The sequence below is a fragment of the Betta splendens genome, chromosome 12 (genome assembly GCF_900634795.4).
Source record: "Betta splendens chromosome 12, fBetSpl5.4, whole genome shotgun sequence".
Taxonomy (NCBI): Eukaryota; Metazoa; Chordata; class Actinopteri; order Anabantiformes; family Osphronemidae; genus Betta; species Betta splendens.
In genome coordinates, this window is record NC_040892.2 from 7,397,501 (window position 1) to 7,603,647 (window position 206,147).

Below are 206,147 nucleotides of genomic sequence, written 5' to 3' on the forward strand. Positions count from 1 at the left end.
CAAGTAAGATTTAAGTTACGGAAACATCCTCCATGTTTAAATAATCTATCACTGTATTTGAACTCCACCAAAAATGTACTGTCGAGTGAAGCTGATGTCTGTCTGTTCACCACCACACTGAATATCAAACACTCCCCATGTCAAGTGAAGCCCTCAGGAAACACTCGATCGATAAAAGATAAAGGGATTTACTATTTGACAAGACTGAAGGCAAGAAAAACACAAACTGGTATCTTGAGCATTTTGATCATGCTAATGGGTTTTATTAAAGGGAATTATTCGGTCCTGAATGCGCAATGACACATATTTGTCCGACTCCTTGAATTTAAGCCAAATGTCTTTATTTCTCACACCTTGAGAAAGTCAACGTGATGCAGTACAAAAAAAACAAGAAAAATACACGTCCCTTCTAATGCCTCTGAACCTGGTAGTCCACATTATGTGTTTGTGTAAAGAGGACAATGGAGACAGGAATGGAACTCATTTTCAGCGCTTGTGTTTCCCGCAGGCCCGATAATCACTTCCTGGAGGCCATTTGCTGCTTCCCTATGGTCTACTACATGGCCGGGACCATAGACAAGTAAGAGTCTCCCTCATCCTTGCTGCATTTCACCAGAGTTTTACTATGTGTCACATGAACTCTCTCCCTGAAATACAGTGTTTAATAACGCATTTTTAGCTGTGCCTGAGTTGCATGGGTGAATTTCTTGGTTTCAGGCAGATTGATTGACGGTTGTTAAGCTGTTGGCTGTGTGTGTGTGTGTGTGTGTGTGTGTGTGTGTGTGTGTGTGTGTGTGTGTGTGTGTGTGTGTGTGTGTGTGTGTGTGTGTGTGTGTGTGTGTGTGTGTTTCAGCCTGGACAACCTGCTGCAGTGCGGCATCATCTACGCTGATAATTTGGTTGTGGTGGATAAAGAGAGCACCATGAGCGCCGAGGAGGACTACATGGCTGACGCCAAAACCATCGTCAATGTACAAACTATGTTCAGGTGATTCATGGCATTCATCCATTCATTCGATGTTACGAATGTGCGCTGAGATTGGTTTGAATATCATGAAGTAATGATCAACCACCTAAATGTTTCAGGTTGTTTCCCAGTCTCAGCATCATCACAGAGCTTACTCATCCGTCCAACATGAGATTCATGCAGTTCAGGGCAAAGGACTGCTATTCCCTGGCTCTCTCCAAGCTGGAGAAGGTAAGACATGACAGGAGGGCTTCTGCTAAGAGCAGATATGATGTGAAACACATGTTGAATATTTCCATCTGACTTTCTAGACTGTGGCAGACCTTTTATTTTAATGTTGCTAATCATCACTGTACTCAGTGTGTGTCCTGCCTCCCCACCGACAGAAAGAACGTGACAAAGGCTCCAACTTGGCTTTCATGTTTCGCCTGCCCTTCGCTGCAGGCAGAGTGTTCAGTATCAGCATGCTGGACACCCTGCTCTATCAGGTTGGTGCGCACCCACAGCTTAGCACTTAGCCCTCGGTGAGGTGAGAAGGAATGAATGCGTCTCAGAGTCACCTGAAGGAGCTGCCGTGCAGCAAGGGCGCCCCCTAGTGTCCACTCACTGATAGGAACCTCGCTTTGATCTGTAAATGTAACGTGTTCTGTGGTTGTGTCAGTCTTTTGTGAAGGATTACATGATCCTGATTGCGAGGCTGCTCCTGGGACTGGACACCACGCCCGGGTCAGGATACCTCTGTGCCGTGAGTTGAATGCATCCTAATAGAAGGAAGGCTCTCACACAGTGGAGTGGTGCCATTTAACAAGCTAACAGCAGACCTGTTGATCTCTTGTTCCAGATGAAAGTGACTGAGGAGGACCTGTGGATTGGCACTTATGGCAGACTCTTCCAGAAGCTCTGCTCCTCCAGCGCTGAAATCCCCATTGGGATTTATCGGACCGAGTCGCACATTTTCACGACGTCTGAGGTGACTGATAATTAATTTTGTGTCTTATTATAGCAATCTTCTTCATTGTAAAGCCCATTTCCCGTCTCGCTGCGTCAGTCGCAGGTGTCTATGAGCGTCGACGACTGCGAGGACACCAAGGAGAGGGGGGGCGAGTCTCGCAGCGTGGACCAACCGGAGCACCCCCTGCTGAGGAAGAAGAGCATGCAGTGGGCGCGGCGCCTGAGCAAGAAGAGCGTCCGGTGGCAGGGCGTGAGCTCCAGCAAGGAGCACGCCCAGCGCATCGCCCAGCAGCGCCTCAACCTCTACCGCCGCTCCGAGAGGGAGGAGCTGTCCGAGCTGGTCCGCAACCGCATGAGGCACCTGGGCCTCCCCACGTCAGGATATGGTGAGGGTGGATGGGGGGGGGGTTGGTGTGAGCGTGGCGGCTCGTCTAATGTCCCTCTGCTGTTTGTAGAAGACCTAACAAATCTGACGGCCAGTGACGTCATGAACAGAGTGAACCTGGGCTACCTGCAAGGTGAGCAGAAGCCCTTCAAAATAAGACCCTACACATGTGATTGGTCCAATTGGCTGATGGCTGTGATGGTTGCATTGCAGATGAACAGAATGATCAACAAAACACACTGTCGTACGTCCTGATTAACCCTTCGCCCGACACCAGGCTGGAGCTCAATGACATCGTGTAAGCCTTACTTTTTTCTATTTAGTGGGTATAAAATAAACAGATGATGACGATGAATAAAGTGCTACAGGAGCGGATGCATGAGCAGGGGACCTGCTGGTGTCACTGGTGACAGCTGTTCTAACAAATGCATCCCTCCGTCAGCTGCTGTAATGCTCAGTGACCTTTAGGAGCGTAGGCCTTCATCTGTCCCCCGCCTCTCGCAGGTACCTGATTCGCTCCGACCCTCTGGCTCACGTCCCCGACGAGCCTCCCGTCCACAGCAGCAGCCTGAAGGAAAGACACGAGTCCAGCATAGACACCAGAGAGGACACGCAGCTCTGAGGCCGTGCTGACCTGCACCGCTTCCCGCGGTGTCACACGCTTGATCATGGCGTCTGGTCGCGTCCACACAGGGCACCTTGTGCTCCAGTGCCCCAGCACTACAGTCTACCACTGTATTATATGAGTGCCTACTGATCGGCAGATGACGCTTGACGTCATCTGTGACATTTTCATTCCCTCGCTACTGTATGTAAGAATAGCAACCTCATCTCTGCGAAGCCTCTCCAGGTAAACGCTCATGGAGCAGCCTGTTTACAGGTGAATCCATCTAACTGAAGGTCCGTCACACATACAGCGTTGGGTCTGTGTTTCAGAGTTTATGTTTGAGTTTGAATTACAGAATTACCCTTTAAATTTAGGCAAAAGTTTGATATCATGTCATAGATTTTGGGGGCTACAGAGACTTGAGACCCGTCATTTATTAACCTCACCCACACATATCGTTCACACTTGCCTTTTTCCATAAATTCCTTTTCTTTTGAAAACTAACAGCCATCAACACTATAACCTAAATGAAATACTTTTATTCAAAGCTTTTGGAGCTAATTTTTGATGCTGAATCATATCCGTGGTTATTTAGTGGCGTAGAGGTCCTAATTAGTAGGTTATGTACAAACAATGGTGATTACTTTCTTTATATGTTTGCTGCAGTATTTCTTGGGTTGGATGAAGTTTTTGCACTACAACAGCGTAGTTCGGCCGTTTAAACTGGCCCCGTCTTATAGTAAGTATTGTGCCATTAAAATTGGACCTATATTAGTAAGAAAACCCGATTTTCCTTGAAGCACTGCTCAGTGACTGAACTTATTATTCAGATTTGTGGCTGACGAGGGTATGTACTTGTAAAATTCTATATCCTGTAAACAACCATTTTTGACTGTGACTCTTTGACTTCATAAATATTTAAGTGGTCATTTTTTACTTCATTTTCTATCTAATTGGCAATTATAAAAATACATATTGTAAATATATTTAGCTTAGAAAGCTGTATGTTCATTATGAAGTGATTTGTCATACATGCAGTGTCAGGATATGATAGTGGTTAAAAACGCATTAATGATGTAGACAAAGAAAAAAAGGCCCACACTAAACAAATTTAGCAAGAAAATGAACCTTTATTATATCTTTTAAATAAATAAACACACAATATAGCACAGTGGAATAAAACTGGTAACATCTCTGGACATCCTGCAACAGAATAAACATTAAAATAGTGCCTGTTTTTAGTAAACATAACTTGTACATAATGTACAAAAAATACTACTCAAAAATGTACAAAATGCAGCAAACAAAATGTATCAAGTATTGTGCAGCCCCCCCCTAATGTCATAAGAGCCGCTGACAGTCCATCGTTACATGAAAATTACTAGTGTCGAGCGTCAGAAGCTACATGAAAGTCTTGCGCTCACTCGAACGCGTTGAGCAGCTGAGCAGCAAACGGCTCAGTGGCGAAGCTCACGTTTTGGTTCAGACGAGCCAGCGATGGATCTCAGCTGGTTCACTCAAACAGAAGTAGGAGGGCAATGCCATATAACCACTGATAAGGTACGATACACCGAGTCTCCGAAGCGCGTCACATTTGGAATAAATACTGGAACGATTCCCCCTTCTGTAAAAACAATCTCCGACAGCTGCTCCCAAAACAAACCAATAAACTGCAGTGTGGCTTCGTTTCGCTGTTCGATTTAAAGCATATTGAAAAGAGTAAACACATTCAGAGCGGGATGCAGCCGTCTGTCCATCACCCCAGCACCAATATGCACACCCCAAACACACTAAACAGAAAAGGGGCCTGACAGCACCACTCACTGCTAATGCCCTCATAGGAAACCACTAACCTGTAGCAGGTACTGGGGGATAAAACGTGTGGATCCTGGTTCATCACAGCAGCGGGGTGTTTTGTTTTTGACGAGCTGTTATAACTAAGTGACAGCATGTAGCTGCACTGTGAATACCTGTACTGTCCGACTTCCTCGTTTCATCAGACACCACAATTAATCATCAGCGTCCAATCAATAGGATGTGCCCACAAATTATTAAAGCATAAAATGTGACATGCAGAAATGAAAAATAGCCCCAAAAGGAAAATCAGAGTACATTCACTCAGCAGCTGCTTCATATTCCTACCTCCCTTTACTGATGTATCAGTCACATGATCACACCACTCATCCGCAGCCTTATTATTGGGTCCAGCCCAACAGTAATAGAACAAAAAGAGCGTCCAATGCTCCTCCCTCTTCCTCCTCCTCCTCCTCCTCACTTCCTCCGGGCGCTCCCCGGCCTCTTGACCTGCCACAGGTGATTGTGGATGGTGAGGGCGTCCACGCTGACCGACACCGACTTGGCGGGGATGACGGTGAACTGCTTGCGGTCCGAGCTGTATTTGTACAGCTTGTCGATCATCTTGCGGCCGATGGCGCGCGGCCCCGTTCCCGTGAACTTGACGATCTCCTCGGTGTCCGGCGAGTACGAGTAAATGGCTCGGAACTGGCACCCGCCGTCGCGGAAGAGGATGATCAGGTGGTTGGACTCGCACTTTTCCAGCTCCTGTGAACCCGGACGCGACAAATTATTCATGCGCGCGGCAAAAGACAAGCTCACGCCTCAATAATGCCTCGACGTGGACGTATTCATAAGGAATCACACCGACCTCAATAACGGCGTTCTTCTGGGCCTCGTTAACCTTTCCAGCCAGGCAGCAATGAGCAATGGCGTTGATGATGATTGGCTTGTTGGACTTGGAGCTCGGCTCCTTGAACAATTTAGGACCTTTCACAAACAAAACGTCACAAGAAATATTTAATAAAAGAAAACATCTGTACTGTAAGTAAAAAGGTGAGGGCGTTGTTACTACTCACCGTTGTACTCTGCTGAAGTTACTGAGGAGGCTATGGAGCCGTTCTCCCAGTCTCTCTCCATGTTCCTGCTGGACGCCCTGCTCAGCACAGGGAACTCCATAGAGCACACTGATCCGGCCCTGAACACACACACACACACACACACACGCACGTCAGACAAAGGCCTGCTCAACCGTCCTGGAAGCAACGTGGGCATCCTCACCTCTGAGACTCCGCCCCTCCAGAGATGACGCTGTCTGCCTCCGTCGCCAGGGACAGCGTGGACCCTCGGTGACTGCAGCTCAGGTCCGCTGTGGGTTTCAAAACCAGCGGTTACGCTACCAAACATTACAGCCTCTTTCCCCTAGCAAGCGTGATACTACATTTATGTATTTAAGTACTTTATTTAGAGCAAGCAGTAATTAGCACAAGGGACGATAAACAGCTGCTGTAAAGTATAATTAAGCATCCTCTGTGAACCACTGATTGACAGCTCCATAGAGTAGCTTTGTAATGATATCCCATCATGCAGAGCAGGTTAAAGCTTCACCTTCCCTGCAGACTGCTGAGCCCTGGGCTTTGATCAACATGGACACCTTTAGAGAATTACCTGCACAACACACACGTACACACTCAGACCATGACACACACATAACTCAACTAAACCGACAAACAATGATGCAACTATTCTAAACACACAAGACTACAATTGTATCTGCTGCGTGACCACCGGAGGGGTTCTTACGTGTCATGGAGCCTTTGGGGAAGCTGCTGGACTCTTCTCGATGCACAGACTTGGGTCTGTTCCTGCGGGACCTGTTTCGTGGGCGAGGTTTGACCAGACCCTGCTCCTCCATCAGCGCCTGTTGCTTCCTCCGCAGGTATTCCTGCTTAATCAGCTCCCTCCGCGCCTTCTCCTCCTCCTTGCGAACGCGCTCCTCCTCAGCTTTACGCCTGGAACGGCCGGGGCGCAGGGTGAGGACAGGCATCAGGGTGAGGATGAGGACAGACAGTGGGGTGAGGACAGGCAGCAGGGTGAGGACAGACAGCAGGATGAGGACAAGCAGCGGGGTGAGGACAGGCATCAGGGTGAGGATGAGGACAGACAGTGGGGTGAGGACAGACAGCGGGTTGAGGACAGACAGCAGGATGAGGACATGCAGCGGGGTGAGGACAGGCATCAGGGTGAGGATGAGGACAGACAGTGGGGTGAGGACAGACAGCGGGTTGAGGACAGGCAGCAGGATGAGGACAAGCAACGGGGTGAGGACAGACAGTTTGGTGAGGAAAAACAACAGTGTAAGGATGAGGACAGACAGAAGGGTGAGGACAGAGAGTGGGGTGAGGAAAAGCAGAAGGGTGAGGATGAGGACAGACAGCAGGGTGAGGATGAGGACAGACAGAAGGGTGAGGACAGACAGTGGGGTGAGGAAAAGCAGAAGGGTGAGGATGAGGACAGACAGCAGGGTGAGGATGAGGACAGACAGAAGGGTGAGGACAGACAGTGGGGTGAGGAAAAGCAGAAGGGTGAGGATGAGGACAGACAGCAGGGTGAGGACAGACAGTGGGGTGAGGACAGACAGCAGGACGAGGACAGGCAGCAGGGTGAGGACAGACAGTGGGGTGAGGACAGACAGTGGGGTGAGGAAAAGCAGCAGGGTGAGGATGAGGACAGACAGCGGGGTGAGGACAGACAGTGGGGTGAGAAAAAGCAGCAGGGTGAGGATGAGGACAGGCAGCAGGGTGAGGAAAAGCAGCAGTGTAAGGACAGGCAGCAGGGTGAGGACAGACAGTGGGGTGAGGACAGACAGTGGGGTGAGGAAAAGCAGCAGGGTGAGGATGAGGACAGACAGCGGGGTGAGGACAGACAGTGGGGTGAGAAAAAGCAGCAGGGTGAGGATGAGGACAGGCAGCAGGGTGAGGAAAAGCAGCAGTGTAAGGACAGGCAGCAGGGTGAGGACAGACAGTGGGGTGAGGACAGACAGTGGGGTGAGGAAAAGCAGCAGGGTGAGGATGAGGACAGACAGCGGGGTGAGGACAGACAGTGGGGTGAGAAAAAGCAGCAGGGTGAGGATGAGGACAGGCAGCAGGGTGAGGAAAAGCAGCAGTGTAAGGACAGGCAGCAGGGTGAGGACAGACAGTGGGGTGAGGACAGACAGTGGGGTGAGGAAAAGCAGCAGGGTGAGGATGAGGACAGACAGCGGGGTGAGGACAGACAGTGGGGTGAGAAAAAGCAGCAGGGTGAGGATGAGGACAGGCAGCAGGGTGAGGAAAAGCAGCAGTGTAAGGACAGGCAGCAGGGTGAGGACAGACAGTGGGGTGAGGACAGACAGTGGGGTGAGGAAAAGCAGCAGGGTGAGGATGAGGACAGACAGCGGGGTGAGGACAGACAGTGGGGTGAGAAAAAGCAGCAGGGTGAGGATGAGGACAGGCAGCAGGGTGAGGATGAGGACAGGCAGCAGGGTGAGGAAAAGCAGCAGTGTAAGGACAGGCAGCAGGGTGAGGACAGACAGTGGGGTGAGGACAGACAGTGGGGTGAGGAAAAGCAGCAGGGTGAGGATGAGGACAGACAGCGGGGTGAGGACAGACAGTGGGGTGAGAAAAAGCAGCAGGGTGAGGATGAGGACAGGCAGCAGGGTGAGGAAAAGCAGCAGTGTAAGGACAGGCAGCAGGGTGAGGACAGACAGTGGGGTGAGGACAGACAGTGGGGTGAGGAAAAGCAGCAGGGTGAGGATGAGGACAGACAGCGGGGTGAGGACAGACAGTGGGGTGAGAAAAAGCAGCAGGGTGAGGATGAGGACAGGCAGCAGGGTGAGGATGAGGACAGGCAGCAGGGTGAGGAAAAGCAGCAGTGTAAGGACAGGCAGCAGGGTGAGGACAGACAGTGGGGTGAGGACAGACAGTGGGGTGAGGAAAAGCAGCAGGGTGAGGATGAGGACAGACAGCGGGGTGAGGACAGACAGTGGGGTGAGAAAAAGCAGCAGGGTGAGGATGAGGACAGGCAGCAGGGTGAGGATGAGGACAGGCAGCAGGGTGAGGACAGACAGTGGGGTGAGGACAGACAGTGGGGTGAGGACTGGGACCGCATTGGACACGTACCTGGCCTCGTCCCGTTTCAGCTCGCTCTCCACCTCCTGCTGCTGCTTGCGCAGTCTCGCCTCCTCGGCCTTGCGCTGCTGTTTGAGGAGGAAGGCGGCGCGACGCTTCGCCATTTCATCCTCCGCCTTCTCATCATCCTGACAAAAAAGAAGATCCTCGCTCACTTGCGTCTGATGCATCAAACTGCAGTCATTAATGTGAAGGGTTGTACCTTGAAGAAGAAGCCTAGCACGTTCTTCTGCTCAGCCTCTGCCGCGCAGACGGAAGCGTCTGCACTGCCGTCCTCCACCGAATCTTTGAGTTCTGACAGATCCACCTCAATAAGTTGACCTTTGACCTTTGTAGCCTCCTCTCCGTCTGTCGCTTCGTGTCCTGGGCTGTCCGTGGTGCTCTCCTGCACTGGGATCACGGGTGGCTCCTGTGCTTGCAGCTTCTCTGACAGACGCCCCGCTCCTTCACCCGCGCTCTCACGGACTCTGAAGGTGGTGCTTCTCTGAACGCTTCTTTCGAACCTGCTCTCGAACGCGGCCCCAGCGGCCTGATCATCGGACTTGAGAGCGGCCGTCTCCCCGCTCTGTTTCCTCTCGGGGGCTCTGCTGCGCTGGCTGGAGCTGAGCTTGGGGGGGCGGCGAGCGGGAGCGCGGCTGCTGCCGCCGATGTCCACGAAGTGAACCGCGAAGGCTTTGGAGTCGGAGGTGGTGGACGCCGGCGGCGTCGCGCCGGCGGCTGCGTCGGGGGCCGGGGGCGCGGCCTCTGGAGGTGAGACCGCGCTCTGCTTCATCAGCAGGCCTTGCTGTAGGGACAGCTGCATCATCTGCTGCTGAATGGAAGTGATGGCTTCGTTGAGTAGATCTATGGAGCGGGAACACTCGTTCAAGTCGGGCTCAGATGCGTTCTCCTGGACTGGGATGCTCAGTCTGTTGTCCTTCACCCGTTCGCCCTCTCGTTGGCCTGCCCTCGCCTGCACCTTCAGAGCATCGAGAAACGAGTCATCTCTGGATGACTGGGCCTTCGCTCTGCTCCTGTCTGCAGCTGTTACTTCTATGGATGAGGAGTGTTTCAGGGGTAAAGGGAGCGTGTCGCTCCTTCCTCCTCCTTTCTTGACTATGTTTAGGAATGCGGCTTTACCTAGTTTCAGCCGTTGCCTCGCCGACAGCGCCTCCATCTTCTTCTTCTGATACTCAATCGCGCGCCTTTGCTCCTCCAGCTGCATGTGAAGCTGCAGCAGCTCTGAAGGCACTACCGAGGGATTCGCCGTCACATTCTTCGCCAACGCAGGGCCGGGCTCCTTCCCGGGCCACCCGGGGCCGCGATCCCGTCCCAGCTGCCAGGGCGGGCAGGGGGCGCCGTCCGAGCCGTCGGGTGTGGTCTTCTGGGAGCTACTGGTGCTGGAGAATCCGTCCCGGAGTCCGAGTTTGAGGAGCTTCCTCTCCGCGAAGCTGGTCATCCTCACGCTAGCGCTGCCTGAGGCGCTGCAGCTGCTCGCCCACGACGCCGTGCTGTGGCAGGGGCTCGAGCACCCGCTGTAATCTTCCTTATCGTCTCTCTCGCTCAACTTCAAGTCTTCTCTCAGCTTGGCCGACTCGCCGTCCCCGCATTCGTACGCCAGGCCCTCCTCGGGGCATTTCCCCTTTCCGCTCCTCGCCGCTTCCCTGAGCAGCTCCAGCTGATCGTCCTCTTCGTCGTCCTCCTCCAGGTCGGCGATGTCCGAGTCGGAGTTGTGGCCGGCCTCGCCCGCAGTGGCGAAGGGGCTGTCGCGCTCTCCTGTCAAATGAAGGTAAAAGCCCTGGGAAGTTTGATTCCCAGAAGGAGACGTGCTCACGGACCCCTCCACGGGGGGCCTGAGCGAGCCGGGCCGTGATTCTGCAGGTGAAGGTGTAAAGGTGCTTCGCTCTGACTCGGTGACGGGGGCTCTCCTCTCTTTCCTGGCTGCTCCTGCTGCTCTACGGCTGCCCTCACCACTCTCCTCCTCCTTGTTCACACTGATGGTCTTCTCTTTGGCTATTTTAGGAACAGCAGGCATCAAAGGCTCCAAATAGTAGCCGTCTGCCTGATGCTCAGGAGCAATAGGACCCGCATCAAGGCGGGGAGATTGACGAATATGAGCGCTCTGGATTTCCAGCTCATCCTGCTCCATGTCACTCCCGAGTCGATGTCTGGAAACTGCAGGAGGATGGATGATAGACACGAGTTCCTCCTCTTCTATTTCCTCCTCTTCATCCTCTATGCGCATGTGACTGAGCAGGCTTTGGCCGCTAAGTCTGTGCTGCGGCTTGTGGGGGCCGGACCTCATGTGCTTTGGAGTACTGCTCATGATGCTGGAGGCCAAGCTGTCTTTGCTGATGGAGCGAGCAAGACTGATACTGTCTGCGTCGTCCTCGAGGGCATAGTGCAGGGCGTAGGGGACCGGCTGGGATAGAGGCCTGGACGAAACAGACGAGACAGACCAAGATATTGCTTAGACCTGCTTATACACAACTGACAAATTGAATGAAATAAATAGATCTGAGTCCATTTAGAAAGTGTAGCCATGCTGCTCACCTCTGCCTCCTCTCTGGCCAGGCCAGTGCTGAACCCTTGTGCTGATCATCCGCACGCATCACAGTGTTTGACCTTTTTCTTATTACTGCATGGAGAAATCATGTTATAGACAATGACAAACACACACACAGATTTTAATGAATAGTTTTAATAAAATAGTGTAATCAACTTTATCTTAAACTTAACCTTTATCGCTTCCTGAATAACTGTGTGAACTTTATACCAGAGTAAATGCATTCTAGTACCTGAAGCACTGTCCTCATGTTGTTTCTGCCTCAGGGGCAGGATGGAGTGAGATGGACTTGATGATCTTGGCTTGGTGCTGAAAGGAAAAGACAAGTTTTGTGACAGTCAAGGGCAGTTTTGTATTTTTCCTCTGTGGCATCTCTGGGATCGTGCCTGTTACTTTATATACCTGAGGTCAGGGTTGGGGGGTGCACTCAGGGCGTCGGCAGAGTTTGATGATGTCATGAAACTACGTTTGGTAGCGCTGGAGACGGATACGTGGGTTCGTGAACTCTTCGGCTGCAGCAGTAATCTCACTAATAAAGTAACAGCGGATGTTAGAATTAATCCTTCCCCCCACAGCACTGTTTTAAAAGCCACTAGCGAGTACGTGAAGGACAAAATGTGTGTGGTACCATCTCTGATCTCCTGAAGGTCTCTGGGCTGTACAAAGTCTGGCTTCACGCTCTCAAACCACCAGAAAAGCTCAGCAATGAACGCCATCACGTTATTCTGCGAAGCACAGAGGTCAAGGTCAACAGGAAGACATGGCAGCGGCTGTTTTTAGAGTTACACACCTCACCTTTAATACTGGCGGTGAATACAACAGGTCCTCCGGCTTCAGGTAGAAGCACTTGTTCAGGTACTCGGTGGAAAATTCCTTCAGCAACTGGATATTGTAAACGCTGTCTGCTACGGAGGGAAACTCTTTCAGACAAATATCTGCAAAGAGCAAAACAACCGCGCTCAGAAACGTCTAAATGTCGGTGGTCAAACAGCTGGTGTCCTTCTCAACTGGATGCTGCAGGCCCTGTACCTTCCAGTTTAATGAGCTCGGGACAGTAGAAGTGCACAACAGCGAGCAGAGCGACGCCATCGGAGACATCTTTCACCAGGTCGTCCAACGGGGGGAAGCACTGCAGCGTCCGACCAGCCAGGTGATCTCTGCGATAGCGCACCTTCAGGCAACGAGAGGACAGACGCCCACGTCCAGTCACCTGCTCACGTCCGTTTCATGCATAATCTACCATTCACACATTAGCAGCTATCGCTTGAGGTGTAGTAAATACTGATGGTGATTATTCACCTGACACCACACACAGCTTTACAGTTTTGTGTAAATCGTGAAGATGAAAATGAAAAATGAGAAAAGGTCAGATGAAATAAAGAAAAGGGTGAAAGATGTGTACGTTAGCACGCGAGAGAACTCCACCGGCTCCAGTAAGCGGTGTGCCAGAGCATGCAATATATCAGGCTGGCGAGGCAAGAAAGAAACGAATGGAGGGAGGTAAATGAATGAGGCCAGTCATGACTGGGTGAGCGAAGCAACGGGAGGAACAGGTGACAACAAGGCAACAAAAGGAAGTAAATGTTAAAGGGTTATGTGTGGTTCCCAAGAGCAGGAGGGTGTTATGAGAAGAGGTGACACCAAGGTGCTGGGAGTCAAACATCACGTCATTCATACGTCTGGATTCTTTGCAAAATCTGTTTAAAGTCCTTTTTTGGATTATTGGAGCCTTAGTTGCTATTTTTAGTTTAGTTCCCACTTTGTGTTTTATCTGATCTGACACGCTCACACCTCAAACACATTTACCGCTCACACACACACACACGGGAGGCTAGCACTTACAGGTACAAGCTTCCAGTACCATTTGGAGGGAGACTAGTGTCCAAGAGGCAGAAGAGGGGGGGGGGGGGGGGGGGTTGGAGGCACCACGGACAGAAAGAGTCAAGGATCAGACACAGTGACAATGAGTCGGATCATCCATCATTATCATGAACTGATGTTAAAGACAACTGGAAAGGGTTAGGAGGAGTCCAGGTACAGTACTAGCTTTAGCAAACAATTCAGGGTAAACACACACAGACTGCAAACACTTCTAAGGCTTCTACGACTATTTCAAAAGACTATGGACATTTTAAATTAAAATAAATCATAAAAGGTGCATGAATCTGAAATCAGATCTCAATGCAGGCAAGATCTGCCGACAACATCCAACCACAAGTGGACGGATGCGTGTCAAATCACTGACTCAGGCAACAACATGACTAACAGAACATTTACCTTCTGGTGACTGGGTGATTCCAGCAGCTGGTGGTTCATCTTCAGCTCTTTCTCCGTGATCTCTCTCATCTTCGCATTCACCTGGCGTGAACGAGGGAAAGCCGGTCAGCGGAGAAGAAGGAGCGGACGGACCCAAGCTTTAATGCCTGCCTTCTAACCTTGTTAATCCAAAAGACCATGGCGTCCTCCAGATCGAAAGGCAGCTCCTTGGAGGCACTGAAGGTTGAGAAGCGCTTGACGCTGGCGACGACCTTGTCTGTGCTGATCATTTCTGCTGTATAGGCCATCATCAGCGCATCGATGAGGTGGATGTGGGAGCTCTGGGGGAACACAGGTTGTAGGAACAGGCGGATTTTCCATTGTAATGATGCTTATTGCTCCTTTATTCTGCATATTATTGTCATGCGTGGTACATTTTTCAAGTCATTTCATCTCAGTACCGATTACAAACTATTTTTTTAAGTCCCAATATCGGGGAAGCTCTATCGCCGAGTTGCCATGGAAACAAGTGGGACCTTTTCTGACTGAGACATGCAGAGGTATAAAGGCAGAATCCTACAAAAGGGCCAGCGGTGAGTTAAAGCTGTGCAAAATGAAAGTGCGTGTTTGTTGCTGGAAGCCGGGCGCATGGGTTTATTTTCACTTCAAAGAAATGTTCTGCTTTTATAAAGTGTCTGAGAAAAACTCGTGAACAACGCTTGAATCTCAAACGCTTCTCAGGATGGAACGAGGTGCGTGTTGTGTAATGAATGAAACCTCAACATAAGTATTTCTTCTACCTGTGGGACGTGACTAATAGCTGCTGAGTCTTTGCTTCATGAATATTTTAGCTACACAAATCTGCACAATACCTTTTGTATCACATTTGTTTCTGGAACGTAAAGCCACATTAGCTTGTAACCAGATGGTAAGTGTGGGCTGGCAGTGCACCAGGTTATACTACTGCACAGAACCTACTCCAATTCACATAAAAGACATTCTCACAAGCAGTATCTTTCTATGCATGGGCTTCTGCTTAGCTACCCACCATCTTTATGGGAGCTGAGCTGAGATCCAGCTCGGTGACATGCGTGTTGTCGCTCTCCAGGACGTGGACGCCCTTCCTGGACAGGGCCTGGATCACGGACTGGTGACTCTGCAGTGAGGCAGCCTGCTCGGTGTGCAGGATGAGCCCGCACACCCGGGAGTAGAGCTCCCCTGAGAGCAGCAGGCGGATGATGGGGGGCTTGATGTGCTCCTGCTCATACTGGTCGGTGTAGAAGGGGTCTCGCAGGTCCGCAGGGATGTGATCTAAAAGGGAGAAGGAGGGTCCCACAATCAGCTGATTGGGCCCAAATGACACCAAACGCTTGACACCCCCATTCACGTGTCCACTACTGCCTCACCATGTTACGTAACACAGAAGATCCCAGGACTCAGAGTTTAAAGGTATTAGACTGTCTAAGAAGACATCGGCGCAGTAAGGACACGCTGGGACAAAGTCAGTGGTTAAACAGCGAGCCAGCAGCAACGCTGAAGCTGATAGGGTGAGCGGAGGCTTTAAGCCAATGAGCTAACAGGACTTAGCCGTGACACTTAAGCTGGTGTTGTTGAAGTCAGCCTAGTGTGTTTTCTCACTCGTGGACACAAACATAGGGCAGCTATTTATATGACTTGGACATGTTAATCCACAGTTGACTCCTGCAGTGCTCATAAACTTAATTTCCAGGGCTTTTTGCAGGTGGTACAGTGTAATGAACCTATGTGCAAGGTAGATTGTATTTATTAGACAGACTAAATATGAGCAGTGCAACATTTTGGGGAATATGCTAAATCTCTTTGCTGCTGTTGTTAATATTATTGGCTGAATTAGGAGGAAGCCTAAATCACTATGGAGCCATGATGACATTCACTGTCGGCCTTATTCTGTCTCACGCGTGCTAAACCCCCACCGCCCGCTTGATTCTCAACGCAACTCCCTTTACCCTGTCGTCTCCTCTGCCTCGCCTGTCCCAGAATGGCCCCTCATCCCCCCCGGTTGCCATGGAGATGATGGAAGATGCCAGCATGGCTGAAGGTGGGGGGTGGGCTGCTGCCCCATCACCTCAGCAAGGCCTGCTCATTGGATCGTTTAATGGTCCCTGATCATTGTGGGGAGGAGAGGTGGATGGTGGATGGTGGGGGCAGGAGCTTCTCTTTAATCCTAGTTGCTAATATGCTTCATGTATTTAGCTTTCACCTGATCGAACGGTTAAAGCCCACCTCAATGTGCATGTGGAAAATAGAAACGACGGAGTGCAGGGAAAGCATATTGTTTCCAGGAAATAATGTGTTGGGAAACTAAGCCAGTAATATGATAGTAGCAAGGCAGCATTAAAAAAAGCATTACAATCTCTAAAGGGCGTTAGCAAAACTGCCATGAGTCTAAACAAAGAGGCTGTGTTGAGCAAAGACACAAGCCTTCGGGTCCAATCCCATTAAACACTTAAACATGTGACTGGCTGAGCAGGACACCGACTCTGTGCTGCTGGGCTTGTTCTCTGCTTTAACAGCAGCGTTTTGGTTTTTCTGACCTCCACAAGCTATCTGCGGCTTCAAAACGGGAACAGTATAAAATGTTTGGAGTCTCTAGGAATAAATGATAAATGATTAACTAGCTCCTTCAATAATGAAGAACTAGTGAAGATTATCATTAATTGCGGCCTAGGTTGCATCTGTAATGATTATGTGACCTGCAGATCAGCTCAGACAACTGATTGACTAGTTGTACTGTTTTCAAAATCAATTCATTGGCTTTTTGTTTCAATTGTTTCTTCTTGTTTCAGCTTTTAAATTCTGAGGATTTTCTACTTTTCTTGACCTTATGTGACTGCAAACCAAACCCAAGGGTTCCACTTTAAAGATGTCGTGGTGGACGGTTTTCTTTATTTTCCAGCGCTTTGTAGACTAATCGAAAGCTAATTGCTCAGGTAATCGATGGCGAACCTGCTACTGGCAGCTCTTCACATCATCAAGTCCAGCAGTCAAACAGTCGGACTCTCATCAGCGGCACCAGCAAAATGCTGAATGCAGGACTGTGAATAGGTGGATGTATGACACGGTAAAGGGATGTGCAAGGCCCTGCTCTAACATCACTGCTCTGGAGGAAAAGGAACGTAAGGAAAGTTAGTGCTAGAAATCAATCTCTCCTTGGCATCCCAGTACCACTGACGTCAGGAGGAGCCAATCAGATTAGGAGTCGGTTTGCTGTTTATAAAGGGCTCGTGATCTTTGCCCTGGAACAACACAGTGTGGAGTAACAGAGGAGTAAAGCTGGAACCAACTAAACACAACATATATCCAGCACCGGCGCTGAAAATAAAACGTTCCAGCTGTTGGGAGAACAGTGACGTTTAGCACGTTTAGCATCCTCACGTTGGTCATGGCCCCGGATCAGCGGTGCAGGAGGGAAATACTTAGTGTGAACGGCCTCACTGTACGTCTGGCGCATAGCGCGGATATGATGACAAAGGCTTTTCCACTGAATGTCGGCCTGTGGGTCTCCTTCCAAGCGTCTCCCTGTCATACTGATGATGAAGCGAGTGAGACTGTGTGAACGGTGCAGCCGACCTCCTGCTCACGCTCCCCAGTGTGTGACACACATTCAAGGAGTAATTCGCAGACACTTACTTACTTACAGGGGGGGGGGGGGGGGTAGTCATTTTTAATGCTTTAGTAGAACTCATCATAGCTGACAAGGCAAGTGACCTGAGTTTAAAAGACTGTCGGGTCGTCCACCAGCCAGCTCTAACCAGGCTACTGCCTATTCTCTCATATCCTTTCTCCTGTTATATAAGTGAGTGCACTATCAATTACTTTGAGCTGTCTTGAGTTTTGTTGCTCATGTAGAAACAATTCTTGGACTCTGCACTATATTTCATACGCACTGGAATAAGTGCAGTGCTCGTCTGATGCACTAAACACACAGCGCTACGGTCTTACCTGTACCATAGGCTTTGGCGAACAACCAGCGCAGGTTTGCGTCTATTTTGGCTCTCGCCGAGTCGTAGAGCTCCAGCGGAACCACCGGAGCGTCCGTGCCTCCTCCTCCTCCTCCTCCTCCGCCTGCATCGTTCACGGCTCTCCTCCAGGTGCTGCTCCTGCCAGCACTCACCTCCACATCCATCCTGCATCGAGACGCACAATACCGAGCTATTAGCGCTCCATCCGGGCCCAGTGCATGACATCATTGACGTGAAGAACAACAACCAGGGCCTGCTTCACTGACAGCACCTGCTCTGGTATTGTGTAAAGCACAACTATACGCGTCTCATTCACCACATGAATGCACTCCGCTGAAGCCAAACGCCAATTATTATCGGTGCATTGTTCCAGCTGATGATCAGCTGATGGTGTGTTCGGTTGGGGTGAAAATACGCTGCATTTTACGCATTAAACCTAATGTCCTGGGTTTATTCGCGTGCATAAATGTTGAACACATATTTTTCAGCAGGTGGTATTTTCTGGCTGTGGCCACTGAATGACCCGGCATTAACGCCAACCTACAGCGCCGATAAGTTCACACATAGCTAAGCTACGGACACGCACCTCGACATAAAGGGAAGCCTCACCTCTAAGAGCGCATCGGGTCCGCTCCACAGCTTCTACGGCAGAGATGGGCGCTGCTATAACGTCGACATGCTGCTCTGGCTTCAGCCGACGGTGGAATAACAGAGGACTCCTCCCTGCCCAGCGACACAAATCTCCGGCCTCTCAGAATAAAGCTGCGCCCGGCGGCTGATGGACGTTAATCCAATAATAATAAATCGCACTGGCGGGCATCCGAATGTCTGAAATCGAGGAATTTAGTGGGTGGTTCGTTCATATTAGTGCTGTCATCGTATTTGAGGGAGGATTAGCGGGTCCGACGGTGTCCGGGGAGTCCTGTTGTAGGAGCCTGTCTCTATGGGGACGAGTGTTCGCCTCATCAACGGCAGTACGCACGTCCACCGCATGGGGGCGCTGTAGGTTTATCATTCGCGCATGAAAGGATCTAAAACTGGATTTAATACTGTAGTTATCGGCAAATCAAAAACTACAAATACCCAGGAGCATGTTTAGAAATGTGTAAGGAATAATCAGTATCAATTTATAATGATGGACAGTCGTAATTGTTTGTATGGCATGATCCGAATAAATGGCTCATTGACAATAGTTTTGGAGCATCCACAAAATATATCTAAGACTCTGCCTGTAAACTAAGCTGCATGCTATTTATTCATTCATTTACATATTTTTTTAAAGACACAACACACTTCTTCTGAACCAGTTAACTCATTGTCTGAGCAACAGCAAAAGATAAACATTTTGTTTTAGTAAATTGATTGTTGGCAGTGACGGATGTGTCACAGGTCACCGTTTAACTGTGCTACCTGGTTATCGCCACTAGATGGCGACAGAAACTCGCACCTGCTAAGGATTTTATTGTTGTACCAAATGTCACAAACTTTTCTGTGGCTGTACCGCCAGCTACACGTATTTTTTTGTAAATTAAAAATAAATTAAAAAGTAAAACACAGAGCTGTATTTTAAAGGACAACAATAGCTTTTATTGAATCAAGACACTTTGTACAAAACATTTTTAATCAAGAAATACTTTTCATGAACATTGAATTTGAAGTACATCTTCTCTTAAAACCCCATCTGTGGATTAGTTTATAAAACATGACATTAGGACACCTTAAACTACACTTGCACAAAAGTGCAGCAGGCGTCATTAAACACAAAAAGGTCCCCAGTTCATCTAACACCACCTTGAAGACAATTTTACAAGAAATTTCACAAATACATTGCTTTCCTTAAGAAAAACAGAAATCACACTGGCACTATTTTTGAAATGTCACAAATGTAACATTTCAACATTCTACGTCAGGTTTGCAACACAGGGTAAACATGGTAACCATAATTAACGTTTTGGGATCCATTATGACAGAAGAACTTGCCTCTGCATCATAAATGATCACAACTCTATTACTCTGCACCATCCCTGGTGGGTATCCAACAAAAATAGGCTCAGGATAATTTGGAAAAGCATATCTTAAGAGATAAAACACATTTGTTGTGTGTGTTCAGGTCCAATATCTCTATAAGCGTCTTTGTTACTCTTGTCCATTTAATATATGTATCTGATCATCATCTAACACAGACTCAGTGATAAGACTTAGTGAAAAGTAGTTCAATTAATAAAAGCTGTGTCAAAAAGACATGGAGGTTAAAATATAATCAATTAATACTGAAAATTTGAAATAATCTCTAAAAGTTGAAGAAAATCTGTACAAACACGCACATTCAAAAATAATATTTGCAAGGACCAATGTGCCGAAAGCTTAAAATAAATCCAGTGAATTTAGCAACATAAGACACAAATAAATAGCCAGTGTACACATCAAGGAGTCTTTTTGTGGATATACACTCCTTTTAAACAAATTCTACTTTCCCCATACATAACAAAAAACATAAATATAAAAGCATCTTTTTTTATATTCAAAGGTCAAAAAAAGCACATAAATAAATACAAAATTACTAAAACTGTTCTTATCGTTAGTAAAAAACTGATATAAAAAAGGATCCTCCTTCTGTGCTGAGTCAAGTTTGTCGCATTCTGTGTGAGAACTTTATAAATCTACTTTTCCACTAAAGAATCCTGTCCATTTAACAAGTGTCTATTTAAACTGCTCTGGGATCAGATTCATCTGTGAATGGATGCTTGTAGGTGGGCTGGAGATGCCCTCTGACCAGTCGGACATGTTGGAATGTGGGGACGAGCTGGACCACTGGTCGGGGGAGCCGGGGGATGGAGTTAGAAATGGGTGGTCGGGCACCTGTACCTGATGATTGGGTGTGTTGTCCATTGGGCCAGAATAGCTGTGCTGGGAAGGAGGCGTGAGGAACTGCGTGCCCAGGATCTGCGTCTCCTGGGGCATCACCGTGTGGATGGCCACAGGGCGGCCTGAGCCACTATTTTGCTGCATATCGGAACCATTCAGCTCAATATTTGGGAAGCTCTGGTTGAGGGTTTGGCCGGTAGTGGAGTTGGAGTTTTGATGCTGGAGCTGCCGCGAGTGAGCCTGGTGCATCATGTGTGCAGAGGAGCCGAGGTGACTGGTCGTCATGTTCTGGTAGCCCATGATCTGAGACAAAGTAGCGGTGCTGATGCCATGCAGAGGGCCCATCATGTTGTGGGTTATAGGTGGCGCTTGGGTGAAACCTCCCTGCTGGCCTACACCTGGATGCATCCTGGAGACCCAGTCACACTGGCCTCCTCTGCTGCTACCTATGGAAGTTGTACCCTGACTGCTAGGGCTGGACACGGGGAGATGAGAGAGACGGGGTGGGTTTGGGTCAAAAGACATACAGCTCATATCCTTACTCATGCTCATCTGACTCATAAGAGAGTCTCCGTTGCCTTGTAGATGATTTAGAGACATCGGTGGTGACTGCTGGAAGGGTGATGTCATGGGTGGAGAGGCTACATCAGACAGGTAACCATGGGGGGACTCAAGAGACTCAACTGGAGAGAGAACGGCTGTGTCCAGCAAACTCTTCCCGTCTGGTGATTTTTTCTTCTTTAATCTGTTATCTTTGCCTCCATCTTTTCCCCCTTTTACAGCGGAGCTAGGTTTGCGAACCTTCTTGGCAGAAAGACTGGGCTTGAGGTTGCTGAGATAGTCATTGGGGGAGCAAAGAGGTGGGGAGAGGCTGGGCGTACTCAGTGGGGCACTGTGAAGCCCAGGACTCGTGACCACATTGTACTCATCCAGGAGTCGGACGATGTCGTGGTGCATGCGTTCTTGGGCAATGTCTCTGGGCAGCTGGTCGAGGTGATCGGTGATCTCACGATTGGCAAAGTGGTCCAGGAGAATTCTAGCAGTCTCGAAGCTGCCTTCACGGGCTGCAAGGAAGAGCGGCGTCTCCTCCTGAAACACAGCCGAGCCAAGATGGAATGTTAAAAAAAGATGCTGCTGTGAATGTAAAAATACATCACAATCATATAATTTCACACACCTTGTTGTCTTGCATGTCTTTGTTGGCGCCATTTTTCAGCAGGACCATAGCAGCCTCCACGTTGTTCACGGCTGCAGCCCAGTGAAGAGCAGATTTACCTGAAGAGTGAAAAGGGAGACGGTTATTTATCGTAACAACCATGCACACAGAGAAATCCTTGGATTGTGAAGATGTTTCCTACCAGAGTCATCCGTGGCGTTGGCATCAGCGTGGCAGTTAATGAGCTCTTCCACCATTCCCTCAACTGCCAGTCGAGCAGAAAGGATCAAGGGCGTTGTTCCATCATGCATGCGGGCATCAAGATCCGTGGCGCGGTTTCGGATTAAAATCTGCACGGAAATAATTTCAGTTAAGATTTCAAGTTTCTCAATACATTTGAATGTGGAATATGTGAATTTATGGCAGAAGAAGGCATTACCTGGAACACTCCTTGCGCATCTGCGGCCACAGCAGCGTGAAGCGGGGTGCGGCCCATGTTGTCCTGAACGTTGGCATCTGCACTGGACTCCAGGAGGCGCTTGGCAGCATCAGAGCGGGCGTAGCGGGCAGCCAGGTGGAGGGCGGTCTCTCCTGTGCGGTCGGTCTGGTTGTGAAGGTTGGCACCCTGATAAATGAAATCCGAGATGATTTCTGCAGAAGGATCCTCTTCTTCCTCACTGTTACCGGTCTCTAGCCCTCCACCGCTGCAGGAGGCAATCATCAGGGGGGTAAAACCATCTGAAAAAGGAATTGAGGTTACATTTTTATTGACCCAACAACAAAGTATTTAGTAACAGAAACTACAGGTAGGTTGAGCATGCAAATACCTGGGCCTCTGACATTGACATCCATGCAGTCGTTCTCTATCTCTCCCTGAGGAGGAGTAGGCGCAATAGATGCAATACGCAGGTCGGCTGCATCCAGGTGCTGCTGTGTCCATTTCCTGTGGTCGGTGTGGTCACACAAATCCAACATGGCCTGCTCCTCAAACTGAAAGTAACACCAGTTATCACATCAGCATCGAGTGCGAGTGAAAAGCATTAGGAATGTACATGTACAATAAAATATAGTTTTCTCATCTTACCCTAAAGGGCCTGCAGTCAGGATCATCATCACCCCATTCATTTTGGTTGTCATCCATGAGATTGATGTCAGAGTTTTTCATAGGCCTGTAAAAAGCAGCAGGTTAGACCATTTACGTCATGTCAAGACTTAGCAGTATTGTTCCATATTCTGTGCCTACTTACTTCAGTCCAACAGAATCCTCTCCCAGTGGGTCCCTGCGTTTCTTTTTGCTGGGCTCAGACACTTTGAATCCCTCGGGGAGCCAGAGCTGGCCGTGCTCCCGTCTGCGTTTGCGAGACACTAGAACACCCAGGCAGAGGAAACCTAAAGCAGCCAAACCCAGGAAAACCACGTACATGGGGTAGAGCTCCGTGTTGGGGGGATGGGGTCTGACACCTGAAAAGAAGTTTCAACCAACATTTACTACTTAGCATTTGAACTTTGTCAATATGCAATACACACCAAAGGCCAGATGTGAGTTACATACTTGTAACAGCTTCAATGTAAGGGACATTGAGGTTCCCTCTGGAGGCAAGGGCTCCAAGGAACGCAGCAACATCTGTGGCACTCTGGAAACATTCTGTAGACTGCTGGTAGCACTGACGGTTGTCAATCTCCAAGTACACGATTGAGCTACAAGAACAAAATTGTGGAAGACGTTACACTCAGCAATCTTCTGCTCAAAGTTCAGTAAGACAGAGGTTTTATGTGGGACATACCCTTTGACTTGCAAAGGATCCAGCTCCCTGCGCTTCCGCGGGCTAACCATGGTGGAGACGCTCTCCTTCACTTGGCCTAAAACACTGGATGGCATCGAAGCCCAGTCCGGCCAACCATCAGTGGAGCGCTTCAGCACGTTGTGTTTCACCAGGTCCTGTTCATTGCCATAGTAAGAGAAGATCATGGGTTCTCCCTTGGCATCGCGGCGGAACACCACATTAGTGTGCAGGACGCTGCTGAGGTCTCTGAGGAAGGCTGACGAGTGGTTTTTTAGTTGTTCAGGGAGGATGTGAACCACCAGGACTAAGTGGCCATCTGCTAGCTTCTCCGGCATGTTGTTAGCACAGTCGAGACCATCCCATTCACACTCTGCATTGTTGCAGCCCTGGTCACAGTGACCATCCGCGTAGTGATCTTTACAGTACTGGTCGTACAGTGGGCTGCAAATAAAGAATAAGACCGTGTTAGATTCTCCTGGAACATAAATCTTGCCTCCAACAACAATACAAACTCTGGTGTTTGTACTTACTTGCATTGTCCTTCCTGTCCCTGGCAGTCAAAGCCATCGTAAAGGCATCCGGGGCTGTTGCACTGGCCGTCACATTTGCCATCGTTGAAGTATCGCCAGCACTGCAGCGCAGCAGAGCAGTTTTGCCAAGGATCATCAAAATTCAGCGAGCAGTCTCCTCCGTCCCAACCGCAGGCGTGGTTGTTGCACAGCGAGTCGCAGATGTGGTTGCCCGCCCACTCGTCGCACTGAGGAATCTCACAGCTCACCTCCACTTCGGGAGGCGGGGTGATGTCACGACCGAAACCTCCGACAAAGGAGTAGTCCAGAATGTGGCAAAGCAAGCCGTTGAAATTGCTGGGGCAACTGCACTGAAAGAAGGGTGCTTCCGGCGTGATCTGGCACGTTCCGCCGTTGTAACAGGGATTGGAGATGCAGAGGCTGTCAGTAGGCGTCTGGCACTCAGGCCCAGTGAAGGTTGGCGAACACAGGCACCGTGGACCGAGGTGGCCGGACACACATGTGCCACCGTTTCTGCAATTCAGACTTCCGCAGGACCGAGAATCGTACTCACAAGAAGAGCCGGTAAACCCCTGAAGCGAGAGTCATGGACAGAGATTAGGACAATGACACTCTCAATAAAGAAATAGGAAGTATTTTTTAGGAAACATGAGGCTTTACTCACACTTGGGCACTTGCAGATGAAACCATGAGGTGTGTTACTGGCAACAGCACATGTCCCTCCGTTTCTGCAAGGTCGTCCTTTGCAGCCGTCAAACACTTTGTCACAACGCTGGCCTGGAAACCAGAAAAAGAATGTGAGTATATAATGTTCACACCCTGCATGCTTGATATGTGATGCTTAATGCATATTGGTACCTGTGTATCCCGTGCGGCATTCGCAGCGGTAGCTGTTGGTAAGCTGTATGCAGTTGTAGGACCCCCTGGGGTCGCACGGGTCCGACAGACACTCGTTGACATCACCTTCACAGCGCTCACCGACGTAGCCCGGTGGGCAAACACACTGGTAGCCTCCAATGCGGTCCACACACTTGCCATTGTTGAAGCACTTGGGCTCATTGGTCAGTGGGTCAGTGAAGGGGTTGCAGTCATCTAGATTTATTTCACAGTGGACACCTGTGGGAGACAGGAACATTGTGTGAGGGAATATTTGAAATGCAATTGTTATGATTTTGCATTTGGTTGTGTGACTGTCCCACATGGGCTCCTACCTTGCGTTCCTCTGGGGCATGAGCACTTGTATGTGTTGATAAGGTCGATGCACGTGCCTCCATTCTGGCAGGGCTGAGACTGACATTCGTTGATCTCCTTTGAGCAGTTTACACCGTGGTAGCCCGGGACACACTGCCAGGAAAAACACAGATGTCATCAATAAAGAGGGATTTTGTAAGAGCTTATGACACAAAAACACAGTAAAGAAAACACAATAGTCATTAAATTTACCTCACAACTGTAACCTCCCAGATAATCAGTACACGTGGCTCCATTCTGGCAAGGATTGGGTGAGCACTCGTCCACCTGCTCCTGACAGTAGCTCCCAGTGTAGCCAGCCTGGCAGCGGCAGTAATGTGTGTTCCCAGCGTCCAGACACTGGCCTGAGTTTCTGCACAAGTGAGCAACTTCCACTCCTGAAACCAATGGAAATGAGTTACACGTTGCACAGTTGGCCCAAAGGGCTAGTGAAATTTCATTGGCTGATTAGCGTACCTTGCTGTTTGGCTGCTACCTCACAGGAGACACTTGGGATGTCGCAGTAGAGGCCAGTCCACCCAGACTGGCACTGGCAGGTGTAAGAGGCCCCCTGCTGCCAGCAAGTGCCTCCGTTTTTACAGGGGGAAGAATCACACCAGCGCACCAGATTCTAGAAGAGATAAACCACACATAAAGAGGCCGTCCAACACACCATACACGGAGCCCAGTCACAATATCTACACATTAACAAATGGCAACTTCTCCTTACCTGGCAGTTGACTCCTGTGTAGCCATGAGGACAGGTGCATTTGTAAGTCCCATAACTGTCCAGACAGGTTCCTCCATTGAGACATGGTTTAGAGTCACACTCATTGATATCATACTGGCAGTAACTGCCAGTGAATCCAGGTAGACACAGGCAGGTGAACGCATTAATTCCATCCACACAGGTGCCACCATTGAAGCAAGAGCTGGACAAAAAACAGAAAACTAAACTGTAAAAGCAGCTTTATCCATTTTGGTATAGTTATTTGGAAGGATTAGGAGTTAGAGGAGGTATTTCACCAAAGTCAGCTACCTGTCAGTGCAGTCGTTGGTGTTGATCTCACAGTTAATGCCGCTAAAGCCAAGGGGGCAGGTGCAGGTGTAGCTGTTGACACAATCTGTGCAGTTGGCCCCGTTTTTACAGGGGTTGCTTTCGCACTCGTTTATGTCCTGCTCACATCTGTTGCCACGGAACCCAGGAGGGCAGGTGCAGGTGAAGCTGTTGATGCCATCATGGCACAGGCCACCGTTACTGCAGGGATCTGAAACGGACAAAAGGATTTAGGATTACCATTGATCAGAGATGTTATAATGAAAATGTTAAATGAAGGGGCAAGTCTGTGTCTTACTTGGTTTGCAGTCATCAATGTCTGTCTCGCATTTCTGGCCAGTGTAACCTGGCTGGCATTTACACTGGTAGCCACCCATAGTGTTATGGCAAAACGCACCATTGCGACACGGGTTCTTCACGCACTCATTAATGTCGATCTCACACGTTTGACCTATAATAAAGCAATGAAGGTAAAAATTTATTTTGCGCAACATTGGTGGACCAACTAATGGACATGTTGCATTGATGGTTACCTTGCCATCCTTCAGGGCAGCTGCAAGAGAAGCTCTGGTAGTCTTCAGATTCCCTGCATACTCCACCATTTTTACATGGTCTGGGGTTGCAGGGAGCCAGCAGGGTCTCGCAGTTTTCACCTGGTGGAAATGAGAAAATAAATGAATTAAAACATCAGTGTTGATGTTTTAGTGGCAAAAATATTTAATATTTAATTTAATTTAATTTTAAAACACAGAAAGCATAGGCAATGTTTGCGCTTGAAGATTTGATTTTCAAGAGTTCCATCAATTTCTAAAATCCCAGTTTTATCCCATTTCCTTTTTGATTTCCACAGTGACTTAGCCAAACAGGACGATCCTTCCTGTTTCCTGCTATTGTGTGATCACAGACAGGAAACAGGACGTGGTGGAAGTGGGAAGAGGGCTTGGAGCAGGCTCGGGGGCTCCAGTTAGTATGAGCTGCCCTGACATGTTATTCCACACACTCTGTTATCCTTGCAAAGCAGATGGGCAAATCTTTCCATGTGGAGATGCCAAAAACAGGTATCTTTGGTAATCACCACTCAGTGGTGTTTTCTAAAACAACACAGGATAAGATAATCCTGCTTCATGGAAAGTTTGAGCTAGCCTTTACTGTCTGAGACCTTTGTAAACAGTTAAGTCAACAGCCATCGTACCAGTGTAGGGAAGCAAACAGTTGCACTTGTATCCAGCCACATCGTCGATGCAGGTGCCCTGGTTGAGGCAGGGGTTGGAGGCACACTCGTTGATGTTAGTTTGGCAGTTAGGCCCTACAGTGGTAGGATTAGAAGACACACTTGGGTTAGAGCCAGGACAAAAGGAAACTCGCTCACATGTGCAAAGTCACACAGGTCGCAACTAACCAGTGAAGCCGGCTCTGCACGTGCAGTGATATCCGCTTGTCATGTCCTTGCACATTCCCCCATTCATGCACGGGTTGGACTCGCACTCGTTGTTATTGATGTCACAGTTGGGACCGCTCCATCCGGAGTCACACGTACATTTGTAGCTTTGATGAAAATAAGAACAGACACGTCAGTAACGCCACTTTTGTTCCTTGTTTATGTTTTCATTCAGGATCTGAATCTGCGCTCACCCATTGATGAGGTCCTGGCACCGGCCGTGGATGCACGGATTACTGCCACATTCGTCCACCTGCGACAGACATGTGGCATCGTTGTAGCCCTCTGGACACAGGCAGGCAAAGCTGTTTATGCCGTCGATACAAGTGCCCCCGTTGTGACAGGGGTTGATGGCGCAGTCATCAATGTTGATGTTACACATTGCTCCTGGAAGACAATGGGTGTGATTTGAGAACAGCGCATGCATGTTGCAATTTAATAAATATCCACGCCGGGCACTACGAAAGCCACGCCGCTGTAATCTGTGATGTGCTGTTCTTTGAGGTTTTCTATTGTGATAGACATAAGGACACTATTTGTCCTTTGGACAACAAAGAGCCAACACTAAAGACTCTGCCAACAATCAACAGGCAGAAGCTGTAGCAGCTCCAGTGTGTGCCTAGCCTGCTAGCCCCTAGAGGCCCTTTTGCTGCTCCTCCATTGATTGAATGGGGCCCTGTTGAACAGGCAGAAGGCAGGTTTCAGCTGGATCTGAGGGGCTGTAGTTACTCTTGCTATTCACATCCAATATCACCCCCCTTCCCCCAACCCATCCAGGGACAACCAACCTCACCCAGAGCTGTTTACAGGGACAGAAGGCCAGACCCATTTCACACACGGCCGCATAACAATTACCCCCCCCCCCCTTGCCTCCCCCCTCCCATTCGTCTACCTCCTCTTCATCAATCAGCAGAGGAGGGTCCAACTGCCTGATCTTCACTTACAATAGTCCTCTGTCCCCTCTGTGTCTCAGTCCTGCCATGCCCTACCACACTGCCCCATCAGCACAAAAAATGAGTGTGGGGAAAACAGGAGTGGGGGTGCAAAGCAGCCTGTGTGCACACACACACACACTTGTTTCTCCCTGCCCCCTTTTAGTATAATCACAGAGCTACCACAGAACAGCACAAGGGTTGTACACCTTGGTAACACGTTACAGGTTGAAGTGTCCACATAGCAAGTGATGTCAAAACACTTCAGTCAGCGTTATTAGCAGAATTTGTCACGTAAGCATGATATGTGTGATTAAAGGCCAAAGCTCTTTCCTTTTAAAGTATCATCTTTCAGACTCTTTCCAGGCTTAACATCAGTCTTTTCAAATCGCAAACAAAGTTAGAGCTTTGTGTGTGCGTGCATGTGTGGGTGTGTGCGTGGATCAGGTTTGGGACTGTGTTCCTATCTCCCCCATCCCACACAGGCAATCTGACACCACTGTTAAGCAGAAGTGGGCCCGCCAGCCACCTGGCCAACCTGCCCCTCCCAAAGCTCAGGGGACCATCCCCATGCACCTGTGAACTCCACCCAGTGCTCACCTGAGTAACCCGGTTCACATGCACACTCGTAGCCATTGATTTTGTCTATGCATCTTCCATAGTCACAGGGTTTGCTCTTGCAGTCGTCCAGGTTCACCTCACAGTTGAAACCTGCAGATTGGAGAGTGAGCATAAAGTATGAGGAGAATCTAAAATGGGACAATTTGTCGTAGCTAAATCTGAAGATCAAAAGCCTCACCGGCAGTGCCTTTGGGGCAGGAGCAGAGATAGGAGTTCTCCCTGTCCTGGCAAGTGCCACCATTTTTGCAGGGCTGGCTCAGACACTCATTGATGTTGGTCTCACACAGGCGACCAGTGTAGCCAGGGCGACACAAGCAGGTGAAGGAGGCCAGGCCATCCTTGCAGGTGCCATAATGGCAGGGGTCAGAGTAGCACTCGTTGATGTCAGTCTCACAGTGCTGTCCTGAGTAACCTAGACCCATAGAGAACATGTTAATCACCAGTAACACTAGCAAGAGAGCGACATAACTATTACATATATACGTGATACAGCTTTGTTTACCTTCAGCACATTCGCATGTGTACTTGTTTGGCCCATCTGTACACTTAGCTCCATTTTTGCAAGGGGTGCTGGCACACTCATCAATATCCACCTGACAGAGATTCCCTGAAAAGCCTGAAGGTGCAAGCAGGAATAAAAAACAATTAAACTTCTTGTAATTTCTGATGATGATGATCTGTCATTTCTACAGATGGCATAAAGCATGAACAGTGAACAGAAAAGCTCATTTGCATCTGAAGAAGGCCCCAACGAACCATTCCTCCACTCTCCCTTAACCCCCCCCCCCCTTTTCTTCTAGTCTTACTGTGCAGTGAAATCTTTCTTTCAAACCACAACACAATGGCCTCCAGCTTACCAGCCATAAACCAGTCCCTGCCCCCAATTTAGGTGCTAAGCTCTAACACAAACTTTCGTGCCCGCCAAATATGCTAATGCGTCTACAGCTCCATTTGCTCTGTCCAGTTCCCCCTAAAACCCTCCAGTGAGCAACACCAATAGAGAAAGTAAATCATTTACATCAGCCTGTGAATCATATGTGGTGAGTTTTACTCATTAACAGAGAAGTTAATGATCTACTATTTTATAGCTTCTTCCTTGCTCCTATTGTCTAATCCAAAAAATGTCAAAAAGAACCCAAAAACTCAAGAACCAATTTCTATCATTCCATTGACTCCATTCACTTTACTCCAGTCTCACCTTTGAGACACTCGCAGTGGAAGGAGTTGATCTTGTCGACGCACTTGCCATTATTGAGACAAGGTTGGCTGGCGCATTCATCTATGTTGATGTGGCAAAACACGCCCTCGTAACCTGACATGGACAAAACGTTACAAGTGAAATGTTTCTTCATTTCTCACATATCCCACTTTCCCAGGATATTTTACTTTGTGTGGTACAAATCCCTATTCCTACCTGGCATACAGATGCAGTGGAACCCTCCAATCTGGTCTAGACAGGTGGCGTCGTTGTGGCAGGGGTTGGACATGCATTCATTGACGTCCATCTCGCAGCGAGGGCCTGCGTATCCCTGAAGACACTTGCACTGGAAGGAGCCTTTGGTGTTGAGGCAGCGACCACCATGTTCACATGGGTTGGCTCCTAGAACATTTAAGATACAAATTCATATATGCAGGTAACTATCAACTATTATGTAGTTTCTACAGTTGTCGCATAACCTACCAAGGGAGCACTCATCAATATCCAGATTACAGGCTGATCCAGTGTACCCAGGGGGGCAGGTGCAAATCGCCTTGCCATTGACTGGATTAGTGTCACAGTTGGAGCCCTTTTGACAGGGGTTGCTGATGCAGGCGTCGTCGAGGTGACATAGCAGACCTATAAGTAGTAACATCATGACATTTTATTCCGCCACCTCAACAAGATGACTGAATGCCTTTTCAGAGCGTGTCCTACCTGTACGCCCATGAGGGCACTCGCAGAAGAAGGAAGCCACGCGGTCGTGGCAGGTGGCACCGTGATAACAAGCCGCGCTGGCACAGTCGTCGATGTTCTCACTGCAGTCGTCACCAGTCCACCCGTTGACGCAGACGCAGTGGAAGCTGCCGTGAGTGTCGTGGCACGTGCCTCCGTTCTGACAGGCGTTGGGCATCAGCTCACACTCGTTCACATTTTCAGTGCAGTATTGACCTGGAAGAGTTAAGAAAAGGAAAGACGGCGTGAGCTCAGTTTGAGGGAGGCCTCTGGTTTAGCTCTTTGATTCGATTCTTGTAATCACCTGTGTAGTGAGGCGGGCACTGGCAGTTGTAGGTGTTCACACCATCTACACACACACCACCATTCTGGCAGTTGTGGCCTGGACAGTCATCAATGTTATGCTCGCAGCTTTGACCTGTAAAGCCTGACCAACGTGACAAGAAGACAAATTGATTAGAAACAGCAATTGCCAAAATATCTTGCAACATTTGTTTACAGTTAATATTCACTTCCTCTCCTTATCATATCGCACTTAAGAAATATATCCTTTTGGCAGACTTTATTATAATGCACTATAGATGAGAGTGCAGCTTGTGTCCTGATTGCACATCAAAGGCCTGGGTGGGTGTTTTATAGCCAGTATAATCTGATTAACTATCAACCTGAATCCCTGCAGTGTCACTATCTTAACGCATTCCAGCACAGACACCCACCAGAGACACGCAGTATGGGTTAAACTTTAACACACAGCCCGTGATCTTCCTCATTCATCTGCATATCCAAACTGTTTGCTCTGTGCCGGCCCAGGGTTATGCAGACATAATACACACATCTGAGACTTTTCACATAATGACCAAATATTGAACCTATCAGAGAAATAGAACAATATGGTTTGGAGGGGGTGGGGGTATTTCTCCACAGCTGCTCGCCCGAGTCTAACAGTAGTAACCACAATTACCCAAGAGAAACCAAAGTTTTACACAACAACCCAACGACATTGGGTGCCAACACAATGAAGATGTCAAACAGACCAGCTGTATTTAGCTGAGAGCAAAATATTTTTGTCTGTGACCTCATACATAGGGCGTGTGCCTCTATAGGTTTCTGTGCATGTGTGTGTCTATGGTGTTGTGGGGGCTCGCTAGTGGTTATCAGAAGGAAACGTCTGTGTGACTGCATCCTGCCAGTGAAGGCTGGCAGGAGTGGAATGGGGGGTCCAGTAATTTAACCCAATTATCAGCACAACAACAAAAAGTTTTTTAGCTCAACTGATCACCACCAACCATGTACCTTGTACATATGTTTATGTGTTACCTGGCAGACAGCTGCAGTCAAAGGTGGTGTCTCCTTTCTGGATGCAGGTGCCTCCATTCTGGCATGGTGAGGGGCTGCACGGCATGTAGGGGGTCTCGCAGTGGTTACCCACGTAGTCTGAAGGACAGCGGCAATGGTATGAGCCCACCTCATTCACGCACGTGCCGCCGTTACGGCAAGGCAAGGGGGTCTGGGCACATTCGTTGACGTCCTGCTTGCAGGTCTGACCACTGAAGGTGGGCGGGCAGGTGCAGATGTAGGTGGAGTCGAAGGCTGAGCACTGGCCACCATTTGCACATGGGTTGGAAGCACATGGGTTGGCGAGCTGGCATGTTTTTCCTTGAAGGCACCAGACCAAGAGACACATTAGCTTTTAATGCCGAACCATTAAGCGAGTAAAACGAGCTGATGAGCGTTTGGCGACATACCTGACCATCCGGGCGGGCAGCGGCAGCGGTAGGCCATCAGGGTAATCAGATCGCATGTTCCGCCATTGCGACAGGGGGAGCTCATGCAGGCGTGGTTGGAAGGAGTCAGGCATAGCCGATCGGTGAAACCCAGGCGGCACACGCAGTGGAAGTCGAACGTGTTACCGTGAGAAATAGCCCGACATTCGCCACCATTGTGGCAGGGTGAGGGGCTGCAGGGGTTTAGATGCTGGCACCGATTGCCTATGTAGTCACTGGGACACCTGTGGGTAGACAATGAAGAAGCGGGGACGATTACAAAACCATGTCAAGTCATAGGAACAATTATCTGAGCAAAAGGGGGGAATGGGGGGGTGAGGGTTTCCCGCCCTGCAGTGGGACAGGGACAATGTGTTGTTCTAGTGTGTCTCTCTGGATTAGACTCCCTCAGAACCTTGAAAACACATTCTGCTGGGACAACAGACGCCACAGAATCATGTAGCCTGTTCCCATCTACCTTTCCCCCCCATGCTGTCCACACTCATCCTGAACGATTGCAGAGATCAAGGGGCCCTTGCCGGCGCTGGGTATCCTATATGAAGCTCTGTTTTCAGGACCATAAGCCCCTGGGTATGTCCGTCTCCAGCTCTGTGAGCAGTCAGCAGAGATGAGCTCTCATGCTTCCTTTTAATATCCAATGGTATTGAGGGTTTCTCTGCAAAAGGCAATGTCCCGACTCCCACACACATGTGCATTTAAAGTCAGCAGAAGTGTTTTTGTTTGAATTGGAACTTTTTTTGTGTGTGTGTAGTTGTGCACGGTGTCGTGTGTGTTTATTGAGACGACATCTGTTGGCCTCATAGTATCTCCACAGGGAGCAGGTGCACATGTTAATGAAGGCAGCTGTTGGACTGGACCCCCCCCCCCCCCCCCCCCCCACCTCCTCCTTTCTCCTCCTCCCCACCCCTTATCCCTCCCCGCTTCCTCCCTTCCTCCCTCCCCTCTGTCCCCTAGTCCGATGGGGGTGCTGACAAGCCAACCTCTCCTCCAGGGACATAAAGAACCCATGCGAAGTCAGCTGTTGCAACTTCTGTCTCTTCAATTCACCCTTCGTCCACCACGCACATTCTCAATCCATCTCTTTTCTACCTGCTCCTCCTTGGGTTTTCTTTTTGTTGTGCCCAGCGCTGACTCTTCCTCCCCTCCAGCTGTATCTGTATCGCTGCCTAAACACAAGTTGTGTTTTCTCTCCAGCACTTTGCTTTTTACAGCGTTCCTGTCACACAGGGCTGAAAACTCTCTTGTTGACTCTGTTAGGTGAGATCAGATCATTTTAAACAGCCCCATGTGACCTACAGAGTGGCTTTGAAGTTCCCCCTGCTTCTTGTTACGCAGTTCTGACTACCTGGGGAATTCTCTGTTTTGGTATAGTCTTCGTTCTGGTTTATGAGACTGGGATGTTAGTGGTCTGCGCGTATGACAGCCCACTTTAACTAACTGTAACAGATCCTCTTTGTCTTGAAGTCAGACAAGTCTGAGATAAAGATCCACCCACACTTCGAAAAGCTCAACAGCACACACCACAGCAACAGGTCTCTCCCAGTGATGCAATGTCCCCTCAGGCCACAGCAGATGCTTCCCCGACCTCCGACCCTGAACACTTTTGTGACTATGGGACAGCCTCTTTGCCTTCTCCCCCTCTGTCCCCTCTCCCCACTGGGCTGATCTGCCATCTGCCACTCTGAGGGTGACTTTATCCGCTGACACAAAACCAGGCCCACTGCCGATGGAAATGCCACCACGGTGGAAATTGTTGTGTAAATAACAAAGGGTGATGTACAGTCATCACTTCTGTGAGTGTGAGCTGTACACTTTCGGTGTTTCCTTTCATAATGAATATTAAAGTACGCATTTTCCCATCTCACGCTTCTCAGTTCACATCGAATGTTTAACAGGTTTTGTCATTTTGAGATGATACATGATCAATTTAACAAAAGCATTAGTCAAGAACAGTGTCTGGGGACGGTTATCAGCAGCTAAACTACATTCTGCCTGGAGTCTATTACTCTGTAGATTGCACACTGTAAGACATTTTAAAGTTAATTGAAAACATTATTACATGTTGCCTCTCTGTGTGTAATACAGTAACATTAGGCTTAATAAGGGGCAACTAACTACCCCTAGATATTGTTTCCTCTCAAGCATGTAATGAAAAAAACGATATGGAAACTTGCACAGACACTTTTGCATCTCAGCCAATGGTTGTAGTAGTTATTTAGGGTTGTACTAACGTTCAATTTAAGCTCTGTAATTGCAAGATTGAATTTTTTTCCTCCATCCTTTCACTGCTGCACCAGAGGGGCCCTGGCATCTGGGGAATGGGCCTAACCAGAGGAGTGGCAGCCTTAGAGCTTAAACCTCTATAAAAGACCAACACCAGCAGGCACACTTGACCCAGCCGGGCTCTTGTATGCTCCTGACTGATTTAAGCCCACATGGAGCTGAGCTTTAACAGAGACTTGCCGGGTAATCCTATAGCAGGACAAATGAAGAGCAGCATTCCTTAAGGGAGCATAGGAGCTCTTTTTAGTGGTGCCTGATTAGAGCAGTCTTTCTAGATGAGGCTTTTGAGCCTCAATATGCAATAGCAGATATCACTTTTAAAGCTCAGAGGGGTCTAACCACACCAGCCACTGCACACGTGCAGGTAATGCTCTGCCTTGTGTTTATTTTTGTCAGATGTCTTGCAGTATTTCAGACACGTAGTGAGACATGTTTCTGGGTTTATTATTAACAGCCACCATAGACCAAAACAGTGTCTATTTCAGTCAAGCAGCTCTAAAAGCCACTCAGTTTAGGGCATGAACTTTTCAACTTCTCTTTATTAATCTGTTGCAAACTGACTCTAATTTAGACCCACCCAACACTGTGCCCCTACCTTTTTATTTTATATATATATTTTATATTGCTACAAGCAGATGACTACAGCTCCATGAGAAACAGGAAGCCCCGAAACTTCAAGTAACCTCCTTTTCAAAGAATTGTGACCAAGTTCTTCCCCGTTACAGCCGCTTGTTTTTATTTCCGCGTGTCGAGTGCCACCACAAAGTGAAGCATGCTCATGCAAAACTGATGGCTTTTGTAAATTAAAATGGTCTGTTTTTCTATATTTGTCCCTTGTGTGCCATAAGAGCCCAGTCCAATCAACAACTGAAAGAAAACTTCACAGCAACAAACAGGACACAGGCCTCTTACTATTTTAGGGATGATCTGTGTTCAGAACGTTTAAAGGGAGGCTATTTTTACAAACAGGAAGAACAGAAAACATCCCTTTCTGAAGGAAGCGGAGAAGGAATATTGTCTCAGCATCAGCCATCTACGTGATTATCGCAGTGTCCAACCTTGCTCTATATTATTTCGCCCTCTGCCGTGGGAACTGTATTGAAAGGGCATTTAAATCAATCATACCGTTCAAAACTGTTTAATGCACAAAAACCACAACAAACAGCGTGACTCACTGGCAACGTCACGAACTGTGGCTTGCCGCTATTTTAGCATTTGAACTTTTGGCCTTCCACTTGGCATCATGTGATGGGAATGCCCACCTTCACCTCACAACGCAATCTGAATTTGAGGCATTGCTTTCATCAGCACATACAGTCCGAGCGAATGTGGCGGTTAAAAAATTTCAAATGAAAACACAGGGCGAATCAGTCCCGGTGGCTGTGACCCCTGAGCACCCATGCCGACCCTCCCAGTGCACCCAGTGACTGCTGGCGGTGGGGCTTGGCAGGGATGAATGATTAATGAGGGGAAAGCAAGCAGGAAGAGAGCGTGTGGGTGGGTGAAGTGATGCCCTTATCCTGTCCGTTTTAATTGGACAGAGCCGAGATGGAGGCCACAATCCCAGCTTTGTGGAGGAGGAGGTGGAGGGAGAGTCTCTGTGTGCACACGTGTGGAGGCCTGTGTGGAGGCCTGTGTGTGTGTGGGGGGGTTGAGGGGGTATGCAGATTAGTTATTGTGAATCGCTGGCCCTGGGCTATAGTAGCACAGGCTCGTCAATCGCTCCTCCTTGTCCCAGCAGACCAAAGAAGCGCCTGCCATGACCACAGGGCCTGAGGGTAAACCAGGCCACCCCTGAATGTCTCCACAGAGGCATAAGAGTTATGCCACAACTGGATATCACGGCAGAACAACTGGTGCATCTGTCATGCTCAAGGGAGAAGCAAAAGACTGCGTCATCATCTCACCTTGTTTGTCTGTATTCACATTCAACGTGAGCCTGTCAACTCTGCACAGATGCACACAGGTCAGCTAAAGGGAATATGTTAGCATATTAAGTGTCTCAATTACAAATTATTAACATCCATCTGCAGCCTAAACAAACAGCCCACAATCTGCCTCTGTGGCGGTTCCCACTTGTTTGCCTTCAAATTTCTGGACTTTATTCCAATTAATCTCACTCTCTCGACATCCAATCCAATTACATCTCACAGCCATCTGGCTTTCCAAAGGAGATCACAAGCCGGTGAGGGGGGTGGAGATGGGGACAGAGGGGCTGCATCCATTCAGAGACAAGGGGACAAGCCTTTTGGGTTGGTGGTGGGGTGGGATGGGGGGGGGGACCAGGGGTTTGGTGTGTGCTGTGGTCTTTGGGGTGGCTGTGGCATGATGGGAAGCCCCACTCAGATTAGTCACACAGCATTATTCTGACTGCAGGACAATGGGTGACGGGCGGCGGGCGAGCCCCAGCTGTCGCTCATGAAAGAGCAGAAAAACAAGATTTAGGACTGGACGCGTCCTCTCACTTTACTGGCGAAGGGGTCTTGCATTCATTAACGGGCCCGCTGATGGGGCGGTGGGCTTTTGTCCAACTTTGTCTCTCTTGCTTCTTAAACACTGTGGATCTACACCCTCTTTCCACTTCTTCATGTCTTATCCGTGCCTCTGTTAAGGGAATGTGTGCGGCCTCGTGCAGTAACGTGGCTCCTGGAGGAGAGCAGATTGAAGCACAGCGGCACAGAAAAAAACTCAAGGGCCTCTGGTTGCTGGGCACAGGGCCCGCTCAAAGAGTGGAATGAAAGGGGGAATATGTGGCCCCTTTTCTTTCCAACCAAAAAGCACTTTCAAGTTCCGAAATTACACTACAGACTGCACAAATTCCAACACCACAGCGAATAGCACACACAACACAAAAGGACTGTAAGAAATGCAAATGCATTGTCTAAGCAATCCACATCTGGTGCTTTTCGGTGTTTTACTTACTTGCATTCTCCGTTTCCATTTGCGGTGGCTTCGCATCTTCCGTTATTTAGGCATGATTCAGTGGGTGAGGAGCATTTCAGACCTGTAAAGAACAAAAACAATAAAAGTATATATATATATAACATGGCTTAAACTCACAATGCAAACAGTTCTTGGAACCTGCTCTGTTGAATTGGCTGTTGGGATTAACAAGGATCATGCAGATTTGAATTCATCAGTGGAAATTATTCATCAGTTAGGTATTAATAAATCTTTATTCACAGGTATTTCATGTTTAATTCACACACGCGCTTCAATATTCGGGACCTATAATTGATTTGTTACACAGTTGTCCGTGGGGGATATTGGGAAGCCTGTCGTGGACACCGGTGAGGCCAGAGCGCGTGGTGCGTGGCTTATGGGAGCATACGCGCTTTGCGGGGAAAGCGCAGCAGCTGCGGGGCTCAGTGGCGGAACAAAAGAAATCAGAGTCCAGCACGAGCCATAAAACACTCTCCTCGGGCATTGTTTACCGGCAGACGGGAATAACAGCAAGTCCTCCACCCCCCACCTTCCACCCGGCACTCACGACACTCTCCCACACACGCAAACAAAAGGTGCCCTCCCTCCCCCTTCTCACCCCTACCGCGTCCCCCCGGCCCCAACACACGCACCAACTTCTATTATCTCCGGCGTTACTTAAAACCGGCTCTTAGAACAATATGAAACAGAGCGTTTATCAAGATCTTAAATCCAAAGTTTCCCTAAAAAAATTTGACCAAAAATTACCACTAAAATTAAAAACAGACAATTAGAAAGAGTTACTGAGCTTTGATTAGAAGTTGGCTATAAAGTGGCTCAAGTCTATTTGTGGAGACAAAATAAAGTGTTAACTTTCACAAGCTACCAAGAAGCCAGATGCGTGCGTAACTCAGCTGTTTGAGTTGAAGTGAATTCATTCCTACGAATAAAAGAGCCTTTTAAAACCTGATGTTGAAAATGTCTGGATGCAATTTATTATATTGTAGTAGTTTCTAATCTGCAGCTCATATTTAACTTGTATGCCTGTTAGAATGACAGGATTATACTGAAATATGCAACTGCTTATTTTACATCCATTATGTAATTTCTCCTGTTTGATTTTGAACGAGTTTATTTTGCTCATGTCCTGCAGCCTGCAGTGATTTTAGTCAGTTTAGAAGTTAAACCGAAAGATATTTACCTTGTGAACCGACGATTGCAGGAATCAGAAATATTAGTTTCACAAAGAAACGATACATTCCTCCTCTTCAACTTCACAAATGTCGTGAACTCCCGCGTAGGGTTGGCATAGATCCAGCTAGTTTGGTTTCTCTCCAGATGTTGTCTCGTGAAGAAAAATCCCGTGGAAGGAAAGATAAATCCAACAGACAGAGAAAGGAGAGTGAAAAGCCTCCAAGAGGAATCAGTTCATAGATGTTAACCTGCTGCACCTCGAGTTCTCAATGAAATCTAGCGACATCTCTACAAGTTCCTCCCACTCCTCGTCCTCCAGGCTTTTACTCCTCCTCCCCCTCAGCTCCTCCTCGGGCCACATAAATGCTGCGTCTCCTTTCACTGCAGAGTTCAGTAATGATTGCGCCGTTGCGAAGATGAGAAGATATTTAAAATTTAATTAGTAATTTATAATTACTTATAATTACTTTGAATTATTATTATTATTATTATTATTATTATTATTATTATTATTATTATTATTATTATTATTATTATTATTATTATTATTATATTACAGTTTTATTTCAATAACATTGCCTTTGCAGGACATTTTGTTATATTGCTGCCTTTTAACCCAGGTACTGTATGTAATTTGTAGCTTGTGATATAACATTACCGAGAATATATTGAACAGACAGCAAAATCTTTTAAGCACATGCTTTTGTTTCTTATTTGTAGAATTTTTCTTAACGCAAACCACAAAGTCGTCATTCCATGGAAGAAGAATAGGTTGTAGTTTCTGCTCACAGTCTTATTCTCACGTCATAACTCATTGCACGATCCCTGTCTTGCAGAATTATGAAAACACTTGACTGCCTGTAGTCTCTCTTGTCTTGTCTTGCCAAATTTCTATTATTCATTTTTTTCCTCCCTTTCTCGCGGCAAGTGAAACTGTCAGGGAGTAACTGCAGAGTTTCAGCACCTGAGGGCAAAGATTATTTTATTAGGAATCCCACGCACATGCGGGCCCTTGTGTTTGTGTGACTACCAAATGGACCGATGCCAAAAGAGGCCAGAAGTGTGGGAAAACTGGGAAAAGAGGGAGAAAAAAGAGGGAGTGTGGCAATCAGCTACTAAATTATTACATAATTAAACAAACAAACGTGGAGCGTTGAGGGAAGGTGTTAAATGCCTTCAATACAAAGATATGTACGGGCATGCAGGATGAGAGTAGGGAAAGAGCTGACCCACCGTGAGAAATGTCAAATCTATCAGGCACACGCTCAGCTTAAGTTGGCACGTTGTTAACACATGCCCATGTATCCTGCCTGCACACAGCAAGGTGTGGCGCTCTTATTAAACTGGCTGTCTCTTATCTGTCATGAAATCGAATCTCCTGTGTTTACTTATGAAGGTCTCTCTATTTGGGATACTTGTTTGTTTGAGGGTAAACGTTGAGACCATGAGAAAATGCTCCACGATCAAGTCGTGAGGTTGAAGAGGGGAAGACCCAAAGCTCGGAAAACAAACCAAGAGTACCAAAGCTTAATTAAAAAACAAAACCTAAGCAGGTCACGCAAAGTGCAAGAAAACAGAGTGATTTCTTTGAGATTGAGCATAAATATGACTGCACTTTAGGGTGATAATGATTGCGACTCCCTTCCTTCCTTCTCTGGGAGCAGGAATTGAGTGAGGCCTGAGGTTATGATAAAAAGTCGCTTCTCTCATGATGTCATCCCACTATCAGACCTCTAAACCTGAATGGAGCCAAAGATGTTATTCTGGTTTCACACCCAGATGGTCTCAAAAAGCACCAGAGGTGTTTAAAGGTCACAAAGTATGTGCACATAAAACTAAAAGTAGCAAGCTGTAAATGTCATTTAAAATAATGAAAAAAAAATCCTTAAATTCGATACAAGTACCTCAAAACTGCACATGAAGCCTTTGTGTTGTGAGTTTGAATGCTGTCCCTGAGCCTACGTTGCATTTTGTATTGCAACGTCCTCACTTCTTCCCACAGTCCAAAAATATGCACATAGACATAACTCTAAATTGCCCATGGGTGTGAATTCTTGCATATGGCTGTACGTCAGCTCTAAGTCTGGGGAGCTGTCCAGAGCGCACACCAGCTCTAACCCAGAGACAGCTGGGATTGGCTCTGGCCCCTCCGCAACCCTTAACATGAACAGAGTTTGAGTATTGGCGGGTATGGATCATACATCAAAATTAACAATACTACTAATTTGCCTATTGACAGTGACTGTTAATATAATAGAGAAATGAAGTTAATGAAAAGAACCCCTGACCCCTGAGTGCCCCAGCTATCACCTTTCTCCACATTTAGTTGTCGTTCCCATGATAAACATGTCCAGGCCATGAGTAATAAGAATGGAGTGTTTAATATTTGTGTCTAATCCCTAGTGGGCAGATCAGCTTTTGAAGACAGACCTCAGCATCCAGGTGACTAAATGAGATGACAGAGAGGACCATAATAATCACTGATGTATGTCTCATTGCTGGATAGTTAAGTATATTATATTGTAAAAACAACACGTTTAAAGATTAATATAAGTACAGGCAAAGTAAAAATGAAAAAGATCCATCCTCAGATTCATCTGATGCTGATTCAGGTGAATGAATCACACTTCACGCAGTCACCATTTGCATAACTGTTGGCTACTGATGAAGGCCCGGTGTGGTTGAAACCAACCCGTGTTTTACCAATAGGCCTGATCACATGCAAGTCGTTCTGATTCATCATCTGGAGACTATGAATAGACCACCAAAAAAGGCTGTGTCAGTTCATGCAGTATTTGCTGAGCTATTTCTGTCTGGACCAACTGACGGAATGTCAGACCCTGGGGCTCAAAGCGACTTTCTGGGAGAAAGAATATTGTCAAAACAAAAAAAAAACACAAAACAATCATCAGCAAGTTATACAGTTGTTATATTAAACAAAAGCTCATGTCCAGCAGACATGTGGCATGAACAACAATTTTGTTTCAGCATGTGGAGGTTTTAACTGTTGCCTACTTAAAGAGGAGTGAGGTGAGAGCAACAGAGAGTAGGAGCTTTTCTGGTTACTGTGTACATGGGTCGCGCTGAGCTCTGTCGTCGCATGCAGTAAATTATATATATACCTTAAACATGGTGTTTGTTTATGTATGTGTTTGTAGGTTATACGTGTCTGTCAGTATGTTTTGGGGAGGACAATGAAATGCAGGAAGGAGCCTGGCTCCATGCCGTCTGTGCAGACAAAAGCAAACGAGCTAAATACCTACACGCTGCAGCAACTCAACACATCTCCAGACCCACACAATAAGGCTTTTTTTGGTTTTTGAGGTGTTTTGCAGGACAGCACCCTTCCCCCATGTAGCTCAAAGTGAGAACGAGCCAGGAAACGATCTCTAATTCACAACCTTGTGACAGAAAGAACAACTGGGGAAACACACACACACACACTCACACATTTGCATTCCTCTAGTAGTGAGGGTACGTCATCTAATAGGTGTTGAGGTTGTCTTGAAGGACAGAACATTGTATCAGAAAGTCACAAGAAATGCTCTAAATTAAGAATTTTGCCGCACGGAGCAGACGTTTAAGGCCTTTAGAAAAGATCAAGGTCTTGGCTGAAGACTGGAAGGGTACAGCAGGCCAGGCCGCTGGCCTTTACAGGCCCACTGATCCAGACCACAATTACTGCATGACTGGGTCAGGGTTGCGCGGTTGGATGCCTGTGCACTGCTCTGTGGCTCACAAGGAAGACATAGCTACCTCTGTCTGTCTGCCTTCCATACCCACCTCCCCGGCCCACCCCGGGGTCTCTACCTGGACAGTGTTTCTCTCCTTCCAGCCAAATGCTGCAACGCCGCAACAAACATATTCTTTATCTTCCCTAAACTTGCAGCCTGCAAGCCATCCCACAAGGTCTCAGCCGGATCTGAGTCTATGCATGACTTCTGTTATTAAATATTGAACATTTTTACCGAAATTTCAATTTCACTGAAGGAGGGCATGCGAAATAGAAGCGTTTGCTGACGAGCTGCATGTTCACAGCATAAAGAGAGGAGATAAAAGTTCCCAAAAGGACCAGCAGGAGACTCTAACTGGAACAGGAATGTGTTGCAAGCCCAGTGTTTGTATGTCTACCCATGCAAAATGTGTGTGTATGAATACAAAGGGTGAGAATATTCACTATGCGGGGAGATATTTGTTCAGCCGGGGAATTTACTGATGAGATTAGGCACCGAAGCTCTAGTTAGGGGGTTTGGGGTGTGGAATGTAAACAGGACACAAGCAGAGAGAAAAGACTTGAGAGGATTCATCTCACACCCCCCTTCCCTCCCTCCCTCCACGCCACCATTATTCTTCCTCCCCTGTCTGCCTCCAAAGCGAGTAGAATCATGGCCCGGCCCCTCTCGCTTGTTTCAACTTTGGGGTACACAAACAGGTGTGTACCTGGGTGAACATACATGTTGAGCAGGAAACTGGAAAGTCTGTGAGGAGTGATGCTACGAGGAAACAGCATCTGCACTGAACCATCATCACCTATTAGCGCTCAGCTGTTGAGTCCATCCTTTTTATTAATGCTTATGTTCACTAGCACTTAAGGTGCGTGTGGAATTTGTTTGGCCACATTAAGACAAGGAATATCTGGTGTCCGGTGAGACACATCCCGCTTCCCTTCTTTATTTTAGGTCCCACCTGATATGTATCCTGACTGTAGGGAAGAAGGGGTCTCATCATGATCCAGACGCCAGGAGAGCATGTGGAGCCTGGATGCATGCAGGAAACCAAGTTAACGTGATTGAAAGCGTAAACGAAGACGGTGGTTCCAACTCAGCGTGCGTGAGAGGCCGAGAAGGGGGAGCGGTAGGAAAACACTGAGGCTGAGATTTCCATTTAGCTCCCAGTTCCACGCTCATTACAAATCCACCCAGAGCAAAGTGAACGTTAAGACACTCCAAATTAACCCAGAGAGTGACAGAGGCAGCCTCAGCTGTCTGTGGTATCACTTTCAATCCAAATGGTATGGACGGGGGTCCGACAACTGTCACCCTGACCTTGCTTCTCCACACCGCTCTCCCAAGACTCACTAAACTCTCCGGGGTGTGGTGGGACATTACCGGCATTCATAGTGACACTCGTCAATCCCAAAACACACATGCAGGATCTCAGAGCCTGTCTTTAAGTGGGTTTATATTTATAAGAAGTGAGTTTGTGCCTCTCTGGCATGTCGCCCCATTGGCGATTAGCAATCCACATCGTATTGGCACAGAGAAAAGTCACATAGGAGCCAGATACCTTAATTAGGATCACGAATGCCTCTGGGACACTTCTCCTGGGCACATTAACTACCTGGTACCAAATGTCAAGGCAGCTCAACAAAGCGTCGACCAAACCTAGGACACATACATGTCTGGACAAAACCCGGACAATCTAATCCATCCAACAGTTTTGGGATTTCAGACTGGATCAAATCCACAGGTCAGAGCTGAAACGTTGAGACCAACACGTACAGTTGTCTGATCACTCAAAGAAAGAGGTGACGTGGAAAATGCTGTGACAGCGGCCCCTAATCCCGATAATGACAGACGTGACATTAGCTGGTGCAGTAGAAAGACTGAAGTATCTACATACAAAGTCAGATGTGAACACACAAAAAATAGATACTTATTTAAACTCAAATGTCCGCAGACAGTGAGGACCAGCTGAACGCCATCAATTAAAGCCTGAGATGTGTCCGTACATTAAACTGGTGCGTGATTTCTGTTTCAGTCAGGAGGAGAAGGTCCTCAGGGGTGGGGGTGAGGGGAGGGGGTGCCGGAGGGTGTGTGAAGCAGTGGCCTGCGTGCCGTCCGCCAGCCGCCCGAGGGCCAGGCACATGGTGCCAACAGCTGCCACGGTGAAATGCTAACCCCTCTAAATGCTCCGTCCAGTAAACAGCGCTGGGATGAACACATGCCAACGGGGGAGCCTGGGTGAGGAAAGGGTGAAGAGGGTGAATGGGGCAACCCAGCTGACGCTGTGGAGAAAGGAGATTTGACCTCTGCGAAGTGGCTTATTAAAGTGTGCTGGTCACCATGCTGGGGGGCCGGCGCGAGACAAGTCAGGGAGCGAAACCCAAAACCCTCTTTGGCGAACGGAGCGCTGCGCAAGCCACAAGCCGCAGACAGGAAGCCTCAGATTCAGGACATACTTTTATTGGATGTATTTACACACACAAAATACACCACATGCCAGAGTGCTGACACATTCTTTAATTTTCTTTGCCAAAGACAAATCGCATTAATGTTTTTAGATCCCACAACTGGATGGCAAGTGGAGAAGGATTTTACAAACAAAGTCCATCGAGAACCCAATATAAAACACATTAAAACACATTGGATGGCACGTATTGGTTGATTCATCTTTTAAATTTATAAATGAAGTGCACCTTGTGAAGCCTGTTGCAGCCTTTGGAGCTCTTGAAGGTTCCCATGCTCTCAGGCCCCCTGGGGAGTGGCAGGAACAGATGTGACGTCTACACTCCCTCCTTCTGCCTGTCCCTCCCACCCCCCGGTCTCACTCTCCTCCGCTTGTAAAATAACCCTGCTTCCACTTGTAAAAACATTACTTTCTACTTTCATCGTCTGGCCCCACGATTCTCACTTTAATCCACAGGAAAACAAAATTATCCCTAATTTTATAATGTCGTTATTGAATCAGCTCCTAACTGATGGTTAAATGTGATACAGGAACGTTAGTGTAATCTAATAACTCCCCGCAATCTGTCATTTCATTTCACTTCCAGGGCTTCTAGTCAGTTATAACACCATCAAACAGCCAAAATGGGAGTCTTTACTTATGTTTACTGTAAATTAGATTTTGAATTTGAAGCTATTAAATTTAGCTTTTACCTTAAACAATCTCTGACATTTTAATGTAGCACTCCCTCTAATTTGGATTAACAGTCTCTCAATAAACAACAGGAGATATTACTCACTATGACTGACATAGTTCATGGAAGTGGTCACATCTCACATTTAAGCTGTGCTTCATTATTAAAGGATGTGAGATATAAGGGATTGTTAGGAAGCCTCCTACTGTCGCCCTAATCTTTGCATCCTGTTGTGTTAACCAGGCCCATGCATGCCCCGTGCTATCTTATCGTTCCAGTAACGTCCATTAAAGTGTGTGTGTGAGTGAATGTGCACGAGAGACATAAAGAAAATAAAAACTCACTAGGGGAAAAGATGAGATCGTTGTCCCTCAATTCAAAAATGATCTCTCCCTATCGCTCATCTTCTATCTAAGTCATCACACACCTGCCAAATCTGACAGCTGACTTCAAGCATACGTGCCCCGGCAGGGGTGAACTCACTCCAGCGCTATTATCCAGAGACCCTGTGCCATTATGAAAAACCACAGGGCTCATTCAGGGGTTTATCTCGAGTTTAGAAAGTGGTTAACCAAACAATAACCGCCGTCCCAGCTTCCCTGTAAACATGGCTTTAATGATAGGGTGGGCAGAATCTCTGAGGACAAACACGTAAGCTACAGATGTTAATGACAGGCCAAGTGATGAAAATGACTTATTTTTAGATACTGTAAATATTTTCAATATATAAGTTTAACAGGGTAATTATTTTGTAATATTCTGTAGCTTGAGTCTTTTATACTAGTATCGGCATTTATACACATCTAGAGTATGTAAAGAGGAAAATGAAGCATGCACCACACGATGTGAAGTGTGCAGTGGTGATGTGAGAGCAGAGTGAGTGAGTGCTGTCAGTGCCTTTTATGATTTGCAAAACAACATAACAGCCACCTGCAGACACAGCGGTACATCCTGACTAATGTGGTCACACTTACATAGCTTTTTATTTTTTTTCAAACGCCGTATAAAGGTGCAATCTGCCGCATGATTTATAGCTTTCTAGAAGTTGTTCTACAACGTTGCTCTATCAGCAGCCACACACTGAGTTCAGGATTACTCAATAACCCCTTTCCCTTCCAAGAGGACGAACTACGAGGTCTGAGGCTTGAACGTGATGGTCTGTTCTAACCTGCCCTGTATCCCGTAGTCTCCAGCCACAGTCTGGTGGGAGGGTAGGTTTCGGTTGACAAGTCTGAGCGAAAGAGAGAAAAGCTGTGTGAACAAGACGTAGCTGTGCGTGTGTTGTGGGAGTTTGAATTCTGCATTGACAGTGTGTGCGTTCTGCCATCTGTGTTGTTTTACTACATTTGTGCAAGGTTCTCATGACCTTTCAAACAAAGATGAACTAAATAATACGATAGTGGAATTAGTTAAATTATTAGTGGAAAGTTTGTAATGTATCATAAAATAAAAACACATTATTAATAGACTTTATAAGATTTATTGAAGCAGTATTTTATACTCTTATGTATAGGAACACATCTCTCTAATGTCCGTTGTACAACATATCTGAAGAAGAAAGATGTTTTTATATATACTGAAAAGTCACCACATTTAAAGAAATCAAAGTATTAAATAGCATTCATATTCATTTTGCAACACTCATAACTAAAGGACATTACACTGTAAAACAGCTTCTCAGTTTGTACCTCATTACCACTATTTGCAGATAGTATCTTGTTGCATACAGTACATTTGCATTTCAGTGTCCTTGTATTATTTTCATCCCTCCTCCACATTTGCTTGTTTTTATTCATATTCCTGATATTTGCTGATATGCACAGTCAGTTAACCACTGATTTATATTTCTGTCACACTATTTATTAAGTTGCTGTCTTAACCTGTTTACAGGCCTCCGCCAAAGAGATGGGAAATTGATTTAAGCAATCAATTTGCAAGCAATAATAGGACAATGCTGAGCTATATACTATATAAAACGTGATAACTGCAACAGTGCAACACGTTGACAACTGCATGGTAATAATTAGCGATGAATAAAAAAACATTCCAAAAAGACACATTAGGATTTACTTACACTGGGTACTGTGGATACTGCAGTTATATAGCCCTATAGTGCCCCCGAGTGGACAGGATCCACAAACATTTTACAAGCTCATTACAGTTTATATATATATATATATATATACACACATATACATACATAATATATACATACATAATATCTACATATTAATTATATATCAAATATATAAATAAGTATTTCTCTTAATGTCGTAAAACAATGACGTCAGTGTTAACTGTTTTGCAAAAGGGAAGAGAAAATCAAATCAATGAGAACGGGTTTACACATTTGCTACATGTGTCTGATGCTCTGCTGGAATAGTGATTATGAAGACTAAGTGGAAACTAGTTTCGTAAAACAGGTCAAAGCGACAGATAAAAACTGTAATGAACATGTAAAATGTTTGTGGATCCTGTCCACTCGGGGGCACTATAGGGCTATATAACTGCAGTATCCACGGTACACAGTGTAAGCAAATCTTAATGTGTCTTTTTGGAATGTTTTTTTATTCATCGCATATTATTACCATGCAGTTGTCAACATGTTGCACTGTTGCACTTATCACGTTTTATAAAGTATATAGTTCAGCATTGTCTGATTATTGCTTGCAAATTGATTGCCTGAATCAATTTCCCATTTCTTTGGCTGAGGCCTGTTAACAGCAACAGCAACAGAATAAATAGTGTGACAGAAATATAAACCAGGGGTTAACTGACTGTGCATATCGGCAAATATCAGGAATATGAATAAAAACAAGCAAATGTGGAGGAGAGATGGCAATAATACAAGGACACTGAAATGCAAATGTACTGAATGCAATATATACATATATATTTATAATGTATGCAACTTTCATATGCCTTGACTGTGCGGTTTTTGCTTAATTATTATTGTTTACCTAATACTCTGCACTGCGTTGCTTCTAAGAGGATATTTTATATGGTTATTTCTACCACTTAGTCTTTTTTACTAGTTTTAGTTTGAACATGTATGTTATTACCTATTAGCTATGTGTCTGATCTCCTGTGCGTCCTGTAGTTCAAGCTACTGTAACAGTTGTGAATTTACTATTCATGCATGAACAATAACGAGCCAACTGTAATAATAATAGCCTCATTTTAATTATCATACATTTTAATTCAGTTAAAGGTGAATTCCACCACTACTACCGCTGGACAACTTACAAGCCCCGCCCTGCGGTGACGCAATCGTTGTTTGGCTTGTGACGCCGCTTGTACACGTAGCCTAGTAGGATGTGTTCATTGAATATGGTGGCGGTGTGTCAGACTCACTGTCCTGTACACTTGTAAGAATTTATTTATATCTGTACATATTTCCGACATCGGGTAAGAGTAAATATGGGCCATATTTGACCATGCTTAAGTCTGAGTGTTTTAGTATAGGATGTTAAACTTGTGTGAAACTGTTGCCACTGTAGTTAGCACGGGCTAGTTAGCAAGCAGTGCTAATCATGCACCAGTGCTAACGTTAGCTGACCAGGCAGTGAACCTGTTAAGTAATGCTCGTCGAGAGGACGGCGACCTTTAATAGCTTGATATGCGTTCCCGACAGAGTTCTGTGCGCACGCAAATGACGTTATTCGCTTTCGGGGATTCTTTATGAGTTCTGGAGACTTTGGGATATCAATGTTTTGCTAGTTACTGGTTTCAGGGCATGTAGAGCATGTAGCGTTACCGTTAGCTGTTGAGCCGAGCCCTCCGGACTGTCCAACCGTAACTTACAATAATGTCGTGCTACAGCGGGAGACCCTAGCTGCTGGTGAGATTTCAGCAAGTACCGATTATTTTGCAGGAAGGGCATGGCGTTTAAAATGTGTACTTCGTTCTACAGCGCCAAGTTGGCATGTCGTCGTAGCTAACCTTAGCTCACAGACGCGGTGAATGTATAAACCTGCTTTAAACATCCGGGATCACTTTGGAAAAGCTCAGCAAAACAAGACTACTTACTAACTGGCTCACCCTGTTATTGAGCTCCCTTTCTAACATTTCACTGTTCTGTGTGTAGTCGTGTTAGCTCTATCGAGTCTCCCACTGACAGGTCCACCGTGGCTGTAGCGGATAGTTTTTTTTTAATTTTCAAAGGGCACATTCAGCGTCTTCTGATCATATGCTTTGTAATTGCGCAATCTTCATTAACGGGTCGCTAGTAACCATCAACAAAGCAATCTAGTTTCCAAACGGCAGGTTTAAGCTATGCTAATTTTAGGTATAAATGTTCATGGTCATATGGAGCTATATTTTCTTGTGATACTTGCATTTGGGTTTGAGGTTAAATAAGTGACAATTCAATGACAGAAATTAATGTTAGTCCTGGTGTGATCATTTTGTGCTCCTGTTTACAACAAGCCATTTGACTCTGGCAAAATGGTTTAACAAGTTGACAATAATAGTTGTACTAGCTATAGGCTTATATATAATATAATATAATATAATATAATGCATATATGTTAATTACTTATTTATGGTGGTTGCTCATATTGAAATGAGTACCATTTATTGACATAGTATTGTAGACTGTTACACAAAGGTGTGGTAACGTCCATCTGTGAGCCACGTGTATCTTTTTGTTAACCTCTTCCTGTTTTTTCTACCCAGCTTTGCCTGACTTAAGCCTCTTCGGTGACATTAAGTCAAGTGACCTGGTCCTTGGAATTGTTACCCCTGCAGCCATGCAGCCCCCTCCGCGGACTGGACCCCCAGGAGCCTCTGGTCCTCCTCCTCCTTCTGGACCAAATATGTTCCGTCGGACCAGGCCTCACAAGCAGACAGCAGCAGCCCCTGCTGCAATTCAGCCTGCTACCCAACCAACGACAGACCCTTTCGCTTTTGCTAGAACAACTCCTTCTGTGGCTGCAGGTGCTATCCTAACAATACCAAACAGCAACCCCCAAGCTCCACCTAACACCATATACTCTCCGCCAGGTGGAGGGTTGCCACCTCAACCGCAGCCACTGCATTTTGCAGCTGCTCCTTTGGGTGCCCCTCCGTCATCACTTCCAGGAGTGACCATGTTCAACCCTAACAGTACATCCCCATCCCCTGGTGTTTTTCAAGCAGCAACTCCTGGAGGCTATGCATCTTCTAATGCTGAACAGGCCTATTTTAATTCAAGAGAACAATCATCTATGGCCACAGAGACACCACCGCTGTCCTCAGCACCTATTCATTCACCTTTTAACCTGGAATCACAGTTTTCTCAGTCTGGGCCCTTACAGCCAGTTCCTCCTCCCCCCTCCTCATCCCAGTGGGTCCCTGATCACGGAAGTCGTCCTCCATCAGTTCAGAACTATTTTCAGCCTACTAGTGACCCTCTACCACAACCTTTTAATATACCTCCACAAACTCAAATGTATCCCTCTCACGCCACACCATCCCACCACAATTTCCCCACCCCTCCAACACAACCAGGACATTCTCATATGCAGGCTTGTCTTACCCCACAGATCCCGGTAAAACCTCCTAGTTCTTCGTTCGCTGACCCAAATGTGCCACAACAGCATAATTCTCACTTCCAAACTCAAAGCCACTTTAGTCAGGGCTCTACGGCCCAGGATTCACTGCTTAACCAATTTCCACAGGACTCGGGGTACCACCAAATGGGCACTGGCCTGAGCCACCATCATCCTCATCCTCAGCCTCAGGCTGACTTTGCTGGATCTCAGCATGGGTCCAACACTGGACCTGTGCCTAGTACTGCCCATGACCCAGTCCCATACTCTCAGGAGTCTAGCACTCTCTCAATGTTCTTCAAAGACAGTGATGTGGAAAATGAAGAAACTCTGGCTGGAGAGAAAAATAAAACAGTGAACGGTGTTCCTGGCCCTTATCAACACCACAGTGTTCCACATGGCAACAGCAGCCAAGCAGATGTACCCTTGGGTTATCAAGGAACCGTTCAAGATGGCATTCAAGTAACACAGGGGGCCCATGATTCCCAATATGACCTTGTGGAGAACTTGGAGTGTGTCCCAAATCAGGAGGTATTACCGAGTGAGACTCCTGGCAGTCCTGCTGCTAGTGCTGCCCATTTAGTTGACCACTTTGAAACTGGTCCTAACCTGGAAACTCCAGATTCTGTTCCCAGACCAATAAGACCTGCCAGTGTGTCATCCAATTATAGCAATATGAGCCATGGAAGCGGAACTGGCTCTCGCCGCCACCAGGGAGTAGTAGGTACATTTATTCAACAGGAAAGCCCTCGCCTGACTGATGAGGCAAACCCACCTGCTGGCACCGGAGAGTACTTTGAGCAGATTGATTCTCCTGCTGGAGCTGAAGCTATTCGACAGAGCTCCCTTGAGCAAATGTGGCCCCCCACACCTAGCCCTCCCAAACCAACAGGTATCTTTCAAGCCAGTGCTAACAGCTCCTTTGAACCTGTCCGCTCACATGGAGTTGGAGTGCGTCCTGCTGAAGTTGACATGGCTAATATTGTGGCAGAAAGTGGTACAGATTCTACACCTGGCAACCTGGAGCTGCCACCTGATAATATGGAAAACATTTACAGTCCAGGGCATTCATTGCCTCCTGGAGCAGGTGGTGGTGTACCTCATCTGACACATCCAGTGGTCCATTCTCACTCTCGGCCTTCATCCCGGGCTTTTGGAGCTAACCGGCCTTGTGATAGCCCAGCCACTACTCTGTGGGCTCAGAATGACCCAACTAGCTTGAGTACTAACATCCTACTAGCCCCTGCTGCTCCAGCAGTTCTTGCCCCTGTACGAGAGCCTAGTGCTGATGTCATTCAACCTCCAGAAGATAGTCCACTTGACCTTCAGCCCTCTCAGAGAGTACAACAGACTCCACAGCAGAATTTGGAAAATTTAGAGAATCCACCAAAGGTGAGTGAGGCAGAGCAAACTGACTCTCAAGGCAACCTGGGATACGCATCTCTTCTGCTATCTGAATCACTCCACCAACCTGTTTTGATTGCCCCGCCTGTGTCAAATTGCAGTGTGATTTCCCCCAATGTCATCTCTGAGCCACTCAGTCAAATTAGCTTCAGAGAAGCTGCCCCACCTGTAAGGTCACTCTCACAGGGGCTGCCTGCTGGCACCTCCCAACCAACTTCATTGACCTCTAATCTTAATCCATTATTTACCCCTGGGTCAATAAGCTTCCCTGCGTCTACACAAGGTCCACTAAATCTTACCAGAGAGAACACAGAAGCAGCAAAATCATCTGAAATTACAGCACCAATGCAGGCTCAACTAGTCCATGCTCCTCTTTCACGAGACCAATCGTTGACTGGAGACAACCACTCTTCTCCCCAAGTTAATTCACACGCTTCTCTTGCTACAGCTGCTGTTTCTAATCATAGTCAGCCTTCAAATTATGAACTTCTTGATTTTTCTATGCACCAATCACAACCCCAAAACCAAGCACCTGGCCATCTGCATGAGTCTCTACAGGCTAGTAATGGATTTTACCTACAGGTAACCAAAGATGCTCAGCAGGGGTTAAGAATGGAAGGGAGTGTCACTGTCCAGAACCCAGCCTCTTCAACTACTCCACAGGTACCTTCCCAAGCAGCTGCAAATACCCAGGCACCACCAACTAAACGAAGTGAAACATCAGATTCTCAGCCCTCAATGCAGGGAAAAAGTGAAGCTCCTCCTGTACCTGTCAGCACTGCACAGCCCTCCCATGGACAGTATGCAGTTCCAGCACAAGGGCCTGCCACAGGAGGTGCCCCCCCTCCTCCTGCTGCTGCATACCCTCCAGGACAATTACCCCAAGGAGCTTCCCAGCCAGCTACTGCAGAGCCACCTCAACCTCCCTCATCTGCAGGCATCCAGCAAGGCTATGGGCCCCCGCCTCTGGTGTCAGGACAGATGTATAGTGGCTATTATGGTAACTATGGAGAATACCCCGATAGCAGAGCACCATATCCCCCCGGGCAGTATCCGCCTCCCTTTGTGGATCCCAGAGCACAACAATATTATCAAGTATGTTAATATATTTCTCCTATGCTAGCTTATTCTTGTATTCATCTACTTCATTTCATAACATATAATTAGAAAAGGCATCAGAAACCCATGAATGTGGTGACACCTAAAACTTTATTGATGTTCTAATTTCTCAGGACGCCTCATACAGGAGTTGGTATGGCAGATATGATAGCCAGGCTGCAGCTTATCGTGATCCAAACTACCAATATAGAGATCCTCAGCCAGAGCGACCCAACTCCAGGTCAAGTCAGTACTCCGACAGGCCGTCATCCAGGTCAGTGAAACCGTTGTCCTTGGAGTTTACATTGCTAATGTCAGAAGTGTGCAATAGTGATAAAAAATATATACTTTGCATATTTTTGTGTGAAACCACCTGCAGTTTGTGCATTAGAGTTTAGCAATATGAACTATATAATTTGGGAAGTTGAGTGGAGTGATATTTTCAGTGTGGCAGCTTGTGCCTTGGATATATAGTATTCAAATGTTTTTGTGTTTTTTTTTTTAATTGACACCATGTCTAGTACTAATCACATATTCTGCATGTCCTGTTTCTTGATTAAGAGAATATTAAGAACTAGGTAGCAAATGCCAAACAAATGTGTTTTACTGACCATTGTCTTTCCTCTTACTCCCCTAGACAAGGCTATGCTGACGATTACCACAGAGCAAACCGAAGTGCCTACAACGACTATTATACAGACTACTCTAAGAACTATGACCAGAGAGGTATGATACACAGAATTGAAACCTGTGCAGTTTGGAGATCCTAAAGGCATTTTCTGCTTTTTTTTGTACACAACTGGATGTTTGTGTGTTTTTCTCTTTCCTCTTCCTTGGAAAGCATACAACTATGGACAGTATGATCCCCGGTACAGAGGATACTATGATCAGGCCTACTGGTCTAATTACGATGACAGCTACAGAGGCAGGGAAAACTATTATAATCAACACATGTACCCCACAAGGTATGTAAAAGACTGTGTGAAAGGATATGGATATTTTTAAAGATATTTGTTTGTTGTTAATTTTTATGATTCATAATTTTTGTGCTTTTGCAAAATGGGTTTTCTTTTATTCGAGGACTGCTCCGGTAAAATACAGTGTTTGTTTGTTTTTTTCGTGTATTCTACACTCGCAGGAGAGAGGGCTATGATGACCAGTGGCGTTACTATCCTGGTTACGATCCCAGCTTTGACGATGAATACCAGCGAAATGAAGCTGATGAGTTTGACCGACGAAGTGTCCACAGCGAACGCTCAGCACACAGTGTGCACAGCCACCACAGCAGACAGAGCAGCTTCAGCTCACGTTCACAACAGGTAATGGGGTTTGCTTGTATTCTGATATTCATGACCTCTGGGCTGCGAAACTCTCTTGTGGATTGGATACTACTTCCCCACTAACCTTGATCTATTTTAGTGTCTCTTATTGAGGAAGCCAATATAGATAATTGTTTGTTGAGTATGGCTATAATTAATTTAATATTTTGTCTTGAAATTCATTTATTTTGATTGCATTTATTTATTTTTTTGTATTGTCCCTTCCTGCAGAGTCAAGTATACAGAAGCCAGCCTGACTTGGTGTCGGCATACGACAACACAGCATCTACTTTGGCTGTGGACTATTCTTACGGACAGTACCCAAACACAACTGATGCCATGCAGAACTACAGCCAGTACCTGTACCCTTCTGAGTATCCCACAGAGAGCACTCGGGTTGTCCCTGACCAGTGTAAGTCCCTTTGCATGCTCTGTTCTGTACGCGTGACATCTGTTGCATGTTTGTTCGTTCTGTTGCACTTCCTGAGGTTTTATTTTAATGAACTCAGCGCAAAGGATGTTGTTTATTGTTCAAACTTTAAAACACTTTTAGAGTAATAAATGGCCCTGCACTATATAAATAAACAATAGTTTGATACATTACTGCTTACTTAAATTCCCACAGGATCTCAGTCAACAACTCATAGTCGGACTGTTATTTTTCATCTAGCCCCACCTCGTCCTACAACCCCAGAGAAGTTTACCATACCACACCGCTGTGCCCGCTTTGGACCTGGTGGTCATCTGGTCCAAGTGCTGCCAAATCTTCCTTCAGCTGGACAGCCTGCTCTTGTTGATATTCACAGCATGGAGGTAAATTTATGTTCATTTTTTTCCCCCGTACTTTTGACACTGTTACATTGTGTACACTGTTTTATGTCTACATAATAAAACGTGTTAAAATGGGTGTAAAGTTTTTTTATTGCGTAATATAGTCTGCATATATATATATATATTTTTTTTTTTTTGTAATTTCAGACCATGCTGCAGGATACTCGGGATCAGTCAGAACTACGAGCCTTCCCTGGACCTCTGGTTAAGTAAGTTTATTTAGCCTTGTTTTTTTAAAAAAAATGTAACCTTTCAGTGATTAAGTCTGTAGCTTTTTGTCAGCCCAAATCATGAAAAGGCTAAAATTAAAATTAATTTGTTTCTTAAAGTGAGACTGAAATCAGAGAGCTCACTTATAAATCCTACCTCTTTTTACTGACCTAAAGATTGATTAATGAAAAAAGGTTTGGGTTTGGTTTCACTCATTCCTTAACTTTTGTTCTGCTTTTTAGGGAGGAGACTCATAAGGTGGACGTGATAAAGTTCTCCCAGAACAAAGCTGTGGAATGTTCTCGTGACAACAACCTTCTGGACAGGGACTCTGCTCGCTTGCTGTGGGACTTCATCGTGCTGCTCTGTAGACAGAATGGGGTAAGACTGTACAGTTATAGAAATCAATGCAGGAATGTGACTTTAAACCAACCTTCTCACCATCATCATGCTCTTTTTCTTCAGACTGTGGTTGGTACAGACATCGCCGACCTCTTGCTTAAAGAGCATCGCTCTGTTTGGCTTCCGGGTAAGAGTCCTAATGAAGCCAACTTGATTGATTTCAATAATGAACCGCTGTCACGAGCTGAGGAAGAGCCAGGAGCCGGACCGCTCTCCCTTCTATCTGACACCTTCATGACTGTCCCTGAGAATGTTGGCAAGGAAACGGAGCGTTTCAGAGAGCTTCTGCTGTTTGGTCGCAAAAAAGTAAGAGAACCCCTTTTTAGCTGCAGTGCTGTCATTTCACATGGTCTTGTCTCATAAATTCTGAAACGATTGCTTTTTTGCGTGTTCTAGGATGCACTAGAGGCAGCTATGAAGGGAGGTCTCTGGGGCCATGCCCTGCTGTTGGCCAGTAAGATGGACAACAGGACACATGCACGTGTCATGACAAGGTACAATACCAGTAGCTTGTTCATTTATTGTGTGAATTTTATTGTTTAACACACTTTTACCTTCTTTGTCGTTTAGGTTTGCCAACAGTTTACCCATCAATGACCCTCTGCAGACAGTCTACCAGCTGATGTCTGGAAGGATGCCTGCATCAGCAACTGTAATTATTGCTTTGGCTTTCTGTCTTTAATCCCTTTGTTATTCTGAGGTTACGTAGTAAATGTTTCCATGTGATGTGTGAGATAATTTTCGTATTCCGGCAGTGCTGTGGTGAAGAGAAGTGGGGTGACTGGCGTCCTCACTTGGCCATGGTTCTATCTAACCTGACTCACACTTTGGATCTGGATACCCGCACAATCACCACCATGGGCGACACTCTTGGTAGGAATTATATTAACTAAGTTGTAATCCCTGGATTTAGCCTGGGTCACTGTGTCACCACAACAGCAAGCTCACATTCCCACTCTGTTGTGGCAGCTTCAAAAGGCCTGATCGATGCTGCTCACTTCTGCTACTTGATGGCTCAAGTTGGCCTGGGAGTTTTCACAAAGAAGAGCACTAAGATGGTTCTGATTGGATCCAACCACAGGTTTGAAACAGATTAAGCCTCTGCATTACATAATTAGACTTGGCACACTAGAACACTTTCTTACTAATATCTCTTGTTTTAGTTTCCCCTTTTTCCAATTTGCAACCAATGAAGCTATTCAGCGGACGGAAGCCTACGAGTATGCTCAATCTCTGGGTTCTCAGCCTTGCTCCCTGCCCAATTTCCAGGTAGTTTTTTTGTATTTACTTGTTGATTAATAAGTCAATCAAGTGGGTTAATCAGAATAGGCTCATTAAGTCCTTTATGTTTCTTTACACCTGTGTCTTTTCTGAATTAGAGTCACCACGGTGACCCATCTGATGAGGTTTAATCTTGTTTTTTTTTTTTGATTGATGTGTGTCATTAGGTGTTCAAGTTGATCTATGCATGCCGCTTGGCTGAAGCAGGCCTGTGTGCTCAGGCCTTTCACTACTGTGAAGTCATCTCCAGGAATGTCCTCATGCAGCCATCTTACTACTCCCCTGTTTTCATCAGCCAAATTATACAGGTATGCACTGGTGTCTTCTCTCTCTGTCCGTGCTCCATTCGTCGAAGGTTGATGCTTCATGTAGTATATTTTCAGATTTTGACCAAATTTCTAAAATTTTCCATTCATATTTTTTATAGATGTCTGAAAAGCTGCGATTTTTTGATCCACAACTGAAGGAGAAACCTGAACAAGAGTTGTTTAATGAGCCTGAATGGCTAATTGAACTCAGACAGCTTGATGGCCATATTAGGGTGAGGAGGTTTTTGATTTCAAAAGATATCAGAAATGTATATTTGGTCTATCCATGTAACAGTTATTTAATTCTTAACTTTTTTTTAGACTGGAGTAATTACGTATAATGCAGACAGAACAACCCCTACACAGTTTGACTGCAGCACCCCCAGCTCTGAACTGGAACAGCCCAGTCCGCTTGAACATCACAACTTGCCTGGGGAGGGGGATGGCACCATGCCAGACAACCAACTAATGCATTCATTACTGCCTGGGCCTCCACCACATGGAGTCCAGCTGATGCCTCCAGGTGTGTTCCACCCTGTTTTTCGGTCCTTTTTAAGAGGCAATATTATTCATAATCTTGTAGTTATACTGTATTTTACTGTGCAGTTTTACTGAAATAGTTGTGAACATTAAAAATAGAATAATGGTGTTCCTCCTGACCCTCTGTTTGAAACTGTTTTAAATCCTGTTTAGATGTGAAATATGACACTGACAGACGAAGAACCTTGCCAACTAAGATTACAGAAGATAATGTTACCTGACTGTTATATAACTGACCTTTCTCCTCTCTTTCACTCATGCATATGCAATAAATCACAATATAGCATGACTAGTGTTATCTCAGCAGTGATATGCCTTCTCAAAACTTTTGGTAAGTCAGTTCAAAATTTACTAAGTAATTCTATTTACTTGCAGCTCCAACGTCCATTCTTCGAGATGGAATGGCCCCACCTCAGCCTTTATCCCCCTCTAATGAGCCCCAGTTCTACCCAGTACCTCCCGTTGGACCACCCAGTGGGATCCCTGTCTCCGGCTATCCTTCACAGGATCCTGGCTTTGCCCCTCCACCCTTCCAGCCTCAACCTGAGAACCCAGACATGTATGCTGGGGCAAATCAACAGCAGTTTGCCCCATCTTCTCCAAGGGGCCAAATGTCACCACATATGCCTCCACAGGTGCCACATTCACCTGTGCTCCCACCATCTCACATCATGCCTCCTTCTCCTGGCCACATGCCCCATGTGGACCAGCCGTTCCAAGCTCCACCAGTAATGCAAACTGCTCAACCAATTCCATCCTCCCCAGTCACCACAGGCTCCCTTACACCCAAAATGGACTTTTATGATCACATGAGTCACATGGTCAGTGTCTGTCCAAAACCTGTCATTATGTATTATTGTTTAAAAAAGTTGTATAATTTTTACATGTATCTGTTTTTTTTTCACACTGTAGGGTGCTGGAAGGAGATCAAGGACAACTTCACAATCTTCAGTGCATATGGTGCGTTGAGGTGTTTTCCTATGAAATAAACTTGTCTGTCAATTGTTAAACACAAATATAAAGGTGGTACAGTGATTAGTTATCAGCATTTGTAGACAGGTTTAAAATGGACATGAGTATAAATGTTTTGTCATCTCTAGGCTCCAGGACGGCGCTCTCGCACCACATCAGAATCTTCCACTCACTCTGCCGGAAGGGAACGCAGTAACTCTGTAATCAATCCCGTCTCTCCACCTCCACCTTCAATTCCTGAACAGCCCCGTCAAGAAGATCTCAAGAAAGCAAAGAAAGACTCTCCCAAAAAGGTTCATATTTTCATAAAAGCAATCACATCTTTAGGTCCTTCTTTTATGATGTTCAATGTTGAGTTTGGATTTTCCTTTCTTTCTCATATAGGGGGGTGGTGGTGGTGGTGGGGGGGGTTGGCTGAATTGGCTCTATAGGAAGGGGAAAAACGAGGCTCACTTGCCAGATGACAAGAACAAATCTGTAAGTTACATCGGTTCACTTACTTACCTTTGTCTTACTGTGTCTAGCGTCATACCATTACATACATTTTGTTCAATCTATATCTACATGTCACCAGAGCTGGTAACATTGCAATGTCCATTATTTTCAGATTGTGTGGGATGAAAAGAAGCAGAGATGGGTGGATTTGAACGAGCCTGAAGAGGAGGTCTGTAATAGTTTTTCAAAAATATTATGCAGAACACAATAAAGGCTCAGTTGTCACCACTGTGATACTGACACAGGCAAATTTACAGATGAGCCAACTCTAAAGAGTAGCCTTGTCTATATTTTGTCAGAGTAAGCCACCTCCACCTCCTCCATCTGGTTTCCCTAAGATGGCTCCGATGCCTGGCCCTGGGGGGCCTGCCCCGCCTATGAGCGGTGGTCCCCCTGTAAATATGTTCTCCAGGAAGGCTGGTAAGATGAGTTCTTGGCTTCACACATAACATAGTTATAATTAGAGTACTTGCTACACCATACTGTTAACACACTGTCTGTGGTCACAATTGTGTTTTTAGGCACAAAGAGCAGATATGTGGATGTCCTGAATCCTAGTAGAGCTGCTAAACCAGGCGGATTAGCTCCTGCTCCAGTGAACATGTTTGCTCCTCTGGCACCGATGCCTATGCCTGCTAACCTATTTGTGCCTACTTCAGGTTTGTGTCAGTTACAGCCATACATATGTTATGTGTTTACCAGTACAACCCCAAGAAAGATGAAGATAATAGTTTTTTCATTAACCTTGGTGTAGCTCCTGACAATCAACAACCTTTGGAGGCCAGTGAAGGAGGAAATCAGGAGCAGAATACCCCAGAAAACACCAGCACTGCTCCACAGGTCGCTTTAGTATTTATTGAGCATTTAAATATATATCAGCTTTTAAAAATGTAGATTGACACTAAATTACACTTTGATCATTTCAGATGTTCAACCCAACATTGTTACCACCTGCCCCAGAGGGTTCTGCTGTGCCTGATGGATCACAGTCTGGAGAGGTAAGAGACACTGTTCCCGTTAGCTACACTGTAGCTTTTGTACAGTAATATGCAATAATTGTAATGGCACCCCTGTAACATGACGCTTGACTCCTAACAGCTACTGCGTGTTAATTTAAATTATAAGATTATGGAAATGAAACAAATGGAACATGAAAATGAATGCATGTTGATCTGAGGAAATTTCATCATAAATAGGTTAAATGCAAAGCCTTAAAAAATATTTTTTGCTGGTATAATCTAATTCTCTCCAATCTGTCAGTTTTCATTTCAAATATTTATTTTCATTCTGAAGTGTTTGACAAATCTAACTCTGCATGGGAGATCTTTAATATGGGTTGTGCTTTTGTGTTTTTTTCCTACCATTTATTTCTTTCCTGCTGTCTTTAGCTCTCACGTTCTAGCTCAATGAGTTCTTTATCACGTGAAGTGAGTCAGCATTTAAACCAGGTACCTCTAGCTGGACCTCAAGTGGTCCAATTTCACCCGCCTGTTCACCCACCTAACCCAGCACATCATTAGTAGTAGACTTGACCATTTGCACCAAAAGCTTGCCTGTCAGCCATGTCCAGCAATGCAGACTTAAAATGCCTTAAAATCTACCTGGAGTCCAACTTGTTAGTCAAAGTCTTTCAAATAGATCAACACTGATACAAATTTATACCAGATTACTGCTAGTAAACCGTCTACTCTAGCCAAGAGTCGACAGTTAGAATACATTGCTGGAGACGGTTGTTGGGCATCTCCCTTGCTTGTTGTCATGGGAGCACGTTGCTTCATTAACCTACCACAAAGCTTGCATGGTTAGTAAAATGAGTGATACAGTGGTTTGCAATGCTGCTTCACAGTGGATCCAATTTCTCTCTGTCATTACTTGTCCATTTTCACTGGCTATTCTCATGTAATGTCATGTTGAAAGCACATACTCCTCTGCCTCGGTAGAAGTATTGGGCAAACAATACACACTGAACTGTTTGTTCTCTGTAGAGTCATCCTCCCCAGGGAGCTCCACCCACAGGAGGCATCCCTTTTTATAACCCTGCACAGTTTGCACAGGTAAGGATGTGAAGAAAAAATATGAAATAAAAGACCTAGGACCTTTTTCTTTTATTCATTGTTTTCTCCATCTTTTTTTTTTTTTTTTTTTGTTCTCCAGACAAGTGCACCATCAGGAGGTGGACTCCGCTCTGGTCGTTTGGGTGGACAGCGCCAGTACCCAGTGTTGAAATAGACGCCATCTTACAGACAGATTGTGTAAACAGACTTGTTGGATCGAGTGATATCCTGGAAGTAAATGAAGCACATGGACATACGGCTCTCTGTCTTAAGGACTTTTCTTTCTGAAGAGCATAATCAGTCTCCATTGTGTCAGTCATTGTCAAACAGCTTAACAACCCTGCCATCGTTTTCTTCAGTTCAGTGACTATTGTTGGTATATTTTCAGCAGGCGTGGTGTCTCGTCCAAGGGCTTATTCCTGCATCCAAAAAGAAAACTCATAACAACCTTACCAATAGATGCAATTATACACCTGTATGTTCATGTAGCCATCATTTTCGTGTACGATGAGTATGTTGCTCGTGTCAAGCTTCCCCTCAGAATTATCACCTAGGTCCTGTTTAAGGTTTCCCTTACTGTCTGATGTCCAAAATGTCCATGTTTTATTGATTGTATGTGTGATGGATAGAAAGTGGCACCTTTTTAAAATGATATTCTAATGCTCTCTGATATGTGCATTTGCAGCTCTTCAGTAGTCTTCTGTCAACTGGAGATTGTTTTCATGTAGGAAGGATTTGTGTCAATAGTCTGATGTGTTCTTTGCTTTTGTTTATTTCCCCCCTCCAGTTAAAGACTAGTATCGAGAGTAGTGAGGACTTGATGGCAGGAGCCTGCAGTTTTAGGATGCTGCTCATTTCAGATATTTATTTAGAATTCCTTCTGCCCCTCAAACTCCTCACTCAAATGAAGAGTGATTTCGTCCAGGTTGGGCTGACAGCACGAGGGGTTGTCCTCAGAGCAGCAGGGATCTGGATTGCAAATACATTTTAAATGTTACTAAAAACAAATCTATCCAAATATGTATATCAGATTGATGGTATTTATAAGCTGTAGGCATAAAAGTGTGTGTGTGAAGATCAAATGATTTTTGTTTGATTAGCTTTGACAAAATGCATTTATGATTCACTTGGATTCATGTTATGATGATTTGTTTTGGCCACTCCTGCAGACAAATTTTTGTCTTAATTGTGAAATGAGAGTTAAATGTACTTTCAAAACTTAATTTTGTTTGGTTTATTTTTAGTTATTTGTCATCCCAAGTAACACAGATTCAAGAATTTTTGTAGATATCATCTTATGATTTTAAAATCTTTAGAATTGCTCATGTAAAATCCTTGACTTAAAACCTTAAATACAAACAAAAAAAACTAAAAGGTAATAAAATATTTTTGCGCTCTGTAGCACTTTGAAAGGCATGTCTACTGGTTTCATTCATAACAGACTGTTTTGTTTTAAAATAAAATTACTGTAATTAACAGATCAATACATTTGTTTAATTCTAATTCTTACAATCTCAAAAGTTGACATGACTCTAAAAAGCTCCTTTTATTGTCACATCAAGAACATTTTGAAAGCCAACAGAAATTCAGGCAAATGTGTGCTAAACAGTGCATTTGTAGGGAACTGTTTTGGCCAATGACAAACTTTTAAGTGGCTGGTGAAGAGATTCTGATTTCTGACATTTAATTAGAAAAGTACTTTTAAAACAACCTTTTACAAGCCATCTTCAATATGAACCAATAAGCATGTCAGTAACTACAGATCTATATTTAGGCACAGTGCTACCAGAATTTTGAACAAACAAAAGTTGATGATGAGGCTGATTCTTGGTATGTACTGTATAATAGTTTGTATGTTCATGGAATTTCCTTACATGATCTACAGAATATTCTTTGTGAGTCAAATCAATTCAGCGCATTAAAATTACAACATTATCAATAGAATATGACAAAATTAACACAAACACTGATCAGGAGTGGGACCGATACCAACACTGAGAAAAACACTTATTAACACAGTCTTGCAAGTGAGTCACCAGTAGAGCCAACATGCACTAATTTTATCAAGGAACAACTGTCTTCTAGAGGTTCAGTTCACAGTTGGAGCAATTTAGATAAACACTATTTCTGTAACCCTACATTAGCAAAATGATACATGTTAAAAAAGGCTGTGTCCATTTGTCTTCCAGCAAATCCCCAAAATATTTACACAAGATGATTTTTTCTTTCATTTACTCAATGATAATTAAAATACAATGACAGCTGGTTATGTAATAACTCATTTTCAGTTCCTCACAGCTTACACTATGTTCTGTTCAAGCATAGTGTGTCAGGTGGGGAGTGCTGCTTGTGCTTTCTGAACAGCAATCTTCAACATTGTGTTGTCACTGAGTAGCTGTTGGAGTGCAGGTGCCTCCATCTCCAGCAGCATACCTACACAGACAAACACAGGCAGTAGTATATTTAAACAGGAAACTATAAACCTTGAAGAAAGTACATCAAGAAGAATCTACAAGATTTACAGGGGATGTAGACCAAATATCAGTTCACCTGTAATATCATTTGCATTAAGTGGATCCATGGCCTCCACCAGTGAATAGAGCTTCTCTCCCAACCTCTCAGTGTCATCAGCATCTGATGAATTACTGATGTCTGTTTCTTCCATACTCTGACTAAAGAAAGAACAGGACAAGGTTATTTATGAAGATTTGATTTAACATTTAATTAGATATAATAATGTTAGTTTGTATGTATATATTTATCTAAATATTATCTAACGGACAGCTTGTAACAAAAAAGGAAATTGCTGAAAAGTATTAATTAATTAATAATTTTTTTAAATGAGGCAATCACTAACTCTTTTAATGTCTTCACAGCAAGGTTTACTTGCTCTTCCAGCAGTTTTGGATCTGAGAGAAGATTTAAAACTGCGTCTTTGTGCTGCTCAAGAAGCATTCCTGCAGAATAAAACAAAGAATATTTGCAACACACACTAGTAGTTACGGTTTAGTTTGCATATAATTTACAATAAATCGAAAAGTCGAAAACCAAACTAACACCAACACAAGGTGGTGCTAAATAATCAGGTTTAATGTGTAGCATGTTTTCATGACAAAACAAAGTAAAGTTTGTTGCTGATGCAAGTGTGCATTTTTGCCAGCATACACTTTCTTGATTTAAAGGACTGGTTGATTACCTGTGATTTTCTGTGACTGTCCAGTGCTGTAAACATCCACCAGTTCAAACAGCTGCTCTCCAAGAGAATCAGATGACGCAGAAACTTCATCCTCATCCACGTCTTTACATGTTATCTTACTACAAATGGGACAATGTCAAAAGTCAAAACATTACCACTGTGAAATTTTTCATACGCCACTGCATCTCTACATGCTGTTCTTCAACCTGTTAACTCGGTGCTGTACCTGGGCTCCTGAGACTGCAGGGCTCTGAGGGCTTTTTCCACTGCTGAACTGAACATCACCTCATCCTGCAGCATCTGTCTCAGAACAGGACCTGGTAGCTCTAGTAGCATACCTTCACAGAGGCACACATTCAGAAACCTTGATTTATATATATATATAATTATTTATTTATTTACTTTAAACAGGTTAATAATGTTACCTCACCTGTGAGTTTTCCAGCAGACTCTTTGTGTTTTGGATAAATCCGACTGTAAAGCTGCTCACCAAGTGTCTCAAGGTCTTCTTCATCATTCATCATGTTCTAATTCTCACATCAATCCACTGCTTTCATCTATCACGTTACACATTTTACACATTTGCGTTTTAGAGGGATCTTCCCTCTGACAACTTTTCACTTCACATCTTCCAAATCTTAGGCCACAAAATAGATACAATCGGCGTCTGAACGCACTACTTTGCTCAAGGATGCAAACGTCATAGTGCTGTTTGTTATGTTCCCGTCTGCCACACACGCTTGCTAAGTAATACTATCGCGTATAAAGTTAAAAGACTTATTTTACGGGTGATCTTTTCAATCTGTAAACACGAGTCGCATAGTAATGACGTCAGGTCATTGTTGAGACCTGATGATGTGTTCCTCCGCCGCATTTACGGTTAAGGAGTATCCTATGAAATGACACTTAGGAGTCGGAATGACATCAAAATAGTTTACAATTTATAGCCAAAATAAAACACTTTTTATGAAAAACACGTCTTGTGTATGTAGAAAATATGATTTATGCCATAGCGATTTCTCAACATGTAGCTGTACTTGCGCATTGATCTCAAGCAGAGGGTCCGTAAAGCGGTTTCCGCTCTCTCCGGTCCTTTTCCTCCGCTAAAAGGTAACGTGGTCGCTTCGCTGCCTTTAGCCGCTCATTAAACTACATTTCTTCTATATCTATGCTTTTATTTTATATCAATAGCCAATTTCATCGCCGTTTGTTTGTTGTTGAACATATTATTTGGCAGTAAAACATCCACTACGGCGAAGAAATGTGCCTAATTTATTAGTGAGCATGTCGTCACGATTAGGCCTCGTTTTGCTCAAGCGCTGTTGAGCTAACGTTAGCAAGCTGAGCTGAAATATATCAATAGTTTGATGCATCATGTGTATATATTCATTCAAGCTTATTAAAGCTTTGTAGTTTGGACCACTCTGGTCAATTGCTGTCATTAAATTCAAAGTTCCCAAATAGCTAATCAGAAGTTAGGCCAGCACGCCTCATTCAAGCTAAAGAAACGTCATTTATTCAAGCTAAAGAAACGTCATTGACATAAATTAAAAATGAATCTGGGAGCGTTTGCTCTATTACAGTAACACATGGTCTTGTTTACCTAGGTTCACCATGTCGGCCCATTTGCAGTGGATGGTCATCAGGAACTGCTCCAGCTTCCTCATCAAGAGGAACGGACAGACGTACAGCACAGTAAGTATAAGTGACAACGTAAAAAAGCAAAATTTCAGTCTGATTCTGCTCTGCAAGGACGGCAGCTAGTAGTAATTTATCTTTATAGTCAATTACTGACTACTCATGAACGCCATGATGATTCCTTGTCTATAAAATGCTTTTCATAGACAAGACAGTTTCCAAAGCTATAGGAGGAACAAAAGTTGCGTGGTTGATAAATATAGGTATAAATTCATGCTGTGTCTGGGATTCATGTTGCGCAAATGGTTTTACATGCATATAAATAACTCTTGGAAATTGTCAGCTGCCAACTGCTGTTTTCTAAATTGTATTCCTTTTATTAAATAGGAGCCCAATAATCTGAAGGCCAGGAACTCATTCCGCTTCAATGGTTTGGTGCACAAGAAAACTGTAGGTGTGCAGCCAGCTGCCGATGGCAAGGGTATTGTTGTCGTGCTGAAGAAGCGTGCCGGTAATTACTTCATTCTTTCTATCTTTTTTCATAAATGATTGTTCAAGACTATTTTATCTGTACATTCTGTACAATTACAATGCATTCTATCATAGACTTTGTTGTGTTGTCGCACAGGCCAGCGCAAACCTGCCACTTGTTATGACAAAATCACCATCAACAAGAACGCCCGCGCCACCCTCAGCAGCCTGAGACACATCATTCGCAAGAACAACTACAGGAAGGACCTGCGCATGGTGAGCCCTTTTCCTCTAGTGGAGATGGAGATGACTCTACATAGAAAGTTTGTAATTCAGAATGTCAAAGAATAATTAAATTATTCATTTAATTCCCCTCAGGCTGCCCTGCGTCGTGCCTGTGCCATTCTGAAGAGCCAGAAGCCTGTTGTGGTTAAAAAGAAGCGCACCAGGGCTGCCAAGACAGCATAAACTGAAATAAATGATTAAAGATTTCTGTTTGGAAAAAACACAAAATTGTTCTGTCTTTATTTTGACATTATCCAAGTTACATTGGCTGTTTTAATGTCAGTTAGGATTTACATTTTGCTAAGTCACTTTTAACTGCCTACACAAAGGATGCAAAGATGTAACTGTTTAATTGAACTCTACATCTGAGCTCATCAGTACAATAGTACTGATTAGTCTAAAATGAGATTATATTTTGGAAGGAAACCTGCTGACAGATATGGAGCTTTAACTGGCAAATTATGCGCCCCAGGCTGATCAAAAGAAGGACATGGTATGTGGTGAAATTAGGGGCCTTTTACAGGCGCTGGTCATACAATTAGAATTTGATAAAAAGTTGATTTATTTCACTATTCAGTCATTGCACACAGTGATATATTTAAAATGTTTCTTTTAATTGTGATTGTAATGGACAACTAATGAAACCCCCAAATTCAGTATCTGAAAGTTTGAATATTAATACCAATACAAAAAGGGTTTTTAGAAACCTTGGCCAAGTGAAAATGTATGAACATGAAAACTATGATTATGTACAGCACCCCTTCAGGTGAAAAAACAGCTGAGTAACCTCCCTGAAATTATAACTGCTGCCCTGCAGAGTGTGGTACCAGGTGTCTTCAATATTAAACCTTTGTACAAAATTCAAATTTTCTGAAATACTGAATTGGAGGTTTTTATTAGTTGTCAGCTTTAATCATTACCATTAAAAGAAATAAACATTTGAAATATATCACTCTGTGTGCAATGAATTAATGAGTTCGACTTCTTGAATGGAATTAAATAAATCTTTTGATGATATATAATTGTATGACCAGCACCTGAAAACAGTGTCAGTATATTAGGTGGTGAATGTCATGTAATGTAATAGTATTGTATGTTATGATTAAATGGTTATAGTATATTACAGTATATAACTGCAGCACTTTAGTAATGATTATTGTATGTGTTTAAGTAAAGATCTGCTAGAAACACATTTTAGCGTCCTCAGCTCACTGTTCTGATATGGACATGTGCACGTGACTAATTAAATATTGGGACATCTATTGATTCTCTTCGCTGACAGTGTGAAAATGTCATACTTTAGTATTTATAGCCTTTAGGTGTTTTTCACGTACGTTCTTGACGAGCTGAAAACGTGCATGTTCAGATTGCACAGCTAGCGTTTAAATCAGATCATTTTCATTTGGAGTTGATCATACTGGAGCATCGTCAGGGCCTGTTGCTGTTGTCGCTCTAACTGCTGATGTGGAAACATTGGATAGATTTTAAAGCAGCCTACTGGCAGCTTTCCGCCCGTTGCTCTGGAAAACCAACAACCCCATTGTAACCTCCCCTTAGGTTTAAGCAATAAAGTGTCCCGGCCATTCATTTGGCGGAGCCCGTCTTGTTCACCATGACGTTCAGATAACTTCAGAGTGATGGTGTGTTTGTGAAGATGTGATCGTGGCTAGAATCTGTGGTCGCTATGGGAGGACTGAGGCTGGTGCTGTTCTTCCTGCCTCTGTCTGTGCTGGTCCTGCAGATTGGGAGTTTTGAGCTACAAGACACAATTCATGAACTGATAGAGGAGAACATCCACCTTCATGACCAGCTGGAGAACCTCACTCAAGCCCTCAGGGATCTCAAACGCATGCTCTGGCATCACTCAAATGGTACCGTTTCCCATTTCTATTAATTGCTGTTTACACATTTAACATGTAATTTTTGTATATACTACACTTTGAAGGACCAAATATTAAAAATACTTCAGGTTGATTAAATTAACGTAATGAGTAATTATTGCATTGTATTTATTTATACTATTATTATTATATATTTATATTATATTAATTATTATTTATATTGTTTCCTTATTTAGTGATTGTGTGCTACCCTGAAATATAACTACACATAAATACTGCTTATATATATATGAAACATTGCATTTGAATGAATTTAAGGGACGCATTCAGAATTTAATCTTAAAGCACAGGATATTCAAGTTTAAAAGCTTATATGAGTTTTATTTTTAAATATTCTCCTATTTATTTTTTTTTTTTTGTAATTCATTCATTTCCTGTCTGTATCCTTTTCCCTCAATTCTTTAACCACTGTCATCCTTCAGTCAGTTATTTTTCTCTCAGTGTTAGATGCAAATAATGACACATAAATTGTCATTTACTTTTCATGCACAGTAGCATTTAATACCATAGCTTATCTGTGTTCTCTGCAGAGCCAGACCATCATGAACACCACAAGCATCATGCTGAAGATGTGCAGCACCTGTGGGACGAATGGTCAGAGCACGGTGTGTACCACTGCATCGTCACAAAACATTTATGTGATCTCAGGTCGGAAAGCGGTTGTGAAAGGTTTCTAGCAGATTGCATCGAACGGACAAGTTGTGGCAGAGGCCATACCATTAGTTGGCATTGATTTAATGGCTATGTAGTCTGCAGTTAGGCTTTATGGGTCATGTAAGCACCAGAGGGATAATGAAATGGTTTGTTAATCCACTCTGACACAGCGCTTTCTAGCAGCACCATGTTTAGCTCACAAAGGTTTAAAAAGAGCCTGCAAGAGATGATGTGGACTTATTACTTTCCTGGCAGGCATCAGTGCAGAAACTCATCTCCTGTTGGAACATGCCTTTTGTGGACATGACCTGCACAGTGCTGCTGCTGCTGCTGCTGCCCTCCGTGAAGAAACAGCCCTCCTGCTGCTGACATTAACCAGCATCCTCCTGCTGGTGATGAACTGTTCGTAGGCCCCATCAGCCTGGCAGCCGCACAACCTGAGCCAGTTTCCAACAATAAACCCACTTTGAGACAAAGTTTCTGTCTCCGCCAAATCAAATCAATTCTAAAAATGTTAGAGGCAGGACTTGATACCTTAACCTATGCATTTGTAGAGGTTTTCTCGGATCCTTGTTTAAATTGTATAAGGTTAACCATTTATAGTTCAATCTGTCATCTTTTTTTGATGAATAAAAATACAACAAGCTGAAACTCCAAACAATTTACAGTTTATTTTTCCCACTATTTCAAACAGCACAGCACATATAAAAGTTATAAAATTAACTTAGTTGGGTGGACCGAAGGCTTCATATTCTGAGTAGAACACAAATAATACAATGCAGATGCACACGAAAGGAGACAGAGAAATGTGTTAATAAATATTTGACCGTCACAGTTCAAATAAAACATTTAACCTAACACCTACAACATGTCAAATGTGCATAATCCTTAATAATGATAGTTCCTCTTTTTGAATACCTTAACCTTGGAATGATAATCACCCACTGGGCAGTGATGTTTGTGTTTTACCTTTATTTACTTTTGGTTCAGATTCTATGCTTGTATGTTATTGTGTAACTGAGAAATGTAAATCTTGGCTCAGTCTTTCATCACTACAGGGGGTTCACAAACATGGAAATGATCTATAGTCCATGCAGACTATGTATGTATATTACCCATGGACATAATGCATCTAAGACATTATGACTCTAGTCTATATCAAGGTCAGAGTCCTCATCACTCACAGTGTTCTGTATGATAGCTCCATTCCGAACCGTCTTTGGCACCATGGGAGGTTTGTCAGGCAGCAGCCCATACTCCTGGAGCAGGGCTTCCACGTCTACAGCAAAGAAATCTTCACCAAGCTGGTCCGTGAGTCGCACAAAGTTGCCGATCAGGTCTCCTCCTTTGTAAACGAGCAGGGCGGGCAGAGCGCTGTCTCTGAACAGTGCGCTGGTGCTGATGGCTGAGCTGCGCACGCTGCAGAACTTCACCAGCGGGTATTCCTGAGCCAGACACAGCAGGCTGCCACTCATGGCTTCACAGCCTGGGACATCTGGCTCATAGATGTGAATCATTACTAGTGTGCTTTTGTCTTCCTTATCTAAAGCCTCCAGAAAGTCCTCTCCACTGTTGAGCTCATACACCTTCTCGAAGCGTTTACCACGGCAGAGCTGCCGTCGCATCTCTTCAATGCGCTGCATACGGTAATGCTGCAGGAAGTCTTCATCATCTTCCTCTTGCTGGAGCATGTTGTACTCCTGCATGGTCATCTGTGAAGTAATGAGAACAAAGCACAGAGATTCCACTGTTAATCATGTCACTGATTACCATGCTGCCTGTATTCAGACTTCCCCTGCATTAGAAGGTGTGACAGACTCAGTATTTTTTCAATTGTTTTTTCATTCTTCTTACTTTGCTCTTGATTTTATCTTTCATCTCATTCTGTTTCTCCTCGTCTTTTTTCTGGTCCAGGTCAGAACGGCAGGTCATTGACAGCTTCTTGATCAACCTTTCCATCTCTCTCTTCTGCTCTTGTTTCTGCTCCACCTCCAACTGTTTGTATTTCCTCCAGTCATTGATCACACCTTTTGGTCCTGAGATTGAATAGCAAGTGTCAGTAACACCAAAGAACCAATTGCTATTAAAATAAGAAGAACGCCTTTCTTTCTTTAAAACCAATTCACCATCCGTGTCAGCTACCTGTGTTGATAGCACTTCCATCTGCACTGTAGTCTATCTCAGGTTCATTGACGTCGGAATTGGCATCCCGGATGGTCTTGTTCTCTCTGTCATCATCCTCGTTATCGCTGCCCTCGTCCTCACTGCTGCTGTAGTAGTACTGCAGCTTCTCTCCCAGTAACTTGTCATCCAGAGTCGTCATGACAGCTGCTCACTGGGGGGAAGCAGTTATCCAGATTCAGTCAGGTCACTGATACAACTCATACACCTAAATGTTTTGAGTGTTTCCTATGCATTTCTGCTTATGTTCATGAGCAAAGATATATGTTTAATTGCATTTCATATAAAAGATAACTGACGGTTGCAGCTCTGGAGCTAAATCTGAGACTGACAGGTGACTACAATTTTGTTGCCTGCCACCTGGTAGATTAACCCTTTTTATATAAAAAGCCTATTATCACTCAATATTAAAGGCAAATGCTAAACAACTCTGAACCACAATAATCCTGACTGAGACCAATCCAAGCAGCCAAAGTTCAGAAAGAAAGGGAGCATTACAAAAATAGGACATCGACGTTACACATAGCTTAAAGTAAGCGTGTCAATGAATAAATCCTGGAGCTTTTAATGATGCATTGACCTGGATGGAGCTTACTTTAAGCCTGTCCTTGTGCACAGATTTAAAAACAAGGAGGCAGACACCCTACAGACCGCATTTGACAGTTGGTCAGCTCTCAAAACGTCCAACGGATGTCCATTTTGTGACAATAAAATGTATTTTCACTGCAAACTAATGTGTTCAAAACATGTAAACAGAAGGAGCCAGGCCCTAAAGCCAACACCCTGACGTTAGTTGTTCAAGACTCTCCAGGCGGTATGACAGTAATAACGACAGCTAAAAGAGCTATGTCGTTAGTAGAGCCGCCAATAGGTACTACTAGTATTTCCTTAAACGCTACTGGAACGTGGCTAGACACAAACCAGTTTGCAGGTTTATTAAAATAGGCCAGGCCGAGTATACGGGGTTGCTAGCCAAGTTAGCCACAGTAGCTAGCTTCCTACACATACTCCCTGCGCCAAACACTAACAAACCATTACCCGAGTGAATGTGGCGTTTAACTCGGTATATGCAGTTATATGCGCATAAGAGTCATCAATAAATGTTGAATAACTGATTTTCTTACCTTAAGTTTATAAACGACCGTTTGAAGTAAAAACGAAACCGACTCCCAATGATTACTTTGGCTACTCTGCTAGCTTTTAGCATTAGCTACTGTAAGCCAGTGTGTTGGCTTCAAGGCTCACAGGGAATGTCGAATTTATGATTTATTAGTGCCAAACACCCAATGAACGCATACACACTATATTACTATAATAAATATATCTCTTCGGTACTGCATTTTAGTCTTTTTGTCATCAAAATGACGTCGAAGTATGCTGCGATATCTAGTGTTGTATTAAACTAATATTATCTCAACTCAGAGGCCTTAAATGCAACACCACTACATAGTTCATCCCAGTGACGTGTAGCGTGTTACATAATAAATACATACCACTAGTCATATGAACCATGCTGCGAGCTTTTTTAACACACTTACAACAAATTTACTTGTATAATTCTGGAAGTGTCGTATTTAAGGTAAATAAAATATAGAAAATAATTATTCCAGTTCCAATAATTATAAGAATTATTCCATCCTGGGAGCAGTCTATAGTTAAATGGCAGTAGGTTTAAGGATTTCTGGACTGTAAATGCACACTAGATATAAATGTCTAAATGTGAATGAAAGCAAAAATAAAATTTTATATAAAAATAAAATAAATACAGTTTTTATATAGCCCCTGCAGCTGGCTCAGCTCTGCATTAACGGGACCATGAGATGAAGTTGAAACCACTGCCGCTAGAGGGAACTGTGACTCCGGAAAATCAAATGTCACCTGTTTGCACCTAATGACAAAATATATTCACTCTCAAAACTACCTACAGAATTCTTCTAAAGGTACAAGAAATGCTGCAGAAAGGTTTTTTGTCTGGTCCCTGCCAAATCCATATATATTTACTTAAACATAGTTGTATATGTTTTTAGGTAACCATGCACTCGCCTTGTTTATTTAAAAAAAACATGCCTGCTGCTTTGTTTCTGCTGCCACCAGTACCTCAAGCCAAAGGAAACAATGAGATGATGAAAAGCAGAAGGAAATGGAAAACACAAGAGGGCCACAGAACAATGTACAGTCAAGGAAAAGACTTTAATGCCTGAATGTACATGTATCCAGAGTGTTTTTACAACCAGCATGAACAAATGTGAACACACATTTTATAGCATTTCAGTTTTCAGAAACACAGCAGGTAACAAAAAAGAACTTTGTCCAGATCTGGCATTAAGAGTGATCAAATTAAGGAAATGGTGAGCCCTGAGTCTTGAGTAACTCCCCAGTTGCTGTTACTCTATGGTCTCCAGGCAAACGTCTTCAAAACTTTAGATTTTCAGCAGCTGCCTCCTTTAAATTCATGCAATGTCTGTTGAGTGTGTCATAGCTCATCAGTCTGTACTTTACTGTCATCCTTCCCGCTCTGCGCCTGCTCCCCTGTTGGTAGTCTGAACGCCACGTAGGGACAGGTTCTGCTGTTTAAACAGACCAGCTTCTTTAGTGTGGCAGTGTTTACTATGTCAAAGCCGACTTTGCCACCAAACGTGCTGGGCTTCCAGTAATCTGGAGAACATATGGGGTTCCCCATTAGACCTTTAAGGGAGAAGGGGGCGCCCATTTCCACCATGCTCTCTCCAAAGATGGCCCCCGGTCGCGTTTTTTCCAACAGCAGCCCGGGATAAAATTCAAGGGCTCCTATGTCACCGTAGAGCTCCTCGAGGGCGCTGGCGATCTCCTCGTTGTCTGCAAAGTGTGAGAATTGTGCTGTTAAAGAGAATGGACATAATGCACAGAAATCTATCCAAAACGAAATTCAACATAAAATGCATTTCACAACTACAGTTCAGAGGACAGCAATGGAAGGACAATGCCGAAGTGCCTGCACATGGAGTAGATGCTGCACATGCCAAGAATGTACACAGACCTGCTCTCATGGACTCGTGAACATCATAAATCACATACTTTGAAGGCTGTGCTTCTCTGTGGTCTCAGTTTTTCTTACCATTGAACTCTCTGAACGATGTGTAAGGCTTAAGGTTGAAACGCTTCCTGTACTCGTTAAACGGTTGCATGCGCAGGTTCCGCGATTCCCTTATTGCCCCCACGGCCACTTTGGTCACCGCAGCATTGATGTTGTGCCCTCCTCCAATCTGTTGGACAAATATTTGAGAATCACTCACTGTGACTGTTTAACATGATCTATTATGCATGCAACCTTTTCAAGGTTGTGGATTTTAAACTATTAAGCTTTATTGCATTCTGTGAATACATTTCATTATGTATCAGAAAAGGGAACTTAAAATGTCAATATTATTCTACTTTTTCTGGAGTAAAAACAAAATTTTCAGCTTTTTTTAGTTTAGTTTGGGGTTAGTTTAGCTGATTAAAAGCATTACATAATCATTGCTTTCAACCTCAGTCATTCACTAAACAGTATTAATTAAACAGTATATTAATTTGTAACCTTGCCAAACACACAGCTCGAGTAAAAGTAAACACAAAGACTAAGTAAATGCCAAAAACGCTTTTAACCACTTAACACTAATTATTAGAGTTACTTGTTGATTCCAGGCATCATTTCGGTGGTGATTACCTGGCCGGCAGGTTGCCGAGAGAAGGCATCCACCAGCTTTTCAACGCCATAGTACGTGAGGACAGACGTGTTGAAGAGGAACTGCTGATAGGAAAGCGTGTCCCCATTGATTAGGAAAGTGTCTGGCATCAGAGGGTGCCAGTGGTAGAGCTGGCTGAACTCCAGAGCGATACGGTTCCCATACTGGAAGTGGGAGTTGAACAGCAGAGGGGGGTCAAATTTTAAGTGGAGCAGGTATCCGCTGAGGTGCTGCACATACTCCTCGATCACGATTTTTATGGTCTCGCCTGAGAGAAGGTGCAGAAGCAGAGACAAACAGATCAAAATAAAAGAAACAACCTGTTAATCAATGAAAACCTAATGAACGTTTTGTCAGTTTGGTTAAAGGCTTTTGTTGGATTTACAGGCTAATCAGCATGTCTGCATCTAAAGGTATGTACAATCTTTCCACCACCACCACCAAAAACAATTAGGAAATAGTTTTGCACAAACTCCTTGTAAAACCACTCCAAGTCGATTTGACACAATAAACCAGTTACGCAAACAGGATTGTTATTTTGTCCTTGGACTGTTTTCAGTCTTTGTCCTAAACTGAACTAAATTCCCACAATGTTGAAGTCGCTCACCAATGATGATGAGACGCGCGGTCTGAAATAGCTGCTCGTCGTCCCAGGTTGGATGAGCTGCTTTGAGGATGTCGCAGACGCGGTTGTGCTCCCTCAGCCACAGCGTGGCGTACATCCCCAAACCCGGGAGAAGCCCGTAGACCTCCTGGCCAATGGCCATCTGCTGCTCGGGAGGGACCCAAGGCGGGTAGCTCATCTTCACGGGCGCATCAACAACGGAGGGCGGGTACATCTGTCCGTCAATCAACTGAGGGGCACAAACAATAGATAGCGATAACAGACAGTCCAGCTCACAACTAAACCTCCACTTCACCCCATACTCCTGCTGTGACAAGCACATTCACCACATTTAAATCTACACCTGGCAAACACAGCTCAGAATAAATGATTAACACACAGATAACATCTCAATAGCAGCTTGTTTCCCATGCCTTTAAAATGGAAATGACAACCCACGATAACAAATTACAGCTGAAGGCAAGTCTTGGATTTGTTCTCGTCTTCTCACCTGATACTTCAGCTTCCCGTCTTGGTTTAGCCTAAGATCCAGCTGACGTTCCAGGTTGTCGCCATAAATATGTCCTGCATCCACCTGGAGGCGACAGATGATAATATAAATTAGAGTCAAAAGCTTTTTAGACTTTTTGTAAACTGCACAAATGCACATTTTTATATACTTTTTTGGAGTGGACTCACCCCATGTGCTAGAGCCTTAGTGTAACCGAAGCCCATGCGATTATAGGTCTTAAAGAACTGGTGCGTGAAGTGCTGAGCGAAGAACCCAAACATGAGGTTGGTGCCCTGTGGGTCGGGTCTGAACGTCCTTCTCTTCAGCAGCCGGTCAACCAGCACCTCAGGGTCCGGCAGCCCGGCCTCCCCTGGTGAGAAACACCCCAGCATCACACACAGTCATCGCCACATCTTCACCACATTGTAAAACCAAAGCTTAACAAGGAGCCACGGCTAACCTTTGACCCCTAGAGGTGAAGGGCAGTCTTTTGGCACTGGAGGCAGAATCCGAGTGTAGTAGCTGAGGTTATAGTAGGATTCCCAGCTGAGGTAGCTATATTCTGAGTTGTAGGTTGGAGGGCTGGGTATTAAGTTGGACCTCACTGTTCACGATAAAAAAAGATTACAGAAATATTGAACTTGTGACAGTCAGACTGAATTTCTTTGAATTAACACCTGACTCCAGACCTGTTAGGACCAGACGCATGAGAAACTCTCGCAGGAAGGTGTGGTTGATGATGTCCCAGAGCAGCCGGAAGTGCGTGAGGATGTAGTGAACCACGTCTGGGCTGGGCTTCAGGAACTCACGCACTCTGGTCCACAGCTCCGCTGAGGTAGACAGATTAAAACAACTGGGAACTGGGATTCACATAACAGCATCACTATAACACAGCGAGGAGCAGCTCAGTGCAGAGAACAGCCGAGACGGTACTGATCCAGCTGTTCTCTGTCAACAGGCTGCTTCTGTTTCTAAATATTTGGTTCCAGGAAGATCTAACTTTCTGAACCAGACTGACTGTTAGACTGTTTCCTCATTTAATGAAAACAACATGCAAAAGACTTTATAACGTCCGCCTTCTGACCCCTTAAATATAATGGATAAAACAGAATAGTTCAAATTCCTCAAACGTGCACTAATACAAGCGGATATGAAAACTGCATAGCTGGACTCACGGATTGTGCAGTTGTCGCCGTGGTAACCAGTGTGAGTGCAGTCGCACTCGTACTTGTCCTCATCGTACCTCACGCACACGCCGCGGTGCTGACAGGGCAGGTAGCAGCAGGGGTTCACTGCGAAAAGCAGCCGGGACCAAAGTCAGATGCTTACGTAAACTGAGACAGAAGGATCACGTCTGAAGCTGTTGTCTGGCAGACGCGAACAAGCTGCAACAGGACAATGCGCCGATACTGGAAGTACTTAAAACAACAATGAGGTGCTCATATCTGCAAACACAGTTTACTTAATCTGCTGGTTACTGGGTGGAAGCCCTAAAATGTGTCTCTGAGTCTGGATTAAATAAAACAGTTACTCAATAAGGATAAAGTGATTCTTCTATAGTTTCCTCTAGGTGTTGATTCAGTGGATAATGGATGGAATTATAAAGAGGAACTCCATTGAATCATGCAGATAAGGGCCTCCGACATTCTTCTCCCTCCACCCAAGGTTTGTGTTGAGGGTGTTACACTTGGGGCACGTGTAAAAACAAGCCTCTGCCTGTCCACTCAGCCCCCGTCTGACTGTCTCCCGCGAGGCCCGACGCGAAGCCGGGCAGAAACCCTCTTATCTAACGTCAACGCAGAATCGCTGAGAGAACCTAATGGAGTTTTTCTCCCCTCGACTGGCAAATTGCCTGAACGTCCCGGGTCCCTGTAAATTTCCACGTGGCTCTAAACAGCAACCGTATCACAGCATTTGACCTGGAAACTATGTTGCCGGCGTGTAAAGGCAGAAATCAGACGAGAACATCAACCAGAAAGTGATGAAACATAAGTACGTGCAAAGTGATAACACTGGCCCGAGGGAGGGATGTAGTATTGTTAATGTGAAGAATGAAGGTTGGGTTTTGGGGGGGGGGGGGGGGGCTCATATGAAGACTGTGCATGTCTCCACAGGCCTAAGAGCTCTGATGGGGATAAATTACATGCATCTGCTTTAACTCAGGAGGCCTTCAACAACTGTTAGTTGATGAATAATCCCTGTATTAATGTGATCAGACAATAATAGGATTCTAAGCTAAGTTGCTGGCCTCCTAGTGGTTATATTCAGCTTTAAAAGAAAAACACCCTAGCGAATAAAAAAGAGGCTGAGCAAATTCTCTCCGGTGCTGAGTCTATTATACAGGATAAAGGCTGCCAAGGCTGCTGAATTGGAGGAATTCTGCTCCCTGTAACCAAGCCTCCATTCTCAGGGGGAGAAGCACGCACGTCCGCAGATGCTTTACAGTTCCAGTCCAAAGAGGCGCCTAAAAGCCGAAGCTCGCTCCCGAAACCTACCTGTGTTAGAGGTCTGATCATCCGCACGGCACGCGGGCTCCCGCAGCAGCAGGAAGAGCGCGCAGAGTGATCCTAGAACAGAGGCTTCGGGCAAAAGTTTACAGTTCAGTTGTGCTGACAGAGAGTGAAGAAAGAACACCGTTACACAAAGAAAATAAATGTGCCACACTCACATCTCATTACAGCAGCCGCAGTTCAAGAGACGTTCATTCCAACTAATAAAAGCTGAAGAGAAGCGCAGCGGGAGACGCAGCTGGTGACGCACGGAGACAGCGCACGGCCAGCGGCTTCTTCTCGCAGCGACCACCTGCACAAACTGCAGCACAAAATGGGAGGAGCACTTTAGAAAGACGGGAGAAGCGGCTCTCTACCTTCCCCTGTTGGTGGGAACACACACCATACAACTCTAGGGTGGAAAACTTCGTATGTTTCTGTACATTTCTCATCTACATTTGGATGCAAGATACATTTGCTTCATTCAGCGAACACATTTAAATGATATACTTATGAATGTAAATATGCACAAGTAAATATTATATTTGGATTAAATACCTTAGATACCTTAGTAACCTTATCCACAGTGGCCAAAATAACAGATAAGCTGTAGTGAAACTGGCACAAGTTTAGCTTTTAAGAGTAAAAACTGTGCCAAGTCACAGATTACGTCCATGGCATATTTTGAGAAATCCATTTATTGGTTTATCTGAGACTGAAACTTCACACCTCCACTGCTGCATGACATGGCAGAGCAGCACCTACCAGATGCCACAGCAGATAAAAGGTTCCTATTGTATCACCAGGTTATCACCAGGTAGGAGGAATGTGGAACAGGAGAAGCGAGCTTCGAAACCCCCAGAAGGCGTTGGCTAGTGACAGACAAGTCACCGACATCTGTAACCTAAAAGTTAACACGGTCCTTCAGTGATGCATATGTGCTATAAAATAATTCTGAACAGTGATTTACCTGAGAACACTGGGCTCACCACTGAAGAACTAAACACTTCCACCCCTACTTAAGGATTCAAATTCCCCCACCAAACATTTCCACGACCGCTGCCTTTTGTCAATGTCGCTCCCAGCTGCAGACATAAAATTCTGCATTTGGGCTCCTATATAAACCCACTTCATTGACACATCTGTATTGTTTGGCCTCCCATAAATATTTAGACTGGTTTTGTTGTTGCAGAAACTGCTGCTGTGTCAATAAACGTGAGGATCCTTCCTGCAGCTGCAGCCTCAGGGTGCTGCTGCAGATTCATAGCAACTCATTTCCAGCAATTCAGCATTATGTGTATGTTGCAAGGCCCAGGACTGAGATTACAACAATTCAGAGATGTCTAATCGCAGCCTAAAATTCATTTATATAATTGACATAATATAAATAGTAAATAGATAGTAAAATGCAAGGAGCGTTTCTTAAAGATTTTTGCTCTTTTATTGCTGCCTGTGATTTATTGCTGCCTCATACACTCCAGGAAGGGAGGTAGGTGAGTTAACCACTTGGGAATTCTGGTTTTTTCCCGGAATTATACGACTGCTGGGTGTCGTCCTGTACTTTCTGCCAATAATCCAAGGCTACCGCAAATTACTTTATCTCTAACATTGCATAAGACATTCTTACTGGACCGTTTGTTACGCGTCACTCCTGCATTATGCCTTCGTATAGCCAAGGATGTCACACAACCCTTTATAAGAGAGCTTATTTGATTTGGATCATGTGAGAATTATTTCCTTCACTTTCATACTTCCATGGTTTAACTGTAGTCTCGTCAGACCCAAAAAACTTTGTTCCAGAACCTGTGGCTTAATATGGACTGTTCACTTCTTATGGTGCAGTATTGACATTTAAGTACATGGAGGTTATCGGTGAGGTCAATTTTCTTCAAAGCACAGTCTCTTTCGTAAGCAGTAAGTTTATAGTGCTTGATCATTTTTTCACACATTTGACATTTCAAGCCACAAGAATGTAAAAATGGAAATTATCCAGGTCAGGTCTCCCAAATGCTCCCCCCAAACTGCAGAAGTGGGAGCTGCTTTTGCATGTGCGCCCCAATATACCAAGTATGGCACACTCAGTCATGAACATATGGTAATACTATTTTAATAGTCAGGTTGGACTCTATCGTAGTCTCGGGTCTGTCCAATGTATTCCATCTGTTAAAAAGCTATCCATCATGAGCTTTTGTTCCTACATAGTTGCCCAAGAGCTTTTCCAAGGTGGCCATAATGTCACCCATTGCCAGAAAGGATGCAGGTCTCCTCCTCAGTTTTTCTTTTCAAGTAAAGCCCATAACAGTTTATTTTTTTTCCCCAAAGTAAAGCTCTGTGGGTAACAAGACACCTGTCAGCCACATTAATAGTTTTGCTCTAAATTTACACCATCAGATATGGAATATACTTCCTCCTTTCAATCCCATGATTGCCGACATTATGCCACTGTTTAAGCTCATATTCCTGATAATGCCTTTTATTTTGTTTCTGTTTTACACATTAACAAAATATTTGTACTAGATTCACAAAACATTTAGTGAAAAAAACTCTCTGGTAAAATGAAGCCTAAAGATCAGAAAACAAGACATGAACTGGAACTCCTGTTTAACATCACATTTATTTAACCAAAAATGTGTCATTTAGGATGAGCTGGAGGCAGCCACTGCAGCACGTTTGGGTTTGGGGGTGGTACCTTCCCGGAAACCATTCCTGGAAAATAAAGGGAGACGAGGAAAAAAAACAAAAAAAACATGAGAAAGCTGCAGACACGTCACAATTACGAATATGTCACAGGTAAACGTTGGTAAACAAGAGTCGAGTCACTGCATGTTCACAAGTCACCAAACCCCGTAGATGAGGTTAGAATGTGCACCAGCTAGCAGAGCTGGTGGTTATTCATCAACTGTAAATATTTATTTCTGATTTGTTTAGATGGAAGGATAAAACAGTTGAGTCAGTTGTCTGGGGCATCTTGGCACAAAACACTGGTGTTGCTGGAGTTTTTGGTAAACCAAGAAAAGCTGGCATTTCACATTACAATAATTTAAAAAGGGACTTGTCAAAATATAAATTTAATGGATTAAAATGTTTGACAATAAAAATGCTGGCTAAGTTATTAATCGGGTGTAATTAATGGACAGGCCAAAGTTCGTAATTGATCAACTGAGTAATCAACTGCCATCCACGAGAACTAATTTCACTTAATTCTCAATCAAGCACTTAAGCAAGAGTAAGACATTTAATCTAGATGTTACAATGTGTAAACAGATGTCACACATTAGCGCTACAACAAACGTGATTTTTTTTTATACACAAGACCACTGTTGCTGGGTCAAGCTCGGGTCTTCTGTCAGTATCAACCGAGTGTGACTAATACTTTAGACAATGAAGCTTACCTCAGAGAAATGAGTGATATCATTTAGAATTCATTTGTTCAGACATTTTTTTTCCACCATCATCGGTAAGCAGCACTGATAAGTAGAACTGAGCAGTACAAACTTACTTCACTACAAATATTGTGCTTTCAACATTCCCATAAAGAAAATATTTATCACCACAGCAAGTCTGGGTTTTGATTATTCTGACGTGTCTAAAATTGTTTACGATCTTGAGCAGTAGAGACACAACACTTATTTGATCATTATTTCGTTATGTAATGCAGCACTTTAACATTAATGCTTAATCACCATGACAATGTTTTTTTTTCTGGCAAATTAAAGCAGGACTTTTCTTACATTTCTACACACTTCATATATGCACCACATATTCTTCTGGTTCTAACAGAGATCATACCTGAATCTGCGGTAGACGACCTTAAGGTGTCTCATGCGTCCAGTGCCAGTGGTGTTCCTCCTCTTGGCCTTAGCACTCCAGTTGTCTGTATACCAAAACAAACATCCTTAGAAATAGCACACAACATATGTACATCAATATAGATACATAATGAATGAAGATGCTTCATTATGCAACTCTTTAGGTTCTCCTGACCACTATTATATGCCAACTTTTCAACCCTCAGCCCAGCCTGCATTATCCATAATCAAGTTTCATGATACAAACACCCAGATCTTTTTACTTTACATTAAAAGCGACAGTGTTGTGCGTCTGCCTAAATGTTTTAAACAGTTAAAAAGTTCCTTACACTTTCTCTTGCGCTTCTGAGGATAGCCACACTTGCCACAGGTGGACTTCTGCAGGTGGTAGGCTTTGGCCCCGCAACGACGGCACAGAGTGTGCGTCTTGTTCCGGCGCTTACCGAAAGACGATGTTCCCTTCGTCTGGAGACAGAGACAAGTGATCAGGAGCGGGCTTCAAAGACCTCAGCAAATATCAGACTCTATCAGTCTTGTCTCAGTAAAGTAGGAAGAATCACAGGATCTCATTTGTTCAGACATTTGTGTTTAAGTACATCACAGACAAGACTCAAAACTAGTACAAGTTTTTAAGTTGGATGCCAGAGATGAAACGCAAATCCGTCAAATTAAGTTGTAGCCACATGTACGTGTCATTGCAGAAAACCTACAAGTCAAGACACTGCGTCCAACACAAATGTATAGATTTAGTTTGTTTTTGCATGAACACTGTGCTAGCTAAACGCTAGCTTAATGCAAGCACATGCTAACCTAAAGAAGACTATACATTTACAAACCATTACTCAAGAAAGACGAAACGTTTAAATCGTCCCCAGTCATTCGAAAGACACCGTAAAACACTGGGAGTAACTTTGCGTTAACTAATTTCGTCTCGGGTAAATGCATGGCATTCTTTTGGCTAAATGCTAACAGATGCAAATGGACACCACATAAACATCTTTTTTTTTTTCTTCATTAACGGGCTTCATCTCAAAAATGCTTCATCCAAATGGTGTCGGTCTTTATCCGACAGGGTAACATCAACAGGACATGCCAAATGAGCATTACTTTAAGTAGATGTTTAAAGATTTTAGTCTGCCAACACTTCGGCTTACCATTTTCCTCCGGTGGCTACGGGAAAAGAGACCGGAAGAGGGGCCGGCGTTGCATCAAATTACACCCGTGTGGCTTCCTGTGTTGCAAAGAAATGGGTTCCCAGACTATGGTAATTAATTGAAGTATGCGTTTTTTACGTTTTTACAGAAAGCACCGAGCTTGGTTGTAGGGATGGATAATCCGAGGTTTGCTGAGACAATATGAATAAATATGAAGTACCGAAAATCATTTACGGACTAGACGTATTTGATTCATTTTAGTTTAGTGACATCTGCTGGTGAACTTGTAACATTACATTTATCCTCAGAGTAGTTTTTAAAATGAGGCTCTAGTCACCAGGAAACAATGAATACATGGCTTATGATTATGATATTACTCTTTAAATTACTCTTCTACTTCACGTGACTCTAGATGGGCACAGAGTGTAATTCATTTTCAATTTATTAATTCCACAGTTTAACAAAAGAACTACTTGAACACGAATCTCCTTTCCTAATGGGACCTACCATTCTCATTAGGGGCTGAACACACATAGAGGTTTAATCCTAACCAGGCCATTCTTGTGCTCACGAGTGCATGGGTGCAATGACTTACAGCAGAGATGCTGCACCAGGTGGACTGATTATGAGCAAATAGCTGTCACGGTGGACACCAGAAATCAATAGCCTAATGCAGTGCTGTAAAAATCCACTGACCTCAGAGCAGTTTGACTCTGAAAAGGTGCTTGCTGTTATAGCATTAGAGTTTAGCTTGTCCCAGCAATCAGTGTAACTGTTTGTGCTGCCTGCGGTTAGCGTGGCGGAGCCATGTCTGAATATCCAAGGTATTGAAGTGATGGAGAGAGTGAGTGAAGGTAGTGAAGAGGGTGATTCAGACGCCTACTGGGAACAAAAGAAAAAATAGATGAAGTTATGACACTCTGAGAAAACTGTGACGTCATCAACAGTGGCCAAAGCATCAAAGCACCCTCTGCTGGCCAAAGGGGCAAACCTCCATGTGTCATGGCCTACGATAGATTTAGAGGGATTGATGCAGAGGGTGCCCAGCCTTCATGACAGGGCTTGTGTGGATTGTTGCTTTTGAGCTAGAGACTATTACATCCACTCTGGTAATGGGTGAAATTATGGCCACCCTGGAAAAAATCTTGGGCAAGCAACACATGCAGGGATATGTAGGAACACAAGCTCATGATGTAGAGCTTTTTAACAGATGAAATACACTGGACAGACCTGAGACTACGCTAGAGACCAACCAGACTACTAAAACAGTACTACCACATGTTCATTACTGAGTGTCTTATACTGTTTAGGCGTTTATAGATTAGTTTCCTGGGACGCACCTGACTTTACACATGCAAAAGCAGCTCTGTCCTCTCCCGTGGTATTTTGGCAAAACAACCCTTATTCTGTTGAATGTGACATGGGAGCATTTGGGGGACGTCTGACCTGGATCATTTCCATTTGATCGTCTTATGGTTAATTTCATGCTCAGATGGGATGTCTGTGGATCTGATCCAAACGTTAGAAGGAGGCCAGCTGTCGCATTAGGATGTATAGAGGTCAGTCCATTGCTGTGGGGAGCGGAGATCTGGTGGATGGCCAGAGGAACGTTTGACATTCACCTGGTTTTGAGCCTCCCAAAGCGCCCTGCGCATTTTCATTCCTACACTAAATAGTTGACTTTTGCCCTCTTACAAAATATTATGCACCACTGAGATAATAAATTAACATGTTAGTTTAAACTTCATTGCTTTGTCCTCTTGAAATCTTTGGTAACCTCAGTCATTCAACAGCTTGAACCACTAATAAAAAAAACAACATGCAAATCAGAAAATCAACATTGACGTTAAGCACCATCTGAAACGTCCGCGAACACACCAATGACTAAATCCTGATATTCACAAACAGACAAACGTGCGGGCTCTTCCTCCATGAGGAGGTCGGATGAACTGAGCTGCTGTAGATACACCACGGTACCGAAAAGGAGACGGTGACCTTGGGTTTTGGCTGAGTAAGGAGCATGTGGACGTAGCGCGGCGCGCCCCCGGCTGCCGGGCTGAGAAAAGGCGCATCCCCCTCCTTTTACATTTCAGTCACGCAGCTTTGCCCAGATTTGAGATGAAGCGTGAGGGATGTTTTCATGCCGTAGGTCGGGCGAGTAATTTTAAGTAAATATGGCTTAAATTATCTCCTGTATCTCATTGAACACTTCTGGGTTCAGACCGAATATTTATGCTTTAGATTGCGTTAATTTGGATAATCTGCATCGGCTGCTTCCAAGCGAGCGTCTGCACCTCGTCCAGACGAACAGCGCATGGTCCGCGATAGAAATCTACAATTTCCTTGGGAGCATTTCGTGTTTTTGTTGCCTTTTTTGCATCCGTCTGCTCACAAGAGGCACAAATAAATACGATTTATTAGGGCACAACCGAACCCAGGGCCGCTCCAGGGCTGCAGCTGGCGATTGCATCCGACCACGTCGTCCCCTTCGCCAGCGAGGCGATGGAGAGAGCGGGGACGTGGCCTTGAGAGGTGACGGGCAATGTCCGCTCCAGCGGGTTCCAGACGCCCGCGGTCCCGGTGCTGAATGCGGCGGAGAGCGACACCTAAGCTGGTGTCACCGTCGGCTGGATGCTGCGCCGAAGGATTGGATACTCCGACCCCTCGTCGGGTAAAGATATACTCAGCAATAGGTCTCTTTGTTTCATATTTATATGCGCATTTGGACTCGTCACACTGTTGCAACAAATCCTTTGTGGGAAGAACTACATTAAGAGGTAAGTGTCGCTCATTTCTGATGGTTCGTCATTGACTGAAGTCAATTAGGGCGCAGGTCCCGCTGTTTTGACGAGCGCTCCCCACGTCGTAGTAATATTCAGCATGTCTTTAGCTGTTTTACGCATGAGTCTCCTTTGTTCAATAACTGACTGCTGGTTAAAGATAAATATTGAATGACATAAGGGGGTAGTCTGGAGGATGAATGGGGAAAACAAACTGTAGCGGAACAACAGCAATTAACCATCCATCTTTTTTTTCCCAATGGCATAGAAAATAATTCCATTGGATTTATTTTTTGATATTTTCGGAAAATGAAGCATCACATTCATACCATACACAGTGGCACAGCTGTGTATGGTAGTGTTTTCCCTTTCTTTTTCCAAAGATCTTTATTTGATTTTTCTGTTTTAGCCGTCTTGACTGGTAGGCTACATCTTAGAGGCATCCAATTACTATACTTTAACAGTAAGACCCTCATCTGCTGATGATGATGATAATTATAGCACTATGATAAAGATGCAGAGCCCTGTTTTATAATGCCTCTGCAGCGCTTTACAGTGTTTAACTACCGAACATGGATAGTAGATTATAACTGCACTAATCTAACCTCATTTAAAGACCCATTATGTAATAAAGTGCAGGTCCCTTCCCTCAGTGTGAGACGAGCAGATGTTGAGAAACCGGGATGTTTGATGTTTTGGTGGATGAAAATGATCCCATCAGTGACACCAGCAATCTCACCTTAAACTAATGGAACAATCTGAAATCCGCATTTCCCACCTCCAGATATCTGAAAGACAGCACATATATGTTTACGTCAAGGCGAACATATATGTGCTGTGATCAGAAAGCTCCTCACAGCGAACCCCTCCCCTGCCACCCTGCTGGGCTGGGTACCCAATGTGGATTCATGGCATCTTGACCTCTGTGGTAAGATGCATGAATCAGACCCACCACCCCACACACACACACACACACACACACACACACACACACACACACACACACACACACACACACACACACACACACACACACACACACACACACGCCCCCTTTTTGCTCCTAGCGTACAGTCTAGGAGGGATGGGGGAACAAACCACACAACAGAAACCAATGGGCTCAGCGGCAGCCATTTTGGTACCGTCTGTCTGCATCACACACCTCAGTGCAAGTGGGGTAGCGAGTGAGCAAGCGAAGAGATGGAGAGAGTGAGAGAATTTTCAGTGGAATGACATGGATTGTGTTGACATGTATGTGTGCGTGTGATGTGGAGAGAGAGGGCGTCATCAGCCTGTTTGTAGCCAAGCACAGACGGCCTGGACGGATCCTCCACATGGGTCTGACCACACCCAGCTTCTCCCCCAGCTGGGGGTATGTTGGCCGGTTGTTTTCCTGTGTGCTGGTGGGTTTTAGAACACAGAAAACAAGTTCTTTAAATATTTAGAGACACCAGACCTCAGGAAAGAGGGAGTCAGAGTGTAGCTGTATGACGTATGATGTACGTCATCCCAGATGAGCCGAGGCCAAAGGCTGCTCCTCTCAATGTACAGAGGCCAAATTGCTTTGTGTCCCGAGCATTGGTTTTCTGCACAGATGTGTGTCGGAACACGAATCAGCCCCCTGCCTACGTTTACTGACAGCGGGATGAGGTTGTGCAGCATGTAGGATCATAAAATGGCAGAGGAGGGAGCTTATTAAAGGATCACAACGAGTGACACACTTCTGTGAAGGAAGATTAACTTTCCACCCTATTTGACGTGACGAGGGTAAAGGTATCTAAAAATACCAGCAGCTAGAGAGAGACACCGAAGCCCTGAGGATGGAGGACGTGCTTCAGAATCATCTCAGGGTTTTGCTTTATGAATTAGTGCATGTAGTTGCCCTTGCAGTTGATGATCTTCTTTCTTCATAATGATGTGAAAATTGCAAATACTATGCTCGTGGATCAAATCTGTTTTTATACATTATTGTAGGAAATAGTCAGTCTCTTGTTTTGATACCTATCTTCAGAAGCCTGGAAACATTACAGGACATACTATTACTCCATTACTTAGTGCTAAGTGGTCCTTTGGTCAGTGCTTCTGGCTTCTACATTCCACCTGCATCCTTTCTGCTTTCGGGTCCACTTAACAATGCTCAAGGGCAGAATCAGGACACAGAACCACCCTGGAACAACACTGGACTGTGTCCAGTCTGTTGCTTAGATTACTGTCGGAATCATCCGCCTAATGAAGTCAACAGAGGCTGAAAGAGCAATTCAAGGTGTTCAATTGATCTGTGAGTCAGGTGCAGTAACGGGTTTGAACAGGACAGGAGGAGAAAATATCAGAGTATTGGATGATGTTTACAGCAGTTTGTTGAAGATTGAGATGTTCATTTATGAGTGACTGAGTCATTCTGGTCCGATTAGCACTTATATAAAAGGCAGCTGTCCTGTTGTAAGCACATGTTCTAAGCCAAAGGTTCAGGCCGGTTTCAGGGCTCAGATAACACACTGGTGCAGACTGTGGTGTTATCGAGATGTTGAAGTGGCTCTCAGAGAGGAGGCAGATGCTGTCAGATCAGCGCCGACACGCATCCTCCACTGCACAATGCACCCAGGAAGGCTCTCAGGGCGCCATCTCCCCGCTGCCGTTAGCGCGACGCCCACAGAGCACTCAGAGAAAGGAGCCAGATGTGAAGCATGACAGTCGGTCGGACGAACGCCCACACGTTGGACGTATGGAGCGCAATTTGCGTGGTTACAGGGATGTAGCAACCTTAAATTCATGGAAATTAATCATTTCCACTATATACTTTATGAGCCCGCTGCTGTAAATACTAGCTGCTAATAACTCTGCATCTGAAAACACAAATCCTGTTTATGTAATGGTTAGAAAGCATTGTCAAAAGATGATTTGCTGCTGAGTATCGACTGAAGTGTACTGAATTAAGTGTTATTATTAAGCGAGTTATTTTGATACTTTCCTGACACCTGTACAGCGTTTGATGTCTAATGCGTGTTACCTAATGCAGCTTTAGCGCCACTGTAAATAAATCTTTATGAATAAATCCCTTTTATTGGTGCTATTTGGCTGAAGCATTGCCCCAAACTGGCTCATTACAAGTATCTGCACTTGACAAATCTGTTGGCATCTCCTCCTCAAGTAATTGGACATTTGCAGAAACAACTATACGTCCTTCTTTAAATCTCTATGACTTTAATATATTGAGTTACAGGTCTATCACTCATGCAGGCTAACGCTGCAGAAGCAGTGTGTGTGTGTGTGTGTGTGTGTGTGTGTGTGTGTGTGTGTGTGTGTGTGTGTGTGTGTGTGTGTGTGTGGGTGTGTGAGTGTGTGTGCGCGCGTGTCAACACACAGGCTTTGTTGAATGTGTTTGACATTTGCACAACAAGGAGAAGAAATTCCAAATAAACTGACTCATTTTCTTACTAGTGCACAACAGTTTAGCCGACTCAAAGGGGACGAGACAGGAAATTGGACCGGTCCCATTAATTTCTCGGATGACGGACCCGTGCGGCATGCCAGAAATGGAAGGAAAAGGTACCTTCGACCGCGTACTGTAACTGACTGCACAACACCTCTGAGACAAGAGAGTGTGAGAGACAGAAAGACAGGGGAAGGAACACTAATAACCAGCTCAGAGGCGACGCAGCCCTGCATGTGTGGACAGGGCCGCACACACATTACACACTTTTTTCTCTACATGTTTTCTTGTCAGCAGCTTTTTAGGCAGTTAGCAGGGGTGTTGGTGTTGCAGGGCTACGTCACACCGTTAACTCTAACTTAACCTGTGTGCATGTTGACAGATGTTTCCGTCAGAATTATCACCCAGATTCACAGATCTCCGTAATAGTCACACCCTGCCTAGCCGATATTAAGAAGAAAAAAAAACGCTCTCAAAGGTAGGCCAGTCTGAAGGCATCTCTAGCACCTGTCACAGAAACCCAAGAATGCCTCTTTCTTTTTCATTAGTCTGAAGGGGATAAACTCATTTTTTTCAGTGGTGGTTGCACCCCAGGTTTGCTCTTGCATGCTGTCTGATCCGCATCGACCCCCAGATCCCTGAACCCCATTCCCTCCTCCCAGAAGCTGGTTGAACCACGGTCTCCTGCTGATGTTCCGGCTTCTCCTAGTGCCGCTGTTTCCCATCCAGCACCCCATCCCCCGAACGCCTCGTGTGTCATGTGTTCTGCACAGCTCTGTGTGTATGCCATGTACATAGTGTAGTGTGGACACGTCTCTGCTCTCCTGCCTCCCCTTCTCACATCTGCATTGTCTCTATCTGCAACCCCGGATATACCCCCCCCCCCCCCCCCACACTTTACTTTAACAGGACTGTGGCCGATTGTGTAAAGACCAAAAGCTCCAAACCGCCATTGCTCTGAACAGTAGACGCCAGCATCTGTGGTTAAAATGCTGGCTGTAGCTTCACTTATCCCGGATTCTATGGCGATCACAAGACGTCATAGGAGATGAAGTTCATCTCATCAAGAATTCCTGTCAATTCAGACCTGAACACAGAACACTTGCAAAGGTTTCACCATCTTAGCTAAAACAAGCACGAAGCCTCGTTCAGAATAAGACACGAGACGAGCGCTCCTCTCAGTAAAACTGCATCATCAGGTGGATGTAGACAACCAGTTTCATCGCTCCATCCCAGCATCGTGCTCCTTTAATGCATTGCTTCATCTATTGCTTTTTGATACTTTTAAGATTTCGTTTTAAAAACTCACCTCATTTATCTCCACAGCCACATCTTTCTCCATCGCTCCATACTGCATTTGTTCCATCAGGAGAAACACTGGCACTTTGGAATTAAGCCTAAAGCAAGTTGTATTATATAGATATATATATTAATAAATGGGATAAAACAACTAAACACATCCCCTATGCTAATAGTAAACACTGTTTCAGACAAACTTAGTTTTAGTTTTTACTGATTCAGACCTTTTCTCCTGCTTTGGTCTTGGTCATTTAACCCAGTGATCAAGCAGAATCTTAAACCTCACACTCAGACATGTTGCAGGAAAAGGCAGTTTTGATTCCGCGTGTTGATTTAATTAAAACCTAATAACATTCCTTTGTCGGTGCCCAGTGCGGTTATAGCAGCTTGTAAACAGCGATACACAAACCTGCCGGGTTTATTGGTCCCTCCTCGACCTTCGTTCTAACTGCTCCCGCGCCGTCAGACAACAATCCATCCCACACGCTGCCGACACATTTTTACAAATCGGAGCCTTTTTTCGTTTTCTCTGCAGGACCATTTTATCAGCTTCACCCAAACACAGTCTCACCACCACCATACTCGAGACATTGCGCTGTGTGATTGTGGTTAACGTGGCCATTTCAGTGCAACGATCGTTTAAATGTAATTCAATATAATTGTTAGAAACCCACTTTCATAATAACTGGCTGTTCCACTGAAACACCAGCACGAAATCATGCACATTAAAATACGAGAGGTGATGTTTTATCAGTTAGCTTTATTCTTTAATTAGTGTTTTAGTGTATTGCATTGTTTAGACTAAGATGCAACCGAATCTGGTGCAAGTGTCCAGTAAATACAATGTATGTATCCTGTTTGTGACCTAAAATCAGTTGCATCACTTCATTCCTCATCCCACAATGCTATTCTAATATTTTAATATTTCATAAAATTAAACCACTGAATATAAAAATGTTTTGTTCTTCACACACAATATGATGTATATATTTTATATATATTGCATTTTGCTGATTCTCTTGAGTGCATTTTAGGCAGGGGGTGACTGTGTCTATTCCTTCAGGTACCTGGAGAATTATCATGGCTCCTTTGAGTTCAACTCCACTGCATGCAAGGGGTTCAGACAGGACATTATGGACATCAAAGTCTTGACAATGTGAGTGTTCACATGCTGATGCAGACAACAGATGTGGTCCGATCTGACCAGCGCCTTTACTCTGGTGTTAATACACATGTTGAGCTTTTGTTCCGGCTGCTTCATTTAGACTTACTGTCAAATCTGCGTGTTTGATGAATGAAACAACGTGTTTTTCAAGGCCAGCTATTTTCAGATGTGACTGATCAGACTGTCTGGAGCCGGTGGCACCGGCCCCGTGTTTGTCTTTTTGAATGGTGACATTTCTTCGCCGTCTCCTAATCTCACCAGTGTCTCTGTCTGTCGCCAGGGTGAAAACCTCCGAGCTGTTCGAGAGGTGGCGAAACCTGCACATGTGTAGGTGGGAGCAGAACAAAGAGGAGGCCAGCAACTTCAAGTAGGCACCAAGAGAAACGATTAGCAGCTTCGTTAAAGGCCCCGTGCATGAAAAGTGCTGTGCAACAATTTCATACACAGGATGTTATATTTGAATCTACCTGCTTTTGTGTGTTTTCCCTGAAGGATGTCCCTGTCGCGCTGCTGTAACGCTCCTTCCTTTCTGTTCACCACCAAGAGGAACACTCCCGCAGGCACCAAGCTGAGGTACGAGGTGGACACCAGCGGCATCCTTCCCATCACCAACGAGGTCTTCAAGATGTTCCCGGATGTGAGTTCACGCCCTCCCATTCAGATACTGTCGCTGCTCCCTGATGTCCAGAGCCCTCGCTGGCATTAACAAAGTGGTCTGTTTCATCCAGGATATGCCCTATTCCAAGTCTCAGTACAAGAAATGTGCTGTTATAGGAAATGGCGGCATCATCAAGAACAGCAAATGTGGAAAGGAGATTGACTCGGCAGATTTTGTGTTTAGGTACAAAGGAGGAAATCGTATTGCTACTGGATTGCATTGTATCATGACCCCGATTTATTCATTCAGGTGACAGCACTATATGTTTTTCATTTCTGCAGGTGCAACATTCCACCTATCGGTGACAAGTACTCAGCTGATGTCGGCATGAAAACAGATCTGGTGACAATAAATCCAAGTATTATTACAGAGAGGTACTGTGATTATGAGAACTTGAAAACCCTCTCTCCTGCTTTCCTTTCCTCTCGCTCCGTCTCGTCTCCCATCTTTCCCCCTCTCGTTTAACGCTCGGCCTCTTCCGCAGATTCCAGAAGCTGGAGAAGTGGCGGCGGCCGTTTTTCAAGGTCCTGCAGAATTACAACTCCTCCGTGGTGCTGCCGGCCTTCTACAACACCCGCAACACCGACGTCTCGTTCCGGGTCAAGTACTTGCTGGACGACTTCGACTCCCAGAGGGCCGTGTTCTTCTTCCACCCGCAGTACCTGCTCAACGTGCAGCGCTTCTGGGCGGTGCAGGGCATCCGGGCCAAGCGGCTCAGCAGCGGCCTGATGCTGGCGACGGCCGCCTTGGAGATGTGCGAGGAGGTGCACCTCTACGGCTTCTGGGCGTTTCCCATGAACCCCTCCGGCATCTTCATCACGCACCACTACTACGACAACGTGAAGCCGCGGCCCGGCTTCCACGCCATGCCCAACGAGCTCTTCAACTTCATCCACATGCACACGCGCGGGATCCTCCACGTGCACACGGGCCCGTGCACGTGATCCTTTAACGTGTTTCATCCGCGCAAGTTTACATTTGTTTTATGTTAGTAGATAAGACACTGATTCTTCCCTGTTTCAAAAAGAGTTAGCCTTCGGAGCGCTGTCTCTGTGTCCACTACCTGCTGAAGTTTGCACGCTTTAACCACCACTTGTTTAAAATAGCCAGTGGAACAAACCAAGCTAATTTCATGTGAATAGTGATCTTCATAGTGATGCTGTTTCTGTGAGGTTTTCTAGTGGCTCTGCTGTACAGACGTGTGTTTTCTACTCCACAGTTTATGCCGAAGCGGGGCCTCGGTGGGTGTCTTTGTGCCCCCTTATCCCCTTCTTCTCTCTCTCTGTCCCGGACACTGTGGGTGCGGCAGCTTTTAATGTTTGTGTAAAACAAATCCTGATATATATTTAAAAAAAAAGACAAAAAAAGATACAATTGTACTCCCTTGTTGTTTACTTTTCTATTTCCTGGATTCGCTGGGTGAACATTTTAAACCAGAATCAGAACGGTCAGTTTTCAGTGGCCTTCTTTCTCCAACATAAAACTCTCCCCTTATATTCCTGTTAAAACAAACAAACTGACGGGGATGTTGTTGAGATGACGTCGGTGCAACGACGCCGACTCGGCAAATCTTTGAAGGCAGTCCAATCTGCGAAGCAACAGAACCCTGCTGAGCGATGTAGCCTCTCGCTATCATTTGTGTCTTACGCCGCGCTGCCTTACGAGACATCAACCCCCTTATAAATAATATGCAACGCACCCATGTGTTTTGCTGATCTTAAAATACATCAACATTAAAGTGTCAGACTCGTAGTTGGTATCTTAAAGGTTGTAGGACTTCACGCTATCAGATTTAGTCCCTGTAAACATCGTTCATAACCATGTAATGCTCTGCATGACCTTTACTCTACTATACTTGGCTTTGTGTGTGCCTGCTTTAACGATCTCTGAAATATGTTTACACTTTAGCCTCTACAGAGATACAAACACAAAAACCTTTCACACTGCGGAGAACTGATTCCTGGAATTGTATAACTGAAGAACGGAGGCGGCCGCTGCCCTTTTGTGATGTGCAACACTCTTATTACTGCTGTGTAATTTGACCTTCACCTTGAATTGTGACTGTGCACATGCACGCGGGATTCTTACTGTGTCCTGTCACTCGTCTGTTCACGCTCAGCTGTGCACTTGACTGGCATTGTCAAGGACAGCGTTCTTAATGAACACGTGTTTTTTCTTTTTTGAACGCACAAACGATGCAATCATAAATGTAAGAAAAGAAAAGAATGGAAACTAGTCTGTGTACAGAAAGGACATAATATACAAGACAGTGATTCTTAAATGGCATCATTCTTTATACTGGAATTGTGTTTGTAAATAAACAGTTTGGATTTTCCCACTTATTATTGTAGTCTGTCCTGCACCAACTCAACACCTACGGTTCCACAGATGACACAAGGGGCTGGTGTAACTGCCTTGTGTCAGGGTAGTGAACTGCTCTAATTAGCTCTTTAAGCAAAGCTACTGTCCACGTCTCAGTTACTAAGCGGCAAGTCACTGGTGCATGAATGCCGGTGTCCTCCTAGTGACTGAGTCAGGAGGATGGATGATCACCTGGCTTTGCAAGCGGCAGGAAGGGTAATGAATTCATTTTGAAATTAATTACATGATGCAATTTCAGCTTTATGGTGTGAGCAGATGCTTAAGATGGATCCTAAAGAGAAAACACAGCTATTGGCCGGCTGCCAAGTGGAAAATAGAACAGATGACGTTATTTGAATTAAATTGTAAATTGAAGAATATATAAGAATAGACTAAAGAAGATATAAAGTCCATGTACTAATAATCTCTCAAGTCAACAGATCCGGTGAAGTTCGCTCACATAGGTTGGGTAATCTGATGATGAAAGATCAATATGACCAAACTCTGCCCTTTGCTGTGATGTCTGCGAGCAGGTCTCACATAGCAGCAATAAGGCTAATGGGCCGATGTTAATGTAAGAATCCTCAGAGAGAAATAAAACACTCTCTAAGAACAGAGGTCCTGCTAAAATAGTTGACTTTCTTTTTCACTAATTAATTCACACTACAATAAATTCAATGATAAAAAAAGAATAATAAATAGATGTAAAAAATATTTTCATTAATAAATAAGTGCCAACCCCCTGGGATTTTGGGTTTCCTGTTCCCAGTCTTGGTCGGACATGCTCATTTTGCATGTTAAGGTTTATCCTTGAATTTTGGAATGTTCCTTTTTATGAAATTTGGAAAGAAATTTTGAGCTGCTCCTAATGACATCATGGGTAATAAGCCAACCATTATACAGTACATCCTGAGACCGTGGGCTTGTTTTAGTCATGAGGTTCTCCTATTCTGGGGGTTTATACGCTTTACTACTCTTACACCAGAATGAACACCACTGTAGTTGTAATGAGTGTGTGTATGTGTGTTTGTTTGTTTGTTTGTGTGTCTGTTTATCTGTCTCTATGTGTGTGACAGCAGGTAAAAGCGAGACACCCCCGGCCAGTAAAGCGATCCTGACACCATGAATAATGAAGATTGCCTCTACACAGAGGATAAGTTCTCTGTGCAAGGCTCCTTTTTCACAGGGCTTTCTCCCATGGGTCACGTGGGTGTTGAGGTGACAGTAATTTTTTATGAGTCGTGTGTTGGTTGTATGGTCATATTCTACTGTGAGCAGAAGGTGTCCAGGTTGCAATTGCTGCCGTTTGCATGTCCTGTGCCGGCATATCTGCAGCCGGACACATTCAGGCTGCTTGAACCCACGCAATCCCAGACCTATCTGCAGCCAAGGGTCAAATGAATTGTCTTACACCATTAGAAACTCAAGGCAGCACTTACGAAACTAAAGGCCAGGGAAGTGGATAAATAAAAGATGCCGGCGAAACAGAAAAAGTCCACAGCTTCTGAGGAAACTGAAGAGGTTGATGATGAAGTGGAGGAAACGGAGCCAGAGTTAAAGGAGAAGAGCAACGGTGTGACCCGTAGGGACACGGCAAAAGGAGAGAAGAGTCGGAGGAAACACAGAAGTGCAGAGAATCCCAGCAATCAAGAGGCCAAAGAGAAAGAGAAGAAGAAAGAGGGTGACAAAACAAAGGAGAAAAGGAAGAAGAAGAACCCAGAGTATGTTCACGAAGTCGATGCTGTGATTGAAAATGAAGCTGAAGAGGGTGAGCAGAACAACAATGACCCCAGGGCCAAGTCCAAAAAGGAAAAGCATAAAGAGGAAGTGACTGAGGGAGCGAAGGAGGAGAAGAAGAAAAAGAAAAAGAAAACCTCCACTGAGAGTCCAGAAGGAGACGAGGACATGGGCTCCAAAGATAAAAAGTCCAAAGATGGCAAAAAGAAAAAGAAGTCTCACGATGATGATGAGGAGCCTGTGCTGGATGAGCAGGAAGAGGAGGAAGACTCAAAGAAAAAGAAGAAGAAGAAGGGGAAGAAGGGATCTGGAGACAGCGATGATGACAAAAAGAAAAAAGGGAAGAAATCCAAAACCAAACAGGTGGACTATGCTGTGATTTACCAGAATGAGCTGCTGAACTACCACACGGACTCTTCTGATGGATATGAGGACGAGTACTACAAAAAGAAAGGTAAGGATCCCTCCATCCTGTGCTTTAGTTTACTGTACCTGTGAGATCCTCCATCTGTTCAATCTGAATATTTCCTGAATCAAGGCTGAGCATGGGCCCTACGGGGAATCCCTCTGTGATTGCTCCAGGGTGAAAGCTCAGTTATGTTCCACATGAATAGACCCAAACAGAGGCCCGGGGGCAGACAGGTGCTGGGTGCCGTCCCAGTCGCACCAGCGAGGGCCCGCAGCCAGACCAGCTCTCCCAGAGCCCGTCAGAGGTTTTCAGACATGGAGCGAGGAGCCAAAGTCTGCAGCGAGCAACAACACTGCTAATTAGAATGATGGCAATAAGGATAAAGGGACAGATCGCTGTTTAGTAGTGCTGCATGCCCGAGTACAAGTATGTCCATATCCTTGGATTTCATCATCCTTTCTGTTTCTTTTTTATATGGTAGATACTATACAGTGGCAGTGAGCACACTTTTACCTGGAACTCCATGACCCCATTGGAATAAATTTGGCCTAATGGCTTCCTGTCAGATGTCCGTCTCCTCCTCTTAACCCTATGACCCTCAACTCTGCCTTCTTTGTTCTTCTTCTGTGTTTCGTGTTGGTAGTTGGTAGTAGAGAATCAAGTCTGCAGTTGTATTTCTCGAACAAGCTGGTTACTCAACCGTGATGTCAATGGGAAACTTGGTACTTTGGTAGGATATTAGAGAAACATGATTACAGTCAGACTAGATCTGTAAGCAATCTAAAATGGAGGGTGAGTCACCTTAATTGACTCACTTTTTAAGTCAATTAGAGCGATGAAAAGCAATGAGAGTGAAACTGAAGAAATTGAGCTTGCCTGTTGTAAAGTCAGTTTTCCGTGTAAATCTTCTTAGACTATGTAGTTAGTATGGTCGGAAACCAAAGACAAAGAATTCTCACCGTGTGAACTCGGAACACGCAGGCGGACAAAGTGCTGCACCATCTGACTGGCCAGATTTTACGGGCTGCTGAGTTTTCACCCCAATTACTTTACGCTCGGTGGCTCGGCCGGACAAAGAAACACATTTGCGAAATGTGAGAGAGACTTGGCCGGCGCGGCACGCCAGACATGGATTCGCTGCAGTTGCGCCGCATTGAATTCCTTGGCGTCTGTGCATGGAAGGAAACATAATGCTCCCTAATGTTTATAGATTATTGGACGCTGCCTGAGGATGCAGCGTCCCGTGTTTCTCCTTATGTTTTTCATCCTTCAAATTAGGGAGACGTCTCGTGGAATGAATTGTAATGTTTAAAACGCAAGTGGACAGAAGTGAGCGTTTCTAATTCCCACCCTCCTTCTTTTCCAGTGTATGAGGTGGTCACTGTGACAGGTGACGTGAAGGGCGCCGGAACTGACGCAAATGTGTTTGTTACACTGTTTGGGGACTTTGGCGTCACCCCGAAAGTTCACCTGGCAAGCAAGTGAGTGGATATTTCCATCATGGACAACAACATACAGCAATTTGATAGATGTGTTGTTGGTTATTGCTACTGTACATCCTAGTGTATGTGTAATGTAGCTCTTTTACTTGATTCACTCATTCCACAGTGAGTTTAGCTGAATATTTATATTTTCAGTGCCAGCTGTTAACCTTGAATCTGTTTTATGTCTCTTTCCTTCAGCACAGAAAAGAGGTATCAGTCTCCAACAGGATGGTTATGATTCTGTCCTTGTGTTGAGTTTTACTGTGCATATAACACTGTATGAGAGAACGTTCCTCACCATTAACTCGAGGCATGTAGAGGCCACGAACACAAAATAAATTTGACCTGAAGTCCACTTGAGCAGAACATCTTCGCTTTGGTGCAGGAACGTCTCCTCTATACAGTCATATATCCATTGGACACATAATATCAGGAGTAAGGAGGAACTGCGTGGCATGGCCGGTCTTCTTTTCCATTCAGAGGCAAATGAAAGAAGACCACGATGTCATTTCTGAGCAAGATCAAGTGACTTTCAGGGGATCTTATCAGCGACAGGCTCCCTTTATCTCTGCACACATTTATAGACAGATAGAGTTACGGGCACCGTGTATAGGAGATACCTACTTATTGAAAACCCTCTTGGACCATGTCACACATACCTTGTGATGGTCTCATTAACCCAGTTCTACAGCTTCAGCATGTCTTTAGTGAAGATCAGGGCACGGATGTTAGTTTGCCACATTCTCTTAGACTATAGTAGTGCAAGTTGAGGATAGTTTCACCTTACTCCGATATATTTTAGGTCCTGCCTGTATTGTGTAATGACCAAATAAAAGTTGACATGATACAGGTAAGAGGGGGGAGGGGTGCTATGTCTCCAAGCGAACTTACACAGAAAAAATGCATCTCTTTGGAAATTCAGTGTGATTATAAAACATCCAGTTGCATGAATTCCAAAGGTGGCATTGGATTTGATCTTTGCGTCTTTCCACCATTTGTCTGCGCAGATAACAAAACAAGTAAAAGCATTTGTCGTATCAGTTTTCTTACATTATATGGTGGGTTTTCTCTGTGGAATAAAAGTACACGATAGCGCAAAGGGAGCGTTGAATTGGCTGCGGAGAGCGCACGCTAAGCTGGATCAGTCCCACCTCAGAATTTACCGGTTCTTCTTTAATTAACTACACCTTCTTCTCTCTTACGCGCTTGTACACATGCTCGCGGCCAATCTCTTGCGCGAGTTCTGATATTGTCCCCGTTTTCTTGCTGCGCAGAAGCCGGACTGCGTTTGACAAGAACAAGACCGACGTCTTCCGCATCAAAACGCAGAACATAGGCCCTTTGAAGAAGATGAGGTAAATCCCAGCGTGTTGTTGTATTATACACTAATCCGCACAGAATACAAGCGACTCATGAGGAACATTTGTCACCTATTGTGCAGCTGTTTCGCTGGCTATCAAAGAACTTGTTCCAGTAATAGATGGTGAAGCCCCATCTGCTGCTGGGAGCTAGTTCCTTACTCTCTTGTTGCTCGATAGTAACCTAACAGCAGCTCTTTGTAATTATCTGCAGGTGGAACTCATGTCACACTATGATTGTTGACTTCTCCCCAGGATCGAGCACGACAACACGGGGATGAGCGCCAGCTGGTTCCTGGACAGGGTGGTGGTGACCGACATGAACCGGCCACATCTGCGCTACTATTTCGCCTGCAGCAACTGGCTGAGCCGAGAGGAGGGAGACAACCTCTTTGTCAGGGACCTGCTGGGCAGCATGAACCCCATGGACGTCCCCAAATGTAGGTCGAGCAAGAAAAGCAAACACGCAACCCAGATACAAAGGTTCACAAAGGTGATGTAAAAATAAGATTCCAGATGCATCCACCGCAGAGAAACCGCCGAGGTGACGATACAAACCACACACTCACTGCAACGTTCAGGCGGTTGATTTGACACTTACTAGCTAATAAAAAATTTAAGCCCATAGAGTCACTGATAAATTAATGAGTTAAGCCACAAATGAACAGACGAATCATCTGTTTTTAGACACCCCGCAGTGTTAACACCGTGTATCCGACCAGTTGAACACAGACGTGTAAGGTTCTAATTGAAATCCACCGGGGTGTAATCCATAGGTTCGCCCGCCCTCGTGTCTTCTGTTGCAAAGGGACCAGTGAAGCGGAGCTAGACAAGCTCCAAATAATGTGACACACCCACACAGTTGTGCACAATAAGAACTGGAAACCATCTTAACACACAAAAACCTAAACAACAAAAAGAAAAGAATTGTTAAAGGTCCTGACACCTTGTCTGTTATGTTCCATGTGTTGCAGTCAATAAGTACATAGTGAGCGTGTTCACCCCTGACATTAAGGGAAGTGGAACGGATGCTGACGTCTTCCTAAATATCTTTGGGGAGAACGGGGACACAGGTGGGCAAAACCTCCTCTCTGCTGATTCTTTTGTCGGCGTGAGTTTTTAATGTTCAATGCTTCCGTGGCGCAAAAGGAGAGAGACGGCTTGACAGTGAAAAGGACAACTTCGAGCGCGGCTCGGAGGACAAGTTTACCATAGAGTCTCCGAACCTGGGCAGGCTGAGGAAGATCACCATCGGGCACAACAACAGAGGTTCCTCAGCTGGATGGCTGCTAGACAAGGTGCCAGCATGTAGACACTGTCTCACGCATGGAACGGAACTCTCCTGATGGCGTTTACTGGTTCTCTCCAGGTGGTAATCGATGACATGGGGAATAAGGAAGTGTACGAGTTCCCAGTTAATCGGTGGTTCGCCATGGATGAAGGTGATGGGAAAATACAGAGAGATATATTGGTTGGATCCATGCAACCAATGGGTATGAACAACAACTGAACTGAAATTTGAACATTTGAACATTCGACTTTAGTTTTATTACAATAATGTACAGATCTGAAGTGTTTTGTGTTTCCTTGTAGGAGTTGTTTACAACGTGCAGGTGATGACCGGAAATGTGAGGGGAGCGGGCACCAACTCTAAGATGCACATAGTCATGCATGGCTCCAAGGGCTTAAAAAACAGTGGCAAGATCTTCTTGGAAGGTGGAGCCTTTGAGCGCGGCCTCATCGATATTTTCAACGTGGAAATATGTGAGCTAATCAGTCCGCTCAGCAGAGTCACCATCGGGCATGACAACGCCGCGGTCGGTGCCGGGTGGTACTGTGAAAAGGTGCTGAGCACGTCCGGATGTCTGTGCGCTTACATTTGAAGGCGGTGCATCCACTATAGGAGTGGTTTGTCTCTGCAGGTGGTCATATACTGCCCGTTCACGGGCATCGAGCAGACCTTTCCGTGTGGGATGTGGCTGGACGAGGACGAGGCAGATGGTCTGATTGAGAGGGAGCTGTATGAAATGGTCTCCCTCCGGCAGAAGAAGCAAAAGAGTGGGTGTCTTTGTCCGCGGAACAACGTCCTTCTTGAGTCCTCCAGAACTAAACCCCCCCCCCCCCCCCCCCCCCCCCCCCCCGCAGAGTACCCGTGGTCCCTGTGGATCTGGACGTCGGACGTGAAGGGGGCGGGGACGGATGCCCAGGTGTTCCTGCAGATCTACGGAGAGAAGGGCAAGTCTGATGAGATCAAGCTGGAAAACAACTCAGACAGCTTTGAGCAGGCTCAGGTTGATAAATTCATGGTGAGGCCAGGATCGTCGGCTGCAGTGAGCTCATGAGTACAGACGCGCTCTAATGGTTTTGTGGCGTTTGTTTTCTATGGCTATAGATTGAAATGCCAGACATAGGAAAATTACAGAAACTGCGCATCTGGCATGAAAAGAGGAGTCCGTTTGCTGGATGGCATTTAGCCAAGGTAAGGTCTTAATGTCACTCCTAAGCACTAGGTCGCACCTTGTTCCTGGAAGATATCGGTTCTTCTTCTGAGCAGATGAAGATTCACATGAGGCGTGTGATTTTCTGCAGGTCACTTTGCTCAAGACTCTGACGATGGAGAAATATTCCTTTGAATGTGGACGCTGGCTGGATATTAATGAAGATGATAACGAGATAATCAGAGAGCTTCCAGCTACAGGAGCAGTGATTGACGAGCCACTGCCCTGTAAGAGACAGGAAGTGTCTTTTAAATATATTTTACAGCGATTTTTTTTAAATATATAGTATATAAAACCCAATGCATCTGCCTTTAGGCAGTACAAACCTTTTAATTAATGTCTTTTTCCTTTAGTGATTAAATATCGCGCTACCATCTGCACTGGCAACGTCAGTGGCAGTGGCACTGATGCCAGCGTCTTCCTCAATATAATCGGCGACCTGGGCGACACAGGGGAGCGGCCGATGATTATAAGCAAAACCAACGTCAACAAATTCGAAAAGGGAAATGTAAGTGTAGGATGAGTTATGGATGAAGAAGAAACACAGGAATGGCAAGTCCACACACTGATTGTAGATGTGTTTCCGCTTTCCTCCCCCAGCATGACGAGTTTCTCATCGAAGCCGTGTCCTTGGGCCAGGTCCGACGGGTCCGCGTCGGCCATGACGGCCGCGGCGGAGGCTGTGGCTGGTACCTTGATAAAGTGATGGTGAGGGAAGAGGGTCAGCCCGAGTCCGTGGCTATTGAGTTTCCCTGTTCCAGGCAAGGAAATAATACCTTACAAATAACTCAAAGGATCGGTTCCATATTTTGTCAGATTCTTTGATAATGGACTAAATAAATGAAATACAGTTGAGAATTTACAATTTGTTAAAACATGGAGCTTTAAAAGTAGCTGCAAGTGACACATGCACACGCCTCGTTCTCCAGTGGCACGTGTTTAAGTGGTTGGGCAGCTGATGGATTAGGGTGACATTACAAATGGGCACTAAATGCATGTGATCAAGCAGCTCGTTCATTCAGTAACTAGAACCAAACCGCAAAGCTGAGGTGCAGTGTTACTCCTAAAGCCGCTTTTTAAAGTCTGTTTGTCCTTTAAAAGGGAAAGTTCAGTGTTTTGTGTTTCTTGTACTGGTGACGTTCTGTTTTAGCTCGTCTAAATATTTTGTGATGAAGAATCTTGGTAGAATAGAAACCTATTATATGCAGAGTTGATTTATTTCCTGTATTTTATCTCTCAGGTGGTTGGACCGTAATGAGGATGACGGACAGATAGTTCGTGAGCTGGTTCCGGCTGGAGAGGGTCTGCGTCTCTTCAGTGAGGCCCACGATTATTTCCGTCACCAGAACAAATGGGTCAATCAACCAAAAAGCGGCGCAACAACACATTTTCTGTGCTTCTACAAATGACAGTCTCTTTTTGGCTCGTCGTCAGATATCGGCTACCACGTGGCGATTAAGACTGGCAATGTGAACGGAGCCAGCTCGGACTCCAGGGTGTTCGTGAAGCTGTTCGGGGAGAAGGGCGACACCAACAAAATGATCCTGGCGGTTTCTGACAACGACCTCGGGAACTACTTCGAAACTGGGCGCACTGACATCTTCACCATCGACACCTATGACATCGGAAAGGTGTGATGTTATGAGCATGCAACTAATTTAACTTTATTAATAATTAAAGTGCCTTGTGATTGGTTTTATTTGTCTGTGTGACCAACAGATCAGCCGTCTCCTGATTGGTCACACCAACGAAGGCCTGCGCGCTGGATGGTTCCTGGACAGTGTGCAGATCTCCGTGCCGGTCCATGGGATGCAGTACATGTTCCCCAGCCACCGCTGGCTCGCCAAAGACAACGCTGATGGGAAAGTGGAGATTGAGATCTACCCCAGTGAGACCCTTGAGATAGAACAATGTAAATAACAACAAATTAAACACAGTTAGTGTTTGCAGGGCTCTTTGCGTTCTCACAATGACCCTCCAACGTTTACAGTGATCAACTATGAAGTGACGGTGGTCACGGGGGACGTGCGCGCAGGCGGCACCAATGCCAGCGTGTTCTGTCAGATCTACGGAGACGAAGGAAAAACCGAAGTTCTTCCTCTCAAGAGTCGCTCCAACAATTTTGAACGTGGTACTACAGAAATCTTTAAGGTCTGTACTAATCCTGTGCCGTGTCAACATCTGTGGGCGATGTTTGAGCGTCACCGCTGTTCTTTACCCGCTGCCCAGATCGAGGCTCAGGACGTTGGCAAGGTGTACAAGGTCCGGATCTACCACGACGGGAAGGGCATCGGAGACGGCTGGTTCCTGGAAAAGATGGACATCAAGCGTCTAACGATGGCCATGGTGCAGATTGAAGTGAAGAAGGAGGAGCCCAAAAAAGACAAGAAAAAGGACAAGAAGAAGAAGAAAAAGGAGGAAGAGGAGGTCGAGATAATTGAGGAGTTGAAGGAAGTGGTGGTGACGTATAATTTCCCTTGTAACCGCTGGCTGGCCAGAGATGAGGAGGACGGGGAGATTGTGGTTGAGCTTCTGGCTGAAGACAATGAAGACATGGAAAGTAGGTGGCACAATAAAGCAACCTGTGAATATGATGTATGATATATATTAATGCCAACCACTCTGCTTTCTCCTCAGTGAACTCATATGAGGTTCATGTGTTCACTGGGACCATGTGGGGGGCAGGCACCGATGCCAACGTTTACATCAACATCTATGGAGAGATCGGTGACACAGGGGAGCGACGGCTCAGGAAGTCCAACCACCTGAACAAATTTGAGAAAGGCCACGTAAGCTGCTTAAAAACTATATAATACATTGTTTGTCCAATACCAGAGTTATTGAGCTTCTGCCCGTGGCTTGTTTGCCCAGGAGGACATTTTTAACATCACAGCTGCCGACCTGGGGGTCCTGAAGAAGCTGAGGATCCGGCACGACAACAGCCAGGCCAGTCCCGGCTGGTTCTTAGACAGAGTGGAGATTGTGGACAACAAAGACGACACAACGTGAGTCGTGAAGATGTTAGAGCGGGCAGTGATTCAGGAGCTGAATTGGAATTGACCAATTAATTAGGATTTCATGCAAATAAAGTATTAACATCTTGTTAAATTGTCTAAAAGTCAATGCAGCGAGCAGACAAAACCTTTGCACATTAGGTGCACTGTGAGCTCCACTGTGTGGCTTGAAATGGTACTTCTCACACTCTCACAATAAAATGGTTAAGGCCGTGCATTGATACGTTACACTCTAGATACTTTTTTCCTTGTAAACGTTGGCTCGCTATCGATGAGGACGACGGGCAGCTTGCCAGGGAGCTTGTTCCTGTGGACGAAGCTTTTATGAAGAAGGGGGATGATGACGATGATGAAGACTCTGAAGCCACGCTTGGTTTGGAGCAGAAAGGCAAGAGCAACATTATGACACAGACATATAATAGCAAATATGCTCATACTTAATTAATGAAGAAGAAAAGCTAGATTACAAGTCTGTGGTTTGTTCTGCTTTCTCCTGAACAGCCATGTCAACAACATACACAGTGAGGATAAAAACTGGGGACAAGAAATATGCAGGGACAGATGCTAATCTGTTTATGATTTTGTACGGCACCAAGGACGACACAGGTGACTCTTTAAACCATAACGCAATATATTTATAGAATTTATAATTTGTTGTTGCTTGTTTTGAATATGTATTTAGTGTGTGTCACACTTGTCCACAGGGATAATTAACCTGAAGGCATCAAAGACTCACAAGAATAAGTTTGAAAGGGGTTTGACCGATGAGTTCATCGTAGAAGCTGTAGACCTCGGACCGCTCAAGAAGCTGCGTATTGGACACGACAACCGTGGTACAGTAGGACCGGCGCCCTGTCTGAGCACAGAGACATACAAAAGGATTCCCAGTGCTTCAGCAAACAGGAATGCACTAACATGTATCACTGTTTAAGGAGGAGGGTCAGCAGGTTGGTTCCTCGACTGGGTGGAGATCGACGCCCCGTCTCAGGGACAGAAGCTGCGCTTCCCCTGCGGCCGGTGGTTGGACAAAGGGGAGGATGACGGCGCTATCGTCAGGGACCTCTTCCCAAATCCCCTTCAGACGGAGCTGTACACACCCTGTAACTTACAATGTGACACTGTAACGAAACATTTAGCATCTTCTGATGCACGTGAGTGGGAATAATCCACTTTTTGTTTTGCAGTTGTTCCCTATGAGATCAAAACCTTCACGAGCGACGTGTTCGGCGCCGGCACAGACGCTGACGTGTTCATCGTCCTGTATGGACGAGATGCCGTGTGCACGCAGCAGAAGTCTCTGTGCGTCAACAAGAGGGAGAGGAGGATGTACTTCGAGAGGGGAGCTGAGGACATGTTCATTGTTGAGGTACAATGACTGCACATAAGTAAATATATCAGAGCAGAGAGTTAATGCATTAATGTTAATAAAGTAATATCATGTATTTTCTGCACAGTTAGAAGATGTTGGGGATGTTATGGAGAAGATTCGTATTGGCCACAACAACCACGGGGTGAACCCAGGCTGGCATCTGGACCGGGTGGAGATCAGACGTCTGCTCAGGAAAGGAAAGGTACAACAACAGCTGTCGAAATAAAAGTAGAGTGAAAATACTTCCTATGTTACGTATATGGATATTGATTGTTTTTGATTGCATTGTTATCTTTGGCCAGTAGATGGCAATATTCTCCTCAAAGATGCTGTAGACGAGAGAAATCTGGCATTCAGCCTGTTCTGTCATGTCCCTTAAAGCCCTGGATCCATAAATAAAGCAGTGGGTCAGTTTTAACCCCGTGCGCCTGTCTGTGTGTAGGGTTCAGAGACGGTCATCTTCCCTTGTGAGCGCTGGCTGGCCAAGTCGGAGGATGACGGAGAAACCGTGAGAGAGCTGGTTCCCTCTGACATCATCACGGAGAAGCTGTCACGAGATGGAAACCTGAAAGTCACAGAAGTGGAGGTGGAAGACGCCCTGGAGAGTACGTCTCTATGGGTTCACAGGACGTGTGTGCAGACCTTCAACGCTTTAAACTTGACTGTGATCACTGTCTCCTTCACAGCTCACACGTACAACGTGTCAGTGATGACGGGTGACGTGTATGGAGCTGGCACAGATGCCAACGTCTTCCTCACCATCTACGGGAACCTGGGGGACACCGGGGAGAGGAAGCTCGGCAAGTCGGAAACGAACGGCAACAAGTTTGAGCGTGGCTCAGTGAGAAAACCGCCTCCGCCTTTATTCCAAATCATTCCATGAATGGTTTCATAAAATCTACTCGTCCTTGAAAAGCCCACAGTGTTTCAGTATGTTTTCCGGCCCAGGTGGATAGATTCACAATCGAGGCAGTCGACCTCGGAGAGGTGTACAGGATCAAAATCCGCCACGATAACAGCATGGTGAGCGCCGACTGGTATTTGGACCAGGTGGAGGTGGTCGACGTGGACACAGAGGAGGTTTTCCTCTTCTTATGTGAACGCTGGCTCTCGAGAAAAAGGGAGGACAGACTCATTGAGAGAGTCTTCTATGTCAAGGTGATATGAAAGATGCCTGTTTGAGATTATATATGACATCACTAACATCATGGAAGGACTGAGGGTCTTCATCTCTGCTGGTGCTACTGATCCGAGGCTGTTGTTGTGGTCTTTCAGGGTTATGAAGGAGTGAGAGAGAGCCTGCACAGTAAAAAGAAAAGCTCAGCGTTGAAGGTGGAGAGCGTTGACAGCAACATGAACAAAAAGAACAAGAAGAAAAAGGAGGAAGAAGCCGAGCTCCCGAGTAAGAAATCACTGAATCCTCATTACTGCGTGTGATTCATCTTCTGCCTGTGATGATTGTTATTAACATTAGAGCGCCGGCATTTTACATAATCCCATGCGCTCGTGAATGAATAAGTAATGTGCTCCTGCTGCGCAGTCATACCATACCACATCACCATCTGTACGGGGCTGGAGAGGGACGCGAGCACCAACAGCAGAGCTTACGTGATCATCGTTGGCACCAATCACGTCCAGACAGAGCGGCTGTGGCTGGACCCACCGGACGGGAGACGGGGCTTCGAGGCCGGCTCCATGGAGAACTTTCAGGCCCATGGCTCAGATGTGGGGGAGATCAAAAAGGTCGAGGTGAGGTGAGGGGGAGAGTGTTCTGAGAGTGTCTGCAGCACACACACACACACACACACACACACACACACACACACACACACACACGGGCACAAGCAGGAAAATACGCCCACGTCGCTTGAAGTGAGCGCTCCTCTACCTCCTCGCAGCTCGGCCACGATGGGGCCACTCCTGAGAGCTGCTGGCTGGTTGATGAGCTGTCGGTTGCTGTGCCAACCAAAGGGGTCAAATATATCTTTGCGTGCAAGTGCTGGCTGGCCAAAGATCGAGGAGACGGGCTCACAGCGAGAGTGTTCAACGTGCTGGATGCAGAGGCCATTTCCATCTCCCAGAAGGTGAAAGCAGGAGCAGAGAATATACATAATCCCAACCAAAATAAATATATACATTGGTTTAGTATCATAGTGTTTAAAGGTTGTATGGCTTGTGTGAATAATTTGTCTGATGCGCTGATTTTAGATTGTTTATGAGGTGATGGTGGTGACAGGAGACGTCCAGAACGCAGGAACAGACACCAAGATCTTCATGACTGTGTTTGGGGCCAACGGCGGCACGGAGGAAATGCTGCTGCAGAAGAACGAGGACAGGTGAGGGCAGCATGAACATCACCTTATAATAAATGAGCAACATCGAATGTTGTGCAGGCGATAAACTGTGTGGCGGATAACAGGTTCGAACGTGGACAGGAAGACACTTTCAACATGGAGATCGATGACATCGCCCCGCTGAGGAAGATGAGGCTGCGCATTGACGGCTCCGGCAGTCGACCCGACTGGTTCCTGGATAAGGTCGTCTCACCGTTACAACCGCTGATGATGCACTATGTCCAGGTTTTCTGAGTGGTTATGAAGAAGTATGAAACCACAGCTCTCCTCCATAAAACATAAAACTAGGACCATAGAAAACAACAGTAATTGCGAGCATCTTCTAAAATCAATAGCACAAAGCAGCCACGGGTTTGTGTATTTATCCTAGCGCTCTGTGCTTTAGGTCACAGGATCGTTCGGTTTGTTATATCACACAGACAAACACACATGCACGCACACACGCCTGCAGGAGAATGGCCAATGATTCACCCACCCACAAAGGCACAGTCACACACATGCACTACAGGGCTCAGTGTTCCTGGAGTGAGCATATTGACCCATTTTATTCACCGTGCTCTTGCTGCTGGTGTCATGGATGCACACAGGCAGACTTAGTAATGAGCACCGGCCTCTGAGTGCAGCACAGAGGCACAGAGAGTCTTTCATTTCATCTAGTCCTTTTAGTGTGTGTGTGTTTGCAATCGCGTTCTCAGAACAGTTCATTTCTCGTAATCTTCATCCGACCCTGTGAGGAACACAGTGAAGCGCACCTGTTTCTCCCTCCTGAACTCTCAGGCCATGAAACAGCAGCCGTTTCCTGAGCACACGTCTCCTCAGGTGACGGCGCTGGTGCCTGTAGAGCAGTAGATCAGGAACAACATTAGCCCCTGTCTGTCTGCGCCCGGGACTCGGTTATTGCCAGCGTCTCCTTGACTTGACCCTGCACACAGCCTTGTGTGTTTAGCATCACAATCAGTGGTACTGGCTTTATGGATTGCTGGGTCGGTGTATTGAAATGGACACAGCAGTGCTCTGGGCGAACGGCCAGCATAGTAATATGCCCAAAATAAATATGCAGAGTGGAAACCCAGTGCAACTATGGCTGCCTGAGGCCGGCTTGTGCCTAATAATGAAATGTTTCCCAGGCCAAGTGAATAGACAGTCTGGGAGAAGGAAGACTTTATGTTTGTACAGGTTACGTCATATTGTGCCTTTATACTGACTTCCTGGCTGTGCACATTCAGGTGATCATGCGTAACCTGACCACAGAGGAAGAGTCTGTGTTCACCTACGAGGAGTGGCTGTCCAGGACCCGGGGACCCAAGAGGACCATGATCTGCGAGATGGCTGCTACTGTGGACGAGGAGACGATGGTGGAGCTCACCACCTACGTCATTCAAATCAAGACTAGCGACATTGCAGGTACTTCATCAGCAAACAGAGGCCACCGTCACATGGCACGTAAAGCCAGGAAGTCCCACTGATCTCAGTAATTTTAATCAAATAATTTGCAGTGTTAAAGCGGAAATAAGACGATGACATCATCTTCCAAACATGCCCTTGGTTCTTATTCTACTCTTTTAGCTGTTCTTTTCTTGAATCACTTTCAAAGAGATGCACCAGAGCCGCTCCCCTAATGGTTAACTTCAAAGTGTGGTGGCTTTAGGGGTGAAGCCTTCACTAAATGAGGCTGCTTTTGTAGAGGATGTTAACGTCTGATCCATAGGCGAATGTGGCGCAGGGTCTCCATCAACATTTCAGGGAGATGAAATTAATGAGACTGTAGCTGAGAAGAGATCTGCAGAACAGCCATTAATGAAAGAAGGCAGGGCGTTGAAAAAAAGGTCTTAGTGACCTTTTTTTGTCAGCAAAATTAAATGGAGGTTAGTGCTTACTGTCTGTTGTTGACAGACGGATATTGTCAGCGTTTCTGTTGACAGAATCGGCGTCCGCGTGGCTTTGCGCTCGGTTTTCATCATGCGGCGTTGTCTGTATTGTAGCTCAGTGGTCCTGCTGATCAATACAGCAGGAGAGCGAGGCGCCTGAATCGACTTCAAAGGGCTGCTCTCCGCCCGTGGCGGTTACTGGAAGCTAAGACGTAGCCTCGCACCACTGCCGAGGCTCTGGAAGGGATAATTAGCCGGGCCGACACAGGCAACGATGGGCAAAAGTTAATGGACGCCTTTGGGATTTAAGCGTTGTGATCTGCACCTATGAAATCTTATTCAGGGAAGTAAATGGGGAAATGACAATAGGATAATAGCGGGTCACTTTACAGGCACTCATTTAAAGCCCTCATTTAAAGCTTGGATACTAAAAACATGCTGCTCACCGCTAGGGGCCGGTACTGATGCCAACGTGTGGATGATTATTTTTGGCGAGAACGGAGACACCGGGACGCTGGCGCTGAAAGAGTGCAACAAGTCCAACAAGTTTGAGCGCAAGCAAACGGACACGTTCCGCTTCGCAGACATCCTCAGTCTGGGAGAGCTTTCCAAAGTACGAATCTGGCACGACAACACAGGTCAGAAATATTTGAAATGTGCTATATAGGTAAAATGTGTCATCTGGACAAAGCAGTTCCAAATCGAACACATCTCCATTACTGCTTTGACTTGAAGGAAATTTGGCCCAGACGGCTTAGCATCCTTTTTGTGTTTGATCCATCATGGCCAGGTCTTGCTCCAGGATGGCACTTGGATCATGTCGATGTGAAGGATGAGATCATGGACAAAACATTTCGTTTCCCGTGCGATCGCTGGCTTGCCAAGAACGAAGACGATGGGCAAATAATAAGAGAACTGCCCTGTGCTAACAACGACTACTTAGACCTTAATGAGAAGACAAGTAATACCACAGAAACCTATCACTTCATCTATCACTTCCTGGCATATATGAAACCCTTCATGCAAATTGACTGTTGTTATTAATGGCTTCCGTGTTGTTTCTCCCAAAGAATACGAAATTTGCGTCACCACTGGAGACACGGCTGAGGCCGAAACCAAAGAAAATGCCTGGATTGTACTTGAAGGGAGGAAGGGCCGTTCAAAAGAATTCTTAATGGAGAACTCCTCGAAGAAGAAAAGGTTCTTGCGGTGGGTAGTTGCTGTAAGCCCAAAGCTCAAAGATGTGCCCTTCCAGAACCAAGTGCTTGAGTCCAGACAACGCTGTCATCCATTATCATGACATTACTCCATTTTGTGAGGCAGTGACATGAATTTCAAGCACCTGGTCCAATTAGAGGAAGTTACTCACTCCGTATATGCGTATGCTATTCTCTTTTCAGAGGAAATGTTGACAGGTTTGACTTTTCATCCAAGAATGTGGGTGATATTGCGGGTATCTGCCTGGGCCACACACCCAAGGATGGAAAGAAGGTTAAGGGCGAGGTTTACTGGTATGTGGAGGAGGTGGTTGTCACCGAAAGGGAACTGGGAAACAAGTAAGGAATGACTGCTCAACGACCCACATCCACATCTACCGCAGTGATCTTTTATTTTTTATATTATTCTTTCTGTTTGTTCCCATCCAGATACATCTTCAGCTGCAAAGTGCCCATTCCTCTCTCTCCAAAGAGGGATGAGTTTTTGACCTTTGAGTGCACAAAGACCATTGAGAGCTTCGCCAGTAAAGCTCGAAGCCTGGTGCCTGTCAAGTACGAGATCATCACCATCACGGGGGACGAGAAGGGAGCCGGCACTGATGCCAACGTCTTCGTCACGATCTTCGGCTCCAACGGGGATTCGGGCCGGCGCCAGCTGCGGCAGAGGTTCCGGAACCTGTTTGAGCGCGGGCAGACAGATCGCTTCCTTTTGGAGATGCTGGACATGGGAGACCTGCAGAAAGTTCAGGTGGAGCACGACAACTCCGGTCTCAGCCCCGGTTGGCTGCTGGATCGCGTGGAAGTCACCAACACGGCCAATGGCGTCACCACTATCTTCATCTGTGGGAAGTGGCTCGACACCAAGAGGGCTGACAAGGAGATCACCAGGTTCATCTACCCAAAATATTAAAGCAAGTAATTCTTACCCTTAACAGAGGACATGACAGCAATGAGCAAGTGGATACAGCTTTTAACCATTTTACATCTCAGGAGACAAATTTTTATATTTGTAATTTTATAAAAGTTATGTTACGTTAGATATTTAATGTTACTATGACTAGAGGCTACAATGAAAAATTTGTCTCAATGTGCCAATATTTTCAAGTTTTTGCTTTGTTATAATGGTTTTATAAAGATTAAACTCTTTTCTATTACACAGTCTTGGAGCAGCTTAACTTGACTATTAAAATGAAGCTAACACACTGCTATTAAAAAAACAATGCATCTTAGGAGATAGTCAGTTTTATCAGATTTATTACAAAAAGAGCACATACAAAAGGATAATATACAAGCCATGAAATAAAATTAAAATAAAAAAAATCAACAGTTTGGGTTTAGCAATGCAACTCTTGAAATCATTATTATTATTAGTAGTAGTAATAATAAATAAAGTACAAAATTCCACCAAATGTGAATCTAACGTTTACCCATACAGTAATATGCTCATCCATTTCTTCATCAGCACACTCATCACATTAATGCGCTATTGCTTTAATATTAATGATAAATAGTTCTATTTTCAGATAAAATATCCTATATTGAAAATCATTGCGCAGTCACAGCTAAACAGCAGATTTTCATACGAGGATGGCGGCAGCCCTTTCACTGGCACTTTTTGGGATTTTTCTCTTCAGTTTGTTTTTCAGATTCAAGCAGCAAAAAAATCAATATTTTTTTTCCTGTTATATTCTTTGTATATATTTTCACCATATACTATTAAACCATTCAGACTATATTGAAACCTGAGAAAACATGCATTTCTAGAAAAAGGTTGTGCTTTAAAATCCTTGCTTTCCTTTTGGACTGTGAAAGGAAGCAGGACAGATTCTGAGAGGAGAGATGGACGGTGAAATAAGAGGAAGAAAGAGAAGGGAAACAAATAAAAAGAGAGGTTTATTGTAAAGCCCACAGTGAAACATGCCCCTTTAAAGTCTTACCCACAGTATCGTATGCTTAATTCTATGAACCTGGAGCTGTTTTGATCAGCCTGACTTGAAATTTTGAGGAAAATGGCTTTTTGTAGACACCTGCATATGTCCATCGTGCTTTCGTGAGCCATTCTTTTAGCTAATTATGCAACCAATAAGGCATGGTGGCTTCATGGATTGATTGGTTTCAGTGATGGAGATGTCTCGTAACACTTAAAGGGAGGCACTTGTTATGCTTACGTCTACAAACTATTCTGGAAAAAGAACTGAAGAGAAACTAAACTTAGAGATAGAGCAGAGGAACATGCTTCACAGACGATCATTGTTAAGACCCATAGTGCATTGTAAGAAGCGGAGCATAAGAACAAAAGCCAGAGGTCTTAGTGGTGATAGGAAACCATCTAAAAGTACCTTTTTTGCCAGTGAGAGGGTTCCCATTCGAACAAGTGAGTGCAAAACAAAATAAAAGCAAGAAATCACAAACTAAAACCAATTCACTTCATTGCAGTTTGTCCACTACATCACAGCATGGGGGATCCGAGAAATTGCATTGAACGGAATGTAACCAAGATCCACAGCACCACATGAGAGAGAGAGAGAGAGAGAGAGAGAGAGAGAGAGAGAGAGGGCTCAGTAGCTCAGCCTTGGACAGTAAACAGCACAGCCAGCTCATGGAGATCAAACAGCAGGGCAAGTTTTTTTTTCTTTTAACTCTAGTGATCCAAAAAGTACAACTGCATGCAAAGCATTCCCATTTAAAACAATGCAAAAATGAGGTAATAGTTTTTTTCATAGCATTTTTATGTTATTTCTAAATAAATAAATTATGATTCAGTCCCGAAAAACTATAAAATTAAATACATACCCACAATATCTACAGTTAGTAATAAATTATGATTGTTAAATACTTAAGGCATCTCAACTGACAACACCCTGTGTAAACTATGAAAACTTTATCACGGATGACTCCACTACAGGAGGAGGCAGGGTCAACACTGGCAGTGCACACGACAGGGACAAGTACTAGGGTCCTGAAGGAAACACACAGGCTGTGGAGCCGCGAAAAGAAGCCGACAACGTCTCCCTGCTGTCGCGTTGTCTCGTGTCTGTGTGCACCGTGAGCGCGAGGCTGCCTCCGTCGCACCACGTTCTACATGTTCTAGCAGTACAGCTTAGCAACCAGCATAGCAACCACGAGGGGAGGTCTGTCACACAAACACACGAGATCAATACGCGAGCTCCTCTCTCCACCGAAACACTGCATGAGTCTATACACAAAATAGAAGCCAACGCAAATGCAATACCGAGGGATAAACCTTTGTTGCTATATCTATTGTCACATGTGCTTATTCTTTAGGCAATAAGGTAAACATCAAACAGAGGATCCCATCGTCGCCGCCGGGGAGGACAGGGTGAACACATGCTACAGTCAGGGGAGCATCCGTTGGCACGGAGCTCATTTAGTTCTTGTTAATTAGTGTTGAGAAGATAGTCACAGCTCAGATTAACTAAGTCATGCACAGCCATCTCTGTACCTTTTCAAAATAAAGGACCACTACCAAAGCTGACAGCTCGAGTCAATGATGAAACATGCATTGTTTGCGCCCGCTGTTCCGCCACTGGCTCCGAGCCAGATGAAGACGCAGGCACAAGGGCAGCTAAATCTTCCTCCCACCTCGCTCTGCAGTGCACGATAGCTTTTTGTTTTTCATCCCTTTATTTTTTTTGGCTTCGTGTTGTACAAGCACCCCAGTGACCGTGCTATTAACTGAGTCCGGGTGTGGCCTCGAACCACCGGCTCGCACACATTTGCACTTGTTGGACACACACGCGACGGCTGTCGAGACACATTCTTTAAGTCACACGCAGCGGGGCAAAGCACACACACATCCACACACACACACACACACACATAGGTGAACCCACGCTCCAGGTTCAAGCTACACCATGACAAAATGCATTTTGGTAAAACACTTTCTATCTAGTTTTTTTTTTTTTAAATGTAGACACACTGACTTGATCATCGAGCTCGGTTTCCACGGCAGTGAAAGAGACCCACTCGCACGATGCCAAGCCAAAATAAATGTACAACTGGTATTGCAAAAATGTCAAAGCTGCATGATGGAATTAAAACACTGGGCTAGCTGGCATCTGCTCCCAAGAAGGCGCCAGTGCGCCAGAAATCACTTATTGGTTACTGCTACTCTACTACAACCACAAATGATCTTTAGGTAAACATCAGAGCATTTAGTTTATGTTAAGCTTTCTTAAGTTAAGCGTTCTTGTGTGGCAGAATATTCATTTTGATTGAAGTGTGTTTGAAAAGAGAGAAATATATATATATTTATATATGTGTGTATAGAAATAGTGAGAGAAAAGAGATAACGTAGCCAGCTTAGTGTGGGGGTTATAGGATTTCCACTCTCAGGACATTAGGTCATGGCTTTAAGGACATGCTACACAGCCCGAGGCTACCTACAGTACAACACCACAACAGCAACGGCACCCCACTTACAACCAGCAAGCTACAAGTAAACCCTGTGTACATGAGCGTGTGTGTGTGTTTGTATTTGTGTCTTCTGCTTCCAGAGAGATGTGCTTCTATATAAGGAGAGCCCTCTGCGGGCCTCTCATGGAGTTAGTTGCCCTGTCTTGGCTCAGTAAAGCATGAGTCAGAAGAGATGTCACATGAAATCTGGAGACATTTGGCAAAGCACCCAACAAAGGGGAGGGAGGGTCCGGCGAGCCGGGATGGAAGAAAGCAGGAACCACGAGAGAGTGATTGACAGAGGAGGGTGGGCTGAAGCTCATCAGCTGTCGGGGGTCAGCTGCGTTTCGATGTCAACCCGGCAGATCGGACACTTCCTGCTGGTGGCCAGCCATTGGTCCACGCAGCCCTGGTGGAAGAGGTGCATGCAAGGCAATCTCCTGCGGGACAGAGCGGGGAGAGGCACAAGGTCAATGCTGAGAACCTGCCCGCGGTTAATTCTGTTCCTTCCAGCCACGCAGCCATGTAGAGGTGATTTCTGCTGAGTAGTCGGGACACGCCTCTAAGACAGCTGGGAAACCAAATGCTGTAAACCGACCCGCCGTCATCCCTGAGGTTGTTTGTGCCCTGAGTTGGGCTCCCAGACTTTAAAGGCATGTCCAAGAGCGTCTCTTCAAAGAACTACTTTGATGTTTTGGGAAATATTTCATCTGTTACAGTGATAGTTAGGTGACAACATTGCTGCTCTTCATCAGCAATTTCCCAAAATATCTATTACATACATTATATAACTATTTCTTAAGGTTAGTTGTTATAAGCTAATAATAAATAGGGGGAGGGCATGAAGAATTCATTACCTGACATCTTCCCCGTCTTCCAGCATGGACAAACATATGGTGCATTTCTCATCCACATCTGTCTCCTCTTCCTCACCGATCTTCAGCTGCAGCGGCTTTCTCTGTTAGTAGGACACAGAGGGTAAACGTGGGGTCAACGGAGCCCAAAGGAATATTTCAGTGTTTTTTGTTAGCGTTTTATATGTGCTCCACCTTCTTGTATTTGTGTGGAAAGGTGAATCTTTCTATGGTTGTCTGCACGGCTCCTCTGCTGACGCTTCCCAGCCTGTCCTCCAGCTGCAGCAGCTCCTGGAAAGAAAGACGGGGACATGATTCTTAACTCATAAAAGATCTTGAGGCTCAAGTGCTGCTACGTTTGTATGTACGTCTGCAGTGTGGCGTTGAAGACATCAACCCGTATCTGGTATCCAGAGACATATTTACCTCGTAGCTCTCTCGCACAGCGGTGGCGTGCCTGGAGGGGTTTAGACTCTGCAGTGCCAGCAAGTGCAGCTGGGGGTATGGGTAGTTTCTGATTTCGTGCACAACCTAGCAAAAAGCGCAATAAAGCAGCGTTGATTCGTTGATGAATGCGATCCTTGGCTGACGCACTGCTAGAAACACTGGGTGCGGTGGGAAACTAAAAGCAGCTAAACAGTACAAGTCATGGGGACGACGGGTGTCTTGAACATACCACTTGTGCAGAGGACGTGTTCCTGGGGAAGTGGTGCATTCGAGGGGAGGCCAGGTAATGCTGATAGTGCTGTGGAAGCTGCTGGAGCTGGTAATGGTGGTGAGGAAGGCCGGCGTCCACACTGAGATCCCTGCAGGGAGACAAACAGGCGGCAAAGCTGACGCGGGCCGTCACCATGACGACGAGGACAGAGACAGAGACTCTCACGAGCCTGTGAGGGCGACTGACCAGTCGGTGCCTTCGGCCAGGTACCGCGGCTGCTGCGTCATGGGCTGGGGGACGTGGAGCGGAGGGGAGAACTCGTAGCCTGAACGCAGCCGGTGAGGGTTCAGGGGAAGTCGCTCCTGGGTTCTCCTTCAGTAACGGAGAATAGAAACCACGCTTGACTCACGCACAGGGCATTTGCTCGCGTGCATTCGCGCCCGCCTGTCCCGCATTCTCACCTGGGGTGCGGCAGGATCCTGCGATGCTGCGCTTCAAGAAGCTGCTGCTGGATGAGGTATTGCTGGTGTAAGGCCTGAGGTAGGAATGGAGGCCCCGGCACGTCCTGAAACTGGGGGGGTGCCGGCAAGGCAGTGAGGGGCGGGTGGTGTGCGGGGGGCAGGTGGGCGGCCAGGCCTGTCTGCGGAGGCTGGCTGGCGTGTCCCAGGGCGAACTCGGCGGACAGGGGCACCTGGGGGGCGCCCAGGTGAAAGTGTCGGCAGGAGGTAGCATGGCTGTGCTGATGCCTGGTGAAGTGCGCTCCTGCGGGAGATAAAGGCACGCGGTCAGGCACGCGGTCAGGCACGCGGTCGCTCGGCCCCGGACCACACGCACACACGCACGTTAAACAAGCAAGAAAGGGAGAACAGAAAATGGGACGGAGCTGACACAGGAAGAGATAAGACAAGACAGACACAACAGCAGATGGGTGACACAGACAGAGACCCCCTGTGGAGCGCCACTACACCCACTGACAGATTGCACCCCGGCGGCCTTCCTGTCCGCCCGCCACACAACGCACAGCAGCCAGTCGGACGGATGGATCTTCGCTAACAGCCTGGGAGGTTTCCGAGACGTTCTCCATCACAGAGAGTTGTCTGTGGCGAGTTAATCGGACACGTTTAGGGTTTTTTTTCTAACGTCTGCTGTTCAGAGAGACGCGTTCATCTCCAGACGAAGGCACCGAAGCAGCGGATTTTCTTCCTCCATCCCTCCCCCACCTTCCCTGTAAGAGGAGGGCACGTGAGAGCTCGTGGCCGTCCCACTGAATCACCTTGGTATTGAGTTGCACCAAACAATCAATACAAATTACTCCGAGCTCAGAGGGAGGAGGGCTGGAAGGATGGAGAGGAGGAGACAAGCGGTTAATTCTGATCCAGGAGGAGGACGAGCAAGTGGAAGATGGACGATGGACTGTGTCTACTGTAGCGTCAGCTTTTCAGGAAGATTAAAGATATTAGTTATTAGTGAGTTACTTTAGGAGGATGTCCTAGATGTGTAGCAAATATAGTCGATTCTCTTTTTGTGATGCTTCCAGGCACTAATAGTTTGATTTTTTTTTTCATAACTTAATGCTGGTTGTAACTTTACATGTGAGAGAAGGGACTATCATCCATCCCGTCACCCAACACTCCACCATAAAGCAACGTGCTTCTCCTTCACCTTTTAGTCATTGCCCTGTCGTCGCTTCGTCGCACATGACCTCGAGACGCGTAAAGGCAGCGGCCCTCGACAGCCATGAGCGAACCGAACGACACCTGGCTGCGGAAGTGGAGCAGAAACGGCAGAGCGATGGGCTGGTTTGGCAGAAGAGCATGTGGCGCTTCTGTGTGAAGCGCGTGACCTGATAAGACTGGAGTCTGTGTGGAGCTCGGAGTAAATACCAAATTTTTTTTAGTCTCTGGGCTCTTTTGCAGAATTCACTGACATTAATGTCTGACATAGTGCAAAGCTGCCAGCAGCTCCAATGCTGTTACAGACAGAAAACGCCTGAGTGGTGCAGAACAGACCCCCACCCCACACACACACACACACACACACACACACACACACACACACACACACACACACACACACACACACACACACACACACACACACACTCCCATCCATGTCTCCTCACCCCTGAGCTGCTGCTCAGGCGGCCCCTCCCCCGCGGTGTGGCTGCGGCAGTGTCCCACGGTGAGTGACAGCCCGTAAGCCCTGCCCACCTGCGACTGCAGCAGTCTGACATGGAACCTGTCTCCTCCACCCCCTCCTGCTGCTGCCATCACTACACATTCACAATCACGTCTCCCTTCCGACATAATCCTGTGCTGTCTATTCTGGTGGTCCTCCATCACCTGTCACTCAGAGCTGCTTGTGTTCGGTTTTTCACTGAAACCCATCACCACACCAACTGATACACACAGTAACAATCAGAGCTGAGGATAATCGAGTGAATTCAGTATCTGTATTGTACAGATGGACTAAATATTAGCATACAAGTGGCTGTAGATGGCACACGCATGCACACCAGTCACTGACCTTGATTCCCTGCATCCGTAAAATAAGAGAGTGGGTGGAAAGACAAATTAGTGATAATAATGTGGCCTTCACCAGTGGAAAAAACACATATATTATGGATGTTGCTGTATTTAAATGGGGGAAAGTTTCTGTTTCTCAGCCACACCTTATAAGGCTCTGGTAGCTAGAATGTGATGTTAAGTGGAGCCGGACAATAAAAATAAATGCTGAGGCTATTATAAAAATGGGCTTGTGCTGCATTTTGTGACCAATCAACCTCATAAAAACACAAAATGAGAGGAGAGAAAAACAAACCAAACTTCCTGTAATAAATAATTACAGACTGGAGCCTAATTGGGTTTAGTCATGTTGTTAAACGCTGCTAGAGGCCAAGAGCCATTAATTCCTAGATTACACATCCTCTTTGTGATTTAAGACGATTAAAATAATCACCACATTATGGTTAATTCAAATTAATTAATACTCATTAAAAAATAATTGGAAAAATACACATTTGCTTTTTGGCATAGAGATGCCTTAAGACAATGACACCTTTTTCTCATTTACGTAACTGACTAGAGACACAGGCAAGTGGAACTCCAGACCTCAGAGCTGCAGTAAAATTTTTTCCAGGTTTCTACCAATAAGCCAATGATCAGAGTTTCCAAAACTGTTGAATTGAATCAGTACAGGACTTTTGAAATATATCCCAGAGTTTGAAATATTTAAAATAAAAAAAAGCTTTGAATTGTCTTTCAGCAGACAATAGAGAAAGGTTGGAATTTATTGCAATATATAGAATGATTATGTTGGTTTCATGATTGATTTGTTTAATTTATGCAAAATAAGGTTTTTGCTGTTCTACTCCCCCCCCAAAAAACAATGATAAAATAATTGCCAGATTTTCAGCATCTGACTACAGCTGATTTGTTTTTGTCATTTAGCAAAACACATCAGTGAGCCTCACTGCTGAACTGACTGATGTTTTCTACCTTCATTGTTGTGCTTTAGATTTGTAACAACAATACAGTTCAGGCAAATGCCCTAAAATCACATTTTTAATCCACAGACATTATAGTGAGTAGATGTAACGCAACAACATAGAAAATCACCATCCTTTTACTGTAATAATGTGACATATAATCTTATAATATATTTTAAAATATTGCTTACAGGCCAAATTAAGTTCTTTATGGTAACATTAGATCTGTAGTATTTATTTTGCTGAACTAGGCAAGACTATAATTGGCTGTTTGTTTTCACACTCTCTGCACTGACGTGACTAAAATTGGTCATATGGAAGTCATAAAATTAAATATTCCATGTTTACTCAACACCAATGAACACCAATGAGTGGATGTGAGGCTGTTTTGCTTCATAAACAATAGTGCATGGATTAGGAGGGAATGACAGCGTGTAGCATTACATATCAATGCTGGTGTGTCTCACTGTAAACATGCTGGTTGCCATTGTAATGGACAGAAACCTTGCTTGCCCCTACTCCTAAGTAAGCAGAGCGGCAACTTTGAGACAGTCTGTTAAAGACAGCTGAGGAATGAGAGCACATATAGAGTGAGGGACCGTCTCAGTGACAGCACGTGTGGAGGGAGGCGGGGAGGAAAACATGGAAATCAGCAAAAAGCACACTGAAGGTTAGGAAGAAAACTACATTCTTTATTGGAAAATATTAGTATGTGTGGCACTGTGTGATAATAGTAATAATAATAATAATAATATTATACCTATATAACCATAATAACACCATGCAAATAAAGACCAAAGGCAAGGCCTGACCATGCTCTCTGTAGGGTTAACAGAACAGAAGCAGCATCCAATGAGTAGATGTGTATGCTTACAGCACATTTCAGTACAGCAGGGACATCTCTACACAAAGATTACATTGGAATCTGCTGTTCAATGTGGAAAAACAAAAGTATAAAATGACCATGCATTAGGATCTAATACAAAAACATAAGGTAGAAAACCACAACCAAAGAATAAAAAGACATTTTGATTCTAAAAGAAGTTCTACAGCAGTGCAGGATATACACATCCCTGTAAAATGGATAGCATTCTGGAGGTGTCTGAGGAAAGACTTGAGAGAGGGGCTGTGCATGATAGTGAATCAAAATCGGGATTTTTTTTGTCATGGCAGGATGGCTTAGACCAGAGTCTCACCATTTTATAGTGACTGAATCAATTGTGGGGACAAAGGCTTTCACACATGGATAGGATTATGACCAGCCATTCAGACACCACCGTAACAGGTGCAGTGGACCATCCAAGGTGAAAATAACGCCGACACAAAGTAACTGTGATTTCAGGGACGCAGCCAATTAGTGGATGTCAGGTGATCATACAAATGCTTTCTTGATATGAAAAGCTAGTACAATGCACCTTTGCAAAAAGGAGATGGAAACGATTTTTTGGAGGTTCGATTAAGCCTGGCTGTAATCGAATCGGGAAAGATCAAAATGTATCCACTTTACAGAAATTTACAGCAGAATGTAGCCTATCCACACTGAATGGGAGAATCACAATGACAGTCTGTAGTAAAGTATATCGCTACAATGGGTTATTCACTAAAGAGCAACATGACAGTTTAAATAAAGACAAACTGTTTTCTACAGAAGGTGTTATTCTTTAGTCTGTTACACAGAAGGATACGGTATGAGTGGGAACTCGGATTTAATGCCAATGTCGTCTTCAGATGGAAAGAGGAAATGAGGAAGAAGGGGTTCACAATACAGCTAGATGCAGAGAACAGGCAGAGGCTACGGCAGACAGCAGCAGATGATCGTTAGCTACACAATGGAGGGGGACAAAGGTCTGAGAAATGCGGAATGTAGAGCCAGCCTCGATACTATGGAACAGGAAAAAAGAACACAAATAAAAGCACAATGAAATCATTGGTGCTACTGCATGTAGTTTTAACAATGCACTTTAATTTACTAATAGCCTACTACTATTATTATTACATAATCAACACAGAGAGCCTACTGCAATGGAGGTGGATGATGTTATTGTTATTTTGTCCAAATCGCCTTTATGCTGTTCAGATCGTCACCGCTGGAGCACCTGCAGCGTAATTTGCAGGATTCATTTACCGGAGTCATTTTACGGTTTTAGGGCAAAACGCCACCATTTTAAAAGACCATTTACAAAAGCCAGACATGACCTACTGTAGTAGTAACGGTGCCTGTCTTAATGCAAGGAGCGCTGACTGCGTGTAAGTGATGGGGTTCAGAGTAAAATGAGCGCAGGAAATCAACAGACTCGATGCCAGTTGCGCACAAAGGGACAAACAACCCTTGTTCTGTTGTCAGATTCAGACACAGCTGCCTGCTCGGCCACGTTACCGACAAACCCCGGACGGTGCCGCGGATATTATTACCCAAAGCTCGGTTGGCGGCCGTGGCCGTTACGAAGCTACCGGGTCCGTGCACGGGAGCAGCTAGTTAGCGGCGAGAGCACGGGATCGATGCAATAACGCACGTAAACGCGAACCGCACCGCGCCGCTAGCACAGCGGAGGATAAAAGGAGAAGCGAAGCGGGGCGACCATTTGACAGCTGCGGCTCCCGGTGCTGGAAACAGCCCCCCCACAAACACACGGACACAAATACAGACGGGGCTCGCGTTAGCTTGGTGGTTATCAGTCACACGAGGAACAGTTTAACAGGGGAACGTGTGCGCGACGTTCCAGTTAGCAACGCGGCTAATGTTATCTACGCTGGCTTGCGGTTTTGCTAGCAGGTGTCAGCTCTGTTTACATCATCTTTGGACGCTTCAAAGATGAAACGCAGATGCATTTGTTAGGGTTAGGATAAAAAGACATGTAGCTAGTCATACCTCTATTTCTAACTGAGCCGAAGACCGGGAGAACCAGATATCCAACATGTACTAACACCATCCTGGGTCCTTCTTTGTTGTGTGGGCAGCCAGCGAGACAGATGGTCCATGGAAATGATCCCCTCCAGTCCCAGCACATTCAAACGGACAGGATGCGTTGCCTGCGCACACACTCCCTGTCGACCAATCACTGAGCTTCGTCGACTGGGATCCTGTAACTGTGACACCTGGGTCCACCAATAGGATTGGCGCAGGGGCGGGGACGTCTGTGTTTTGGTGACGAGTGATCCACCAGCCCAGATAAGGTTCTTGGTAGCCCAGGGCTCAAATAAGTAGAATGCTCATCACTCATACTTCTGCTAAAATAAAATTTTAAATAAACAGGAATATAAACGATGCATCAAACGTCTTCTATCTTTAACGCGTTGTCTCTTACTTGTAAGATCTTGTGTCAATGATTTTTATGTGGATTTTCCTACCTAATCACAGTCACTTTTTGTTTATCTCTACTAATAAAAGTACTACTTACAAGTCAAAGTACTCAACTAAAGCAATAAATCTAATCTCTTCGATAAATGTGCAAGTCTAGATTTCCCTCAACCCTAGATATTTTATTATTTAGTTAGAAAACAGGATTTATTATATAACAGGAGTTATTACTAAATTTCATTTTGGATATTATTAAAATATAGCTCATCTTATTTGTGTCTTTTTACCTCATCTATTACACAACAAAACAAATAGTAGGTTATAGTTCAGGGTTATTCTGCAGGACTGTTTAATTAGAAGCATCCAATAAAAGACATTTATTCATTCATATTTAATTGTCATTAGCATCGGTTTTTGTAAAGAAATGCTTCCTAAGCATATGTCATACAATTTTCCTTTGCTGCAAATATGCTGAAAACTGTGGCCAAATGTCCTTCTGCCTTTAGTGCTAAGCCTGAAGGATGAAGGAACAGATGGACATGGGGAGGCTAAGGGGTCACAAAACTCTCAGTTCCATATGTCCTTGTCTTCCAATTCCCACCATCCAGTGCTTAAAGCCTGTGGTGCCAAACAAAGAGTCTTTCACAATGGTTTACTACTAGTGTAGGTGAAAACCACTAAAATCAGTTTCTGACACATGTGGCAAAACTATATAGCATATAAAAATGACAGAATAAATGAATGATTCATTGTGAGTGTATAGTGCATCTGCAGATTTTTTTAAAGCCCTGAGTAATTAGTGGTTCTAAGCATTATTTTTGTTGGTGTAAAACTGCTGGAGGAAGGCACCAGCGCATTCACTGCTCTGTGAGGCCAACACTGCCCTGTAAAAATTAGCATACAGCTGAAGATCTGCCCCGAGGGTGAAAAGAAATGGCTAAAGAGCTTCTTTGGTTTTAAAAGAAGGGCTCCTCAGACTGCATTGCTTCACTCCCTCATTGTCTTCTTCTTGTGAACTCCGTACGTCCCCCTAGCGGCAGATGTCACAGCATGACCTGTGACCCATCATGCCACTTTTGTGGGTGAGGGTGAAGTTGTTTTGTTCATGGTTATACACACTTGTCTAGACTGTTCAGCCAAAGGACAGAGGAGAACAATTAGATTAAGAACTGAATTTAACCTATTATGGCAATTATTCCCACTCCTAGGCAATGTAACATAAAACATTGTTTTGCTCACAGACCTTAAGCTTAATTAAAATAACTTGCCAGCAAAAAGTGGAAAGCAATTTTCCATCAAACTTACGTAAAATGACAAATAAAAATTCCACACAATTTTATAAAAAAAACAGACTTCAAATCACTGACCAAGACACAAGTAAAAAAACAACAATAAATTAGCACACATAGGTCATTAAATAATCCTCTATTTATTTTGTTTTTAAAATAGTTCCTTTTTGTTCTACAGACATAATTTCAAGGAAGTCTAGGACTTGCAAAAGCAACAAAATAAACACATTTGTGTTTTTTTTTAAATACTGTCAATAAAATAAAACAGAAATAAAGAGCAAGTCAAAATTACTGGTAAGGAGGTGAATATCTGAGTCAATGTTACAGGATGGACGAGCGGTGAACAAACATGCAATGTGTAACCACACCTTAGCACTGCTGCCCTTAATTTTCTACCAAACCACTATTTCTAAAGAAATGAGAAATGAGAAATTGCATTTCATAGTAAATTCTAAGGATCAATAGCAAAAAGGATTTTGCAAGCAAGTGGTCTGGTAAAATATTTGCCATTACAGTGATAGCTGAATACAGTGGATATATCCGGCCAATGGAAAACTAAAAATCTTTCAGAGGCATGTGAATCACAAATGTCACGATAGGATCACTGGCCTCCAAAAATTACTTTTGATGTACAGAGCAAATTTAAAATGAGGGAAACAAACTGAAAGGTTCCATTTAGACTTTGGTTTAGTTCCTTATACATAGATTTTCCCTTTCTGTGACCAGCAGAAGTAAAAATATTACAATTCTATAATTCTCAAACATTAAGTGAATGTTTAATAAGAAATTAAACAAATCTAAAGTGTTAAAACAGTATGTTTGATTGTTGACAGAAATTTAAGCAGAGTAAATGTAGTACTGCATTAGGACAAAAATAAGACCACAAGGAAAGCGAGAAAGCATCCCTGAGGTTCAGGGTAAAAAAACAGTTCATACAGTAAATAGCTTTTCTAAAAATTCCTCACACGTGGCCACAAACTCAACACCATACTTATTTTTGTACATGTGCTAAATTCACATCTATTATTAAAATATTTATTTTAGAGATAGCAAATTGCAAGGTAAAAGAATAAGCTTTATACCATTCTAAAAGAAAATAGTGCACATTTCAAGGCATTCAGGCCATGTTGCTTTGCAGTATTGAATGGAAGATACATCTTTTATTGGTTGTTTTAAAGGGGTCCCCAGAGGTTTAAAGGTGTTTGCATTCACTCAGGATGAACATGCAAACCAGTCAGTGCACCCAATCAGCTCTGCAAGATCATACATTCACTGATAACTCACCTGGGACACACTGACTTTAGCAGAATTGTGGCCTGCAACATAAAGTGTGTGTCAGAACAAAAGATACATCATTTCTACTGCCAATTCTCCATCATAGTACTGCTGTGGAAAGTAGTGTGTTCGTAATCCAACCCTTAGATTTGGAGATTAACCAGTGTTTTTGCTGAAAAGGGAAAATTTGTTGCAATATTGTAACAGAAACTAAATCAGAGAGTAAAATTCAACACAAACACAATTGCGTTCCAGTGGCGAGTTGCTAGATGAGGAGATTGATGCCACTTTCATTTGACTGGAGACGAGGAAGTCGGGGGTTCAACAGGAGTCACACAACAAGTGGACACTTCAGGAAGTCACTGTTCCTGGCCACAACACAGTTGAGCAGGTTAATTTAGGGAAGGCAGGCGAATGTTGTTCACTTGGGCAAAGCCAGTCCTTATACTAAGCCAAATCAACCATTAATGCATAGATATGACGGTGGAATCAATCTTCTGTAGTAGCTCTCGACAAGATCGCAAATAAGACCCACCCCCGAAAAAAAAGCTCAACTATCCCTTTAGGATAGACTGAAACGCTCCAACAGTATCAGAGTACTTCTGTATTCTGGGCACTGTGCAATTAAACAAAGCCATCAAAACAGACGGAAATAAAATGTAAAACCAGTGCTGAGACTTTTGTTAAACAAAACAACTTTAGACCAATAAACAAAGCAAACCCTGCACTCTATCTATGGCCTACTGTACAACAGGACGTGTACCAGCTGCCATATTGTCTTGATGGCAGGCAACTGCAGGCAAAAAAGAAGCTATATCCAGTCTGCACACATGAGTCTGTAGTGAAGCAGGTCAACAACTACTGATACTGACCTGCTCTCAAGCAGCAACTTGAAGATTCACTATACAGCTTACAAGCACACCACACAAAATGACAACCTAGATGGGTTGTAAAGGGGTAACTGAGGTATTAAACGGAGGGAGGATATTGCTATAGCTAACAGATAAGTCACTCTTACATACGTTTCACCTCACTTGAAATGCTGTGCCATTTTATTACGACTAAACTCATAGTTGACAAGCTGAGGTCAGGGAATCACGTCAGTAAAATGGCTTTGATACACGATTGTTCGACAGTAAGTTAAAAATAAACAGTGCTCTGGAGAAGGAAGAGTCCACGAGAAGTTACAGACGAGGCTGCAACTACCTGGAAGGACATCAGCCGTAACATTGAGGTGAGGCAAGAAGGAGAAAGAGGAGGAGGAGTGAGAGGAAGAAATAAGGGGTCTTCAGTGTACAAGGTGTTTAAAGTAGGTATTTGTGTCCGGCATCCTCGTCCAGCGTGAGGTCCACCACTTCAGGAGGGGACACCCAGTTGGGCTGAGGAGAAACAGTAGTCCAGATCTGTGGCTGATTTGTGCTGTTTAACTGCTCCATTGAGTTCTCCTTCCAGGAGGACAAACTCTTTATCACACCTCCACATGGGTGGGCACATCTGGATTCAGAAACAAACATGTTTTTTTAAAAGTTGAATTCATTAATAAAAGCAGGAGGGGGGAATATTAAATTTCACAAGGTTTCCCCTCTGAGTCTTTACCGTGCTTTCTCTTGCACCCCAACTATTTCCACCTCACTATCAGAGGAGGCTATGTTAATCTGGCTCTTGTTGTGCTGCAAAGTCTCCTTGTGCGACAGTGCTGCGTCCGCGTGGCCTGAAACAAAGAGAGAGGAACAGAGTCACACTGTGTGAGGAGGACCAGAGGCAGTCATGAGCTTCAATAGACTGCAGCTCCTTTGACACAGACAAGAACAAAACAATGATGAATCTGACAGCTGTGCTTGAAACACTGACTGGATAGCACGGACAGACACTTTGGACACAACACATACTGTGGACATAATAGTCATGTTTGGACAATTCCTGCTAGTTCGTCACAAAATGGTGAGGCAAGGCGGCAGCACCTTTTATAGCACCAAAGGCAAACCAGAGGAGAGCACAATGAAGAGAGGTACCTTGAAAGGTGTCTGAGAGTAATATGGTTATTTCCCCACTTATTAAAATGGCCTGTCTTCACTTTAGTGGAAATCATCAGTTTGGATATACCGGGTTTGTAACTGACCTGTGATAGAGCTCAGAGCTCTTATACACCCAGAGTGAGCTGCCATATCCTGGCCTCTGTGTGTTTTTAGCTCATGCTTTATCACCGTGGGCCGGACTGTTTCCACACACATACTCTCCTGGTTAGAATCAGTGTCTGAAATATCATAGTGGCCCACTACTGGAGGCCCATCTGCAGAAAACAAAGAAAACACTTCATTATTCAAATCACGCCTGGGAATAGTAGGACTCTGTTTGGAACACAGTGGCTGGACGTTGCAGCCACAGTCCTGCTAGCTTAGAAAAACTAAACTTGTATTCCCACAGATGGATGCATTTTCCCCAGTAAGAAAGGCAACACGTCACGCTAATTCAATGTGATAGCAGCAGTTCTGCTGTAGAATAATTACCACTAGAAATAATGTTATCAAACGAGTGCAGTGTTTTTTTTCCTCCATTTATTGCTGTCAAAATAACAACCAGTCACATAAAAACTACACTAGAATACAGTCATTACAAAACACCTTAAAACGAGCTTACTCTGAGTGAAACGTGGTTTGATAATAAAAGCCGAAACAACAGAAGAATAACTGTGGAAGAACGCGAACATGTGTCTTTGTTCTACCCTGTAAAAGGAGTCCCTGGGAGAGACACATACACACTGCTATCCAGACAGATCTGTGGGTGTGTGTGAGGGGGTTTGTCTGGACAGCATGTACTATGACAGAGCACAGCCTAAGAATAGCTGATTGGGCTGCAATAGGCAGGTACCAAGGAATACCACAGAAATGAGCACTTGCCAATGTAAAGGGTATTTGTTACAGATAGAAAAAGGGCTAATGTAAACCAAGATAGTCTCTTTGGTAAACTATGGACTGTCCTTAGTGTGGCTTTTAATGCACTCAGCTTAACATTGTATGCACGAGTCTCTTATTGACGTGTTGAATAAATGGGTCATCTAAATGCAACTTCAGATTTAAGTACTGATGCAGGACAGCAGTTGTTTGATCAAAAAAAGGAAAATAAAAATAAGCACCGTGAAACAAAAACAACAATATTCACACAATTTCAAAAAGAAATCCTTTAGGCCAATAGAGAAAACAACTCAAGTGTTAAAATGTTGTGTCAGTCACCATTTATCAGCACAAGCAAAGCTACACTCTGCACACATGCTGCTGATGAAACCTAATTTGGCCTTGCACAGTCTATCTACTAATATAATCACATGCAAACAGGTGAGGGAACAACGCTTTCAGCTTCTGGAAAACTGACAGTCACAGGGCTACATATACATACACACACACACACATACAGAAGATGTCACATCGCTTAACATCCTAACTATGAATATAGTTATATTCCTTCATCAATGCCTGCTATGGTGTTCCACGTCAGAAAAAGTAGGAGGAGAGGGCTGATTAGTTTTTCCACCTCATAGACCACAGGATCTGAACCAGAGAAGGCCACTTAATCAACCACATCAGTCTTGGGTTTAGGGATTCAGTAAACATTGCCATGCACCATAGTGCAGCTGTATTGCTGCTGTGTAAGTTGGATTAGTGGGCTTTTACTCAAGGTGCTCCACTAGCTGACAGGTGGAGAAAGTGCAAGCGGGCAGACCAATGCAAATTAAAAATGTACTCGCTCACCATTATATGACACTTCTGGCTTTTTGACACTGCAGCTAATAGCCGACGAAATAACCCATTATCTAGTGTCCATAGTCTTTATATGGGCTTCTGAACTGGAAGTCATTCCTCCATCACTAGTTTCGTGTTACTGCACAATGGCAGCAATAGCAGCAAATATAACAGAAAGGCAAATATTTTAAAAAAAGAAAATGTAAACATCTAATCATTTAGCAGGTTTTTAAAATGCAAGAAATCCTGTGAGATAGTATACTGAATTAATAATTATATGCAAATCTGTTATTAATTGTTTTGATGTTAAAGCTATGCCACCAAAATAAAAGGCTGTCACAAGAAGCTCCCTTGTCCTGAACCATTTATAAGCCTTGTGCAAACATAGCTCAGTAGAAAGAAGGGTTATATAGAGCGCTGGACCTGATTGCTAAAGAAATAGTACTACAATGCTCTAAATATCACTCCCAGCATGAGTTCAGAATGACAAGGCACATGCTATTATGCAGCAGCACCTCGCCCAGCTCTAATGATGGCTGCTCAGGTGCTGTGATGCACATTCTTTATGAATGACATACTCAGCTACTCAGTGTGTGTGTGTGTGTGTGTGTGTGTGTATATATATATATATATATATATATACATACACACACACATACATACACACACACACACACTATATATTTATATACGTGTGTACAGGTGGTAAACAAAAAACAAGCCATACAATAAGCAATATAACAGGAGCCCTGACTCAACAGTCTATTGAGATATGACCTGTGTCCGTGTCACAGATGCTGCAGAAATCAAACTGGTGAGGTGAATTATTCCGAATGTCAAATCTCACAGTGACTCAGTGCCAGTAAACTCACTGGGCTTTAGGTTCGCAGTCAAGTTGAAGTGACCAGCTCAGGCCGAGCTGGTGTTGGTGGTGTATCCATTTCATGACCCCAAATTATTTACCTATTAATATCCACTGCCATGCTTTTGCATCAACTAGCTCTACACTTGGTAAGATCAGCGTGAAACTGTGAGGAGCAAAGGAGCGAAATCTAAACATTCAATAGTTCAGGGTCTGGAACACTTCGATTTCCATTCTGAGTGGCCACTTCAGGTAGGATGTTGTTGTTTATAGGGGTGGGGTTGAGACTGCTCTCACGTGCCAACATGTAGGCAGCCATAGTCTCTGCAGACTCAGACGAGGGTAAAAAGGAACTGGGAGGGGACGGGCGTGCCCCCTGGGAGGGATGCTGCTGCCCCTCTAGGGCATCACTAGAGCGCTTGGACGAGTCGTTGTCCGAGTCGAGGTGTGCAAGCTTTTCCATCCAGACGCGGAAGCGCTCCTCGGTCTGGCGCTGCATCACAGCAAAGCGAGTCATGGCCTCCTCCAGAACACTGCCGATGCCATTCCTGTCCCACGAACCGGTGTCCAGCAACCCATGAATCTGAGCACCCACTCTGGATCTCTCCGATGCACGTCTGAAGCCAGCTTTAAAGACATTGAGGCCAAGCCATAAGAAAATACAGTAGCACTTTCATGCTTCGGAGGTGGACTTTTGTATTAAAGAGAAAATGACATGTTTGTTTTTGGTTACGTGCAGATCGACTCTCATGCTGATGGACTACTACATGCAGCTGCAGCACTCAAACCTGTGTGCGGGATGTAAAAATGACTGAAACGTTTAATGTACCGGAGCTCACTTAAAAAAAGGAAGGCTAAATGTCTAGGGAAAAGTGTGTTAACTGGTGGGATTTTGATTTAAAGTTTCAAGCCATAAATCAGAAAGAAGAAACACATGCCTACCTGCTCAAATGTTTCTTATAACAGATGGCTAGATGTTCAAATGCTAAAATTGGCTATCATGACTAGAAAAAGACTAAATACTAGATTCAATTAAAACAAAAACGTTGCAAGCTAAATTCTGAATTCAGAGGAATAGAAACATTGCCTTGCAGAACCAACACAATTGGTGACATGATCAGCCTAAAAGTACAGTGACCTCTAATTCCCATCGAGCTGGTAGCTTTTTATTGAGAAGTCAATTCACCCACGAGATTTCTACAATCATCAGGGACCATCAGATTAACTAAAAAAAAATCCTCCCTCTAGTCAGACATATATCTGCATTAATATATAATATCTAGTCTGTATATTAATATACAGAACATAAAGGAAATGGCTGTGCTTTGCAATTCTATAAATCCTTCTGGCTTCCTGTGCAGGTAGCGTAAACAAAGGGAGAGACAAGCAACAGGGTATACTAAATGCCTAGCAGTCATATTTACTAAAACAAAATCTTTAGATTGACTTGAAAGGTTTTAATCAAAAGGCGTATTTAAGTGTGATTCTCAGTGTCTGGCGTCTCTGTACTTCACTACAGCATACCAAAGTTCAAGTGCAGCTAGAGAGCCTTCCAGCTCAGATGAACCCACACCATCTCCTATTTGCAGCAACAAGCTGGGGATATAAAAGGGGTCATTTGTTGAACTACAGAACTCACAAGATACATAAGCACATCTCTGTTTATACTACTAATACTCCATGAGTTGAAGGATGCCCACCAGATTTCCACAGCATGCAAGATGACAAGACAAAGATCTAACAAAACACATTCCTACTGGGCACAGTGCCCTTCTAAACACAGAGTCTAGCTATCTAAAGACAAGGTGAATGAAGAAAGATGAGTAAAATTAAAGATAACCATAAAAAGAAAGTGACTGACACAGTAAAGACAAAAGACACCACTTGGATTGATCTAATATTATGAAAGCTTTGTACAACCGCACATTCCTACGTACGTGTGTGTGTGTGTGTGTGTGTGTGTGTGTGTGTGTGTGTGTGTGTGTGTGTGTGTGTGTGTGTGTGTGTGTGTGTGTGTGTGTCTGTGTGTCTGTGTGAACTATCAGAAAGTGAACTATGCGTGTTAGGTTGCCTAATAAAGTATTAAGGTTATGCTGGCAGCCTTGCATTGTTACAGTCTGTGTTTGACTATAATGGATGACCATGTGGCATACAGATTATGGCTACATATTGTTCTGATACCATGTGACAGTGCTTATCTGATATATTTACAGTGGTTTGTTGCTACTGCTATTGTGGACTGTTGTTGTGATACTATATGCATGAAGCATGTATTGTAAACACTGGATATTACCTGGAATATCTGTCTTGATTGTCTTGCTACCCCCTGAAGTGTCGTCTTCCTCATCCTCGGAGGAGCTGGTGCTTGAGTCACATGTGAGCTCGCTGTCACTCGTACTGCTGTCCTGCAGCAGGTTATACTTCTTCCGTGCTGCTGCCTCTCGCTTTTGCCTCAGCAAGCGCATACGCTCCTTGTGTTTCTGGCTCCGCTGACCTTTCACTTTTGCCAGCTTGCCATTGGTTTGTTTTTCCTGCCCTCCTGCTGCTACCACAGTGGGCTGGCAGCGGTTTTTCTTTGCAGCCATTGCATTGGGAGGCATCTCACTCTCTGAATGAGACCGCCGTGACTTCCTGCCCCCTGTTGCTGCGGCAGATTGCCGACCTGTTGCCTGACCAGGATCGTTTGATGCTTCCATGTTTCCGTCTTCCCCTACATGAGGGGCCACACCTTCTTCCCCCGAGGATAGTGTGTCTGAGTCAGCAAGGTGGCCACTAGATGAGGGCGAGAGCATACAGGGGTTTGAGGAGTCACTCTCGTAGATTTGACGAGACACAGGCTTGTCACTCCCTGTAGATGCATGTTGGGACTCTGGGGAGTCACGCCGGAGCTCCTTCATTAGGCATGGCATGGAGAGGAGACTCTGCTCACCCTCTGTATGCAGAGGGCTTTCCTCCTCCTTTTCCCTAGGCGGTGAGCTGGTACTGGTTGTGGTCTCTGTTTTTTGGTGCTCATCCTGCTCTCCCTGAAGAGAAGTTGTAGCTGATTGTGTTTCATGAAGGCACTCCGGGGGGCATTCAGCATCCACAAATTCTTCTGCCTTCTCTGAATCAGCCATCTTCATGCTAGTTGAGCTCAGAGCCCAAAGGTCCAACAAACATGGACCAATGTGCTTAGTTTGGAGCTCACCTATTGAATGACAAACATAACGTCACACTAACTTCACATCAAAAAAAATTTGAGAGTCGCAATGAATATGTTCACCTTAAATAAATGCCCTCATAATTATTTGAAAATTAAACTATTTGCTGAGTCAATTTTAAATAGTCAGATGTCAACTTCGACCATACCAGGGATCACTGGTGGTATAAAAAAAGAACTTCCCTTACACATTAATAAAAACAATTGGTTGTTTGTAAAACTCTCTTGTGCAAAGTTAAATACAATTTGTGCACAATGAGACAATTATACGTGCATGACTTTAGCAGCTGCCGTATGTAGCTAACTAGCTGAAGCTAACACAGGCTCGGGTCCAGAGGCTACTTTTAGCTGCGTAGTGAGGATAACCGCGGTCATAACCTTAACGTCACACTCGATACTCGGCAGAAAATAGACTAAGTCGTGGAAAACTATCCAGATTGCTGGACAGCTGCCCCACAAGACCCTATAAATGGAAGCCCTATATAGCCAGCCAGAGGTTTAACAGGCACGATAATGTCATTTGCTAACTGCTAGCTTTGCTAACGCATCGCACCCAAAACGTTACCGAACTGAGCATTTGCAACGGCTACTGAAACTCACCGCGGCGTCAGTTCGTTTCTCCCTTTTCCAGTATCAGACTTTTCATCGTCGGTAATTTGTAGCCTCTCTGATTTGTGGCGCTTCAGGTACTAAATCTACTGTATTTCTGTACTACTCGGATATGAAGAATTTAAAAATATATCGGCGCAGGACGCTCGCACCTTTGCGAGCCCTGTTAGCAGTTAGCTATTAGCCGTGTGTTTATTTTAAAATGTCTCCATCAGACGTCCGCCGTGCACAAAGATACACGGGCCACTTCCGGCCTTTTTTATGATCGAGCTCCCCATGCGGCAGAATATTGTGACTACAGAATAAAATACCGCAGCACAAGCAGGGTCCAGAAAAAAGGTCAGAGATGTTGTTACATAAATTATTTAACAAATAATATCGTCCACATTTATATAGCGCCCACCCATTCCGGGATCCAAAGCGCTTTACACTTGTTTCTCATTTACTCATGCACTCTCACATTCACACACTGATGCCAGCAGTATTCAGTTTTGAATGCCTATTATTTTTGATAGGCTCAAGAACAATATAAGGATTCACAGATTTTCAATTTTATTTTGATCATATGTTGGTTCTTTAGCACTTGATTATATCAAATTATTTAAACAAAAAATATTTTATTTTATTTTTATTTATTTTATTTTATATTTACCTAAGTTACAGTCGATATATTGGACATGTGTGAGTTATATATTTGTAATTTATGAAGTGTTATTACATCTCTAAATGATAAACATAGAAAAGGTTTATTCTGAAGTACTTCCGGGTCACGGTGACCTTCCTACTAATCGGCGCCTGTATCCGCCATCCTTCTCTCTGCTACGGTAGCAGGGTACGACTAGCAGGACGATAACATGCTGTCATTTCGTGTTGCAGCGGCCCTTGCCCGCACTCTACCTCGACGGGCTGGAATTGTAAGCAACATTAACGTCTTTGTTGTTTTATCTGAGTTCACGATTCTTAGGAATAGAATAAAAAAATCTATGATTTTGCGCATGCATTCTTCTTTGCACCGGAGGACTCCGGGCCCTTCACATTGCTAGTTATCCACTGCTAACGATAGTCGATGACGGACGACAACAACCCACCCTCGTTACACTACAGTGCATTATTAACACTTCGTAGTTTATATAACGTATAAGGTTAATGCAGTTTTTGATTGTGACAAATGACGAATGGGATTTCTTCTTGAAGGTCAGGCTTAAACTAACTTTCGCTGCATATGTGTTCTTCAAGCTAACTCTTACATTGCCCTTCATTTGATGTAAAGGTATCCAAGAACGTTGCTGCAACATGTGTAGGAGCCAAGAATCTGCACACAACTCATCCATGGCTGCAAAAAACAGGTCTGTATTTTCTGCTGTTTCATAAGACGCATATAATGAGAAATGTTGGCTGAGTTTAGTTAGAGTTAATGAACGTTTCCTCTACAAAGGCACAGCCGAGGTGTCGTCCATTCTGGAGGAGAAGATCTTGGGAGCTGATACGAGTGCTGATCTGGAGGAGACTGGCCGTGTGCTGTCCATTGGGGATGGTATCGCCAGAGTTTACGGTCTTCGGAATGTGCAGGCAGAGGAGATGGTGGAGTTCTCCTCTGGTCTGAAGGTAAAAGTGATAAGTCTTGGCTTACCTGTTGTACTAAGTGGATATTATTTTCAAAGGCACTGTATGCACTTCACTTTTGAGTATTTTTTGTCTAGATGATTTAGCTAATCATAAGCCCAGAGCAGTTCATCGTTACTTTTTTTGTTTTTGTTGTGCAGGGCATGTCTCTGAACCTGGAGCCTGACAATGTTGGTGTTGTGGTCTTTGGTAATGATAAGCTAATCAAAGAGGGCGACATTGTCAAGAGAACAGGCGCTATTGTAGATGTTCCTGTTGGTGAAGAGCTCCTGGGACGTGTTGTTGATGCTCTGGGAAATGCCATTGATGGAAAGGTAACAATTTACTGTTAGTTTTAATACCAGTTCCCATATAAAATACTTCCAGCATGTTGCCATGTCATGACATTGAATGGTCTTCTCCCAAAGCAATTGTTTGATCTCATTCCTGATTTTTGTATTTTTTTTTCTCTCCCACCCCTCTTTCAAGGGCCCTCTTGGCTCAAAGACCCGTAGGCGTGTGGGTTTGAAAGCCCCTGGTATCATCCCCCGTATCTCAGTGAGGGAGCCCATGCAGACTGGCATCAAAGCTGTGGACAGCTTGGTCCCCATTGGTCGTGGACAGCGTGAGCTCATCATTGGAGACAGACAGACTGGGTAAGAGGATTCAACTCGCAGTGAATTATTTAGTAGATGGCAGCATTTGATGTTCTTTGTAGTCTCAATCGTGTGTTAAGTGTGGCAAACAAGGGAGGTACAAAAGAATCTTTTTTAAAAATGTCATACTGCCCTGTTGCAATATTTAATCTAATTTCTACAGTTAACAGTTTTTTGTAAATTCACGTTTGTTATTATTGGCACCAAAGCGCAGTAATGAGAACTACTTACCTTTGGTTTGTGCAGCAAAACCGCCATCGCTATCGACACGATCATCAACCAGAAGCGCTTCAATGATGGAACTGATGAGAAGAAGAAGCTGTATTGCATCTACGTCGCCATCGGTCAGAAGCGATCCACAGTGGCTCAGTTGGTGAAGAGGCTGACTGATGCAGATGCCATGAAGTACACTATCGTGGTGTCTGCTACTGCCTCTGATGCTGCACCACTGCAGTATTTGGCTCCCTATTCTGGCTGCTCCATGGGAGAGTACTTCAGAGACAACGGCAAGCACGCCCTCATCATCTATGATGATTTGTCCAAGCAGGTAGTTATTTGTCAAATGCACTAAGCAACTGTAATGCAAAAAACTGTTGCTCTAAAAAATTATAACAATTAACCTAAAATTTGACATGATCTATTGCCTTTCTCTAGGCTGTTGCCTACCGTCAGATGTCGTTGCTGCTTCGTCGCCCCCCCGGTCGTGAGGCTTACCCAGGAGACGTCTTCTACTTGCATTCCCGTCTGCTTGAGAGAGCTGCTAAAATGAACGACAACTTTGGTGGCGGCTCCCTCACAGCCCTTCCTGTTATTGAGACACAGGCCGGTGACGTGTCTGCCTACATTCCTACTAATGTTATCTCTATCACAGACGGACAGGTAGGAGTGTGAGTGCGTGCGTGTGAGACATAATTTAAATTCAAATCCTTGACAACGTCCCTAAACACGGTTTTGTCATTTAGATCTTTTTGGAAACTGAGCTCTTCTACAAGGGTATTCGTCCTGCTATTAATGTTGGTCTGTCAGTGTCGCGTGTGGGATCTGCTGCCCAGACTAGGGCCATGAAGCAGGTTAGTGCTGCTTATATTCTGCAGTCTCAGTATTTGCGTTGAACATCCTTTTGATTCTGATTTAAATATAACATCCAGGTGGCAGGTACCATGAAGCTGGAGCTCGCCCAGTACCGTGAGGTCGCTGCCTTTGCTCAGTTTGGTTCTGACCTGGACGCTGCCACTCAGCAGCTGCTAAACCGTGGCGTTCGTCTGACTGAGCTTCTCAAACAGGGACAGTACTGTGAGTATCCATCCTATATCCCATTGTTTAATAAAACATGTAGACACATTATTGAGAAAATGTATGTGCCTGTCTTGTCCATGACTGTATACAGCTCCCATGGCTATTGAAGAACAGGTAGCAGTTATTTATGCTGGTGTGAGGGGACACCTGGACAAAATGGAGCCCAGCAAGATCACTAAATTTGAGAAGGCGTTCTTGCAGCACATTTTGAGCCAGCACCAAGACCTGCTGGCAGCTATCAGGTAAGCATGCGCTCTTATGGTTGGCTCATTGTTTTGTGTTGTAGATGTATTATAACCAATATCGTTTTATTTGCAGGGCCGATGGCAAGATCTCAGAGGCATCCGATGCCAAGCTTAAGCAAATTGTGTTGAATTTCCTCTCCAGCTTTGAGTAAAGTCTGGTAAAGTGGTCTGGTTCTTTTCATAGTGCAGAACAAAACACAAGTGGCACTTCATCTTTGTTGTACAGATATCTCTTAACAGAATAAAGTATTCAACTAATTGAGTCAGTTATTGCTTTTTTTTTTTTTTGAATGAAATATTTATGCTATAAATACCTCTCACTATAATGTTTAGGTCTAACTGAACGTGACTAAAAGGTTTAAATGCCAAAGATAATGCAGTGTAGAGTTTCCCCTTTTAAGCAACTTGTTTAATTTCCTGAAAACATTTTATACAGTTCACTCTTTGCCATAATTAGGTATCGTTATACTGCAGTAATTTAACTCATGTTGAGTTTTCTTCTTACTGGTGACTGCCTGTATTTTACACCAATATTTGTAGCAAATCTCCAAGCATCAGATTACTCATTTATTGAAAATGTTCAATGCTGTTTTACTCATTAATACAAGTTTCAACAAAATACTTCTAAAAAAGTATATTTATTCATGTTAAATTTGTTCCAGGCATAACTAATAATCTAACACTTAAAAAGCTCATTAAAAGTCAAAATCAGTTTTCTTCATTCTATGCCCCCTGTGAAGTCTGATTGGGACGATGGGACATGCTTTATTCCAAAATTAATTCAGAGGTGATTGTGGAAGCTTTAATATGCTCCCTCCTGAATCCCTAAAGTTTCATTTGAAGCTAGAATTTTAGTCCATGGCCTCAAAAACAAAAGTTGCACTATATTGCAATATAAATCTTTATTCTTTTCAGTGAATCAAATAATTTCAAACTAGTAGTAAATTTACATCTTCATGTGAATGTAATTCGGCTTAACTGATAGATTAGTGGCAACTGTTAACAGGTGAAAGGTGCAAAGTAAACATTTCACAATAACATAAGTGAAGGTGCAAAGTAAATGACAACTTGATCAAATACAGTGACTAAGTGAATTTCTCGTGAAATGGCAAATGTAACTAGTGTGAAAAAAGTGTGTCTAAAAAAACATTCAAATTGCAAATAAGTTATTTAAACATAATAAATAAAACACATAGATAACATTTAAAACTGAATCAGGTCACACCCAGTACTGTTTAATGTGCACTGCAGGTCTGTGGTGTTTGTGTTTGGGTACTTTATTCTGTTTGACGTAGCAGGGGTCGTAATAATCCCACTCCAGCGCTGAAGCGAGCGCACCGTTGGACAGACTGTCACTGTCTGCAGAGAGGATCCGCAGAGAGACACCTACAACGAAACCGTGCCACCACATTTTCCTGTGCTTTCTGAAAGCAACTTACTGAAGTCATTTTGATGATGCTGCTGATGGAGGTTAAATGCACTGTACCTGCACTTGCACCGAAGTCACTGTCCAGCCCAGGACCCACTGCAGATGCGTTCAGGCAGGACATCTCTGAAGGCGGGCTCTCTGCTTTACCAAACATGTGCACTGCAACGTCTGGTTCTGCCAGAATCTCAAAACTGCTGCTCCGACGGATGTGACCCACATGCTGCGTCTCCTGCTGTGGAAAAATGAGACCTCGCTTTGATTCTTGATACCAGAGATTACATGTGACAGTACTGTATTTCTTAGCCTTGTTTACACTAATGGCTTTGTGCTGGTAGATATAATATTACACTCATTTAGCATCTAGTTTTTACTTTTATGGGAAAACTTTGCATAGAAAATCCAGAGTAAAAAAACGTCCTTTGGAGCACTTCAAAGCAGGTTTTGAATAATATACACAGGATGATATTATCAATTGAAACTGCCAAACAACTTAGGTTTCGTTGGCACTTACCATGGGAGAGTTTGGGGGGACGAGGTGCACCCTGGCTCCAGCCTCGGAATCGCTGGACTGCGTTAAGACTGGCGCACTCCTGCACCAGCCCGCTGCCCTCACGCCGTACGCCCTCGACCCGGACGGAAGGTCCAGTCTGGGACTGAACCCACCCGCGAGGGAAGCGGCCCGGATGGTGCTCGGCGCCCTCAGGGAGCCGGAGCCGGTTGCGCCATCGGGCCTCAGAAGGCGGATCCTGTGGTCCGCACCGGCCCGTTCCCTGGAAGAAGCCCGGGATGAGGTGACGGGATGCGGCAGGACCGGCTCCGAGAGGGACATGTAGGCTCTGCCCCCCTGCACCGGGGAGAACGCCACGTCGGGCATCCTTCGGACTCTTTGCAGGGTGGAGTGTAACAGCAGCTCCTCCGTGTCCTCGCGCCGCTGCCTGCTCTTGGACAGGACCAGGAACTTGTAACCCAGGAAAAAGCAGTTGAGCAGAAGCAGAACGACCACACACGGTATGAGCAAAAGAACGACCAGAGTCAAATTAGTCATGTGCTGTGCCTCAGTCAGATCTGATGACGTGGCCTGACTTGTTTGCGACATTTCATCCCGGGGGGCATGAAGGTTCACTTTAAGGAAGGTGCACTTGCGTTTTCGCGTTGCGTCTGAGCGCACACGTGGTTTGATGTGTCAATTAATGTGCTCCACTTTGTTTGCGGGCCAGCCTGCTTCCTCGACTGTCTCCAGATGTTACTGTCGCCGTTTACGGCCCCTTTCTTCACCATTGTGGATTATTATTGTCAACGTTATCAAAGCCGGGTCTTGATCCGAGACGACAGCGTAGGACGGAACCGGTTGTCAGCCGCATAAATCACGTCTCAACAGGTGTGTCCGATTATTTGCTGGGTGGTTTGGGGGTGTCGTTGCAGCGAACGGCCGCTAGGTGGCAGCGTGCGCCACCGCACCACCCACGTCTGCGCTGCTCTCACCTTGGGTTTGCGTTCGATGGTTTGAGACGCGTTTGTAGTCGACTCACGCAAAATATGCATTTAACGACAACAAGCTCATGATTTATTCTTTATTTCCCATGCCTTCACACATGTCTATGCCAGCTAATAATACACCAACAGCTCATTGCAGAGTATGTACAAACATTTCATCATTCAATAGAACATTTGACAGGTGAATCTCTCTTAGAGACAATGTGTTTGTCATTTGTACACAAAGTAGATCTTTGTACACAAGTAAAACTTAGTATTGTAATAAATCGATGCAAAAGATAAGTTATATGAACACCATATAACTATAATAAAGATTTTTTTTCACATTTCCATGTTTCAGTATTAAGGAAGTCTTTACAGACTTGAATAGCACACTGATATCCTGCTAGAGGTTTGCAAGTATAACAGTACAGATAACTTGTTTAGCCAAGAAGCTTTTAAAAGGCTAGCGAGTCCACGGATGCCCTCAGATACCAAAGACCCCACTCTGAACTCACTGCTGTTGCGGCATCGTCGTCGTCATTGTTGTTGTGCATCGTGCCCACACAACTAGCACAGCTCGATCCTGCCATTCCCCAAACACAATAAGAGGTTGCGATTGGTTGTGTAAATAGCACCCTGGGCGCGGCTGTGTTTGCCAATCGACGCTTCAGTCCGTGTGGGTTTCAGCAGGCTAGCACTGCGCCAGGCTGTGCTTGATGATCTCCCGGGACTGTGGTGGGATCCTGTCGGGGAACAGCACCTGGAACTCCACCACCAAGTCGCCCCGCTGCGACGGGCTCTTGGCCATGGGCAGGCCCTCGCCCCGCAGGCGGCGGACGGCGCCGGGCTTGATGACGTCGCTGCACGGCAGAGGCATCATCCGGTTGTCAAGCGTGGGGACGTTGACTGTGCAGCCACAGAGAGCCTGCAGGCGAAGGGAACAACAACAGCTTGGTCAAACTTAATGCAAGTTTCATAATGCGTTTTGAGTGGCCTGATTAGTCCTTGATTGAGGTGCACAGTTAGATGCCCGTTTTAATGGTGTCAAGTTGCATAAGTGATAAATATGGAACGTCTGTCTTGCTGAGGCATAGTGATTTTCTGTGTTATGCAACAAGTCAGTGGTACAGATGTTATAATCGTTGCTCTATTTACCGGCTGTGTGTGGGAGTGAAGTGTTTCAGTGACTGAAGGGAGCCATGGGAAGATGGAGGAGCTCTTTTGAAATGCCAGTCTCTGTGACTGCTACCCTGCTAATCTGTGTGTGGGCGGCTCGAAGTGAGAGCCAGAGACGGAGCGAGCCGAAAAAAAAAAAAAAAAACGCTGCCTCTCAGCCTGAGTTGTAGAGGCAGGAGTCTGCGGCACAGATAGTAGCTGGGAGGCAGAGTGAAGTGCGATTCGTGGGGGCGGTCAGCGCTCGGGCTAAATTTAGCTCCTGCTCTCGCGCTCTGCAGGGGCCGGTGAGGTAACCGAGGCGTTGGCGGGCCACTGCTGCTCTGGTGGTGGGGGTCTGTCAGCTTGTTGTAAATGGGAGGCTCAGAGGCCCAAAAGGGAACACTGTGTTCCGTCCCCGCACTATAATGGAAGAGATCCCCCGCCCTGCATTTGCTTCATGTCTTCTGCTCTTATTGACTCCTCTGTTTCTAGAGATTGTGATCTAACCGTTATGTAAAGGGCGAGAAGTGATGGATGGAGTTCTGTGTAGGTGTAAGAGGCTGAAAAATTACATTGCGTTTCTACTTATAGACTAATCATACGTTTCAAAGTCCATCATTCATTTTGACTGATGGGCTCTGTGGGGGTCTGATGGAAACTCACCTCTTTGAGGGTGATGCTGGCCGTGTAGACAATGTTGGAGCCGTCTCTCCTGTACTGAGGGTGGTCCGTGTCCCTGAGAATGAAGGTGATGTCTGCGGGGGTGTTGTTGGGCGTCTCGTCCCCCTCCCGGGGGAAGGTGATCTTGGTGCCGGCCTTCCAGCCCTTCTTCACCACCACGTTGAGCACCTTCTCCTCGGAGCGCAGGCTGCGGCCGTCGGGGTTGAGGCGGCTGCGGGTGATCTTGACCTGCTTGGTGCAGCCGTGCATGACGTCGTCCAGGGACACCGGCAGGTCGTGCACCAGCGCCTTGCCCTGCAGGCGCCGCCGGCCGCGCCGCAGGCCGCCCTCGCCGCCGGCAAAGCCGTTCACGTGGCTGAAGGGGAAGCGCCGGAAGGGGTTGAAGAGGTCGTCGTCGCTGTCCTGGTCGTTGCTGAAAAAGATGTCGAAGTGGTCGGAGCCGTGGAAGAAGGAGGAGAAGGTGGCGTGGGGATCACTGGGGAAATTACTGTGGAAGGCGTTGCCTTGGCCGGCCACCGACATTCCATTCTTAAGCCCTACAAAAAGAAAAGCACACGTGGTCAAGTTCGACTGTGATGGACTGATGATACTTGACTTAAACAAGTGACATCGCAGAGGCGTTAACTCTTTTTCACCCTCACCTTCTTCTCCAAACTGGTCATATATGCTTCTCTTCTTGGGGTCAGTCAGGATCTCATAGGCCTCTGCGATCTCCTTGAACCTGTCCTCCGCATCAGCGTCGCTGTTCTTGTCTGGGTGGAACTTGAGAGCCATCTTTCTGTAGGCCTTCTTGATCTCGTCCTCATTGGATTCAGGGGTGACACCCAGGACTTTGTAGAAGTCCTTGCCCGTGGGTTTGATGGACAGACAAGGCGTGTCCTGCTCAGACTTGGTGCTCTCCTGCAGAAATAAACAGGCACGCGGTCATTTCATGTGTCATGGTGTTCCTAAAGGCTGAGGCACTAATAAGCATGTAAATGTGCATTTTCAGCTTATAAAACACTATAATATCCTATGATATCATTTGCTGCATATCCTCCATTCTACAGCATCTCCTGCACAGTGTCTTATTAACATGCTGGAAATCCTCCCCAGGACAGAACCGCTCTCTAGGAACACACCCTGATCCGCTGCACACACTGCCGCATACCCGGCGGATTTTATGGCTCGGTTCACAACGCGAGAGACGAGGGGGAAGTCGCGCCGGAGGGCGACGCGCTTCCCCCCGAAGAGCGAGATTCTCTCCAGCGATTGGCTGAACGGGAACCAGCGACTCTTGCGTTTGAATGGAGACACGGCAAATAAACGGCAGCCGACGACGCCGGTGAATTACTTATGTAACAAGCTTAGAATGAATCGTGGCAGCACATTCATACTCTCCAACGTTTAACTGCTTGTATTAATCATGCGGAAAGATCACAACCTTAAAAAAAGTACTCACCGCTGATGAGGATGAGCCCGAGCTGTCCCCCCTGTGCATCACCCGCACTTTGCACTTGACATTGACATTTTTGTGCTTCACACCGAACTGGGTCCAGATGAGAACCATGGCTCCGGTCAGAGAGTGGACTTTGTTTTGTGGGGCTACGAGTCGCTGTCCAGTCGCGCTGGTGCTGAAATCGCTGCGCTTTCGCCTCGTCCTGTCTGAGCTCTCCTCGGCTCTCTGCTTAAATACTGTCGCGGCGGCTCCGTTACTATACACTCGCCCACCCACGCATCGTGACCGAGCTTTCCCCGGGCCCGCCCATTTCCTCACGCGCGGCAGGGGATGCCGGTGTCCTCAGCTTGCACGGCGCAAAGCCATTGGCGCTCCGGCGATGATCACGCGGATGTTGCAGCCTCCTTCTCCATCAAGAGACATGCTTCCGGAGTTCTTGCAAGCAGAGCCGAGCAGACAGTCACGACACGGTACATAGAGTCCTTTCTTCCGTAGACAGAACATAACAGCCAGACATGTAGATAAAAAAAAACTCTAATGGAGCCCAGACAGCCTCCAGACAGCACCGCTCACTGATGGAGCCCCCCCCCCCCCCCCCCCCCCCCCCCCCCCAAGTGGCATTTCATGTACACTTTGTACTTGTAATTGAACACGACTACCGAACTTACATAGCTATTTTAAGCCACAGTTTCTAATTTTAGAAGTCACAAATGTGCTGTGAGGAAAAACTGAGGTCGACACGGTCAACTAGAATATAATTAATAGCACCAGTAATGATTGAAGACACCTTCAGATTGATAAAAGATATCTAGTGCATCACTGCAATAAAAGGCTTAGGGGATGCTTCACCGAAAAGCCTGTGAGGAAGGTTTATGTTCTCCATCGTCTGCATGGGTTTGCTCCACACACACTGGCTCCCTCCTGCAGTCTGAAGACATGCAGCCAGGATCATTAGTGGCCATGGATATGTCACATAGGATGTGATGGGCTGTTGCCCAGCTGGGATCTGAGATGGATGAGAGGTTGGGATAATAAATAGTTAGATGGAAAGGTTGTGTTTTAACCTAATAGGAGTGAGTGGCTGATGAAGAATTTTATTTATTTTATTTTTTTATTCTTTTATTTTGGTTTCTTACTAAATAACCTATTTACTTACTTTTGCATATGACTGGATGCACATGCATTTTCTATTTGCCACACGACTCACTCAAGGTGAGGTGAAAGTTTTATTTTAGACTTGGAATTAACTTGACACCCGACTGTTCCGTTGACTGTAGTTTCTCTCAAAATGTCAACAAGCCACAAAAAGCTAGCAATTATTGCAGCCATTAGGCTCCACAGCCTTTTTCATGCAAATGCCTTCACCCGCCCCTGTAGCTCTGCACAGGAATTGTGTAACGCGCGGCGCAGACAATTAATTCAACCCCATGCAAATGAGAGGCTTTCTTTCCAACGGCAAACAGCTGTGGAAGAAAAGGGCAGCACCAAGTTATGTAACTGGATGTGTTAAGAAGCCCTGTTGTTTCATAAGCGTTCGCATGTTCCTCCTGTGAAAATTCACGCCGTCACCTCAAACTCAACCTTATATTTGATTGACTTAAAGATGCAAATGAGCTTGAGAGCCAGAAAAAAGATTGAGGACTTCTCAGACTCTGGTTTTATTATTATTATTATTATTTAATCCTAAGCTAGTGGAAAATAAATATCCAATTTTTAGGGGTAGAAGTGATACACGGCATGTTTCAGAAGATATTAGATATAAATAAAACGTGTAAATGGAAATTCCAAAAATATCTCAGACCCACATGTTCCTGTGGATGAGTACTCTGTGGATGAAACACAGCAAGTCATCTGTTTGGATGACACTTCAACTCCCATTGAGAAAGAGTCACTCTTTCTATTTAGAGAGCGCGCTACACATACTACAGCATTACGACACGGAGCACACTGCGCTGCCATGGTTATGGAAATGGGTGTCACAGGCGGCGCACATACATGGCGATGCTTCCTCCGCTGTGATGCTCCGCGCATCCAATAGAGGCCGGAGTTTCCAGGGGATTCTCCTCATCTCACAGGAAGCTGCCGACAAATTTGGTTCGGATCTGATGAGCCGGGAGCGTCATGCTCCACATAGCAGCCGTTACATACTAGTCGCACATTGAGCCGGAGCGGAGTGAATCAGAGCGGCCTCTTTCACGGCGCTCATTCTTCCTGCCCACGGGAACAGTCTGACTGTGTCGCTGCCTGTTGTTCACACGTTCACACTCGCGCTCTTATAGAAACAGATACAAAGTTGCCTGTCACTCTCAGACAAAATCATGCTAATTAAAGTAGCGAGCTGTCCTGACACTGTTATTGTTGGGCGCCGAGGAGGCGGACAGCTTACAGTACATGCAGCCCAGTGTTCTGATGGTGTTGTTTGCTGTTCTCACACATTGTGTAGTAGCTGTACCCAACAGCCACAAGCTCCATGTCTATTTTTACCCTCTTTTCATCTGTACAACTTGTTTTGTAAGCTAGTACGTATAAATATGGAAAAAAGACAAATGTGTCATGTGTCACTCATCTGTTCTAGTTTAATGTGTCTGGGTTACATAATTATGGGAGACTGGATCTAGCTTAATTTACGTACCATAGTCAGTTTGAAGGTGGAGAAGTTTATTAGTTTATTTAGGTGATTCAATGATGGTCACCAGGCTAGAAAGGTTTACAAAAGTTATCAGGCGGAAGCTGATGCGGCCCAATTACAGGAGTTTTATAGATAAACAAGACCATAGTGGAACTTTTCAGACTTGAATGAAGTGTTGTGTTGTGACAAGCAAACGGGCACAGGAACCTTGTCCCATCTGTGAAACGTGGCGCTTTGCTGTGTCTGGACCAGGACGCTGTGCCACCATCGATGAAGCTGTGAAGTCGCACAAACAAAGTCTACAAAGAGAATGTCAAAGGGTCCATCTGTGAAGTGGAGCGAACGCCAAAGCTAAGTAGAGAAATCAGTTCACTGAGGGAGGGTTAGAGCAAAAGCAATGTAATGGTTGATGTAGACATTGAACGCATCGCGATAAGAGCACTTCAGGTGCCTGTTTATATAATTTGTACGGCGCTGAGTGATGCTGGAGCCACAAGGAGGCAGGGTAATATAGCTTGACCTCATGCAGTGCAGGTTATTTCTGTTCTAAGTGATTACATGTATGGTTTTTCATCAGACTTGGACGTTACATATGTTTTTATTTTAGCTCCAGTTATAAAACACTTCGACCTACATCTTGAGACGAGCTCAGCCTTATTCTCAGCTGGAGCAGATCTACGTGACGATGCGCTGGGTTCAGCTCTGTCTCATTTTCCCCCAGTTATGTGTTGTGGGAGCAGTCGGTGCTGTCTGCAGGTGAATCACACTGCTGCGAGCGCACAGCACTAGCACAAGGGGGGAAATGACACCATCAAACCACAGCCAGCACTTATCCCGTCCCTCAGAAGTCACTGGGTTCAATCTTTGCTGTGTGAAAGGCTGCAGTAAAAGCCACAGACCAAGGTCACCTCTGCCCAGCAGCACCGGTAGACAGGAGAGGAACTACCAACAGTGTTGAAGTTTCCCCCGGCGATGCAGGGAAAACCGCAAAACCGCTCCGTTGAGCGTTTGGGTTCAAATGAAGGGCGAAGGGAAAAAAGAAATGCATATTAGATGTTCTGGCAAACAAATCAGTCACAACAAGTCATATTTTATCACCAGGCAAGAAAATTAGATGTTCTCATTTTCAGACACATCCCCTACCCTCGTCTCGCGCCTTGCCTCCTAATGTACTGCAGCTCCCACACATGTCTGGGAGTGTGACTGTCTCTTATGTGTCCCACTGGCCAGACCGAATGTCTCGGTGCACCAGATAAACAGACGGGCAGATGGCAATAAAGACACACATAAATATATAAATGCAAATATACATGCAGACTTGGACAGAGCTCTGAATATTTGATCAGTCGACATCTTGGTAGCCTCTTTTTACCGAGGCTGTGATTGTCTTGATGAGAAACAGAAGGGTGAGACAAGGGGGGGGGGGCAGGTAGAGGATGAGTCAGATGTGCAAAAAAGGGTTTAGAAAGATATGTTAGGTTGCGCTAGAGGGAGAGTAGGGAACACAAAAGAGAGGACAAGAGAAATGATTAGAGGAAACAATGGGGCAGATTGCAGTACAGGAGGCAGTGATGGATTATTGCCGGCAGAGAAGAGGGAGTTTTTGGTGGAGGAGCAGTGTCTGCACTGATGCAATGCTCAGCTGCATTTCAATCATTTCCTAGCAACCGCTATAGTTGTGTTAGAAAGGTATATAGGGAGAAAGAGGTCATTTTGACTTCCTTGGGCTTGGTTGATTGACAACTGCTGTAAACGAAAACACAAAACTGCCTGAGAGGTTAAATCTTTATCAAATATGCATTATTGCCAATAAGTAGTGAGATAATTGTGGTCACTCATTCAAACCTCCTCAGAATTAGCGTTAGCTCTGCAGTCACAGTGGTCCTGTCTCTTCTTGGAGAAGTGCTGCCCCCTGCTGTGCAGAACAGGTGCAGTGCAGAGACAAATGTTTGCCATTTAGAGCACCTCGCTGCTGGCATTTTATATAACACAGTTTCTTATGTAAGATAGAAAAGGCCAAAAATGTGTCTGACTAGGAGAGAGAGGAAGAGCATCTCCTCCCCTCATCCAGATTCACTGCAGCGCCTCTCCCCAGCTGGCTGGGATTTGGACTCGCCGCTTCTCCTTCAGCGGGGCCTCTTCTTGGCCACCGCCGTGCTGACGCTGCTGCGCTTTCTCCGAGGCCTTTAATTGTCTCTGGTAGCGCAGATTTTCCTCGGGGTAGGAGACCACAGACAGAGGCAGTCTGCAGATGGCCGGGGTCTCGGAGGAAATGAGGAGGAAGATGAGAGTGGACAGGCAGAAAGGCCATGTGCAGGCCGGTAATGCAAGCTGAAGGGGGGAGGCAGGGGGGAGGCAGGGGGGAGAGAGGAGCGTGACACACCATACGAGAGACTCCTGAGCGCCGGGTGATGCTGGGAAAGGTCGTTACTCACCACAGACATCGATTTGGATACAGCTGCAGTCATGTACGCACAGAAAAGAGCTGCAAAAGAACAAACACACATTAAAGTTATGTCTGCGAAATTCCAGCAGAGACTCGATCGAGCTGCTCGTCAGTCTCACCGCACGTGAGGGCAAGTAGATGCGTTTGCCACGTTAGGACATAGAAGACGCCTCCAACAGCGACGCAGGACAGGGCGCTGTTGAACCCCCACAGGCCCGAGTACACGTCCCTGTGAGACGCCGCCAGAGCGAGTCCTGCGGCACACGCCACCGAGCGTCGCTCACCTCCATCACAGGCATTTCTACCAGAACTGCAGCAGAAACGGGTTCTTTACCTGACAACGCGCCGGCGGCAGAGCCCACCAAGGCGTGCAGGCAAATGGTGGGCGAGCAGAGCAGCAGGGCCAGAAGGACGAGGCCTCCTGTCCACGGGCCGTCGCAGCCGAACACCTGGCCGACTCCAGCCGGCACCGACAGGAGGAGCTGCCGGAAGAGCGTTTGCACAGTTCATTCAGGAAGTGACATATGCGGCGATTCAGCCCGTTGGTTCAGCGTCACGGCCGTTACCTGGGAGATGCTGAGGTCGGCCACTGAGCCATTAGGAGAGGACAGGTTGGGCTGGATGCTCACCTGGATGTGCAGGAAAAGACTGGAGTTTGCATTGAATCAAAGGGTGTGTGTGTGTGTGTGTGTGTGTGTGTGGTTGTGTGTGTGTGTGTGTGCGTGTGCGTGCACACAGCGGGGCTGTACCTCAGGGAAGAAGGGGTGGGCGGCCCCCGTGGCTGCGACGTGCAGGCACACCAGGATGTTAAAAGGAAGGGTGAATATGGGGAGGTCCCACGTCGCGGCCACAGAGGCCAGAGCACTGGAGAGCACCGGGCTGCGGACCGCGGAGGGCGGATTGCTGCATTAAAACTGATTTGGCTTCATTTACAGAAAGGAGGAGCGCGACGTGCCGATGTCGCAATCAGACCCTGATTGTTGATGTTTAATTGGAGTTAATTAATATGCTGCTGGAGGAGCTGTGGGGTTGATTTGTCCTAATCAACAGAGCAATTATGAACAAGCAACGTTGACATAAAGTATGGGATGGATGATGTTTCATGAGACAGTAATTATTGCACTGATTATGTAGGAACCATGTGTTGTGTGACATTAGTAGCTCTGTCCTGCTTGTAGTTTGATTTGGACTGACTAGCATCATGACATGCAATCAAATAAAACACTCACCACATCATGGACATGAAGATATTTGGCAGTAAAAGCCACCAGTACCAGCTTCCGCTGGCGGAGAACGCAGCCATCAATACGCCAACCAGGGTTCCATTGTAGCCGTATAAACCCGCTGAAATGGCTTCCCTGAGGTGGAGGGAACACACGCAGCCAACGTGAGCGGCCGAACACGGCCATCATGAGGCTCCTTCCGTGACACCCGACCTGTTCTGACGCAGCAAGACGGCAGAAACGGTGGAGACCAGGGTGCCGAGCAGGCCGTTCGCAGCCCACCAGGGGTCCTGCAGGAAGAGGCCGGCCGTGATGAGGAGGCCGCTCACAGGGTTGTTCACGAACATCACCTGGGCAACGCCTCGCAGCGTCCAGTCCACCAGCTGGACCGCCGCCACCCGTCCTGTCGCAGAGGGCTCAGATTTTATCCTCCACATTGGAGTTGGATTCACGCGCCGGTTTCATTTCATCGCCTACTTTTCACCCACTGTCCACAGAGACGCATGTCGCCGCTGAAAAGCTGAACCGCTCTACGGAGACACGGTTGAGCCGGAGCCGGAGTCGGAGTCGGAGTCGGAGCCAGAGCTTCCTCACACGCAGGCAGGTTGTTGTTGTCCATGTCTGCTGTCGGTTTAGCACAGTAGCTTTAATGTGTGACACAGTAAATCGTACAAATACTTGTGTAATAATCTTCATTTGTGCAGATGACCCCATAGACGCGTGCCGATGGTTCAGCCTCCGGGGACCATGAGGCGGCCGTCTGCTGCTGTCACGCTACTGTACATGGCTCCACAGCGTGGAAGCAAAGCGGGGATCATGATCGACCTCTCCCAACCTAGACGGAAGCTAACGCTAACACCCCTCTGGCAAGACGCTGAGCTGCATCAGGACCCCAACCATCAAGCATCAACCGTAAGCTTCCTCCCAGCTGCAGCTGGTGTCATTAACAGCACCACGGCCCGTCGCCGCTGGCACATTCTCTGACCCTACTGTCCTCTAACGCCCCTAATCTTGCTGTGCTGCTCTTTTGCTACTTTCTTTATTATATTTCTGTATATACACCAATCAGGCATAGCATTAAAACCCCTGGAAGAATGTGCTGGAGGAAGGCCCCACTTTAAAGCAAGCTTCATAACCTTCCATGGGTCACGACATAGACAGGAGTCTAACTTATGTCTGATTGCTGTATATTCATGTTATATTTATGTATGTCCACCCTTCCTTCCTTTGCTGCTCACAAAGAGCTCTACTCCCTGTACAGGAATCCTTTTTACCCAAGAAGTGCGACTTGAATCTAAGCCTCGCTGCCTGTGTTTGCCACTTAGTTTCCTCCTATTTTCTTTTTTTTTTTTCATTTTGTGAAGGAGCGATCAAAGCGGCCTTCCACAAGAGTTTCCCACTGTTACCGTCAACATCCTCAGTCACAGTTCTCCGCATGCAGGCCTGCGTGTGTTTATGCTGAAGCTCTTGATCTTCCAGCTCTGCTGGTAGCATCTTTTCTTCTATGCTGCAATTGTTCCAACGAGACCACAAATGTGGAAGCGACAGAGCGCAACCCTGCAGAATCTTAAAGTGAGTGAGGAGACAGAGAATGACCAATCACTTGCATGAGCTGCTTTCTAACCATTGATGTCCCTCAAAGACTTATGGGACCGTAACATTATTGGGATTTCCCTTATGATTAGAGATCCCTTGTTTATTTTCAGTGTTGTGAATATGCATTTGGAGTTAACATTTCATGCGCATTGAAAAATTGGTCATTCAAATAATGTAAAATGTGAAAGTTATTTTTTTAAATTAAATTAATACTTTTTGAGTTCAGGCTGGGTACAAAACTGATTTAGCTTAACTTATAAATGAACAAAGATTAGTTTTAATAAATTATAAATAGGATCAATGTGACTGTTTTGATCATTTTATTCATTGAATTATGTTTTTTAATAAATATTCCTAAAATAAAATCAACTAATAGGAACATAAAAGCAAATAGAACTTTAAATGTACTAGTTACACTGGTTTTGCTATTATTCTCATTCTCATTATTCTCAAATTAAAACAAACAAATCCTTTCTTACCTTTTGGAGTTGAAGATAAACCAGCTAGCTGCTAAACTAATACATTCGTACCATGAACAAAAGCTCAAATCTTCACGTAGCGTCTCCTCCTGTGCTGAAAGCTAATAAAACGCTGCCTCCTCGCCTCTTTTCTGGCGGAACCCTGCCAGGAGCAGAGACCAAAGTCTCCCTCTTCATCTCAGCAGCTAATCAGGAGCAGGAATGTTATTATTAGGAAAGTATTTCCGACTCGAGCAAAACAGAAGCCTTTGTTTCGGCAGAAACTTCTCCCTGGTAAAAAGGAGACGGTGCCAATTATGTGAGGAAGCAGGAGATCGCTGAGAAAGTGGCTGTTTTGATGCATTTCCTAAATAAACAGTTTGCTACAGGAAAACAACACATTACCACAAGAAAAAGAAATATTAAAATAATTCTAATAATATCACATTTAGAATAAATAAAACCGTGGCTGTATTTTAAAGCCCTTTATTTTGACCAGGTTCATGGTTACAAACGAGAAATGTTCAAGAGCTTGAAGGGTTCAACAAGAAAATACAGATACGCTGAGCTCTAAGTCAAGCATCTACAGTGAGACAAGGCGGAGTCTGAGTCATACAAAAGTGAGCCTGTTCATTGCCTCCACAAAAGGGGTAAAAATACCACGCTGATAGTTAAACACAGTGCAGCATGGCCCCTGTGTGATCAATACAGAAGACATCTGATGCAGGGCTGGTTTGTGCTGGTTATAAGGCTGGAATCATAAAATGATTAGTCAGAATAGGAACGAGACACAATAATAGGCACACGCAGTACGTATCACACATGCACAGAACCTGTACACATCAATACACGGGGCCACAGACGCCCACACACGCCCACGCTCCCTCTCGCACACGCTCACACACCCACGCGCTGGAATCTCTGGAGAGCCGGCGTCGCCTCGACCCTCCTGACCTTAGAGCGAGTCGACGCCGTGCTGAGTGCTGAACTCCTGGAAGTCCTCAGGGATGGTGTCTGTGGGGGGAAGAGACAGGGGTCCACAGCAGAATTTAAAACCAAGCCCAGCCACAACTGCTTTGGTCTGGTGCAGGTAGAATAAGCTGAAAGGAATCACAGGCCCGGATGCTGCTCTGCTGTAGTCGCAGCATTAAATGCAATCACATGATGATGACGTCCTCTTACCGTTGCAGCGGTATTTCAAATTGGACCAGATGATGTTTTCTTGCGAGAAGCAGAACACGCCGAGGCGTCCTCCCCTCATGGTCGTGTCGATAGTCACGCCAGAGTCCGCGACCAGCTCCGTTCCCTCATAAAACCTCGCCCTAAACGAGCAGCAGCCGTGGATTTAGCCTTGGTCCTGCTCCATCATCAACATGCTGCTCCTTCGTCCCAGTTACCTGATGTATCCAACCTGGGGGCGGTGCTGCAGGTACCAGCGGTAGGACACTTTGTCCTTCCAGCCCACGTTTCTGGGGTCCTTCCACAGGAGGCGCACCTGGTCGTTGGTGTCGCCCGTGTGCCACAGCGAGTTCCTCAAGTGCTCCCCAGGGCCCGTCCTGGACTTCACAGCCTGAGAGAGGCACGGAGGAGGGAGGGGGTGAATCAGACAGGCTGGAATGTGGAAAATATGACAGCGGTTAAAAATAGATGGGTGTGAATGTGCTGCTGGGGATTGGTGAGGTGACACGAGTTGACCTTCAGCTGGATGCCGGGCTCGGCCACCGCTCTGAAGGGTGTCGCCTGCCAGTAGGTCTGTTCGGTCTGCTTCCACATCACGACGTAGAAGGAGGACGAGTCCTGGTAGCCGAAGATGAAGCCGGCGTAGTCGTCGTCCGTCACCGTGTTCACGTGGAACGTCCCCTCGAAGTCCACACCGCTGAAAGCTGTGTAGCCTGAGCACGGACGGCGGGATCAGTGAGGCGTTCACGGTCGGGGGGGATTTCCAAGAACATTATATGTGACTCATATCACACATGTAGAGGACATCGGTCTTACCAACAGCCAGACCTGGGTCACTGTTCATGGTCTGGACAATTTCCATTCCCTGAGTGTGAGAGAGGAATTGTACCTTTGTGTAGGTGCGTGACTATAAACATATTGTTACAGCTTCTTTCAGCTTCACATAAAGATGGAAACCCCACCACTGTCATCTCACCTGGTTCAAAACAACCCAGTTGGGATCGATCTGAGCGTCGCCCTCGGGGTCGAGCACCACCGTCTGATAGGCTCTGAAGTCCGTCAAGGTGATCTCAGCATTCTCAGGACAGTTGTCAATCCGGTCGATCACTTTGTCCTGGTCGAAGTCGGACTCGCATATGTCTCCGACGCCATCACCTGGAGACGACAGAGAGGAGGAAGACTCAGACGTGACACAATTATACCTGAGAACAAACAAACAAGCACGTGGTGAGAGACGATCCTCCAGCACCCGGGGGCGCTGCTTAATTACCCATCAAACGCCATTTGGGTTCAGCTTACACTCCGCTCTCACTAACTTCATAAAAGGCCAGATGGATGCAAAAAAAAAATGAAGCTTTGCTGGACAAAATTGCCACTTAATGCGGTTGCTCTCCTTGATCTCGGGAGTGGGTGTAAAATTGCAATTCAGAAGGTCGGCCAGAAAGCGTTCAGGGACAAATTGGAGGCCGGGATGAAATTATGAGCGTTTATCACTGAGCACCACGCTGATTTTCAGCCAGAGACATCAACAATAGAGTCGGAGCCTGTTTTTATTGGCAGCTCCGTGAACGCGCTAACACGTCTCGGACTCACTGTTGTCGTCCGTCTGGTCGGGGTTTGGAACCAGGCGACAGTTGTCGGGTCCAGGAGGTATGACATCCGGGATCCCGTCGTTGTCGTCGTCGTCATCGCACTCGTCACCCAGTCCGTCTTTGTCGGTGTCCAGCTGGGAGCTGTTGATCACCAGCGGGCAGTTATCCTTGGTATCCTGGTGACCGTCGCCATCGCTACAGTGCAAATGAGGACAAGAGAATGGAAAGTTGTGGCACTCGAGATCCTGGGGACAAATAATAGGCGCACGTCGGCAGCAGACAATGTGGCAGCGTTCCCACCTGTCTTGGTTGGTGTCACAGGAGTCTCCAACCAGGTCGTTGTCCACGTCAGACTGAAACAGGAGCAGAGAGTGAATAGAAGCACGTTGGTACCGTTTCTCCAGGAAACCAGAACCAGGGCCTGGCTGGGACGGACCTGGTTCGGGTTGGGGATGTCGGGGCAGCTGTCGCAGGCGTCTCCCACCCCGTCTCCGTCCCGATCCAGCTGGTCCCGGTTCTGAACACGCTGGCAGTTGTCCAGGAAGTTCTTCAGACCTGAGTGTCCAGAGGAGGTGGTTACTGTTGTTTAGCCTCCTCCACCCTCATCCGCTTACAACACTAATTAAGGGTTACTGTCACTTTACTTACTTAATTAACAGAATATTAACCTGCAGCAGTTAACAGGGATTTTGACTTGACAATAAACAGGATCTTTAGGTTTCCTCAAAGACAAATTAATCAATTTGAAGACATAAACGTTAATTACAGGACTTCCCTGCTGCACATCCACAATGTGTGGTTTGTGGTTTCACCACTAGATTGCACTGTTGCATTTTCTAAGTGAGTGATCGCCAGACTAGGGAGCAGGGGCAATTTCTTATTCATCCCATGGAGGCAGCAGCAGCAGCAGCACAACCAGCTAAAGGTCAAGCAGCAGCAGTAGAGGAAAAAAAAACTATCTTAACTCCTGTGGGGATTTTTAAAGGTGTAATCAGAGCGGTGGATGATCAAAGCGTGCGTTCGCTCTGGGCTGAGCCTGCTTCGGGCTTTCACGTGTTCTACGGCGCCGTTGCTCAGACTTAGCTGCCTTCGAAACGTGACTGATGTATTTCTGCAGCACGACCCGAGAAGATGCGCCGCGTTGCCGTTACTCTTGTATAATTAAAGCACGGAGCGAAATGTGAAGGGGGAGAACGCTGTAATAGCTGCAGATGCCTTCAGTGGCGGTTATGTAACTCTGAGCGTCAGCGGCGGTGATGTAATTTCTCCCCCCGTACCGTCTCCGTCCATGTCGTCATCGCAGGCGTCCCCTTTGCCGTCGCCGTCGGTGTCGCGCTGGTCGGAGTTGTCCACCATGCGGCAGTTGTCGCAGGCGTCGCCGTGACTGTCCTTGTCGCTGTTCTTCTGGTCCACGTTGGGCCTCAGCCAGCAGTTGTCCTGCGACACACAAAGGCGACATTGCGACGCACACTTTGCCCGGTCGGACCTTCGGGGCTTTGTCGAGGCCCAGCGCCGGCACCCACCTGCACGTTAGGAATGCCGTCGCCGTCGGCGTCGTCGTCGCAGGCGTCCCCCTGGCCGTCCCTGTCTGCGTCCTCTTGGCCGGAGTTGGGAACGAAGACGCAGTTGTCCTGCGGAGAGGCGCCACAGCGGGAGACTGGAGCTAAGGCCCGTTTAGCGCTAAGGCCCGTTTAGTGCTAAGGCCCGTTTAGCGCTAAGGCCTTTTAGAGCTAAGGCCCGTTTAGCGCTAAGGCCCGTTTAGCGCTAAGGCCCATTTAGCGCTAAGGCCCGTGTAGCGCTAAGGCCCGTTTAGCGCTAAGGCCCGTTTAGCGCTAAGGCCCGTTTAGCGCAGCGTCTGCTGCCGCTCTGCTCACCTTCTTACAGCTCGCGTCCTTGCACTTCAGCTTCTCATCCGGGTACCCATCGATGTCCGTGTCCTTCCCGCACAGGTAGCCGTTGCCGGCCCAGCCGATTCCGCACTGAGGAGACGAGTGGAGCTGCTCAAGCAGGCGGCGGGCAGCTAGTGTTCGCGTGCGGGAAACGGGTGAAATTCTACCTGACAGGACACAGATCCGTCCCGTTCCAGGACACACTTGGCGTTGGCGTCGCAGGGGTTGGTCAGGCTGTTGCCGCAGCTGATCTCCGGCTTGCAGCCCTTCACCTGATCCCCCGTGAAACCCGTCTTACAGGTGCCGCAGTGGTAGGAGCCCTGCGCAGGAGACGACGGCGGCGGCTGTCCATCAGCTTGTTTGGGCTAAAACTAGACGAGTGGACGAGCGAGTGAACTCACCACAGAGTTCTGACAGATGGAGTTGTCGGTGCAGCCTCCGTTGTTGGGTCCTTCACATTCGTCAATGTCATCACAGACCTGGATTGGAAAATAAGAGTCTTAAAAGATCCCTATTCCCTTTGGTTTCTTGTCTTTTTTTTCAACTCTGACCTGTTTGTTGGTTTGGGCAAACACGATGCCCACTCCTTCCACCGGCAGCCCCACGTAGCCCAGCGGACAGGCGTCGCAGCGGAAGCCGGGGGCCGTGTTCACGCACTTCACTCCAGGGAAGCAGGGGTTAAACTGGCACTGGAGGAAGGAGGACGGGAGCCATTAAAGCCAGTGAAAAATGGTTTGTACACGGCTCTCCCTCGAAAGCTTTAAGGTTGGAGGGCGCTCATGCTACACAGAGAATGGTGAAGGGGCCAAGACTTGAAAAAAAAAAGGTCAGCGCAAACACATAACGACAGATACACACACATCCTCAGTCACAACTAACTTCCAGCAGGTCCTACTGTTCCTGCCACATCACACCGTCCCCTTGTAGAATAGACGATCCCATTGTCAGATTCTGTTTCTCACCAAGAACTAATCGAAGCCAGTCAGTGGAAGTTCTCATGCGCCCCGTAAGACCTGGAAATCCCAGCTCTGAATTATTCAAAAGTTGTCCGCTCACTCAGAAATCCAATTTGAAAAAACAAAGCCCTTTGTGGAGCGTCGTTCCCAGGATCATAGCGGATAATGAACTGTATTACAGCTATGTATTTTAAAAGAACAAACACGGTCGCCGCGGTGACCTTCAGCAGAGATGCATCCCTGGTTCACTCCCTTTGTTGGGTGCTATTCTTGTTTCACTCCACAACACTGGAGATTATTTTAGATAAAAACAAAATCTCCAATAATACTATTACTAATACTAATGTATCATACAGTACATACACAACAATATACCTGTTTTATACACAGTCTCTCAGATGCCTAAATGTGTACGCTATGGAAACGGCTGGATGGACCAAACTCCCTCTCAGTCTCACCTCATCCACGTCGTCGCAGTTGAAGCCATCCCCCGTGTAGCCATCGGGACAAGGGCCGCACTCCACGCCGTCCACTGTTTCTATGCACATGTCGTCCCGGAAGCAGACGCCGGGGGCACACCTCGGTTTGACTTCCTCCGTTCCACCCAGACCTGGAACGGAAAATGATCGCAGCTTCTCCAGCTCCTTTTCTACAGACTTTATTGTGTATGTTGCACATGACTGTTGCTGACGTACCGCAGGCCTGACACTCTGAGATTGTGTTTCTGAGAAATGAGGTTTCTTTGACCTACGAAGGGGTTAAACACACATTTAGAAGCAGCCGAGGGGTCAGGGGTGATCGAAGCCGCCTCAGGGGAATGGTTGTATATTTGCTCTGATGTATTTACCTGCTGAATGAGGACGTCCTTCAGCTCGTTTATCACTTTCGTTAACTCCAGCATTTGATTTGACAGCTGCTTTGTGTTGACCCCTAAAAAAAGGACGTTTGTTTTGACTGAAACTAAAGTTGGGGATTTTCACCGTTGGCACTTCATGTCCCTCTGACAACTGCTGTTTGTTTTGCTGGGAAACACTTGTCCGTCTACGCGGATGTTTACCTCCACAGAAACAATCTTACCTAGAGTTTGAACAGAGTCTCTTTGTTGGAAATGACAGTCTTGTAATGAAGCAACATTCTCAAAGGAGTCTCCAACCACCAGCTTGAGCTCATCTAAACTCTCCTGAAAAACAAACCCAAATGCACAACTCCACTCATTTGGAAACATGCAGAACACAATCCTTATTGTATGGTAATGCTGTGAGTGGGGGCTCACCTGCTCTCTGGCCTGCATGGTCTTCAGCTCCACCGTACCATACCCCGCCGGCAAACCCTGGAAGGCCGCAGGGAGATCCCTGACCGTCTCCACCAGCCGGCAGTCCAGGTGCAGCTCCACCCCGCCGGGCCCCTGCTGCTGCAGGCCCCGCAGGTGGAACAGCAGGCGGTGCAGCTGGCCGTCGGCCAGCACCAGGTTGTTGAAGGTCACGGAGCTCATCCTCTTGTCGCTCCGCAGGTAGCGCAGCACGGCTGGGGGCGGGGGGGAAAGGCGTTACGGGCTGTTCTGTCCAGAGACTTGACGATGAAGGACGAAAGACGAAGATGGAACGTGCAGCATCCACGCTCTCCTCACCTCTGTTGAGTTTCCCCATCACCGTGAACTCAAAGTACTTGCTGTTGTCCCTGGGGTTGTACAGGCTGAACACAGTGGCCCCGGACTTGGGCTGCAGCTTGAAGGAGGTCAGGATGAAGACCTCATTTACCCCTTGCTCGCTCAGACCCCCCTGCAGCAGGTCTGGCAGGCAATCGGGTGAGGTGAGCAGATCATAGACTGTTGACAGGGACAGGAGGGCGAGAAGGAGGAAAGCACATGAGTAATGGATGATGGCGTATGAATATTTACGGCCTGCAGCCGAGCTCTGTTCAGAGTAAACACAAGCGGAGCTGAGACGATGGTGATGATGTTGACCCAGTGTTTGTTGCTCTTGTCAGTCAGAAGGAACTTGGCATAGTTGCACGGGAGAAAACCACAAGGAGCCGTGTTTTGAAATCTCACATAGTGCGACTGGTGTTTTCTATCGCACTCCGCTGTATTAATGTTCAGTCACAAGTCATTTGCTGCTTTTGTTGCTGTGTTTAAGGAGACACTCGCACTTTTGCTAAGAGTCTTCTTTTAATAACGCAACACGGGAGCTGGGCAGGCCACCAGAGGATTCCAGTGAATCTGGAGTCAACCATCTGTGCACATCATGAATACACAAGTAGCCTAAAAGCCGTCTGCAAGGCTCTCTGTCGTGAGGGAGCAAAATTGCTCCCAAATGCTCCTGGAGACACAGCGTTCTCGGCCCAGACCTCTCCAGACCTCTGCCCCTGGTCCGCGGACACATTTCTGGTTGAATTAAATGCTGCTTACACCCTGTTCTCAAATCAAATCTCGATTTCTAACCTGAGGCCACACACACACACACACACACACACACACACACACACGGGGGCCTGTGTGGGTCTGGGTCGTCTTACTACAGAGATCCTGAGAAAGCACTTCACTTCACCCCCTGATTAACCTCTGATTTCAGGCTCCGTAAAACTGGTTCTGCTGAAAGCCATAAAAAAAAATAAAAAAAAATCCAGAGCACTGTCGTCTCCCCAACACCAGTGTATAAATCTGTCAGGTCACACATCGCTATTGTAGCTACGGATGGTTGACATTCCTCTCTTCCCTGCTTAACCCACCTAACGCTGAGAGTTTGTATGTAGAACACTGTGATTTATAGTAGTGAAATGTTTAGAGATAAATCACTCGCAGTTATGATGTAATGCCTGCATGAAACATAATCTGTGAGCACTTTCGCAACAGATGCGTGGAGCCTAATAGGAGCTGTTCTATTGTGTAATGTAAAGTGTAAAAAAAAAACATTTTCTTCGCTTAAGACAAAAACACGTGAACCGCGAGGCTGCTGTTGATCAATAAACCCCCGGAACGCGTGCAAAGAGCGCGACGCCTCGCGCCGGTTATTGCGGCTTTCATTTGGTCGCGCTCCTCTTCGTGCACCGTGGGTCCCAGTCACGCAGACAATGAGCAATTTGCAAGGGAAATCACCGATGACGAATCCCGCGGATCGGCACTTATGCGCAACGCAAAGCAGCCGCCGCCAAAAGATTGCGGGGATTATTGCACGCGCGGAGGAGAGGCGCTGTGAAAGGAGCTAATAAAGCGTGAACGCAGAGTCTCAGTCGGCTCCAGCTGCACGTTATGCGAGCGCGTGCGTCTGTGTGTACATGCGACTTGGAGTTTCACGTTGAGTCCGGGTCGCGTCTGATTATTCCCATGTGTGAGACCCGGTCGGGACGTAGTTTGAGTGGATGCGGAAGTGAAGGCTGAAGTAATCAGGCAGAGTCGCCTGGGCAGATGTGAGAAAACAGGTGGGCTTCACTTCAGCAGGAAGATGGTGGGTGGGTCTGTTCTTTATTATTTGTCTGCCTCCTGTCTCAAACACCACTGGGTTTGAGGATTTTACCCACGATGGGGACGTTTGTTATTGTATTTGTACCTAAGCGACTATCACACCGTGTCTAATCCTTTGTGTATTCTGGACCTGCGTTTGATTCCCTTTCACACTGTCTGCTTTATCCATTATGCACTGAACTCATACAGAGTGTGTTAAAAGACCCACCGGTGCAGCCATTAAATCTTTTATGACAGATATTGAAATGGAGGATTGCATCAGAGGCAGGATGTCAGAAAAATGTAGTGTTCAAAAAATATCAAAGACGTTTTTCTGTGTGTGTGTGTGTGTGTGTGTGTGTGTGTGTGTGTGTGTGTGTGTGTGTGTGTGTGCTCACGTTTAAATGAATAAAACCCAAGCACATCACTATCTGTTATCTCCAGGAGAAGCCAGTGCTGATGTAATCACCAATCAATGCATCAAAACACGTTTCAGAAAAGTGATGGGGCTAAAACACTTTAAATTAGCACTTACCCAAAGCCTGGGCCTCCACGTGGGAGCACAGTTTGAATAGAAGCTGCAAGGCCAGAATCAGTGCTGTCCATAAACCCATGTTGTCCTTCCAGCTGGTCCCAGATCAGCGGCGTCCCTGTAGTAAAGCGCAGTATGTGACCCAGTGGCAGCTTCCTGTCTTTCTGCCCCAGCTGTGACTTACGCGTCGATGTCCCTGCCTCTCGTTGGAATCAGAAGCGAGGCAGGGTTGCCATGTTGAGGCTCATAAAAGTTGCCGAGAGTTCTGTGTTCTGTGCGAGCGTGTGTTTGTGTGAAGACGGGATCGCAGGAGTCTCACTGAGGGAGGAGCATCAGTGCCAGGACCCGGTTTTAAGACCTTCCTCAGACAGCCCCATGCAGAGAAGGAGTGACCTGGGGAAACTCACTGCTACCATTTCCCACAGCCTCATATACAAAAGTCCTGGATATGGACCTGGAGCTTGGAGTACATTTAAGTATCCAAACCTGCAGTAAACAAACTTCTCCATGAAACACAGACATATTCTTCCCTCCAGGGATCCGATGTGACACCTTTTCCATGTGCCTTCATCCCCCCACAGCAAAGTCGAGCCCAGGTCCAGCTGACGTCTGGGCTCTCAGACAGTCGTCTGGCCCTCACACGGCCTGTGGCTCGTCAGCACGTCTAGCACCCTGAGCCTCGCATCATTTGGCAAAGATGAGGAGGTTAAGGTCTTTTTAATAATGTGTGTTTTCCCCTCCTCCTCTGCCTGTTGCATCCTACTTGCTAAGCCGCCCTAGCTTTATTCAATGCGTGTGTTCTGAAGGCTAAAGCGCGCTAAACACAAGTATCTATAGCAACAAACAGCAGCAATGAATCACAGATTCCATATGAGTAGCACAGGTGGGACTTGTGCTTCGTCTGCAGCCTGGTCGGTGCTCAGGGTTTCTGCTGTGCACTGATAGGGATTCAATTGAGACACTCACACTTTTATCTGCGCTCTGATTAGTTTCCAGACTGATCCTTTACAGACGTTTCAGGTTCTGGACCACAGAAAACCCCAGGGACCCACACGGTCGGCAGCTGCGGCCAGGAGCCCACTCCACCACATTAGTCTGCTGGAGGACCTGGGCTGAGTCACATCATGGTGCGGTTGATGAGGTCAGACAGTGAACACTGCAGCTCTAGCTCCAAGATAAAACCAAACCCCAAACGTGTCTGACACCATCCCAGGACTATTTTTATTCGATATAGGGACACGGCCGAATCCTGAAAGTCTGCTGTGCAATCAGAACTTTTTACTTGGGCAGTTTGACACCAGAAATTATAGCGTTGCACTGTATTAGGAATCAGTTGACCTCAAATGGTGGTTTTGCTTTAATGCTGTTGTCTCTCAGTTGAGGTCTGACATCTAGCATTTTAGCAGCAAGAAGTAGTATTAGGGGATACTGAGCTTTTAGTGCAAAGGTAAAATGTTTTATTGTAATCCAAAGAAAAACAACAAATAAACACAGATTATTAATAATGTTTACTCTCATTAAACGCACAAAGGAAATCCTCCAATGTGGAACATAAATTTATCAGTGCTGCCATCTGTTACAGTTGGGCTCCGCAAGCTGCTGGGGGCCACCCGGATTTTGTCTCCCTCTTGTCTTCTTCGTTGGTGCGTTGTCACTTCCTGTCTTGTTTCACTTCCTGTAATCGCCGTCACCCCTTCACCTGTTGCGTTTGTGTATTTAAGGCTTCACTCTATTCTGCTGTCCTGAGCTTGGTTTATGCTTTCACTCTATCAGGTTGGTTTGTCTCTATTCCATATTATGGTCTTTATTCTGTGTTTTTAACCTTGTGAGAGGGATTTTTGTTGGTTGCTCCTTAAACAGCTGCACAGTTACTGTAGTTTGTTTGTCTGCTTTCATAGCCACCAGGTACAGTAGTTAGTTTGTAACATCTTCAATGTGACATTTTGTAACATAAGTGAAAAAAACATGCGGTTTACGACTGTGTGAAAACGATTAATGTCAGCGAAATTGCAGTGTTTCAATATTAAGGAAAACAGTAATTAAATTCAGTCTGCTCACAAAAAGCCCTTTCATAAAACAACTTGCCCTCATGCTTGAGGAATGGACACTGACTTTTATAACGCAGCAAACCACAGCTGGAGGTGGCCATAAGTCTCCCTGCTTCTGCGCTAAGCGCTTAATTGCTCGTTACTCCGTGGGACGCGGTGCCTCGCAAGCTCGGCGCAGTCCTACCTGACCGAGCTGGGAAACAGCAGCCAGTCAACAAGTCGGAGGGCTCCGATCCGGCACCTCATTAAATGTGCAGCATCTATCAAAACCTCACCTCGGTGTGGAATTCAATCCAGACCAGAAATTATAGCATTAAATTGCCTGAATTCGCGGCAGCAGACAGACAGTAACTCCGAACTCGGGGCTGAGGCTTAATAAATGGACCTACATCCTGCAGCATTTGTGGACTGCAGACCCTTGAGCCAAATTGGTATGTCATGGTGGATAAAGCTGTTGAGTTTCCTGGAATGGTCTAGCACCGCATAGAGGGCACGGATACAAATTATATATGAGGTGTTACCCAGTCAATGTTAATCAGAACATTCGCTCTGAGCTCATATGGATGAGAACGTTTCTCAGAATGAGGCTCGGCTAATTATGTTGTGGATTTATTGTGTCCTTGGCCTTGAGTTATGGGAAACATAATTTGTGAGCGCACAAATGAACCCGAGGGTCTAGAGACTGACTTTGGACGCGAACCGCTTCTGCATTTTTTCATTTCCTTTGAGTCACCTGACCTACTCACCTAACTCCATATCTCCCTGTAAAATCATTCAAACAAGTCGCCAGTAATGGAAACCCTGGAAAAACACGGCCGCAACGCTAGAAGATTGATGATCGGCGCCTAAAGGTGTTCTCGGCGCAACCTCGCCGCGACCGGGCACATACCGTTTCTAAAACAACAATGTGGTTTCAGCGTTGCGAGCTACGTAATGAAGGCCCCCGCAAAGCCGGCGGTGGACGTAGCGGCTGATGGCTTCGCCATGTGTGAGCTATGAGTTCACCCTCTGACCGTCTCAAGCGTATCCAGCTGCTCCGTGGACCACTTCCACAGCTGGACGCGCTCGCGCTCACTCACTCCACGTCTCACCTCCACCTACGCACCTCGTTCTGTAGACGGAGGGCGCTGTAAATCACCGCTGTAGACACTCAACCCCTTCCCCGCTTCTCCGTGTCTGCTCTCGTTCCCTTTCAACCACGCTGGCAACACTCTGAAATATCTCTGCAACTCCCACACGGATTACCATGACGTTTCATAACAATAAAAAAAGAAATTGTGGTCCCCGGGAGATGAATAATAATCACTTTGATCTTCTGCGGCGCCACCATGAGAGCTCCTGCTGGACACATTGATACTATATTTGGTTCTAGGTTCATTCTCTTAAGAAAAGTTGAAAATGTTTTTATTAGGAATCACTTGAAAACTAATGGCATTTCCATCCAGCTGTGATGCGTAAACAGACTGCAACACTACATTGTGCTGCACCCGCAGTCACAGCTGGATCCGCGAGCCTGCTGCGCATATGCTCCTTTTATTGCCGGTGTCCGCAGGTCAGTATTACTTTTTATAGTATTGCAAGAAAAGAAGTCCAGCTCCGGTATGAATCCAGCGATCGTGATCCGTTTCGCTCCGAGCACAGCTGTGCCCGTGCGCCGCACAGCCCTACCCGCTATATATGTGGACTTTGCGGCAGGAAATCCTTGTAATAACGAGTTGAGACGGCGACCGTCTGGGCACCAGGGTTCTCAGGCGTTTATAGTCGCCGTGATCCAGCGAGCTGCCAGGTACAGTAGGTGGAGAGGTCAAAGGTCACTCCGCTGGCCGCCGAAGCCGCGCCACACACTTACTGCCTCTTTGCAGGCGAGCAATGGCGTCGGGAGGCGAGGGCCGAATCCTCCCACGCCGACACGAGCGGCCTGTTTACACAGCGCGAACAGCGGCGCATTGTTCCCGTTCCAGGTGCTCTCATTAATCCCCCGTGATCCTGGCGCGCTCGGACCGGAGCGGGGCCACGCAGCGGGTGAGCACAGCGGGCCGCTTGTTCAGACCCGGTGGCGCTCGCGAACGCGTCACGCTCACTGGCCAATGGCCGACGATTGCACAGAATAAAGAGACGCGTCCGCGGGAGGAGGAAGAGGGAGGAGGGCACGTGGAAGCAATTATTGCCCCTTCTCGGTGTGTAATCTGGCGGAGCAGACACATGTTCGGCGCACATGAGAACTCAGACTTGTGCCGATGACGCAGCTGCTGCTCCGTCGATGTCGAGATTGGAACCGCTAAAACTCGTGTCTTCGTGAGGATTTCGCTGCTCAGCGCGTCTGATCCTCTCGCGGGAATACGTCATCCTGTTTATGTGGAATCGTAACCTACCATTTCTCATAATAAGCGGTTCATACGGGGGAAGCGGACCTCATGTGGTGAAGCTGCGTTACTTGAGACGAAGGCTCAAATTAGTCAGCATGTTTGAATGCTAAGACGCCGGGTCGACTGAATTCTTCAGTTGGGTCCAGACTCTTTGAAACTGGACTCGTCGTTTCCTGTCTAGTACTATAGGAGCAGGAAGATAATGCGTTTCCCAGAGAGACAGATGTCCGCTCCACGCACTTCGGTCCAGGAAATGAACAGAGTTCTTTCATATTCTGTCTCGCCCCCAGCCTCCTCCACCTTCACCGGTTACAAAAGATGAACCACTGCTCACTGCCCGCTTTATCAGCCATGTACATGTGGAAAATCACATGTTATTTAAGGCTGCTCTGCCGTCATTGTCCCGTCTTTAAGAGCATATTACAGGGCCGACAGATTTTAACACAGTCCCCTGCTATGAAGAAGTCGCTGAGGTCCACAGAAACAGCTGTAGAGCCGTGTGATTTACGACAGCCTGTCCCACCTGTGACGGCCCGTTTGCCCCGAGCGGGGGATGAAATTTAAGGCGAGTGAAACAGGGACAGGCCACGGTGCTCATCAAAGTCACTGTTGAGGTATGGAAACACAGCTAAAAGATAACAAGGTTGTAACCGAGCGAGGAATTACACAGTTAGACAGGTTGTAAATCACCCAGCAGATGAAAGTGAAGCATTGGTTATAGCCGCTCTTCAGGCGTACGATTATTATGTATACATTTTTTAAAATGAAGTGAAACGCACATGTCCCTGACAGTCGATTCACTATAGTAGTTTTATTCTGGATTTAGTATTTGAATGTAAAATCTTTAAGCACAGCAGGTCCAGACTGAACCAGGAACCAGGAATCAGCCACAAGGGAAGTTTAAACCTGCCTTGTTTGCCCCTGTTTTCCTCACAACATTGTTATAAAATAAGCAATAATTTACCCTGTTACTTAACGTTACCAAACATCAGTAGATTAGACAGTCAAGTCAGGCTAAAAGGACGTTTCCTGAACACATGTAATTATTTCCATCTTCCAACAAAGTGCTTCCTTTTGTTCTTTGTTGTGTAAACAAACCCCACCGTGTGTGTGTGTGTGTGTGTGTGTGTGTGTGTGTGTGTGTGTGTGTGTGTGTGTGTGTGTGTGTGTGTGTGTGTGTGTGTGTGTGTGTGTGTGTGTGTGTGTGTGTGTGTGTGTGTGTGTGTGTGTGTGACGTCGCTGAATGGAAACCAGGTGCTTCTTGTGCTCTGCCAAGGCAGGCGCGTTGTTGCCCCATCAGCACCGCGCGTCTAGAAGTGGCTTAACGAGCTCTGCAGGACCCCTCACATCAAAGACGCGGCTAATGCCTGATAAACTCATTGGGTTTCTCGGTCAGGCCCGACGACAAATGGGCACGTTCGCGTCCGCGGCGGCGCAACAGACCCTCGGCGTGTTTCTCAGGCTCCCCCGCTCCACATCCGAGCGTTCTTTCATGACATGTTAGAAGGAAGTGGGCTTCTGGTTTATTGGGAAAGCAATAAAATGTCAAATTCTTGACTGGTTATGTGAGGTAAGGGATGACAAAGGCAGATGGAAAGAAACAGGCTGGTGTGACATCATGAAATTTGTACAAGCGCTCGGTTAGACAAGAGGACGACTCATCACCGGTGGAGAAGGGATGTAAAAAAAAAACTCAAGGAAAAATGGAGCAGGAGTGATTTGCTGTGATTTACCTCATATGGAAAAGGGAATAAATTCTAAACGGGCAGCTGTGACTTATTTGCAGGTTGTTAACAACACAGTGGGTCATAAAAGCGTTTCCTTTTTGTTTAATACCATTACCTACAAATAACGACCGGACGACCGTAGAGCAAAACTAAAGATATTGGGAACGTGTACGGTTTGAAGGAGCCAGCGTTTACTTCAGCAGGTCTTTGTGCTTCGCTGGCGGGAGCGGCTTCATTTTCTCTTCCCTGTGATTGAAACAAGAAAGGGTGGAAAACGAATAAAAAGACCAAGGAGACCTTACAAATTTGAGGAGTGAATTTTAATGGGGTCATGATTGTCTTTGTCGTAAAAATGCTGAGTTGTTGTTGTTCTTTTTCTTTTTTGGGACAAGCAGCACAACCAGAGCCGACCCATACATTCACTCCACCAGCTACAGCTCTGTATTAGATACAGCATCGGGGCGGAGCCGTTCAGCAGCCCAGTCTTACAGAAAGTTATTACTTTTGACAAATGACAGACATTTTGCTCTTTCGGTAGACGGGGGAAAGGCTATCACACGCTATCACATGCTATCTTTCTCATTTTGTCTCAACACACTGTTCCCATCTAAGCGTTTTCATCTCCTCCTATCAAAGGGATTTATGGTTCTAGCCAGGCAAAACTCTCTTTGTCTCCTTAGGCCTAATCTGAGCAATCTCTCCTCTCCGGCAGCGCTTTCGCCGGGTCACATCGCTGCTACTCCCTACTGAGATGAGTCAAAGCGGCCTCGGCTTGACTCGCTGGTTGGCATCCATCCATCCCTGGGACGCGCGCCCACCGACAGAGGGGGAGAGAGAGAGACCGGCTGGGTGGACAGACATACAGACAGAAGTACAGACGGGCAGGGTCCTACGGTTGCCCCGCGACGAAGCAGGAACGACAGAGGGCGGAGGTGACCTTAATGGCCGAACGGGGGCGCCGGCCCGCAGCAGGTCACAGCGTGCTGGTAGTGGAAGCAGCCAGCCGCTTCCCTATGTAGATCCTAGAGCAGAGAAGAGAGAGAGACGGTTGAGCAGCAGCAGCGGCCTGATGGTGTGGAGCAGCGGAGCAGTCTCACCCCACTCCCAGCGTGAGCAGGTGCGAAGCCAGCAGCGAGGGCACGAGGATGAGGAGGACGTCGGAGGAGAAGAGGCCTCTCTTCATCACCTCCGTCTTGCGAACGCTGAGGGAGCTCGGCTGCTTCGGGTGCTGGAACACGAACTCTCTGCAGAGACAGCGAGACGAGGCTGAGGGACGCACGGAGGGTTGAAGGGGCTTTGGGTGGAGGCGGCCTTACTTTGGGGGCATGTTTTCAGGTCTGCTGGACCAGTCCCACACCCAGTCGGTGTCCGGCCGCCGCTCGGCTTCCTCCTGAGGAGCAAACCACCACAAATGCATGAAAACAAAAATCTATATACAAGCCATATTTATTAGTACCTCACATGCATCTGCACCAACCTGTATGGTGATACAGTCACTGTCCTGCTCACTAGTGGGTCTCGGGGATCCAGTGGACTGTGGGGTCACCGCCTGTGGAGGACTGTGGACGGCCCAGTCGTTAACAGCGGATACATGACGACCCGAAAAGATGCCACCCAATCGTTACCTGTCTCTGCTCCGCTCACACTCCAGCTGCGCCTCCAGGAGGATCCTCTCCAGCTCCCCCTGCAGGGCGGAGGAGAGGGTGTCCTGCGGCGCCGTCAGACTCTCCCGGCGGCTCACGGCTGCGATCAGCTCCTCCAGCTCCACCCAGGAGCCTGAGGAGGAAACGGTACAAGCAGCAGAGGTTGGAAGGAGGAAGCTGCACATTAGCGTTTGGAATATGTCAAATATTATGGGTTTTTATTCAATGTCTGCTTTTGCTTATTGCCTTAACTCTTAATTTTGATATACAGTAGTTGCTTTATTGTGTCTTTTCCTAAATGTTATTTTATTTGATAGGTTTCTAACAATCACAGAGCTCATGGGGGATTTGTGGTTAGTTACATCTGCTTTGTTTCTGGCTTTGGCATGAAGTGAGCAGCTCCGTGTTGTTGTGCTCTGCCGTATGGCGACTCATAACCAGCTATAAATGTGTCCTCATATGACGGTCGATGACCTGAGCGAGTCTGAAGTAGGATCCTGGTTTGTGCACAGGCCGCCCATAAGCAACACCGCTGTGCGTGTGTGTGTGTGCGTGCACGCCGACGTGCACGCACACACACACGCACAGCGCTCAACAGCAGGGCAGGGCCAACTCCGGCTGACGGCGTGCCTGCTTACGTAAGCGCTTATTCCTGTTAGAGATTAGCCTCCCTCTCCCTCCCTCCCTCCCCCGCACAGCGTCCCCCGTGTCGTCCCGCATCGCTCCGTGACACAGGCAGCGTTTACAAGACACCAACACCTCCTTCGTCAACGCGTCCCTCCCGCTCATGCGACCTCTCTAATCTTCACTTTGCCCCAGTTTGTGATAGTGTGCGATCGCGCAAACGGGGCAGAGACATGAGTGGGCACGGAGCTGAAGGGGGGGTTGCAGAGCGAGGCAAACCGGAGCGGGGAAGCTGTGCCATTGCCCTAGTTATTTTCCCACAGAGGCGAGTCATGACATAACAACTGCTTTGCCGTCTGACTTATCTGTCGCCATTCTGCAGCGCTAATTCAGTTGCCATGGTGCAGTCCTGTACACATTCATCGGTGACTCTGCCAAATCAGCTTTGTGTCATTCGGACAAGAGCTGGATGTTAAAAGCCTCTGTGAACTGCAGCACGCCGCTTTATTTTTGTTATGAAGGCGTGAGGTTAAACTACACGCGACCTCAAGGTTTGGCCTGAGAGGCAGAGAGTTGGAATCGGAATCAGAAATCATCGCAGCCGTCGCCGGGTTCGATCCCTCCTTCCAACTCCAATACCCATAATCCCAGTGCCTCCGTGTCCTGCTACAGGTAGTTATTCACCTTTCAGCCCCCATCGTGTGCCAAGCCATGTGCACAGAGCACACTGGAGCTATTAGCGTCAGGAAATCTCCACAGCCTAATTGGCTTAAAGAGATGCAAAAGGGTGAGTCAGGGAATCCATTTACACAATGGCAGAGTCAGAGGCAACAACAATGACAACAGGACGACTGTGGCCTGTTGGGTTTCTCCAATGTGGCCTCGATTCCTGAATACGTGAGGCTAACGAGTGGGGGTCACTGCCCACAGTGTTTCCACTCACTGTTGACATTTGTGAAACCATAGACGCACACAGGAAAACGTTTCAAGTGATGATCTCTGACTTCCACTAGAGCAAAATCCCCTGCCTTCCCGTTTGCTACGGCTTTAAGGGCAAAGAAATGCACGTCATGGTAATAGAGCAGGAGCCCCGTCCACGTCCCAGCGTCACTCACCATAGAGTCCGTCCTCTGGCGTCTGCGAGCCGGACAGAGACATATTCAGGCGACGAGATGCTGATGCTGACGCTGAGTGGAGAGGACGAGCAAGGTGCAAACGGTTTGTGCCCTGCGCGCTGCTCTGTCAATCACCCCCGCCGTTTGTTGTCGTCTAAAGAGGACACTGACGCTGCGCTAATCCGGCTCGCCTCCCCGCGCTCCAACCCCACCCCATCCCTCCGCTCCACCCTCCCTCCCCCCACCCCACGTGTCAGGGGATGAGGAGGTAAACAAAACAAGCCGAGAGGCGAGCAGGTAAATAACACGGCGTCAACAGGAGGCCAGTGTTTGTGCAGCGGAATAACAGGCTGCGGGTTTAATTTCTGACGGGCTTAAAGCTGCCGCTGGTGGAAGCTGAGGTAATAGTCATGTAATTTAGGTCTAACGGAGAACTAGTCAAAGTAAAATGTAAGCTGTACTTATCACACATACTTAATAAATTAGACCACCAAGGGTTGAGCTTACATCATTGGTTTGGAGCCATTACACAGAATCCATTAAAGTGTAGCCAACATGTAATAAAAACTTTTAGTATGGACCCACGCACACATGTTGAAACATCTGTAGGTTACGTTGCATTTTCTGTGATTATATCAACAAGCTTTTTCACTGAAATAATTACGTCTAGTTCGCCTGCCAGGAGGATATTAGGGATGTTTTGCTTGGGCCGAGATCAGATTTTCCCTTAAGTTCTGTTTATTGCTGAGGTCACAGTTGATGCACTGCATTATGGGTAGTGGTTCTAATGTTTTGGCTTACATTCACTGACGCTCCTCAGCCAGACACCTGGTGAAACTAGGGTTAGGGCACTGGCCAGTATTTTCACACTTTATACTTCTGGTTAGATGTATATGCGCTGTTACGTTTGATGTGTGCCTCAGTAACATCAAATGGACCAGAGTGGATCAAGATGTTCATGGTTGCTGCTTCATCGCTTTTTTTACACCACACACCTGGAGAACATGTAAGAACCTCGGGCTGTTTTTTTAAACACCTCCTGGAATGAATTAGATCAAAACTGGGTCTGTATTAGCATCATTTGAGCCCTGGGCCTGTGATTGGTCCATTCCTGCATCCCTCCTTTACGACGCTTGGCATCGGTGACATCAGCAGTGACTGACGCCTTCGCTCGGAGCACAAACCCCAACTAAACCCAGCGCCATGAGTCGGCCCAATGTGGAGGATGTGTTTTTCCTTCATGACTCATTCCGAACGTGTATTATAGTGCAACACTCTCCAGCACTTCAAGAACAACAACACCATCTGGTGGATAAAGCAACTAAAAAACCTCCCGTCCTGAGGCTGCATTGTTCACCAGGACTCAAATGAAAGCCATTATATTCTGTACAGCTCCACAAAGATGGAACCACAGCTGTTTAGGAGCTTTTAAACTTTTTGAAAATCACTTCTCAGGACAGGTAGATACGACAAGCGAGATCTAATAATAGTGCTTCATGTCGTTAGTGTCGTCTGATGTATGGCAGTAGCCAGAAACCTTTCACTTTCACGGCCGATCTTTTCCGCCATCTATTATGGCGCCACACGGCGTATCTCTAACGACCTCCAGCCTCATTCCGAGACAAGAGGACAGTCGTTACTGGGCCCAGAAACAATGCAGGAAAAGTTCCCTCATCCATCAAGGAAGCTAGAGATCTTTGACAGTGTCCTGGGCCCAGGTCCGATTAAGGAGGTACCGATGGCGGCTGCACCGAGGTCAAACGGCTGCCCACCTCCGTTCATCCGTCACGCTCCGAACTCAGTTAGCGAAATAATAAAATCTTTTCAGGTAATGGCAACGGTTAGAGCTCGCCATTAGACATGTCCTCTATTCTACAACCTCGTATTAGGCTGTGATTGATGACTTGATCTGGAGGTACATTAAAGGATCTGCTTAAAATTCTTTTCCGTAGCCGGTTGGACCAGGAGGATGATTAATGGGTGCCAAAACCCCTGGTGTTCTCTCGGTGGCTTTGTGGGCACTGTGAAAACATGATCTGACTGGCTATACACAAGGAGCCTTTGGATTAGTTTGATAAATAATAATTACATTTCCCGGACTCACCCCGAGAGGATGGTAACTGAGTCATAGAGGGAGAAATGCAGGAAAACAGAGTCTCTTACTACGACGTGTTGTTAATTTGCAAGCTAACAAGACAATACTGCTGATGTTTAAAGGCTGCGTGGAGACAAAGCAGTGCTTTCAGCCAGTGCATGATTATACATCATAGTCACGTGCTGACGTTTACGAAGGTGGAGTCGTTTTATTAAATCTGCAATTTATTGCATTAGTTTTGCATTTTAACGAGCACTCAGCGTTCGTATTTCTAAGTACAGGATAACGACGCACGCGCCGCCTTTGGTGTCTTTGCAATGTCGCGTCAGGCCAAATGTCGACCTAATGACAGCAGCTGTCTTCCAACCAAAGTTAATTCAGTGTGACATTAATTAAATCAGGACCAGGTGTGTTCCCAGCATCCGACCGCTGATTACCTGAGCAGGTGTGTCGGGAGCGGTGAGTGGGGCAGAGATGCTGTAGCGGGAGATCACGCAGCCTCACCACTCTCATGGTAAGTGTTGTTCTTCATTGCGTGAAGTATTCGTGTATCTGTCTCCAACAGCACAAAGTTAATTGCGCCTCACTTTTAATGAAAAGCGCTGTGCAGACGGCGTAAAAAGGCTCCGCGACTATAAATAACCGCCTTTTAGCTCTCGTAAGATGCTTTGACCTTCGCACAATCACCGGTGGGACGGCTGAGATGGTGGAAACACGTCGGGCGCCGTCAGAAATACCAGCAATAAACCCCGACGCCACCTGTAAACACCGCCGGCAGGAGCTCTTTGTCGTCCGTAAACTCAAGGTCCCCTCGGAAACCAGGAGTTCGTCCTCCTTTCATTATCCTCCGCTGCTCCATCTGCCAGCCTCCTGCAGACACAAACATGTCCTGCTTCTAAGATCGCTGCTCTTTCGACTTCCAGTCATGCAAGTAATGTGACGCTCAGCGTTGGTCCAGCTGCTGGAGCCAGTTCCTGACCTTGAGCTATTTATATCCTGTACATTTTATACAAATTCAATCATTTGAACGACAATATGAAAATTTCTTCTTCTTCACCTTTATTTGGTCACCAACATTACATTAGCACAAATATTAGCGTATGCAGTAAGGTTCATCCTCACTGGTCTCTTCATCAGCTGTAGCATCTAATGGAAAAGTCAACCTCGCAATCACAATAAAGCATTTTCAGGGTTTGGAGAATCCCTGTTAAACTATACTATAGAATTTGTGTGCATGGTGGTAAAACAGTGTCAAAAATGTGCATATGTCATTTTTTTTAATAAATAAAATGGTAGAATCTTTTCTACATACTCCATAGGAATATTGTGGAATGTATAGACTATTGCGTTATGAGCCAGCTTCAATTACTGTGGGCGTAATTGGGTTCTTTCCATGAAATTGTATTTCAAATTCATTAAAATGATCATTTCCAAGTATCGGGCCTGGAATCGTAGCGGCCGAATATCTGAGAGATGTAAGAATCCGATCGGCTGGCCCGTTAATGTGAGTCTAATAAAGAGATGGGAGATAGCGAGATATAGACGTGATCGGACCTGATAAAATGGGATGAGAAGCCTCAGCGCTTCAGGCGTTTAGGTTTCGACCGCTTCGGTGGCGCGTGGTGCCGGTTCTGCTGTTTGGGCGCCGTTGCGATGTACAACAACGGGAGGAAAAAAAAAAAAAAAGAATCTGTTAGTTCTAGTCACAAGGTTCCTAACGCTCAGAACGCCAGACAGGCGACAAGAGATGATTAATGTCGTCTAGATTGGGGTTCTGCCTTTTAATTTGCATGCACCACACTTACTCATGTTAATTTGGAGAGGCCTGGAAAAAAAAAAAAAAAAACCCAACAACAAGACTGGAGCGCTTTAACCTTCGATGACTGTGGAGCCGCCCGTGCTTCAGAGGCCCATTGTCCACGTGTCTTTATTATTCTGCTGGTCACGGTTCCTCGACTCGGCCCCTGTTCATATGGGCGATATCTGTAGAATAATTCTACCTGTCTGTTCCTATCTCCCTCTCTCTATGAGTGACCTTTCTGCCTTTCTCTCCAGCTGACCTTGGTGTCCTGTCAGCGCTTTTCCTTTCCCCCACCTCACACCACTAGCTGCTCTCTACCATCACCCCCCAAAGCAGAGCCCAAGCCCCCCTTGTCCAGCCCCCCCCCCCTTCTGCCTGCTTCCTCCATCCCCGTCCCTTGGTTCCTCCCCCTGGATCGCTCTACGCCACTCTCTCCTCCTCTCACTGTCTCCCTCTTTACTCTCTGCAGCTGTACATACTCTGCTTTTTAATTAGACCGACTCACTAGCCCCGCCCCCGCCACCCCCCCCTCACCCCGCCTCCTTCTCTCCATCCCGCACTCCCCCTCTCTGCTTCCCTTCTGCTTGCAAGAATACGGGGGCTTGCATGGCGACACAGAGAGAGGAGGTCATGATGGAGAGACGCAGAGAGAGAGGGGGGGAGAGGAAAAGGCGTCGAGACAGGAGGAACTGAGAGGAGCATCTGAGATCGTAACTGCCTGTTTGCTCACTCTTGTCTTCTTGCTCCCCCTCCTGTCCATTCACTTACACTCACGGCACAAGCGCTCAGGCTGCTAGGTAGGCACAGCGCAGCTCAGAGCGCCCATGGATGGATGAAAAGGGTTCCCACGTGAAAGGCATGAATCCACGGGAGAAGAGGAAGGTGAGCTAGAAGAATAGGGACTAGAAAAGAGGTGAGGAGGCACACGGAGGGAGCAGATGGACACTCTCTGCACTGAGGAAAAGGCACGGTGGGAAGCTCACCAAGCAGCAGTGACAGAGAGGTGGGAATAAAAGCAAACATGAATGCCAGGGGGATGGAAGAATGGCAGGAAGAGATCTGAAGGAATAGCGGAGAAGAGGAGCGAGCGGTTGTGGGAGAAAGGAAAAGAGAGATGTGGTATGTGTGACTCAGTTTGTGTCCTGACGGAAGATGCTCTCAGCATTGCCATAGAGATAACGAAGTGAGAAAGATTAGAGCTGGGGACTGATTCAGAAGACTCATACAAGTATCTGCTTTTATTTATCTCCTACTTCCTGTTTTGTTTGTGCTGTTTTACCGCCTGCTACATCCTGCTCGCACAGGCTGTGCGTGTCCACACGTGCATGCGTGGATTTTGTTTGTGTTCGAGAGCCGTGTGTGTGTGTGTGTGTGTGTGTGTGTGTGTGTGTGTGTGTGTGTGTGTGTGTGTGTGTGTGTGTGTGTGTGTGTTTATTTCGACAATGGGGGTGTGCTGGTGTGCTCGCGGTGTGCTTGCCTCCGTGTGTGTTTGTGCGTGTCAAGTCTAGCAAAATGGGATCGTGCACGCGTGCATGTTTGGATACTGGGATTTGCTTTACTGCAGGTGTGGGAGTTATTTTCCGAGATTGTGCAGCTTTATGAGAAGCTTTAAAGAGTGAGGAGCTTAGATCGGTCTGTCGGTGATGTAGCTTTGCAGATTCCAGCAGCGTGCTTTCATTGCGTATTTGTCATGTGCGAAGCTGTGTGTGTGTGTGTGTGTGTGTGTGTGTGTGTGTGTGTGTGTGCGTGTGTGTGTGTGTGTGTGTGTGTGTGTGTGTGTGGTGGGGGATGCAGAAAGTTTGAGGAGGAGGCAGCACAGAGTGAGGGAATTCCATTTGTATAGATCTGTGTGCGTGCGTGCGTGTGTGCGTGCGCGTCCAATGCGGTTCTGGCTACATGAGCATTTAATTTTGCAGAGTCCTTTAAGTGATGTGTGAAATTAACACATTTCTGTGACATTAACGTGCTGTTTTAGGCGCACAGACTTTATTGGCATTCTTCATGCTCCTTATTTAACTTATCTCACAGTAATCATGTCATTGATATGCATGATATAAATATAATTGCACTCTCTCATGCATGCATGCAATCACTAGGCTCAGGTGCACATTGGGGCGTGCACACAGCGCTGTGTGAAGAATTGCTGTGCTGTTAACACTGTCGTTGTTACAACTCTTTTCTCCCCCTCCCTCTGCACCGTGTTACAGCATCTCTACCTCGTATCATGTCTGTCTGTAAAGGGTCAGACACAGTTTATGTCTTAGCTAAACACACCTATTGGACTTAGAGCGATGGTCACGCAGAGCCACGGGAGCTGCTTCACAGCCGAGGATTAAATCTGCTCAACATCCATCAGGAGTGCTCGGCTTGTTCCTCCTCCGATCGGCCATATTCTTGGGATGTCTTGAGGTCACGCCGCGGCGTCTTGGTCTCAGGTCTGAACCGCTACGAAAAGTCGATATTGTTTCCCAAAAGCCATTTTGTGAAAGTGCGCTGATTTCAGACAAATGTAATTTCTTGTGACAGAAAAAGTCACTATTGAGACAATTGTTGTATGAAGCCGGGATTTGAGGAACTTTGAGGATGCTGTGGCGTTGTGTCTGTGGAGTCCTGCCATGGAGCTCGTGCCTGGTCAATGTTTGCATGTGCTCTATTCATCAAGGATGATGTTAATCAGCCCCCATAAATTATTCACGTCTTTAGCTGCTACTCCAGGGCTCTTTTACGCCTCATTGAGCATTTTGCATTGTCCCTTTGGAGTGATCTTGGCTGAGCGCCCACTTCTGTGGAGAACTGCCATCATCTCCATTTATAGACAATATGTCTAAGTGTGGACTGATGGATATCTAAACTGTCTGAGATTACCCTGTACCCTTTAAAAGCCACGTGCATATTAACAATGTTTGATGTCAGGCAGGGCTGACATGGCTCATAGAATGGGAATCTTGAGTCTCCAACACTTAAACAGACCGTTGAAGTAACGCTTCCTCCTTCTCTTAAATTGCTCATTAATCTGTTGTCTCTGTCCACCACTCCACTACTCTCCTACTTTCTCTTCTTCACATCGTGAGAATGGTTCTGTTTTCCAGCCAGGTGTCTTTGCCGGACTGACAGCAATTTGACTTTATAGGAAACACGCTATGATGTTCTCTGGGGACATTAGGTTGGACAGGAATGTTGCAACATGACAGCCCAGCAGAGACTTGGCTCCAGGGGGCAGCCCGGGCTGCATGCACCTCCATGTAGCATGCTGCGCCAAAGACATGTCCGTCATGCCACCTGTCCTGTTTTGTTGCTGATAACACATCTCTGGAACATTTAACTTCCCTCAATCCAATGGTAGAACCGAGCAGCCAGAGGGACGAGACAATTATGGTGCAGAATGAAGCAAGTCGAACAATGTTTACTCTGGCTTTTCCTCACAGTTACCCAAACATCCTCAAATTTGTTCACAGTTGGCCAAGTATGCTTATCACAATCCATTGGCCTACATAGAGGGATTTTATATTAGGCAGAGGATTTTGGTCAGAAGAGGACAGATGGAACAAATCATTCCTGGCACTCACACTCTAGAAGTTAGAAGTCATCTGGCCATCCTTCAAGGAAACTGGAACAATAAGGTGGCTGCACTGTCCTCTTTAGTAATGAGCTGGCCACTGGCTCTGCAAGCTAATATGTGTGTGTTGGTCTGTGAGTCTGTGCAAGTGATGTTTAACCTTGAAATGTTTTCATTCTGTGAGTAAGAAGCACAGTGGCAGCAACAGCAAGTGTCCAACGCTAATAACTAAAAATTAAAACAAATCACTGCACCGCTAACTTTTTAAAGTGGCCAGAGAAGGCTTTATTAGGATAAATTAATCTTTTGCCCCCGACTTTTTAGACCTCTGAATCACTAACGCTTGTTCTATTAAGCGAACCTAATAGATACTGCCAAATTGCACGTGAGCTGAGAAGGAACCTAATGCAGCTGTGGCTTGATTAAGCGAGTGACACTAACAAGCTCCTTCGTAAATCTATAGCAATGTGTAAAGAGAAATGTTTTAGCCACTTGGAGGCAGTACAAACAAGACATAAATCTAACACTGACTTAATATTTCCTAATAAGGTGTACAAATGTGACTGGCAAAGACATGCACCACATAATGATTTAGTCCATCTGATTAACGTAAGTGTAATATTCGTGTTGCCTCTAATTTTGTTTTGCTCTCCATTATTTCCTGAGGGAAAGATCTGACTCTTTAGCTGCTACATGCTTCATTATGTTCACCAGTTTCTCACTAACTGTCCCACTTTTTTGTTGTTGTTGTTGGTGACTAAAGCTGCAAAATGCAAATATGTGTACTTGTGTAGGGAATCACAGGAAACGAGGGAGATATGAGCGAGAAGTTTGTGTCTTAGCTAATAAATATTGTTTATTCCAGGACTCTTATCCATGCATGACGCTGAGTGAGAATGTAGTAGTGGATAATTGATGATCCTCACAAAGGTATAGGTAAACAAAGCAGAGGCATTTGCATCTCGCTGCCGTTGCACAGGTGTCAGGACTGACGCTGATCGTGCTCACGTCCTCGCCTCTGATGTACAGTGTAATAAATTACAAATTTGAAATTAATTTGTTTGCGCAATGTAATTTGCTGTTAAGCACGATCAGTTATAAAATTTCATTAGTCACAGGCAGCTTTTCCTGCGAAGGGCACATTTGGGCTTCAGTTGTCGCACGTACGGGTTCCGCTTTATTTGATGCATCAAATCGAACAAAACGTCCTCCTGCTGGAGATGTTGCTGCTTTGCTTACTGAACACCTGCATGTGGCAGCAGCTCTGCTGGTATCTGCACTCCTAAGCCAGGAGGGTGAAGGCAGCAAGGACCTGTTCCTCTGACAGGGTGCAGGGATAACTTTTACCCTTTTTGGAGCTCACAGGTCCAATAACTGATCATATAGCTTTTCTTTAGTTTCTCTTCAGTTCCTCCTTAAATGCCCTGACACGCTGATGCTCTTGATTTATCACTTCACTGAACCCTAACCATGACATTTCCTCTGCTGCCAGGGGTTGTTCCCTCCTGCTTCGCTCCCTGTCTTCCTACCTCTGGCGGCCTGCCCCCCCACCCCCACCTCTTCACCCTCCTACTTATTCAGATTCCTACTCCTCTCAGTTTGCTGTGTGTCTCATAGCATCTCTAAATATAACCAAGCATGTCTACCTCCTCTCCTTCCTCTTCCTCTCTCTGCCTCCTCTTCATCTCAGTCCTGTCTGACAAATTTAAGCATGCCGAGACTATCCAATCTGACATGCCTTTACATAACAATTCAATCCCCAGCACCCTCTACCTCCTCAGCACAGTGAGACCCAAAGGTGTCTTATTGGCATGGATGCAATTCTCAACATCCCTGAAACACTCAGGCTTGGAATATTATTAGATCTGAGTCTTGGCTGCTTGTATTTTGAATGCATCAGATATGTTTCTCAGCGTCGGCAGGGCTTACCACGCGGAGATCTGATATGACCTCAGCATTATCATCATCACACATACACTAGGCATTAAAACACACACGAAAGAGGACAGAAACCTAGGTAGGCAGCTTGCAAAGGGGCTGTAGTAAATCTTAAATAATAACTGCAGAGTTATGACCCTTGCTGGCATTATGCCGTTGCACACCTTCCCCATACTGCCTGGTGATTTATCTCTCGTCTGCCAATAAAGCTCAACATGAAAATGTCACATGTGGAAAAAGGGCTGGACGAAGCCACAGAGTAAGCCCATGCCACATTAAGAGGGTCTAGATTCATTAAACTGTCAACGTAAATTTTGATCCCGAGGTAGTTCGTAGACCAAACGGGAGGAATGATGGAGAGAAGGGGATTGGGAACAAGAAGACGCAGCAGAAGAGAGCGTTGGCAAAGTAAGAACGATATGAGCAGAAAAGGTGGAGAAGAAAAACGAGTCAGGCCGAATGGGGGGATATAAAGGAGTAGGCCTAGGATGACACACATAGAAAGAGTAAGGGTAATGATCCTACAATTGGTGGAGGGGAATCCGTCAGGGTGATAGTTGAAAGTAGAGAGTATTTCAGAGAGATGGCGGAAGACTGACGACTGGCGTGAAATGGGATCTATCAATAAAAATAGGCGGCAAAGAAACTGCATTTTATCCTGGAAGATTTAAGACTGTAAGTCACCATCAAGGTGAAATGGACAGTGTAGATCAAAGCAGGTCAATAATGTGCTAGAGATACACCTTTGCTTGTGTTTTCTGTCTCCTGTCATGAAGAATGTGTTTCACACCTAAGAGGATGGGAACCATCACCCAGAGTAATGTGGCCCTCGGTGTGATCACAGTTAAGCAGCTCATCTGTACACAAGGCAGTGATGAGAAACCAAAACGAGAGGGAATCCTGTGCTTTATTTGTAAATCCATGACTATATCTGAGTCTGTATGGTTGATATTTTCCCTCAAGCCTCTGTCTGCCATGACTTTAATGATAATTAATCCTAATAACCTAATATGTTTTTAACGGAGTTGACGGCGGAGGCGCGGTTGTGACAAAGATCCTCCTCTTCAGAGCTGCAAAGGGAACGAGAGAAAACATTGGACGTGAATAAAAGTGGCAGCCCCTTGGGTATCTCTCTCCCTAAATAACCTGGGAGCTGTGAAGGAGTCACTAATTACCCCTCCCGCCGAAGAGAGAGGGGAGGGACCGAGCAACAGCCAGTCACACTCGCACACAGAATTAGCCCTGTCGGTGTCAGAGGCTTTCGCAGAGAGCGATAACGCGGCACGCATCCATAGATCACGTAAAAGGCAAACAAAAAGCGGTCACGCCCGGCTGCCAGTGGCACAGGCAGGAAATGGAAGTGATATATATACGTATCAAGGCCATAGATCGTCAGCGGCAGAACGCGGAATCGGAGTGACGAGGACATACCACTAACTACAGCATGGCGGGCAGACTGTCACAAGAGTGACCAGATGAATCAGAAAGGATGTCAGCATGGCACATCATCAAGGACCGATAACAGGGCCACAGACTGTAAAACAAGACGGAAAAGAAAAATCTGGAAGACGCGCACGAGGAATAAGATAGGCATCACGCTGTGTGCCCATGAGCAGGACTCATACAGAATACTACCCGTACTGCAGTACTTTTAATAACAATCTTTCATCTAGCGAAAATGAAATCCCAGAGACACAAATCTCTGATAGATAGAAATCTGCTCCAGCCAATGTGAATAGGCCTTAATTAATTTCTTTTGTCTTGTTCTGGGTGTATTTTCCTCGATTGCTGATGAGCCTGTAGCTGTGGTTTCCCCTTCACTGTATTCTCCCTCTGCCTCATCCATCCTTTCATTACTTTCTCCATTCTTCGCTGACCCCACTCATGCATTTTTAAAATAGCCGCCTATCTTATATCGCCTGTATTATTTCGAGGGAACGAGCACATTGTGTTTCGGTGGAAATGCAATAATATGGAAACAATTGCGGTCTCTTGATCCTCTCCTTTCTCTCGTTCTTCTTTGTGTTGTCTTTAGGAGCCCGCGCTGTCTCCAACCATGAGAGAATGAGTCACTGAGAGAAGAGCTGGGAACGAAGAAAGGACTAGAGGGGAGGGGATGCTAAAATCAAAAGCAAGGGAGTGAGAACAAAAACGAACTTGAAACACGCAGGCTATTATGGGGGAGCACACGGGCCCATCCCAAACCTTAGACATCCGATCTCCCGTGGGCAGAGACAACGGAGCAGGTGGAGCACGAGGGGCTGACGAGTAAACGAGCCAGTGTGATGGGCCAGAAAGGATGGGCAGGCTCCGCTCCCTTCCCACAGGCTTACTCGCTGGTAATTTACCCGGCCACGGCAAGCGCTCGTCTTCCTCCATGAATGAGGGCTGGGAATAGGATGTGCACAACTACAGAAGCCGTGGGACAGTACGGACACTACTCTCACGTTGATTTTAAAGAATATTTGATGCTGCATATATTTATTTTTGTATGAGTGCGAGACTATAGCCACATGAGCTTCTTTACATTTATCACAGTGACTGCTGTTCAGTTTTTACTTGCTGTGCTCAACGCTACTACACCTTGAACTGTGAACATGATAATCCATCATTTCTTGAGGACAATCTTAGTTGCAAAGAACACGATTGGTGAATTAATCTGAGGTAACAGGAGCAGCTCACAGCTATTATTTAGCTCTGCCTGCTCACTGATGAAACTGGAACTCAGTCGTCCAGTTGTACAGATGTCTCGGTGTCATAATTAATATAGTATTGGAGAGATCGACACACTGACACAGCTACGACTGCCTGCGGAGTCTGTGGATGTCGGGGGAGCAAGAGAAATGGTGAGCAAAGAGCCCAACCACTTGCTCACCAGCCAAACCAACGGCAAGGGCACTTTGGCGGACAAGTTGCCCGGGACGGTGACCGTGCGCTCCGTGCTGCTCAACCGCGACTCCCCGGACATCGAGAGCCGCCTCAAGCGGCGCCGCAGCCGCACCCACCAGGTCCGCTTCAAAGACCTGGAAGATGGCAGCAGCAGCAGCGGCAACAGTGGAACAGGAGAAAACAATAGCCATCAGAGGACTGTCAAGGACTGTGGCAGCCCACATCCTCTTCGTAAACACGGCAGCAGGTCCCCCCAGCCGTGGGCCGACAGGGAGGGGCCGCCCACTGGCAGTCTGCCTGGCCAGACCTCGGTGGTGGGGGCTGTGCGTGGGGACATGGCAAGCACCATCGAGGTGGTGGCTGCTTTTTTAGCCCGGGCCCCTCCTCATCCATTGACACCTGGTCCCACGCGTAGATGCTGGGCACCGCCGCAGACGAACTCCTTAACGTTGCCAATGACACGAAGGCCCAGTACGAGCACCAGCACCGCCATCCAGACGTCCCCATGCCTGAAAAAGCCCCAGTCCCTCCCCTCATCCCACACACGTAGCCACAGCCTCAGGGACTCAGTTGGTGTGGATGGGGATGATGAACACGACTCTCAAGATGAGTACCTTATGCACAACCATGTGTCACTGTCTGGGTCCAAGGATCAAAATGGTCCTCCTGCGCCTGGGGATCACACTGTGGTAGAGCGGAGGTCTAAAGCCTCCAGGACAGATCTTAAATCAGCTGTTAGTGTGGTAAAAAACTCAAGGCACAGCTGTCCGCCTTCCGTCCTTCACAACACTGAGCCATGTCACTGTTCCTCCATATCTTGTCGAGATGGACCCAAGCGTCAGGGAAGCAGCACTCCCTCGGTGGTGAGGAGGAGAAAGCGCCTAAATAGGACAACAAGTGATCCTGGGAAGGAAGTGCACTACTGCACCACTCCCACTCAGACAGACAGCCGCAGTCCATCCCCACCGCCTTCAAACAATAAACTCTGCACCACTCAAGTTCAAACCGAGAGCCCTCCCTCGCTCCAAAATTCCAAGTATTGTAGCGCTCAGAGTCAGACTGAGGGTGAACATCGGGCTCCGGCTCTGAGCGACAAGCAGTGCGCAGTCGGAAACAAAGTCGCCGACTCGTGTCCAGGCTCGCCTCCAATCGCCGAACGCAAAAAAGCCGACTCTCCCCGTCACTCGGCTTCGACGACCCCGCCGTGCGCCCTGCAGACACAAGCCCCCAGCCGCTGTGCTTCCCCACCCTCCACGGTTGCGCCCAGTTCAGCGAGAGTTCAGCCCGAGAGTTCTCCGCCCCCCACTGAGACGCAAGATTCTCCCTCCACCCAAATGACTTCTGTGCCTTACTGTACTTCTCCCCCACCCACAAGTGCACCAACGCAGAGCCCTGAACGCCGCGCTAAACCACCTTGCACCTCTCCAGTCCCCAGCCCATCTTTGCCCACATCCGTGTCAGTTCCTTGCTCCACTTCTGCTCCTACCGTCCAATACCCAGTGCCCTATTACACAGTCGTGTCACCGCCAACGCTGAGCACAGCTGTCTTCTCCAGTAGTTCTTCAATAGCGCCACCAGTCCCCAATCGAATCTGCACCTCCCCAATTTTAAACATGGTGTTGTCCACTACCTTAACCTGTTCCAGCCCCACTCCCACTATCAGCCCCATTGTTGCTACGTCTGACATCAAACATCCAAACACCGCAAATATAACACACGAACCACCATGCAATGCTTCAACCCCCACAGCGCCCGCATCCGTAACGCCCTGCACATTTGTAACTCAGACTGCTCTGTCCTGCACCTCCATATCATATTACACCACAACACATGCCGTTGGTCCCCATGCCCCTCATTCAAATTCTACTTCGCCTTCTTATGCCACTCTGATACAGACTGTATCTCACTGCAACATCCCATGCCAAGCTCTTCAAAGCTCCTCGTCCGCTAACACGGGCATTGCCCCCTACACCTCACCTGTCCCAAAACTAAAACCTTACACGTCCCCACCTCCCCTTGTGAAAACATACACGTCCACGTGCCCAAATTCTCAGCTGTGTGCAACTCCGACTAAGGCGGTTCCTCTGTACTCTTCCACATTTCGCGCGGCACCGCCGTACACCCCCCCCTCTCAGGCCCCCTACAACGCTCAGGATAAAAGGGGCATTCGACTACCACCTCCTCCCCCGCCGCCTCCACCTTACACGCCTCGCAAAAAGGGAAATGATCCACCACGTCCCGGAATCCGAACACCCATTCTCAGGGCAGACGGCAAGGCCAGTGAGAAAGATAAAGACAAGGAGAAGGAAAAGCAGGAAGATATAAAATGTACAGACTCACCCAAGCTTTGTGCGAGAGCCAGCTCTCTGAAGCACAGAGCTCAAACTCCCCCAGTTGCTGTGATGAAGGGGGAGAAGCAGTCGTCTCCTTCCTCTCCTGCCAAGGCCTGTTTTAAACCCAGCTGTCTCAGCTCAGCCCAGGCTCAGCTTGGGGCACTACACAAAATGCTCTGCTCGGGAGCCAGCGCCAGGCCCGGCACGCCCAACAGCCAACATCCGCTTCCTCCATCCCAGCAGGGTTGCTCAGGAGGCAGAGGCTGCCCTGGTTCTGGGGATCAGCCTACCACAAGGCCCCTGACTGCCACCCAGGCTGACACACTAAGACAGGTCCAGGAAATTCTGGGAGGGTTGGTGTCTGGGGCCAGGTGCAAATTGGACCCAGCCAGAGTGACAGAAAAGCTCCTGGGTCCCAACGGACCCCTACATGACATTCGTAGCCTGCAGACACAGCTCCACAGCTTGGAGGGGGTCCTGGAGACCAGTCAGAACACCATTAAGGTTCTGCTTGATGTCATTCAAGACCTTGAGAAGAAGGAAGCTGAGAGAGATGGGTGAGGCAATATTTCATTTTGAACGATCTGCCTTGTAAAAGTCCATGCTAACTACACTGTCTTTCTAAGTTACTTCAACAAGGTCACGTTGTCAGTGTGGTGTTAGTGGCAGCATGGGGGGGCTGAACATCACATATGGATACCTTTGTAATGTGAAAGCAGATTTGCAGTTTTTTTTCAGTCTAGCTCAAAAATGTCAAAACAAACCATACAGGGGTGCTATAAAAATTAAGCGTAAGGTTATGATTAGGATAATAATGATTTGTGAAAGTTCTGCTCCAGATCTTGGAGGCTTTGGTGTCATCAGTGTGGGAAGGTTTCATAGCCCAGGGTTAAATCAAGGATTTTGAAAGGGTCTCGTCTGGGTTTAAATGTAGTGTGAACGTCCTAGTCCACAAGAGGATCTGCCCCAGATTTGAAGTTGCAAATGTGAAATGACTGGAAGCCTCGGGCTAATGGAGCTGTAAACCCAGGGCTAACAGGGGCTTTTAGCTGAGGGCCAAATGTAGTGTGAAAAGCCATCTGGTAATCCAACTTTGACAATCAGTCTTCCCGTAACAGTTAAATCAGTTAAATTTAATCTATCAGACTTTGTCTGTTTTAGAGACCTGGACAATAAGTCTCAGCATGAAGCCTCAATGCCTGCTGTTTTACTATCAGACAGCTAATTGTCTTGAGTAGGATTCAGATTCTATCCACACAAAAACAAACAAGGGCCAGGCAGGATGTTGTGACGTTTGCATCTCCCCGGCTACGTAGCCGACCAGTTGGTTGTTGTGGGCAGATTATTCTTGACCACACAACCGGGCTGTAATAACCTCCCTGCATCATGTGCTGAATATTACAGCTAGATGCTTGTTGCGCCTAAGCTGTGCTGTGATGCAGCTTCTCTATTTATAGCCGATCCCAGCATTAGAAGCATTGTAAATACGCTGGCAAGCAAACTGTGTGGACAGAGCGCAGAGTAAATTTGGTAAAAAATTAAATAGTCTCATGTCAATAATGCAAGTCTCAGCTTTAGATACGCATTCGACCCCTTGTAGCAGATTGGTTGCGCCTCTCCTCCACCAGCCACATGCATGCAGAAGGCAGAGACAGGCTGTGGTCGTGTTGGTGGTTGCAGATGCTCCATGCGTCTTAGCGTAAACCTTTTACAATACTTATCAAGTCTTTAATTAATCTGCTTCCTACATTGTAAGCCGCTTAGTAATTTCTCCTGCCTTATCGCACCAAAATAGTACATGATGTGGAAACGAGAAAACCCTTGGCTCGAAAATATAGATGCGGACGCGTGTGGAAATATTTGACTAGTATCTGAGCAACAGACTTTAAAACTCAACGATAACAGTAACAGTAACGATAACATTATATTTTGCAGACACCCGTGCCTTTATTCCATAAAATGACATATCTTGTGTTGCGGGGTAAGAAACACTTGATGGGGGGGTGTCTAATGCATGCAGACTTGACTTTTACCTCATGAACATTATTTTATGCCTGGAGTGATTTGGTGACTCATGGTTTACGTAACAGCCGGAGCCTGTTGGAAGGAGTCTCGTTCATTAAAAAATGATCAGGGGTGATTTCAGAGAGGAGATTGGTTTATTTGCAGGAATGCGTGTGCCAGAAATTCAGCTCAACAAGGGAGAAGATAACCTGAATATGTCTTTGCGGGCTCCCACAAACACGCACGCACGCACACACATAAACGTCACTCTTTTACCCCTGATATGTCATCTCTGTGCTTCTCCACAGAAGACATTCTTACAGGACCGGACAGGACATCGAGAACTGTGGGACCTGCAGGGACTGCGCCTGCATCATCTACAGGTACGTCAATCGGCGCACGTGCGAATCCCTGCATATTTATCACTTGTTTTACATGTGAGCACGCGGGGCGCCGCGCGCGTCCCGCCACGCAGCTATGCGCATCACGCTGTCATTTTTAATCAGGTCAGTTGTGGGAGTTGGGTTTCATGGCTTGCTGGGATTGTCGTTCTGCTCCGCGTGACAGCACGGACGGATGCAACACTTGGAGCGCGGCCACGCGCTGCAGGTCTGATCACAGCGCGCGCTTCTGAGAGATTTATTAAGACCTTATCACACACGCTCTCATGCTCCCTCTTGAATTTAATGAACAGCTACACTGACTTAAGTTGTGCGCCCGCGTGTGCTCACTTTGTTTCCTGCCTCCCTCGCTACCCATCACACACGCACGCACGCGCGCGCGCACACAGAGCTTCTGCATAATCATTCCGCTCCGAGATTTGAATTGAAATCAATCAATTAACAAACGGGATTTCACACTTTACAGGAGGACGAAGAAAGGCAAAAAGAAAAGTGTGGATTGCTATGAAATTGAAATCCCTGTCTCTGAGCTGCAAATGTCAAAATTGGAAGAAGAAAACATGGATATTAGTCAAAAAAGCAAATCTTTCAGAGGGAGGTGGAGGAAAGAGAACTCTGAGGAGAGGGATGGAATTCACCGTGCTTGCGTGAGCTAATGTAATTTGATCATGACAGGATTAAGGCAGTCCTCTTATTATTAAACTTTCATGTAAACACCTTAGAGGGGTTGTGTCAAATTATGTCATACATCTGGGAACGCATAATCCAATTTACGGGCCTAGATTCCTCATCAGTCTTTCTAATTGTGTCAGATGTGGCATGGCTACACCTCAGGCTGATTACTCTCTGTGATTTGATTCTGCACTCTCACCTACTCTCTCATTTATTATTTATTATTTTGCTGCTCTAATAAGGTGTTTCCTGTAGATACAACGCATCCTCAACGTTAACCCCATTACCACACAAACGACGTTACTGCTGAAGCTGAGTTATTGTGAACCACATCAGTGACTCAATCAAACTATTAGTCTAACCTGGTTGTTCTCAGTAAGTTGTTTATACAGCGTACGCAAACCCCACTAATCAAAGAGGAGCGGAGGAAGAGGCAGCTGAGGATAAGAGACTGGAAAACAAAGAGCGGAGGGAAGATTTGAGAGAAAATATCAGCGATGTAGAGACAAAGTCCACAAAGATTCATTCAGATGCTAAATACGGCTAGAATATTACAGTGAGAGCTACTGCTGAGAAATGTCACTATAAAGCAGCAGCAGAGACACGCAAGAGGAGATGCTGCACTGGAGGAGGAAATGTGCCGCTCTTCATCCTCGTACTGTATCATCACGCGTTCTCCTCCTCGGCGGCTGCTCGGAAACATTACGCCTCATGTTGCAGCGCTGTTTTATGGTCAGACGAGGACTTTATCACTCAATCACCTGTCAAGTCGACACGCTTCTTTCATGTGTGACAAGGGGATTTTCCTGCTTTGAAAGGGCAGAAGATTCTCTTTTCTTTGAGCATCAAGTTTAGCTGAGTCTAAAAAGAGAATTTGGCAGCGACAGAGGAAAAGGTGTCGGAGGAGGAAAAAGATAAAGTGCAGCCTGAAAAGAAGTGAGTGATGGAGAAGCCATAAAATCTGACAGGACAGATTCCATCAATTAAAAAGCTTCTTGAAGAAGTCTGAAAGAAAAGCACAGCTCAGCACACGCAACACTTCCAATCTACTTTAACAGCTTCCACAGGAGTTTACTTAGAAAAATCAAAAACATCCAGAAATATTTGTCTAAACTACAAATAAATTAAACCTGAGAGTTTTAATCACTATTATGGCAACAAGGGGTCACATATGAAGGGACTTCTTCAACCCAGTGCAGTCTGTAACGTTATTGTTCTAGTTCACTCTCCTGCAGACAATGAGCGCGTTAGCAAATACGAATTCATTATTCCGATATGAACAGAAATGAAAAACACCAGCAGGTTGGAAGTAATATTTGTGAGTGGATCTGAGTTTCCACAAGCACTGTTCCGTGTAATAAAAGGTGTCCAGTGCCGATCTGGCATCTTTTCCTGTTCTGTTTCAAACATGGGGTTTAATTTCAGACTTAGGTAAAATATTATATAATTTACATATGTTTTGTAATGTAAAATCCTATTTAAACAGACTAGATAGTTCCTGAGAGTGCCATTTATAGATTCAAAACAGTGCCTGGTGGAAGTCGGTGGAGACCAAAACTGAGCTATAGCAAGAAAGAAATCATAATAATACAAGGTTAATTTGTTCCATTTGTGAATTTAGTTGTATAGTGATATTCGTAGTCAGACTTAGTTCTCATTAATGGCAACAAGTGACAGAATACACAAGAACACATGTAAAGGACAATAGAGGAAAGATGTGTGTATTTATAAAAAGAAGTGTTTAACAGGACAAGCTTCACAATTGAAGCACAGTGTGTTTCGTGCACAGAGCTTTGCTCTCTGGTTACTCAGGACGTCATTCATGCACAGCTTATATAAAAATGCTAATGACACTTTAAGCATGCAGATGTAGACACTAGTGGCCACGGACTGGACCGTTTTGGACATTCTGTACCCAACCTTGTACCCAAGTCTTATAAATACGTGCTTCATTTGTTCCGCTTTTCGAAGCCGTGTTTTACAGGGAGAGGTCTGCGTGATGAATGCGACGTTATTTATCCAGCACCGGTAGAACATTAACTGCGTATTATGTCGCGAACGCCGCTGTGTGGTCGTGCAGGAGCGTTAATTAGCCACGTTTCCCCCCCGACGTTGTTCTCTGTGCTAATGGCGAACGTGCCGCATGGAACAAAGTAGGAAGGCCTAACAAGGAGCTGCGGCGCTTAATCCCCGTGGAGCGTGCGGAGACGGCGGCCTAATCAGATCCGCACTCGGCTGCTTTGACTGCGCCGCGGCTCTGTCTATTGCTCGATGCGCTGCTTGTGTGAGATGGATTAATGCCTCTCCCGACCGCACGTCTCCGGCTCAACTACGGGTCCACTAAGAGTTTTTTTCCTCTCCAGGACAATCCGTCATCGCCTTCGCTGAACGGCAGATAATTGAGAGGAGGCCTGCGGAGGAGGCGCTCCCGCTCCTCCCCCGGCTGGTTGACTGTTATCTGCGGGGATGCGCCGCGTCCTCATTTTCACGCTCGCATTGTTGTCACTCTGTTCCTCTCGTGCACAGTGCGGGCTGACTCTTTAAGCATCCCATTTGTCAATGAATGCCTCTTCGCATTACCGATGAGCGCACGCGCGCACGCGCGCGCGCGCGCGCGCGGTCGGGCGCAGGATTCCACCACCGGGGCTCCGGCACCGGGATGAGAGCGGCGGACGGGTCCGTTTGGAGGCCCGGAGACGGAACACTGTGTGACAGCGCCCACAGGAGCAGCTTATCACGTGCCGCTCTCATCACACACACCCATCGTGAATCAGCGCATCCTGACGCACGTCTGCACTGACACAACAGCACATGACAAGACTGGATCCTCGCACGCTGTCCATCGATTGCGCTACAGCGCTGAATCAGAGTCCTCAGACTCTGGAGGCACCGGGAAGGAAATCCGGATTGGACTCTTAATGCATCTCACCATCTCTCACTTTATTTCCCCTCGTGTCTCAAACTTTCTCTATTTTTTTTTTCTTTTTGCAAACGTCTAACTCTAGTCTGCAGTAAAATATTCATCCACATTAAAAATGAATCACAGCTGCTTTAAAAGATGATAGTGTTAAAGCAGACCTGGAGACATCCCTCCACTGGCTTGGTGTGGTTGAAGCGCGGCTGCCAGTTTGCCCAGTAGGTCCCAGTCGAGGCGTCTTGCTGGTTGGCGACAGCCTGATGACGGCTGATTAGCAGTTTGCACTGAAACATCAACCAGTGTAAGTAATGTGAATATCAGGCTTGCGTAGCGTCTTCTCAGGGCAGTGTTAAGAGCTGTAGTGGACACAAGGCCCATCCTGTATAATGGGATGCTGCTTCTCAGCTTGGGCTTGTGTCTCCTTTCAACGTCTTTGATTCGGCACCGAAGTGTGAAGCAGTTCAATTCAAAAACCCTCCGCGGGCTGCAAACAGCTGACAGCCCCCGGTTTTATCAGCAGGAATGCTGCATTTTCCCGAGACGTCGCCTCGTCCCGCAGATTGCCCGTGTCACTTCCTGTGCTCTTTTTCTTCCCCTGCACTTTGAATATGAATGCGCTTCGCGTCTAAGCGCAGACAAGGAGAAGCGGTGCGAGCGTGCCGCCGTGGATTTGGGCACAGGAGCAGCGGGAGCAGCAGGGGGCGAAGGAGGTGTGAGAGGAGGTGAGCGGGAAACATGGCGGAGGCAGCTGCTCACAGCTCGGCTCTCCCTTCCACAGCCAAATGAACCCGAACCCGAGCTCTTCCCCGGCACAGTTTATTCAGGGAAACTCACATCTGCACTATACATACAGTATGCAAATGAACAGCGGCGCAGCCAAAATAAATCTGCGCTTTAGTGTGTGCACATTCAGCCGAGCTCCTCCAAAACCCAGTGATGTGTGAGCAAATCGCAGATGAACCGCGGGGATATTTCTGAACCTGTATCCAGCCGTGAGCCATTCATTAAACATTGACAATCCTCTGCCATTATCATAACAGGGGAGGGGAAGATCTGACTGAATGGAATATAAAGTGAATTACCGGGATAATACAGGGGTTAAGAAAATGGAGGCGAGGAAAGTGTACCGGTGTTTGAAGGAGCGAGCGAAAGTGACGGAGAGGAGAGAGCGGCGTTACGGCGACAGACGAACCTGTGTGCGCGTAAAAGGAGGGAGGACGTGATGTGAATTTTAAGAGCAGCTCCTTCAAAACAAACTAGACGGACCAGTATCTGCAGGACGGGGACACATTTAGTGCTCTATATACTGTATCCAGCACTGATATAGATGGGCCTAGAGGCTCGGGAGGTCAAAGGTCAGGCACGTAGCACCTCAAATAGGCCACAATATGTTTATTCCCCCACAAGAAATATGATCTAAAACTTTTTTCCACATTTAGAGCACTGTAATTTATTGTGACGTTATAATGAAGCGCTAGTGTTTAAGTTGATGCAAGTCGGCCATTAACAGTGCGAGAAGAATATTAAAAACGTGTCTCTGCTGAAGGGAAAAGGCGTGACATCGCAGGGCCAGGAAGGTGCAGCATTCTAATTAGTCAATAACAGCGCTGCACGATGGTGGGGTTAAACCCCTGCAGCCAGTCGCCATCACGGCGTAATCTTCCCACTACAAAAACTGGATTAGCTGTTTGTGATCTATTAAACTACCGCTTGTCTGGCAAGAAAGAGATCGAAGCGCAGACAGATTTCTTTCCTTACTTTATATCTCCTACTAAAATAGAGAGAGAGAGAGAGAGAGAGAGAGAACAGAGGGATAAATAGAAACTGATCGACACAGAGGGAAAATACGATCTGGGGGTTTTGGTTTAACTGGATATGAGAGGTTTTCATTTCTCTGAAGAAAGATTTGTCAGATTCTTGACTCTGACCTTTCGCTAACAACCCTGTCAGTGCTTTCAGACGCGCGTGTGCGTGCGCTTCACCCGCGGACGAGGCCGATAATGGAGAGGTGGTGTGTGCTGGAGACGCGTAAAGGGCAGGGCGAGCAGTCCTGCCGTAATCCATCTTGACTCCAGGCTCCGCGGAGAGATGCTCATCCCGCGGGAGCGCGACATATTCACCGCCAGGTGAAAAAATAGAAGCGGCGAGCGTCATTGGTTCCGGTCGTTCTCTCGCCTCCATCACAGGCGCGTTAGCGACGCTTACACCCCAGACCCGCGTTGGTCACAGCCCATTCACTAGAGATGGGAAGCCATAAAAATTGTTGTGTGCCCGTACAAATTGTGTATCCATCCACTCACGGGGTTTGTGTGGAGAAACGGCACATGAAGGCCTGGGTGTGAGGCGGCGCGAGCGAGAGGCGCGCCGGGAGGAGCGGGAGCGCGGGAACCCGCGTCCGTGCTGTTTGGCAGCGATCGCAGAGCCGAGCGCGTGCCAGCAGCGGGAGCCAGATGGTGCCCGTCACCGCGGTGCCGTGCCTTTGAAACAAGGGGGAGGGAGGAAGATCAAGAGTGGCGTGTGGAACAGGCAAGCGCTGCTTAATGTGGATGATGTGTCATATAAATACTAATCGCGCTAGAATCACACCCGCCGCTCAATTAGATCCCCGGAGCTCGCGCGCTCATCCCTCCCTCTGCTCGGGTCATTATCAGACGTGATCGATAGACGGGACATTAAATGCTCAATGCTAAGATGAAATATTTTCCCACTTACTGCAGTTTAATTGTATTCGCGGTAATGAATATTATGATTGATGCGTATTTATGGGGAGCAGTGTTCGCCACTGCGCTATAGATCCGTTATGGTTTCAGGTTGGAGAGATTCGTGCGCAAGCAAATGAGCTCGTAGACATTTAGAGCGGCCACGGAGGCCGAGTGTGCTCGGCGGCGTCCACGCAGGCGGCCAATCAGCGGGCCGTGGGTGTGACGCTTGGATCGTCAGGGTCAGAGGTGCTGTGACGCCTCCGAATCCGAGCGAGGAGACGTGTCGGTGGAGGCGGTTCCACACCCGCTTGGAGATGAGATGAATACGTCAATAATGCAAGTCATGGCTGTTCAAGCATCTACAATGACCTTCTGATAAAGAGGCAAATAACAGGTATTGTTTTTCACATGCTTTCTCACCTTCCCCCAGACTCTTCCCTCCACATGACCACTGTGTTCACCCCCCCCCCCCCCGCCTCCGAACAAACTAAAGCGGCGAGAGAATAACAAGACGCGTCTCACTATGTTGTTATTGGGTTTTTTTTCTGCCGTCGCGCCGTCACACCTCCTGCACTCAGACCTCCTCCGTATCCGTCCATCAGAGCTTTCTGCTCCAGCAGGTGTAACGCCATGCTGTACATCAACAACCCGCCTTCGCTGACCCACCGGCGGCTCTCTTCATTAGGAAATCGTGTAATGACAATTACACTTCCCGTAGCGGCGGCGACACTGTTGTCGCGTCGCTCCATCGCTGAGCATTGGATGAATATTCATCGTGGTTGGGCGCTGAGGAGAAATCCTGGCTTGAACGTCCGCACAGACTGGGTAAACACACCTCATCGCATATGTTGCACTAAATTTGGCCCACAGCAGCCCCGGGAGGTCGAACAGTCGGATTGGGGCCAATTTCCTCAATACCGGCACTAAGCTTGCTAAAGTTGTGTTTGACTACACAATCTGCCGTTGGTGGTTCACAGGAAAGGGAAAATAGCTCAAACTTTGGACCTGAAAACAGAGATTTAAATTTGATTTAACAATAGCTGTAATAATTTGCATATATACACTTTCATCGGCTTTAAAGCATCCCCGTTGCCTAATTTCAAGTGTTTGAGCAACAGATGAAGCAAATATTTTCATGACGTTAACGTGGTTATCACATCTCGTTTCTGCTGCCCCCTGGCGGCCAATCAGATAACGCAGGTTTAATCACTTGTGTGTAGTAAATGCCTTTAGCTCATTCCTGATATGAATATATTACAGTATCTATCAACTACTGGTGACTGGTGGCTGGACTGTTTGCTGACATCAGCTTCTCACAGAGGCAGAAGGGTGAAAACACAGCCAGCTACTGAGGTAAAGCGGTAATGATTGTGAATTCCCGGCACATAGCTTTCTTCCTACAGACCATCCTAGATGCTCAGCTCTGCCAGCCGTGCTTTCTTGCTGCCGGGTCAGTGTCTGTTCTCTCATTTATACACCTTGTAGAGTGTTTTCCCATGACACGAGCAGCTTTGCAGAGGAACAACAGCAGGTCAAGTCCTAAACTGGAATCTCCTGCGCAATCAGTCTTAATCTCAATTGCTCTTTATTTACAGAGCGGTTTAAGAGCGGCCTCCATTGTAATTCCTTAATTTATTCATGCACATAGAGAGGAAATTACAAACAAGGTCAGAGCGCGCACCCGATCTCTCTGGGAACAAAACAGCGTAGACAGGGGCCAGAGGTCACAAATAGGGTCACACGAGTAGAATTTATGAGGGTAATTGCTATAAAAATGTAAATCTTAAGCACTTATTATCGTGCAACAGGAAGGACACAAGGATAGAGTGGATTGTTGAGACAACTCAAGGTTAAAATCCTTCACAACAAGTTTCCCTTTGTTTTTCTAAATTGCTGCCAAGAAGTTAGTTATGAAGCCACTGACCTTGACAAGGAGCAGATTTCCCTTCCTCCCTCTGAGGCTGTAGTAGAAATATAGAAGAGACAATATATTGTTCTGTCTTGTGCAAAAAGTTGTTGTGGCGTAATGTGACCTGACTGCTGGTGATGTGCATTTAGGCTTTTAGCATCCCGTGATTAGCATAAATTATATACATAGTCAAAACCCCAGCGTGAATAGCATAAATCATACGATGATGTGTCCCTGAGGTGTTAGTCGTGTTTACAGTGTCAGTGTCTTTCCCTTCGTGCTCGGTCGCACAGCCTCCTCCCAGCGATACTCGCTGAAAAGCGCGCCGTCCTCAGACAGACACGCGTTTCAATTGGTTCCCGCCCCGAGTCCACGTCGCTGCTTGTTCGTGACAAGGTTTCCTCGGGACGTCTGTGAAGTAGATGAATGACGCTCCGGATATGCAACATGGCGGATTTCTGCGTTGTTCTCTTGAATGAACGCTCCTCTAATAGCGCCGCAGCGCCAACGCGTCCTCTGTCACTCAACCAAACCTGGACGCTGTCATTTTAAACCCAAAGTGAGATGACTCAGCCAGCCGTCAGTAACATTAACCTGACATCAGCGAAACTTGATTTCCGCTGACTTGGTGTCTAAGTTGACATCACACCTTAATTACCTCATTATTCTTCAATGTAAGGCAATTTCTCATGATTAGAACTTAATTATCTGGAGCTCAGATTTACTTGTTAAGCCTGCCAACATGAAATACTGATTTAATTTCCAGAGATAATACACTTTTTTTGTAAGGAACAGGCATCAGTCTGTCCGTCGGTCAGTCTGCTGCTTTGATCCAGACCAAAATGGCTCAGGCAGTTTTAGACAGCTTGCAAATCCTTCCTCCACTTTTGTTTCTCGCTGAAACGTCGGGACAAATGATCAGATGTGATGACTCCGTCCAGCTGCTTGGTCCGATCGTCTGATTTGCTAAACCAAGGCAAGGACGTGGATGGTGTAAATCCCCACTGAGCCTCAAACGCCTGTCGACTCTAGGGTCCTGTTTTATTTTGTTAGGCTCCCTTAAAGGCTTCTGTTTCAGCTTAATTGTGTAGCCGCCCTCCAAAATTTAATCTATCCCGTTTCATTCAGCTTTAATTCCTTAGAAAGGCAAATTCAATCACATTTACTGTCCAGTAGTTCTAAATAGTGCTAGAAGCTCCTCGTCTGCAGACCACCTGACTTACCTGGAGTGATTGAGAGTGTGATTAATGAATCACACACACCTTCAGTTTTCCCATTCTGAATGTAAAAACTGCTTTTGATGAAGGGTTTCTCCACCTTCAGTCTGTGATGCTGTAATGCAGCTGGTGTCTTTATGTCAGAACTGTACTGTAGTACCTGTTTATTTACCTACCAGTATTAACAGCATAATAATGTGTGTGTGTGTGTGTGTGTGTGTGTGTGTGTGTGTGTGTGTGTGTGTGTGTGTGTGTGTGTGTGTGTGTGTGTGTGTGTGTGTGTGTGTGTGTAGGTGCTTCTACTTGCACATTGATCTGCTATGTTGCTTTTGTAGGTGTGGTACCTAATCAGAGAGGAGCAGCGCTCTCCGCAGGGACTCACTGTTCTTGTAATTCGTGCCGAAATGAAAACGTTCCTTTTTTTAAAGGATATTCGGCCTAAAGGAAAGAAAATTATGAAGCTATTTCAAGTTGATTGCCCCTGTACTGCTATATCTGCTGAAAGTCCTTCCTCCGCTGCCTGCAAAAAGCACAGAGGAGCAGAGATGCAGGAGAAATGATGATCTCCTGCTGGTGCTGTTGTATGAATGTTTTATATGGGGAGGATGAAAAAGAGATGAAGCCCCACTCAGCCTCTGTGTTTATAGAATACTTTTAAAGTATTGTTTTCAGCTTGTCAAAAATTGTAACCTCTATTCAATCTGACTGCACTTAACAGCCATAGCTGCACAAAGTGAGAGAGTCCTGCTCACTAGAGTAACTATATGCGGCACAGTAAGTGTTACTGCATGTAATATTCATAATAGTTCAAATGGTTCATTTCCTCTAATGTTTAAAACGGCAGAAGTAAATAACCTTGAATTTCAGACAAGGAGGAAACAAATCTGCTGATCCAGTCGGCTGCGCTGTGCCGGTGCTCTTGGCTGAGGTCGCTTGTCTCCTAAAACTGGATGATTAAAGAAAAATAAGAGATTTATACAGAAGATCTCTAAGAAATGAATAATGCGTTCTATGTGAGGTCACGCAGTGGGAACGGATTATGTACGGATAGAAGTTTATTTAAGATCTTCCACATGTCCTGCTCTTTGAAGGATCATTTGTACCTGATGTGCTGCTCATTAACGCGCAGTGGTTGTGACGACCTCGGATGTGCCCGTGTCACTTGTCACGCGGGTCGACGCGTTAGCACCTCCATCCTCTCGCTCCACTCCACTCCCACCTTCTGAAATATGGCTTGCATCAGCTGTAAAACTCACTTAATTTGCCCACAGGCAGGGCCTGAGGTGAGGAGCAGCCCGTGGTCCAAAAAAAAAAAAACGACGGGAGCAGCGTATGAGGTTCACAGCTTCCTGCCTGACACAGTCTGTGGGCTCAGTGTGCAGATAATTAAGGTTGAGGGTGGACAGCTCCCCGCAGAGCCGGCGGTGCCTGGATCAGGGCAGAGGGAGCCCGGCGCACACAGCGGGGGGTCTATAGGGCGTCCAGCTGTATGGTGGCACACGTACAGTACAGTAGGAAGCGCGAGGAGACGGGGGGGGGAGGCGCCACTTTGTTTACTCTATTTATTCCTGCCGCTTAGTTTCGAGCCGAGCATCGCTTCATTTTGCTCCGATTAGTTTCAAGCTGTGAAGCTGCTGCAAAGGGCTTCAGTCAACGTGTCGGCTTCTACCTGCTGTAAATATTGTGGATTCTCTCTCCCCGTTGACCGCTCCGCGCTCCTGTTCTGGAGCCGTTGGGCTTTTGTTTCGCCTCGTTCGGGCCTTCAAGCCCGCGGGCTCCGGTGAAGCGCTTGAGCGACGGATCGACGTGAACGAGCGAGTTCCCGCGCTCCGTTCCTGCCCAGAATCTCCTCTGCAGCGATTCGGTCTCTCCTCGCGGCCTCGGCTGAGGGAGTCCTCTTTATTTCCCCGCATCGGTGCTGTGATGAGAAAGCGCCGGCTAACTAGGCCGCTGCATAATAAGCAAGAATGGCAGCGCAGTGAAATGAATTAAAAAAAAAGAAAAAAAAGAAAAGAGAATTAGAAAAAGAATTAGAACTGCTGACGAAAGCAAGCGCGCCCTGCTCCTTTATTGCAGATGTGTCCATTTATTATTGCTTAGCTTTACCTATAGCTTCTGCAGACGGTGAGGCCCCTGAGCTACGCTGTCATGTGACTGACGCTTCACCTTGCTGACTGCTCCATTTGCCATGCATCTGGGCTGCGGCCCTGGGATCCCTCCCCGGAGCTGCAGCCGTTCTGCCCGACTCAGCGTTTTAGCACCTGATTCACTTTGTCAACGGCTTCGTTATTGTCTTGTGGCGAACGCCTCTCTTTGCATCTCGCGTCCAGCGGTCGCCGTGGCCAAAACCAGCGTCAGTAGATTTTAGTATGATCATAACGTGCACTGTGAATAAGCAACCGTCTTAAATGGAGCCAAACCAAACTTGACAGCCAGTCATTGCTGTCTGTGGCATCCTGGATAACATCTGCTCCATTAACATCAGCAGCTTAATGTGTTTCTCTCCTCATTCTGTGTGAAACCGTTTTTTACCCCATCGTTCAAGCTATCAGGAGGTGCAGCTGTCACGAAATAAAGTTTGGTCTCCGGGAACTGTGTTACGACTTGGTTTTGACAGAATTGACCAGCTCCTACCTCTGCAGTTATTGTTCTAATCTCTCCAGTGCCCGAGTCGCTCTGCCCTGCAATGAGGTTATCTCACTTCTTCAACTCCCGCTGAACTTCTTGCGTGACTCCGGCTCGCGCTGCAGCAGCGTGCGCGTTTCAAACAGCTCCTTCGGCCCCCGAGCAGCCAAAGGAACGAGCTATTCCTAGTTGAAGAAACGCTTACCTGACACTCCTTTTTTTCATCCTTATCTCCAGTGTAGAGCATGACTTTCGTCTGCAAGAAGGCCAGGTGGTTCGCACATGGAAGGTGGGCGACCCCCCCGAGGGCTCGCCGCAGCCGGCCGCCCCCCCGCCCCCCACGGTCCAGCAGCAGGACTCCCCTCAGCCGGTGAGACCCCCCGCCGCCTCCAAGAAGACCCGGAAGAAGTGCTTCTGGTTCCTCTGAGCTCCAGCGGGCGGATCCAGAGACGTTTCCACACTGTAATGCACTGCATACACGTCTTTATAAAAACCTGCGAAAGTAGGTTTGGTTAAAAAAAAAAAACAACAAGAAAAACAAATGTGGAGTGAAGTGGAGAATTAAAATGCAAACCTACTGTAAAGCTGTGGGAGGAGGAAGAGCTACAAAGGGTGAGATGTTATCTGTTGTTGATGAGAGTGGTTTGACTGGGGCGCACATGTTGTTACCGCTCTTAAAATGCCTCTTCAGCAATTGCAGGTTGGATCCTGGCGCAGGGAAGCAAAAGTGCTGAAGTCAAATAAAAGCAAAAGTTCAGTCCACAATATGACTCACACTTAGGAAGCAATTAGGAGACATAAAGAGAATATATATAGCGAGTGAACGGGGGCAAGGGGCAATACGGCAGCGAGGGAGGAGAGATTTATTGTGTCAAATATGAATATGAGAAATGAGTTCATGGGCGAAATGCAAAAGAAAGATTCATCTTCATTAATGGACTAATGAGGGTCAGAACACCAGCTTTTATATTCAGAGACGTTTAAAAATAATTGTTATGACCTGTATTTAAAACTTTTACTATATTGTAATTGATGACAAAACCACTGCACATACGCACACACACACACACACACACACACACACACACACACACACACACACACCTACTGTACGCATTAGCAAATGAACTGACATATTTACATGAGAAGCGTATAAAGGCTGAGGGAAGCGTTGGTGCGCGGGCTCAGCTCCGCTGCTCACATGCTGTATTTCAGACATGGATTGCTGCTCTATAAAAGTATTTTACCACAGCTCACTGGTGTGTGTTGTCATTCCGGATACAACGCCGTCGACGTCGCTAATGGAAAACGATCCCTTGCCTAAAGTGGCCGTAACCAATATTGTTATAATACCAATGGATCAAACGAGGCCGTGTACTGTGACAGAATTCATTTGCAGTGATGAACCTACAGAGTCTGCGGCTCCCCTCGGCTTCATGGACAGATCCAGCTCATTGTTCAGCTGTCCGCCCACTATTTTACTGTTTTCATTCGCTCTCATTGCTCTTTTAGTGCTGTTTTAGGCTGGAGCACGCAGCTGCCTCCACCAAAAAAAAAAGGGGGCTCTAAAATCCCACTTTACGCCCCGACAACAGGCCTTCTGGTGACGCAGTCATATGTTCGCGTCCCTCGGGTTCTGGAGGCCCAGAGACGCACAC

The 206,147-nt window shown here is 46.1% G+C and overlaps 19 protein-coding genes, 1 long non-coding RNA gene and 2 other non-coding genes across 43 annotated transcripts in view; 8 read left to right on the forward strand and 14 right to left on the reverse strand.

The window, feature by feature from the left end:
* kcnt1a (potassium sodium-activated channel subfamily T member 1a) overlaps nt 1-3,837 on the forward strand; it is a 20,126-nt gene extending 16,289 nt beyond the window's left edge. For 2 of the 4 annotated variants that reach the window (XM_029168420.3, XM_055513177.1), the window contains 10 exons: nt 509-580; nt 854-988; nt 1,087-1,198; nt 1,354-1,455; nt 1,629-1,712; nt 1,809-1,937; nt 2,016-2,304; nt 2,374-2,436; nt 2,517-2,601; nt 2,808-3,837. In XM_029168420.3, coding sequence (XP_029024253.1) covers nt 509-580; nt 854-988; nt 1,087-1,198; nt 1,354-1,455; nt 1,629-1,712; nt 1,809-1,937; nt 2,016-2,304; nt 2,374-2,436; nt 2,517-2,601; nt 2,808-2,925 — 1,189 coding nt within the window. In that variant the 3' untranslated portion in view covers nt 2,926-3,837. Of the gene's footprint in view, nt 1-508; nt 581-853; nt 989-1,086; nt 1,199-1,327; nt 1,456-1,628; nt 1,713-1,808; nt 1,938-2,015; nt 2,305-2,373; nt 2,437-2,516; nt 2,602-2,807 lie in introns of those variants that run through there. The other 2 variants (XM_055513175.1, XM_055513176.1) reach the window with 2 other exon arrangements.
* Nucleotides 3,838-4,020: 183 nt separating this feature from the next.
* Nucleotides 4,021-18,641, reverse strand: LOC114866545 (calmodulin-regulated spectrin-associated protein 1-B-like). Of its 4 annotated transcripts, XM_029168416.2 has the most exons (20): nt 18,282-18,641; nt 17,653-17,837; nt 14,720-14,982; nt 13,851-14,012; nt 13,693-13,773; nt 13,258-13,290; nt 12,445-12,586; nt 12,211-12,350; nt 12,044-12,140; nt 11,818-11,944; nt 11,648-11,724; nt 11,403-11,487; nt 9,073-11,284; nt 8,862-8,998; nt 6,508-6,716; nt 6,313-6,372; nt 5,986-6,073; nt 5,784-5,902; nt 5,576-5,694; nt 4,021-5,472 (listed from the first exon to the last, which is right to left on the reverse strand). In XM_029168416.2, exons 2-20 carry the CDS (start codon nt 17,834-17,836, stop codon nt 5,182-5,184), a joined length of 4,626 nt encoding a protein of 1,541 aa, XP_029024249.1. In that variant the 5' UTR covers nt 17,837; nt 18,282-18,641; the 3' UTR covers nt 4,021-5,181. The 4 variants fall into 4 exon arrangements, with proteins under 4 accessions (XP_029024249.1, XP_029024250.1, XP_040928980.1 ...); XM_029168417.2 differs by lacking the exon at nt 13,258-13,290; XM_041073046.1 differs by lacking the exon at nt 6,313-6,372.
* Nucleotides 18,642-19,234: 593 nt separating this feature from the next.
* On the reverse strand, nt 19,235-39,680 carry notch1a (notch receptor 1a). The gene is made up of 34 exons (XM_029169375.3): nt 39,409-39,680; nt 38,208-38,289; nt 32,964-33,226; nt 32,536-32,874; nt 31,523-31,645; nt 31,201-31,434; nt 30,967-31,122; nt 30,700-30,885; nt 30,484-30,597; nt 29,788-29,901; nt 29,464-29,697; nt 29,265-29,375; nt 27,927-28,119; nt 27,694-27,839; nt 27,487-27,600; nt 26,828-26,947; nt 26,593-26,745; nt 26,277-26,505; nt 25,968-26,169; nt 25,715-25,868; nt 25,451-25,635; nt 25,219-25,351; nt 24,866-25,123; nt 24,672-24,784; nt 24,008-24,579; nt 23,478-23,918; nt 23,246-23,391; nt 22,941-23,154; nt 22,778-22,862; nt 22,521-22,683; nt 22,133-22,431; nt 21,896-22,043; nt 21,715-21,812; nt 19,235-21,626 (listed from the first exon to the last, which is right to left on the reverse strand). The coding sequence occupies exons 1-34, from the start codon at nt 39,464-39,466 to the stop codon at nt 20,373-20,375; spliced, it is 7,434 nt and encodes a 2,477-aa protein (XP_029025208.1). The 5' UTR covers nt 39,467-39,680; the 3' UTR covers nt 19,235-20,372.
* A 9,866-nt stretch (nt 39,681-49,546) lies between these two features.
* sec16a (SEC16 homolog A, endoplasmic reticulum export factor) lies at nt 49,547-64,192 on the forward strand. 4 transcript variants are annotated; one of them, XM_029168860.2, is made up of 31 exons: nt 49,547-49,631; nt 50,941-54,293; nt 54,431-54,570; nt 54,934-55,022; nt 55,138-55,261; nt 55,435-55,615; nt 55,847-56,027; nt 56,286-56,428; nt 56,594-56,655; nt 56,899-57,037; nt 57,122-57,364; nt 57,455-57,552; nt 57,629-57,710; nt 57,814-57,931; nt 58,028-58,139; nt 58,222-58,327; nt 58,507-58,647; nt 58,767-58,880; nt 58,969-59,170; nt 59,563-60,008; nt 60,100-60,147; nt 60,288-60,452; nt 60,544-60,636; nt 60,767-60,823; nt 60,954-61,074; nt 61,176-61,313; nt 61,409-61,494; nt 61,581-61,652; nt 62,043-62,102; nt 62,640-62,708; nt 62,809-64,192. In XM_029168860.2, exons 2-31 carry the CDS (start codon nt 51,015-51,017, stop codon nt 62,881-62,883), a joined length of 6,984 nt encoding a protein of 2,327 aa, XP_029024693.1. In that variant the 5' UTR covers nt 49,547-49,631; nt 50,941-51,014; the 3' UTR covers nt 62,884-64,192. The 4 variants fall into 4 exon arrangements, with proteins under 4 accessions (XP_029024693.1, XP_029024692.1, XP_040929110.1 ...); XM_029168859.3 differs by having other exon boundaries at nt 49,559-49,671; XM_041073176.2 differs by lacking the exon at nt 49,547-49,631 and having other exon boundaries at nt 50,941-53,186; nt 53,781-54,293.
* Nucleotides 64,193-64,235: 43 nt separating this feature from the next.
* LOC114866749 (polyadenylate-binding protein 3) lies at nt 64,236-66,749 on the reverse strand. Its single transcript, XM_029168868.3, has 6 exons — nt 66,335-66,749; nt 66,131-66,242; nt 65,905-66,023; nt 65,566-65,665; nt 65,259-65,380; nt 64,236-65,141 (listed from the first exon to the last, which is right to left on the reverse strand). The coding sequence occupies exons 1-6, from the start codon at nt 66,426-66,428 to the stop codon at nt 65,038-65,040; spliced, it is 651 nt and encodes a 216-aa protein (XP_029024701.1). The 5' UTR covers nt 66,429-66,749; the 3' UTR covers nt 64,236-65,037.
* A 230-nt stretch (nt 66,750-66,979) lies between these two features.
* On the forward strand, nt 66,980-68,526 carry rpl28 (ribosomal protein L28). The gene is made up of 5 exons (XM_029168869.3): nt 66,980-67,014; nt 67,512-67,599; nt 67,930-68,053; nt 68,171-68,289; nt 68,392-68,526. Exons 2-5 carry the CDS (start codon nt 67,519-67,521, stop codon nt 68,479-68,481), a joined length of 414 nt encoding a protein of 137 aa, XP_029024702.1. The 5' UTR covers nt 66,980-67,014; nt 67,512-67,518; the 3' UTR covers nt 68,482-68,526.
* A 2,979-nt stretch (nt 68,527-71,505) lies between these two features.
* On the reverse strand, nt 71,506-80,679 carry LOC114866753 (prostaglandin G/H synthase 1-like). The gene is given in 13 exon segments (XM_029168873.2): nt 71,506-72,600; nt 72,776-72,894; nt 75,500-75,869; nt 76,129-76,276; nt 76,720-77,006; nt 77,346-77,592; nt 77,854-77,937; nt 78,042-78,223; nt 78,314-78,457; nt 78,543-78,683; nt 79,029-79,145; nt 80,349-80,432; nt 80,522-80,679. Coding segments are annotated over 13 exon segments (2,529 nt in total). The 5' UTR covers nt 80,529-80,679; the 3' UTR covers nt 71,506-72,001.
* A 2,258-nt stretch (nt 80,680-82,937) lies between these two features.
* Nucleotides 82,938-85,455, reverse strand: rpl37 (ribosomal protein L37). 2 transcript variants are annotated; one of them, XM_029168870.3, is made up of 4 exons: nt 85,306-85,455; nt 84,481-84,616; nt 84,132-84,216; nt 82,938-83,048 (listed from the first exon to the last, which is right to left on the reverse strand). In XM_029168870.3, the coding sequence occupies exons 1-4, from the start codon at nt 85,306-85,308 to the stop codon at nt 82,979-82,981; spliced, it is 294 nt and encodes a 97-aa protein (XP_029024703.1). In that variant the 5' UTR covers nt 85,309-85,455; the 3' UTR covers nt 82,938-82,978. The 2 variants fall into 2 exon arrangements, with proteins under 2 accessions (XP_029024703.1, XP_029024704.1); XM_029168871.2 differs by lacking the exon at nt 85,306-85,455 and adding an exon at nt 84,988-85,010.
* Nucleotides 83,728-83,806, reverse strand: LOC114867460 (small nucleolar RNA SNORD72). The gene has a single exon (XR_003787866.1). It is a non-coding gene; the product is annotated as a small nucleolar RNA SNORD72 (small nucleolar RNA).
* LOC114867462 (small nucleolar RNA SNORD72) lies at nt 84,682-84,761 on the reverse strand. The gene has a single exon (XR_003787867.1). It is a non-coding gene; the product is annotated as a small nucleolar RNA SNORD72 (small nucleolar RNA).
* Nucleotides 85,456-87,788: 2,333 nt separating the features above from the next.
* Nucleotides 87,789-96,975, forward strand: st8sia5 (ST8 alpha-N-acetyl-neuraminide alpha-2,8-sialyltransferase 5). Of its 3 annotated transcripts, XM_029168863.3 has the most exons (9): nt 87,789-88,082; nt 91,524-91,631; nt 91,898-91,993; nt 93,878-93,970; nt 94,260-94,346; nt 94,472-94,616; nt 94,708-94,820; nt 94,919-95,011; nt 95,122-96,975. In XM_029168863.3, exons 1-9 carry the CDS (start codon nt 87,937-87,939, stop codon nt 95,579-95,581), a joined length of 1,341 nt encoding a protein of 446 aa, XP_029024696.1. In that variant the 5' UTR covers nt 87,789-87,936; the 3' UTR covers nt 95,582-96,975. The 3 variants fall into 3 exon arrangements, with proteins under 3 accessions (XP_029024696.1, XP_029024697.1, XP_029024698.1); XM_029168864.3 differs by lacking the exon at nt 91,898-91,993; XM_029168865.3 differs by lacking the exons at nt 91,524-91,631; nt 91,898-91,993.
* Nucleotides 96,976-98,426: 1,451 nt separating this feature from the next.
* On the forward strand, nt 98,427-115,460 carry loxhd1a (lipoxygenase homology PLAT domains 1a). Its single transcript, XM_029168872.3, has 42 exons — nt 98,427-99,189; nt 100,511-100,625; nt 100,827-100,838; nt 101,903-101,983; nt 102,242-102,426; nt 102,961-103,059; nt 103,136-103,284; nt 103,356-103,479; nt 103,580-103,830; nt 103,909-104,044; nt 104,132-104,292; nt 104,379-104,465; nt 104,576-104,711; nt 104,838-104,992; nt 105,085-105,245; nt 105,725-105,801; nt 105,919-106,115; nt 106,204-106,396; nt 106,475-106,635; nt 106,714-107,044; nt 107,122-107,273; nt 107,356-107,489; nt 107,735-107,886; nt 108,000-108,104; nt 108,203-108,331; nt 108,431-108,598; nt 108,683-108,864; nt 108,953-109,069; nt 109,310-109,472; nt 109,554-109,708; nt 109,816-110,025; nt 110,143-110,269; nt 110,408-110,616; nt 110,766-110,951; nt 111,076-111,203; nt 111,287-111,404; nt 112,448-112,625; nt 113,542-113,727; nt 113,880-114,050; nt 114,160-114,298; nt 114,490-114,645; nt 114,736-115,460. The coding sequence occupies exons 1-42, from the start codon at nt 98,472-98,474 to the stop codon at nt 115,214-115,216; spliced, it is 7,275 nt and encodes a 2,424-aa protein (XP_029024705.1). The 5' UTR covers nt 98,427-98,471; the 3' UTR covers nt 115,217-115,460.
* An 83-nt stretch (nt 115,461-115,543) lies between these two features.
* Nucleotides 115,544-126,778, reverse strand: ark2ca (arkadia (RNF111) C-terminal like ring finger ubiquitin ligase 2Ca). Its single transcript, XM_029168866.3, has 8 exons — nt 126,591-126,778; nt 120,696-120,996; nt 120,481-120,606; nt 120,253-120,382; nt 120,003-120,107; nt 119,772-119,867; nt 119,580-119,680; nt 115,544-119,162 (listed from the first exon to the last, which is right to left on the reverse strand). The coding sequence occupies exons 1-8, from the start codon at nt 126,727-126,729 to the stop codon at nt 119,045-119,047; spliced, it is 1,116 nt and encodes a 371-aa protein (XP_029024699.1). The 5' UTR covers nt 126,730-126,778; the 3' UTR covers nt 115,544-119,044.
* Nucleotides 126,779-128,429: 1,651 nt separating this feature from the next.
* On the reverse strand, nt 128,430-138,239 carry ark2n (arkadia (rnf111) N-terminal like PKA signaling regulator 2n). 3 transcript variants are annotated; one of them, XM_029170008.3, is made up of 5 exons: nt 137,982-138,239; nt 136,476-137,369; nt 131,703-131,873; nt 131,180-131,294; nt 128,430-131,077 (listed from the first exon to the last, which is right to left on the reverse strand). In XM_029170008.3, exons 2-5 carry the CDS (start codon nt 137,302-137,304, stop codon nt 130,888-130,890), a joined length of 1,305 nt encoding a protein of 434 aa, XP_029025841.1. In that variant the 5' UTR covers nt 137,305-137,369; nt 137,982-138,239; the 3' UTR covers nt 128,430-130,887. The 3 variants fall into 3 exon arrangements, with proteins under 3 accessions (XP_029025841.1, XP_029025843.1, XP_029025842.1); XM_029170010.3 differs by lacking the exon at nt 131,703-131,873 and having other exon boundaries at nt 137,982-138,237; XM_029170009.3 differs by lacking the exons at nt 128,430-131,077; nt 131,180-131,294; nt 131,703-131,873 and adding an exon at nt 132,122-134,809.
* A 509-nt stretch (nt 138,240-138,748) lies between these two features.
* On the forward strand, nt 138,749-142,051 carry atp5fa1 (ATP synthase F1 subunit alpha). The gene is made up of 11 exons (XM_029170002.3): nt 138,749-138,904; nt 139,261-139,336; nt 139,426-139,595; nt 139,754-139,927; nt 140,082-140,248; nt 140,495-140,795; nt 140,903-141,127; nt 141,211-141,318; nt 141,397-141,541; nt 141,636-141,786; nt 141,863-142,051. The coding sequence occupies exons 1-11, from the start codon at nt 138,845-138,847 to the stop codon at nt 141,939-141,941; spliced, it is 1,656 nt and encodes a 551-aa protein (XP_029025835.1). The 5' UTR covers nt 138,749-138,844; the 3' UTR covers nt 141,942-142,051.
* Nucleotides 142,052-142,672: 621 nt separating this feature from the next.
* hwa (huluwa) lies at nt 142,673-144,471 on the reverse strand. The gene is made up of 3 exons (XM_029170013.3): nt 143,730-144,471; nt 143,276-143,450; nt 142,673-143,175 (listed from the first exon to the last, which is right to left on the reverse strand). The coding sequence occupies exons 1-3, from the start codon at nt 144,312-144,314 to the stop codon at nt 143,009-143,011; spliced, it is 927 nt and encodes a 308-aa protein (XP_029025846.1). The 5' UTR covers nt 144,315-144,471; the 3' UTR covers nt 142,673-143,008.
* On the forward strand, nt 144,456-155,679 carry LOC114867384 (uncharacterized). The gene is made up of 3 exons (XR_003787852.3): nt 144,456-144,596; nt 154,764-154,870; nt 154,971-155,679. It is a non-coding gene; the product is annotated as an uncharacterized LOC114867384 (long non-coding RNA).
* zgc:122979 (uncharacterized protein LOC641576 homolog) lies at nt 144,776-148,205 on the reverse strand. The gene is made up of 4 exons (XM_029170011.3): nt 147,972-148,205; nt 147,172-147,430; nt 146,513-147,066; nt 144,776-145,619 (listed from the first exon to the last, which is right to left on the reverse strand). The coding sequence occupies exons 1-4, from the start codon at nt 148,077-148,079 to the stop codon at nt 145,386-145,388; spliced, it is 1,155 nt and encodes a 384-aa protein (XP_029025844.1). The 5' UTR covers nt 148,080-148,205; the 3' UTR covers nt 144,776-145,385.
* On the reverse strand, nt 150,606-155,806 carry LOC114867378 (urea transporter 1-like). The gene is given in 11 exon segments (XM_041073045.2): nt 150,606-152,717; nt 152,719-152,928; nt 153,033-153,082; nt 153,163-153,297; nt 153,378-153,525; nt 153,610-153,672; nt 153,793-153,922; nt 154,273-154,401; nt 154,480-154,669; nt 154,744-154,887; nt 155,673-155,806. Coding segments are annotated over 11 exon segments (1,344 nt in total). The 5' UTR covers nt 155,761-155,806; the 3' UTR covers nt 150,606-152,660.
* Nucleotides 155,807-156,790: 984 nt separating this feature from the next.
* thbs4b (thrombospondin 4b) lies at nt 156,791-166,235 on the reverse strand. The gene is made up of 22 exons (XM_029170001.2): nt 165,911-166,235; nt 163,564-163,761; nt 163,210-163,460; nt 163,014-163,116; nt 162,784-162,866; nt 162,632-162,683; nt 162,395-162,546; nt 161,532-161,669; nt 161,382-161,459; nt 161,148-161,300; nt 160,966-161,070; nt 160,615-160,722; nt 160,369-160,528; nt 159,528-159,646; nt 159,392-159,444; nt 159,093-159,286; nt 158,476-158,654; nt 158,316-158,364; nt 158,016-158,212; nt 157,718-157,890; nt 157,503-157,642; nt 156,791-157,334 (listed from the first exon to the last, which is right to left on the reverse strand). The coding sequence occupies exons 1-22, from the start codon at nt 165,987-165,989 to the stop codon at nt 157,276-157,278; spliced, it is 2,823 nt and encodes a 940-aa protein (XP_029025834.1). The 5' UTR covers nt 165,990-166,235; the 3' UTR covers nt 156,791-157,275.
* A 6,111-nt stretch (nt 166,236-172,346) lies between these two features.
* Nucleotides 172,347-175,628, reverse strand: zgc:73226 (uncharacterized protein LOC402792 homolog). Its single transcript, XM_029170016.3, has 6 exons — nt 175,431-175,628; nt 173,674-173,824; nt 173,526-173,607; nt 173,365-173,438; nt 173,146-173,292; nt 172,347-173,070 (listed from the first exon to the last, which is right to left on the reverse strand). Exons 1-6 carry the CDS (start codon nt 175,471-175,473, stop codon nt 173,022-173,024), a joined length of 546 nt encoding a protein of 181 aa, XP_029025849.1. The 5' UTR covers nt 175,474-175,628; the 3' UTR covers nt 172,347-173,021.
* Nucleotides 175,629-179,952: 4,324 nt separating this feature from the next.
* On the forward strand, nt 179,953-205,740 carry LOC114866634 (mucin-2). 8 transcript variants are annotated; one of them, XM_055513484.1, is made up of 5 exons: nt 179,953-180,445; nt 181,534-181,761; nt 186,856-190,599; nt 192,355-192,429; nt 204,727-205,740. In XM_055513484.1, the coding sequence occupies exons 3-5, from the start codon at nt 187,664-187,666 to the stop codon at nt 204,914-204,916; spliced, it is 3,201 nt and encodes a 1,066-aa protein (XP_055369459.1). In that variant the 5' UTR covers nt 179,953-180,445; nt 181,534-181,761; nt 186,856-187,663; the 3' UTR covers nt 204,917-205,740. The 8 variants fall into 8 exon arrangements, with proteins under 8 accessions (XP_055369459.1, XP_029024466.1, XP_029024465.1 ...); XM_029168633.3 differs by lacking the exon at nt 181,534-181,761 and having other exon boundaries at nt 179,953-180,554; XM_029168632.3 differs by lacking the exon at nt 181,534-181,761.
* The last annotated feature ends 407 nt before the right edge of the window (nt 205,741-206,147 follow it).

Excerpts from the sequence above, each read along its gene's own strand:
- LOC114866545 (XM_029168416.2), bottom strand. The coding sequence starts at position 17,836 with ATGGATGTGGAGGTGAGTGCTGGCAGGAGCAGCACCTGGAGGAGAGCC. Across the intron at positions 6,373-6,507 it reads CCCCAAAGGCTCCATGACAC|GTAATTCTCTAAAGGTGTCC; the intron begins GTAAGAACCCCT and ends TGTGTTGTGCAG. Across the intron at positions 5,903-5,985 it reads GGAGGGGCGGAGTCTCAGAG|GGCCGGATCAGTGTGCTCTA; the intron begins GTGAGGATGCCC and ends GTGTGTGTTCAG.
- notch1a (XM_029169375.3), bottom strand. The coding sequence starts at position 39,466 with ATGTATCGTTTCTTTGTGAAACTAATATTTCTGATTCCTGCAATCGTC. Across the intron at positions 24,580-24,671 it reads TCATCTGCAAGTGCCCAAGT|GGGTTTACCGGCTCTTCTTG; the intron begins GTGAGTAAAGCC and ends CTCTCGCTTCAG. Across the intron at positions 22,432-22,520 it reads TGTCAATGTCAGAGGCCCAG|ATGGTTTTACCCCCCTGATG; the intron begins GTATTTGCATGC and ends TTCCTTTTTCAG.
- sec16a (XM_029168860.2), top strand. The coding sequence starts at position 51,015 with ATGCAGCCCCCTCCGCGGACTGGACCCCCAGGAGCCTCTGGTCCTCCT. Across the intron at positions 60,009-60,099 it reads ATGATCACATGAGTCACATG|GGTGCTGGAAGGAGATCAAG; the intron begins GTCAGTGTCTGT and ends TTCACACTGTAG. Across the intron at positions 62,103-62,639 it reads TGAGTCAGCATTTAAACCAG|AGTCATCCTCCCCAGGGAGC; the intron begins GTACCTCTAGCT and ends TGTTCTCTGTAG.
- LOC114866749 (XM_029168868.3), bottom strand. The coding sequence starts at position 66,428 with ATGATGAATGATGAAGAAGACCTTGAGACACTTGGTGAGCAGCTTTAC. Across the intron at positions 66,024-66,130 it reads CTGCAGTCTCAGGAGCCCAG|TAAGATAACATGTAAAGACG; the intron begins GTACAGCACCGA and ends TCCCATTTGTAG. Across the intron at positions 65,381-65,565 it reads GCTGTGAAGACATTAAAAGA|TCAGAGTATGGAAGAAACAG; the intron begins GTTAGTGATTGC and ends TTCTTTCTTTAG.
- rpl28 (XM_029168869.3), top strand. The coding sequence starts at position 67,519 with ATGTCGGCCCATTTGCAGTGGATGGTCATCAGGAACTGCTCCAGCTTC. Across the intron at positions 68,054-68,170 it reads CGTGCTGAAGAAGCGTGCCG|GCCAGCGCAAACCTGCCACT; the intron begins GTAATTACTTCA and ends GTTGTCGCACAG. Across the intron at positions 68,290-68,391 it reads ACAGGAAGGACCTGCGCATG|GCTGCCCTGCGTCGTGCCTG; the intron begins GTGAGCCCTTTT and ends AATTCCCCTCAG.
- rpl37 (XM_029168870.3), bottom strand. Across the intron at positions 84,217-84,480 it reads TCAGAAGCGCAAGAGAAAGT|ACAACTGGAGTGCTAAGGCC; the intron begins GTAAGGAACTTT and ends TTTGGTATACAG. Across the intron at positions 83,049-84,131 it reads GTCGTCTACCGCAGATTCAG|GAATGGTTTCCGGGAAGGTA; the intron begins GTATGATCTCTG and ends TTTATTTTCCAG.
- st8sia5 (XM_029168863.3), top strand. The coding sequence starts at position 87,937 with ATGCTGCGCCGAAGGATTGGATACTCCGACCCCTCGTCGGGTAAAGAT. Across the intron at positions 94,617-94,707 it reads TCTTCAAGATGTTCCCGGAT|GATATGCCCTATTCCAAGTC; the intron begins GTGAGTTCACGC and ends TGTTTCATCCAG. Across the intron at positions 94,821-94,918 it reads TCGGCAGATTTTGTGTTTAG|GTGCAACATTCCACCTATCG; the intron begins GTACAAAGGAGG and ends TCATTTCTGCAG.
- loxhd1a (XM_029168872.3), top strand. The coding sequence starts at position 98,472 with ATGCCGGCGAAACAGAAAAAGTCCACAGCTTCTGAGGAAACTGAAGAG. Across the intron at positions 104,993-105,084 it reads ACAAATTCGAAAAGGGAAAT|CATGACGAGTTTCTCATCGA; the intron begins GTAAGTGTAGGA and ends TTCCTCCCCCAG. Across the intron at positions 107,490-107,734 it reads GACAACAAAGACGACACAAC|ATACTTTTTTCCTTGTAAAC; the intron begins GTGAGTCGTGAA and ends GTTACACTCTAG.
- ark2ca (XM_029168866.3), bottom strand. The coding sequence starts at position 126,729 with ATGTGCTGGGACTGGAGGGGATCATTTCCATGGACCATCTGTCTCGCT. Across the intron at positions 120,997-126,590 it reads CGGCTCAGTTAGAAATAGAG|GAGCGCACTTCACCAGGCAT; the intron begins GTATGACTAGCT and ends TATCTCCCGCAG. Across the intron at positions 119,681-119,771 it reads TTCCACACAAATACAAGAAG|AGAAAGCCGCTGCAGCTGAA; the intron begins GTGGAGCACATA and ends TCCTACTAACAG.
- ark2n (XM_029170008.3), bottom strand. The coding sequence starts at position 137,304 with ATGAAGATGGCTGATTCAGAGAAGGCAGAAGAATTTGTGGATGCTGAA. Across the intron at positions 131,874-136,475 it reads AATCAAGACAGATATTCCAG|ATGGGCCTCCAGTAGTGGGC; the intron begins GTAATATCCAGT and ends TGTTTTCTGCAG. Across the intron at positions 131,295-131,702 it reads AGCTCTGAGCTCTATCACAG|GCCACGCGGACGCAGCACTG; the intron begins GTCAGTTACAAA and ends TCTTTGTTTCAG.
- atp5fa1 (XM_029170002.3), top strand. The coding sequence starts at position 138,845 with ATGCTGTCATTTCGTGTTGCAGCGGCCCTTGCCCGCACTCTACCTCGA. Across the intron at positions 138,905-139,260 it reads TACCTCGACGGGCTGGAATT|GTATCCAAGAACGTTGCTGC; the intron begins GTAAGCAACATT and ends TTTGATGTAAAG. Across the intron at positions 139,928-140,081 it reads GAAATGCCATTGATGGAAAG|GGCCCTCTTGGCTCAAAGAC; the intron begins GTAACAATTTAC and ends CCCTCTTTCAAG.
- hwa (XM_029170013.3), bottom strand. The coding sequence starts at position 144,314 with ATGTCGCAAACAAGTCAGGCCACGTCATCAGATCTGACTGAGGCACAG. Across the intron at positions 143,451-143,729 it reads TCCCCCCAAACTCTCCCATG|CAGGAGACGCAGCATGTGGG; the intron begins GTAAGTGCCAAC and ends ATTTTTCCACAG. Across the intron at positions 143,176-143,275 it reads TGACTTCGGTGCAAGTGCAG|GTGTCTCTCTGCGGATCCTC; the intron begins GTACAGTGCATT and ends GTTTCGTTGTAG.
- zgc:122979 (XM_029170011.3), bottom strand. The coding sequence starts at position 148,079 with ATGGTTCTCATCTGGACCCAGTTCGGTGTGAAGCACAAAAATGTCAAT. Across the intron at positions 147,067-147,171 it reads TGACCAGTTTGGAGAAGAAG|GGCTTAAGAATGGAATGTCG; the intron begins GTGAGGGTGAAA and ends TTCTTTTTGTAG. Across the intron at positions 145,620-146,512 it reads CCAGCATCACCCTCAAAGAG|GCTCTCTGTGGCTGCACAGT; the intron begins GTGAGTTTCCAT and ends CTTCGCCTGCAG.
- thbs4b (XM_029170001.2), bottom strand. The coding sequence starts at position 165,989 with ATGGGTTTATGGACAGCACTGATTCTGGCCTTGCAGCTTCTATTCAAA. Across the intron at positions 158,655-159,092 it reads CGACCAGACGGACGACAACA|GTGATGGCGTCGGAGACATA; the intron begins GTGAGTCCGAGA and ends TGTCGTCTCCAG. Across the intron at positions 158,213-158,315 it reads TGACCCAGGTCTGGCTGTTG|GCTACACAGCTTTCAGCGGT; the intron begins GTAAGACCGATG and ends GTCCGTGCTCAG.
- zgc:73226 (XM_029170016.3), bottom strand. The coding sequence starts at position 175,473 with ATGTCTCTGTCCGGCTCGCAGACGCCAGAGGACGGACTCTATG. Across the intron at positions 173,439-173,525 it reads GTGACTGTATCACCATACAG|GAGGAAGCCGAGCGGCGGCC; the intron begins GTTGGTGCAGAT and ends TTTGCTCCTCAG. Across the intron at positions 173,293-173,364 it reads CCTGAAAACATGCCCCCAAA|AGAGTTCGTGTTCCAGCACC; the intron begins GTAAGGCCGCCT and ends CTGTCTCTGCAG.
- LOC114866634 (XM_029168633.3), top strand. The coding sequence starts at position 187,664 with ATGGTGAGCAAAGAGCCCAACCACTTGCTCACCAGCCAAACCAACGGC. Across the intron at positions 190,600-192,354 it reads AAGGAAGCTGAGAGAGATGG|AAGACATTCTTACAGGACCG; the intron begins GTGAGGCAATAT and ends GCTTCTCCACAG. Across the intron at positions 192,430-204,726 it reads TGCGCCTGCATCATCTACAG|TGTAGAGCATGACTTTCGTC; the intron begins GTACGTCAATCG and ends CCTTATCTCCAG.